The sequence below is a fragment of the Globicephala melas genome, chromosome 9 (genome assembly GCF_963455315.2).
Source record: "Globicephala melas chromosome 9, mGloMel1.2, whole genome shotgun sequence".
NCBI lineage: Eukaryota > Metazoa > Chordata > Mammalia > Artiodactyla > Delphinidae > Globicephala > Globicephala melas.
Genome location: NC_083322.1, coordinates 69009467 through 69297824, shown reverse-complemented (window position 1 = coordinate 69297824; position 288358 = coordinate 69009467).

Here is a 288358-nt window from a genome sequence, read left to right as displayed (position 1 = left end):
TGCTTTCATTCCGCGGCTTTCCTCATGCAGGGCATTTCCTATAAAGAACCTAAGATGCCAACAGAAATCATCCTTTTTTCCATAAGATCCAAACTGATGTGCTTTTGCATTAATAGCCACGGCTTGTGAAATCTGTGTCAATGTTAGCCAGGGTTCAAACCCAGAGTTATGCTGCTGCCCTGCCTGCTTGTCTGCGTCATCACGGCAAGAGAAGGACATGAGACAGAGAGAGGAAGACAGGTTGATGATCACAAATGGTCCTGGGCACCTTCACTTTTACTGCCTGAGTGAAGGTGCACAGGATCTGGGCGCACCTGTTGAAGGTGTGATCTGTTGACCCTTCTCTGGCAATCACCTTTCTTAAGCAACATGAGAGTATCAGTACAAATATTCATAAGAGAAAACCAGTCATGGATGGATAATTTCCGTTGCGTCTATAACCTAAATTTTTTTCCTTGATATGTTCCTTGACTTAGATTCTCATCTGGAAATAGGGAATGAAGGCTGCCTCTATGGATAGGTGTCTGGAAGACAGATATAGGGCATTAGTCAACAGCACAGACGAGCACACTCTATGCGTACAAAGGGCAAGATCTCCCATCCACTAGGAAGGCCTGGGAGGACAAGACTGTTGAGAGCATTACGGGAATAATTTTTTTTTTTTCCATTTGGCTTTGATGCTTACTAGAAAATTCGTAAAGACAGGAAGTTTCCTCTTTAAAGACGGCACATTTTCTCTTTATGTTTCCATAAGGCCAGAAAGAAGCTACCAGCTATTCTTACATGAGTCCTACCTAAGACGTATGCAATGCCTAAGATGTCTTTATGCTTACATTTATATAAGAGCCCTTCAGATGTTTGAAGGGGCAACATGATCGAACACGAGGTTATAAATTTAAATTTTTAAAACGGGTGTTAGTATTACTTGTAATCAACAGTGATTTTTTCTGAAATGCAAAGCTTCCCACTTTAAAATCTATCTTAAGTCTCCTAGTTCTTTTTTTTTTCAACATTTATTCTAGCCCTGTTTTCTTTCATTTCTTATATTTCATTTTATTTATTTATTTATTTATTTATTTGGTGGTACGCGGGCCTCTCACTGTTGTGGCCTCTCCCGTTGCGGAGCACAGGCTCCGGACGCGCAGGCTCAGCGGCCATGGCTCACGGGCCCAGCCGCTCCGCAGCATGTGGGATCCTCCCGGACGGGGACACGAAGCCGTGTCCCCGGCAATGGCAGGCGGACTCTCAACCACTGCGCCACCAGGGAAGCCCCTCCTATTTCTTAAAGAACCAAATCCCAGCTGCTTTTCATGGACTGCAAAACCCCTTACGGCCTCATCTCACATCCCTTTGGACTTGAGCAACGCAGAGCTGCTTATAGCTCCCAACGCTTATTATTGCTCCACGCCTCTGTGACTTGGCCCATGGACCTCGCTAAGCCTGGAATGTCTTTGCTCTCGTCCCACGTGATTGGTTCCTATTTATTCTAAACACTTAATTCAAAACTATTACCTGCTCTGCTGAGGCTTTCCTGACTCATCTGCCTGTCTAAAGCAATTCTGATATAGGACTTCTGGCTTTGTCAGTGTTTATAATATTGCACTTCTACTATACGTTAACTATTGCTCATGTGTGCGTGTAATTTTTCTTCTGTTACACTGCATAACTCTTGGGAGCCAGATCCATGTTATTTTTTATTTTTGTATTTCGAGGACTTTGCACAGTGCCCAGTATACATTCAGTTGTTTGTAACTTTTTGTTGAAATCTTTTTCCATTTTGCAAACCTTATGATTATTGTTAGAGGAAAATTTGTTTAAAAGAAATGCACCACTAGATATGCTAGTGATACATTAAATAAACTTTGTAAGTCTGTGCCTTAGAATGCCTAATAGAAGAGTCCTGTGTCCAAAATTTCTTGTTGGATAAACAAGGGAAGGGTCAATATATCATAAATCAGATGGATGTAAACGAAAGGGGAATTTATTCAACAAAGAAGAACCACAACAACGAGGTCTTCCTGATCTCTGACGTTGGGACTAGCTGGTAGAAAAATCAAAGTGTGATTTTTCTGATTGTCCCAAGAACTCTCAATGAGACCAACATAAACATCTGCTTTAGTAACTGAATCAAAGCTACGGAAGATTTGCAACAGACCTGTCAACCAAGAAGTGTGAGAATAGCTCATTCCACCAAATCCACTGTATTTTGCGGTCAGCGTACTCACAGGCCATCATATCAAGTGTTTCAGAAGCCCTCTTCTCTAGGAATGAGGAATGAAGTTGAGTTGACAGGGGTAGATGTAGGAGAGGCGTCTCATTTTGAAACCTGACTCAACACGCTGTCTTTCTTCTGTAAGATTCTATGTATCGGTACCACATGGCTTGTTGTGATGGAAATGAGAACTATGCTGGGTACTGGGACTTTTCACCAGCCACTTGGACCTTGCCTGGCAAAAGCCGTTATAGCACCATGTCGAGGTTCCTGGAGCTAAAGCAGGAGTCACATCCACTAAAATGAGAGATGCCCTGACATGCTGAGAAAGCTATGAGAGAAACCGCATAACTGAGCCAAATGCTAGAGTAGGGTTAGGAAATGAAGAGAAACCAGGCTGAGATATAACTGAGGAGTGGAGGGCTCTTTGAACAAGCACCTGGGCCATCAATAGCCTTTTACTGGTGTGTGGACAGGTAATCTTGGTGTAAAGTGCTTTGTAAATAATAGGAAAATACTTTCCACTTCCCCTACAGGGGTCAAAATGTTCTTCACAAAGAAGAAAGAGCAGAGAACTTACCTGTGCCAGGGTTTCTATACCCTCAGTGGAGTTACTATTAGAAGTTACTGCCCACTTCCCTAGTAGCAGGACTCCTACACCAGCTCCATGTAGCCTGGGTTTTCACAAAGCTGGAGTCTCACAGAGAGCCCAAGGTGAGTATGAGAAAAAGGAAGGTAAATTTCAAGCAACGCATCAGGCAATTTCAGGACATGAAAATGTCCAATGGCCTGTGCAGTGCTTCTCATCTCCCAAACATTGATAAATGGACTTTTGTTTTCCACCAGGGTATACTTCTCAATTGGATGTTGTCATCTAGATATTCCTCTACCTGGATATTTTCTGGACAACATCTTTGTGCATTTGCAGTCAAGACTCTCAAGAACTCTTAGGAGGATGGTTAAGGACTTGGGCTGGCTTCCAATTCTGGAACAAGATTGTATACACTCACTTTTCCCTGCTCCTCACCGGCGTCTTCCCCCAGAAGATCACCCAGAAATTGTACGTAGCCCAAGGAAGTGCCTTCTACACTGACAGATGACACCAGAAGGGCCTAAGCAAGAACGCTAAAAGCATCAGAAGAATGAAGCCGACCAGAATAACACTGCGAGGGCTCAGAAACCCAAACTGTCATTGGAACAGAATGAACAAAAGTTACCTGTAGGCTCAACCTCCACAGGGCAATGGCCTGCTAACACAGAAAATATGAATAGGGTCAGTGGTCTCCTAACATAATAACCAAAATGTCTGGATACACTTATCAGACCAAGAACCAGGAAAACCCTAATCTGAATGAGAAAAGAACCAGCTGATGCCAATAACAAGATATATTTGTTGTTGGAATGTCTGATTTTAAAACAGCTGTTATAAAGTGCTTTAAAAATCAATTATAAATCCTCATGAAACAAATCAAAAACTAGAAAATTTTAGCAAAGAAATAGAAGTTATGACAACCTGTGGAATGGGAGAAATGTTTGCAAAACATATATCCAATAAAGCATTAATATCCAAAATATATAAAGAACTCCTAAACTCAATAGGAAAAACTCAAATAATCCAAGTAAAATATGGGCAAAGGACCTGAATAGACATTTTTCCAAAGAAGATATATGAATGGCCAACACGTACATGAAAAGGTGCTCAACATCAGTAACCATAAGGAAATGCAAATCTACCAGATTGCACCTCACAACTGTTAGAATGGTTATTATCAAAAAGATAAAAGATAACAAATACTGGTGAGGATGTAGAGAAAAGGGAATCCTTGTGCACTGCTGGTGGAACTGTAAGTTGGTATAGGCACTGTAGAAAACAGTATGGAGATTCTTCAAAAAATTAAAACACAACTACTGTATGTTCCAGCAATCCCACTTCTGGAAATCTATCCCAAGAAAAGGAAAACAACATGTGGAAGAGCTATCTGCACTCCCATGTTCATAGCAGCATCATTTACAATAGCTAAGACATGGAAATAATCTAAGTGTCTAGGGGAAGATGAATGGATAAACAAGATGTGGTGTGTATATATAATGAAATATTATTCAGCCATAAAAAGAAAGAAATCCTACCATCTGCCACAACATGAATGGACTTTGAGAGCATTATGCTAATGCTAAGTGAAATAAGTCAGGCAGAGAAAGACAAATACCATATGATCTCACTTATACGTGGAATTTTAAAAAATAGGAAAAAGAAGAAACAAACTCATAGAAAAAGAGACCAGATTTGTGGTTACCAGTTAGGGGTGGGAGGGGAAATTGGATGAAGGTGGTCAAAAGATATAAATGTCAAAAAAAAAATAAAAAAAGGAAGTTATGGAAAAGACCTGAGCAAGCTTGCATCGCACCATTTCCAGGCCAACTTCCATGACTCTGGTTGTGTTTCAACCCATCATAATTATCACACATGGTGTTAAGAGTTCTGGATTGGAATAGCCCCTGGGACAAACAAGGATATGTAGTGTTTATTACGTTTCCTTAGCTATGATCAGTATTTCACCCCTCTCTATTTTCCCAATTTGCCTGAGTAAGTTAAAGTCTTCAGGGAAGATCAGATTATAGTAGTCTAAGAAATAAAAATAACATTTATTCATGCCCTGTTCTGGGGCTACCCAAGCTAATCTGATTTGAAATTGTCAAAATTCCCTAGTTCCATACTAGGGAACAGGCCACCCTTTTGTAAAAATGTCCTGCTTTGACTATCTTTAAAGCCTACATCTAGTTTCTAGATAGATGGTCTTAGGTTACCTACCCTGAATGGAAACTGAAGGCACAGCTGATGAACAAAATTGCCTATCTGGGGCTTCCCTGGTGGCGCAGTGGTTGAGAGTCCGCCTGCCGATGCTGGGGACACAGGTTTGTGTCCTGGTCCGGGAAGATCCCACATGCCGCGGAGCGGCTGGGCCCGTGGGCCATGGCCGCTGAGCCTGCGCGTCTGGAGCCTGTGCTCCACAACGGGAGAGGCCACAACAGTGAGAGGCCCGCGTACCACAAAAAAAAAAAAGAAAGAAAAAACAAATTGCCTATCTGGTTCAGAAACACTACCTTGAGTGGACCTGCCTTCAGCCCCTAATTCAGCTGGCATTAGGTGAAGTGAATTTTATTCTAAACATTTAAAATTCACATCTGCTACACAGCCAACAGTCAAAAGTGACAGGCAGACACTCAAGAATGTTAGCAAGATCTCCAAGCACTGGCAAAGGCATCTTGCCCAGAAAGATCATTGGGATAAAAAATTTTCAGCCAGACGTAGTTGTGACCGCCCAAGGCAAAATAGGAAGCTACTACTACCTGCATGCTGGAATGTCAAGGCAAGAAAGCTCAACTAGGGGGCAGGCTAAGTCAGCTTGAGATCCAGTGGAGTGGTGGGTGAGGGTCCCAAACTATGGCCTTAAACGTGGCTTCTACCTGAAGCTGATTTATGGTGTGGCTTAAAGGGTCAAAGCAGCAAGGCAAGCGAAAGGGTGACACAACAAATGATGCAAAACAAGATTTTTTTTAAATTAATTTAGTTTTGGCGGTGTTGGGTCTTCGCAGCTGTGCGCAGGCCCTCTCTAGATGCAGCAAGTGGGGGGCCACCCCCGGCCACGGTGCGTGGGGCCTCTCACCGTGGCGGTCCCCCTTGCTGCGGAGCACGGGCTCCAGGCGAGCTGGCTTCAGCAGCTGTGGCTCGTGGGCTCCAGAGCGCACAGTTGCTCCGCGGCATGTGGGATCTTCCCCGACCAGAGCTCAAACCCACGTCCCTTTTTGGCAGGCAGACTCCCAACCACTGCGCCACTGGGGAAGCCCCGCAAAGCAAGATTTTGAATCATAGCTTTGGTGGTGGAAAGCTGAAATGCTTATCTGTGAAAAACTATTGTATGCCATTTCATGGCACTGGAAGAGATGTTTCTATTGTATTTTCAGTTTGTTCTGAAATAATGTGTTATGACATAAGATTCATACTAGAATGTGCCAAAGGTCAGACTGGTCCAATTTGTCCAAAGGAAAGATCATAATGAAAATTCTAGAGAGGTTAATACATCAAATGTAATTATATCTCAGTCAGTTGTTCAATGTTTTTGAGTAAATTCTTTGTACAAAGTTCAGTGTGAAGTGCTCTAACTTTCTATTTTCCATCAGACTAATTTATTGGTATAAGTTTCAACTTTGAATTAAAAGGGATGCACAGTTCTCAAAGATCAAAGTAGTTCTCATGTGAATGACTTTCTGATTCATGGATCTCTATGTCCAGTCATAAAATGTCCCTTCATTACAATCTTATATTTCCATTTTCCATCACTTATCAGAAATATTTTGATATATGACCAAAGATAAGTAATCCTTAATCAGGGAGAAATATGATTGACCATATAACCAAGGATAAATAAACTAGATTATGCTATAACAATTTTGAAATGGCAACATAAATTTAAAGATAAATGAATAAATCTCCCAATTTAGTAAAGATAATATGGCAAATAGCTATAAAAATAATTCTTTTTCCACATATTATGAGGCAAATAAAATTTCCAGCTATAAACACTGTTTTTCATTATTCCAAGAGCAACTAGTTTAAAAATATTTAATGTCTACAATAGTTAGATGAGTTAATGTACAGTTTCATGATATTATTTAGCCCAAAGACTTAATATTTGAAACGAATAAGAAAATACTTGCTTTATTTTCCACATAATATTTTTGAGTAAGACACTTATTTTTCTATGAAACAGTATATGCTTAAAACGTCCAGAGACTGTATTTGAATTCTTGATCCTAATCAAGATCTTTAAGCTTTTATTTCAGTTGGAATTCCTTACATTTAAGCTACTTTAAGTTCAACGTGAGGAAACCTCTTATTTGTTCTTTTCCGTAAAAGGGCGAGACTTCAATGAACAATTTTGTCTCTTATCCTGGTCTATGATCATAAGTGTTTACTGGGAAAGATAAAGCCTTTGAGGTTTTCATCTGGAGATGACTTTGAAAGAGTGCAAATTGTACTCTACCTAGTACATCACATGGCATCAGTAAAGGGTAGAAGAGCCATTTACTTTCATGGTTTTGTTTATAAGCCTTTTCCCTCCTTTATTCTTTCATGCTTTTACTATCTTCATTACCCCAGTATGCAGCCTACTGGTAGCTGAATAATACCAATCACCAAATGTTATTTTATTTAGCGGATTTTCCAGTTTCAAAGGAAACTGACATTTTAGCATAATTTCAAAATGACATTTGAGGAGGTTCATTTCTGATATTGGAAGTCAGCTGTTTGTGAAATTTGAAATCTCAAATATTACAAATTTTAATTTTTATCAGTAAATAGTCCCCCGGTAAATGTCTTACAAATGGTAAACATTCAATTAAAAATGGTTTAGTAATAAATGAATAAGTTGTGTAGTCCTAAATATGCAAGAATACTAAAGTTCTTAAAATTATTTTTAATCATACTTGCATAATTCTTTACAAATCTGATTCAAGACAACATTGTCTTCCTCTTGGGTGATCAGTACTATCTTTAGTGGAAACAGAGTGAGCCTTGTGATCTTGCAGAACTCTGTTTAGACCCTGGTTCTGCCTCTACTGGCTGTGCTACATTGAGCAAGTTACTTAGCCTCTCTGAATCTGGGTGTTTGTGGTTTTTTTCCCTAAGGAATTTGAGACAAAATACATAAAGAACACACTGAACATCATAACTGTTTAATAAATGGTAGCCATCATTGTTTCCAAATTGTTAAAGCCACTTATGGAAAGCTATTTGAAAGAAGGCTTCTTGAACCACTATTTTCATGTTCTCTTACAATATTATCCAGATACCACAGAGACATGAAAATGTGTGGATAGATGTGAATAACTCATACTGAATTAAAATAAATATGCAGACAGAGGAGAGATTATTAGTTTTTAAACCAAAGTTTTTTCTCTTTCTTTTTGATATTCATTTCTAATTTTACTGCACTATAGTCAGGAAATATAGACAATGTAATTTTGCAATTTCTGGAACATATTAAAGCTTTCTTTGTAGCTTATTTTTATTAATGTCTCATTCATGCTACTTCATGCTCTAAGGAAAATGTATCCCTCAGGAATTGGCATTAAATTCTTTGAAAGTTAAAAAATTATATTGTGAGGTGGTAACCTCTTTTGATTATAACTTACTAGTTTCTGGAGAAATCTCTGGGAGGAAAGGAGGAGAAGTGGGACTAGTTTAGGGTTCCTTTGTCTGCCTTTCTTGTTTCCATCAGCTCTGTACTCTCTCTGGGCACTCTACAGAAGTTATCCCTTAGATATTAAGTAGCTTTGGAGGATGCTGCTAATTTTTGTCACAGAAAAGAAAATTCAAAACTCCTCTGCCAGCCTATTTCCCACAGTAGTACCTGACCGCTTTGTATTCCAAAGTACTTTGTACTTTGCCTGTCACCTTCACACAATGCCACTTCTGCCCTTTGTCCATCCAGGGTTTCTCATAGTTTCCATGTTAGTTCATAAGACCCACTCCTCTTCTGCTCTCAGGCAGCATCTACAGCATCAAGTTGGGGGAGGAAGCTAACATTCTCTGTAGTTTAGCTGTCTTGTCAGGAATGGGAAGTCTCAAAATCCACATTGGGGTAATTTTATCCCAGGGGCCTGTGCTAATCCATGAAAGAGTTCTATGTGAAAATTGCTGTGAAATGTTTTGAATTATACCCCACGTCTGACATCAGAGGATCATTTATCTTTCTATTAAAATAAAATACCTATTGACTCTCAGGATATTCAATGTGAATTTTAAAGAGATTTCCAATAATCACTCAAAATTCTTGGAAAAGAAAATACGTATTCTATTGCTGGATACAACTGTCTTCCTGGAGAGGGGAAAGATTTAAAAAAATTAAGAAACATTCATTTTGATAATTTGTTGGCACAGTGTCTGTGCCATATATGTGTATAATCTATATAATCTCGTTATCTTTTTTAAGCACATGTTGAAACACTTTCTGTGAACAAGCAAGGTGGCAAAAACAGCAGGCAGGGTTAGGGTAATACTCAGAGGAATAGCTACTTGATGGTGGAAGGCTTGCCTTCAACTCAGTGGATGTGCATCTCTGACCACACCCACTGTTTGGATGGTACAAGAACATGGTAACATAAAGTACCTCACCCTCATACTAAAGGAACCCACCAGTAGGATAAAAAAAACCACTGTGCTTTAATCACTTCATCTCTTTTTCTACATATAATCACTTTCCACATTTCCTGCATTACACGTTCACACATGAGTTCAGACTTTCTCTTTGAGAAACAACAGAGCCGACTAAAATGGTTAGAGCTGAAGAGGGAACTGTTGCGCTTATCTTTACTGGTATGAAATAGGCATTCCCAGTAGTATAAGAGACTTTACCCGAAACGGAAACACCAAAGAGATACAAGAGTTAGAATACGACCATTCTTCTGTCATGTCCAGTAGATATTTTGTCAGATACATGTCCTATAATTCTATATGACACAAAAAGAAGGCAAAGCCACAAAACCGCAAAGTCTAGAGTAGTACCAAAGAAGAGCAGAGCTACTAGGAAAAGAGCCTTGATGATATCTCGATCTCTTTCAAATACACTACAGCACATTGGGAGCCCATCAGGCAGACACAGCTTACCACTTTGTCTACTTTGTTTTAGAGTCATTATATTTTACAAGGATTAAAATAAATATAATGAAAAATAATGAACATAATAATAGGTCACATTGAAAATTCTCATAAAGACTTTTACATGAACACTGTCATGGGACCTACATTTTCAGAGTCCAAAGACTGAGAGGGATTTTAATACTATTCAGTAGTAATGCTAATAGACCATAAAATAACTGCACTAAAGTATTCCCATTTATTTGCCTTCACAGTCTATATTCTGAGAACAGGGGTTTTCGAAAAAAGACATTTAGCTGAGACGTCCACAGATTTGCAAAGCTCGTGAGTCTGAAGGAATTATTGGGGTTAATTATATACAAATGATGCTTTGCAAATCAAGTCAAAATGATAAGGCTTAATGCATACACATACATAGATAAAGAATCATTTTAATAATATTGTAATCCTATCATGCATACTATTTTGAAACTCATTACTTTAACATAAGATATTATGAATAGTCATTTTTAAAATCATGAATTAAAAAAATACAAACCATTGGGCTTCCCTGGTGGCGCAGTGGTTGAGAGTCTGCCTGCCAATGCAGGGAACACGGGTTCGAGCCCTGGTCTGGGAAGATCCCACATGCCGCGGAGCAACTGGGCCCGTGAGCCACAACTACTGAGCCTGCGCGTCTGGAGCCTGTGCTCCGCAACAAGAGAAGCCGAGACAGTGAAAGGCCCGCGCACCGCGATGAAGAGTGGCCCCCGCTCGCCGCAACTAGAGAAAGCCCTCGCACAGAAACGACGACCCAACACAGCCAAAAATAAATAAATTAATTTATTAAAAAAAAAAAAATACAAACCATGGATGTGCTTAGTTTTATTTGTCCAAGCCATCATCATTAGACTTTTAAGTTGTTTTTAAAAGTTTATGGTTATATATACTTTTTTGGTCAATTTAAAATAAACAAATATTTGGGCATATGTCTCATGATTCCTATTGGTAAAATTCCTGGCAGTGGAAATGCTCGCTCAAAGGTTGAAGGCTTTTGAAATATTTTGCTAAAATATCCTCCAGAATGCTTATATCAACAAATACTATCATCAGCAGTGCGTAAGTGTGCACTTATAAAATGTTCCTTATAAATACCTATGCTTTGCATTATTTTTTAAATTTTATTTTATTTTGATTATTTTCTCTTTTTTAAAACTTCATTCATTTATTTATTTTTGGCAGTGTTGGGTCTTCGTTGCTGTGCACGGGCTTTCTCTAGTTGCAGCGAGGGGGGGCTACTCTTTGTTGGTGCGCGGGCTTCTCATTGCGGGGGCTTTGCACATTGCGGAGGACCGGCTCTAGGCACGCGGGCTTCAGTAACTGTGGCTCATGAGCTCTAGAGCACAGGCTCAGTAGTCGTGGTGCACCGGCTTAGTTGCTCCGCAGCACGTGGGATCTTCCCGGACCAGGGCTCGAACCTATGTCCCCTGCACTGGCAGGCGAATTCTTAACCACTGCGCCACCAGGGAAGCCCTATGCCTTGTAATATTATCTAGATAATTTCCTATAGTACCTTTGTAGAAAGAACGTCTTTGGCTGCTGGTCAAAATACTACTCTGATAGCATTTTGATATCTGATATCTGCCGAAGTCAATAATCAAATTCAGCATGTAACCTCATGTATGCGAGGAGCAATTCATAGTAACCTTACAGAATGCTACCAAAACTCAAAGAAAGGTCTGCAGCCATTATTCTCTATTTCTCTTTGAGGATAAACTCTGGATAAAGATTGAAAGCTAGCTGTTCTGTAAAGCTGTTTTCAGATTTGATTACGTAAGAAATGCAGATGTAATGAGTCATCATATCAGATTAACATATGCAATAGATTGAAAGTGAAACAAGAGTGAGAATTCAGAGGAAAGAAAAATGATCCCCAAGGCCAAGATATAAGTACAGTCTTGCAAAACTATAGGTGTACAAGTGAAGGATGTATTCCAAGACCTTTTTAAAACCTTAAGCGCAGGTTCATTCTGGCTAGAGACTTCCAAAATCATAGGAAATCAATTGTTCTCAAGCGGTGTGGCTTCACAGATACTCAGATTTTTCCTGGTAGAATGATACAGTATTTTTCAATCTTTGATATATGGAAAAAGCACAGGAAGAGAAGGCAGAAAACCTGATATTTTATACCCCAGCTCCGCTATACATACAATATGACTTGGGAGAATGGGGACACTTTCAAAACGAGAGCTAACTTTCATGGAGCACTATTTATATTTCAGGCCTTATGCTGAAATCTAAAGAGTGCTCGTGTGTGTGTGTGTGTGTGTGTGTGTGTGTGTGTGTAATCCTATAGTAACTCCACTGTGGATCATATTCTGTATCCCCCTCTTTTTGTAGTTGTAACACTGAGGCCGAGAGTCCACAGGCCTTGCCTAGCATGACTTAGCCCTTGAGTGACAGAGACCCACTGTTTCCCTCCAGAATCCATGGGCTTAACTGCCACTCTATTGTTTAAGTTGCTTATCTGGAAAATGGGAATATTTAGAGAATTAGACTAGATGTTTCCCAAATTCCCCTTTAAGTCTAAAATTCTCTGTAATTCCTATTTTTTCTTTTTAATAAAGAGGCATTATTCCTATGATCACAGAATCCATAAGGGCTGAGGGTGTCATCTAAACCTCCCAGTTATAGGCATACCACTTTTAAAAATTAATGGCATTATTGAGATCAAATTCATACAAAGTATTCAATTCACTGGCTTTTAATATATTCACAGAGCTGTGCAACCATCACCACAATCAATTTAGAACATATTTATCACTTCAAGAAACCCATTAGCAGTAATTCCCCATTTCCCTTCAAGCCCGTATTTGAAACCCAGCCCTAGGCAACTACTATCTACTAACTGTCTCTAAGTATCCAGCCCTAGGCAACTACTATCTACTAACTGTCTCTAAGTATTCACCTATTTTGGAAACTTCATATAAATGGAATCATATGATATATGGCCTTTTGTGACTGCCTTCTTTGACTATATATATTTTTTCAAGTTCATAATATTTTCAAGGTTCATCCATGTCGTAGCCCATAATAACACTCTTTCCTTTTCATGGCTGAATAGTGTTTCATTGTATGAATACACCACATTTTGTTTATCCATTAATTAGTTGATGGATACTTGGGTTGTCTACACTTTTTGTCTTTTGTAAGTACTGCTGCTAAGAGCATTCATGTTTATTTTTATGTGAAAATATCCTTTCATTTCCCTTAGGTATATATGTAGGAGAAATGCTGGGTCATATATTGACTATGTGTTCAACATATTGAGGAACTGATCAACTGTTTTCTAAAGCAGCTTCACCATTTTACATTCTCACCAACAGTTCATGACAGTTCCAGTGTTTCCACATCCTCACCAACACATGTTATTATGTCTTTTGGATTATAACTATCTTAGTCGGTATAAAGTGGCATCTCATTGTAGTTTTTTTTTCTTTTTTTGCTGTACGCGGGCCTCTCACTGTTGTGGCCTCTCCCATTGCGGAGCACAGGCTCCAGACGCACAGGCTGAGCAGCCATGGCTCACGGGCCCAGCCGCTCCGTGGCATGTGGGATCTTCCCGGACCGGGGCACGAACCTGCGTCCCCTGCATCGGCAGGCGGACTCTCAACCACTGCGCCACCAGGGAAGCCCCCTCACTGTAGTTTTGATTTACATTTCCCTGATAGCTAATGTTGAGCATCTTTTCATGTGCTTATTTACCATTTGTATATCTTCTTTGGAGAAATGTCTATTCAAATACTTTGACTATTTTTTTGAGTTGTCTTTTTATTATTGAACTGCAAGCACTTTTTATATATATCCCAGAGACAGGTCTCAGATATGATTTGCAAAAAATTTTCTCCATTCTTTCGGTTATCTTTTAACTTACTTGGTAGTGTTCTTTGAAAGACAAAATCTTTTAATCTTTATAATGTCCAATTACCTATTTTTCTTTTATTTTTCATGCTTTTGTTGTCATATCATAGTAATCACTACCTAACCCAAGATCATAAAGTTTTCCCCCTTTACCTTCTTTTAAGAGTTTTAAAGTTTTAGATCTTCCATTTAGGTCTTTGGTCCTTTTTGAATTAATTTTTGCATAGGGCGTTAGGTAGAGGTCCAACTACATTCTTTTGCGTGTGCATAACTGTGCTAACACTATTTCTTGAAAAGACTATTCTTTCCTCATTGAATTATCTTGGCATCCTTGTTATCTACCTTGTTTTTCATCTCTAACTTTTCAAGTTCATTTTATTCACTTTGTTTCCTTTAACACTTATAATCTAATTGTAAATTCCTTGAGTTTAGGGACCATATGTTATATATATATATATATATGCCTTACCTTCAATATCTGGCAAAGTACCGAGTCTGTAGTAGGTACTTAATAAATACATCTTTCATTGTTTGGTTGATCAATAGAATTAAAGGTATCAAAGGGGTAAAGGAAATAAGCCAGGAGTTATTAGAGAGAAACAAGTTATAAATTTCATCTCACATTGATCTATCTCAACTAATAGTTTTGAAAATAGCAAAACAATTAACTAATACTTGGAAAACAACTTAAATTAATATTCTATTAAGAGTCATTTCTAAACCATTATATTCACATATATTACTATGTTGGTAACATTTGTTACTGTGGGGAATTCCTTTATAAAGAATTTAATCTCCAAGGTCTTTTCAAGATATGGAGTTAACTTCTTTCATATACATTCTTGTTTTAGATAGTGTACACAATTTATTACATTTTTCCTATTCTATCCTCTCTTGTGTGCCCACTAATTACATAGCCAATGGGGTGCTTTTACTAATTATTCAATATATTAAGACAAACAACCATCTACAGACAACAGTCCAAGTTAAAAGGAACTAATTGTAAAACACTGTGTCTCTTTGATCATTGCCAAAACATATCTCTTCTAGACACTGTATTCATGTTGCCAGATTCAGAGAATTTGAGAAGTAGAAAAGAGAAAGCAGACTTCCTCCTGACCTATAAACACAAAACCTTCAAAAAAAAAAAAAGTTCTGGTTTTCCTCCATTAAATGAATAATAAGTTAATCTAATCTAAGACTCATCTTTTTAGTTAAGGTTTGCAAGCAAGTCTCTAAAAATGCAAATTGTATAATAGATACTTGGATTTTTTCCTGTCCTTTTTCTACATCTCATTAATCTTGCAAGAAACATCATATGCATCTTTCAGAACATTGAATTTTACTGGAGATGTTCCTGAATAAAGAAAACAAAGTTCTGCATAAATGTTTAACAAAATTATTATGAAAAAATTTGGAAAGAGGTTTGAGACATTAAGCCTTCTCTGTTGTTGCTTGAACCAGATGACCTCAAATTTGAAACACTGGCTTTCATTTTTTTTGTAGTATTTCTTAAAATCTGAAAGTATATAAAAGGACAGTTCTGTAAAATTCTGTATGTGAAAAAAGAAATAGTTCAGGAAAATAACACACGTGTTTAGAATGAATACCCAAATTCCCAATCAGTCTACTTATTTAGTCAATTCCTTTTTGTTAGTTATATTTTGCTTTGAAAAAATCTAGATCTGCCGAGGTCAAATGAGGAAATTATGATGAAACATGTGACCTACATCAGGAAATAAAATAAGGTCAATGATTTAAATATTTGCTAGCAAACTCTGTTTAAGACTTGGAGAAAAGACACCTACGGAATGGGAGAAAATATCTGCAAATGATATAACCAACAAGGGCTTAATCTCCAAAATATACAAACAGCTCAGTTGTATATATATGCAAACAGCTATATATATATATACAATTATATATATACAGTTGTATATATATATAAATATATATACACTTTATATATATACAAACAGCTTAGTTGTGTGTGTGTGTGTGTGTGTGTATATATATATATATATATATATACATACACAACTCAACAACAAAAAGCAAACAACCCAATCCAAAAATGGGCAGAAGACCTTAATAGACATTTCTCCAAAGAAGACATACAGATGGCCAGTAGGCATATGAAAAGATGATCAACATCACTAATTATTAGAAAAATGCAAATTAAAACTACAATGAGGTACCACCTCAGGCCAGTAAGAATGGCCATCATTAAAAAGTCTACAAACAGTAAATTCTGGAGAGGGTGTGGAGGAAAGGGAACCCTCCTGCACTGTTGGTGGGAATGTAAGTTGGTGCACCCATTATGGAAAACAGTAAGGAGGTTCCTCAGAAAACTAAAAATAGAATTACCACATGATCCAGCAATCCCACTCCTGGGCATATACCCGGACAAAACTATAATTAAAAAAGATACATGAACCTCTATATTCACTATGTTCAAAGCAGCACTATTCACAATAGCCAAGACATGGAGACAACCTAAATGCCCATTGACAGATGAATGGATAAAGAAGATGTGGTACATATATACAATGTAATAATACTCAGCCATAAAAAAGAACAAAATAATGCCATTTGCTGCAACATGGATGCAGCTAGAGATGATCATCCTAAGTGAAGTGAGTCAGAAAGAGAAAGACAAATACCATATGATATCACTTATATGTGGAATCTAAAATATGGCACAAATAAACCTATCTACAAAACAAAACAGACTCACAGGCATGGAGATCAGACTTGCGGTTGCCAAGGGGGAGCGGGAGGAAGAGGGAGAGGAATGGACTGGGAATTTGGAGTTGGTAGATGCAAACTATTACATTTAGAATGGATAAACAACAAGGTCCTATTGTATAGCACTGGGAACTATATCCAATCTCCTGGGACAAACCGCAGTGGAAAAGAATATTTAGAAAAGAATGTACATATGTGCATAACTGAGTCACTTTGCTGTACAGCAGAGATTGACACATTGTAAATCAACTACACTTCAATAAAAAAAAAAGACTTGGATTTCCAAGTATATCATATTTCTTTGGCTATTAATTGAATTTTACTTCCAACTAGCTTAACTATATCAAGTAACATTGCTATGAGCGCATGGCAAGCTGCTGATGAAGAGCTTGTCCAGGGTAACTGAAGATTTTAAACAGCAGACATTACAGTGGGGTTTAGGAAAGATTAAACTCTTTGTACCCTGCCAAAGGCAGGAATATGCTCATATACACAGCTGTCATTTCTTCTTCAACAAGAAATTTTGCCATTTACCAGTATCAAAAAGGTTAATCTTTTAAGAGAGAACTGAGTTTTTACTATTTCTCTTATTTCTTTCCAGGAAGGACTCTTAAAAGAACAATCAAAAGGAACTTGCACTCTGAGGAAGTATCCTGCAATTGCAATGCACTCTAACCACTGCCCAAATGCATGAAAACTTTGGAAAGAGCCAGTTCAATACTTTTATCTGATCTTTGTGTATTCAAGCATCTAATCAAGATTAGGGTTCTCCTTTATCATCTTCCTCTAGCATTTTTATACTAATATTCGGATTTTAGAAAACTAATAAATATCCTCCAATCTTTGAAAGGCAAACTTTAGTTTTTCTCTAAATAACTAAAAAGGCATCACATTACAAAGGAAAAGGAACATCTGGTTGTTTTTTTTTTTTTTTTTTGAAGCAGAAGTCTCTCTTCCAACTTAAGTGATCATGAATAGAAACTAGTTGTCTGAGAAGGTGGACATGTAAAAATCAATGAAAGTTTTCATTCCAGATTTTATAATGACTATAACCTGTAGGACATAGACTCTAAATGATGAGAGAGGAGAGAAAAGAATATTGAATCTAATGTGAGATATAGATTATTGAATGATGAGGAAGAATACACAATGTGCTACAGACCCCAGAATGATGTTCATATACTATATTTACTTCATCCTCGGAAATTCTTTGGGTAGAAGACAGAAACTGAGGCTCAGCAGTTTTATGCTTTGCTTGAGAACCAAGACTAGTTAACTGAAAGTCATGATAGTGTCTACGTGCCCAACTTCTAGGCCACTTTTTTTTTCTCTAATGTTTCCAAGATAGATCATAGAAAATTATACAAATGGTCCTTATGCACAGGAAAAGATGTTCAATTTCAAATATAACAAAAGAAATGCAATGAGATATTCTTTCTCAACTATCAGACTGGCAAAACCCCAACTACAGCAACAAATTCTGTTGGTGAGACTAGGGAAATAGGTACTCTCATACATTGTTGGCAGGATTAGAATATGGTACAAACCCCATGGAGGAGAATTTGGCAAACCTAACCAAAGTACAGATGCATTTATACTTTGGACCAGCAATCCCCACCCACACAGGTCCAAAATGACAGATGAAGAAAGGTTTTCGTTTTGGTATTATATGCATAGCAAAAATTAGAAATATATCAAATATTAACACCATGGAGTTGCCTGAATTAAATATGGTACATCCATACAATAGACTAATATGCAGTAATAAAAGAGAAAGAGAAATGTCTTTATGTACTGTTATGGAGAGAATTGGGGGATAAATTCTTCAATGAAAAAAGCAGGGTACAGAAGAGTATATATATATATATATATATATATATATATATATAATACTTTTGTATAAGAAATGGAGGAATACAGAGATTGCAAAAAGGACAACATAGGAAGGATGAACAAAAAGCTAACAAAAATGGTTAGTTATAGAGACCAGGAAGGGGGAAGTGAGGGAGAAAGGTCAGGAGAGGCATCTAAGTGTACATTTTTTTAATATAGTTTTGACTATCATACCATTTAAATGCACTGCCCTTATTTTTTTAATTTTTATTTTTTTTCCAACAAACAAAAGTTTATTAATAAGATAATGATGTTATAGGACAGGATTTTTCTTTTGTATTAATAAATATGTTACAGATCTCTGTTAACATAATGATTAAAACCACTAAAAATTTTAAAACTTCTGAAGGCATTAAGTTATTTTCAATTGCATTCCTCACTTTTCTATTTTTCTTTTTTTTGAATTTTATTTTATTTATTTTTTTACACAGCAGCTTCTTATTAGTCATCAGTTTTATACACATCAGTGTATACATGTCAATCCCAATCTCCCAATTCATCACACCACCAGCCACACGCCCTGCTGCTTTCCCCCCTTGGTGTCCATACATTTGTTCTCTACATCTGTGTCTCAAATTCTGCCCTGCAAACCGGTTCATCTGTACCATTTTTCTAGGTTCCACATATACGCATTAATATACAATATTTGCTTTTCTCTTTCTGACTTACTTCACTCTGTATGATAGTCTCTAGATCCAACCACGTCTCAACAAATGACTCAATTTCGTTCCTTTTTATGGCTGAGTAATATTCCATTGTATATATGTACCACATCTTCTTTATCTTTTCATCTGTCGATGGGCATTAAGGTTGCTTCCATGACCTGGCTATTGTAAATAGTGCCACAATGAACATTGGGGTGCATGTGTCTTTTTGAATTATGGTTTTCTCTGGGTATATGCCCAGTAGTGGGATTGCTGGGTCATATGGTAATTCTACTTTTAGTACTTTAAGGAACCTCTACACTGTTCTCCATAGTGGCTATATCAATTTACATTCCCACCAACAGTGCAAGAGGGTTCCCTTTTCTCCACACCCTCTCCAGCATTTGTTTTTTGTAGATTTTCTGATGATGCCCATTCTAACTGGTGTGAGGTGATACCTCATTGTAGTTTTGATTTGCATTTCTCTAATAATTAGTGATGTTGAACAGCTTTTCATGTGCTCCTTGGCCATCTGTATGTCTTCTTCGGAGAAATGTCTGTTTAGGTATTCTGCCCATTTTTGGATTGGGTTGTTTGTTTTTTTAATATTGAGCTGCACGAGCTGTTTATATATTTTGGAGATTAATCCTTCGTCCATTGATTCGTTCGCAAATATTTTCTCCAATTCTGAGGGTAGTCTTTTCGTCTTGCTCATGGTTTCCTTTGCTGTGCAAAAGCTTTTAAGTTTCATCAGGTCCCTTTGTTTATTTTTGTTTTTATTTCCATTACTCTAGGAGGTGGATCCAAAAAGATCTTGCTGTGATTTATGTCAAAGAGTGTTCTTCCTATGTTTTTCTCTAAGAGTTTTATAGTGTCCTGTCTTACATTTAGGTCTCTAATCCATTTTGAGTTTATTTTTGTGTATGCTGTTAGAGAATGTTCTAATTTCATTGTTTTACATGTAGCTGTCCAGTTTTTGCAGCAGCACTTAAGAGACTGTCTTTTCTCCATTGTATATCCTTGCCTCCTTTGTCATAGATTAGTTGACCATAGGTGCCTGGGTTTATCTCTGGCCTTTCTATCTTGTTCCATTGATCTATGTTTCTGTTTTTGTGCCAGCACCATATTTTCTTGATTACTGTACCTGTGTAGTATAGTCTGAAGTCAGAGAGTCTGATTCCTCCTTCTCCGTTTTTTGCCCTCAAGCCCGCTTTGGCTATTCAGGGTCTTTTGTGTCTCCATACAAATTTTAAGATTTTTTGTTCTAGTTCCATAAAAAATGCCATTGGTCATTTGATAGGGATTGCATTGAATCTATAGATTGCTTTGGGTAGTATAGTCATTTTCACAATATTGATTCTTCCAATCCAAGAACATGGTATATCTCTCCATCTGTTGGTATCATCTTTAATTTCTTTCATCAGTGTCATAGCTTTCTACATACAGGTCTTTTGTCTCCCTAGGTAGGTAGGTTTATTCCTAGGTATTTTATTCTTTTTGTTGCAGTGGTAAATGGGAGTGTTTCCTTAATTTCTCCTTCAGATTTTTCATCATTAGTGTATAGGAATGCAAGAGATTTCTGTACATTAATTTTGTATACTGCAACTTTACCAAATTAATTGATTAGCTCTAGTAGTTTTCTGTTGGCATCTGTAGGATTCTGTACGTATAGTATCATGTCACCTGCAAACAGTGACAGTTTTACTTCTTTTCCAATTTGTATTCCTTTTATTTCTTTTTCTTCTTTGATTTGCCGTGGCTAGGACTTCCAAAACTATGTTTAATAATAGTGGTGAGAGTGGACATCTTTGTCTTGTTCCTGATCTTAGTGGAAATGCTTTCAGTTTTTCACGATTGAGAATGATGTTTGCTGTGGGTTTGTTGTATATGGCCTTTATTATGTTGAGGTAGGTTCCCTCTATGCCTACTTTCTGGAGGGTTTTTATCATAAATGGGTGTTGAATTTTGTCAAAAGCTTCTTCTGCATCTATTGAGAGGATCATATGGTTTTTCTTCTTCAATTTGTTACTATGGTGTATCACATTGATTGATTTGCGTATATTGAAGAATCCTTGCATCCCAGGGATAAATCCCACTTGATCATGGTGTATGATCCTTTTAATGTGTTGTTGGATTCTGTTTGCTAGTATTTTGTTAAGGATTTTCGCATCTATATTCATCAATGATATTGGTCTGTAATTTTCTTTTTTTGTATTACCTTTGTCTGGTTTTGGTATCAGGGTGATGGTGGCCTCACAGAATGAGTTTGGGAGTGTTCCTTCCTCTGCAATTTCTTGGAGGAGTTTGAGAAGGATGGGTGTTAGCTCTTCTCTAAATGTTTGATAGAATTCACCTGTGAAGCCATCTAGTCCTAGGTTTTTGTTTGTTGGAAGACACAGTTTCAATTTCATTACTTGTGATTGATCTGTTCATTTTTTCTATTTCTTCCTGGTTCAGTCTTGGAAGTTTATACCTTTCTAAGAATTTGTCCATTTCTTCCAGGTTGTCCATTTTATTGGCATAGAGTGCTTGTAGTAGTCTCTTAGGATGCCTTGTATTTCTGCAGTGTCTGTTGTGACTTCTCCTTTTTCATCTCAATTTTATTGATTTGAGTCCTCTCCATCTTTTTCTTGATGAGTCTGGCTAATGGTTTATCAATTTTGTTTATCTTCTCAAAGAACCAGCTTTTAGTATTATTGATCTTTGCTATTGTTTCTTTCTTTCTGTTTCATTTATTTCTGCTCTGATCTTTATGATTTCTTTTCTTCTGCTAACTTTGGGTTTTGTTTGTTCTTCTTTCTCTAGTTCCTTTAGGTGTAAGGTTAGATTGTTTATTTGAGATTTTTCTTGTTTTTTGATGTAGGCTTCTATAGCTATAAACTTTCCTTTTAGAACTGCTTTTGCTGCATCCCATAGATTTTTGTGTGTTTTTTTGTTTATTGTGTGTTTTTTTCCGGTACGCGGGCCTCTCACTGTTGTGGCCTCTGCCGTTGCGGAGCACAGGCTCCGGATGCGCAGGCTCAGCGGCCATGGCTCGCAGGCCTAGCCGCTCTGCAGCAGGTGGGATCTTCCCGGACCGGGGCACGAACCTGTGTCCCTTGCATCGGCAGGTGGACTCTCAACCACTGCGCCACCAGGGAAGCCCTCCCACCGTTTTTGGATCATCGTGTTTTCATTGTCATTTGTCCCTAGGTATTTTTTGATTTCCTCTTTGATTTCTTCAGTGATCTCTTGTTTATTTAGTAACGTATTGTTTAGCCTCCATGTGTCTGTGTTTTTTACGTTTTATTCCCTGTAATTCATTTCTAATCTCATAGCGTTGTGGTCAGAAAAGATTTCTGATATGATTTCAATTTTCTTAAATTTACTGAGGCTTGATTTGTGACCCAAGATGTGATCTATCCTGGAGAGTGTTCTGTGCACGCTTGAGAAGAAAGTGTAACCTGCTGTTTTTGGATGGAATGTCCTATAAATATCAATTAAATCTATCTGGTGCTTTTCTTCTCCTGTGTTTCCCACTGAGAGAAGTTCCTTTAGCATTTGCTGTAGAGCTGGTTTGGTGGTGCTGAATTCTCTTAGCTTTTGCTTGTCTGTTAAGCTTTTGATTTCTCCAACAAATTTGAATGAGATCCTTGCCGGGTAGAATAATCTTGGTTGTAGGTTCTTCCCTTTCATCACTTTAAGTATATCATGCTATTCCCTTCTGGCTTGTAGAGCTTCTGCTGAGAAATCACCTGTTAACCTTATGGGGGTTCACTTGTATGTTATTTGACATTCTTCCCTTGCTGCTTTCAATAGTTTTTCTTTGTCTTTAATTTTTGCCAATTTGATTACTATGTGACTTGGTGTGTTTCTCCTTGGGTTTATCCTGTATGGGACTCTCTGTGCTTCCTGGACTCGTTGGCTATTTCCTTTCCCATGAAGTTTTCATCTATAATCTCTTCAAATATTTTCTCGGGTCCTTTCTCTCTCTCTTCTCCTTCTGGGACCCCTTAATGTGAGTGTTGTTGCATTTAATGTTGTCCCAGAGGTCTCTTAGGCTGTCTTCATTTCTTTTCATTCTTTTTTCTTTATTCTGTTCCACAGCAGTGAATTCCACCGTTCTGTATACAGGTCACTTATCCGTTCTTCTTCCTCAGTTATTCTGCTATTGATTCCTTCTAGTGTAGTTTTCTTTTCAGTTATTGTATTGTTCATCTCTGTTCGTTTGTTCTTTAATTCTTCTAGGTCTTTGTTAAACATTTTCTTGCATCTTCTCCATTCTTTTTCCGTGGTCCTGGATCATCTTCACTATCATTATTCTGAATTCTTTTTCTAGAAGGTTGCCTATCTCCACTTCATTTAGTTGTTTTTCTGGGGTTTTATCTTGTTTCTTCATCTGGTACAAAGTCCTCTGCCTTTTCATTTTGTCTATCTTTCTGTGAATGTGGTTTTCCTTCTACAGGTTGCAGAATTGTAGTTTTTCTTGCTTCTGCTGTCTGCCCTCTGGTGGATGAGGCTAAGAGGCTTGTGCAAGTTTCCTGCTGGGAGAGACTGGTGGTGGGTAGAGCTGACCATTGCTGTGGTGGGCAGAGCTCAGTAAAACTTTAATCTGCTTCACTGCTGATGGGTGGGGCTGGGTTCCCTCCCTGTTGGTTGTTTGGACTGAGGCAACCCAACACTGGAGCCTACCTGGGCTCTTCAGTGGGGCCAATGGCGGGCTCCGGGAGAGCTCATGCCAAGGAGCGCTCCCCAGAACTTCCACCACCAGTGTCCTCGTCCCCACCGTGAGCCACAACCACCCCCCACCTCTGCAGGAGACGCTTCAACACCAGCAGGTAGGTCTGGCCCAGTCTCCCCTGGGATCACTGCTCCTTCCCCTGGGTCCCGACGTGCACACTACCCTGTGTGTGCCTTCCAAGAGTGGAGTCTCTGCTCCCCCCCATCCAGTCGAAGTCCTGCAATCAAATCCCACTGGCCTTCAAAGTCCGATTCTCTAGGAAATCCTCCTCTCGCTGCCAGATCCCCATGTTGGAGAGCCTGACGTGGGGCCTCCCACAACCCTCACTCCAGTGGGTGGACCTCTGTGGTATAAGTGTTCTCCAGTCTGTGAGCCACCCACCCAGCAGTCATGGGATTCGAGTCTACTGCGATTTCGCCCCTCCCACCGTCTCACTGCGGCCCCTCCCCCATCTCTGGATGTGGGGCACCCTTCTTGATGAGCCTCAGTGTCCTCCCGTCAACGATTGTCCAGCAGCTAGCTGTGATTCCAGTGCTCTCGCAAGAGGGAGCGAGAGCACATCCTTCTACTCTGCCATCTTGGTTCAGTGTCTCTCCCTTACTTTTTTAAAAAAGGAAGATAAAAATGAAAAAGGAATCCTTACAACTGGAAACAAACTTAAGCAAATATATATAACTCTATTTAAACTGATAATATAATTGCAAATAAAAAATTTTTAAAGTAGCTTTAGGACATAGATCTTTGTGCATCTTTAGGGACGCATTCTACAAGGAAAACAAAAGAATCACAAAGACATTTTAAACTTCCGTTAGTAGTTTTATCATCAGTAGTTTTTGGGTAACTAGTGTATTTATGCAGTATTATAAAGTTTTACCATCAAGGTCCAACCAAGGCAACAAAAATCATTGTTTTCAGGGGATATAAATTAGGGAATAAACTACATAGGTAACAGAAGAACCGAGAAGCCAAGAGGAGGTGATAAGGCAACCCAGAGTTCAGAGACAGAAGGAAGCCACTCTAACTTGAGGCTAGAGAGACAAAAAAAAGAAAAGATGATGCTCTCGAGTCCAGAGGACCACATCACCTGTTGGCAGCTGGAACTAATGTGAGCCTGTCCTGGGGACCTGGAGTTACAGAGTGGAAACAGCTATATTCAGAGTCATCTCCCAAGATAGGGAGAAAAGCGTAGAAATACTCTGGCCCCCGCCCCCCACCAATCTCCCACAAGTGACTACTATTGGCTGTTATGGAAGCCACAAGGGTGGTAGAGTAAGGGAAGAATATGGAGTCAATCTGAGGATAAACAGGCTCAAGACCAGCACAGAAGCACATAAATGTTATTAACCTTATCAGAAATCAAGATTTTCAGTGTTAGGGAACAGAGAACATTATAAAATCAAAAAAGTTATGTAAAACTGCTGTATTGTTAATATAGAATACAAACTCTAAATATAAACTCATGATTTAAAAATACATTTATTTTCTTGCTTTGTTTATTGAAATGGCCTAGATATAATTTCCTTCCAATATCAAAAAAACACACTTAGACTGATATTTTGGTTTCTAATACCATTCCCCAGTAAAAGGAATCAGAGCTCCTGGGAGAAAAGGCTGATTCTTGACCTGGGACACAAAAGGTACAGACTGAGCCTGGGACATTCTGAGCTCAAGATGTGGAGAAAAGGGAATGCTCGTGTACTGCTGGTGGGAATGTAAACTGGTATAGCTCACTCTGGAAAACGGTCTGGAGGTTCCTCGACAAATTAAAAATGTAACTACCGTATGATCCAGCAATCACACTACTGGGTACATATATCCGAAGCAAATGAAATCAGTAACTCAAAGAGATATCTGCACCAACATGTTTATTGCAGCATTATTCATAATAGTCAGGACATGGAAACAACCTAAATGTTCATAGACAAATGAATGGATAAAAAATATGCGGTTGTATATATACAATGGAATATTATTCAGCCATAAAAATGCAAGGAAATCCTGCCATTTGCAATAACATGGATGGACCTTGAGGCCATCATGCTAAGTGAAGTAAGACAGAAAGAGAAAGACAAATACTGTATGAGCTCATTTATATGGGTAATCTAAAAAAGTTGAACTCACAGAAATGAAGAGTAGATTGGTGGTTACAGGGGCTGGGGGGTAGGGGAAATGGGGAGATGTTGGTGAAAGGTTACACACTTTCAGTTATAAGATGAATAAGTTCTTGAGGTGTGATGTATAGCATGGTGACTATAGTTAACAATACTTTACTGTATACTTGAAATTTGCTGACAGAGTACATCTTTAGTGTTCTCAACACACAGACACACAGACACACACAGTACTATGTAAGGTGCTGCTTGTGTTAACTAACCTTACTCTTGTAATTATTTCAAAATATATATGTATATCAAATCATTATGCTGTATACCTTAAACTTACACAATGTTATTTGTCAATTGTATCTCAATAAAATTAGAAAAAAATAAAGTTAAATGTTTAAAAAGAAAGATAGCTTTCAAAATGTAATGGAGTTATGTTAAAAGCAGACAACAGCTTGAAAGGGCTCTGATTAGCAGCAATATTTGACATGCTGAACATCAAAAAGAATAATTTTATAGTTGGTTTAAAACTAATTTCATAAAAATCCTTTAATGCACAATTAAACTAAAAAGGGGAAGTCCAGGAAAATGCATTTGTTATCATTTGAGTTAGGTATTAAACCAAATCTTAAGAGGTATACTCTGTCTCCTGTAATATAATTCCACACAACACCAGGCACAATGCACTCTAGCCTCAAGTAGATAATTTGAATCTCTTCAAACTTGGGATTGAACTTCCCATTCATAAGAAATTTCAGGGTTAGATTTAAAACATGCTGAGAAAAAGCCATGAGATAAATCCAGAGATCTGCTTTCTTCCATGAGTGACATGAAACGATCTAGATTATTCTAGACTAAATGAGGCTTAAGGGGCATAACAACCAGATGCAATGCACTGTCCCAGATTGGGTCCTGGTTTTGGACAAAGCAGAGACAAACTGACGATATCTGATTATGGCTGGACATAAAGTGAAATTAAAAATTATTATTCATTTTCTAGGTGTAAAAATGGCTATATTCACTATGTAGGAAAATATGTTTACTTTTAAGAGCTGAATACTGAAGTAATTAGGGATATATCGTGATGGCTATATTCCTTTCAAATAATTATGCATAAAATTTTTTTTACAGAGACATTTAGCGTGATCCTTCATTACCTGACTTCAGCTTACTTCTCTAATTTCATCTAGCCATACAGTGAAATAATAAATATCACCTATATCTTTACTAGGTTAAAAATAGCTCCCTTTGAATCTTTCAGGAAAAGTAAAATTTATTTTAACATATGACAAAAGTGTTGCTTCAGAGCAGAATTTTTTAAACCTGCAATTCTTGAATGGACACCAGAATGCTTGAGAAGCATGTGTGTGTGTATGTGTGTGTGTGTGTGTGTGTTTATGGAAATATGCATTTATCTTGGATGAGTTTTACATCTTTCACCAGATTGTCAGAGAGGCATCTGACATTCCTAATGGAATGGTTTGCCAGTGTTACTTGTATAACTCACTGCACTACGGGCTTTAAAAGAACAATGGTTAACTACTTGAAGGGTCTATAAAATAATTGGATCAAATTATAATATTATATGTGAAGCTCATGAGTTCCTTGCTGAACTTCTGGCCTCTTTACAGACAATATTTCCATTTCCATTTTTCCATTGCATGCTGAGGATTAAGTAACTCCTAAGGGTTATTCTTTCATATACATTCACGTACGTTATAAACCATGTCTCATTTCCAGACAATGAGGGGTTGACAGTTGATTAAAGGGTCTTATCTTTGGAGGCTTTAGTGAAGAAGGATCATTTAATCCTAAACCATTAGCTGGATCATGTATCTGCCAGTAAAGCCTGAATATTTACTTGCTTTTGGATTAAAGTAAACTGCCATGGACATGCTAAAGGCTGGACCACCAGAGGTGGTTCCTATAGGGATAGGACTAGTGTTAAGGGGAGAAGGAAAGACACTCGTGGGGCTGGACCCGTGGGCATGCCACCTGAGCAGTGGCACAGGGTTCCACATGGAAAAGCACCTAGTGCTTGGTTTAATGCTTGGTTGTCACTGCCTTGAAATTCTTAACTATTTTTGAACAAGGGGCCCCATGTTTTCATTTTGCACTGGGCCCTACATGTTATGCAGCTGGTCCTGCCTATGTGGCTTGGCCCTGGGCTTATCTGTGAAGCTGGCTATAGCTCTGTTCGACTTGTTTCTTGCTCAGCTATTACTACCCCCAGTTTCCTTCCTACAGATAAGGGCTGGGGTTGGGTTGCTCCAGTTACTGCAACAGTACAAAAGCCAGGAGCAAACAGGTACTAGGATTGGGGCACGATAGGTAGGGGAGGAAGGAAGACCTAAGTTGGGCAGAAACAGTCCATCTAAACATTAATCATTACTGTCATGGTAATTTTATTCAATTTACATAACTTTCACTGACACTGTGTCTTCTTTAAACTTTTAGTAATTCCTATTCTTCTACTACCTCTGACATCCCTATGTTAGAAGGGGCACCTCATCTGTTGATGGAAATAGTCTCAGGGCTCCTCTGGGCACTAAAACTAAAAATGGTGCTGAATGGTGCTGAATCTAGCTGAATTCTCATATTTTCTCTCTAAAAACTTAAAAGCACTGCTTTTCAAATTACAGTTGACAATAGTGGCAACATTTTGATGAGGCAGCATTAAATGTTTGCCTACACCGACAATGTTACGCATTTTTTTTTTTTTCGGTCTCAAAATTGCAGTTTAACAGAGCTGCTTGGTAGAAGTGTGCTGTGCACAGACTGCTCAAGGGAGCTCAAAGGCACTCAGAGACTACGAAGTTCAGGCACCCTCACTGGCCTCTTGCCCGGACCTAGCCTCATCGTGATGAAATCTACTGAGTTTTTCAGCAGGGGAAGTGCTTGTGATAAGTAGGGTAGACTTTGTTTCTTATTTTTTTCCAAGGCGGACAAATAGTAGTAACAGTAGTTACAACAACAATAATGATGATGTAGTTATATATGGTAACAGTACCTAAAATGATAGTGTTACTATACCCATAATGATTAATTATCATATATGAGACACTGTTCTAAACACTCAGTGTACTCCATTTCATTCAATATCCCCAGTAACACGAGAAGTAGGCACTGAAATATCCACTATTTATAAAAGAGAAAACTGGGACTTAACAAAGTGAAATGAATTGCTAGGTAGGTAATAGGTCACGTACCCAGTAATTGATGGAGCAGCAATTTTACCTACCACACACCCGTCAATCATTGGGTCCTGGATATGGATGATTCCTAACTATTTCTCTATCAGCACTTTCATCTTCATCCCATGACTATCACTCCCTGTTCCTAAACCTTATCATTTTTTGCCTGAACTATTTGAAAACCCTCCTAACTCTTTCCCAACATTGAGTCTTTTCACCTTCTAGTGTATTCTCTACTTCCTTACCAAGGTGAACTTTTCAAAAGTATATATTTTATCATGTCTTTCTAATAACTCTCCTCTGCTTTCAAATTCCATAGGAATAAATCTAGTAACCCCCGTAAAAGTGTTATCACCTCAAACAGCCATAAAAAATCCAAGCTCTGAATGTGATGTTTATAGTTTCCCTAGCATGCGTATTCTCTCCTTGCCATGCTGAGAACTGGAATGTCCTTAAATTCCACTATCATCATGTCCTGTCTTCACATGTCCACTCTCCTCAGGCTCAGCTCAGGGATCACCTCCCCTGTGACGTCTGTCCCTGAGTTAGGCATTCCTTTATCTTGTCTTCCGTATTGCTTACTGCTCTATTATTGCTTATTTTCTTATCTGTGCAGACTTCTAGAGGAAAGAAGCTACAAGTCTTGACTGCGTCTTGTTCACTATATTGTATACCCAACATCGAACACAATACCTGGAATACAGAAAAAGTCCAACACATGTGTGCTGAATAAAGGCACAAATTTATTACTCCAGCTGTTGGTCACTACTTCTGGTTCCTAAACTCTATGGAGAGGAGAAAGGGCAGGAGGAGAACTGGGGCAAAGAGAGGGACCCCACTGTGTGGTGTGCACTCACAGGGACTGTTGGCATATTTTCTCTAGTACTCACAATATCCTGTGAGGTAACTATTATGATTCTGAAGTACAGGAAGAAGAAGCTCAAGTTCAGAGGCATTAAGTTGCCTGCCCAAGGTCACAGAGCTGGGACTCAAATTCTGATTTATATGCCTCAAAAGCCCACATCCTTTCCACTACTTATGCTGCCTTGACAATTTTTACCATCAATGGGCAGAAAACATGTTTTGCAATTAAGGCTGAAACTCATTAGAAGCAGTATTTTCTCCCAAAGTAATGTGTAATAAAGCTTCTTTTCCTGATTCTTTGAACGATGGTCGCCATGAGATAATCAGAGAAGCATGGGAAATGATGTAATCCAGCTGACATTTGTAGACTGGATTAGATTAGATCAAGCCAGTAAGTGCCTTTGAAAGGCTGTTTTATAAAGTGACTTATTTTGCATAGTTAACAGGTAAGATATAGTTTACAGATTACTTTTCCTAGTTTGTTAGACATGAAGGTAATCTGCATTTTTCACCAATGGTCAGTTTTTCCTTTCCTTTTCCTTTCCAGTTACTTATTGTGTAGCACTGATGCAAGAACTCACTCCACTTCAATGGAAGCTCTATATCTGGATAAGTCCTTAAGAACACAGATGAAGTTTAATAAAGCAGGGAACTTTCACCTTACCTGTTATTATTACATGTTTATATTCTAGTAAGTAGATAAAAAGAACAGAATATTTTACTATTTCACTAGACCAGTGATTGATTCACACTAGAATTCTGATACCAAGAGAAATCCCACTCAATGGGCCTTGGCAGACTGAGGGAGGGTCATTGATGCTTGCCCTGAAAAACATCTAAATGATTACCTATATTTCCTGCAGGCTCTTGCCATTAGTAAATTACCCAAATCCTTTGAAAGATAACATACATTATTCAATTGTCTGTGTTATTCATAAAGGATGGAAAACAGAAAAACACAAATAAGAGAATCAGAATCAGAATCATGTAATCACATCACTTACAACAAACACTAGAGAAAAACTTCCAGGTTACTCTTTCCATGTATTCTTCCAAAGTATGTCTTTACTTAAAATGTCCTAATGCCCTTTCTAGGTCAGTTAATTTTCATTTGGCAATATACCATGCTTGGAGACCTTCAATATGGTGGAGGGGTAAGACGTGGACATCACCTTCCTCCCCACAAATACATCAGAAATACATCTACATGTGGAACAATTCCTACAGAACACCTACTGAATTGCTGGCAGAAGACCTCAGACTTCCCAAAAGGCAAGAAACACCCTACGTACCTGGGTAGGGCAAAAGAGAAAAGAAAAAACAGACACAAAAGAATAGGGACGGAACCTGCACCTCTGGGAGGCAGCTGTGAAGGAGGAACAGTTCCCACACACGAGGAAGCCCCTTCACTGGTGGACACAGGGGTGGCAGAGCAGGGAAGCTTTGGAACCACGAAGGAGAGCACAGCAACAGAGGTGCGGAGGGCAAAGCGGAGAGATTCCCGCACAGAGGATCAGTGCCGACCAGCATTCACCAGCCCGAGAGGCTTGTCTGCTCACCCACCAGGGTGGGTGGGGGCTGGAAGCTGAGTCTCTGGCTTCGGAGGTCAGATCCCAGGGAGAGGACTGGGGTTGGCTGTGTGAACACGGCCTGAAGTGCACTAGTGCACCACAGCTAGCCGGGAGGGGAGCTGGAACTGCCTAAGAGTCAAGAAACCATTGTTTCAGGGTGCGCGAGGAGAGGGGATTCAGAGCACCGCCTAAACGAGCTCCAAAGATGGGTGCGAGCCGCGGCTGTCAGCGCGGACACCGGAGACGGGCATGAAACGCTAAGGCTGCTTCTGCAGCCACTAAGAAGCCTGTGTACAAGCACAGTTCACTGTCCACACCTCCCCTCCTGGGAGCCTGTGCAGCCTGCCACTGCCAGGGTCCCGGGATCCAGGGACAACCTCCCCAGGAGAACACACAGCGCGACTCAGGCTGTTGCAACGTCATGCTGGCCTCTGACGCCACAGGCTTGCCCCACATTCCATACCCCTCCCTCCCCCAAGCCTGAGTGAGCCAGAGCCCCCTAATCAGCTGCTCTTTAACCCCGTCCTGTCTGAGCAAAGAACGGATGCCCTCAGGCAACCTACATGCAGAGGCAGGGCCATATCCAAAGCTGAACACCAGGAACTGTGCAAACAAAGAAGAGAAGGAAAATATCTCCTAGCAGGCTCAGGAGCATCGGATTAAATCTCCACCGTTAACATGATGTATCCTGCATCTCAGGAATACCTGAAGAGACAACAAATCATCTGAAAATTGAGGCGGTGGACTTTGGGAGCAACTCTAGACTTGGGGTTTCCTTTCTGCATATAATTTGTTTCTGTTTTTCTGTTTATTTTAGTTTAGTATTTACAGTTTATTATCATTGGTAGATTTGTTTATTGATTTGGTTGCTCTCTTCCTTTTTTTTTATATATAGATATATTTTTTTCCTTTTTCTCTTTTTGTGAGTGTGTATGTATATGCTTCTTTGTGTGATTTTGTCTGTATAGCTTTGCTTTTACCATTTGTCCTAGAATTCTTCTGTCTCTCCATTTTTGTATTTTTTTTTAAGTACAGTTTATAGTGCTTGATATCATTGGTAGATATGGTTTTTGGTTTAGTTGCTCTCTTCTTTATTTCTTTTTTTATTACTTTTTAATTTTTTTATTTTAAATAATTTTTCTTATTTTTTATTTTAATAACTTGATTTTACCTTTTCTCTTTCTTTCTTTTTTTCTCCCTTTTATTCTGAGTCGTGTGGCTGACAGAGTCTTGGTGCTCTGTCTGGGTGTCAGGCCTTTCCGTCTTAGGTGGGAGAGCCGAGTTTAGGACATTGGTCCACCAGAGACCTCCTGGCTCCATGTAATATCAAATGGTGAAAGCTCTCCCAGAGGTCTCCATCTCAACGTTAAGATCCAGCTCCACTCAATGACCAGCAACCTCCAGTGCTGGACACTCTATGCCAAACAACTAGCAAGACAGGAACACAACCCCACCCATGGCAGAGAGGCTGCCTAAAATCATAATAAGGTCACAGACACCCCAAAACACACCAGCAGATGTGGTCCTGCTAACCAGAAAGACAAGATCCAGCCTCATCCACCAGAACACAGGCACCAGTCCTCAGGAAGCCTACACAACTCACTGAACCAACCTTAGCCACTGGGGACAGACACCAAAAACAATGGGAACTACGAACCTGCAGCCTGTGAAAAGGAGACCCCAAACACAGTAAGTCAAGCAAAATGAGAAGACAGAGAACTATGTAGCAGATGAATGAACAAGGAAAAAACCCACAAGACCAAACAAATGAAGAGGAAATAGGCAGTCTACCTGAAAAACAATTCAGAGTAATGATAGGAAAGATGATCCAAAATCTTGGAAATAGAATGGAGAAAACACAAGAAACGTTTAACAAGAACCAAGAAGAACTAAAGAGCAAATAAACAATGATGAACAACACAATAAATGAAATTTAAAAATCTCCAGAGAGGAATCAATAGCAGAAAAACTGAGGTAGAAGAACGGATAAGTGACCTGGAAGATAAAATAGTGGAAATAACTCCCACAGAGCAGAATAAACAAAAAAGAATGAAAAGAATTGAGGACAGTCTCAGAGACCTCTGGGACAACATTAAACACACCAATATTTGAATGATAGGGGTCCCAGAAGAAGAAGAGAAAAAGAAAGAGACTGAGAAAATATTTGAAAAGATTACAGTTGAAAAATTCCCTAATATGGGAAAGGAAATAGTCAAATCCAGGAAACAGAGAGAGTCCCATACACGATAAATCCAAGGAGAAACACGTCAAGGGACATATTACTCAAACTATCAAAAAGTAAATAAAATGAAAAAATATTAAAAGCAGCAAGGGAAAAACAACAAATAACATACAAAGGAATCCCCATAAGGTTAACAGCTGATCTTTCAGCAGAAACTCTGCAAGCCAGAAGGGAGAGGAGGACATATTTAAAGTGATGAAAGGGAAAAACGTACAACCAAGATTACTCTACCCAGTGAGGATCTCATTCAGTTTAGATGGAGAAATTAAAACCTTTGAGACAAGCAAAAGCTAAGAGAATTCAACACCAACAAGCCAGCTTTACAATAAAGGCTAAAGGAACTTCTCTAGGCAGGAAACACAAGAGAAGGAAAAGACTTACAATAACAAACCCAAAACAATTAAGAAAATGGGAAGAGGAACATACATATTGATAATTACCTTAAATGTAAATGGATTCAAATGCTCCCACCAAAAGACACAGACAGGCTGAATGGATACAAAAACAAGACCCATATATATGCTGTCTACAAGAGACCCACTTCAGACCTAGAGACACATTCAGACTGAAAGTGAGGGAATGGAAACAGATATTCCATGCAAATGGAAACCAAAAGAAAGCTGAGGTAGCAATTCTCATATCAGACAAAATAGACTTTAAAATAAAGACTACTAGAAGAGAAAAAGGACACTACATAATGATCAAGGGATCAAACCAAGAAGAAGATAAAACAATTGTAAATATTTATGCACCCAACATAGGAGCACCTCAATACATAAGGCAAATACTAACAGCCATAAAAGGGGAAATCGACAGCAATACATTCATAGTAGGGGACTTTAACACCCCACTTTCACCAATGGACAGATCATCCAAAATGAAAATAAATAAGGAAACACAAGCTTTAAACGATACATTAAACAAGATGGACTTAATTGATATTTATAGGACATTCCATCCAAAAACAATAGAATACACATTTTTCTCAAGTGCTCATGGAACATTCTCCAGGATAGATCATATCTTGGGTCACAAATCAAGCCTTTGTAAATTTAAGAAAATTGAAATTGTATCAAGTATCTTTTCTGACCACAATGCTATGAGACTAGATATCAATTACAGGAAAAGATCTGTAAAAAATACAAACACATGGAGGTTAAATAATAGAGTACTTAATAACGAAATGATCACTGAAGAAATCAAAGAGGAAATGAAAAAATACCTAGAAACAAATGACAATGGAGACATGACGACCCGAAACCTATGGGATGCAGCAAAACAAGTTCTAAGAGGGAAGTTTATAGCAATACGATCCTACCTTAAGAAACAGGAAACATCTCGAATAAACAACCTAACCCTGCACCTAAAGCAATTAGAGAATGAAGAACAAAAAAGCCCCAAAGTTAGCAGAAGGAAAGAAATCATAAAGATCAGATCAGAAATAAATGAAAAAGAAATGGAGGAAATGATAGCAAAGATCAATAAAACTAAAAGCTGGTTCTTTGAGAAGATAAACAAAATAGATAAACCATTAGCCAGACTCATCAAGAAAAAAAGGGAGAAGACTCAAATCAATAGAATTAGAAATGAAACAGGAGAAGTAACAACTGACACTGTAGAAATACAAAAGATCATGAGAGATTACTACAAGCAACTCTATGCCAATAAAATGGACAACCTGGAAGAAATGGACAAATACTTAGAAATGCACAACCTGCCAAGACTGAATCAGGAAGAAATAGAAAATATGAACAGACAAATCACAAACACTGAAATTGAAACTGTGATTAAAATTCTTCCAACAAACAAAAGCCCAGAACCAGATGGCTTCACAGGCAAATTCTATCAAACATTTAGAGAAGAGCTAACACCTATCCTTCTCAAACTCTTCCAAAATATAGCAGAGGGAGGAACACTCCCAAACTCATTCTACGAGGCCACCATCATCCTGATACCAAAACTAGACAAGAATATCACAAAGAAAGAAAACTACAGGCCAATATCACTGATGAACATAGATGCAAAAATCCTCAACAAAATACTAGCAAAGAGAATCCAACAGCACATTAAAAGGATCATACACCATGATCAAGTGGAGTTTATTCCAGGAATGCAAGGATTCTTCAATATATGCAAATCAATTAATGTGATAAACCGTATTAACAAATTGAAGGAGAAAAACCATATGATCATCTCAATAGATGCAGAGAAAGCTTTTGACAAAATTGAACACCATTTATGATAAAAACCCTCCAGAAAGTAGGCATAGAGGGAACTTTCCTCAACATAATAAAGGCCATATATGACAAAGCCACAGCCAACATCGTCCTCAATGGTGAAAAACTGAAAGCATTTCCACTAAGATCAGGAACAAGACAAGGTTGCCCACTCTCACCACTCTTATTCAACATAGTTTTGGAAGTTTTAGCGACAGCAATCAGAGAAGAAAAGGAAATAAAAGGAATCCAAATCAGAAAAGAAGAAGTAAATCTGTCACTGTTTGCAGATGACAAGATACTATACATAGAGAATCCTAAAGATGCTACCAGAAAACTACTAGGGCTAATCAATGAATTTGGTAAAGTAGCAAGACACAAAATTAATGCACAGAAATCTCTGGCATTCCTATACACTAATGATGAAAAATCTGAAAGTGAAATTAAGAAAACACTCCCATTTATCACTGCAACAAAAAGAATAAAATATCTAGGAATAAACCTACCTAAGGAGACAAAAGACCTGTATGCAGAAAATTATAAGACACTGATGAAAGAAATTAAAGACGATACAAATAGATTGAGAGATATATCATGTTCTTGGATTGGAAGAATTAACATTGTGAAAATGACTCTACTACCCAAAGCAATCTACAGATTCAATGCAATCCCTATCAAACTACCAATGGCATTTTTCACAGAACTAGAACAAAAAATTTCACAATTTGTATGGAAACACAAAAGACCCCAAATAGCCAAAGCAATCTTGAGAACGAAAAACGGAGCTGGAGGAATCAGGCTCCCTGACTTCAGACTATACTACAAACTACAGTAATCAAGACAGTATGGTACTGGCACAAAAACAGAAATATAGATCAATGGAACAGGATAGAAAGCCCAGAGATAATCCCACGCACATATGGTCAACTTATCTTTGATAAAGGAGGCAGGAATGTACAGTGGAGAAAGGAGAGCCTCTTCAATAAGTGGTGCTGGGAAAACTGGACAGGTACATGTAAAGTATGAGTTTAGATCACTCCCTAACACCATACACAAAAATAAGCTCAAAATGGATTAAAAACCTAAATATAAGGCCAGAAATTATCAAACTCTTAGAGGAAAACATAGGTAGAACACTCTATGACATAAATCACAGCAAGATCCTTTTTGACCCACCTCCTAGAGAAATGGAAATAAAAACAAAAATAAACAAATGGGACCTAATGAGACTTCAAAGCTTTTGCACAGCAAAGGAAACCATAAACAAGACAAAAAGACAACCCTCAGAATGGGAGAAAATATTTGCAAATGAAACAACTGACAAAGGAGTAATCTCTAAAATTTACAAGCAGCTCATGCAGCTCAATAATAAAAAAACAAACAACCCAATCCAATAATGGGCAGAAGACCTAAATAGACATTTCTCCAAAGAAGATATACATACTGCCAACAAACACATGAAAGAATGCTCAACATCATTAATCATTAGAGAAATGCAAATCAAAACTGCAATGAGATATCATCTCACACCAGTCAGAATGGCCATCATCAAATAATCTAGAAATAATAAATGCTGGAGAGGGTGTAGAGAAAAGGGAACACTCTTGCACTGCTGGTGGGAATGTGAATGGGACATCCACTATGGAGAACAGTATGGAGGTTCCTTAAAAAACGACAAATAGAACTACCATATGACCCAGCAATCCCACTACTGGGCATATACCCTGAGAAAACTATAATTCAAAAAGAGTCATGTACCAAAATGTTCATTGCAGCTCTATTTACAATAGCCAGGAGATGGAAACAACCTAAGTGTCCATCATCGGATGAATGGATGAAGAAGATGTGGCACATATATACAATGGAATATTACTGAGCCATAAAAATAAACGAAATTGAGTTATATATAATGAGGTGGATAGACCTAGAGTCTGTCATACAGTGTAAAGTAAGTCAGAAAGAGAAAGACAAATACATATATACATATACATATATATGGAAAATACATATATATGGAAAATAAGAAAAAAATAATGTCATGAAGAACCTAGGGGTAAGACAGGAATAAAGACACAGACCTACTAGAGAATGGACTTGAGGATATGGGGAGGGGGAAGGGTAAGCTGTGACAAAGTGAGAGAGTGGCATGGACATATATACACTACCAAACGTAAAACAGATAGCTAGTGGGAAGCAGCCGCAGAGCACAGAAGATAAGCTTGGTGCTTTGGGACCACCTAGAGGGGTGGGATAGGGAGGGAGGGAGGGAGCCGCAAGAGGGAGGAGATATGGGGACATAGGTATATGTATAGCTGATTCACTTTGCTATAAAGCAGAAACTAACACACCATTGTAAAGCAATTATGCTCCAATAAAGATGTAAAAAATAAATAAATAAATAAATAAATAAAATGGCATGGTATTTGCATACAACCTACACATACGCATACCCTTCCATATACTTTAAATTATCTCTAGATTAGTTATAATACCTAGTGCAATGTAAATGCTATGTAAATAGTTGCTGGCATGCAGAAAATTCAATTTTTGCTTTTTGGGACTTTCTGGAATTTTAAAAAATATTTTTAATCTGTGGTTGATTGAATCCATGGATGTGGAACCCGGGGATTTGGTGGGCTGACTGTACTAAAAAAATATTTATCAGAAATTATTCCCTAAATCTGGCAACCTTACTTACCAAAAGCATTGCAACAAAGATGCAACATACAAAAGAGTACATACCAAATGATCACACCTGTACAAAATTCAAAACCAGGCAAAAACAGGTTCATGGTGTTGTGAATCTAGTTAGTGATATTTTTCGAGAGAGGTTGTGACTGGGAGGGGGCTCTAGGCTGATTTTGGAACGGGTAATGGTCTATTTCTTGACCAGCGTGGTGGTTACCTGTATTCACTTTGTAAAAAATGAGCTGCCCATTTGGATCTGTTTATCTGTTTGAATGTACGTTATACAAAATTAATTTATTTGTTAAGGGTCATGATCCTATTTATGTATCACATAATATTACTCTGGAGGCAATGTTGAGTGTGGATTAGAAGGGGCTAGGCTGTTTTTAAGAGGCAGATGAACTGACCTAGAATAAGGGTTTGAAATGGGGCCATGTTCTAATTCCAGAGAAGAAAGGGTAGAGTGTACATTTATTTAGATGGTAATATTGGCAAGACATCTACATCTAGGAATACTCCCATAGTATATTAGGTGGAGTGGTCAGGTCACCATTTATGTCTGAAGAATTTGTGCACTGCATGACCCTAAAGGGCTATATTCAAATCTCAGGCAGGCATCATAGATTTGTATATTTATTATGAAAAATTTCTGGCAAATGCTGGTAAAGTGTCTAATTTTAACAAAATCTGCACATTAAGACATTTCTTCTGAAAGATAAAAGTAAAGTAGAAAGGGCACACTGTTTTAATTCCCACAATGTTCCATTTGAGCTAGTGGTAGCGCTGATGAGGGGCTTAAAACCCAGAATGCGAACAGAGGACTATGTTTGCATAGGTCAGTAGGAAGAGAAATGAACAGTGAGCTTAGTTTTTAACTATTATACCTGAAGTTCATGGAATATTCAGTTAGAAATGCAAAACAGGAAGCTGAATATATGGATATGAGTTGCAGAATTCTTGTCTGGGCTAGCAGTATAAATTTGGAAGTCATCAGTGTATAGGAGTTCATTGTCACTGAGCAAAGAACAGCCAGCAAGAATTGGGAATAAGAAGCAAAGAGGAACAAAGGCAAAATGTTTGAACAGCTCTGTCGTCTAAAGAATGAAAGGCAGTATGAAGCAGGCTAAAGATGGTGCAGCTAGACAGGTATGGAATGAAAACTAGGAATGAATAGTGAAGGAAAACTGCAGAATATGGATTGAAAAATGCACTTGGTCTTGGCAAATAGGAACATCTTACCGTGGGCGATCTCAGTGATGTGATGTAGGTTGGAGCCAATTAAGCAGAACAAAAAAGGATTAGGAGGTAGAAAAGCAAAATATCAATTTTTTATCTAGAAGTTTGGTTATGATTGAGAAGAGGAAAATAGGGTGATAGAGGGAACACTCAGAACAAATGGGGTGGTGTTTTTTGCTTGTTGGTTTTGTTTGAAGATGAGAGAAACTTAAGCATGTTACATAGTGACAAGAACCAGTCAGCTGAAGAGCTTGAAAAGGGAGGTTGAGGGCTGGATCAAGAGCTTGGAAAAGATGGAAGTATCTTAGACCTAAAACATAAATTAAAAATCGTCTCTGACTATGAGATGGGACACTTCACATTCTGAGACTGGACCCACTAGACACATTTGATAACATATGTGGTATGAAAGGGAGAAATTGAGAGAATTCATTCCTAAAACTCTATTTTGTCCATAAAATTGTTTGGAAGGTTCTGTTCTAAAAGTGAGAAAGAGAACACAAAATGGCTCACTAGTGAGTTGTGAAAAACTAGTAAAAGTGTAAAGGAGCTATGCAAGGGGGTGGGAGACTGAAATGTTCAAGCAAAATAAGAACTGAATTGCTGAGGGACATTACCGAACACCTGAGCTCAGGGGTCACCCACTTTTGTGAACACCCAACTTCTTAGTGGTGTAGTTGTTTCCAGAAATGCTTAGCAGCTATGAAGACAAGAAAGCATACTGTGATCCTTGGTGGGGTATTCCGTGTATGGAGGACACAAGAACTTCCAAGGGGACTGGGACATTCTCAAGAGAGTGGTTGAAACAATGTCCCCGGAGGGCAGATGGAAGTGAAGCCACTTAGAAGCTTTTGGGCTTGTGGGAGGGGAGGGGAGATTGTGGAGAGGGACTGGAGATCCAGATGTGATCAGACAGAGGAGGCCTCGTGGGAGTTAGCTGTGTGAGAGCGCAGGAAATGAAGGATGCTCTGGTCGAATGGTCAGTTCTTGTTGTCAAAGATTTTGGAGATGGAGCTGTTCCAACTAATTATATGTTCCAACAAATGGCCCCAAGAGTTATTGCTGAGGTGGTTTGGGACTCTCTCCAACATCTTTTATGTTCAGAGTCACAAAAAATTAGGATTGATATTTAGAATGATTAAACATAGAAAAAATTTTCAGTGATCAAAGAAAGATTCAATAACATTCTACTGACAACAAACACTAATAGATCATGGGTTGTTCCTTCTAGTACACCTGTTAAACTAGGGAAGTGGACAAAAACTATTTTTGAAATTAGTTTCAAAAATAAGGCTCAGGGCTTCCCTGGTGGCTCAGTGGTTGAGAGTCCGCCTGCCCGTGCAGGGGACGCGGGTTCGTGCCCCGGTCTGGGGGGATCCCACATGCCGGGGAGCGGCTGGGCCCGTGAGCCATGGCCGCTGAGCCTGCGCGGCCGGAGCCTGTGCTCCGCAGCGGGACAGGCCACAGCAGTGAGAGGCCCGCGAACCGCAAAAATAAAAATAAATAAATAAGGCTCAAAATAAAATGTTTGAGACTTACCCATTGGATATGCAGAAAACTCAGTTATTAAAAAGACCATTTCATTTAAGAAAGTTCAGATACGGATGATATTTCTTAGCCGTAAACGGAAAATAGGTGAAAGGATGAAAGCCTGAATGAATATTTTTTTGGATATGCTGATGGAATGAATTCACCTCTATTATAAGGGCTATTGAACAGTTATGATAGAACTTGTTGAGACAGCACTATGAAGGGCTGATGAATAGTTACTGAGCACATGGGAAGCAGAGTTTGGAAGATTGAGCTCCCTGCCAGTTTAGAAGACTAGGAAAATTTCTTATAGCTACTCTCACACTCTTAGGAAAGGGCACTTTGGAAATCTTCCACCTACAAGGTAGAGGCCTGCCATAAAGGTACTCAGAATGAAGCGGAAATTCTAAGGGTACCTCCACAAAGGCAGGTATGCCTTGTCCTGTACACATACACATACTCAGCTCATATACTCAGATTGAAGAATTACTCCTTCAGTCATGCTGATTAATATAAACTAAACCATATGTTACACAAATGGGAAACTTGTTTCAGACAATAGTTGTACAAAGGCCAACCTTATAGCTACAAATCAATGTTGACACAAGCAGCTGTGAGTCCAGGATGGGAGTTATGATGGAATTTACCAACTTGGTGTAAGTTCACTTAAGGTCAACAGAATGTTTGTCTGTAATTCTGTAGAGAATTGTTTCCACTGGAGCATATCCCCAAATTCAGCTTGCCTAGACCTTGTACCTATAACCGATGAATCAAAGAATCTTAAAATATTAGTGTTAGAAGGATATTTGAAACCATTTATTCCCTTTCCTCTCCTTTTCCCTCTTCCTTAAGAAAGTGAATGTTAGAAAAATTAAACAGCCTCTTAAGGTCATGGCATGAGTGAGCAACGACTTGGTTTAAGAGAAAATTTTAATGCGAAAATATGTATTACTTTGGCACTAATCAATGTAAAGTCATTATTTGCAGTACCTTGAAAAGGAGAGGATAAATAAAAGGAAACTGGCTATTCGGGCTTGAAATGTCTTATTTATTTTATTTGTGACACAAACTCTCAATTGGAATGCTCTGAAATTAGAGTGTTTTGGTTAAGTAAGTGTTCAACCAAAAATACCTTTTGCTTCCACTCTTCATGCTGAAAAGATTTTCTTCCAGAGGCTAGGGTACTTTCTGGCCTTCAGAAGAAGATTATGTTATATCTAAACAAATAATTTCCTTATGTCTGAAGCTGGAAACTTTTTGTTGTTTGTGTCTTGCCATGTCCTCATCTTGTTTAATGTGGCTTCTCATCCCAGGAATTCAATACACAGATGATGCCCAGGGACCCCCTTTCCAGATGTAACTTTGCCACGTGAGCCTATGCTCCATCAGTGGTCCCCAGATCTAGCTGCTGCCTATTGGAATCACTCGTGAGCTTATTAACAACTAAATATCTGGGCATGGGAATCCATGTGAAAAATGCATGCCCATCTGCTTTTTCTGCAGTTAAGTCTGGTACTCAGCATTTAGAACATAATTTTAGATCAATCTTTCCCTCTTTAATCCAAGGAATGCAGAATTGCATTGGGTGGCTTTTTTAGTTAATTTAATTTTGTTTTGTTTTTTCATTTTTAAGGTATCAAATGGAGAGAAACTCAATAAAACTAATCATTACTCCCTAGTGCTGGGAGGATAACAGAGAGAAAACAAACACGGAACCTCCCTCCCAGGATTTTAGCCTCTCAGACAGACACGTATATGAGCAACTAAAACAGAGTATGGCAAAATCAAATATAATGTACTAAAAAAATGAAACATTTTTTTTAAACCACAATAAAACAATAGCAAGAGAAACCAAACAACAGCATGAGTTAAAGCCATAAGCAGACACCACATCATGAAGGGCTTTGCTACATTTACAAAGAAGTTGGGACCCAACCCTTACTGGATTTTAAGCACAAGAATAAAGTCAGTAGAGTTGCATGTTGCAAAGATCCCTCTGGCTGAAGTATTGAGCATCTCCTGCTGCCCCCACCTGGTCAAATCCCACCAGCCAAGACCTTGCTCAAGACTCCTCTGTATACTGAGGTCAGTTCTGAAAAGCCAAAGGTTAATGCTGTGATCTTCAGAGCTAGAACGCCTAGGTTCAAATCCTGACTCAGAATGAGGAGCTGTCTTCTTCTGGGCAAAAACTTCAAGCTCCTCTTTGCCTCAATTTCCTTATCTGTAAAATGGCGTTGAGTCTCTACCTTACAAGTGGTTGTGAGGAATAAAAGATAATAGAAGTAGGTAACACAAGTAAAATACTTAGAACCTCGTCTAGCACCTATTAATACTCAGTGGGTTCTTTACAGACAACTCTTCTCATCCTTATGACAACACTTCAAAGGACAGATGATTATCGCCATCTTGCCATATTCATCATCTCTCATTATGCCTTTCACAGCACCAATTTTTAGGTTTAGTGAAACTTTTTGCTATTCCTCTCTCTTCCTCCCTGTTCTGATGGCATTTGGTAATCAACAATAATTTAAACTTTCTGCTTTCCTTTTTTTTCCATCAGCATGAATTTGAAAGTTTCAGTTACTAATGTGTGGTTTATGCTAACTTCCTAGCCTGAGCCTCAATATGTCATTTCCTAAGAGATGGGGCCTCTCTCCCTTTAGGTAGAAAAAAAACAAAACAAAACAAAGTATTGAAGTGATGTTAGCACCTCCTACGTGTCTAAAGCAATGGAAACAAGATAAGGTCTGCACAGTCTGCCATGGAGTATTTCAGGTCACAAAAGTAGAAGGAAGTGCTGTTGACTCCTTTTCTGTAGAGTGGCGTTCTCTGACCTGAAGGTTTATGCAACTTTAGCCGAAGGGAAGGAAAAAAATGACCTGGTCAGCTAAGACCTGCCAAACTCCGAGTGACACTGAAATAAATATTTCAGCAGACAAAATACGGAGGATATTTGTCTGTGGAACTTGGAAAACACCTACGGGAAAGGGACTAGTGAAGCGCCCATTATTTTCCTGTATTTGTCCAAGGGGAAAACAGAGCTGTGCACAGGTGTCAGAGACTTTTAATAGGCTTCGGGGGAACCAGAGTACTTTATGTCACCGTGGTTGGACATGAAGAATTTGTAAAGATTTTATTAGGAATGTTAGGAAACAGAAGACAATTTCCATGATCCACCTTCTCCTTGTGACAAGCAGCTCATACAGAGTTACTGAATACCTAAAGTACTTGGAGGCTTGAGTGCCTGCCTTAGAGCAGCCCAAACAACTGGTGTCCTACATAGTCTGCTCCCGCCGGAGGGTGAAGTCATAGTGCCTTAGAAATCTCTCTAGACCCTGCCTCCAATATAACACCGAGCCGCCTCGTCCTGTTCTGCTCTCTGCACTTTCAGGTCTGCTGGACCCCATTAGTTTTTACCTGACTGTCCCGGTTGGTTTGAAGCTTCTCTTATCTGGTTTGTCTACTCCACTTTTGTCCGTGATATTGTTTCTTGGTTCCTTTTTTTTTTTTTTTCCCTTTTTCATGGGGGAGGGGTGACTTAACTCAGAACTGCAGGTTAGCTTCATGTCCACTCTGCTGTCCAGCCCAGGGTTATGGAATTGGAGCCCAATTGAGTGCACTGGACAGATTTAGGATCAAAGAAAACCTAAACTTAATTTTGGGTGACAAGTCATTACTCCTCAACAATCTTTAAGGCCCCTGGAAACCAAGTCTTGGTTCCTGCTGCTGCACTGCAGAGGCCATGCCAGTTTCAACATCCTCTTTCCCCAAACCCATAATAAATGTCTCCTCTGCAGTGACTGTGTGCCTAACATTTCTTCTACACTATCGGGGACAAGCTATTTCCCCAAGGAGATTATTCAGACAGCAAAACGCCACATATTCGGGAGATTCAATCCCATTCTCTTTGTTATCTGGTATACCCTGAGACGATCAAAGGGAAGGCAGTGTGTTCTGTTAAAATCTTTGGGCTCAGGAGACAGAAAGACCTGCATTCTATTTCAGCTCCTCCACGGAGACCATGAACAAGTCATTTTTTAAATTATTATTAGAGTTTGTAAAAATGAAACATTTATTGAAATGTAATATAGACAAGGCATGTAAAGAGTGACAACGTTTCACAGAGCAAACATCCCTATGTAACCAGTGCCCAGATCAAAAAAGAAGACACAGCCAGCTCCACAGTGGGTCTCCCTGGGCTACTCCCTCCGGTCAATACCCTGAAACGTAACCACTATCCCAACATCAAACACTGCAGATTCTTTGACTCTGTGCTTTACCTTCTTAAGCCTCAGTTTCTTCATATATACAATTGGTAAAATAAGAGGACCAATGTCAAAGAACATAAGGTTTAAAGGAGATAATCAATAGAAAGTGCTTCGGGCAGGACTGGACCTTTAACAAGCTCTTAGATGGCTGTACTTACACCTTAAATGCTAATTATTTTCCTACTTGTTTCAGACCGGTCTGTCACTTGCCTAGCTGGTGCATGGAGCAAGCTCCACCTCTTTCCAAAGACCTAAAGTGCCTTTCTCTCAACTTTCCAGGTTCTCCACTTGGCCAGGGGAGGTAATGTGTGGCAACTTGTGGAAAAAACAAACAAACAAACAAAGTGAACACAAACACACATGAACAGACAGAACACACAAAGCACTGGCAATTGTCCAAACAAATTTTACTGGCAGAACAAAGAGGAGGAATAGAGTGGGAACGAAGGGGGTTTTTTTTGGTAGGAAATGAGGGGCGAAGGTCAGATATTCGGTTTCTAAAATCAGAGACACTAAGTCAACAGCGTACAGCCATGGGAATCATAGTCATGAAAAGGTCTGAGACTGCTGGGAGTATGAGCAATGGGAAGTCAGGGCACAGGAACTCTGGTGGGAGCTTGGTATATCAGTTTATCTTTAGGAACAGGGTACGTTCAACTTAGAACTTCTATTGAGGACGTAGCCCCATGCTTCCTTGAAGATAATACCAAGCTAGAGGTGTAGATTAGCACCTAATGGTTTCTGCCTTGACCTCTGGCCATCCAGAAATTTCTTTCATCTTGTCTTTTTATCTCCTGGACATTGCCTGATCTCTCCTTATTCTAGTTTACATGCCTCCCTCTCCCCCTGACCAACTGTACACCATTCATGGTCCCATAGGACAAAGGGAGATGTTTTCTGGCCCCGAAGCAGTTTGCTGTGCAAAGCTCTTGACCCCCAGCTTTCATACAGTTGCCTAACGATGAACTAGGGGCATCATTTCACCTTTCGCACAAAGGTCTATTGTTCCTTTTGGGAACCCAGGGCTATTCTAGTAAAACCTTACATGGTGGACTCTTTTCCTAAATCCTTTCCCAGATTAGGAAATTGGCTTGATTAAAAATTGAGAAGCATCACAGATTAATGGAAAACATATAACGCTGCAATGAACAGGCACTCAACAAGCGTCCATTTCCTCAACTTTCCTTTCCGTCACTCTGAATTACAGCATAGGAACATGTGTAGGGTGCTGGCTTAGGAGTCTAACACACCTGGGTTTGAAATCTGGCTCTGTACTGACCAGCCCTGTGATCTTGAGCAAAGTTTGAAAAGTCCCTGAGTCTTAATCTCCTCTTTTATAAGGCAGGGTTAATAATACTTATACACAGTACCATTGTGAAGCTAAATGAAATTGTTCCCCTAGAGCATCTTACCCAGCTTCAAGCACAGAGCAGAAAATAAATATAACAGTTCTTAATAATAATCATCTTCATCATCAGCTTAACAAATATGCTCTAAATTCTAACTTGGTTTTATGATGATTGATATTCCTTTATGTAGAGCTAATAATAATGATAATAGCAAATATTTATTGAGCCCTCACAATGTGCCAGATACTCTTCAAAGCAGTGTCTTATTTAAACCTCATAATTACTCTCTGAGTTTGGTGACATTATTTTTTCTAGTTCTGCAGATAAGGAAACAGATCAAGTAACTTGCCCAAAGATCCATAGGAGGAAGGGGTGGAATGAGTTTTGAACTCAAGAAATTTGACTCCAGAGCCCATGATCTTAACCCCATTATCGTTTTCCTCCTCCACTTGTCCTGTTTACAGAATCAATCTGAGAGCTTGTCCAACACCTATGTAACTGTTTTTCAATAAGCCATATACATATGATTTTGCAAAGTGCTTGGGTTCAAGGTTTTGAGTCCGCACACTTGCCAAACACATGTGAATTAGATGTGAGAGGACGGTACTAGGGGTTAAATAGTTCACATTTAATTTCATTTGTGTTTTCCTAACACTTCATGATCATTCTTTTGAATTACAATAGTAGCTGACATTTTAAAATGTCTGCCTAATGCCATTCTTTCATGAGATAAGCAGAATTTATTCAACAAGTTTGGTTTTTAAGACTTATCTTCTGTAATAGCCATACTATAGGATCAAATTCACAGTATTTGAGAAAATGATTAAATTTCATGGTGATCAGTTCAGGGCCAATTAAAAGTCTGATTCACCATCCTCACTTGTCATTATTCACAACAATGCTAATGGGAGTTTTAGAATAACAGTGGGGTCCTGGAGAGAGAAAATATCCTCAGACAACATGTACTTGTTATTAGATATTCAGATATTAGACTTGTTACTAAGAGTAAAGCAATTCTTACTATGGGGCAGATGTTCGGTGCTTAACAGAAAGGACTATGTTAAGTTTTCTACTTGCTTATCATGTAATCTCTTAATTCCCCTACATCTGAGGTTAGCACTATTTTTTTATATATATAATACAACCCTGCACATGAATTCTTGTGTCTCTGGATTATCCCATCACATCTGGCAACACTCAACAACACTGCCTTCTTAAAACTCACCTCTGTTGTCTTCTATGACATTCAACTTCCAATTCAGCTTCTACCCGTTGAAATACCGATGGGTGGCAGGTATTCCGCAAGCTCTGGGAAAAACAAAAATAGGGTTTGAATCCTTCCTTCGAGATTCATACACTCTAGTTAGGATGTAGACATAAAAGTGTGTAGCACAGCGAAATCGTGGAAGCACGCGTCAACTCAAAGCATAGCTCATGGCTGGGTAGCTCTATGGAGGGGAATTGCAGCAGGGGCTTCACAAGAGAGATGGCCTTGGAGCTCTTCACTGCTGGACACACAGGACCTTGCCACATGTGCCAAGTGGAGAAGAACATTGGAGGGAGAAGGAACACATTCATGAAGGCATGAAACACAGTGCCACATTTAGGAACACAGAAGGAGTTTCCCATTTCCAAGGGATAAAGCAAGATGGAGCGAGCTCAGCTTAGAGGAAGAACAAACTTTGATGCCTATGAAAAATCGTCTAATTATTCACACATTTCTTCATGTATACATTCATGCGTACAAAAACACATTCTCGAACACTTACCACGTGTCAGACTCTGTGTGATAGACCCCGTAGAGAAAATACTGAGCCAGATAGGATCTGATCTAACGGTGGAGGCAGACTATGACGCAAGAAGTTACAATAATGCACAATGGAGCAGGGACCCCAGCCTAAGCTAAGGGCCAAGGTGGGCTGCCTGGCATATTTATTAATGTTCAGTATGAGGGAGTGAGTAGGGGTTAGACAAGTGAAGCCTGCAGGAGACGGGGAGGGAAAGAATACTGCAGTCAGAGGAAACTGCCTCTCTCAAGGCATGGGGGCAACAGGGAGCTTGGCACAGCTGAATAACAGAAAAAATTTCAGTATGACTGGAACTGGGGCTGTAAGGCTGGGGGTTGCCTGCACTGAAAGGCCTCGTAACCATGTTAGGAGTTTACACTTCATTTGGGGGACCAAGGGGAGCCTTTGGGAGGTTTGAGGCAGGGCATTTTCGAAAGATTAACTCTGGCAGCATTATACAGAATGAATTAGAAGGGAGCAAAGCTAGGGGCTTGTTAGACTAGTTAGAAGGCTGATGGGTGATAGTAGTAGCAGTAGTCGTAGTAGTAATAATAACCCTCACTGATGGTTAATATAGGCTTACTATGAGCCAGGCATTGTGTCAGACAGAGGCTAGGTACTTATTAACTTTAATCCTCACAGCCCTATGAAGTAAGTACTAATTCCCTTTCTCAGATGAGAAAACTGAGGCACAACGATACGTGCAAGGTCATATAGATAGTAGGTGATTGAACCAGAATTAAAAGCCAAGCCATCTAGCTTTAACACAGTTTCTATTATCCTGCTTAGATGTGACATTGGCATCAATTACAATAGAGCAATGAGAATTGAAAAGAGTGAATAGGATTGAGAGGAATTCTGGAAGGAAATCAATAAAAATTAAATAAGCCAGTAAGAACTAGAGAAGAAAATTATTGATACTCTAGTTTTTGCCCTAGGAAGCCACTTTCTTTTTTTTTTTTTTTAATAAATTTATTTAGTGATTTATTTATTTTTGGCTGTGTTGGGTTTTTGTTGCTGCACCCAGACTTTCTCTAGTTATGGCGAGCAGGAGCTACTCTTCATCGCAGTGTGCAGGCTTCTCACTGCGGTGGCTTCTTTTGTGGCAGAGCACAGGCTCTAGGTGCATGGGCTTCAGTAGTTGTGGCACATGGGCTCAGTAGTTGTGGCACACGGGCTCAGTAGTTGCGGCTTGCAGGCTCTAGAGCACAGACTCAGTAGCTGTGGTGCACGGACTTAGTTGCTCCGTGGCATGTGGGATCTTCCCGGACCAGGGCTCGAACCCGTGTCTCCCGCATTGGCAGGTGGATTCTTAACCACTGCACCACCAGGAAAGTCCACCACTTTCAAATAGTAAGCAATTTTCTTTAAAATGCTTTGTTTATATCAAAATTCACCAGCTAAAATAGCTCCCTATTACTCAAAACATCAAATCCAAACTCATGCTGTTATTTAATATCCTCTGATAAATACAGTTCTCCCTCATCATTCATTAATTAGATCAGCAAATATTTAATGACCTACTCTATGCAAAGGTCTGTAAAAAGTGGTGGAGGGCTTCCCTGGTGGCGCAGTGGTTGAGAGTCCGCCTGCCGATGCAGGGGACACAGGTTCGTGCCCCGGTCTGGGGGGATCCCACATGCCGGGGAGCGGCTGGGCCCGTGAGCCATGGCCGCTAAGCCTGCGCGTCCGGAGCCTGTGCTCCGCAACGGGAGAGGCCACAACAGTGAGACGCCCGCGTACCGCAAAAAAAAAAAAAAAAAAAGTGGTGGAAATTACACAACATACATGATTCTTACCTCATGGATCTCAGAGAATGTTTAAGGTCCAGTTTGGGTTTTCTACCTTAGTGTTAAACACTCAAGGGCAAGGAATGGATGGTGTATTTGCTGAATCTAATGTACACGGTACAGTGCTTTCTGCAGACATTAGTTTTAAAAAATACACTGATAGAAAAAAAGGTGTTTAAATCAAATCTTTAAATTTCAGCAATTTAGAATAATTCATTTAAAAACATATATCCATATCTAGAGACTGTTGATGTTGCATATGTCTAAAAAAGCAAAAAGAAAACATGGTATATGATGTATTTATCCTTTTTAATGTCCTAAAAGTGAAAAGGCAATTCAAGATTTAAAATAATGTCTTCTAAAAATAATGTCTTCTGTATTGTGGGTTATCATCATTTTCATTGTCTATCAAATCCTAATTGGACTGAATTGAAACTAACTCTTGGAGATAATTGCCTGAACAACCAGATAAGTTGACAAGATGCTGACTATCACTGGGTGATTAATTTTGCATGCAGATTGCCCTACTGGCCAGAGAACAGCAGTCATTCAGTCATAACCTTATTTAAAATATGTCAACTTAATTAGAAAAGTAATTTGTTAAATTTTTAGAGGTTTAAAACAAAGACGACGCCAGTCACATATTGGTTAAAATGGTACAGTCTCTTAAGAAATTAGAAAATTTCAATTATGTATTGACATTCTAATTTCAAATAATTAATAAAGATTTTTATTAAAAAACAAGAACTCTGATAGCTGGAACACTCATTAAGTGCCCAAGGGATTTACAGTCAGGAAGAGAGACCTAATTTTGAATTTGACATGGATTCATTGTAGAAAAATGTATGTTCTGATTGTCCTATGTGTGCCCTTTTCATCTCCTGGTGAAGATGAAGAGTACCAATTGTTAAATTCTTTTATCCAGTAGTGTTTGCCTTAGTACTGGTTACTTTCACTGTGAGGGTTTCCTGGCATTAATTTGAAATTCAGCAGTTCGTCAAGGATCAGATTTTCCTTAAAATAGATTTTATTTTCTCTATAAGGAATAAACCTCCCATAAGAAAAGACAGAATTTTTCTGATGAAAAAGCTTAGTGAAACTTATTACAGATTTGGAACTAGAAAGAAATAGGAAATGTATATACAGCGATTTTCAGTATTCCATTCCATTTTCCCCATTCGCTCTCGTGCTAAATGTTAAATACCAGTGCTAAGAAGCCATTATTTTTTAATGATCAAACTTTGAAACGTTGCTTCAGATAGAAATCAGCAGGACCACAAATCAGTGAAATTTCTAACCTGACTCTTTAACATGTATCCTAAGTCTTTCTGGGTTAACAAAGGTAGGTTTTCCTGGATAACTAATCACTAGTAACTCAGCTAAATAAAAATGAAAACCCCAAATAATGTACTTCCACATTCTATGACTAAAGTTATTTTACTGGAAGGACCTAACTGTTGATCTCGATGTTTGAAATTTTTTCAAAGCAGAGACATAGGCTGTCCAAGTTACAAAACTTCAGGGTTTTGTTTATCAGACATTCAATTACATGAGGAAATGTATGTGAATATCTTCCAAGTTTTGAATAATTGTCATTTGACTTATTGTAATCAAGAATCTATGAGTTTATTTAACTTTGGGAGTTTGTTGTGAAGATGTGAAAATCCCCAGCTTGCCTTCTTACTGCGGTGAATTAATATTCTCATATTCAGACGATTCTCCAATCTACAACCACACTTGTGAGAGGAATATACGAGCCATTTAGGACCTTAATTTATTTTCTGACAAATCATCAGTGACAAATTCCTTTAGTATCAATAAATTAACTTTTCCTAATCATTGTTTTAAAATAATTCCACCCTCCCCCCCCGCCACCACACAACCCCTGCCTTTTTGCAGCCCGTGGATTTTTGCTCTATAACAATAATTTATCTTCCTTTTTCCTCTGTGTCTAGACCTTCACTGAGACAAAGGTTCCCAACTTGTGCAGTGTTCTGCTCATATCGCCTCTCCCTCCTCACATCACTGCAGGCAGGGTGCTCCTAATAAGACCTTATGATTTACCTAGAGCCAGCCAGACAACTTTCATTTGGTGACAATGTGAGCATTCTGTGTAATACATGAGAGATTCTTTTTCTCCCACCAGAAAACATGGCTGAAGCCAATGACCTAGAGCTAACTTGAAAACATATTAAATATATATGAACCTGTTAGACCCAAACGTTGTAAAATGATACTGTTATATCCTTATGATTTGACTTTCCTATCATCTTTGTTAAAGACTTATGATTTACTGATTTAAGGCCAACTATAACATGTGTATAAAATAGTAGAGGTTCAACTATTAACTATAAACAAACCCATTCACTTATCGTTTTCCTGAATAAAACAAGGTATCAAAAATTCCCAAAAGGAGGCGGTGTGGTCCTGGCCAGAGGAGGACCTGAATTTGACAGAAGTTGGAAGATGGACAAAGAAAGAAGAAGCTAAGTAGAGGGACCCACGGGGCCAGGTGACCAGAAAGCAGATCCAGGAGAGGGAGATTCTTGTGAGGACGTTCGGGCTCAGAATGTCAAGTCATTCATGATTGGAACATGAGATAAAACACAGTCCAAATGAGCAGGCACTGGTGTCAAAGAGACAAGCCCACAGTTTTCAGGGAAGAGCTGCAGAGCTATGGAAGTCAGGGGCCAGGAATACCAGACAATGACGGAAGCTGGGACTCAAACGCAGGCAACCAGGCCCGGGGACTTGAGGGTCAGGGATTTGATCCGAACTGGCACACCGTAAAGCTGCCTGTGAGAACTATTGAACACACTCCCCAAATCCCCTCCAGCTCCCAGTAACCTGAGACAGAGCACGTGGACCACAGCTGAGCAGGCCCATGAGGCTTAGCAGGGATGACTTCTGGGTTTAGAAGATTTGGACAGAAAGACAGGCTGGCAGGTGTAGCGGGATAATCTCCAATAGCCCGTCTTAAATCACCAATCTTTTTACAGATCCTCCCTTCCTTTAACAGTACAAAACCTTTTTAAAAAAGTATATATCTTGTCAGATTTTGCAGCTTCAAGGCAGAAGTGTACTGTTAACCTTTTCTATTTTTCTCCACCCAGGTAGAAATTTTGCTGGTTAGAAGGCTAAGCTAACTCAGAGTAAAGCTGTGAAATCTAGAAAGTTTGTTTCTGTCTTTGTTTCCTATTTATGAAGCACTTTCACCTTTCTGTAACAGTAAATTAAAATGTCCTTATTGCTTCATTCTCCCCTCAAACAGGGTGAGATTTAAAAGCCTGCTATTCAGCCTTTTGATTGAATACAGATTATAATCTGTTTAGTCTTAATATGTTACCTCGAACAAGCAGCTTTATTTTAAATAGGCCATTTGTTTCTAGCTGCTCCTATGAAATTGACGTTTAAGAAGAAGTGGAAAGCATCACATGAGTCAGTAGGTGAAGATGGTTTGGGTGGGGGTAGGGAGGGCGTGGCATTAAAGAGGTGCTTTAAAATTCCAGTAGCAGTAACATTACTGCAGTAGGTGCAGTAAAATTCTGAAAGCGAACTGGCGGTTGTCTTTTAAGGAAGCTTGCAAGCTGTGTGAGAGAAGGTCAGAAGATATTCCTTCTCAAAGATAGCCCACAAGTGACCAGGCAGACCCCATGAGGTACTAACTTGACACATACTCCTGAAAATTGAAGGCATGGAGAAAGCCATGACCTACAGGTGAAAGGTTTGGGGTTTTTTCTTGTTGTTTTTTTTCAATCAAAGTACTAAACAACTCCAAAAAACATGGTAATACTCCAATGATCATGTATCTATACTCAAGAAGCATGAACATCATACATATAATCTAGTCGGCAGGACACAGCTACGCTAAGTGGTGTATTCTTTTTTAAAGTGAATGGTCAGTTCCTGCAATATTAGACAATCGTAGTTTAAAAGTGAGTAATCTAATTTATTGGTCATGGCAGAGATTCAGCTCTTTAAAAAGTAGAGTCATGTTTAACATTCTCATTGTCTATTGTTATGAATCTGACAATGGGATTGAATTTTTAGATATTCAGGCCTTTTCCTTACGTATTGGTACCCTAAAGGCAGTCATTTCCGATGGCATTTGGATTCTGAATCTTAATTCTTTCCCAAGCACAATGGAAATAAACAATCCATTTTAGGTTTTTCCCTGTTTCCTTCCTAAATAACGCCTTTTCATTTACTCAGGCCCATGCTCTCCCTGTGAATTCAGGTTTAATTCTCACCAGTTGTCTTTCCCCTTTAAAGCATGCCTGACAGTGGTGCAAAGAAAGTTTTCAATGTGTGATAGCTGTATTACTCAAGAAAGGAAAGAGGTTTAATCTGTCGCTTTAAATTCACACACACACACACACACACACACACACACACACGCAATTCTGATTGGGTAGCTCAAGGCTGTGAAGTTCTTAAACTAAAAAGTAATTTCAAAGTAGCTTTATTTTTACTCTTCAGAATACTCAAAAATAAGCTGTGACCAAGCGACTTCCAAATGTCCTCCCACCCCACTTTGAGTCCATATCTACAGAACAGTATTTGCCAAACCACTGAGTTCACACCTCTGAGGACAATATACCTATTATGAGCTCTAGGGCCTTAACAATAAAACTTAGTTTCAAGCTATCTTTAAGGCAGCAATCAAGTATAGGTGTTTATTATTTCTGCCTACGCAAACGAATTATTTTATATTGTTAGAAATCTTTATCACTTCGAAAAATAAATTTTAGATATCCCTTTTTGCCTCGTTATTGTCATTGTTATTTTTATTCCCAAGTGAACTGTCAAATAAGCAATAGATCTTTTATAAAATACACAAAATTTTATGTCTAAATTGGCTTCAGGTTAACTTTTACATTGTATGTGGGAATGTATAGATTTTCAAAATAACTTCAATGTTTTATGTGTAAATCTGTTTAACTTCAACGTTCACTTTAAAAAATGCATTGGTGTCTGCTTGATAGTCTATCATCAGAAACTATGATTTTAATGACAAATTACATTAAATCAACAAGCAGGGAATTCTTTTTTAGTACCAGGGATTTCCTTTTTAACACATTTTTATTAACTTATAATTGATCCTGCCACAAAGACATTTATTAAACAAAACTGCAAGAACTCACAGATCAAGTTTCTTTCTGAGTATAACATGTATATCCATGCCATTTTGATCTGTTTTTTGCCCAGTTCTGCCTATGGTACCACATTTTAACACCAGCCAACTTCAGTTGTCATATTGAAGGAATATCTTAAAAGGCACATTTAAACTGACAAACTTTGCAAGCCCAGAGAGAAACAAGAAAGCTAAGAGCAAACAGACGTTTGCGTCTGGGTGAAGCTTTTCTCTCTTGAGACAAATAAAACAGATGATAACCCCAAATCGCCAGAGTTTGCCATGGTGGGCCAACACCTATCAGGAGATGCTGAAATAACTTTATAGAAGTCAGAAGTGAACTCTGAATGCGTGATGTCCACTTCGGTTCTAACATGATATGTGTTCACTTTAACTCCTGCACTAGTCACTTTCAGACTGTATCTGGCATCGTCTCCAGGCAGAATATTATTCCAACTGGTCAGACAATGAGCAATTAAATTAACCCGCCAAATCACTCATCTTTGGTGAACGGCTTGAGTTCATCTAGTTTGCCACATGCATTATGTTTGTGAATTACTGAGCATTCTTATAAGAACTGTATAGCTTTTAAGAGGCAGTGTGTCATCTCTCAGAAGATATACTTCATGGGCACTAGCACAAGCTCCCCAGCTATGTACTTTCAGCACGTCACCAAGCTAGATTGTGGCTGTAGCGATTTTCTTTCCAGTAAAAGTGGAAACCTCATTTCTCCATGAAGCCACCTTTCCTGAGCTTCTCAATGTCTACAGTCATTCCTTCCTATAGAATATATATGGGAGATACATTTATGTGAGAGATGGTAAAGCATTACTTAAGACAATATTATAAGTATTGTTCCTACTCCTTAGTACTCTGCATCCTGAAAGAGAAAAGCAAACATATAATTTCATAGACACAGAAAGAGACTATTATCTAAAGGATACACACTAATTAGTAATGTTCACAGTATTCTATGGTATTTTATATTTGAGATATTCTGTCTAATTTTTTTTCCTTGATGAAAGCTAGTCAAATAAGGAACCACCAAACTTATCAGAGGATGCCATAATCCAACTCCACTCTGGTCCAAAGGGCTTTTGGAGTCTGTAGTAAGTGGTCTATTCAGTTAGCCCCATTTCAGTTAATTAAATCTTCAGGTGGCTCATCCTGTCTACTTGATACATAAATGTTTTGACTTCATTCTCCCTATCAGAAAAAACTTTTTCACCCTTGAATTCATTCATTCATGTTTTCATTCATGCACATACCCTTGGAAATGATACAAAAAAAAATACTAGAGTGGTACAGATCATGAAAACATCAAGTGAGACAGAAAATATACGAATGCACACAAAAAAATAAAGACAAAATAATAACAAAGGAACGCCAATGAACGGTGCAGGAAAAACCTTGAGAAGGGAAAGAAGAGGGCAATCGATTCAAGAAATAAACGAATGACCCAGGAGCCCAGAGAGATAACTGGCTGAATCACAAACTAAAAAGTATGAGCAGACTGGAAAAGGAAAACCCAGAGGGAGAGGCCATCTGAGGTAGGTGAAGGCAAAGGTCACCCACATGTCTACTGTGGTATACCTACTGTACTTGGGGCACATATATTACTTTTCTTGTTGGTTATATTAATAGAACATGTAATTCCTTTGTGGTACTGTGTCAGACACTGGAGATATAAAGCTGGAGAGACGTGATCTATACCATCATGGAATTGACTGTCTTGTGGATATACATTTGATGGGTTTGGGACATGTCCTTCAATCAAATTTCCAACAGAAAGTTTTTTCTGTTCCCATTGTGCATCTATTCAACAAATATTTCCTAAAGGTCTACTTTGTGTCTGATACTTACAAAGGCACTAGAGTGAAACACAGGCAGTCTGCTACTCTTAAGGACCTTATATTCTGTTAGGGCTGGGGGAGATAGTCAACAAATAACCGAATAAATAATTTGTCAGGTTGGACCAATTCTACAGTGCAAACTAAAACAGGATAAAGGTATAAGAAGAGTGGGGAAGCTTTTTTGCATAGGAAGGTCAATAAATGGTTCACTGAAGAAGATGAAGGGAAAGCCATGTGGCTCTCCGAGCCAAGGGCGTCTTAGGCAGAAGGAATAAAAGCAGCAAAGCTGACTTGGGAAAGTGCTTGTTCCGTAACAGCAAGGAGGCCAGCCTAGTGGAGAAGAGTTAGCAAGGAGGAAAGTGGTAGGGCATGGCTCAGAGAGAAGGGGTGAGAAAGGGATCAAGGGGATCACCAAATCCCATTAAGCAGCATGGCATCGGGGAGCCAGACAGCCCACTGTGAAATCCCAGAGCTACTGTTTACCACCAGCTGGGTATCCTGGACAAGTTGCTTAAATTTTTTGAACCTCTGTTCCGTTACCTGCATCAAGTGGGGATAATAAGAGCTTCCTTATGATTATTATGAAAAGTAAATAATACATCTTGCTCTAAAACACTTAGAATTGCACCCACACAGAGTAAATACTGAATAAATAAATATTAGTCATTGTTACTATCACAGTTATTGATTGGTCATGAATTTCTGTCATTGTTCCCATTTATATACCCCTGTCATCCCTCAGACTGAATTATGTAAAATAGCTTTCCCCCCACTTCAGTTCATTTTCCAATGAGTCATCAGCTCTCTTTTGCTTAAACACTGCTATTATCATATGTCATTTGTGGCTTTTTATAATTTGGTCCAAACATTCAGTTCTAAAAGCATCTCTTGTGACTTTGCAGCCGGGAACATCTGTTGCATTGTAGCTGGTGCATCTGTTCACTCATCCTGTAATACATCTCTGAGTTTGGGCAAGTCTTCAGAGCGCGGGTTTGCTCGTCACACATTTGAACCTACCCTTTACCATACCTCCTTAGATTCTACTAACATTCCTAGGTCTGCTCTTTTCTCAAGAGAACCATCCAGAAACTAATCATCTTCTCCTTTACCTTTTTTTCCCTTCCAATTTTATTGAGCTATAATTGACGTACAACGCTATATAAGTTTAAGGTGTATAGCATAATGATTTGACTTGCAAACATCATGAAATGGTTACGTTTTATACCGTGACTCATTTATTTTGTAACTGGAAGTTTGTAGCTCTTAATCTCCCTCGCCTGTTTTTCACTCATCCTCTAGCCCAGCACCCCTCTGGCAAACACCTGTTTGTCCTCTGTGTCTATGATTATTTTTCTCTTCTGTTATGTTTATTCATTTATTTTTTAGGTCCCACATATAATTGAAATTATACACTTGTCTTTCTCTGACTTATTTCACTTAACATAATACCCTCTTGTTCCATCCATGTTGTCGCAAACAGCAAGATTTCATTCTTTTTTATGGCTGGGTAATAGTCCTCTGTGTGTGTGTGTGTGTGTGTGTGTGTGTGTGTGTGTGTACCACACCTCCCTTATACATTCATCTATCAGTGAACACTTAGGTTGCTGCCGTACCTTGACTATTGTAAATGATGCTACAGTAAACATATGGTGCCTGTATCTTTTCAAATTAGAGTTTTTGTTTTCTTCAGAAAAATACCCAGAAGTGGAATTGCTAAAACATATGGCAGTTCTATTTTTAAATTTTGAGCAAGCTTTAGACTGTTTTCCGCAGTGTGTGCACCAATTTATAATCCCACCAACAGGGCACGAGGGTTCCCTCATCTCCATATCCTCTCCAGCCCTTGCTATTTGTCTTTTTGATGATAGCCATTCTGACAGGTGTGAGGTGATATCTCATTGCAGTTTTGATTTTGCACCTCCCTGATGAATTGAGCTTCTTCTCATGTGTCTTTTCGCCACCTGTATGTCTTCTATGGAAAATTGTCTGTTCAGATCCTCTGCCCATTTTTTAAACAAATTGTTCTTTTTTATATTGAGTTGTACGATTTCTCTGTATATTTAGGATATTAACCCCTTACCAGATATATCCTTTGCAAATCCCTTCTCCCATTCGGGAGGTGACCTTTCTATTTTGTTGATAGTGTCCTTCACTGTGAAAAAGCTTTTTAGTTTGATGTAGTTACATTTGTTTATTTAGTTATTTATTTATAATATAGTTTGAAATCAGGGAGTGTGATACCTCCAGCTTTGTTCTTCTTTCTCAAGATTGTTTTGGCTAGTCAAGGTCTTTTGTAGTTCCATAGAATTTTTAGAACTGTTTGTTTTAGTTCTGTAAAAAACGCTGTGGGTACTTTGATGGGGATTGCATTGAATCTGTAGATTGCCTTGGGGAATATGGTCATTTTAACAATATTAATATTTCCATTCCATGAGCATGATATATCTCTCCATTGGCTTGTGTCATCTTTGATTTCTTTGATCTCTTACAGTTTTCTAAGTACAGGCCTTTTACCTCCTTGTTAGACTTATTCCTTTTATTCTTTTTGATGCAATTGTAAACTGGTTTGTTTTCTTAATTTCTCTTTCTGATGGTTTGCTGTTAGTGTACAGAAACACAATCAATTTCTGTATATTAGTATTGTATCCTGCAACTTTACTGAATTCATTTATTAGTTCTAATGGTTTTCTGGTGGTGTCTTTAGAATTTTCTGTATATTGTATCATGTCCTCTGCAAATAGTGACAGTTTTACTTCTTCACTTCCAGTTTAGAGTCCTTTTATTTCTTTTGCTTGTCTGATTGCTGTGACTAGGACTTCCAATACTATATTGAATAAAACTGGCAGGAGTGGGCATTCTTGTCTTGTTCCTGATCTTAGAGAAAATGTTTTCAACTTTTCTCCTTGAGTATGATATTGGAGTGTAGGTTTTTCATATATGGCCTTTATTATGTTGAGGTATGTTCCCTCTATACCCACTTTGTTGAGTTTCTAGCAAAATTTTCAAAAGCTTTTTTTGCATCTATTGAGTTGATCATATTTGTACTCTTTGCTTGTGTGGCATATCATGGTGGTTGTTTTGTGACTACTGAACCACACTTGCATCCCTGGAATAAATCCTACTTAATCATGGTGTATGATTCCTTTAATATATTGTTGAATTCTGTTTGCTAATATTTTGTTGAGGATTTTCCCATCTATGTTCATAAGTGATATTAGACTATAATTTTCCTTTTTGTGATTTTTTTTTTTTTTTTTTTTTTTTTTTTTTTGCGGTACGCAGGCCTCTCACTGTTGTGGCCTCTCCCGTTGCGGAGCACAGGCTCTGGACGTGCAGGCCCAGCAGCCATGGCTCACGGGCCCAGCTGCTCCATGGCATGTGGGATCTTCCCGGACTGGGGCACGAACCCGTGTCCCCTGCATCGGCAGGCGGACTCTCAACCACTACACCACCAGGGAAGCCCTTTTTTTGTGATATTTTTGTCTGATTTTGGTATCAGGTTGATTCTGGCCTCATAGAATGAATTCAAAATGTGTCTTCCCTCTACTTTTTGGAATACTTTCAGAAGGATAGGTGTTAATTCTTCTTTAAATGTTTGGTAGAATTCACCTGCGAATTCTGGACTTTTGTTCTTGGGAGGTATTTTTAAATGACTGATTCAATTTCATTACTGGTAATTGGTCTGTTCATATTTTGTACTTCTCATTCAGTATTGGGAGGTTATCTTTCTAGAAATTTATCCATTTCTTCTCAGTTATCCATTTTATTGGTGTGAAATTGCTTGAGTAATAGCTATGATCCTTTGTATTTCTATAGTGTTGTTTGTAACTTGTCTTTTTTCATTTCTGATTTTATTTGGGCCCTCTCTCTTTTTCTTGATGAGTCTGCCTAAAGGTTTATCAATTTTGTTTATCTTTTCAAAAAATTTGCTTTTAGTTTTATTGATCTTTGCTATGTTTTTAGTCTCTAACTTATTTCTCTTTTGATCTTTGTGATTTGTTTCCTTCTACTAACTTGGGTTTTGTTTGTTCTTCTTTTTCTAGTTCCTGTAGGTGTAAAGTTAGGTTGTTTGAGATTTTTCTTTCTTCCTTAGGTAGGATTTTATCACTATAAACTCTCCTCTTCGGAGTGCTTTTGCTGTGTCCCACAGATCTTGGATGGTTGTGTTTCCATTTTCAGTCTCCAGGTATTTTTTGATTTCCTCTTTGATTTCTTCAGTGATCCATTGGTTGTTTAGTAGCATATTGTTTAGCCTCCACATGAGTGTGGCATCTGAAGTTTTTTTTTTTTCTTGTAGTGGATTCCAAGTTTCACACCGCTGTGGTCATAAAAGATGCTTGATATGATTTCCCTTTTCTTAAATTTACTGAGACCTGTTTTTGTGGCCTTGCATGTGATCTCTTCTGGAGCATGTTTCATGAACACTTGAAAAGAAAGTGTATTCTGCTGCTTTTGTATGGAATATTCTATATACATCTAAGTCAATCTGGTCAAGTATGTCACTTAAGGTCAGTGTTTCCTTATTGATTTTCTGTCTGGATGATCTGTCCATTGTTGTAAGTGAGGTGTTAAAGTCCCCTAGTATTACTGTCACTGTCAATTTCTCCCTTTATGTTTGTTAATATTCCTTTATGTATTTAAGTGCTCCTATGTTGGGTGCATATATGTTTATAATTGCTACATCTTCTTTTTTTTTTTTTTTTTTTTGTGGTATGCAGGCCTCTCACTGTTGTGGCCTCTCCCGCTGCGGAGCACAGGCTCCAGACGCGCAGGCTCAGCGGCCATGGCCCACGGGCCCAGCCACTCCGCAGCATGTGGGATCTTCCCAGACCGGGGCATGAACCCGTGTCTCCTGAATCGGCAGGCGGATTCTCAACCACTGCGCCACCAGGGAAGCCCAATTGCTACATCTTCTTATTGGATTGACCCTTTATTGTTGTCTAATCCCCTTCTTTGTCACTTGTTACAATCTTTGTTTTAAAGTCTATTTTGTCTAAGTATTGCTATTCCAGCTATCTTTTCATTTCCATTTCCATGGAATACATTTTTCCATCCCCTCACTTTCAGTCTGTGTGTGTCTTTAGAACTGAAGTGAGTCTCTTATAGGCAGAATATAGATGGATCTTAGTTTTTTAATACATTCAGCTACTCTATGCCTTTTTTTTTTTTTTTTTTTGCGGTACGCGGGCCTCTCACTGCTGTGGCCTCTCCTGCTACAGAGCACAGGCTCCGGACGTGCAGGCTCAGCGGCCATGGCTCACGGGCCCAGCCGCTCCGCGGCATGTGGGATCTTCCCAGACCGGGGCATGAACCCGTGTCCCCTGCATCGGCAGGCGGACTCTCAACCACTGTGCCACCAGGGAAGCCCCACTCTATGTCTTTTGACTGGACCGCTTAGTCCATTTACAATTACAGTAATCATTGATAGGTAGGTACTTATTGTAGTTTTGTTGATTGTTTTTGTAGCTCTTTTTTGTTCCTTTTTTCTTCTTTTGTTCTTTTCCCTTGTGGTTTGATGACTATCTTTAGTGTTATGTTTGGATTCCTCTTTTGTGTATGTCTATTATAGATTTCTGGTTTGTGATAACTATGAGGTTTATACATAGCTACCTATATACATAAGAAATTATTTTAAGTTAATGATTTCTTAAGTTCAAATGTATTCTAACAACCTTGCATTTTTACAGTCCCCCACCCCCATTTAGTGTTTTTGACACCATATTTTACATCTTTTTGTTTTGTGGATCCCTTAGTTATTTATTGTGGATATAGATGATTTTACTACTTTTAACTTTTAACCTTCCTACTAGCTTTATAAATGGTTCATCTACTACCTTTACTGTATATTTGCCTTTACCAATGAGATTTTTTTCCTCTCATAATTTTCATATTTCTAGTTGTGGTCTTTCTTTTTCCACTTAGAGAAGTCCCCTTAACACTTCTTGTAAAGCTGGTTTAGTGGTGCTGAACTCTCTTAGGTTTTATTTGCCTATAAAATAATTTCTCTTGCCTTCAAATCTGAATGATTGCTAGGTAGAGTATTCTTGGTTGTAGGCTTTTTCCTTTCATCACTTTAAATATATCATGCTAATACTTGTGGCCTGCAAAGTTTCTGCTGAAAAGTCAGCTGATAGTCTTATGGAGGTTCCCCTGTACAAAACTAGTTGCTTTCCCCTTGCCGCTTTAAAATTTTTCTCTTTATCATTAATTTTTGCCATTTTAATTGTAATGTGTCTTGGTGTAGACCTCTTTGGTTGATCTTGTTTGGAATTCTCTCCGTACTTCCTGGACCTGGACATCTATTCCTTTCCTGGGTTAGAAAAGTTTTCAGCTAGTATCACTTTGAGTAATTTTCTGCCCCTACCTCTCTCTTCTCCTTCTGGGACCCCTATAATGCAAATGTTAGTATGTTTGATATTGTCCCAGAGGCATATATGGTCTTCATTTAAATTTTTTTTTTTCTGTTCATCTTGGGTGATTTCCACTACTCTGTCTTCCAGATAGCTGATCCATTCCTCTATCAACTAATCTACTGTTGATTCCTTCTAGTGTGTTTTTATTACAGTTATTGTATTCTTGAGCTCTGTATGGCTCTTCTTTACATTTTATAACTCTTTGTTAACTTTCCACTGTGTTCATCCATTTTGCTCCTGAGTTCTTTGACCATCTGTATTATTATTACCTTGAACTCTTTATCAGGTAAATTGCTTATCTCTACTTCACCCAATTCTTCTTCCAGGGTTTTTACCTTGTTCATTCATTTGGAACATATTTCTCTATTATCTCACTTTGCCTAATTTGCTTTTTAAATTTCTAAGTGTTTGGTGAATTGGTTACATTCCCCCACCCTGAAAAAAATGGCCTTTTGTAGGAGATGTCCTATGAGTCCCAGGAGCACACTCCTCTCTGGTCTTCAGAGCTATATGCTCTAAGTGTGTCCTATATGTTGGCTGTGTGAGTTCTTCTGATGTGGCAAGCTGATTACCGTGGGTAGTCTGGTAGGCAGTCTGGTAGGCTTGGTTGCTTAGCTCTACATTGCTTAGTTCTTCTCCTGGAGTTTTATTTTGTCCCTTTGTTTGGAACATATTCTGTTGTCACCTCATTTTTCCAAATTATCTGTGTTTATTTGTGTGTATTATGTAGAACAGTTACATTTCCCAGTCTGGGAGAAGTAGCCTTATGTAGGAGACATTCTATGGGGTTCAGTGACACACTTTCCTTTGGTCACCACAACTGGGATCTAGGGTACCCCCTATATGAACTAAATGGTTCATTCTGTTGTGGCAAGGCTGCCTAATGTGGGTACACTCATATGCAATGCTGTCTCCTGGCCTGGTTGGCTTCCAGGCCCTGCCTTATGTGGAGGCTGGTCACTTGTGAGCAGGACCACATCCTAGGGTGGCTGGCTGCAGCTCCTGGGGCTGGTATCAACCTTCTGGTGGTGAGGCTATGGTGTGGAGGATCCCAGGCCTGGGGTTGGCCCTCTAGTGGGTGGGGCAAGGTCCTGGGCCTCCTGGCGGGTGGGACTGGGTCCCCATGAGGCTGGCAACTTGGCCTGGGGAGTCCTAGGACTGTTGCCAACCAGCTGTCAGGTAAACCAATGGCATTAAAAGGCTAGAGGGAGGACTCCAAAATGATGCTTGCCAGCACAAGTGTCCTTGTGGTAGAACAATGTCTTCGAAATGGCTTCTTCCAGTGTCTGTGTCCCCAAGGGTGTTCCAGTTGCCTTCTGCCTCTTTGGGAGAGGCTTCTTCAAGGTCACAAGTAGGTCTGATCCACGCTTCTTTCATATTGTTTCTTCTGTACTGGGTCCTGAAACATGTGAGATTTTGCATGCATCCTTTAAGCATGGAGTCTGTTTCCTACAGCCCTCTTGCTCTCCTATAAGCAAGCCCTGCTTGCCTTCAAAGGCAAACATTCTGGGGCTTGTCTTCCTGGCTCAGGACCCCCAGATTTGGACCCCTAATTCCTTAGGGAAAACTTCCGCAATTGTGATTATCCTCCCATTTGTAGGTCACCTACCCAGGAATGTGGATTTTGACTATACTGCATCTTTACCCCTCTTACTCATCTCTCTGTCATTCCTTCTTTATATCTTTAATTGTAGAGAATCTTTTCTGCTAGTCTTCAGGTCATTCTCACTGATAGTTGTTCTTTAAATAGTTGTAATTTTGGTGTGTCTATAGCAGGAAGTGAGCTGAGGGTCTTCCTACTCCACCATCTTGGCCACTCCCTCTCCTTTACTAATTCCCTTTAAACCAATCCCCTACTGTTGGATATTCTGTTATTTTCATGTTTTGTTGTTATTTTAATTAATGCTATTACAACAAGTGAATTTGAAATACATCAGAGGGTTTCACTGAAACAAATGAAAAATTTTTGACTGTAAAGAAGACTTCTTATGAAGGGGAAAGAGGTCAGCAGTCCTGGTCAGTAAAAATATTTAGGCCTGTCATATTTTATAAATACCCCCCAAATTTCGTGATGGTACATTTTGAGTAGATGCGACATGAAAACAAAAGCTGTCAAAATAGGAATCTGTGAGCTCCCAGAGCTTGTCCCAGAAATAAGTCATGTTATAACATAAAACATATTATCTTTAATAAAAAGAAAAAGCAAATATGTAATAATTACTCCTATAGCTTTTTTAGTGTTTTGTCATTTTGATATCACTCAAAATGTACATTACAGTAATAGTGTTCATTTTGGCATCTCTGGAATGTTTAAAGGAGAAATTCCTTTCAAAGAAATCCAAAAAATTAAAACAAAATTTCAATCAGAAATAACAAATCTTGCCTCATTCCATACCACTTGCAGAGTGTTGACATCTAGTGCTGTTTATGGTGTGTATAACAGATGCACATATATGCTTAAGTAATTTTTTAAATATTCTTAATTTCTCACTTTCTAATTTGAAAAATATTCAAGTGGGTGCTAATGTGTGTGTGTGTGTGTGTGTGTCTGTGTGTCTGTGTGAACTTCATGTTAACCTGCTCTCAGGGAAGGATGTGTTTGGCTGGGCTTAAATCTAGTGTCCTCTCTGGGAACCCTGGCAAAGGAGGCATAGTCAGGTTAAAAAAAAATTTTTTTTTCTGTGGAAATGTGGTTGGAGGGAGGGAAGAGAAATTCCCAAAGAAAGAAGATGACATTTGTAGAAGAAAAGAAAGGTGCCAAGCAGACAATATACGACAAGATAAATGCATTTCTGACAAACCCCACTGCTTTCATTAGTGTTCTACCCGCTCCAGAAGGAAAGCCCTAAGTGTGGTGTGAGCATTCTCCACACCATCACCTCTCAGACAGTAAGGGTTGGCCACAGCCTCAATTTTTTCCAATTAGCCTATTGGGAGATTTTATCCTTAGTAACATATAATGTAAGACAAAAAGAATATAGGATTTATCCTAAAATAAACTTTTCTGAAAAATTTATATTTTAAAATAATTACTTATTTAACTGTAAAAAGCAATTCACGGACAAAAACTCTGACAACACAAAATAATAAATTAAAAAGTATATCATCTTCCCATCCTAGTCTTTAGTTTTTTTTCTCAGAAGAGACAGCTTAGTATTTTCACATGCACCCTTTCAGAAACAGTTCATGGATACATTGCATAGAAAAAGATATAAGTGACTTCACATGAATGTGCATGTGTATGTATGTTTCTAGGTAGGTATGTGTATACTCCTATGTTTACCCAAGTGGTAGCATAGTATTCATATAAAAGTTTACTAATAGGTGAATAAATCATTATTAATTTTACCCATACTGGTTAGACATCTAGGCCGCTTTTTCTATTACAACACTATTGTAATGGAATATTCACGTCCTTTTGTCTTTGCAAATATATTTCCATAATAAATTCCTAGATGTAGAATTGCAGGCTCAAAACTATTTTTCTAGTTTTATTATGAAATTGTCCCCTCCTACAGTGTGTCATCACTTATATTCCTACTAACCAAGTATAAGAATGCTATCTCCAAACAGACTCATCAACACAGCATACTATCAGTTTTTCTCTATCTTTTGCAACCAATAGAATATATCTTAAAATTGGCTCTATTTATTCACCCTTGTTATCACCATAATCAGTGATATCCTCTCAGAAGTGTAATAACTACTTATGTGGCACTTTTCCTCACACTTATAAAGTGAAAAATTGGTCACATTCCCCTGCATGTGTTCCTCAGTTTTGAGGAACAGAGAAAAAGAAGGTGGCTTAGACCTGAGACTTTGCGGAGCACAGGCTCCGGACGCTCAGGCTCAGCGGCCATGGCTCACGGTCCCAGCCGCTCCGCGGCATGTGGGATCTTCCCGGACCGGGGTACGAACCCGCGTCCCCTGCATCGGTAGGCGGGCTCTCAACCACTGCGCCATCAGGGAAGCCCAATAACTTATTTTAATACCACACAACACCTGAATCAAAAGAGGAAAATTGTTCTTAAATAAAGCCTTTGCCTTTTAGAATTAATTAGTCCTCCTAGCTGGGGAATAAAATTCAAACTGGCGGGCTTATAATGTGTTCACGTTAAAAAACAACCTTAGTGAGCTTTGTCTTTTAGATGTGACTTGGGGGAAAAAACTGAATTTCCTGATTTCAGATGGCAAACTCTGCTATTATATACTTTGTCATTTCAAAGAGCATCTGTCATCACACAAAGACAAATGTATTTCTCAAAAAAAAACATCTGGTACTTTTAAAAACAAGCCTCAGGCCAGCTCTGCGCAATAAATGAAAAATGTGCTACAGATAGTTATTTCACGTTGCTTTTCATTTAATCAGTGAGTGTGGAATGTTTGCATTAAATTAAGCATCTCAAAAAATCAGCTCTCTCCAAGGTCTTGGAGAAATTTAGAGGGTCTTTTTCTTTTAGTATATATTTCTCCATATAATAATAAATAATGGTGAAGTAAATTTAGGTTATGTTAATCCTCTGGAGAGTAAGTTATTTGTTGGGATAACATTTGTTAGGGGTGGGGACTTAATGCTCGGTGGTTGGTATTGTTCTTCTCTGATGGTTTGTGTTAAATGACTAAATCTATGTTCCATGAGAAAGTTTCTAATCCGACGGCTATCAATATTGACTCAGATTAGGCTCTAACAGTTTTTGTCATCTAATGCACACTTAAAAAAAATTAGCATATGGGGACAATTCAGAGAAACATGTTAATTTAGAGGAATACTTTTACAACTCAAGGCAGAGGTCAGGAGCCAGCTTTTTTTTTTTTTTTTTTTTTTCCGACTAACGCTTTTCAAGTCCCCAGCAGGGTAGAAAATCTATAAGCATTCATCATACAGTCCTAGCTTAGTCAGAATTGATGGATGGAAGTTTAACATACTGGCTGGCGACTGAGATAAGAAACGTTGCTCATCAGTGTTGAAATGTGTCCTCTTTCTAAAACTGGAGAGGTGCTGCCACTTTACCAAACATTTAAGTTCAATGAACCTCGGGGAAAAAAGAGGCTCAAAGAGGCTAAAGGGAGAGCAGTCAGTGCTTGGCCTTGCCGGGCCAATTTCAAAGTGCAGAGTTCCAACTGGTATGTTTAACGTGATCTGTGCACTGTCATGAAGACATCCTGATAGTATAATATGATCCTGTGCACGCAATGAGTTCATATGATTTCTCTGCTATGTGCTACACCTCAAGAGAAAGTAATCTAGGTGTTGAATAAAGAGAGTCACTGAATTTAGAAATCATTAGAAATAACAACAGTGAACCTCAAGGGGAGGTAGGAAGGGTGCTTCTAGCTTCCCTAGAAGGGTCGTCATAATTTCTTGGTATGGAGACAGGAAGTTTTCTAATTGTTCAAAGAAATCTCTGTAGGAGATTCTGATGGCTCCCAATCACCCTGTCCCCATTCCACTTAAGATCTTCTGCATCCTGTCCTTTTCTCCTTGGAATATACGTTTGCGGATCAGTGCCGTATGTGTTATGACGTACAAATGCTGCACAGTCATCTAAACAGCCGACAGCAACATAAACCCCTTGGGCTCTTCAAAAAGACATCAAATATTTAATTTTCCTTCTATAATTCTCCCTGGTATAACTGCATTTATTCTATTTTTTCTGTTCCACCCTTTTTAAGTATCCTAGGGTGGGCCCGAAAGTGTTTTCACTCATTTTCTTTTCCTTCCCTGGCATTGCTTCGATTTTATACACAGTATGCATTTGGGAAGCTTTGCATCAAGGGCACTAAGATCTCATTTTGCACTGCTTCAGGCACAGGCAGATGTCTGTTTTGCAGTCAATGTTCCATTACAGTTTAGATCTTCCGAGCATAAGCTAGAAAATCACCTAACCCTAAAAAAGCAACCCAAATACTTCTCAATTCAATTGCTAAATAAAATTTACCCCCAGGTAACAGTCAGCTAGCTTACTAAGGAATCATGGAACTACGAGGTATTATACCCTAATGACAATTCAGAACTAAATTTAGAGGTATAGATACAACTTATGGCTCAAATGATAAAATATTAGTACTTCCATACAGTCTTTTCCCCACAGGGAACAGTAAAAAAAAAACTTAGTTTCTTTGAAGGGATTAGGCAAAGAACTTTGTTGTGCTTAAAAATTGATGATATTTTTAATAATTTCTAGGACTGGACAAGTTTTAAGGGAAAGCAGGTGGCTACCTCGATGCTATGAGCTGACAAGTGCTGAAAGACCCATCTGACCAAAAGAGCTTCCCTTGGGACTTCCATGCAGGGCTTGAAACACTTGGTCCTCTGTCGAAAGAACTGGCTGAGGCCCAGACCAAACACCGGTCTTCACTGCAGTTCAGTTATGGAAAACAAACACTTGTAAAGCAACTACTACTTGTTGAGCGCAGTGCTCAGGAGCTAACAGACCAGCAGGAGAAAAACATCTGAACAATTAGCAGTAGTTTTAAATTCTTAAAATGTAAAAAGAGCAATATTAGAATCATCACAGAGTCCTAGAGGCCCTAAAACTTGGGAGGGAAGAGAATGAAGGTCTCACAACAGAGATGATGCTTCAGTGGACCTTGAAGGGCCAGTAGAATTTCTTCTGGGAAAGGAGGAAGAGCATTTATGGAAGAAAGCAGCATATGACCAAAGTAGAGAAGTAGGAAAGATATGACATGTTCCGGAAAAAAAATTCCATTAAAAAAATCTCGAGAAATTGGACCTTCAGATGCATGCAGAAGTAAGGCTAAAAATGCAGCAAAAGGGCTTCCCTGGTGGCGCAGTGGTTGAGAGTCCGCCTGCCGATGCAGGGGACACGGGTTCGTGCCCCGGTCCGGGAAGATCCCACGTGCCACGGAGCAGCTGGGCCCGTGAGCCATGGCCGCTGAGCCTGCGCGTCCGGAGCCTGTGCTCCGCAACGGGAGAGGCCACAACAGTGAGAGGCCTGTGTACCGCAAAAAAAAAAAAATAATAATAATAAATAAATAAATAAAAATAAAAATGCAGCAAAAAAGTAGGATGTGACCAGCACAGGAAAGCCCTTACCAGTCCAAGGAGTCTGGACACTTTCCTATGGGGAATGCCTGAGAGATATCAAGCAGTGAAGTGACATCTGAGGCCTGAATTTCAGCAAGTTCTTCAGAGAATAGAAAATGAAGCAGCAGAAAAACACTGGAGTTTAGAAATAAGAGGCAACTTAATAGCTAACTCTGCTTTAATGAGGAGGGGTGCTCTAAGCTTTCAGAGGATAGACTAAAGCAATTAGAGTTGACAATATGAGACAGAGACTACTCAGTTTTGAAGTGAGAGAGAAAAGGTAGCTTAAAACAGATCTTAAGCAAAGGGTGAAGCTTGAGCGATGCCATGGTAAACTAGAAGCAGCTAGTAAGCTGACTACGAGACATTTTGGATAGGAGAAAGGTTGCCAAGAAGTCAAACTTTACTACTTCAATTTAAACTTTATTACTTCGATTTCCTAGGCTTAGAGAAATCAACTTTTGCCATTACATTTGGATTAGTGCTAGTTCTAAGTTCAGGAAGGAGGAGACGAAACATTTATTGTCCCTGAAATAGAAAATATACAAGTATTGTTTTACCAAAGAAATGCTATGATACGCTATGGTAATGTAGCTTTTATCAGGTTAATCTTCATGCTGAGAATCACTATATGAACTGGATGAACTGCGAACACCGGTTCTTTGAAGTTATCCTAGAATGATTATGGCAGCCAGAATGTGAAGAGCCAAGATTAAGGAACAAAGGGAACCACAGAGAAGTGAGCCTGAAATCCTGTGCCCCTGTTTCCCTCAAAACGTTTGCTGATTCTTCATGTATAGTATCACCACATACAACAGACCAAGGAAGGGCTCATGTAGCTGAACACTTAGAAAAGCTGAGGGTAGAAGCTCAGGAAGGACCACTGAAACCTTTTGCTTTTGAGGTCATGTAGTCTTGTGAACAGGATAATCAGAAACAGTAAACGTTCATTTATAAAGTAAATCAACTTTCAAGTAAAACCAGATTATTAGGCCCTGAACAAATTGCAAACATCAACTAGGATTGTCAGATAATTCTGAGCTACTCTGTAATCCACAGTGTATCTTTATCCCTTTAAGTGATTCTTCACTGCTAATAAATGTGAAATATTTGGAAAAGAACAACCTTTGATGTTTAGGCCAATCTTATTGATCTTCTCTCAGAAATGTACTTGCTATACAAACAGCTTTTTCAACTCCAAAGGAACCCCCAATAAAGTAAACATTTTACCTTGTTAAAATAATTTTTTAAGTACTGATAATTAACATCTCTTCACATTTATATGAGATACTTTTACAGCAAATCTGTTACTTATCTTCTGCAAGTTTAAATTCAGGTTCAGATGCAGTTCAGGCAAATAAAATTATGTAAACAAGTTATAAAATAATTTAATTTCCTCACGTCATCTCCATGATGTAAACTTATCAAAATGACACTAGACCAAGGTTGAAGAGAGTAAACTAATCAAATTGAGCTGGAAAACTCTTTCTAGATATTTTCAAAATAAACTATGGAATAAATACTGAAATTTAATCTATGATAAAATAGTTGCATAGTGAATTTAATCCCCTACATGTTTGTTTATATATGTCTTAACAAAAAAAAAGGATTTAAGTTTCAACAACCAAAAAAAACACCCAATATAACACAAACTAAGGTTAGCAGATATTTGGTCCTGTCTAAAATGGCTGTAAGACATTCGGTCCACATCAAAAAATCCTTGAAATTTGGCCTGTCAAAAACATCCATGAGCACATTTGACCCATGCCAAATGGTTTTGGACAGAACAAAGTATCAAGGTCCTTTTGACATGGACCAAATGTCGTAACATTTTGGACAGGACCAAATGTCCTGCAAGACAAAATAGAAATAGGTGTAAAAGCAAAAAAAAAAAAAAAATCAAATGTAGGGATGTAAAACAGAGCCAGAACTAAAGATAACAGAATAATTTGTTACACAGCACTCTCTGCACTAATAAAATTAGGCCACCCATTAGCTCTTAGCTTTCCAGCCGCTAGTTAGAAAAGGGAAAACTGATCGGTTATGGAATTCACAGTGTTCCTAAGATAGAACCAAGTTGTTTGGAATAAAACACAACATATTCTGATACAAAGACTAGAAAGAAATGCTTTCCTTATTGTCTTCATGAACTGGATACCATGTGCTACAAAAAATAACAGCATCCCCTATGTAATACACATAACGGACAATTCTGCAGCTCACACGGCAGGCTGACAGGTCAAATAACCAACTGGACTTCATGTTTTTGTAAACTGACCAGTCATTTTGACATGATATATGCAAAAGAGGATTGTGTATAGTGGAAAAATAACACTGGAGGTGGAATAAGGCAAACACAGATTCCAGTTCTGGCTCAGCCACTAACTAAATCTGTCACCTTAGGAAGTTGCTTCAGTTTTCTGGGTTACAGTTTCTTAGTCTGTAAAATAACAGGACTAGGGTTCATTTCTAAGGTTCTTTCCAGCTCATAGTTTCTCTGTGTTTCCAAGAAAGAAACCATGTGATTTACAGCAAACTTGAGAGTCAATAAGAATAAAACACCTTTCACTCTCAACCGTCTGCAGTCATTTTGAAACAAAATGAAAAAAAAGTATTCTCTTTAAAATAAAACAAACTGTCCCCATATCACACTTGGTAAAACATGAACATATCTGAGACTCTTCTACGCCTATCATTTATAAATAGGTGTCCCCACATTATTAACAATGATGTGCGGGTCTTTAATAGCATCAACGCCCAAGAACCAGCAACTTTTCAGTTACAAGTGGGGTTTCCACCTCTCGAAGACCAGTTGATCCTGAGCTACCTGAATTTTGGGCAAGAACTTAAAGTGAAACTGCTATGAAAAATCAACTAATATTTTATGAACACAAACTATGTAAAATACATTATTCTGGGCATTGTGAGAAACACAAACACGCATTAAGCAACACTGGGAACTTCAAAGTCTTCTAGTATTACCTCTTTCACTTGACACTGGCAGGATATTTTTTTTAATTATTCATTTGATCTTTTAAAATTCATTTTTTATTGAGGTAACACTGGTTTATAATATTATATAAGTTTCACGTGTACAACATTATATTTCTACTTCTGCACACCCTACAGCGTGCTCACCACCAAAAATTTAGTTTCCATGTGTCACCTTACAGTTGATCTCCTTTACCATTTCACTCTCCCCATGCCCCTTCTCCTCTGATAACCACTACTCTGCTTCTGTATCTATGTGTTTGTTTTTCTTTGGTTTGTGCATTTATTTAGGTTTTTGTTTTCCATATAGAAATAAAATCTTACAGTATTTATCTTTCTCAGTCTGACTAATTTTACGTAACATAATGCCCTCAAGTTCCATCCATGTTGTTGCAAACGGCAAGATTTCGTCTTTTTATGGCTGAGTAGTATTTTGTTGTGTGTGTGTATATATATACATATACCACATCTTCTTTACCCTTTTATCTGTTGATGGGCACTTAAGTTGTTTCCATACCTTTGCTATTGTAATAATGCTGCAATGAACATGGGGGTGAATGTGTCCATTTGGATTAGTGTTTTCCTATTATTAGGATAAATACTCAGAAGTGAAATTGCTAGACTGTACAGTAGTTGTATTCTTCATTTTTTGAGGAACCTCCATACTGTTTTCCATAGTGGCTACATGAACTTACACTGCCACCAACAGTGCAGCAGGGTTCCCTTTTCTCCACATGCTCGCCAACCCTTGTTATTTCTTGCTTTTTTGATAATAGCCATTCCAACAGGTATGAGGTGATATCTCATTCATTACACTGTTCATTTAACATAGTGCTATACTTTTTAATCTTCATTAAGCAGTGAATACATCTCCAAACTAAAAATTAATGCCAAATGAAAATCTAATAATTTCATTTGCATTATTATTTTTTTTTTTTTTACTGAAAAAGATAAAATAATTAAAGGAAACCCTTTTTCATCTGTGTAATATTTTTCTGAGTCCTTTGGATTTTTAATCCCATAGACTACATTGCAACTACATTATATATAGCTGCTTGAGGAAACACTGTCAGATGGTCAGTCTAAATACTTGACATGGGAGAAACATATTACCTTGTATATAAAACCTCTATCTTATTTTATCTCCCATTAGGCTTTAGGTACCTCCAGCATATATGAGATAGCTAGATTTTTAAAAATCCATCAAAACAATATTGCCTTATTAATGAGCTTAGTCCATTTACTTCTACTATAATTATTAACATCTACATTTATTTCTACTATCCTGTTCCATAAATTTCATTTCCCTCTTTTCCTCTATTTTTATTCCCTATTGATTTCTGTTATATTGGTTGAGGTTTTTGTCCCCTCTATTAGTTTGGAAGCTGCATACACATATTTTTAAAAAAATAGGGTAACCACTAAAACAAATAAGTTTATTGGATAAATTCCCACACCATGAAAATCACCCATTTCAGGTGTATAATTCAATGACTATCAAAGAGTTGTGCAACCATCACAACAATCTAAGTTTATCACATTTTTATCACCTCATAAGAAACCCTGTCCCTGTTAGCAGTCACATCCCATCCTTCAGAGGCCCTAGTCCTTGTCAACCACTAGTCTATATTCTGTCTTTTAAAATTTGCCTATTCTTGACATTTTCAAATAAATAGAAATATACAATATGCGGTCTTTTGTGACAGGTTTCTTTCACTTAACACAATGTTTTACTCAGCATGATGAGAAAGTTCATCCATATTGTAGCCTGTATCAGTACTTCATTCCTTTTTATGCCCCAATAATATTCCATCATGTGGATATAAAATATCCATTCATTACTTGATGGACATTTAGATTGTTTCCATTTTTTTTTTGCAGTACGAGGGCCTCTCAGTGTTGTGGCCTCTCCCATTGCGGAGCACAGGCTCCGGACACACAGGCTCAGCGGCCATGGCTCACGGGCCTAGCCGTTCCGTGGCATGTGGGATCCTCCTAGACCAGGGCAAAAACCTGTGTCCCCTGCATCAGCAGGCAGACTCTCAACCACTGCGCCACCAGGGAAGCCCCTGTTTCCACTTTTTGACTATCACGAATAATGCTTCTAGGAACATTTATGTACAAGTTTTTGTGTGGACATGTCTATTTCTCTTATGTTTATGCCTACAAGTGTAGTTGCTGGGTCATATACAAATACAGTAGTTAACATTTTGCAGAACAGAAAAATTGTTTTCCCAAAGGGGTTACACCATTTTTACAATTTCACAGCAACATATGAAGGGTCTAATTTCTCAGTATTTCCATCTGATTCTTGTCATTGTAACAATCGAAGTGGGCTGAAGTGGTATCTCACTGCAGTTTTAATTTGCATTGCCCTATGGTTAATGATGTTGATCATCTCTTATGTGTTTATTGGCTATATATATATATTTTTCATTAGAGAGATGTCTATACAGATGCTTTGTCCATTCTTAATTGGATAGTCTTTTACATTGAGTTCTAAGAATTCTACATATTCTGGATACAAGACCCTTTTTAGCTATTTGATAGACCAATATTTTCTTTTATTCAGTGGGCTGTCTTCTTGTTATCTTAATGGTGTCCCTCTGGGGCACAAAAGTTTTAATTTTGATGATGTCCAAGTTATCTTCTTGTTACTTGTACGTTTATTGACATAATTACAAAACCATTGCCCGATCCTAAATCACGAAAATTTACTCTGAAGTTTTTTAAGTTTTATAGTTTTAGCTCTTACATTTAGGTCCACAGTCCATTTTGAGTCATTTGTGTGTATGGTGTGAGGTAGAGGTCTAACTTCATTCTTTATATGTGGATATCCAGTTATTCTCACCCATTTGTTGAAAGATTTTTATTTCCCCATTGACCTCTTGCAGCACCCTTGTTGAAAAAAATTAACTGAAAATGTGTGGATTTATTTCTAGACTCTAAATTCTATTCCATTAATCTATATGTCTCACTTTATGCCAGTACCACACTGCCTTCATTACTGTAGTTTCACTGTAAGGTTTAAAATCGGGAAGCATGGATATTTCAATTTTATTCTGCTATTTTAAAATTGTTTTGGCTATTCACAGTCCCTTGTTTTCTACATGAAATTTAGAATGATCTTGTCCATTTTCCAGAAAAGAAGGCAGCTGGATAGGGATTATGTTCTATCTATTGATTCATTTAGGAAAGGGTAGCAGGTGAATGATGATCACTAAAGAATATGTCCGTGGTCTAGCCCCAGAATCTGTGAATGAGATTTTACTTGGAAGAAAAGAATATTTACAGATGGAATTAAGGTCTTGAGATAAGATCATCCTGGATTATCCAAGTGGACCCTTAATACAATTACAAGCACTCTTTATAAGACATAGAAAAGAAGACATAGCCATTCAGAAGTGAAGGACATATGAAGATGTAGACAGACGTGAGAGTTACACAGCCACAAGCCAAGAGTTTCCTGGAGCCACCAGAAGCTGGAAGAGGTGTAGAAGGATTGTCCTCTACAGACTTCAGAGGGAATGCTACCCTGTCAACATCTTGATTTTGGGTTACTGTCCTCTAAAATTGTGAGAGAACACATTTCTGTAGTTTTAAGCCACGATGTTTGTGGTAATTTGTACCGTCAGCCATAGGAAACTAAGCCAGAGAGTACTGCAATCTTAACAGTATTAAGTCTTCCCATTCATGAATATGGAATGTCTTTCCATTTATTTATCTATCTTCTTTAACTTCTTTCAATGTTTTGTAGCAGTTTTCACTTTACAAGGCTTGCATTTCTTTTGTTAAATTTAAATCTCAGGTATATTATTCTTTTGGATGCTGATGTAAATTGAATTATTTTCTTAATGTTCATTTTCTTAATGTTATTGTGCATATAAGTACAACCAATTTTTTGTATATTGATCTTATATCTTGCAACCTTACTGAACTTGTGTTCTTTCTTAGAGTATTCTTCTAATTCCTTAGAATTGTTTAAATATAAGATCATGTCATCTGTTCATAAAGAGAGTTTTTTCTTTTCCTATCTAGATATCTTTTATTACTTTTCTTGCCTAAGTGCGTTGGATAGAACATCCAGTACAGAGTTTGACAGAAGTGGAGAGAGTGCACATTCTTGTCTTATTCCTGATCTTCAGAGGACAGCTTTCTGGTTTTCACCATCAAGTGTGATGTTAACTGTGTTTTTCATAGGTACCTTTTATGAATTTAAGGAAGTTCCCTTCTCTTAGTTTGCTGTGTGCTTCTATCATGAAAGAGTATTTGGTTTATCAAATGCTTTTTCTGTGTCTATTGAGATGATCATGTGATTTTTGTACAGTATTCTATTAATAAGGTATATTTCAGAATTTATTTTTGGTGCTAAATTCCTGGAATAAATTCTACTTGGCCTGGCTGTCTAATCCTTGTTCTTTTTGTATATTGCTGGATTCAGTTTGGTAACACTTTGTTGAGGATTTTTCTTCTCTATAGGAAATATTGATCTATTATTTCCTTTTCTCATGAGGTCTTGTCTGGTTTTGGTATTAGGTTAACACTGGCCACACAGACAAAATCGGGAAATATGACTTCCTCTTCTACTTTTTGAAAGACTTTGTGGGGGATTGGTATTACTTGTTTAAAAGTTTGGTAGAATTCACCTGTGAAGCCATTTAGAGACCTCGGCTTTTCATTAGGTACAACTTTTAAATTATCAATCTCTTTACTTAAAGGTATAGTCAGATTTTCTACTTCTTGGTTTAGTTTCAGTAGTTTGTCTTTCTAGAAATTTGTACATTTCATCTGTGTTGTCTCATTTGTTGATGTTAAATTGTTCATAGTACTCTTTATAATTAAAAAAAAAATCTGTAAGGTGGTAGTGAACTCCCTTTTCTTCCTGATTTTAGTAATTTGATTTTTCTCTCTCTTTTTCTGTAGGCCAAGTAATGATTTATCAATGTATTTATCTTTTCAAAGAACCAACTCTTGGTTTTACTGATTTTCTCTTTTCCATTTTATTTATTTCCACTCTACTATTTTCAATTTCCTTCTTCTTGCTGTGGGTATAGTTTGCTCTTTTTTTCCAGTTTCTTAATGTGGAAAGTTATTTTTCTATCTTTCTTTATTTTAAATAAAGGCTTTTATAGATAAATTTTCCTCTAAGTACTTCTTTAGCTGCCTGTTTGTCCTAGAACAAGTTCCACATACCTGAAGTGGTTGTTTTTCATGATTTTCACCAATTATAATTGTTTCACTAGGGAGAGGGTCCACAGAGCTCCTCAAACCACCATTCCTGAAGTGCTTCATCATTTTTATAGCAATAATTATAAGCCAGGAAATATGGTTTAGTTATTGAGATGAATGCTAATTAATCAAGTGTAAGGAAAGGAATATTACAATTACATACTACTAAGGTTGCATCTTGACTAACCTAGTTTTGTCTAAGGGAGTGTGAGCTTGTTTACCAGAACTATGGCTCCTAGTCAACTGCTAGACACTTATTCAAATCACTTTTACTGCTGAAGTCTGAATATGACACTTTGGGTTTAGCCATGTGAAAGAATTCACACAGTAAGAGCAGAAGTTTGTATTTCTTCATTTTTTATCCCCAAACTATATCTTGTCTAAGTATCTCTAAAAACAGATTATATCACTGGAAATACTGCCTTTACCATGTAATTGAATCTGTATTAGGTTACAGCTGAAAAAAAAGAAAGAATAACTAATTGCTTTATTTCATTTCCCTCTTGTGTGCTTCAAGTTTAGGATAGAGTAGACACTAGCTAGTAGCTTGAGAAGATGGATAAAGAAAAGTGGACAAAGTTAAGATAAGAGTGGCTCCTTACTGAAGCAAGATTCTAGAGGAGGAAACACAGAATAAAATCATGGCATCAGTAACAACATCAACTGAAACAAGATTTTCAAATGGGAATGAGCCCATTTTGAATACTCTTGAACTAATAAATCAGTAAATTTAATAATCTGTAAGAAGTGAGATGATAAACTAGAATTTGGAGGTTGAACAAACATAAATGTTTCAATAGTTGGTGGTGAAAATGTTACAGAGAGTCCATTTGAGATAAATAAAAGGATTCAAGGACAGCAGTGAAAATATGGTTAAGCTTAAAATCATATGAATTTGCTTAACATTCATTCATATGTTTTTGTCACACTGTCCAGTGTTAAATAGCAACCCAGAAGTAGAGATAGACGAAGAAGTGTTGGAGATGTTCCTGAGTTCTTGGCTAGAGTTCCAAGAAAAAAGCAACCCTGGATTGACTAGCTGTGGATAATAAAGCAAGAAGAACAAAGGGGAGCTGACGCTGAGATCATAGAGGCACCAAAGGCTACGGATCAGGGGCAGAGGCAGGAGCATGTTGCTTGGAAGTGAGAACGCAAATATTCGGACCAATGATAGAGAATTTAGAGGAATGAAACAAGATTCAAAAGGTGTTTTTTCTGAAGATGGCTAGAAGTAGAATAAAGCTGATGATAACTGGAATTGGTGGTTTGGTATCCCTTCTCAGATTCAGTGGCCTAATTCTAAAGAATTCACTCTCCTTGCAGACCACCAGTGACATTGCTAGTGCCCTTGTCTAGTTCTCAGAGGAGGCTTGAGTCAGATTTTAAAACATCGTGCTTAAACTGTCCTCATTTCCCACATGCTGAGCTCATCTGTGTCAAGTCATTTCTGGGTTTCAATACAATGCCACACTGACTGCTTTCTGCATAGCCAGACAAAGCAACATAAAAGTGAGGAACATCAACTTGCTATGGGGAAACTCTGAATAAGGGGAAGTGGGAGTCAAAAGGTGCTAGGCAGATACTTTTCCCTTTCTTTGTCTCTTTGGTCAATATTTTCAGTTATGGCCTTTCCCTTGCAGTCACTGAAAAACTTCCTGCATGCCAGAACACACCTACTGAGTACCCCACTATTTTTTCTACAACTGGTTGAAATGGGTGGTTAGTGAGATAACCCGTTATATTTCATTGCTTTACATCTCTCCTTGTTTTACTACCATTTTTCCACCATATCATTGACCTTAAACTTGTACTTCCTCAACAAAGATTTTTGATCCTTGCCTTAGGCTCTGGTTTCTAAAGAACTTAGGTTAAGTCATGAAATTTTAATGAGGGATATATCATCATAAATGTGGATAGAATCATAATGTAGGAGGATTCTATTAATCAAATAGAAATTCTATTAATTAAATTCTGAAGGTAGAAGAAATGGACTTGGGGGAATAAAATGACTTAGAGATGGTCATAGAGCAACAACAACTCTCAAAACAAATGATGTGACATGGAAATATGGGATTGAGTGTTTGGAAGAAAAGCTGAAAAAGCAGTGATCTCAGAGACACTGAGATGAAGTGGTCTTACATAAGAAAGTACAATCACAGTTTGAAGACATTTACAATAATTGCAGTATTAGTGCGACATGGGAAATTACCCAAAAGAACATACATACATACAAATTCACACATACAAATGTCTTAAAGAAGACTTATCAGATAAAAATGTTATTGTTGTACTTTTTATTGAATATTTTAAAATATTAATTTTCAATAATTTGTGATTCATCAAACATTTACTTGGATCTGTTATGGGCCACTTACTCTTTTAATGTGCTCAGGATAAATAGGTAAATGAAATGTCTCCCCAAACCTTCCCTACTGAGCTTATAGTCTAAGAGTGGAAGCTGAAAATAGACAAAAAAACTAAATTCTGTATATTAAAGGTAGTAAGTGCTATGGGAAAAATAGAGCAAGATAAGGAATATCAGGACCCTTGAGAGGTGGTGGAGGGATAGAAATTTATAACTGTAAATTAAAAAGTATTTCAAAAGGTGAAGGAGTGAGGCATGTGGATATCAAAGTGATAAAAGTTATAGGCAGAAAACACAGCTCATGTGAAGGCGTGAAGCAGGAGTGAGTCATTACAAGCACTATGGCTGTTACTTTAAGGAAACTTGGGAGCCACCATAAAGTTTAGAGAAGGGCCATAGAGTAATTTCTACTTCATCAAGATTACTCTAGATGTGTGCTGAAAGAAGACAAAGGGATTGTAAAGGCCATAGTCAAAAGAAGGCAGCCCAGGCAGCAATAGCAGTAGCATCATTGAAACACGGCGCTGGTTCAGGCCACAGCGTTAGCAGGGGTGGTGCTGGAGAAGAAACTGAATTCTAAATACATGTTGCAAATAGGTCTTGTGGGATGATCTGATTGATTCAAAGTGGAGTGAGAGAAATGACTCCAAAACTTTAAGTCTGAACAACCGGAAAGATAGAGTTGCCATTAACTGGATGGGTTAGACTCTGGTTGGAGCAGGTTTCAGAGGAAAGATGAAAGTTGGTTTTGAACATTTTCAGTTGGATATGTCTTTTGACATATATGTCAGTTTGATATGTCTTTTGGACATAAGTGAGGATATGAAGAGGGAGTCAGGTGTATAAGTCTAGAGCAGGGATCAGCAAACCAGAGAGTAAGTATTTTATCAGACTTTGTGGGCCAGATGTTATGTCACAACCACTCTGCCATTGGGCAGCCACAGACAATATGCAAAAGAGTGGGCGTGGCTGTGTTCCAATAAAAATTTACACAAACAGGCTGTAGTTACATTTGGCCTGAGGGCCATAGTTTGCTACCTCATGGTCTAGAGTTTGGGAGAGAGGTCTGAATTAGAAAAACACAGCTGGGAGTTATCAGCATTTAATTATTTCTAAGGCTATGCTATTTCGATGGAATTACTTCTGCACTTGATATTTGTGTTTCCCCCTTGTTGGAAATAGTAATTGCGCTTTCTAAACTATATGTATTTTTTCTTCAAAAAGGAGTCTGCAAGGAACTACGAACATGCCAATTTGGTTCAATAAAAAGAAAAATCTGAATGAAAAACTATAAGAATGCAAATGATCACTAAATTCATATAGTATACAACTTGTTAAATATTTAGTCTACTTGCAATAGGCACTTGAAATTGAATATTTGAGGAAGGCTGTGCTATTCAACTTAGCCGATCCACAGGCACATTAATATATAACAAAACATATTTTCATACATCATACTCAAAATAAGTGGAAAATACCCTAGGTACTGTGAAAAAATATTATGATTGAACAAAAAAGAAATTGTCACCTGTGAACTAATTCTTCAAGGCAATCCTGATTTCATAGCCAAAGATGTTTCAGAAATAAAGAAAAAAGCTTTAGGACAAAAGACTGACATAACCCTAATGACAAAGAAGAATTTGGTTGAGTCAACAGGATGTTTAACAAACATTAAGATACATTCTTTCCTAATTACTTAGCAAAGAGCAAAGTGCTACTAAAAATATGCACTTAGGTACAGAAAAAGCACCAAATCTCAGTAACTGATATTAAAATGCTACAGAAACACAGTATTAGGAAAACTGGGAGAAGGCTAAAATATTTCCTTCTGGTTTAGGTTTGGATTTAACAATGCCAGAGCGTGCGGGAACTGGGGAAGGGACTGTTTTTACATAAGTCATTTTATTTTATTAGGGTTTAATTTTTTAATTTATTTTTTAAAATTTCTGGCTGCACTGTGCAGCACGAAGGATCTTAGTTCCCCAATGAGGGATCATCAAACCTGTGCCCCCTGCAGTGGAAGCGCAGGGTCTTAACCACTGGACCGCCACGGAAGTCCCATAAGTAAGTCATTTTAGAAGAGAATAGCAGTGTTTCTCAACCTTTTTATTATTATTGTCTGCCCTATGGAGTCTTTAGACTTCTTCTTCCTAATTGTAACCCCCTATGAAATTTTAATACCTGAAATGCATTGTATACACGTCTATGTACAGATATATAGCATGCAAATCATTTGGAGAGCTACAAGCCATTTTATTATCTAAGATTTTGCCTCCCAAAGAATCAATGCTCTCCCCAGCCCATTAGGGGTAATACTGCCCCCTTGAGAATAACCGCCTTAAAGGATGGACTAGCCTTCTATCAAATTTACATGCTTCACAGCTGTCCCTGAAATGCCGAGGTTGAGGGGGGATGGGTGACAAAAAGGTGACGGAGGGCTGGATTACCGGAGTATGGCTAAGGAAACAGAGATTATTTTCCCTTGCTTTTGCTATATTTATTCCCTTCCCTTGCCCTCATCCTTGTTCAGCTAAAACCGAGTTTGACTGTGAAGCATAGACAGATAAAAACGAAATAAGAAATAAAAAGAAGACACTTTTAACTAAGCGTCTCAGTTTTAGGGTAATACGGATGGGGGAAAAATGGGTGCCAATTATAAAGTGAAAATTTCAGAAGAAATATACTCATAATTCGTACAATTAAGATCCCATGTCAAGAGCAAGTTAAATGTTACTTCCACTTCATAAAGTTTAATCATCTACTGAGATCTTTTGGTAGCCAAGATCAGTGCGAGTTATAGAATTATTGGTAGTCTGGTTTCATGAGATAATTTGATTGTCCTGGTATCTTGGTTTCCAGGTCTCAAGCCAATCTTGAAATGGGATTTTGAGACAGAAAAACCACTGCAGGAACCTGGTAGAAAAACGGTCTTTGATATCTCTAGTTAACTTATGATTATCTTGAAGTCATGAAGCATCCTTTCTTTGCAGAAGAGAGAGTGGGTATGAAAGCAATAATTTTAAGGCAATTTTGCAGCTTCTTGACTGGGGCCCTTCTTTGTCCTTCCACATTGTGTTTGGGGAAGAGAAAGAGAGACAAACGTGGGAGGCCCATTTCCCAGGGCTGAAGATGGCAGCGTGACTCATAGGATCTAGGCAAACCCTGTGAGTGAATTCTGAGAAAGAGAAATGAGTAACGCTCGGATTTTGTTTTTATAAAAATAAGTTGTTGCCACCTCCATGGTAAATCCTAATTACTAAGTTCTATGTCCCATTTACATCCTGTGGCCAGCTAAAATTTCTACGTGTGCTCTATAATATTTAGTGTTAGGCGATCAAACTTGTTTATGTGGAAAATTCTGTTTGAATGAAAATAAAAATGTGTTTTTGGGTGTCAGATTTTTATTCCAATAACTTTGTGAACACCCAAAGAAGTTTCCTCAGAAAGTCAGCGTACCAAGATAAAGCTGCATATCTTATTTGTCCAGAAGTAGAGAGGTTGCAAAATGACTACAATAACATATTAATGTGTCATAATGAAGCTGGAAGAAATTCCTGAGGATGGTAATGCAGAGGGAAAATTTCCCCATTACCCATCAGTCACAGTGTGGTATGGGACTTCTTTGCAACTCTTAGGAAACATTGTCATACATCCAAATGATGTTCATTGCTATTAAAAACAAAAAAGTGAGTAACTGATAACAATTGTGAATTGTAGCTTTGAACTAAGCTTTGAACTAAGTCAATGCTTAGACAACTTTAAATTTCCCTGACAGGCAAATGGTTAAAGCTACATTCCCATAAAACGTTTTCAGGCTATTGGTTCACTGACCCAAGCACCCATCCATGGTCTATTTAACCTTCTAAGAAACAATGACTCATTCCCTCCAAGAGAAAATCCACGCCACTCCTTGTATTAAAAAAGGAGATACTTCCCAACCTGAACCCCATTTAACCTTAAAAGGGAATCTCCACTGGAGCCTAAGCTATGCACAGTGTCAGCTTGTCTACACATGTGGTGCACTCTGGTAGGACAGCCTGCTGGGAATCAATTTAACTGTCTCATCCAGGTGCCCCAAAGGGATTTCTCCCAAGGGAAGGGTGTGTCAGGCACAGAAATTGACCCAATAACAATATCTCAATTGTGAGTGCATCCTAGTATCTTTTAGCCTTGTTCACAGTCTGGAATCACTTCTGAGCATTAGGAGACATGAGGCTGAAAGTAAAAATGGAAGGAATGTTGTTTACTGGTAACTTTACGAAGCACTTAGGTACAAGGAGACACTGTACTTATTTCCATTAGGCCGAAGAACAAAAATTCACTTTGAATATCCTAGATTTAACATATATTAAGTATCTAATAAGTGTAGAAATAAATGATGAACTTAATGTATAAACTCCATAAAACATACTGGTAAATCCATATGAATATGTGCTCAAAGGCTAGTAGCTTTTAAAAAAAAATTCCCTCCCATAAAATTTAATATTTTGGTATTTCATAAGCAAGCATCAACATAAGCTAAAAGTCTCCATGCATGTTTTAAACCACCAATGACTTTTCTCTTAACACACTATTATTTTGCTTAGGTTCAAATGCAGTATTTCGATAAAGACCCATAAAATTAGTATGAACATTCCATTCAGAAGTAGCTTAAAGAATTATCTTTCTCTTTGAATTTCCAATTTGTCTTGTTTTAGATGGAAAGTGCTGTAAATTTAACTTTCTCATAGTCCTTCAAGGCATTCACTTTAAATATTGTCTATTCAGAATATGAAAGTCAAAAGTATTTCCAAACCAGTAAGTGACAAAAAAAATCTCAACCGAAGTTAGAAAACTCCGAGCAAAACAAACATGTAAAGTGAAATATAAGTTTATACTCAATAGAAATTCAATGTTTAAAGAGGGTTGGAGATTTCTTGTTTTAATATTATCTCTGTTCCCTCTGCACAACTATTTTTTTTTTTTCCTGGTGGTAGGAGGGAGGGGTCTTTCTAGATTTAGTTACAGGACTGGAGCTTCGAATTGCATGCTGTATGTATTTAATCATTTTTATGCTTATATTCATTTTCTCTGTCTTCCAAAATTCAAGTGACTCCTGAGTACATTTCTAAATACTCAAATAAATATACTCTATTCTATTCCTGTTAAATTTTTATTGAATACACACAATGGTTTAGGATATGCTTGGATAATAAGCATGGTTATCTCAAAACAATCATTGATACTTATTTGTTTTCTAGAGAGACTGTATCTTTAATTATAACTTTTTAAAAATTAATTAATTTATTTATTTTTCCTGCACGCCGGCTTTCTCTAGTTGCGGCAAGCGGGGGCTACTCTTCATTGTGGTGCGTGGGCTTCTCATTGTGGTGGCTTCTCTTGTTGCACAGCACGGGCTCTAGGCGCACGGGCTTCAGTAGTTGTGGCACGTGGGCTCAGTAATTGTGGCTCGCGAGCTCTAGAGCTCAGGCTCAGTAGTTGTGGTGCACAGGCTTAGTTGCTCTGTGGCATGTGGGATCTTCCTAGAACAGGGCTCGAACCCGCGTCCCCTGCATTGGCAGGCGGTTTCTTAACCACTTCGCCACCAGGGAAGTCCCTAATTATAACTTTTAATAGTCTAAGAATATACTATCAATACTGAAACTCACCTGGAAGGAAAAATTAGCTCAGTATGAAGTAGTTTGCATCAAAATTACTCTTAATGGAATTAATGATTATTCATCATATGCCATTATAATAATCAATTGTTTTAGAAGTCACCTAATATCCTAAGGAAAGCCATAAAATATGTGATTTCTGGTCTGCTATCTAATTATTACAGAAGGTAAACTTGACAGGGCCTGTTAACGTGGGATTTAAATTTTTATTTATGATCAAGTATGTGTTTCTATATATTGGAGTTAGATACTAGGATCTCTAAAATGCCATATGGTTATGATTGAAATTAGTAACTATTTTAGTATGACATAAACATGACTCAGGAGCCCTCACACAATAGCTACTTTGTGTCAGTCGCTTCACTGTTTTCATTACAAAGTGTTTACCATGTATGATGAAATGGTATATACTAAATTACCTTGTGGCTAGAAATGCCTTTGTTCTCTTCTGCAGCAGAACACTATCCTTTATATAATCCTAGTACAAGTCAACTAAAATAAATAGGATCTACTTCCAGTCATCCAAGACTAATGTTAATATTCCGCAGTGACCAAAAAAGGGGATTATATGACTTTGCCAATAAATCAAACACCTGCTAGATTCTTATCTGAATTTTTCAATTTAAAACACTACACTGTACATAATATTTTGGAAGCTGAAACACCAGATAGTCCAACTCATGAGCTTTATCTTCCAAGTGACAGAGCTCGAGTCAAACATATTAGAAATAATACTATGAAATATCAATTTAAAGAAATGCCGTGTTCTTTATTGCTGGTTTCTTGTCCTGACAGAGAGATTACTTCAGTAGCTATTAAACTAAAAGTATTCCCACTGCTATAAAAATGCTCCATGATTATTATAATAATTATAATTTTAATAATTATGTTAATCATTTCAAATTATACTCTGGTAAGTGATCTAGAAAATAGTTGTTTCCCAGAACTTAAAACACTGTTCAGTCAGACATAACCTTAACAGAAAGTCTTGAGCGCTGATATGGAGAGGAGTATTTATAAATACTGTTCCTGCAGAGTTGATTCACAGCTATATTTCTTCAGAGCAAATAATGTTTGCTCTGTAGCACCAATCTTTTCCTTGAGGTTCTCTTTTGAGCTTCATGTTACCCTTTGGTGAATTTTCCAAGGATAAGGAGGAGAATCTAGTACCAGAAATATATGTTGCCTCGAAGAGATACTCAAACAGATCTTCCACCAGGCATGGCCTCATCTGAACTATCTTGTCTGCTATTAAACGTTACTGAGTAGTAAACTCCAGCACAAGGGTTTCTGGGAATAGGAAGTAAAGGCCCTACAAGACAGACTAAGAGGTTTTTGCTTCTGGCTTACTTCGTTCCCAGTTGTGGTAGAAAGTCAGAGAGACTTCCTGAATCTCTTTTGTAATCTTCAAAAATCTGTTATTAGGATACTGTTGATATTTTTTTCTCATGCTATTTGAACCTCTGTCTTGTAAACTTTCATCAAAAGTTAACCATGTTTCCTCTTCATTCACTCACTCACTCACTCCTTTATTTCACCTCTGACCGGGAGGAGCTCAATCTCATCTCCCCATTTTCCCTGCAATCTCTCTCAGTAGCTCCACCATGCTTTTAAGAAGTTAGGAGAATAAGCAGATGACACTCTAAGTCTCTCGATTCAGTCCCAACTTGTCAGATCCAACCACAAACCATGTGTGTTAAGGCAGCGTTCAGTTTTAGTCACCTTCAGGAAGCAATTCTGAGAATTAGCACTGTATGACTTAAGAAATGTTCATTGTTTTTGATGCTTCAGTTAAGCGAGCCTCAGAACTGAAACTGAGTCATCTATAAAAATTCAGGTTTTGCAGCCAGGGTGCCACATGTGTCTCGTCTGTACCCTATTAGGCATTTCTGCTGCCACACTCCAGGTTACGTTCTCACCTATCGCTAAGATACTCAGACTTTAATGTGCATAGAGCCATCTGGGGGACTTGTTAAAAGGAAAGATTCCTGAGCCCCACAGCTTAGGAAGTGAATCATAGTCTCAGGGGTTGGGTCCAATCACCGGCTTAGAGCTCTGCAGACTATTTTCATACACACTAAGGTTTGAAATCCAGACCTAGAGAGACAACTGCAGTGACCTCGTAATTTCCAATTGTGTTGTTAATATTTCATCTAGTTGGCCTTAAATATCTCTGCTAAAATAATCAACTCAAAAATCTTCAATGGTTCCTTGCTGTCTAGTGAATTAGATAAAGCGTTGATCTGACTTTTAGCAATTTCTGAAAATGGAAATCTAGCTAAAATTTTAACTTACTGTTCACTCCTAATCCACCCCAAATCTACACAGCATTACTTTAAGTCTCTTAAATATTCACTACCCTTTTCCACCTCTAGCTTTGCTCATTCTGTTCTCTCTTGTGAAATTCTTTTAAGTCCTTCAAGTCCATCCCAAATGCCCCCTCCTATTTAAAACTCAACCAGGTTACCGTATCAGATAAAATCTTTCTCCTTCTTTTGAATTCCTCAAACCCTCTACACTTAAGTTATGACATTGATTGTATTTTGCCTTATATTAACATTTACATTAAAATACAAACTGTTAAATTTGTACCTGTAATTCTCCCTCTAGATTATAAAATACTCAAGGTGAAATACTGTATCTTTCCACAGTTGATATTCAATATGCATTCACCTAGAAAGTGGAACAATTCATGATCTTTTAGTCCTTGATCTTAGAAATCACCTATGTGCTCTGTTGAGATCAAGGACTAAAAGTGTATCAATTGTTCTACATCTCAGGTAAATATATACTGAGTATAAATTGTGCTTGGTAATTTACTCTTTTATTATTCCACCAATCATCTCATCATCAGATATGTTGCCATTTATGGGATATTTACATTCCTACTTTTCTGATAAAACTTAAGTATTTGTAGGTACACTCTACTACAGATTTCTCCCTAAGTTTTTTCATAAATCATGCTCTGAAATCTTTCTATAAAAGATTTGTGAAAGGAGGGGATGATAAAGGAGAGTGTTAAAAAGAAAAAAATCATGCTAAAAATCCTTATAAACTTTGTTAACAGCATGCTTCTTGATATAGTTTGAAAACCTGTATTCTTAAAAAAAAAGGCATATAATTAGCTTTTCTTCTAAAGAATTGGAGTGAAAAAAAAAAACCTATTTTGTGTAAGTGTTGAGTGAAAGTACTTTGGGAGTGGGTTTTCAGTGTGGAGGAAAATAAAGGAGGTGACAATGAATTGGTGCCCAATGTGAAAGAGAAGGAGAAATTACAATAAAGAAAAAGGGAATGCATTAGAAATGGAAAGCATTAAGAAATAAATTGTGAAAATGAACAGATCGATGTAAACAAGTGTTTATAGATGATTTTTTTTGTTCTGCATTGTTACTTCAAATTAGTCCCAAGTCCATTTCTCAAAATAACTAAGTTTTCTATCCTTAAATTTTCTGCATTTTCCTATAATCTTAATAAATCTAAATATTAACCATGACATGTAATTTGAAGAATTGAAAGCTTCAAGGGAAGTTTTATAAAAGAGAGTAAGCAGTGAGACGTTTAAAAATAAGAAATTGAAAAGGAAAACAAGGTATACATTTAACTTACTATATAAGCGTACTTTAAGATAAAATTGAGCTTCAAAATACATTTGTAAAATACTTATTAATGGGGCTTCCCTGGTGGTGCAGTGATTGAGAGTCCACCTGCAAATGCAGGGGACACGGGTTTGTGCCCCGGTCCGGGAGGATCCCACATGCCGTGGAGCAGCTGGGCCCACATGCCGTGGAGCAGCCATGGCTGCTGAGCCTGCGCTTCCGGAGCCTGTTCGCCACAATGGGAGAGGCCATAGCAGTGAGAGGCCCGCATACCACAAAAAAAAAAAACAAAAAAAACCCCCAAAAAACCTTATTAATGAACATTTCTTTACACCAAGAGTGAACAGCTGTGGAGTTTGGGGAATAATGTCCCAACTTGGCACTGTGTACTTCATATAAATGAAATCACACAGTATTCATCCTTCAGTGACTAGTTTATTTCACTTAGCATAATGTTCTCCACATTCATCTCTGTTGTCTCAAATGGTACAGTTTCCTCAGTTTTAAAGGCTGAATAATACTCTATTGTATGTAATACCACACTTCCTTTCCCATTCTTCTATCAGTGGACACCAGCTGTTGTTTCCATATCTTGGCTATTGTGAATAGTACTGCAGTGAACCTGTGAGTGAAGATATCTCTTTGAGATCCTGATTTCAATTCACTTGGGTAAATATTCAGCAGTGGTATTGCTGGATCATATGGTAGTTCTGTTTTTAATTTTTTGAGGAATCTCCCTACTGTTTCCATGGCTGCTGCACCATTTTATGTTCCTATCAACAGTACACAAGTGTTTCGATTTCTTCACAACCTCAATCACATTTGTTACCTTTGGATTTTAAATAATAAAGCTAACATATGTGAGATGGTATCTCATAGTTTTGATTTTCCCTGATAATGATGTTGAGCATCTTTTCATATACCTGTTGGCCATTTACCTATTGAAAGCCATTTGGTTTCTTCCTGTTTAAAAACTATGAATAAAGCTGCTATAATGATTCATGTACAGGCATTTGTGTATATAAAAGTTTTCATATAAGTTAGGTGAATGACTGCTCAATTCCTTTGCCCATTTTTATTATTATTTTTTGCTATTGAGCCATATGAGTTTCTTACATATTTTGGATATTAACCCTTTATCAGATATTTGGCTTGGAAATATTTTTTCTCCCATTCCACAGGTTGCCTTTTCATTTTGTTGCTGGATTAACACCAGTCTTTATCAAATTCTTCCCCAAAATTTAAGAGCAAGAAAAACTTTTAAACTCATTTTATGAAGCCAGCATTACCTGCAAAAAACCAAGAGAAAGACATCACAAGAAAAGAAAATTAGGGGCCAAGAGTCTTGAGGAAAAGACATGCAAGAAGTCTCAACAATGAGACAGCAGGAGCAAGAAGAACTACAATCCTGCAGCCTGTGGAATGAAAACCACATTCACAGAAAGAAAGACAAAATGAAAACGCAGAGGACTATGTACCAGATGGAGGAACAAACCCCCAGTAAAACAACTAAATGAAGTAGAGATAGGTAACCTTCCAGAAAAAGAATTCAGAATAATGATAGTGAAGGTGATTGAGAACCTCAGAAACAGAATGGAGGCAAAGACCCAGAAGATGCAAGAAATGTTTAATGAAGACCTTGAAGAATTAAAGAACAAACACCTAAAAGAATTAATGAACAAACAAACAGAGATGAACAATATGATAACTGCAATGAAAAATACACTAGAAGGAATTAATAGCAGAATAACTGAGGCAGAAGAACGGATAAGTGACCTGGAAGACAGAATAGTGGAAATCACTGCCGTGGAATAGAATAAAGAAAAAAGAATGAAAAGAAATGAAGACAGCCTAAGAGACCTCTGGGACAACATTAAACACAACAACATTCACATTATAGGGGTCCCAGAAGGACAAGAGATAGAGAAAGGACCTGAGAAAATATTTGAAGAGATTATAGACAAAAACATCCCTAACATGGGAAAGGAAATCGTCATCCAAGTCCAGGAATCACAGAGAGTCCCAGGCAGGATAAACCCAAGGAGGAACACGCCAAGACACATGCTAATCAAACTGACAAAAATTAAAGACAAAGAAAAATTATTAAAAGCAACAAGGGAAAAATGAAAATAACATACAAGGGAACTCCCATAAGGTTAACAGTTGATTTCTCAGCAGAAACTCTGTAAGCCAGAAGGGAGTGGCATGATATACTTAAAGTGATGAAAGGGAAGACTCTACAACTAAGATTACTCTACCCGGAAAGGATCTTATTCAGATTCGATGGAGAAATCAAAAGCTTTACAGACAAGCAAAAGCTAAGAGAATTCAGCACCACCAAACCAGCTCTACAACAAATGCTAAAGGAACTTCTCTAAGTGGGAAACACAAGAGAAGAAAAGCACCTACAAAAACAAGCCCAAAACGGTAATAGGAACATACATATCAATAATTACCTTAAATGTGAATGGATTAAATGCTCCAACCAAAGGACACAGGCTGGCTGAATGGATACAAAAACAAGATCCATATGTATGTTGTCTACAAGAGATCCACTTCAGACCTAGAGACACATACAGACTGAAAGTGAGGGGATGGAAAAAGATATTCCATGCAAATGGAAATCAAAAGAAAGCTGGAGTAGTAATACTTGTATCAGATAAAATAGACTTTAAAATAAAGAATTATACAACAGACAAGCAAGGACACTACACTGTGATCAGGGATCAATCCAAGAAGAAGATCTAACAATTACAAATATATATGCACCCAACATAGGTGCACCTCAATACATAAGGCAACTGCTAACAGCTATAAAAGAGGAAATTGAGAGTATCACAATAATGGGGGACTTTAACACCTCATTTACGCCAATGGACAGATCATCCAAAATGGAAATAAGGAAACAGAAGCTTTAAATGACACAATAGACCAGATAGATTTTTTTTTTTATATTCAACATCAGTGCTTTATTCATTTGCTCTCTTGATTTTAACATCTCGTAAGACCAAGAATCCATGTATATTTGTGTTATTCTTTCACCCAATGCACTTTGGCTTCTTACCTCATCATTGAAACAGCTCCTTCCTTTGGACCTTCCTAAGAGGAAGACCAGATAGATTTAATTGATATTTATAGAACATTCCACCCAAAAAGAGATTACAACTTTCTTCTGAAGTGCACATGGAACATTCTCCAGGATAGATAACATCTTGGGTTATAAATCAAGCCTCAGTAAATTTAAGAAAACTGCAATCATATCAAGCATTTTTTCTGACCACATCATGAGATTAGAAATAAACTGCACGGGAAAAAATATAAAAACCACAAACACATGGAGGCTAAACAATACATTACTAGATAACCAAGAGATCACTGAAGAAATCAAAGAGGAAATCAAAAAATACCTAGAAATAAATTATAACAAAAACACAATGATCAAAAACCTATGGGATGCAGCAAAAGCAGTTCTAAGAGGGAAGTTTATAGCAATACAAGCTTACCTCAAGAAACAAGAAAAATCTCAAATAAACAATCTAATTTCACACCTAAAGGAACTAGAGAAAGATGAACAAACAAAACCCAAAGTTGGTAGAAGGAAAGAAATCATTAAGATCAGAGCAGAAATAAATTAAATAGAAACAAAGAGAACAATAGCAAAGATCAAAAAAACTAAAAGCTTGTTCTTTGAGAAGATAAACAAAATTGATAAACCCTTAGCCACACTCATCAAGAAAAAGAAGGGAAAAGACTCAAATCAAAAGAATTAGAAATGAATAGGAGAAGTAACAACTGACACTACAGAAATACAAAGGGTCTTGAGAGATTCCTACAACCAATTATATGCCAATAAAATGGACAACCTGGAAGAAATGGACAAATTCTTAGAAAGGTATAACCTTCCAAGACTGAACCAGGAAGAAACAGAGAACATAAACAGAAAAATCACAAATAATGAAATTGAAACTGTGATTAAAAATCTTCCAACAAACAGAAGTCCAGGACCAGATGGCTTCACAGGTGAATTCTATCAAACATTTAGAGAAGAGCTAACACCCATCCTTTTCAAATTCTTCCAAAAAACTGCAGAGGAAGGAACACTCGCAAACTCATTCCACAAGGCCACCATCACCCTGATACCAAAACTAGACAAAGATACTACAAAAAAAGAAAATTACAGACCAATATCACTGATGAATATAGATGCAAAAATCCTCAACAAAATACTATCAAACAGAACCCAACACATTAAAAGGATCATACACCATGATCAAGTGGGATTTATCCCGGGGTGCAAGGATTCTTCAATATACGCAAATCAATGTGATACACCATATTAACAAACTGAAGAATAAAACCCATATGATCATCTCAATAGATGCAGAAAAATCTTCTGACAAAATTGAACACCCATTTATGATAAAAATGCTCCAGAAAGTAGGCATAGAGGGAACCTACCTCAACATAAAAAAGGCCATATACGACAAACCCACAGCAAACATCATTCTCAATAGTGAAAAAGTGAAAGCATTTCCTCTAAGATCAGGAACAAGACCAGGATGTCCACTCTTGCCACTATTATTCAACATCATTTTGGAAGTCCTAGCCTTGGCAATTAGAGAAGAAAAAGAAATAAAAGGAATACAAATTGGAAAAGAAGAAGTAAAACTGTCACTGTTTGCAGATGACATGATACTATATATAGAGAATCCTAAAGATGCCACCAGAAAACTACTAGAGCTAATCAATGAATTTGGTAAAGTTGCAGGATTCAAAATTAATGCACAGAAATCTCTTGCATTCCTATACACTAACAACAGAAGATCAGAAAGAGAAATTAAGGAAACACTCCCATTCACCATTGCAACAAAAAGAATAAAATACCTAGGAATAAACCCACCTAAGGAGGTAAAAGACCTGTATGCAGAAAACCATAAGACACTGATGAAAGAAATCAAAGATGACACAAACAGATGGAGATACATACGATGTTCTTGGATTGGAAAAATCAATATTATGAAAATGACTACACTAACCAAAGCAATCTACAGATTCAATGCAATCCCTTTCAAATTATCAATGGCATTTTTTTTTTTTTTTACAGAACTAGAACAAAAAATCTTAAAATTTGTATGGAGACACAAAAGACCCCGAATAGCCAAAGCAGTCTTGAGGGGAAAAAAATGGAGCTGGAGGAATCAGACTCCTTTACTTCACACTATACTACAAAGCTACGGTCATCAAGACAGTATGGTACTGGCACAAAAACAGAAATATAGATCAATGGAACAGGATAGAAAGCCCAGAGATAAACCCATGCACCAATGGTCAACTAATCTATGACAAAGGAGGCAAGGATATACAATGGAGAAAAGACAGTTTCTTCAATAAGTGGTGCTGGGACAACTGGACAGCTACATGTAAAAAATAAACTCAAAATGGATTAGAGACGTAAATGTAAGAGCAGACACTATAAAACTCTTCGAGGAAAACATAGGAAGAACACTCTTTGACATAAATCACAGCAAGATCCTTTTTGACCCACCTCCTAGAGTAATGGAAATAAAAACAAAAATAAACAAATAGGACCTAATGAAACTTAAAAGCTTTTGCACAGCAAAGGAAACTATCAACAAGATGAAAGGACAACCCTCAGAATTGGAGAAAATATTTGAGAACAAAGCAATGGACAAAGGATTAATCTCCAAAATATATAAACAGCTCATGCAGGTCAATATTAAAAAAGCAAACAACCCAATCAAAAAGTGGGCAGAAGACCTAAATAGTCATTTCTCCAAAGAAGACATACAGATGGCCAAGAAGCACATGAAAAGCTGCTCAACATCACTAATTATTAGAGAAATGCAAATCAAAAGTACAATGAGGTATCTCCTCACACCCGTTAGAATGGGCATCATCAAAAAATCTACCAACAAAAAAAGCTAGAGAGGGTGTGGAGAAAAGGGAACCCTCTTGCACTGTTAGTGGGAATGTAAATTGATACAGCCACTATGGAGAACAGTATGGAAGTTCCTTAAAAAATTAAAAATAAAATTACCATATGACCCAGCAATCCCACTGCTGGGTATATACCCAGAGAAAACCATAATTCAAAAAGACACATGCACCCCAATGTTCACTGCAGCACTATTTATGATAGCCAAGTCATGGAAGCAACCTAAATGCCCATCGACAGACAAATGAATAAAGAAGTTGTGGTACATATATACAATGGAATACGACTCAGCCCTAAATAGGAATGAAACTGGGTCATTTGTAGAGACGTGGATGGACCTAGAGACTGTCATACAGAGTGAAGTAAGTCCGAAAGTGGAAAAACACAGAAGTAGAAAAACCATTTGACCCCTTCATGATAAAAAACTCAACGAACTAATAATAAAAAGTATGTACCTCAGCATAAAAAAGGCCATGTATGACAAGCCCACAGCATACTCAACAGTGAAGAGCTGAAAGCTTTCCTCTAAGATCATGAACAAGACAAGGTGCCCACTCTTGCTACTTCTTTTCAACATAGCACTGCAAGTCCTAGCCAGAACGATTAGGCAAAAAGTCAAAGCATCCAAATCAGAAAGGACTAGGTACAATTATTTCTGTCTGCAGCTGACACGATCCTCTGTATAGGAAACCATAAGATTCCACTAAAAAACTATTAGAATAAACAAGTGCAGTAAAGTTGTAAGATGCAAAATTAATATACACAGTTCTGTTGCATTTCTATTACCCTATTAATGAACTCTCAGAAGTAAATTAAGGAAACAATCCCATTTACAATCAAATCAAAAAGAATAAAATACCTAGAAATAATTTAAGCAAGGAGGTGGGAGACCTGCACTATGAAACCTATAAGACACTGATGAAAGAAACGGAAATCAACCCAAATAAATGGAAACATAAACTGTATTCATGGATTGGAAAAATAAATGTTGTTAAAATATCCATATTACACAGATTCAATGCAATCCTTACCAAAATACCAGTAGCATTTTTCATAGAACTAGAACAAATAATCTTAAAGTTTGTATGGAACCACAAAAAAAACCCTAAATAGCCAAAACAATCTTGAGAAAGAATAACAAAGCTGGAGGTATCATGCTTCTTGACTTCAAATCAAAACAGTGTGGTGCTGGCTTAAAAACAGACACAGAGATCAATGGAACAGAATAGAGTCCAGAAGTAAGCCTATGCACATATGGCCAATTATTCTATGACAAAGGAGGCAAGGGTACACAAAGGGGAAAAGACAGTCTCTTCAGTAAGCGGTGTTGAAAAAACTGGACAGCAACATGCAAAAGAATCAAACTGCACTACTTTCTCATACCACATGTAAAAAATAAACTCAAAATGGATAAAAGACTTAAAAATAAGACCTGAAATCATAAAAATCCTAGAAGAAAACCGAGGTAGTAAGTTCTTTGACATGTCTTAGCAATGTGTTTTTGGATATATATCCTCAGGCAAGGGAAATAAAATCAAATATAAACAAATGAGACATCAAACTACAAAGCTTTTGCACAGCAAAGGGAATGATCAACAAAACAAAAAGGCAGTCTACTGAATGGGAGAAGATATTTCCAAGTGATATGTCTGATAAGGGGTTAATATCTAAAATATTTAAGGAACTCATGTTACTCAATATTTAAAAAAAGATCCAATTAAAAAATGGGCAGAGGACCTAAATAAACGTTTTTCCAAAGATAACATACAGATGGCCAACAGGCGCATGAAAAGATGCTCGACATCACTAATCATCTGGGTAATGCAAATCAAAACCACAAAGAGGTATCTCTTCACACCTGTCAGAATGGCTATCCTCAAAAAGAGAACAAATAACAAGTATTGGTGAAGGTATGAAAAGGGAACCTTAGTACACTGTTGATGGGAAAGCAAATTGGTAAAGCTACTATGAAAAACCGCATAAAGTTTACTTGAAAAATTAAAAGTAGAACCTACGATCCAGCAATTCCACTCCTGGGTATATATCTCAACAAAATGAGAACAGTAATTAGAAAGGATACATGCACTCTTCTGTTCATTGCAGTATTGTTTCCAATAGACAAGATATGGAAGCAACTTGAGTACCCACTGATAGATGAATGGCTAAGAAGATGGGGTATATATATCCACAACATAATATTACTCAGCCATAAAAAGGATAAAATCTTGCCATTTGTGACAATACAGATGGACCCATAGAGTATTATCCTTAATGAATTAAGTCAGACAGAGAAAGACAAATACTGCATGATATCATTTATATGTAGAATCTAAAATCCAAAACAAACTAACAAACAAAATTAGATAAACGAACCCAGATACAGAAAACAAACAGGTGGTTACTACAGGGGAGGGGTGTAAGAGGATGGGCAAAACAGGTGAAGGGAAATAAGAGCTACAAACTACCAGTTACAAAATAAATCACAGGGATGTAATGTACAGCATAGGTATGTAATCTATAAAAATATCAAATCACTATGCTGTACACCTGAAAGTAATATAATATTGTAAGTCAACTGTTCTTAAATTAAAAAATAAAAGTCATTCGAGAAGTTATGGAATCTTAAGATCAAATGCAGAATGTAACAAAAAAAATCCAACAGTATTACAAATGGATTAAACGACCTCACTAAACAGAGTTGGAAGAAAAGGTGTTAACATAAGTAACTTGGGAAATAAATAAGATCACTAAGATTAAAGTCAAAAGGAACTGTACAAGTGAAGTAAGTCAGAAAGACAAAAACAAATATCGTATGCTAGCACATATATATGGAATCTAAAAAAAAAAAAAAATCCTTCTGAAGAACCTAGGGGCAGGACAGGAATAAAGACGCAGACGTAGAGAATGGACCTGAGGACATGGGGAAGGGGAAGCTGGGATGAAGTGACAGTGGCATGGACATATATACACTACCAAATGTAAAATAGCTAGTGGGAAGCAGCCACATAGCACAGGGAGATCAGCTCGGTGCTTTGTGACCACCTAGAGTGGTGGGATAGGGAGGGTGGGAGGGAGACATAAGAGGGAGGAGATATGGGGATATATGTATATGTATAGCTGATTCACTTTGTTATACAGCAGAAACTAACACACCATTGTAAAGCAATTATACGGCAATAAAGATGTTAAAAAAAAAGCAACTGTACATAAGCACTGTATTCTAGTTCATAAAGTTGTTTCTCATGGGGATATGTGTTAAAAGCTCTGAAACCACTCTACACGTATACTGGAACTGAACAATTACTTAAATTGATATGGACGATGGGAGCCAGTTCCCTCACTGTTGGAGTAGGAGGTTACAAGTAAGCAAGGGGAGGAAGACAAAGCTGCATGTCGTAATGGATTAGAGTTGGAGACAGCCATATGAATTTATTTTCAGCTTAATATAAAAAATATGATTACATATAAAAAAAGTTACAGGCATGTATGTATACTCAAATTAGTACACGCACTTCTTTACTTTGCCAGCTGAGTAGAAGCAATGAGCTCATCTAACACTCAGATCCTGTCTTGTAATACCGTTCACCAGTAAGAGTAACCAGAACTTCTTGGGGAAAACACACACACACACACACACACACACACACACACACACACACACACACACACACACATTCTAGGAGTGGAGCTGGAAATGTGCAAGATGAATCTGGAACATCTTGTAGTGCCAGAAAGCAAGGAAGACTCAAAACAAAAACAGGGAAAAATAAAACAGACAAAGCACACAGTAATATGGTGGGTGAAGGGGACATAGGCATGAACTGAAACAACTCCCAAAGGCCAAAGTTAGAACAATTTTAGCAACAAGATATAGTACTGCAATGGAATATTACTCAGCCATTAAAAAGAATGAAATAATGCCATGTGCAGCAACATGGATGGACCTGGAGATTGTCATACTAAGTGAAATAAGTCAGACAGAGAAAGACAAGTATCACATGATATCGCTTACATGCAGAATCTAAAAAAAAAAAAAAACCAATACAAATGTTATTTACAAAAGAGAAACAGACTTAGAGAATGAATTTATGGTTACCAGCAGGGAAGGGCGGAGAGGAGGGATAGATTGGGAGTTTGGGATTGACATGTACACACCGCTATATTTAAAAGAGATAACCAACAAGGACCAACTATATAGCACAGGGAACTCTGTTCAATATCCTGTAATAACCAAAATGGGAAAAGAAGTTGAAAAAGAATAGATACATATATGTGTATAACTGAATCACTTTGCTGTACACCTGAAACTAACACAACATTGTTAATCAACTACGCTCCTACATAAAATAAAAATTTTAAAAAACCAAAACAACAAAATAAAGTAGTATTGGCTTATAAACTAAAGTATAAATACTTATGAGTCCACACTGCTATAAGTAAATTATTCAATAAATAAATGGCAAATAGACAAATGTGTATACAAGAATAACTTAATGTATATTCCATATTCCAGGAGGTAGAATGTAACTCCCCACTCCTTATGCACGGGTTGTGCATGGTGACTTCCAAAAACTACGGTATGGAAAGAGGGAAAAGGAGTAAGGTTACAGTGGAGAAAATTGACAAGCACTACCTCAGCTGTGTGATTAAGGGGAGCAACAGCAGCCCTAAAACATGCTGATAATATGTATTCTCCTCGATATGTAATGAAATGGTCTTCTGCCCAAAAGCCCATAACCCCAGGCTAATGAGAAAAATATTAAGTCATTTCACTGGAAACAGCTGTTCTCAGCTGGTGACCATCACAGCTAACATTACTGGTCTTGGAAGACATTCTCCTTTTGGCTCTCTGTCAAGATGGCCAGACAGGCCCTTTTCTGGTTCTCTTCTGATGAGACTGGACTCTAACACTGAACAAGAAGAATCAGAGATGATGGAAGAGACACATGTACAATTTCTGCTGTTGCTTCTAAACACAGCCATGCTTATACATCCGAAAGGGCCAGACTCCACCTGGAGGCATAGCTTCCCTGTGGTTCTCAGGAAGGCCTCAGCGTTTCACAAGTGATAGAGAAAACCCAAACTGGTAGATGTAGAGGATGCGAACTAGGGCACAGAATGTGAATTTTTCTTTCAAGTAGTTTGGCATGGACCCTGTGATTGGCAGAGTTGGTGTCCTACCTTCTGTTGTGGGCTACAACATGCCTCGCCCTGACAGTTTCCTTAGTTGCTTTACAAGCATGTGTCAGTGAAAACCAGATCAGAAATCAACATCCAAGCAAATGTCTCTCAAAATGAAAGAGAATGGAGGGGGAAAAGTTACTCCTTTCCTGACTCCAGAGAGTGTGGCCCAAGAGAGTTTTGTCTTTAAGTAATAAACTTCTTTTGTTCTGTTAGGTGGAAGAGGTTCATTAGTATATTCATTTTCTATTGCTGTTGTAAAAATTACAACAAACTTTGTGGCTTAAAACAACATGAACTTATTCTCTTACAGTTTGGGAGGTCAGAAGTCCAAAATCAGATTCACTAGGCTACAGTCAAGGTGCTGGCAGGCCTGAGTTCCTTCTAGAGGTTCTATGACAGAATCCATTTCCTTGCCTTTTCTAGTTTCTAGGGGCTGCCTGCGTTCCTTGCACATGGCTACCTTTCTCCGTCATCAAAGCCAGCAACAGTAAGTCATGTCTTTCTCATGCCACCATCTGATTCTCGGCAGCTGGGAAACACTCTTTGTTTTTACAGAATGCATGTGATTAGATTGGGCCCACCTGGGTAATCCAGGCTACCCTCACCATTTTATTTTATCATTATTTTTTTTTTTGGCGGTACGCAGGCCTCTCACTGTTGTGGCCTCTCCCGTTGCGGAGCACAGGCTCCGGACGCGCAGGCTCAGCGGCCACGGCTCACGGGCCCAGCCGCTCCGCGGCATGTGGGATCTTCCCGGACGGGAGCACAACCCCATGTCCCGTACATCGGCAGGCGGACTCTCAACCACTGCGCCACCAGAGAAGCCCTACCCTCACCATTTTAGATTCTCAACTTCAATCACACATGCCTAGCCCCTTTTGCCATGGAAAATAACCTTCACAGGTTCTGAGAATGAGAACACAGGCATCTTTGGGGCCATTATTCCGTTTAATCACACCTGAGAGTTGTAAAGTCAACTATATCTGTTGATATTCCCTGGTTATTTTCTCCCGTAGGTATTTCAAACATATGGTCTCCAAAACTAATATTCCACAAATGTGTTTTTTCCTTGATGAAGATATCTCCAACCAACAACCTAAGCTGCTGTAATCCCCACAGGGTTCGTAAGTCTGCTCATTTTAATTCTTAAATATTTATTCCATTTATCCCTGCCCTGCATCTCTCCTTCCACCAACACCACTCGTGCATCTTCCATCTCCCTGAAAAGAAAGTATTTTCTGATTCAAAATGTCTGGCATTTTGCCGGCTGGTAGAGCTACTGATGTGAATAAGGTACCCACGTTGTCTGCCTCAATGCAGTTTATAGTCTAGCATGGAAAACACACATTAAACAAATAAATATGTGTGATAGATGTTCTGAAAGAGGACATTCCTGAGCTTTCTGGTCATGTGCTCTGGTTCAGTTTTCAAAAATTGAGGTTAATTTTCTAGAGATGGACCTTCAGCCAGGCTAACCTGAATGGAGTCAGGAGTAAGTACCATTTTGCCTGTGTGTTAACTTTTCCCTGATTCTGGAATATAAATATGGAAAATGAGACAAATTACATGTTTAATATGACAACTTACTTCTAATAAAATCAAGTTAGAATGGCTTTTAGAGCTCATCTTGATCAACCGTCATCTAAATGTACTTACATTTCAGAATTTAGGGCCCTAGACCAGCTATAATGAATCAGAATGCCTGAGATTGAGCCTGGAGATGTGCATTTCAAACAAGTAACACATAAGTTTGCTGTACAGGTTAACATTCGGAAATTATTGATTCAATTTCAACTCACCAATACTCCCTTTCGTTTCCAGCTTCTGTAGTCCGTTCACATTCTTTGGTTCCTGGCTTCTTTCTATTTGCAGAGTCAGGGATGGCAGAGGGAATCCTCAACTTGCATCTCTCTGACTCTCCTTCTCTGGGCATATCTTACTCTGACCGTGGCTGGGAAAAGTTTCTCCACTTTTAAGGATTCAAGTGATTGGATTGATCCCACCTGGATAACCCTGGTTAATCTCATTTCAAGATCCTTAAATGTAATTGCCTCTGCAAAGTCCCTTTAGCTATTTCAGTAACATATTCAAAGGCTACAAGGACAAGGAGGTGGGCACCTCCTTGGAGGGGAAGGGGACGTTATTTTCTTTCTTCCATAATATATATCGTGTGCTGAGAACAGTTTCTCAGCTGCTACACATTAACCACCATATTAGTCATTAGCACAGTCCTCTTACGCAGGTGAAAAGAAGAGTGAGAAGAAAAACTTTCAGGAGATTTACCGAAAAGACTTTTCATCACTCAACTTTTGATCTGAAATGGAGTCTTATACTCAAAGAAAATCTTTGTGCCTTCCAATATTCCACCTAGGTCTCTATTTGACTTCTAATACTAATATGCATTTATTTGACATAAAAGTTAAATGGGCAATAGCTTACTAGTTGGTTATTACAGATACTTATGGCTGTAAGAACTTAGAATACTATTTTAATAAGTTATTGTATAAGGATTAGCCAGAGAAATAGAACCAATAGGATATACATAGAGATACACAGAAAGAGATCTATTATGAGTGATTGGCTCACACAATTATGGAGGTTGAGAAGCCCCATAATCTGCTGTCAGCAGGCTGGAGGCCCAGGACAGCCAGTGGTATAGTTCCAATCTAAACCCAAGGGGCTGAGAACCAGGGGAGCCAATGGTATAAATCCCAGTCCGAGTCCAAAGACCTGAGAACCTGGACCACTGACGTCTGACGGCAGGAGGAGCTGGATGTCTAAGCTTAAGCAAAGAGCAAATATACCCTTCCACCACCTTTACGTTCTATTCAGGCCCTCAGTGGACTGGATGAGGCCCACCCACATTGGTGAGGGCAAACCTTCTTTATTCAGCCTATCAATTCAATTGTTTATCTCTTCCAGAACAGACACTCACAGACACACCCAGCTATCTGAGTATCCCTTAGCCTTAGTCTAGTTGACACATGAAAGTAGCCATCACTGTTATCAAATGTCTGCAGTGTGTTAAGTGTCATACAGAGATTCATAGTTTGGGTTAGAGAACAGCAGTTGGACACCCTAATTTGGATTACCATCTTTGTACTTATATCATGCTATTACCAATACAAAATCAAACATGAAGAATTTTACTCATAGTTCAGAATCCTTATTTTAACATAATCTCCTAAAATAGATGGCCAGCAGCTCTTAAAAGTTTGAGGCTTACTTGTTTGTATTCTGTTTGGGATTTATGTTTTTGTGGTTTTGTAGCAAGTTTAGGAACTCACTAAAGAGTCATAGATTGAAGCACAGATGTTGAACTTGAGACACTGAAATTTTTCATGAGAGGATGATTAGTACTATAGGGCCTGGGTAAAAGAAATAAAAAGCATGTGGATTAAAACCTGCTTTGTTTCTGAACTAACCACACTTCTTTTAGGCAAGAAGTAACTCCTGACACTTTAGCATGGAAGATGCCATAATCAAAGTTATATAAATGGCAATGCAACAAGGCCAAGTCTCCCCGTGGCACAGTACACTCCTTGTTCTGTGCAAAGAGTTACAGCTCTCCACTTGGGAAACCCCACAATGACATACTGTTTTCATCACATGGGCCTACTCAGAGATAAACAAATCTAGTAGAGATGTGCATTTGTGAAAAGATGTTCATACTTTTCATTTAAACTTCTCTGCCCAGTGTTAAGAACATTAATGAAATCTGTGTTGACTGGTTTCTATTGGAAGTTTTGTGATGCAAGCACAAAGGAGTGTTAACTACACTTACTACATCCCTTGATCACCAAAGCAAATTAAATTTGTATCAGGCAGTATTAAAACAAAGATATCTTTCTAAATGATGAGGTGCTCTGACATACAGGATCATGTTTTAAAAACTATTGTGCTGAGCCTATAATCTGACATTTGACTACATAAAGATCTCCACTGAGAGACATAAAAGAATGAGTTATGGAATTCTACTGTCATACCAATCCCATTTTGTTATAAATCTCTCTAAAGCTACTCAATGTCATCTAAAGCGCATTTACAGAGAGAAACATGTTACTCTTGTCCATTCAACAACATACCAGAAATTTTCCCCCTCATGCATTACTTGATTCAAGGTCAGATGTTCTTTGCGGAGCTGACTGTATCATCAGAGAATGCTTTTAGTGGATTCTCACATAGTTCATAAAGGAATTCTGGATTTTGAGCTAGCTGTAATAAAATCATAGCAGCAGAGGGTGTCAACATCAGACACAATTTAACAAGGGGCCATGGTTCATGTTACCAAAGGCTTCTGTTTGTACAACAACTCATCAGGGGGCTTGTCATTTCCAACCACCTCAGCAGGCATCCTTTTATTCCCTGTTGTTTCTGATTCTTAGAGGAGTAGTAGCAACAAACTGAAACCCCTTCCTTTCCTCTCTGCCTGTCCTCAACCCCTCATGTGGCACACAGCCACAAAAGTGTAATGAAGCATATTAGAAAGAGAAAAAATAAAATCTCAAAAGATGAAATTGGTTGTGCAGAGCTGGGTAGAGGTTAGAAAATGAGAGAGAAAAATCATAGTAAACTTATCCACTACATGCTGTTGGGTGATGAAAAACATTTCCCCTTCCCCTCTTGGTTCTTTTGGCTGGTCAGATAATTAAAATGAGGTAAGACAGATTAATAGGAGAAAAACAAATTTAATTACGTATGGGGAACTCCACAGAATATGGGGCTCAAAGGACAGTCAGGCAATTAAGGCATATTTGCTATTCTGAGCTAAAGAGAAGGGGGTAAGGGTCTGGGACTTCAAACAGAAGGAAAGCAACTCACAGGAAGATGAAAAGAGCAAATGTTTGGTAAACAAATGTTTGCTGGCCATACAGAAGCAAATGGACACAGAGGAATTTTAACAAACTGACTCTGCTAGGTTCCTCCTTGTCTACCACACATAGTTCATATTATACTGTAGTAATCTGTGGTGATAGATCCCTTCCTGGAATAGGTCCTCAACTAAATTCTTTTAGGCAGTTATGAGGAGGTTTGAAAGTTCTTCCTGAGTCTTTTGAGATTTAAAAATAATCAGCCTAGAGACTGCCCTGGTGGCACAGTGATCAAGAATCCGCCTGCCAATGCAGGGAACGCAGGTTCCATCCCTGGTCCGGGAAGATCCCACATGCCGCTGAGCAACTAAGCCTGTGTGCCACAACTCCTGGGTCCGTGCGCCACAACTACTGAAGCCTGTGTGCTCCAGAGCCTGTGCTCCACAACAAGAGAAGCCACCGCAATGAGAAGCCCGTGCACTGCAACCAAGAGTAGCTCCCGCTCGCTGCAACTAGAGACAGCCCGTGTGCAGCAATGAAGACCCAATGCAGCCAAAAATCAAAAATAAAATAAAAAAATAAAAATAATCATCCTAAAACAATCCTCATGACAAAGCGACACATTTTGGGGTGCCAAATTTTGCTCTCCTACAAAACCTTCAACAGAATGCAGGTGCCTATTAAATTGGCATCTTCACTCCTAATTCTTAGTGTGTGCCAAATCAGTACTTTTAACTGCTGTTAAACATCTGCAGTGAGTATTCCATAACAACCATTTTTCCAGAAACTGGAATAATTATTTTTTTCTCATTAAAATTTGTTCTGCGGGGCTTCCCTGGTGGCACAGTGGTTGAGAGTCCGCCTGCCGATGCAGGGGACACGGGTTCATGCCCCGGTCTGGGAAGATCCCACATGCCATGGAGCAGCTGGGCCTGTGAGCCATGGCCGCTGAGCCTGCGCGTCTGGAGCCTGTGCTCCGCAATGGGAGAGGCCACAACAGTGAGAGTCCCGCGCACCGCAAAAAAAAAAAAAAAAAAAAATTTGTTCTGTGTATCCTATTTGTGTCACTTTTACCATCATTCTTCCCAAGCTAGACGCCATCTTTTACTTTAAGGCAAAATGCCTACAGGACTCTCAATTTCTTTTAGCTGTTGTTCAATTTTTCATAGTTTAGGCCTATTCCAGAAGCTTAATAACTTCTTGATTGAACTTGATATAGTGAGCGTAACTGGGAAAGACTCATATTTTTGAAAGCAAACATTAAAACGTTTAAAATAAAATTGTAAAATAACTGGAATATTTAGAGGTGGCTGGGAAGTGAGAACAAAAATCATCAGTATCAATTTTATTGAAGGTATTTTGTGATGTCAATATTCTTCACGCATACAACTGACTTTCAGTTAAACCCCTCCAACATTTTTTTTCCAACAGTTTTTAAAAGTGATTTACATTCCTCTGAAGATTTAACAAAAATCCTTACTACAATTGCTATAATGAAGCTAGTTTAAAGTATCTATCTTTATTCTTAACTCACACAAATTCCTACTTTTTAATGATCTGCACACTTCTTAAGGGATGCCTTGCTGGCTGAGAAAACAGCAGGAAGGGAACAATTCTCTTATCCCTTCTTAGCCACCATCTTCATTCACATCTCTGATACTTTCCTTCTTCTCTGAGATCTGCACCATGAAGATGACTCGGTTTTATTCAAAGAAGAGTGAATGTGTTGCTGCACTGGCTTGAGAGCAAAGAATGTGAAAATAGTCTAAACTGTGACATAACCGTGTGGAAAACTCTGTAGTTTAAGTACACCTGAAGGCACGGAGATTGAAATTAAACAATATGTGAGGCTGCTATCAATGGAGCGAGTGAATCACGAAATACTGAATGACTAACATTTGTTTAGGACCATGTTAGACATGGTGATGCTCCTTGAGGACTGATGCCTGTCCTCAAGGAGCTTGGAATCAACTTGGGGAGTCTAGACTAAGAAACAAATAAGAATAAAGCAAGACAGCATAGTCATGAGCCAAATGGTGCAGCCCAGCACTGTCATGCTCTTAAGTGTCAGAGGAAGACTGCCAATGGGTCTACAAGTATCACAAAAGGTATAGCACAGTGATTACCTTAAGCTAGATAATGAGGAAAGTAGATAGGTAAGAAGTAAGATAATGAACATTCCAAGCAACATGAATATTAGGAATAAAAGCAAAGAGGTGGGAATGATGGGTGAATTCTCAAAGCATTAAGAAGATGTGTGTATATCTCATCACCTGGCCAAAGCAGAGGGGATCTGCATGATGGTTCCAAGTGAGCTCGAACGTATAAAGAGAGGCCTGACTCTTGATAAAGTTTTGGTTTGGGGAAAACAGCAGGTGATTATAGGCCAGTGAACAGATGTATTAGAGAAACAGAAGCCTGTGTAACAGATAAACCCCATAATTTCAGCAGCTTAACATAATAGACACTTATTTCTTACTTAGGTGAAGTCCAAATCAGGCGTTTCCTATTGGAGACAAGTTCGCATCTGAGCTGATTAAATAAATGACACCATAGCTCATATATAGCTTTCCGCCAAAATGCATTCATTATAAACTCACTTAGCAAACACCTCTTGAGCAACTACTATATGTTAGGCACTATGCTTGACTAACACTGGAAATACTGAGTGAGGCACAGCCATGGTCCCTGCCCTTGGAGGAGCTCCCAGCTGGTGAGGAAGCCAGTCAACAAGAAAAGAAGTGAGTATTACATCATCTGCTGGGGAGCAAAACGGAAGGAAGTTTTTCACAGATTATGGAAGCAGGGAGCTCACATGAGAGCATTTTAGTGAGAATTACTTGACTGTCCAATGGGAGCAGTTGCTCTAGTAAGTGCTTGAAATAAGCATTGTAAATCCTCTGAGTTCAGTGGAAAAACACCTGGTTTTTAATCTATCGGTTCTTACCAACTACAAATATGCCTGCCATGCCACTGCTCTCCAAATGTGGGTGTGTCTTTTTCTATTGTCTTCCTGTGGCACAGTTAAGTATATCCTATTTTTCTTGGCCACTTCTGAACAGAATTTCTTCAGTTTCACAAAGTTATATCAGAACTGAGAAGAGGAGAAGTTCTTCTACTGACTCTGCCAGTGACTAGGTGTGCTTGTCTTGGAGACTCATCCGGACTTTAGTTTCCTCCCTGTACAAAAATATATAAAGTCCCTTCAAGCTCCAGCTTGAAATTATATACTTCTAAGATTCTGATTGAAACTGTATTTATCCTCAGGACATTCCTCTTCGGTGTAGGATATCTGATACTATCACACTGTATTTACATAGTTATATACATAGAAACGGTAGCATGTACTAGTTATAGGTATGAGATTTGAAGTCAGTCTGACTAGGTTCAAATCCTGCATAATACTCTTTAGCTGTCTGAGCTAGACAGTAAAATTCTTTGTGTCTTAGTTTCTGTAAAATGGAGATAAGATTAGGACTTACCTCCTTTGGTTGATATGAAGATTAAAATACCTCGTAATACCGTTTAAATGACTACTTAATAAGTATTTATGTCCTAGCAACTTACAATAGCAGCCACTAGAAAATATAGCACACATAATTAAAAAAAAAAACGGTATAGCAAAGATAAAACATAATCGCGGAGAATATTATGTGATCTAAGGCTTAAAATATGAAATAGCTTGAGCTAGAAGTTCTAGCATTGTCCAAAGATACTGAGTACCATAATATTTCCCTTAAACATTTGAAATATTCCTCCAAGCTGCTGTGTTCCCCCGGTACACAGTTTGGGAATCACACAGCTAATTCATGTAAAGCACTTAGAACAGTGCCTGACATGTACCAGCATTCAAAAAGGTTAGCTTTTTTTCTATTTTATCTCTGATTCAAACAACAGACTGTTTACACTTTATTTTATTACGACTAACTTCAGATTACGAAAGTGGGCTTCCAGAAGGCCAAGTACCTCAGCTACTGATAATAGGAAGTGGAGAAAATAAAATTTTAATTCAGGTTTACGAGGGTCCAAAGCTTATTTAAACTCTTTCCAATATATTACACTGCTTTCTTTTAGTTTAAGACCTGGCTATACTGATAAATTTTAAACATTAAATTTTTATTCACATGTGCCACTTATCAGTAAGACAGATATTCCCCCTATAGGTGAAGAGCACCCACTGAGTTGTAGTCTATCAATAGATATATTTTTTTATTGTAAATGATGAAACTTCTCAAACTGAAAAGCACCGAAGGTACTACATAACTGCTACCAAAGTTTTACAGATGTTAACATTTTACCATGTTTGTTTCACATTTTTTAAAGAAATAAAGCATAAAGTTATACTCTAACTTCCTATCCTTTACCCACCCCTTCTGCATTTGCCCTTCCTCAGAAGGAACCACTATTGGAAGCTGGTATCACTGCTGTGCACATTTTCGTTCTTTCACTATACACTCATATGCATGGTGTCTACCAACCATGCAAACTCTGGGAGGCCAAGATCTATATGTTTACCTTTATGTTTTCCTTTCCGTGTTGTATCCCCAGTGTCTAGAACAGAGCCTGCCAACCTGGCAGACACTCCATCGATTTTATGAATGATTAAACAATAGAGATGTTGTTTGGATTTTTAAATGCATAGAGATATTATCATACTATATATTCTCTTGCAATTTGCTTTTTTCCCAATGCTATGTTTCTGGGATTAATCATATTAATATGTATAGTTCTAGTTCACTGATCGTAATTGCTCTATAGTATTCCCTTGTATGAATAATGAGCAAATTATCTATTTGTTCCCCTAAGGACATTTAGATTTTACTGTATTAAAACATGCTGCACTAAACATTGCTGTACAAATTATAGTAATATTGAGATGTTTTCTCATATTTGTCAGAGAGATCAATTTTACTGTTATGATAAATCTAAGTGTTGATGGTAACTCTTATGCATTGCTGATGGGAGCGTGGCAACAATTAATTAAATTTAAGATGTTGAGATTCCATGATCTAGCAATACCACTTCTAGGTGTAGGTCAACAAGGAGCTGAGTACAAGAATGTTCAATCTCAGTACTTTTAACAATGAAAGTTATTTTCTATTCTCTCTAGTTTTTGTCATTATTGATGCATAACAAATTTATTCCAAAACTCAGGGGCTAAAAGTATGCATTTTATTACAATCATGGATTTTGTGGATCAGTGATTTAGAAAGGGAGCAGTGGAACAGCTGTCTCTGCTCCATGATGCCTGAGACCTTGGCTGGAAGGACTTCAAGGCTGGGAGTGGGAATCGTCTGGAAGCATCTCTTATTCACATGTCTAATGGTTGATACTGGTGTTTGGCAGGATCCTTGGCTGGAGCTGTTACATAATCTACATGTGGCATATTCATGAGACCTGGGCTTCCTCACAATGTGGCGGCCTCAAACATCTTCCGCAGAGCTCAGGGTCCCACCGCAGAGTGTCCCAAGAGAACCATGTTGAGACTGCATCATCTTCTATGGCCTAGTCTCGGAAGTCACATGGCATTTCTTTCACCACAGTCACTGGCCCACCCCAATTAAAGTAGGACCATAGACCCCCATCTCTCGATGGGAGGAGCATCAAAGAACATATAGGATGAGAAACACTGTTGAAGCCATTTTGGAAAAAGTCACATCTGCTACATCTTTCCTGACTTCCCCTTCACTCTCTTTTTCTTTTTTCCATCTCCATTGTGTTCCCTGAATTATTAGGTATTAGGGCCTCTGTATAAATTCTATGTGTCATATATATACATGCATTCATAACTTTTTCTCTGACTCACACTGTCTTTTATTATTATTATTTCCATGCATAAAATGGTAATTTTATCAGCCTTTGCCATCACATGCTATTATGTCAAACGTATTTCCCTAAATGGTTTTGTTCTTAAATGATAAACAAGTGAGACAAGCATTTACTTGCACTCTTCCTGCAGGCTTTTACCTCTTGTGTTACACATGATTATCTTTCATGCTTCGGCCCCTTTACTTCTACAGTAGGTTCTTCTCTTGTTAGAAAAAGCTAGACAAAATTAGTGTTTGTCCCAGCCTTATTTTGCTATTCTTTGGATGAAAACATATCTCATGCCTTATGTATTCTACTTTTCTGGTGAGCAGTAACTGTATGCATGACTTCCTGAGTAGCCATATGTGTTCTGGACAATCTTAGAATTTTATTTTGTATTCTATTTCAAATTTTATATAACAGCACACTGCCTTTTGAAATCAACTGTTAGACTTTCAACCTTAAAAATTACATTAGCATCTTTAAACATCAGCTCAGAAAACCCTGGTTCTTCTAAAATAAATTTACTTTTCTTTAGGAGTTTCCCCATGGGTTGTGGTATATTCAAATGTCCTAGATAACCTTAGGGATTTTCCAACCTCGTGAGTGGGTTTAATACTCAGAACTTAGAATTTTAAATTATGTGTGTAACTCAATATCTTTTTTCTTTTTTTTTCCTCGATCATCTAGGATGTGTGGGGCTTTATTTGCTATTTAACTTTAGAAAGCACTTTTGGCCTAAATAATGGAACCATGTCTCTTTTCTATTTCTTCTTGTCAAGTCCCCGAGTCTATTATACAGCAACTGCTCATATATTTTCATCTCATTCTATTTTATGTTTTTTTAAAAAATATAAGCACTCTATAAAGATTTTGTGGAAATAGTGAGCACATAATGAATAAAGAAGACAGGCAATGAAGAAAAGGAAGGAAATGGTAAACGTTTAAATCAAAGATTAATTGCGTTATCTTAGCTCTGTCAGTTGGGTAACAAGGGTCTCTCTTTCTTCTCCCCACACATTCCACTCCAGCTGCACATACTCATCAGCATCCCCCATGCCCTTTCACGCCTCTCTATCTCTGGATGTGAAGGTTATGGTGTCTGGAATGACCTTCCCCTTTCTTCTGATAAAATCTCACTCTCAGCTCACATGTTATTTTCTCTGTGTCAAATCATGGCTCCTGATTCGAGTATGTAGTTCTTTTCATACCATATGAATAGCTATTTACATGTCTACCTCTCCCACAAATTTCCTCAGAAGCGGGGCCTATGTTTTACTCATTTCTGAAACCCTAGGGCCAGACAAATATTGGTCAATTCGTGTATTATAAGTGACTACATGTATGACCTTGATTAAGTTACTTAGCCCATTTGCACTTGTAAAATGGAAATAATAATAGTATCTAATTTAAAGGACTGTTTTGAGGATGAAATGAAATCATCCACGTAGAACACACTGCCTTACATATAATTCATGTTCAGTAAATATATAGCTATTGCTGTTATAATTTTTTCAAAAAATATTAAAATCCTATAACTAATGGTCATGAAAATGAATGTTTCAATTTCTAAGTATTTTTAAAATAAGAGAGCATTTAACAGACGGTTTAAATACTAGTGTTAAACAAATAGACTTGTTTACCATCACACTGAAATATCTTTCTGTGGAAAGATTGTAGGAAGTGTCTTCACTCTTTGTAATAGAAAGGTCGATTTGCAGTATGACATCATACAGTACCTGTAGGGAAGAAATATTCAGAACCAACCAATACCACCCCCCCTTCCCCAGCCATCAATGTAAACTCTGTTTGCCTCTGGGATCTCACACCTCTTTCTCAGCACTGCTTTTATCAGCTCTCTTTCATCACTTAAATCATCAGGTATATTTTACGGTTTAAATTTTTCACATTAATAAATTTGCAATATATTAATTTACTTATAGGAGCTGTTTTTACTACAGATAACTTTCACAAGTAAATAATGCTCATGAGATACAGGCCATGAACTGCTGTTGCTGATTCTAAAAGCAGAGCGTGCCCTGAGGAGAACCCTTCTTAAAAATAACAAAGGAATTAGGGATTCTGAAAAGCAGGCCTCCAGCTTTGTTTTCTAAAATGTTAAAAAGTAAAGCAGCAGAGACATCGACCACACACATAAAACAGTTGCCGATTTTAGTCATTGGATTTGCAAGAAGTAAATTTTACTATCGGTTCATTATTTTCTACATAATAGATGTATTGAGATAAATATGATTTGCCACATCACACATACCACACATTCAGAGTGGTTTTTCTTAAAATATTTAATATCTTGGCTGTAATAATATTTCAAAAGCAAAGTTTACATTGTGATGTGAATGTGCCAGATTCTCTTTTTTTTTAATTCAATTCACCAAGTACAGAGTGTAAATAAAGGTATTTTTGAGATTTATTTATTTTGAGGGATTCCAGTGAGGAAACATATTTTATAATCTATATATAGAGTATTAGTATTAGTTATCAGACTCCCCAAAATGAACACATTGATTAAAGACATACTTCTGACCAACTTCATCCAAAAAAAATAAAAATAAGAGGATATGCAGAGTTTGAAAGGTTCGGCTTTCTAGAGCTATGCAACTGACCTGATTACTGACTTCTTAAATTATACAGACCACTCATTTTGTAACTCAGATATCTGGCTTATCTTAATAACTGTGATAGATTAACCACCTGGAATCTACTTATGTTCAGTATTTTTTTTATAAAACCATTCTACTCAAACACAAAGATTTCTTAATAACATACCAGGTGACAGAAGAGGGGAGGAAAAGGAGTAATGGAGTTGCAAGAAAAATTTACGAGGGTGAAGTTTTCTAACTTGTAGTCTTCACCAAAATCTCCTTCATTATGGAGACCATATTTTTCAGCTAAATGGGGAATGAGAAGGCAATAAAAGTGGTTGTTCTTATTAGTGAGGACAGGCTAAGTTTATGCTGTACTGACAAACAATACTCAAATCTCAATGGCTTAACTCAAGAAAAACTATTCCTCATGTTTCTCATTTATGCAATGCCCACTCTGAGTATGACGATGGAGACTGCTACAACCACTGCTTCACTATCTGCACCCAAACCCTCCTCCATACTTGCTGCAGCGGGCCGTGGAAGCACAAGAGGAACTCACACGTATAATTAAATGCTTCAGCCCAGAAACGACACTGGTAATCGAATGCCTCATCCCAGAAGTCATTCCACTCACAGCTCATTGGCTTTCCATTTGCCTAGAAGGATAGGAGGTCCACACATTGTTGCAAACACTAGAAGTCCCTATCATGGGGGTCAGAACAGAACCTAACACAGTGTTTTTCCCCATAGTAATCGCTGCATAGTGAGTTAACTCCAATTTCAACTCTCCAAATAATTTAGTCTTAATCTGAGTTTTGCATATGTAGCTGAGGACATGATTCTGCCACCACTGTAATTTGGATATGTCTGGGTACGCCGGAGCTTTAGTGGCACTGACCTACCAAATGTCCACTTGCAAGAGGGATTGAGAGACCAGTGAGGAGAGGACTCATCCTAAGGGAGCAGAAAGTTGGGAAGATTATAGTGTTTCAATAACAGAATGTTAGTCATTAGAGAATAAGGAAGTCTGGGTAATGCTTGGGTGACTATTAGAGTAAGCAAAAGAGTGGCTCTACTGTTAACTCTTGAAAACATTAGGGTACAATCTTCTCTGCTTTGGGTACCCAATTAACAAATACACTGTAACAGACTGCAAGGGGATCTCTTCCAAGCTTTGACCTTGAATAGAACCTGAACTTGACAGAATCAGCAGCAGGAGTTGACATCCCATGGCAATAAATGGTGGTACCCAGAAGAAGCGGCTAGATTGCCAACGACCAGGAAACACAGCAGTGACCAAAAGATCAGGATCAATTTTAAAGTGACAGTGCCAGCAAAAGCAGTATCAGTGGCCCAGCAGATGGGGGCAGTGATACAATAGCATGATACCAAATGGGGCCAAAGCAGAAGGGTGGGAAAGTAGATACTTATCATAGGGTAACTAAGCAGATTTCTTAGTCGTCCCTTGATCAGATCCACCTTAGCAGGCAAGAACACCCATCCCCCAGCTGCTGGGTGTGTTAGTAGCTCATGGTCACAGCTGGCCCCTCTCTAAGAGAACTGCCTCCAGCCAAATGGAAGTTCTTTTGCTCAAGGGATGGGGCCCTCTCAAAATCAGCCTGTTGTCAATAACTGACTGACCCAGGTACATAAAAGGATGCACTGCTTGCCTAGAGGTGGGATCAACTCTCGGTGCTACTCATACTGCAGAGCTCCCTGTGGGATCAGGCGGGGACTACATTGTAACTGAGCCACACATCCATCTCCTGCATTACCTCCTTCTCTCTTTCCTTCTCTATGAGCTGAAGCCATAACCGTCTCTGCTTTTACCATAAGCAGTGAGGAAATGTGAGCAGTTTCTATGGAACACTGAGAATAAAGATACTAGCTTCCTAAAGAGGCAGCATATGCAGAGTGCAGAGTGAAGAAAGGCTTCCCCTTGTCCAAACTTCTGCTCTCATTACTGCTTCAGTTTGGGAAGCTTACCTCTCTCAATGACTGCAAATCTTACCCATCCTCTTAGACCTAGCTTAAGCTTTCATGGAGTCTTTCCAGACCACTCTAACCCGCAGTGACATTCTCTGAACTTGCATGCTACTTACTGTTTGCGTCACCAATTTAACAACTGATGCTTCAACTTGTGACATTTCAGCATCTCTTCTAATAATTGATTCTTCTAATATTATGCACCTGCTATGCCAGACACTGACCAACAAAAATAAATAACCTGGTTGTACCTTCCACGAACTGCCTTTAATGGAGAATACAGATATAGAAACCTATTACAACACTTGGAAGTATGTAACGCTGTGAAAATTGGAGATATTTTTACAAGGGCAATATTTTAACTGTTTTGAAAGATGATCAGAAGTTAAGGAGGAATAAAGCATTTCAGATGAAAGCATTAAAAAGTAGTACACGCAAGGAATTAAAAATGATTCATTGGTTACTCAGTGCATATGTTATAAGGAGAAAGAAGAGAATAGGAGAAAATCAGTATGGAAAAGAAAGTAAGATCTTAAGTGTAAAAGACCGTCTATGTCATGCTAGGATGTTTAACTTCTCTCCAGTAGGCAATAAGGAGCCAACAAGTGTTAGTAACCCCAGGATGATGGTTGCATGTATTGTGGTAAGATCCATATTCCACAAGCCTTACCACCTATGATTTCAGGATAAGGCAACCTTTCCTTCAGAAAATTATAAAATATCTTAGACATTAAAAAATGTATAGCGTGCAATATGATGATTATCTATGCATGTTCCACTCACCTTAAGAAATAAAACATTTCAACAGTTTCCATTATTTTCCCTCTCCTCAGATAAGACTACTACCTGAATCCGGTGTATTATCATTCCTTCCTTTATTTTCCCCATATTTTCCTTACACATGCTATATATAAGTATACTTCTGCACCTTGCTTTCTTCAATTAAGATCACGTTTGTGCAACTGATGCCTGGTGATATATGAAGCTCAAATTCATTCGCCTTCACTGATATGTAGTGTTCTATTGTGTTGATATAATGCACTTTTTTTATCCTTTCTCCTACTACCATAGATCTGTTTCCAGTTTAACCACTATAACTGATGTCAAGTATGAACGTTATACATGTTTCTTTGTACATATCTGGGAGAGGGAGTATAGAAATGAAATTGCTGGGTCATTTGGTGTATATACCTATAGCTTAAGTCAATATTGCCAAGTTGCCATCTAAAGTGATTGCACAAATTTATACCCCTGCCATCAGAGTATAAATATTCTAATTGCTCTTCATATTTCCCAATACTTTACGTTATTACACTTGATATTTTTAGTATCTCATTGTAGAACTAGCATTTCATCGTGGAACTAGTTGTGGAACTAGTTTACATTGTCCTGACTACCCATGATAATTTTTATGCATTGCCCATTTTTCTAATGGGTTGTTTTTTCTTTCTGATTTATAGGAATTTGTGTTAGATCTATAGGCTACAATTTTCTATTTCAGTCTGAGGGTTTGTTTTTGGTTTTTTTTTTTTTGTACTTTATTTGATTTTGAGACCCAGGTATTTTTATTTTAATATTGTCATGTATGAAGCTAGTTTTTATATTTGTACTTTTTTGTTTATTTGCTTACAAAATCCTTCTATATTCAAGTTCAGAGAAATGTTTTATATTTTCATCTGTATACTTAAAATATTATTTTTCTCATTTCAGTCTTAACATTTGAATTGTTTTTATATCATTTGAAATAGGGATCATATTTTCTTTCCATGCGGATTTTGTAATAGGTCTCTTTGTTCTTTTGAAAGCAATTGAGAAATAGAAGTAAAAGTCAGAAAAATGGAACTCAAAATATCACCTTTACTACTAGGAAAAGCTAATTGGGGATTATGATTTTTGATCTCAAGCCAAAGGGGCTTGCTAAAAATTTATTCCTAAATTGGAAATAATTATTGCTATGGTCTGAATGTCTGTATTGCTCCAAAATTCATATGATGAAATCCTAACCCCTAATGTGATGTATTAGGAGATGAGGCCTTTGGAAGTTGATTAGGTCATGAGACTGAGCCTTCATTAATGGGATTAGTCCTCTTATAAAAGAGATCCCAGAGAGCTACCCGGCCCCCTTCTGTCATGTGAGCACACAGCTGTCTATGAACCAGGAAGTGGGTTCTAACCAGACACCAAACCTGCAGGCATCTTGATCTTGGACTTCCTGGACTCCAGAACTGTGAGAAATAAGTTTCTGTTGTTCATAAGCCACTCAGTTTATGGTATTTTGTTATGGCAGCCCAAGTGGACTAAAACAGTTATTTATCCAGGCCCTAACTGGCACAGGTAGATCACTATTGGCTTCCTATTTAAGTAGCAGATGCATGTGAAATGAGAGCAGATAAAAAAGTACACTTTCCACAGGCAGGGAGATCCAAAGACAGTAGTGAAGCAGCTGCTTAGCAGAGCAAGCTCCACAACTCCTCTCAAACAAACAAACCAAAATAATCCTTCCTCCTTTCAAGACATGGAGTCAATAAAGTGCAGGAAAAGAAGCTAGAGTCGTTTTAAATGAAGATTCTCATGTGGAAGCATAAGAAGGGAAGGATAAGAATCTTTCCCCCTTAGTATCTGAAATAACAAAGGGCACGTGAATCCTGAAACCATGCAAATATGGGAGGGAGGGGTAGCCACGCTACAGCATGTAAAAAACTAAAGTGAAGTCAAACAGAAATTAGGTTGGACAAACAGAGATAGGCCTTTTCAAGTTGGAGAGAGTAAACTCACTTTTGGATTTCTAGTTCCGGTTCTACTGTGGCCTGCTGGCACTATCTTTCTCCTCTTTGGATGACTGCATTTGCCTATTTAATCCTTACCATAGCTTGTGCTTTTCTCCACTTCCTGGAGTGAATTTATGTTTCTTGCAATCATACAATCCAAAACTAGATTACAACAAAGAAAGAGAAAGAGAAAAAAACAAACAAAAACAGAGTAGAAAGATACTTACATCCATGAAATATAATTACCAGACTTTTACAGAAGTTTCTAGATTATGGTTATTTTCTATCCATCGTTTTGTTGCACTACCATTACACACAGCAACTTTCATATTAAATGACTCATGAACTTTTCCCAATTATACTTAAGTTTCTGTCAATTGTGTCCTATTTTTAAATGTAAATAAAATGTCTTAATGTAAAAAATATTTAAAATAATATTACAGAAAACACATAAGTAAAAAATATATATGTAAATGACAGAAATCACGATTAAATGGAAAAGACTAGTATGATAATAGAATTCACTAGATTTCAGTTTTTAAAATTTTCTACACAAGTAAAAGTTTGGATTCCCCTTTGAAGACAAATTACACATCTAATTAAAGAAAAACACTTAAAATGGGACTTTGGGTTATGCAAAGGTAAAAAACAGACTTTATTCTGCAATGACACTTCAAGAAAATGAGCAGAAAAAAAAAAAGAAAAGAAAATGAGCAGAAATTAGCTAAGGTAAAAATTTCCAACTAAAATGTATTCTTGGAGCAAAATCTCACTAAAGACAGCATTTTGTAGACAGTGAGAGAGTGACTTGGACTATTACTGCTTGAATGTTAAGAAAAACTGTGTATGAACTGTGATATCTGGAGAAGTTGGGAAAACCCATTTTACCCAAAGTGTAACAACACAAGAGTACCAGACATTCATGCTTGGAATAATCACTCTAAGGTATTACCTACGTGAATATATCTGCTATAAAAATTGGATAGTTTAAAATTGTATTTCTTAAAAGAGTTAAAATGTCAAAAACAACAAAAGAGCCAGGATGGCAAAAAAAACTCAACCTATTTTAAAAGGTGGGTAAAAATACTTGACCTAGTATCTCTCATGAGTAAATTGTTATATAAAAGAATATTTGATAGAAAGATAATACATCATTAACAACTGGATTTATTCTAGTAAGGCAGGAGTGTTTTAACATTGAAAAATAAATTAGTGTTCATACACGTTAGCAGAAGAAAAGAAGAATTGTGTGATCCTCTTAATACATGCAAAGAAAATATTTCAGATAATTCAATATCAATTTACAATACAAATTCTTAAACTGGATATAGAATGGAACTTTATAAACAGCATAGAATGTTCAAAAATTCTTATTAAAATTTTGTACTTTATAATGAAATATTGAAAACTTTCCCCTGAGACCAGTAATAAGACTATTCTTATTACTTATCTGCTGTTGCCACTTTTATTCAGTACAGTACTAAAAGGAGTTGCCAGTACAAAGCATTAAAAATAAAGGCAAAATAATTCATTATTTTCAGATGACTTGATATTATGCACAAAAAATAGCAAAAACAAAACAAAAGAAAAACAATGTACACTCAAACCATTTGAATTAAAAAGTAAATTGGGCAAAATCTCTAGATACAAGATCAGTGTACAAAATCAATTGCATTTTATCTTCCAAAATAAAGATAGAAAATAAAAAATTTAAAACAAAACCACTTATAATAATACCTGAAAAATAACTTTGATGGAAGTAAATCTGACAAAAAGTATGCAAGTACAAAGCATTACTGAGAGAAATCAAACTGGATGTAAAAAGATATAGGCCTGTGCTCCGCAACAGGAGAGGCCACAACAGTGAGAGGCCCAAGTACAGCAAAAAAAAAAAAAAAAAAAAAAAAAAGTTTCAGTGCTTTTTTGGTATAAATTGAGAGCTTGATTCTAAAATTTATGTGAAAATGAAAAAGGTCGAGAATAGCCAAGACAAACTGGAAGAACAACAAAGCTGGAGAAATTCCACTAACAGATTGCTAGACATTAAAAATCTATAGAAATTAAGGCAGTGTGACTTTGGAACAAGGATAGACAAATAGATCTGTGAAGCAGAACTGAAAATCCAGTCAGCTGATTTATGACACAATGACACCGATGTACAGGGGGGAAAAGATAGACTTTTCCAGAAAAGAAGGACTTTTCAATATGGGTGCTGGATCAATTAGATACCCATATAAAAAAATAAAATAAAATTTGATCCTTGTCTCACACCATACGAAACAACCAATCTCAGATGGATTGTAGATTTAAATGTGAAATGCAAAACACTAAAGCTTTCATAAAGAAACAGGAGAATATTTTCATGACCTGAGGTAGGCAAGTATTTCTTAAACAGGATTCTAAAAATGCTAAAGAAGAGGGGAAGAAATGATAAACTAGACTATGCTAAAACCATTGCCGTTCCTCAAAAGAAAAAGCCACCATTACAAAACTAAAGGGTAATCTATACAGTAAGCATAAAAATATTTTTATAAGTGTATTGTCAAAGAATGTGTATAACTCCTACAAATCAGTAAGAAAAATATAAACAACACAACAGAACAATAGGCAAAAGACTTGAAAAAGCAACTCGCAAAAGAAACTATTCAAATGTCTCCTAAATACTTAAAAAGGGGCTTTCAGAGTCACCAGGTAAACACAAGTTAAAACTGAAAAGAGACACAATGCACACTCACCAATATAACACATTTTTAAAAGACACCAAATGTTGCAGAAGATATGAATCAAGTGGTACTCTTATTGCTTAGCAGAAATTACTCAAGCTACTAAAGCCATGTATCCAATAATCCCTCAATTCTGTTCTTAGACTTGTACCCAAGATAAAGGCACTCATGTGTCTACCAAAAGACAATGACAATGTTCATGACAATGTTCAAGCAATAGCTTTCAAATAGGGATATCAAATGTCTATAACAGTAGAATAGATGAATCAATTATGGTACATTGATACAACAGATAACTACACAGTGATGAGAAAAAGAACATTGACTATAGCAACCACATGTATGCATCTCACATGCATATGTGAAGTGAAAGAATAAGATATAAAAATCTTAACCATAATAATACAGCACATAACAGTCTTTGCTGTATGATGCCACTTATATCAAGTTAAAAAAATCAGGATAGTGCTTATCTTTGGGGATTAATGGTTAGAAGGAAGAAAAAAGGAGTTTTCTGGGTGCAAATAATGGTTTGTTTCCTCACCTGGGTGCAGGGTCCACACAGAAGTCATCATTTTGTGGAAAAAAAATCATCAAGCTGTACATATGATTGGTGTATTTTCCTACATATATTTTACATTCTAAAAATAAGTTAACTTCAAAGTATTTTCCAAAGATCCATATTCAAGTGATTCTAAATGCTAACATTCACAATGATTCAGAGTTGAGTATTTCTTTTGGAAAATCCTTGGGAAATATCCCAACCCTCAATGAGAAACAGAAACAATTCCTGCTGTAAGCATTCTTTTTGGCCAAGTATACCACAGTGAAAATAAAACGCCAACTCTCATGTGAATTCACTATAGCTTGAGGGAAAATGAACTGGAGGCACTGGTGAAGTTCAAGCGCATTTTTCTCATCTGAAGGTCTCAAAGTTGACTTTTGCTTTACCATTTCCTAAGTGGAAATTTCTAAGTGCACGTTCATGCCTGTGCACGCAGCACTCTTACAATGACCAGATTCCCTTGCAGAGAGATCATGATTTACCAGCACACCTCTTCTAGGAGTCTCATGTTCCTGCCTAGATCTTTCCTTGGATGATTTTTCAATGCTTACTAATAAATTTCCTTACAACTAAAGAACCGATTCCATTGTGCCGTGTTTTTTTCTTTAATGTTATTGGCATATTTATCAACTGGAGGTATAGGTGAGAGGCTTAAAGGTATAATTAGTTTTTCTCTCATCTAATTTAAATGAAAATAGTATAATGAGGTTTGGGGACAATATTCTCTTAATTAAAGGGAGCCATCAAAGATCTCGTTAGTTATTCCTAGCATTGAGTTAACATGTTTAAATTGACTAAACCTTTCTGATGCAGAGAGAATATGACATCAAGGCAGGTAAGTTATGGTTGGAACATCCCACTAGTCTAGGGGGAGGTGCAACCTGACTTGATTCCAGGCATACTATGGTTAAGCACAGCTCATCTGGAACTATCGAGAATGTTCTCAAGAAAGATGGCGTTTTCTCCTTGCACATCATTATTTGTCTTCAAGTTGAATTCAGATTGGGTTTTTTTTAGCATTTTATAACATTTTTACAAAAATAGATAAATTCCAAGATAACATTTATAAAAATGTTTCAGCATTTCAGTTAGTTTATAAAAAAACCTTTTCAACATTCCAATAGCCCTTTTCTACATATTTTGGATATAATTGGTTAGTAGAAGGCTCTGAAAGTTTGAGTTGTTTTTCATGATAGCTATGGGTTAACTTTAAACTTATATAAATGAATCTGAAATTATCATAAAATATTTTCTTGGCCTTTTGTTATTTGAGATCTGTTTTTAAAGCTATGCATACTTGCTAAAATGATTTCTGAAGCACTTTAGTACAAAGTAGAAAACAAAAAATCTTTTTCATCTGTTTAACAAATCACAAGGGCAATTATTTTCTTCTCAATGCTGAAGCACTAGTGTATAAAATACTCAACTCACTAACTCTAAAGGTACTACATGTACAAAAGGAACTAATTTAGCCTTTTTTAGGCAAAACATTTGTACAATTCCATAGAGAAACTTAACACAGGAGACAACCACGCAGTCCAGGAAGTGGGTATGTAGCTAAGGAGAATCATTTACTTATTCATTTATTCAATGTCTGACAGTGTCCTCTCAACAGATATAAAAAGGAGAGAACCAAAATCTATGTCCTCAGTGGGAGACAGACGTGCAAATAATCAAGTCCAGTACATTCACCTAAGGCTGTGGAGGTACAACAATCAAGTGCACTGGGAGGGTGTGAAGAACAGCAGTCTCTGGGCATCAGGAAAGCTTTTCATGGAGGGTTATCAGTGTAACTCCAAGTCAGTGATATCTCAGGGAGTCCTACCTGGGGCTTGGGTTCTCCTCAGGCTCCCCCTTGATGACCTTCAGAGTACAATGAAGTACACTCACACCTCTGGAGTGGCCCCAAAACAACTTGTTCATTAAGCCCTCCAGCTTCTACCTGCATTAGCAGCAGACATACCAGGAAGCCTCAAAACAGATTAACTTACAGGTATTGTGTGCTTGAGCAATCATCTCAATTCACCCTTACGGGAAATTACACTGTGACTTAAGTGGAGTTACAGAGCCAGAAATAGATGAGGTTTCTTTCTTATAGTAAAATGTAGGGCAATCAAGTGTATAAAATTATACGTTTCCTTCAACAGCCTTTGTCTAGCATCATTGCTCTGATTCAAAAGTGAATGTCATGTTTAGATACCATGCTCCCACTACTGGCAGTTTCCACCCCTGAGTAACCACAGAAGAATTAAGGAATTAAACCTAGCTTAGGACATTATATCAATGCATGCACAATATTTTTTTCCTATTAGAATTAGTACAACCCCATCAAAAACTGGGCAGAAGACCTAAATAAACATTTCTCCAAAGACAACATACAGATGGCCAATAGCCACATGAAAAGATGCTCAACACTGCTAATTATTAGAGAAATGTAAATCAAAACTACAATGAGTTATCACCTCACACTGGTCAGAATGGCCATCATCAAAAAATCTAAGAACAGTAAATGCTGGAGAAGGTGTGGAGAAAAGGGAACACTCCTACACTGTTGGTGGGAATGTAAATTGGTGCAGCCACTATGGAGAACAGTATGGAGGTACCCTAAAAAAGTAAAAGTAGAGCTACCATAGGATCCAGCAATCCCACTCCTGGACATGTATCTGGAGAAAACCATGCTTCAAAAGGATACATGCACTCCAATGTTCACTGCAGCACTGTTCACAATAGCCACGACATGGAAGCAACTTAAATGTCCATCGACAGATGAATGGATAAAGGTGTCGTGCATATATACAACAGAATATTACTCAGCCATTAAAAAAGAATGAAATAATGCCATTTGCAGCAACCTGGATGGACCTGGAGATTATTATACTAAGTGAAGTAAGTCAGAAAGAGAAAGGCAAATATCATATGATATCACTCATTATGTGGAATCTAAAAACAATGATACAAATGAACTTATTTACAAAACAGAAATAGACTCACAGACTTAGAGAATGAACTTATGGTTACCAGGGGGCAAGGGAGAGAGGGAGGGATAGATTGGGAGTTTGGGATTGACATGTACACACTGCTATATTTAAAATAGAAAATCAACAAGGACCTACTGTCAAAATACATATATAAATAAATAATGCTCTAGGTAAAATACCTTATTTAATCTTACCTATATGGTAAGAATTATCCAGCTTTATAGTTGGAAACTGAGATTCAAAGAGGTTACATACTTTCCCAAACTCACACACAAAGATAGTAAATTACAGATCTTGTTTGAACTGAGTTCTATTTGGCTGTAAAAACCACATGCCCTTTCCTAAGTAGTGCAGAGTCCATGACAGAGTTTGCCTTTCTGAGATCAATAGATTACTAGCCTCAGAATCACCTGGGCTGCCTGTGGCACGTTGGCCCTAGATCTCGCAGGCTTCAGTAGTTGTAGCGTTCAGGCTCAGTAGTTGTGGCCCACGGGCTTAAGCTCTGCGGCATGTGGTATCTTCCCGGATCAGGCCTCGAACCCGTGTCCCCTGCATTGGCAGGCGGATTCTTAACCACTGCGTCACCACGGAAGTCTCCACAATAGGTATTTTTAAAAAATGAAATCATATTGGGTAGTAGTGAATAGTGTTTATATTTTTTATATATATATATATATATATATATTCATTACAATCAATAGTCAGTAGCTGCAGTCAAAGTGCTTTTCCAAATAACCAGCCAAGTAAGATGTAGAGTTGGATTTGAAATCCAATTTGCTCATTTCCAAATTACATAAACACCTGTGCTCTTTCGGCTACCCCACAAAGCTGCCTTCTCCTCTCAGAAAAGAAGGGAGAGGAGACTCATGTGAGTTGAAGTACTCAAATATCTTTGTAGAAGTAGAAGAGAATAAAACAATATTAAGTTGGACTTTGGATTTTTGAGCTCCGATAAATATCATTTCCCTGCAATAAACGTAAACAAACAAACAAATAAATAAGGCCATCCCAGTGCCAGAACAGAGCCAGTCATCATAGAATTAATTCTTCAGTAAGACACACCACAGCACATTTTCACTGAGCTACTGCGCGAGGAGAAAGGATTACCTTAGGATTCCTGGAATCTGGGCATGGTGAGATAGAACAGGACAACCCAGGTGTGGGGGTACTTCAAAACACTGCTTCCAGCCACGTAGGGCAGCTGTAACTTCTGGACAACAATAGCAGGAGATGAAGCAGCTTGGCTTGTGGATTGAGCAACGGGGTAAGGACCTTGGCAAGACCACTAACAAATTCCGCAATAAGTGCATACGGCTGAAAATTCAAGAAAATGATTCACATGGGCACAGGTAGAAAGGTGTGTTCAGGATTCCTAGTCTGGTCTGTTGAGTCATCCACAAAATTTCCCACAAAACAGTTGTTATCCTGCGGCCCTTTATTTGAGTAAGAGGCACAGAAATGTGTGGTGAAATCAGAGAATTTGGGAAATGATAAACACTTAACAACTTCCAAGAAACTTGAAGGATCATGGCATGCAAACTGAGTGCTTAGCAGGTAAGGAAACTGAGACCCAGTTGTCTAGAGTCACAAGGAGCCTCAGTGAGCGCTTAGCCAAAAACTCAGGTCTCAGTTCTATTGGGTTCTTTGCTTGGTTCACGATGTTATTATTCTGGTCAGAGAATGGAGAATGGAATGTTCTTGCTTATTAAATAAAAGTCATTAAGTGGTTAAAGCTAGGTCCGTACAATGACCATATCCCTAATTTTCAAAAGAATGAAACGAAGCCACACTGAATCTTAAAGTTGCCTTGAATAAAATGGAAATTGTTAGGATGTTGCAGGACATCCAGGCCACTTTTGAGATGATCATAGGTCCACAGTGGACTGTACACATCTTTCTCATATAACGACTAATTGAATAAATTATTCTAATATTGCCATTTTTAAATACTTAGAAACTATTTCAGTTTAACTCTTTTTGAAAAGAAGGTGAAATCTAAGTAATACTTTCCTGTGTATTTTGTCACTTCCATCAGGTCTTTCAAATGTGACTTTTCAGTGACATCCTCTTTGTTTTGGTTTTTATTTTAATTAAAGTATAGTTGATTTACAATATTGTTTGTCTGAGGTATACAACATAGATTCAAAATTGTTATAGATTACATTCCATTTAAAGTTATAAAATGTTGGCTATATTCCCTGTGCTGTACAGTATAACCTTGTAGCTTATTTACTATATTACAGTGAGGTCTTTGAACACTTTAAAGCTGCAAACCACATGTCATAGTACCCACCCCTGAGGCACTTACTGTTCCCTCTGCGCTTAATTTTGTCTCCAAGACAGTTAACACAACCTAACAGATGATAATTTACCCTTTGTTTTCATTCCCTAACTAGAATAAAGGCTCTAAGAGAGCAGGAATTGCTTTGTACCCCCAACAGCGGAGTAGCTAGCACATTGTAGGTGCTTAGCAAATATTTGTTGAATGCATGAATGAATATAAAAATTCAAAAAATGTTTTAAAATGTCTATTACACATAGCCTGAAATTTAAAATAAGTATATTCGATATATCTTTTAAGAAACTATACAGAGTGAAGTAAGTCAGAAAGAAAAAGACAAATACCGTATGCTAACACATATACATGGAATTTAAGAAAAAAAAATGTCATGAAGAACCTAGGGGTAAGACAGGAATAAAGACACAGACCTACTGGAGAACGGACTTGAGGATATGGGGAGGGGGAAGGGTGAGCTGTGACAGGGCGAGAGAGAGTCATGGACATATACACACTAACAAACGTAAGGTAGATAGCTAGTGGGAAGCAGCCGCATGGCACAGGGATATCGGCTCGGTGCTTTGTGACCGCCTGGAGGGGTGGGATAGGGAGGGTGGGAGGGAGGGAGACGCAAGAGGGAAGAGATATGGGAACATATGTATATGTATAACTGATTCACTTTGTTATAAAGCAGAAACTAACACACCATTGTAAAGCAACTATACCCCAATAAAGATGTTAAAAAAAAGAAAAACTATACAGTCTTTTCCAGCTTCATACAGACTGAACATTTGGAATCTAAATAAATTTTAGATAAATGTTGATCTAAATTTGATTTTTTTTGCTTTTCCTCAGAATGTGTATTACAAAGTAAGGTACGGGCTTTAATAACAAACAAAAAACAAAGAAAACACCAAATGACAAATCTAAAAGAGCAATTTGATCTAGTTTTTAGGCAGTTAGGTTTCATAACATTGGGTGATATTAAACAAGTCCATCACGTGTTTGTTTAAAATTTGAGTTTTATTTCATGTTTTTCCTTCATGGATGTACAAGAGATTCTATTCCTCCTAAATGACATTATTAAACTTTGTAGAAATCATCAGATATTCTATACTAATTTAGCTCTTTCCTTGAAGAAATTTGTTTTTCTTCTCCTTTAAAACATAAGAGGACACACTGAACAATCTAGAACAATCTTGATATAGTCACTCTGTGTGGATCTGTATAGAAATTGCATTTAAAAACAGTGATGATATCTGTAACATTGTGAAAATTAACAGGGGTGCATTCTGTGCCCTCCTAGTCAGCATGATCCAGGTCTCATGGCATGTTTCTCAGTTTGCCTCAACCCTAACCCAGAAACTCTGTGCCAGCTTTATTGTCCAGCTGTGTGTTCTCAAAAAACTCATTTTAAAACATCTCAGCTACAAAACACAGCTAAACAAAACATCTCCTATGAATCCTGCCAGACTCTGAATCATCTAATGTACATGAGTTAAAACATAGATCTGGGAGCCCAGGATATTATAATGTCAACTGGTGGAGGCAATGGAGTTGGGGTAGGGTGGGAGTTGCTCCTCTTGTCTCCTCCCCAGCCCTTCATTTCTTTGACTATTGGTTGAGATCAACAGTGCTCCTTAGAGCTGGTGTTGCTTTATCCCTATAGGGTGTTTGGCGGGCTTTCAGCTGATGCCAATGTAGAAATACAGCAGGCAGATTTCTTAGCATTTTCTATGAAGATATATATATATATATATATATATATATGCAATTTAAGAAGTTCCTGCAAATTGAATTCATTCTTAGAGCAAAACCTAGCTAATATAAGTTATTCTTAATATTGGTTCTAGAAATAAAAACATAATCCCCCTCATTCTAATAATTTAGAGAGTGAGCTGGAAATTCAGCTGGGGAGAATTATATCCTCATCCAAAGTCTGAACTCAAGAAATGGACTCACTATATAATTGTTTAATTAATCTTATTTTAACCATCATTCTTCTCAGAAAGCCTTTCAAATGAAAAAAGAATCATGTGCAAAAGATCTTATAACGTGGCTGAATGCAAAACCTATGCCGCTAGAAAAATATTGACAAGACGTGGAAGTTTTAATAGATATTATTCCTACAAACCCATTGGTTATATGTAAATCATTAAATAGATTTATAAATACAGAATTAATCTATAATTTTAGTCCCTCTGCCAAAATGAACTTTTCATTTAAATTTCATTTTTAATAAGGTGGGGATGTGATCTGAAAAGAGTCTTATTGACAAAGAGTGCCTGTCACTTATGATAACATCAGGGGAGAGAGTTCCTCTCTGCCTATTTGCTTAGTTCTAGAAACTGCTGAAAGACAGTGATGGCAGTTGTGTTCACCAAAATAGCCCTCCTTGTGGATAAAGTGCATTTTTCTTTCTGGGTCCTTGGATTTCAGTGGACCTTTGTACTGGTGAGCTTAGTTGACACCAGGGTTGCAGAACCACCAATGCAACAAAGGCTGAACAGGGAACACTAGATGGTGTGTACCTAACAGTGATGCCCTTTGTTAATAGCCTACCCTGGTCAAAAAAAAGGGGGGGGCAGGATTCCTTTTGGTCTGCGTATGATTTTCCTGTATTTTTCCTCACTGTAACAATAAGCAGGGCTGCTCTATGGGATGATTAAGCATCCTTTGGAGTGATCACGCAAGGGTAGAAAGACATTGTCATAAAAGGTGAAATGCAGGCCCCAAATCACTGATTTTGATTATTATAAAGAATATAACCTAAAGTCTCCTGAATGATCTACTTATACAATTATATCATCATAAAAAAAGAATTTTATTTCCAAAATATACAAACAGCTCAGGCAGCTCAATATCAAAAAAACAAGCAAACCAATCAAAAATGGGCAGAAGATCTAAATAGACATTTCTCCAAAAAAGACATACAGATGGTCAAAAGGCACATGAAAAGATGCTCAACATCACTAATAATTAGAAAAATGAAAATCAAAACTACAATGAGTTATCACCTCACACTAGTCAGAATGGCCATCATGAAAAAGTCTACAAACAATAAATGCTGGAGAGGGTGTGGAGAAAAAGGAACACTCCTACGGTGTTGGTAGGAATGTAAATTGGTATAACCACTATGGAGAACGTATGCAGGGTCCTTAAAACCTAAAAATAGAACTACCATATGATCCAGCAATTCCACTCCTGGGCATATATCTGGAGAAAACCCTAATTCAAAAAGATACATGCACCCCATTGTTCATTTCAGCATTGTTTACAATAGCCAGGACATAGAAGCAACCAAAATGTCTATTGACAGAGGAACGGATAAAGAAGATGTGGTACATATATACAATGCAGTATTACACAGCCATAAAAAAGAATGAAATAATGCCATTTGCAGCAACATGGGTAGAACTAGAGATTATCTGGCTGCGTGAAGTTAGCCAGACAGAGAAAGACAAATATCTTATGATATCACTTAGATGTGGAATCTAAAAAAAAAGATACAAATGAACTTATTTACAAAACAGAAATAGACTGACAGACTTCAAAAACAAATTTATGGTTACCAAAGGGGAAAGGTGGTGGTGGGGAACAAATTAGTAGTTTGGGATTAACATATACACACTACTATACATAAAATAGATAATCAATAAGGACCTACTGTATAGCACAGGGAACTCTATTCAATATTCTGTAACAACCTGTATGAGAAAAGAATCTGAAAAAGAATGGATATATATATATATATATATATAAAAAACTGAATCACTTTGCTGTACACCTGAAACTAACACAACATTGTAAATCAACTATACTCCAATATAAAATAAAATTTTTTTAAAGTCTCCTGAATGATCTAGCTATAAAATTATATCATCATAAAAAAGAACTTTATAAATATTTATGCCAGGTTTTTCATTTTCTTCTCCTATTGTACTAGCTACATTCTTTTATGAAGCTCAATAAAAGAGACAGAGACAATCCCTAACTAATTTTACTGTATTATCACATAAAAATAATAACCATTAGTACTTATAAATTTTTGTTTAAGATTTTATATGTGGCAAATACAAGACTAGGTTTATACATGTTCAATGGACATAAGAAAAATGTATATTCTCTGTTTGAAGTGTGTAGGCTCTATCAAACTTATTGACTATACTGGTAAATTTCATGATAGCCTTTCTTATTGTTTATTTACTGATGTGTCCATTTAAGAAGAATTATTAAAATCATTCAATAAGATGCCAGGATATAAAATGAATATATATAATGTAATTTAAAATGTAACATAATAAAACAATAACAACACTTTATGTTTAAAAAATTTTACCAAAATACATAAAACAAGATGAGAATAAACTGAAAGCACACCATGTTTTTGAATGGGAAATTTAATATTATTAAAGATTCTATTTTCTCCAAACTAAATGTATCAAATTTAATGTTATTTCAATTAGATTGGCAGGTTTTCTTTTTTAAATTAATAAGATCTATTTGATTAAAGTAATTCAGTCACTGATCCTTGGTATATTATTTCTCAATTGCAAATGGTAGATGACACTTTTAATGTGTTTTTAAATCTCACTTTATAAACAATGTATTAGGAGGCCTTTGATGGAGATCACAGACATACATGCTCAGGACAAAAAGAGAAAGGAAAAGACAGGAAAAGTAGTGTTATATACTACACAGATACACCCAAACTATAGACACCTATTGAACTGTACCCCAAATCTCCCCTTGCTCTGATATTGGGATACAGAATTGGGGCCACACATGTACACTTCAAACCCCTTACATGATTAATTTTTCTCCAGGTAACTCCCGATCTCTTAGATCAATATATTTCAGTTAGGCTTATCCCACAGTCATACCCCATTTCTGAATCCTGAACTGAGTACAGTTGAGCCTTAAAGAGGATCACCAGGTACAGTGATTCATTTGATAAATCACTTATAACCCTTTTTGGTGGTGAGTTAAAGCTGGCCTTAGATCAGCTGCTAAACGGCAGTAAAGACTGGTTAACAATGTGCTTCTACCCCATCCTTTCCAAGTCTAATAAAAGCCCTGTGGTGTTACTCAGGAAAATGCAGTACCGCATAAAGTCTATGCAAACCACATTTTACGAATGACAGAAAAAAAAAAAAAAGAAGAAGAAAATAAGCACATTTTGAATAATTGAAAGTAAAACAAGAAAGATACAAAAGCAAATACGTTATAAACAGCATGATGGAATATTTCAGGAGTCTGGAAAAGGAGAAAGGGTGAGTCTAAAATAATTTTGGTATGCAGTTTAGAGGTCCATTAAAAAAAAAAGGTAGTTACAAAAGTGTTCCCTTTCAATGAGAGTTCAGATCCCATTTCAAAACATACATATTACTCGGGTACAATAAAGATCATCAGAAACTATATTTGAGCTTAAAGCTCTACGGAGAACAATATAATATTAATTTACCCAACACATAAATTTCTAAATATGTGCATATAATTTGCTTTTGAGCGCTAAATAAGAAGGATAATGAGAAAGGATAGACGGCCAATAGAAGTCAGTGTTTAATATCTTCACTGTGAAGATGCAGACGCTGATTTGACCGACTGTCCTTGCTGGAGTGGGAGGAAACAAGAGGAGTGGAGAGGGTTTTCGTGGCCTGCACGCCCGAGCATCCCATTTCTGTCTGGTTTGGTGCATGAAAAGAATCAGGGAAAGAGAACAGGAAGGGAAGTGGATTTCTTTAGTCTCCTGCGTTCTTCAGTTTAGAGCAGAGGCAGAGGAAAGATGTGATAAAGTTTTGTCACTCAGCATTTACCTCTGCTCAACAGCCCACTAGAGCCCTGAAAGCCCTGCTTGCATTCCTGCCATGGAGATGCTTAATGCAAATTGCAAGGCTTGGTCCCACAGTCAGTGCAGACCAAAGAGAGATGCTCAGGGAAGACTTCTGACAAGACAAGGCAGCTACAGCTTTTCCCTCAAATTAAAGAAATATTAGCGAGGATGTTTGGAAAGATAAATGTTCCTGTTTTCCATTTGGATATGTTTGCTTCAAAAATGACTGCAAATACTGTCTCTTATTTTATGTCTAGTCTGGAGCAACTGGGCACTTCAGATACTGATTAGCATTTTTACAGTGAGGTGCTTTCTAGAATACGTGACTTCATCATTGGTGCCAGCTGGAAAGGCACTGCTGCCAGGACCACCATGTACTGATGGCTCAGGGTAAGAGCAGGCACAGGCCCACAGCATGGGGGTGCAAAGTGCAGCCACTTTTTCTAGCCAGCTCCAACAGAGTGCTTTAAATGTTAGTGAATTTTACCTCCGAATTCTCATTTCTGGCTCCTCTTGAAAAAAATCTGAAGACTAGGCAACACTAAGCCTGTCTTCATCCTTGATGAAACAGACTACAGCTTCTCAGTGGCTGCCTCTCTAGTGAGGCCATGTTCCACTATTCTCACCAGTAAGCAAGGTCTCACCTTCAGTCCACTTCACCCCATCTGGCCCTAGAAGAATATGAAATTGCAAAATGAAACTCTGACATATCTAATGTGCTATATGTAACACTAGATCGTATTACAGGTCCTACCTCTATGGACTCTACCTCTGAGTGACTATTAAGTCATTCCTTCATGAATGAATATGCCACATTGCCTTTAATTAACCGATGGAAACACTCAATGGTACTTCCTCTGTGATCCACAAGATGAAGGGATTACACTATAAACTTGTAAAAAACAGAAAACCAAAAGCCTTGTCTGAGCTCTCACGGCAATTACAGTACAAACCACATTAGTTATTTAGCTCTTAATCATAAACTATTTCATGTGTCTTTTCCCCTCTTTTATGTATATTTATCTTGTCTCCCCAATAAAAGTGCAGCTCATCAAAGATCAGGATGTTTGTCTTTTACGTCTTTACAATCCCCCATGCTGTTTCGTACGCAGTAATAATGCAATAAGTGCATACTTGTTGATTTAAAACGTGATATGAAGCAGAAGCTTCCCAGTACCCTTCAACAGTCATGATGTTGTAATATCTGAGACCATCTGCCTCTGCCCTCTCTTCCTTTATAGGAATAATCCCAGGCTGAATCACACAAAGCAATGCCAACTAATTTTTCTAGATGTGCCTTCTATTGGCTTCTTTACCTCGAATCACACAGAAGGCTCCTTTGAAGCAGGTCCTGCCAGAGACTCGATAGTGATCAGGGCTGTGATCACAGTGAGTATGCAGCCCTGGAACCCAGCACTGGTTACTGGCACTTACATGTTCACACCAGGCCCTGCCAAACCACATGTGCTCCAGGCCAAGAAGCTTCCCCTCAAACACAGTGCTGACTGGCCGGCTGCTCACTCAAGGAGATGAATCAAGAGCCCTAAAGGCAAGTTATAAACTCCTTTCTTCTTGGCATAGACTGTAGACCAGCAGGGTCCAAACTGATTCCACAAACATAGATAATTATCTTAAGTGAATGCACCCAGACTCTTACTGTCTGAACTCACAGTGGGTTTAGGCAATGTGCCTCCCTGGTACCATAAATATGACATGATGAGGTGGGCAAGGGGGTCTCAGAAATTTGGATTTTTTCCTGATATTTTCTTTATGTTTGCCTCATCTTGTGGCATAAAGCAACTGAGGAATAACTGTTGGATGAACTGTTTACATCATCACAAATAGTTAACGAGACTTAAATGGAATCTAAATCCTCCTACCAGAAAAAAGAATGGTCAGTTTTAGAGAAGGCAAATGGCTGCTGGTGAAAAAAATCGTAACTACATTCATACATAATTTAGAACAAGATGATTTGAAAATCAAAATGTTATCGTTTTACCATAAGTGAAAACAAGGAAGATTATACTTGACATTCTCCCTTACTGCATGGATCTATTGTATTACGGAGTTTCTGATGGGATGTTAGCAATGATGTTTTAATGTGGTTTGATCATATCAGATTATCATATGAAGCGATAATCAGTTTAGTAGGTCAGGAATTAATAGACCAAAGGAGGAAATGTCTATGTGGACCTGGTTCCCATCATTCCTTTGCCCTACTTGACCCACCAGTGGAAATTCTTTTATGGTTCTATAAGGTAGCTTATGGATAGAAAAGAAACAGGAAGAAAGGACCAGACCTCACATGCAATTGCATCCCCTGGGTTATAAGGAATGCTAAACAGCATTTGTTAATAGTAGGAATACTATTCTTTCATTTCCTACAAAACTGCTTCTTGACCTCAGCCCAAATTCTGCCTCCTTCCAGGAGCCTCCTTTCACCATCCCTTCTAAACTTTGCTCCTCCACTCACCCCATTCTTGCTCCTAGTTTAACCTATTTTATTATCTTCTTAGCACTTACATTCTGAAGTAACTTATATTTTTTTTACTGGTCTATATTCTGCCATTTCATCCACTGTAAGTTCCAAGACACTAGAAACATCTTCTGCCGTATTAACTACATAGAAGTTGCTCAATAAATATTTGCTAAAAAATTAATGAACAAATGAACATTTAATATTTTCAAATTATCAAAGCGACCATAACAAAATGTAAAGACAGGTTCTTTATTTCCAAGGATATATGCCTGAAGTATTTTTGAGCATCAGCTCACCCCTGATTCCACTTCTGAACACTGCTCCATTTCTTAGCTACCCCATCCCAAGCGAGGGATGCTGTGGGAGAGGGAGACGTGGGAGGTTCAGCGTAAGTTTGAAGTAAGGGATACCAGTATGTCTTTCACAACGTTTTTTTTCTATTTGGTAACAAAAAAAGCAGAAGTTAGATATTTTGTTTTGTTGACCGCAGAAAACTACTGATGACCTCAGCTAAAAGACTACATTCTTCAGACTCCCTTGAGAGAGCTGCCAAGCAGAAGTCATTGTTTCTTCCAGGAATGCCCTTTGCAGTAGGTTGACTCAGCTTGGAAGGGGGCACTTTTACCCTTTCCACCTTCGTCTTCTTCGTTCCGCAGAAAAGACAGATATAATGGCTAGAACTCACATGCGCAGTGTTAAGGATAGAGACCACAAAAATAAGGGTGATGAGAGACAGGGGTCTGGCCCATTGATGACATCATGAGACCACCATGCTAGCCCTAGATTATTGCTACCTCTGAAATGTTTTTGAGAGAGAAAAATAATTTTTTTCTGCCACCATTATTTAGTTGTTTTTCCTATCCTATTGAGCCAAACCTATCTAATCAATACATGATTTAAAAGGTTAAAACTAAATAATTAAAATTATCAGTTGAGTCCAAACTGCCATGTTAAGTTGGCCCAACATAGCCACGGGTTCTGCATGCATGGATTCAACTGCAGATCAAACATACAGAAAATAAATTCCAGGAAGTTCCAAGAAGCAAAACTTGAATTTGTCATGCACAAGCAACTATTTACATAGCTTTTACATTGTATTAGGTATTGTAAATAATCTAGAGATGATTTAAAATATACAGGAGGATGTATGTAGGTTATATGCAAATATCATTTTACATAAGGAACTTGAGCATTTGTAGATTTTGGTAGGCAAGCCAGGGTAGGGGAGTGACGGGCTGTTCCCGGAACCAAACCCTCACAGATATTGAGGGACAACTATATCCATGTACCATATACTTTTTCACAAAGTTTTCAACATGCTTACCTCATTTGTCATTTTCATCCTTAAAATATACCACTTAATTAAGCATACCCATTTAACAGAGGAGAAAATAAGACTAAGGAGGTTAAGTCACTAATACAAGGTTCCCAGCTGGTAAATTAGAGCACAAATCATCTGAATTTTAGCCCAGAGCTGTTACCAGTAGCGTATGCTGCCAATTGCTCAAATATGTGTCAAAGTTTCAAGAATTATTACATATGCCACTTAATAAGATCAGATAAAGCATTAAACACATATAAGGGAGATGATACCAAAGTTGCTATTGGTATCAAATGATAATTTTTAAAATATTTTTATAAGTTCTGAAATTTCTTCCATAACAAAAATATATAATATTTATAAAATAAATATTATAGCCAAAGAAAAAGTTCTTTCTATTTTAGTTATTGAGCAGGAGATAAATGCATTCAATGCAACAATATGGGCTAATTCACTCAGGTGGCAGATGTGAGAATGGTTAGGATTCTAGCTGGACTCTGCCGACACTTGGTACTACAACCAAATAGGGAACCATCATCACCGGCTATGGAGGTGTGTGAAGATTTACTGAAAACCTATCAAGTAGATTGCCATACAATTGATCAAATATATTTAGGAAAACTAGACTGCATAATATTTGATTTACCAATTTGAATTACCAAATGCCAAATCAACTTGCATTAATACTATAAAATCCATTTGCTGAAGAAGGGTTTTTTCATATAAAAGGAAGAAATTTGCCATAGATAAGCTATAGCTATAAGTAAAATGAATCCCGTCTTATGTTATTATGTTAACATATTCAATATTGCATGGATATGTAAACTTAAAATACTGAATTAACAAGCTGATTTTTTTTTAACCTGTGTAGAGCTAGTTTTTGAAGATGAATTTATGTCCCTATTCTTTATGTGGGTGACCTCACAGAAAAGAAATTCTACTTTTCTGACTAACTCCTGAGAGATTTTCGAACATCTTGGCCACTAACTTAGTTAATTTCTTGCCTGTGAATTTTGAGAAAGGGTCATAATTTTGGGGGGAGATAAGATAAACAGTAGGCAGAAATGACAGTCAATATCACATCAACATCAATTCTTTGCATGAAAGACAACTCTTTTTTTCTTCAAAAATAAGTACAAATCCCTCTCTACAACCTTTGGAGTATCATTAAGATTCTAGCCCATTTTGAAGCACTAACCTAGTTAAGAAAAAGGAACATTTATTTTGTAGGGTCTACCTCGTCTGATCAGTAGTGAGACTGTACATATCAGATGATTTCTTGGACACAGCTTTTTCAGCATATTTCCAGAGTGAGGCACACTCCCCAAATTTAGATACACTGGATATGCCCTGGGAAGACGAATTTTCTGACTGTTCTAAGATCTGACTTCTCCTACCTACAGTCCCTGAGCCGGATACCTGCACTTCTTGTTATAATGACACATTGAAAGTTTCTGGGCTCTCTGGACTCTGTCCTACATTGATGTCCTAATGATATTGTCTTTTTTACATGGTTTTGGTATTTTGTTTCATTCGGCCTTTTGGTGAACCATACAGTAGTGCACAACCAAGAAGACTAACTTCTTCTTACCCATAATATATACTTGGGTAACCTAGACATTTCAGCAATATTTACCCAATGCATTTCAAGATATAAGATTTGCTCTTTATGTTTTGAAAGAACTGCCAAAGACTCCCAGCTAAGCATCACTTATCTTCATCTCATTCCCACCTACTACTCACTCATTCTTTAGATTGAATATTTTCCCATGTTTCTATCACCTTCTCAAAGTTGGTTGACATTTAAAATAGCAAGTATGGATTGCATATATCATTAAATTTGCTTCCAGTGGAAAAGAAAACTAACTGAACTTTTGGTAGAAAAACATTCATCAGCAGCATCTTCATCCTTAAGTTACATTTTTTACACAACCACTTTTGCAGAAACTACTTATATCAGTGAAGCCATTCAGGCAGCAAGTAAGAGAAAATCCAATTTGAAATGGCACCTGTGATGAGGCAATTTCTTATCTCACAAGACAGGAAGACCAGAAGTGAGTTAGCTCCCCAGTTGGTCTACTCACCAAATCAACCTCATCATCAAGGACACAAGTGCTTTACGTCACTTTACTCTGCCACCTTCAGCTGTTGGCCTTTGTCAGCCTAACAGCTACATAAAACGAAGGTCCAAAGTCTGAAAGGAGAATGTCCGTTCCTTAGGTCTTTTTTTTTTTTTTTTTGGCAAGAAAAATCTTCTCCCAGCATCTAGGCAGACTACTCCTCATCACCTCATACATACATTTCTAAACAAATATTAGAAAGATGATAGGATTACCGTATTTTACTAGGAGGAAATAAGACTCATGACTTATGCCCTGATGCTTCCAAGGAGCCCAGCCTTGCTTGAAGCACAGGACCACCTAATACCTGAAATAGTTATCTAGAAAAGTCATGAATGATGACTCCTAGCCGGGGGACTAACAGTCTTCAGACACCACTGTTCCAGGTATGAAATGATTTGCCCTAATGATTTACCACTCCATATACCCACTTTTTTATCTTTAATTTATCCTTTATCTTTTTCCAATAAACCTGTTGGGGGACTCAGCTAGAAATTACGCCTGTTTGCAAAATGATTATCTCTATGATAACATCTTAAATATAAGACTCGAGAAGTTCACAAGATTTAATTTTTGGAAATATGTAGAATTCCTTATGATAAAAGGTAAACTAAGGCATATTAAAATTTTTTAAGAATTTGAGCAAAAATTGATTCCAACTGGGCAGCACCAAACCAAAAGTGGTTAGAAGTGCTCCACTGATGAGAGCTTAGGGAGAGATTTTTATAGAGAAGAGGTAGAGCAGAGCAAGGAAATTATTTGATTGGCTGTAGATTAAGCCGTCGCCTCATTTGTAAAACCCTAGCCGGATGTTTGTGAGTGGTTGTTGTTAAATTTTTGCTTTCTTAACCTTGAGGCATTTACAGGCTTAGGTTTTGGTTTGCTTACATAGGCTCCCAAGCCATTAAAGCCACCTCAGGCGAATGTCCCTCCTGTTTAATTAATTTAGTACTTAATGTTAGGTTATTTGGTAAAGAACCCAATTAAGATTCAATAAGGAACTCAGGTTTGATTCCTTAATTCAGATAGGTGAAATATTTCTCCTCTGAAAGGCTTTGAGCCTTAAAATAACCACGACATTGGTCTGAAATACATTGTGTTGCCATTAGATACATGTGCTTCAATTGGAAGAAAAACTGTATCACACAACCTTGGGAGAGCCTATGAAAGGTGTTCTAGTGCTATTAGTAACTTCTTCCTAAAGACATAGTGACGTGCCACATGCAGAACATTTCATGCAAAGACACAGTCCAATTTCCATCCTTAACAGGGCTTTGAAAACTGCCTGATTTTCACTGGGAAAAGAAAGGATAAAACTTACTCAACAAATTTGTTGTAAGGTCAAATAGAATTGTATTTCTCTTGATACATAGGTATGTGAGTGTATATGGGTGTGCATAACATAGATGAATATATGTATAGATGTATACATTTATATGTACACACACATGCACATATATACACACATATGTATAAATATATACATATAGAAAGATATACATATACACACACACCCATACTCTATTTATGGTGATTATCTTTGTGAAGATGTTGAAAATACAAAGCATGAATAATATCCATTATGTTAACCACATTTTTAAAATATCCCTTGATTTGAGACTTTGAGCAGATTGCTTAGCGTTCTTTGCTGCATCTGATTTGGCCTTCGGGGGAGCTACTCCATTGCTACCTTCTTTTAAATTTATCATTTGGATCCTATAATCCAGGGAGAAAAATAGTCAGTTGGCTGAAGCATGCTGATTTGCCCCAGAGTGAAACTAGAGACAAAAAGGTCTTGGAGGTCTTAAAAAGGAATTGAAATTCTGTTTGTTTTAGAATTTAAAAACATTTATTTTTACTTTGTTTGCTGTATGGAATTTCTTCTAACATCACTAATTAAGCATCGTATTCAGTAGCTCTTAACCTTTAGGAATTACCAGAGAAAGAATAAATGGGACTAGGTTAAAAAGCCATCCCATGTAATTTTTAAGTTTGCTTCCAAAGTTTTGGTTTAAGTTTAAATTCTGCCCTAAATTTTAGAGGAGGGAGGAAGTAAGGTTATAGGCTAGTGAAAAACATTTGAATTTTAGGGGCACTGAGGAAAAATATAAGCAAACCAGTTTCTGCTTATGTATTGAATCCCTTAAAAAAAAAAAAAAAGGTGTTTGTAAGGTTGGTTTGTTTGTAAGTTTTTCAGAAACTAGATTTTATTTTTCCACAAAAATTTTCTGTAAAGTATTGTAGATTCCCAGGTTAGCCCAATGAACCATAGAAATAATACCACTGTGAAAGATGATCACTGATTTGTTCAGTTCTTGGTATGGGATGATTCCCATTGAGCTTTAATGCTTGATGGGAATTCTTCCAGCATGAGGGACTGATACTTTGATCTTTTCTAGTAGCAGATGGATGAACAGGAATTGCTCCACTTTTTAGAGATAGATGCTCCTTGGATTGTGACAGACAGTACAGTATATGTTACTGAAACGGATGAGAAGGGTAATAATAACTAATAGCTAATAACTGTAGCTACAGGAAACATGACCAGAGAGCTATCCAGAGTGGTTGCCCAGTTGCAGTGTGGGTCACTCCTTTGACAGGGGTTCATTACAGTGCAATGGGCTATTAAGTCGTTCAAAATTTCCTGAATGTCAACCACCAAGGAAATACAATGCTAGGCTCTGGAGAAACAATTGTAACCAAGCAGATGTGGTCTTTTCTGTCCAGGCACTTACAAAATAATTTGGGATGTAGGGCTGGGCAAACAAGCAAATAATCATACATAAATATAAAACCGCAGCTGGGATAAATGCTGGGAGAGATAATACACGGTCCTTTGAATAACGGAATAGAGGACTTTTAATCTAGTAAGCTACAGTTTTCCCTGATAAATGATTTCTCCTAAAGCGTGTATTGGAGGTAATCGGTCCAAGAGTGGAGTGGACTAAGCCAGTAGAAAAGCCTGAAAGAAGACCAGTAGAGCAGGGGACGAGAGGAAGAAAGACTGCAATGAGATGATGCCTCAGAACTAGTTTGAACACCACACCTGATAGAGATTAACATTCTATGTTTTAAAAAGACCAAGGGGGAAGGGGCAGGAGGGATAAATTGGGAGGTTGGGATTGACAAATACACATTACTATATATAAAATAGACAACTAATAAGAACCTACTGTATAGCACGGGGAACTCTACTCAGTGCTCTGTAATGGCCTATATGGGAAATGAATCTAAAAAACAGTGGATATGTGTGTATGTATAACTGATTCACTTTGCTGTACAGCAGAAAATAAAACAACATTGTAAATCAACTATACGCCAATAAAAATTAATTTAAGAAAAAGACCTTTAGCCTGAGAGCATTTGTGTGTGTGTGTGTGTGTGTGTGTGTGTGTGTGTGTGTGTGTATGTAAATGTCAATCTGAGTATAGAGCAGAGAAAGGAGGAATGGAAGGGAACCAAAGTCTGGAAGCTATTGTGGTAACCAAGATGTGTGGTGTTGGTAGTTTGGTCTAGGGAAGTGGTTCTCAAACTTTCATGTGGATCAGAATCACCTGGAGGGTTTATTAAAACACGGATTGCTGGGCCCTACACCCAGACATTCTGACTCAGCGGGTCTGGAATGAAGTACAAAATGTGTATTTCTAATTGCTTGCCAGGTAATGCTAAAAGTGACAGTTAGAGGATCAAACTTTGAAAACCACTGTAAATCTCAATGTACACAACTGGTCTAGGGTGAGAAAGGTGGACAGATTATTTCTATATTCTCAATGCAAAAAAAAGTCTCATGAGTGAAATGATGAAAAATTTCCTTGGCTAATTAATTTGTATTTGATATTCTGAGGAATAATGAAGTCTAACACCACCTAACATCTTATGATTTCTGACTTGACAGTGATCTACAAAAGATTTTTACAATAAGATTAAAGTGATTGTGCCTTCTCCTTCTAGTCAATATTTCAACACAGAAAAATATTTTATGAGTTAATTTGGAAATTTACCCAATTAGCCATAAAATATATTTTTTAAAATGTTTGAATAAGACCCATGTAATCTGTGCTGTACAGTATGCTAAGACTATCTCTGGTGAAAGACTCATTTTACATTTTTATTTCTAATCTGCTGGGGACAAATGTGTCCAGATGCACATGCTCAGTGAGCAGTTTGTACTACCTGGACCTACCACACAAGTTCAGCAACATATAAACTGGCCCAGATTCTGTTCAAGGGGACAAATCCACTGACTGCATACTTGGATGTTGTTGTGACATCAATTTTCTACAAAAGTTTCTGAATGCATTTTTTTTTTTTTTTTTTTTTTTTTTGCGGTAAGCGGGCCTCTCAGTGTTGTGGCCTTTCCTGTTGCGGAGCACAGGCTCCGGACGCGCAGGCTCAGCGGCCATGGCTCACGGGCCCAGCCGCTCCGCGGCATGTGGGATCTTCCCGGACCGGGGCACGAACCCGCGTCCCCTGCATCGGCAGGCGGACTCTCAACCACTGCGCCACCAGGGACGCCCTCTGAATGCATATTTTTAATTCTGTAATTGTCTTGTTGTACAGGTAACTCACCGTTCATGACCTGACACTGATTCACAGGCCACACTTTAACACTACCTTGCAGGAAATATAAAAATACAATTTTTTTCTTGAAAATTACTAGTCCAAGGAGATCTTCAAAATGGGCAAAGTTCTGCTGAACTTCATAAGTCAGCTTCATGATTGTCTCATTTGGCAAAAACCAAAATGGTAGCACAAAATTAGAAATATGATGGATAACCTCAGTTTTACTTCATTTTACTTGGCAGAACTTTCAACGAATAAAGGCCACAGGATTTGTTTTATTCTAGAAATCTTATAACATTTAAAATTTTGAATAAAATTTGGTCTACACTTTAGTGTTTAGTTTTAGGCAAAACTCCTTTGTATTTCTTGACTATTCAATTAGTTTGTTCTATGTGTTTATTTTTTGTATTGCTCAAAAAATGTGTGAAAATAGCTCTTTAGTTAATGAGGAACTCTGTGATATTTTTTGGTGTTGATTAAGGAACAAAAGAAACATTCCCAGTGTCCGTCTACACAGGCTGGAAAATTCACCGGGACACACTTTTCAGTGCTTTACCTTCTAACTGATTAGCTGTCTGAAATGGCTCATCATTGTATCAATAATAAGGCCCCAGGAGTTTCTTAAACAAATTAAAATATTTTCTTTTATGGTACATCCTTAGTACCATAACATTCATTTTTATAGCAGAATTCTTGGATATTTTGGCATTATGTAAAAAGAAACAACATTTCTACTTTTCATAACCCACAATAATATGGGTCACAGTACTACATCTGTTTTAACGTGATTTGCTAAGTAGGGAGAATCATTTAGGCCTGTAACGAATCACTCACAGTGTTAGAGATTCAGATGTGTACTGCATTTCAGATTAAGCAGCAAGTAACCCTCCTGTGTGATGGAAAGATTTCCTAGTGGTTAAATATGCAAGATCTAGTTTCCACGTTCAAGAAGATAAAGTAAACATACTTTTTCTTTTTCTCCCACTAATTACAACAGAAAACTTTGGACTTTATACATAAAATAAACATCAAAAGACTCCAAAAGGAGAAAAGAAGGCAGATTGGCTAGGGACCTCAGGGATGATATGATGGTGAGTTCTCTGAATTTTCTTTTGGCCTCATATATCCCAAATTCTCAGTTAAAGAAGCTAGCAACATGGTAAAACTAGCAGGCACAGACAAAACAAGCAAACAAAAGCACCCAAATACCTTTTAGATAAGAACTACTCTACTCCAGACAAATATCACAGAAATAACTATGGCCCAACACACACCCATACCAACAAAGGCTGAGTGAGTTGCCTAGACTTCCACCCATGCCAGGCTGTAATAAGGCACCCAACCTCCCACAACTGGGATGGTGTCAGAGAAGGCCAAGTGGAAAGACAGGACTCTCACCACCACCCAGCAGGAAAGAGGCCATTTCTCCCCTCTGTAGTACCAGTAGAGGCCACATAGGGAGCAGTAACTCCTATTCCTCCTAGCCAGAGAGGTAGGAATAAAAGCCTAGTGAGGAGCCAGAAATTCCACTCTGACCCAGGAGTCACATGGAACCTTCCCTCCTCAGATGTCAATGGAAGCCAAGTGGGAAACCTGCACTTCTACCCCCATTTGGCAGTAACAAGGTGCCACCCCACCCCTTTTCCTAGTGCAGTGGGGGTCACAGAAAATCAGCTAAAATAGAAGGTTTAAATAAGATCCAGAATCTTATAATACCTTAAATTTTCAGGTTTCAATAGAAAGTCATTTGTTATACCAAGAACCAGGAAGATCTCAAACTGAATGAAAAAAGACAATCAATAGATGGCAACACTGAAATGACAGAGATAATAGAATTATCTGACAAAGATTATAAAAAGGCTATTATAAAAATGATTGAAGAGGCAATTAAAAACATGTAAGAAACAAATGAAAAAATAGAAAGTATTAGAAATAAATAGAAAATGCAAGCCAAGAAATAGAAGATATAAAGGAGAACCAAATGGAAATTTTAGAACTAAAACTCAAACAAACAATAATTTAAATTAAAAAAACTCAGTAAATGAGTTCAATAGCAGAATGTAAGGGACAGAAGACATAAACAGTGAACTGGAAAGTGGAACGATAGAAATTACCCAGTTGGAAACAATAGAGAAAAAATAGACTTAAAAAAATTAACAAAGCCTCAGGGACCTGGGCAACTATACCAAAAATATCTAATATTCATTCAACTGGAATCCTTGAAATAGAGGAGAAAGGAGAGAGTAATGAAAAAGTAACTGAATAACATCAAATCAAATAATCAAAGCTGAAAACTTTTGAAATTTAGCAAAAGGCCTACTTAAAGAATGAAGCTGAGTGAACTGAAAATAGGAGAAATCCATGCCAAGATGTACTGTAGTCAAACTTTGGAAGACTAAAAGAACAAAAAATATTTTTTTAAGGAAGTGAGAGAGAAATAGCACATTACATATGGAGGAAAAATACTTGAATGACGGCAAATTTCTCACCAGAAAGAGTGGAGGTCAGAAGGAATTACACTACAGTTTTCAAGTGCTGAAGAAAAGAACTATTCAATCTAGAATCAAATATACAATGAAAATCTATTTCAGAAATGAAGAGGAAATCAAGATATTCTGAAATGAAGGAAAGCTAAGAGAATATGTTCCTGGCAGTTCTAATCTAAAAGAATGGCTGAAGGAAGTCCTCTAAAGAGAAAAATAAACACAATAAGAAAGAATCTTGGAACATCAGGAAGTAAAATAGAACGTGGTGTGCAAAAATATAGACAAAATACTAAATCATGTTTGATGATTGAAGTAAAAAGTGTAGGACTGTTTCATGTGGTTCCACATGTACGTAAAGGAAATATTTACAACAATTATATTACAGATAGGCGAGGGTAAAGGGATGTAAAGAAAAGCAAGGTTTCATACTTCACTGTGGTAAAATGACACCACCATTAGACTGTGCTAAATTCTATATGTATAATGTAATAACTAGAGCAACCATTAAAAATAAAAAACTATACAATGAGCATATACAATGCTTCTGGCCATATGAAGCTGAAGCCTCTCTTGGTTTATCACTCAGAGAACCCAAGAGACCTTAAAAACATAGCCAAGGGCTCTCTCCCTATTGTGTGGAAAAATAACCCCAAAGCCTGGGTTACACAGGTCATTTTCCAGGACTGGTTTTTCCATCACTTTATCCCAGAGGTTAGAGAAATATTGCTTGGAGAAGGACATCCCATTGGACATTCTTCTACTGCTTGACAATGCTCCAGGCCACCTCCCCATTCATGGACGACTTTCATCCCAACATCAAAGTAGTGCCTCTGCCACCGAATACTATACTACGTCGCTCATCCAACCTATGGACCAGGGAGTTACAGCGACTTTCAAGAAATATCATTTAGGTCACAGTTTTCGTCAGGCTGTAAAGCTGAGTGATGAATCAGGAACAACTTTGTAAATTTGGGAAGGACTATAGCATCTACAAGGCCATAAAAAACATTGACTTTGCTTGGCATGAGGTTATGGCCGTCACCATGAATGAAGTTTGGAAGAAACTTTGCCCGCAGTTTGTTCACAATTTTTGTGGATTTTAGAAGGTGGATGAGGAGTCCAAAGAGGTCTTCAGCAACTTAGTGACACTCAGTGAGAAGCTGGAGCTAGATCTGCAAGAGGGCGACTTCATGGAACTCCTTGCTGTGCAACATGAGGAGCTTACTAATGAAGACCTGATGGAATTGGAGGCCCAGAGAAAGGACAAAGAGAGACAAGAGGAAGAAGTAACTAAAGAACTGAAGAGACTCACGACACAGGAAATGGCAAGGGGATTTTCTTTATTTGACAAGGCACTGTTAGTTTTTGATGCACAGGACCTTAACATAGACTGGTACACGAAGGTTGCAGCAGCTGTTCAGAATGCAATCCAGTGCTACCATGTCATCTATGGTGAGAAAAAAAAGAGCTACTAATCAGACATCACTGGATCGCTTTTTCAGTAGAGTAGATAGAATTGAATCCAACAGGGAACCAGAACCTGTGCCATCAACGTCAGGGGTAAGTGAAATAGCAACTTTCCCTCCATCTCCTATTGCTGACAATCCTTCAGCTCTACCATCTCCCACCTCCTCTCCCTCCTCCAGTGGGTAACTCTTCTTGCCTGCTCACTTGATGCCAGCCCCTGTATGCCAACTGTTGTACTGTACTACTGTACTTTTCAAGGTACTGTATTGTAAGATTAAAAATGTTTTATGTTTTGGGTTTATTTTTTATGTATTATTTGTGTGAAAAGTATTACAAACCTATTACAATACAGTACTATATAGCCGATTGTGTTAGTTGGGTACCTAGGCTAACTCTGTTGGACTTACGAACACGCTCTCAGAACGGAACTCATTTGTATGTAGGGGACTTACTGTACAAGAAACTCACTTCAAATAAAATGATATAAGAAGTTGAAAGAAAAAGTTGGAAAAAGATATATCATGCAAATATTAATCAAAAGAAAGCAGCATTAGATATATTAATATCAGATAAAGTAGACTTCAGAGTAAATAAAATTACCAGAGGCAGAGAAGGCTATTTAATAATGATGACAAGAGGATTAATGCACCAAGAAGACATAGCAATCATAAATATAAATACTGAACAACCCAGATGCAAAATAAATGAAGCAAAACCCAATAGAACTAAAAGGAGAAATATTCAAATCCACCAGTATGGTTGGAGACATCAACACCCCTATGTCAACAACTGACGGAACAACTAAACAGAAAATCAGCAAGGGTATAGAAGAACTGAACAACACCATGCAAAAAATGAACCTAATAGACATTTTTAGAATACTTTGCTTAACAAAAGCAGAACACACATTATTTTTAAGCATCCATGGAACTTATACCAAGATAGACCATATTCTGGGTCATTTAAAAAAAAAATCCAACAAATTTGAAAGAATTTAAACCATAGAAAGTGTGTTCTCTGACCACAACAGAATCAAACTCTAAATCAGTGATAGAAAGAAAACAGAAAAATCCCCCAAGTACTTGGAAATTAAACAAAACAATTACAAACAATTAATTCATCAAAGAGAAAAGATTCAAGAAAAAAAACATCTAATATATTTAACAAAATGAAAATATACCATATCAAAATTTGGAGGACGTAGGTAAAGCAGGGATGAGAGGGAAATTTTTGGCACTAAATTAGAGCACTTAGGTTTTTATAAAAGAAATGTTTCAAATCAATAATCTAGACTCCCATTTCAAGAACCTAAAAAAAAAAAGGGGCCAAGTTACTCAAAGCAAGTATCAGGAATGAAATAATATATATAAGAGCAGAAAGCAATAGGACTGAAAACAGAAAAAAAAAAAAAAAGAGAAAATCAATAAAATAAAGAGCTGCTTCCTTACAAGATAAATAAAATTGATGCACTGCCAGCAAGACTGAGATAAAGAGCAAAACAGATAATTCAAATCACCAATATCAGGAATAAGACAGATCCTGCAGACATCAAAATAAAAATAAGTGAATGCTATGAGCCACACTGCACAGCTAAATTTAATAATTTAGGATTAATTGGCCAATTCCCCAAGAAACATAAAACTACCACAGTTCATCCAATATGAAATAGATAATTTGAATAAACCTATAACAATTAAGTAAACTGAAGTCATAATTTAAGAAAAATTGACTCCAGTTATGTAGAATCTCTTAAAGAAGAAAGAAGAAGAGAGGACACTTCTTAATTTATTTTTTGAAACTGGTATTACTCTGAAACCAAAACCAAAGATGGTACCAAATAAAACAAAACAAAAACTTGAGACAAATATCCCTCATGAATATAGATGTAAAATCTTTAACAAAATATTAGCAAATAGAATTCAGCAATATATAAAGCAAATTACACACCATGACCAAGTGAGTTTTAAGACTGGTTGAATATTTGAAAATAAATTAATATAATCCAATATATTAAAAACTGTAAAAGGAAAATTACGTGATCATATCAATCTATGAAGAAAAAGAATTTGAAAAAATTCAACACCCACTAATGTTTAAAAAAAGAAGAAAAACCTCTCAGAAAAGTAAGAATTGAGGGGGAACTTCCTAAACTTGATAAATAGGATCCACAAAAAACCTGATGCTAAAAATACACTTAAGAATGGAAGAGTGAATGCTTTATCTATAAGATCTGGAACAAGGCTAGGATATCTACTCTCACCACTCTTATTCAACATAGTGCTGGAAGTTCTAGCGGGTGCAACATGGCAAGAAAAGGAAATAATGGCATACAGATTGGAAAGAAAGGGCTAAAACTGTGCCATGTGCAGATGACATGATTATCTACATAGAAAATCCCAAGGAATATGCAAAAACCAAAAACACACAAAAAGCTTCTAAAACTAAAAAGTAAGTTTAGCAAGGTCGCAAAATACAAAGTAAACAGAAAAAATCTATCGCATTTCTACATACTTGTAATGAATACATGGAAACAAAATTTGAAAATATAATATCATTTATAATCACTTAATAAAATAAATAGTGTAATTCTATGAAAACATGCACAAAACTTCCATGATGAAAACTACTACAAAATGCTAATGAAAGAAATCAAGATGACCTACTCAAATATATTCAACTTTCTTTTGACAAAGGTGCAAAAGCAATTCAATGAAGGAGGGATAGTTTTGCCAAAAAAAAAAAAGCAATCAGACAGCCATTGGTGGGGCAAAAATAACTGTGATTTAAACTTTATACCTTATATAGAAATTAACTTAAAAGGGGTCACAGACTTAAATGCGAAACTGAAAAATTATAAAACTTAGAAAAACATGGAGGATCTTTGGAATGTAGGGCTAGGGAAAGTGTTTTTAAACTTGAAACCAAAAACATGATCCAGAAGAAAAAAAAGAATAAATTGAACTTCATCAACATTAAAAAACTTTTGCTTTGCATGAGTTCCTGTTAAGAAGATGAAAAGACAATCTAGAGGCTGAGAGATAATTTTTACAAACTACGTGGTGTTTTTTAGGAATACAATAAAGGTATTATTTATCATCAGCAGCTCAGAAAGTTATATGAAATTGGATGAAAGTGGTCAAAAAGCACACATACCCAATTATGAGATACGTAAGTTCTGATGGTATAATGTACCAACATGATATCTATACTTAACACTGCTGTGTGGTATAATTGAAAGTTGCTAAGAGTAGTAGATCTTAAAAGTTCTCTTCACAGAAAACAAAACAATCCTTTTTATCTTGTATCTATACGAGATGATGATAACTAAATTTATTGTGGTAATCATTTCATAATATATATAAGTTAAGTCATCACGCTGTACATGTTAAAATTATACACTGCTATGTGTGAATTACATCTGAATAAAACCAAAAACAAGGGAAGTTATATGAAATTTTAAAATTTTCAGATCTGACAGCATCTAATCGTCTAGGTTTTGCTCCTTTAGAAGATGGAAACCCCTTGAGTACAACACAGTAATCAGTATCATATTTAAAGGAAAGTTAGTGCATTCTTGGAATTCCCTATATTCCAGGATGAGAAGCAGACCCAGAAAGTACAGATTTTCAGGAAAGAGCTGAAAAATAGCTCAAGTCTGGTGCACATCTCTAACCACGTGGTACTTTGCTCAGTCTCATATTCTGGTCTCTCTTGCCCAGAAACTTCTGCTGCTTCTTACCTTGCAGTTTCTTCACTTCCATGAACGTTTAAGGATCAAATATTTGTCCTAGGTTGACTTCCAAGTCAGTTTTGGTGGTGTTTTGTTTATACAGGGTAGATTTCCAAGCACAGACCTTTTTTTTTCAGATTAGGAATCTTCCTTGCAAGTAGACTGGCCATTTGAGACACAGCCATGTGTCCAAGGAGAAGCCATACCAGCTGCTGCTTCCCCCACTTCATCCAGAAGCTCCATTCAAAGTTGACTGGTTTCTTCTTTAATCCTCCAAATACAGTGTCAGCCTCAAGTCAAATTCATGGTCCAGTTCCTTTTCATGTTCTCTGGAGACTTTGTAAATTTCATAGAAAGACTAGAAATAAAAGCCTAGTGAAGCATGCAGGTAAAGAGACAATTACCATAGGGCAGCACTGCTCCTTATGACAAAGGGTCCCGATACCCACTCTGAGAGTTTCAGTGGGCTCTGAGTTCCTGCACTGACCAGCACACAGACCTCTCCCACTCATTTGTTAATTGCAGGCCTGGGGCTGCAGGCAGGTTTGGGAGTGGAAGTCCCCTGTCACTGGAGATGGGCTCCAAATCCTGCAAACTACATGTTTAATAAAAGGACTAAATATCTAGCCTATGTAAAGAACACTCAAAATAACAGCAAAAAAACTCCAAACAATTCAATTAGAAAATGGACAAGAGATGTAAACAGATATTGTACCAAAGTGGATATGCAAATGGCAAAAAAGCACATTAAAAAGCAATCAGCGTTATTAGCCATCAGGCAAGTACAAGTCAATACCACAATGTGATATCACTATACACCTATCAGAATAAATTATTTGTTAAGTGACAAATACTGGTGAGGATACAGAGAAACTGGAACACTCACATATTTCTGGTGGAAATGTAGAATGCTACAGACATTCTGAAAAAGAATTTCACAGTTTCTTAAAAAATATAAACATGCAACTACTGTATGACAGCAATTTTACTTCTGGGCATTTATCCCAGTAAAATAAAGACTTATGTTCACAGTAAATGTATTTTCATAATTATTTGATTGGTTAGGCATTAATTATAAGTGGTAAAGTAAAGCTTGATGTATTTTTTTTTCACATCTTTATTGGAGTATAATTGCTTTACAATGGTGTTAGTTTCTGCTGTATAACAAAGTGAATCAGCTATACACATACATATATCCCCATATGTCCTCCCTCTTGCGTCTCCTTCCCACCCTCCCTATCCCACCCCTCTAGGTGGTCACAAAGCACCATCTCCCTGTGCTATGCGGCTGCTTCCCACTAGCTGTCTATTTTACATTTGGTAGTGTATATATGTCCATGCCACTCTCTCACTACGTCCCAGCTTACCCTTCCCCCTCCCTGTGTCCTCAAGTCCATTCTCTACATCTGCGGCTTTACTCCTGTCCTGCCCCTAGGTTCTTCGGAACCTTTATTTATTTATTTATTATTTAGATTCCATATATATATATATATATATATATATATATATATATATATATTAGCATATGGTATTTGTTTTTCTCTTTCTGACTTACTTCACTCTGTATAACAGACTCTAGGTCCATCCACCTCACTACAAATAACTCAGCTTCGTTTCTTTTTATGGCTGAGCAATATTCCATTGTATATATGTGCCACAACTTCAGACAGCTTTACATATGTGGGATTCTTTGTATCAACTAGGTTTGTATTTGAAAATACATTTGCTGTCCTCTAGATTTATTCATGTATAGTAAGTATAGGTAAATCTTTGGAATTCAAATACTTTTAATTTAGAATGTTCAATTGTGTTGGTCTTTAAAAAAAGTTTAAAATAACACATTCTAAGTATACATCATAGCAAGATGAGGAAGGATCTTCATTTAGAAATTTCTTTCATTATTGGAAATGAATAATCTTTTATAGATAGTGAGGTATGGAGACTGGAATTGGCAAATAATTTTGAGAATAAGTCTAAAATTCAACTCTGACCTCTACTCGTTTCTGTTCTCCCTTTCCCTCAAGGCAACAGCATTTCATATAAAACAAAATGCCAGGTTTCAGAATCAAGGAATAAATTGGTGTATACATGGTGGACATGTAGTGTAATTTAGAAACTGAATACTTTTGAGCACTGAAAAATATGCCCCAAAGAACGGAATTTCCTATTTTTATACATCAGCAGGATGCGTCATTGCTCACAAGAACATCATCAATAGAAGTCAGTGATTCAAAATGAATTAGAGATGACAACTATACTATTTGTTTCCGCTAGTAAATTCTGAGGTCTGTTTTTGCTTCTTAACAAATTGTTCAAACTATATAAAAACCTTTTTAGCAGAGGCAATTTATCATCACACAAAAAGGCCAGTAAATAGTTTTTGAGTGTGTTTGAATATGTCACTATTCAAATGAAGCTGCCGCTTGCTTAATATAACCGGAAGAAAATGATACTTCACTATTGTGTCCAGAGGGTAAATGATACTAAAGTCCCACATATTTGCATTGGGTTGCTATTAGAATGCCATAACTTCCTGTTTTCACTGGAAACTTTAAAACATCATATGCAAATTATTTAGACACCCACATAACTGTTAGCAAAACAAAAACAAAAAAAATTTTTAATCAAGAGGACTAACAGAAATTTCTGTTCATTTCTGGGCTGCACAATTTATAAGAAAATTAGACAATTTGAAGCAGGTTTAGAGCAGAGCCACAGAATGAGTAAACGATTGAAAAATGGGATCTAATAATAAGGATAAAAGAAACATTTAGACAACGGGAGACAAGATAAGTCAGGACTTAATGAACTTCAAATTACCCGAGATACTTAAGCAGCTATTTTTTATTGCTTTCTACCCAAGTCTTCTATCACCCCACTGTAGCTAGAAATAACAGCAATAAATCCTTTTCAGAATTCTCCGCATTTTCACAAAAGAGGATAAATAAGTCATTTAAAAATGACAGACCTTTTAAATAAAAAGAATCTTCTAAGTGCTACAGAATATATAAATGTCACTGAGAGACTCTGGTCATTTATTATCCAAATTTTTCTTCTAAATTGTTGTCTCCATAGAGTACTGGACTTTAATACTTTAGTCTAGAGCCTCTACACAAACAGATGCCAAGTAACTGTCATAATTCACAGAATGTTTGAGGCTTCTTTGTTTTTCTACTTAATTGACATAAGACAGATGTAGATCACTGTTGTATCTTGAATATCTATTCAAATGAAAACTCATTGTACCACAATATTTGCGATTTCCATTGCTGACCATAGGACTAATATCATTTGTTCCCATTTTCAAGGGCTACACTTTTTATCTTTTGAAAAACAGAAATTCTGTGTTGCTATCTAGGATTTACAATCTTGACATCTGTTTCTGATTTCTGAAGACTCTCTAATATTGTCCTACCTGAGTATTCTTATAGAGTAAGACTGAAATGAATGTACAGTTATTAAATCACAATACATATCTACTTACAGCATATAAAAATATGTCTCTCCTACCTAAATGCCAGTATGGAATCCCATCTTTTAAAAATATATAGTACAGTTATTCTCTAATTGACTGCAATTTTCTGAAATACCATGACACGTATGACTATTAAATTTATCAACACCCTCTTTCCTTTCACAAGTCGGTATTCAGCATCCCTTGTATTTAAAGACTTTGTTTGCCGAGAACACCAGAGAATGGGGTTTGGGCCAAGATTAACTACAAGTCTAAAAGCCACATTTTATAAAACACACACACACACATACAAATTCCAAATTGTTTGCCAAATTTCACTGTTAGCTTCCCACAATATTCTAAAAGATATCAGACAAACAGGCGTCAGCATGATGAATGTTGATGATTCCTTTATTTTTTTCCTATACACAGTGACCCTCTAGAAGCTCTGAGGTCAGTCCAATATACATAGTCACTTCAGTTAACTAAAGTGTTTGTAAATAAATGATATCTTTTCTCCATTAACATGGCTCCATCTTGACCTACAAGAGTGGATTGTATGGATAATCTCAGATGACTAATTTGTCTTTTCTTTAACCCCCTGCAAGGGAGCAAAAAAGTACAGGGAAACACAGAAATACTAAAAAAACATACAGATATTCATGCAGTCCTGCAAAAAGTGAATTTCTGCTAAATTTAAGCCAAGCTTTTCTACGAATTTATTTTTTGTGTGTGATAGAATATAAGATCCAATAAATAACGACAACAAATACCATATGAATTTTGCTTTACAGATTAAAAGATACTTTCATGTGTATTATCTCCTTTTGTTTTCATAAAAATCTTATAGCTTAGATATTATTGTTCTCATGTTACAAATGGGGAAACTGAGACTGGGGAAGGTAAAGTACGATGCCAAAGTCTCACAGATAGGAAATGCTTCACTAGATCTCCATCTCTGGATCCTGGCCCTTGGCCACCATGACTGAGAATGTGCATGTAAGTGCATGTGACAAGAACCCACACATAAACCGGGACATGCTGAGATCACTTTTTAAGTGTCACAGAGAGATTTCTCCAAATTCCAGTTTGCCTTAGATCACTTCTCCAGCTGATAACATCATGCTGGCCCAAGGCTGGGTTTGTACATTTCAGAACAAAGTAAAATAGTATCTGTATATTTAATTAGAGAGTCCCATCTGTAACATATGTAAAGAAAAGTATCCTTGTTATCTATAACTTCTCTTAAAAGTGAGATAATATCTGTATAACTAATTAGAGAGTACATCTATAAATTACATCAGCTAGTAAAAAGATTGTTTATACATCATTTCTGGAAAAAATATGCATTTAGTTTATGCAGTATTTATAATTTTTAAAATAAGAAAAATAAGTTACTCTTTTATTAAGAGTGAATTAACTTCTTTTAAATAAATTTAAGGGCTTCCCTGGTGGCGCAGTGCTTAAGAATCTGCCTGCCAATGCAGGGGACACGGGTTTGAGCCCTGGTCCGGGAAGATCCCACATGCTGGAGCAACTAAGGCCGTGCGCCACAACTACTGAGCCTGCATGCCGCAGCTACTGAATCCCATGCACCTAGAGCCCGTGCTCCACAGCAAGAGAAGCCACCGCAATGAGAAGCCCGCGCACGTCAACGAAGAGTAGCCCCTGCTCGCCACAACTAGAGAAAGCCCGCACGCAGCAATGAAGACCCAACGTGGCCAAAAATAAATAAATAATAAATAAATACATTTTAAAAATAAATTTAAAATTTATTTAGGGCTTAGTTTTACCTGTCACATGATATTAACTCCTTACTGAAACACATGTTCAATTTTTCATTGGTTAGATAACATTAGCTGCTATAATAAACTGCAAAATTTCAATGGCTACAGCTATATGAAAAGTTTATTTCTCAGCTGGACAATAGTCTAACCTGAGTATTCCTGGCATGTTGCTTTCCTCCACATGATGATTTAAAGACTCAGGTGACTTCTGTCTTATGACTCTTCCATCTCTTGGAGCCTCATTCTTCACTGCCTAAGTTAGCAGAAAGGGAAGAAAACTTAGAGAAAACATAACCTTGACCATGTTCCACTCATGTTCCATTGGCAAGATCTACTCCCACATCTAATATAAATGTAAAGAGATCTATGATGCCTAGCTCAGCAGTGACTTCCCAACTACAACTCTATACTATGACAAGGCAGTCATGAATTTTGGTGGTTAGCTGGCATCTCTATGTAACCATGAAAAGATATACAATCTCCCCGCCTTTGTTCTATCACACAAAATTAAAATTTTTATTTCACTTTATGTTGTCTATCTATAGCCTAGAAGTCTCGGTAAATACCCTACATTTGGTATGTGAATGCAATCTGAATTTCATTGTTTATCTTATGCGCAAGAATGAGAAAATCCTTTGTTCTCCCTCAGAATTTATTTCATTTCTGTAAAATGGAATTATGGAGTTGAACACTTATCAAACCACCCCTCACCTGTGCTGAAAGAATTTAATAAAATAAAGAATGATACACTAAATTATAACAATTCTAGATTTTTGTTTGTTTCAAAGTATTTTATACCTAATATATGTATATAGGTCTATAGATATATATTTTACTTTCTTCATGGCTTTGCATTACTGTTTACCTAGTGGAGCAGAGCATTAAACCCAGAGTCACTTTTTCCATCTGTGATCTGGAGACAATAATAAATGGTGCTCTTTCGTTAAGTAGGGATAATAAAACATATAGCAAGGAGTTCATAACAACTAACATGATATATATTAAATGTCAGGGATTAATATGTATTAATTCCATTAATATGAAAAATACATGTGAACATTTTAAAACTTTAAAGTTTCCTATAAATATTGTTTTCATTTTCATCATTATACTTGTTATGACAGCGGATCCCAGAGTTCATGACAAGTTTGATGATTTGTAATATACATTGGAACCTCAATCTCTAAGGTGGTTTACACAAACGTTAACACTAGGAATAGGAGTAGATTATATTTTTATGAACTTCATACAAAAATCTCTTCGCTTCCAACAGAAGACTTCTATTAGGATGATTTTATTGCACACATGCTCTATGAAGTGGAATTGTCAAGTGTAAAATTTCTGGAAACTGAGGAGAGCAGGAAAGACGGAAACATTACACAGAGAAGCTCCAGCAACCCTGCCCATGTGGCGAAGTAGCATAGATGGTAGGGGAAGTAAGGGGCCAGATGAGGTGCGTTTGCAGTTTTGCTACTAAATCTAGATCATACATTTATTATATATGTGTTTACCTGTATTAGATTATTGCAGACTTTTAATCCATAACATGTTATTTCTCATTCATGAGATCAAGTTTATGATCTTGACCTCATTTTAGCATTTCAGCAAAAGTTTTTACTACAATCTCTACCATACTCAAACCATTTTGAGTTTCAAACAGCTTATTGTGTGGGCGATAAGCATTAGGAAAGGAAAAGCTCTCAAGATAACCCTTAGCTTATCCACCTGGCACAAACTCAGAGAAGAAGCCAATAGGTTTACCTGAATAAGCGGTTTATGTTATGTAGTCTGAGACCACCTGCACAGAACATTTCTCTGATTTAACCCACGTCATGTGCATGTGTATGTGAGAGTAGAGGTACCCTCAATATCATATACAATGTATCACTGGACACAGGTACTGTGTTTTCTTGGCTTTGTTTTCTTAACAGTAATGTGCTATAAATCGTTAATTCATTGAGATATAAATGCTCCTGTAATTCTATAACCTTACTGTACAAATATATTTTGAATGGGTCACTAAAAAGAAAGTGGAAACATCTTCAAATTCTTTCTTCTTTTTAAGATCTGCAGTTTAAAGTCTGTCAGTAAATAATGTTATTTATAGGAAATTATACTGTAATCCAGAGGCCTAGAAGAATAACTGTGACTCCATACATTGAATGATGCATTCTAGATTTACAGTTGGAATGAATCAAATCAATGTTTTCTTTCAAATCGAATGCCTTGTCTACCATGTGTGAGTCCTACCAATCCAAAGAGAAAATGAAAACAATTGTCTTCATGGCATAAGTGAATACCACTCTGCCTGAATTTGGGGTTTCTGGGTTGCTTAAATACGTAATTTGCTAGAGATATCACTCTATGATACATAAGGATGAGGATTTCTGGTTTTAATGTTTTTGGAAAAAAGTAGAGTTTGTTGGTTTTCTTTTTCTTAACTGGAAGAAACTGTGATATAGTGGAAAGAGTCATGAACTTGGGTTCAGAAGTCATCAGTGATCCATCTCTATTACTCTCCACATCCTTGGACAAGTTATTTCATCACACTAAGCCTTAACTGACTCATGGAAATAATATTCTTTCCTCATGCAGTTGTTATAAAGATGAAATACAACAATGTCTGTGATGTTTCATTTCTACTAGGTATTATACAGCGTGGAAGGGTATCTCAACTTGACTCTGAGAGTTCATTAGACTGGTCTGGGCATATTTAGGAAAATGGGACGGTGGACTCTCCAGAAGCCTTTTTGCAATGGGGCTGGGCAACTCCCAGGAGAGTAATTATTCTGATGGAAAAGGCAGCCCAGAATAATGAGCTCAACAGAAAGCCTTGGTGTCCGGTGAAGAGAGGTGAATATGAGTGCACACGATGCCTCTTCCTTGGACTTATCTGTTGCTCCAGGCCTGCTGCATTCTCATCTGGGGTGTGTGGAAAGAAAGAAAGTCAAGAGCATCCTGACTCACATCATAATCAGGACACTGGAAGAGGAGCAGAACTAGCAGGCCATCAAAGAAGCTCTTCCAGTTTACAGCAGAAACCTGAGCAGCTTTAGAACTTCAAGGGCTCCAGTATCCCAGTTGTCATGGGGTTCAGAGGGGTCTGGTGAACACTAAGCACATACAAGGTGCTGGGCGGGGGTTGGGAAGCAGACTTGTTCATCAGCATGTGTCTGGCAATCCGGGGGCAGGGCAATTCCCAGAAAAACCAGAGGGACCCTATACAGATGGCTGAGGTCTCATATCAGCAAGTAGGGGCAAAGACAAATAGGTCACACCATTCATGTGATGGCTTCTGTTTCTACATGCTGGTCATGCAGGGGGAGCAAGTCAAAATCTAAAAGGATTTTGTCTGTCATACGAGTAGCCATTTAAACTTTTTTTGAATTTATGTTTCGGCCTCTGAAAGACTAAAAATTTCTGTGAAATAGGATGTGAAATTTTTCAAACGATATTGCAACACAGTTTTTCTTTTTTTCTCAAAAAGAAAAAAGGATGTGAGAACCCTTGCCAAAACACACGTTGGACATATCATGAGAACTTCTTTTTATGAGCAGAAATACCTATTCATTTAATTCACTAAATCTAATACAAGGTCTAAGGTGCTAAGTCATTATGATTTTAATTAGAAACAACTGAATGAACAAACCCAAAAAAACTGTCCAAGGATTTTGAAGGAAACTTAAAAACTGAGTTTTCTAATGTTTGTTTTCTGTTTTTGCTTTTCTCTTTTGAAGTGGCGTTGGTATAAAGGAAAATTCATGAGCCCTTGGAATCTGACAATTCCTGACTCTTCCACTTAACTGGTTGTGACCCTTAGCAAACTGTTTAACCTCATAAAATAAAATGTTACAGGACAAAATTAGATAATCTGAGTGCAGCACCTAGTCCACTGCTGGCACACTCAGCAGGCATTGTTAATTCTTCTCCACCCTTCCCAACTCCCTGTCCCCCTTTCTTCCAAACATGTGTTTCCATTTCAAGTATCCACAGGCAGGATTGCAAAATGGTTAAGAAGCCACTGCATGGGTATACATGTATTCTGCTTCTGCAAGTTATGTAAATTCTCAGGGCCTTCATTTCCTCATCTAAAAAGTGGGGATTATAGCACCTTCCACATGGGTTTTTATGGGAATTAAGTGGGTTAAGTCATGTGAAGTGCTTAGAACACAGCCACTGGGGGGGAAGGGACAAACTGGGAGATTGGGATTGACATATATAAAATACTATATATAAAATAGGTAACTAATAAGGACCATCTAGCCCAGGGAACTCTATTCAATACTCTGTAATGGCCTATATGGGAAAAGAATCTTAAAAAGAGTGGATATATGTATATGTAAAACTGATTCACTTTATTTACTGTACACCTGAAACTAATACAACATTGTAAATCAACTATACTCCAATAAAAATTTTTTTTTAAATTTTTTTAAAAAAGAAAAGATACATGAACTCCATTGTCCATTGTCGCACTATTTACAATAGCCAGGACATGGAAGCAACCTAAATGTCCATTGACAGAGGAATGGATAAAGAAGAGGTACATACATAAATGAAATACCACTCAGCCACAAAAAAGAATGAAATAATGCCATTTGCAGCAACGTGGATGGACCTAGAGATCACCATACTAAGTGAAATAAGTGAGACAGAGAAAGATAAATATCATATATCAGTCATATGTGGAATCTAATTTTTTTAAAAAAGATACAAATGAACTTATGGTTATGAAAGGGGAAACATAGGGGGAGGGATAAATTAGGCGTTTGGGATTAACATACACACACTACTATATATAAAATAGATAACCAACAAGGACCCTGCTGTTTAGCACAGGGAACTCTACTCAATATTCTGTGATAACCTATATGAGAAAAGAATCTAAAAAAGAATGAACATATGTATATGTATAACAATCACTTAGCTGTACACCTGAAACTAACACAACACTGTAAATCAATTATACTCCAATAAAATTTTTAAAAAAAAGAAAAAAGAAATCCTCCACATGCTTTGCTTGCAGAAGGCTGATATGGTGAGGGTGGAATTTGAAGGGCATGTGATGTTTTCACTAAGCCAAACCAAAGGAAACCCACTCCTTTCAGCTTCGTAGTGTCCTGCTCTGTTTTCTACCTCATCCTTTGTGATGAGCCAGCAAAAAGTTTATTATGAGAGTCACTAAGTGTCAGACGACATTTGCTGAAAAAGCCAGATCAGCAGCCAGGAGGAGGAGGATGTGCAAGCCCAACACTGTAGATACTTGGAGGTTCGCATGTAACGCTCCTCTCCCTCAGCCAACCGTGGGAAGACAGTTATTGTACTTTAGGACACAACTCTCTGTTTATTGTTAGAAAATTGAATTAGCAGCTTCCACTGCTTTGATCCCTTCCACACGACAAAATGCCTAAGACTTCGAAGGACAATCATTTTCTCCTTGAAGCTGACCAAATAAAGATTTTATAGTTCCTCATTTTAGCGATCAAAGAGGTCTATTATGATTCAAGCATGAGTCATCCTCTCTGTTCTCGTAATAGATTTGTCCAATACTTAGTATACGCTTAAGAAGAACAATTGCAGCAAAAGATCTTATTTGTGGTTTTGTGTGTGTGCATGTGTATTAAAATGCCAGAATCTAAACATTTTTGGTACTTTTCAGGATTGGAAGCAAAGCATCCTTAATTTGAGAGTCAGTGATAGTGTGGGACTGATCGTCTTAAAAATACTCTGAAACCTTCTGACATACCACCCCCCCCCCAAATAATCTCAGAACTATGAACTCAAACTATCAACTGACTTGCTAAGAAAAAGCAAACTCCAAACTTTGTAAATGCTTAAGCTTACATGAACAGGAGCATTCCTTCCTAAAACTGAGCCTTAGGACTTATCTTCTAACTCTAGCTTGTCACACTACACCAAAGGGTCTACTGAGAGGGTCATTGCTACCTGTGCATGTGTGCACGTGCACGCACGCACACACACACACACACACACACACACATCAGGTGGGAAATAACCCAGGAATAATGGACAAAGTGCGGACATGATTGAGCCCTACTATAATGAACCTTCACATCACTTTCAATTAAAAGATCACATGATGGTTGAAGTAACGCTAAGGATAAATCCTCCAAGCTTTTTTCAAATCATCAATCCAGGTGCAGCAAGTACGCTAAGCACATACTGAGGTTGCCACGGCTCCCCCTGCCTCATGAACTGGAGTGCCTAAGCATTGATGTTTCACTTCTCCTGGGTAACAGGCCAGCACTGTCAATCTCACCAAAGCTCTGGACATTCTCACTTGAAAATGAATAAACACATACCCACAAATTTTGAATACAATTCCCTGGGTCTGGACTAGAGTTTAAAAACCTCTGAACAAGTGACTGAAGAAGTCCTTTGCCCCGAGGGATTTACAAAGAGCTATCATCAGGACTAACAGTCTCCAATGCATTGATATGGGAGCTGACTATTATTATGTTCATAAGGTGACATCTACAAATATAATCAGCAGGCTTAATAAAAATATTTGCATAAAATCCATATGTTTACACATATACTATCATGTATTGATAACCACCTACATTACAGCATATGTTTTACCATCTACTGTGAGGTTCTTTATCAATTTTCCATAGTTCAGAATCTCACACTTTCCTTCCCAATAATGGAAATACATTTTTTTCTTTTTTTTTTTTTTGCGGTACACGGGCCTCTCACTGCTAGGGCCCCTCCCTTTGAGGAGCACGGGCTCTGGACGCGCAGGCTCAGCGATCATGGCTCACGGGCCCAACCACTCCGCGGCATGTGGGATCCTCCCGAACCGGGGCACGAACCCGTGTCCCCTGCATCGGCAGGCGGACTCTCAACCACTGCGCCACCAGGGACACCCGGAAATACATATTTTTAAAATATCAAGTTTACTTCTTAATGACTCAACAGTTTATCTGAAAACACATTCGTCTACTGATTTATTATGATAACAAAACTTATTTCCAAAATAGCGTAGAGCTCAGGAACTGAAGCAAAATATTAACCGTTTTTAAAAACTTTGAAATAATAATACTTTATCATTTATGTAGTATACTTTTTTTTTTTTGGCTGCGTTGGGTCTTGGTTGCCGTGCGTGGGCTTTTCTCTAGTTGCGGCGAGCAGTGGCTGCTCTTCATTGCCATGCGTGGGCTTCTGATTGCAGTGGCTTCTCTTGTTGCAGAGCATGGGCTCTAGGGGTGCGGGCTTCTGTAGTTGCAGCACAGAAGCTCAGTAGTTGCGGCACGTGGGCCCTAGATTGTGCGGGCTTCAGTAGCTGCAGCGCGTGGGCTCAGTAGTTGTGGCTTGTGGGTTCTAGAGTGCAGGCTCAGTACTTGGGGTGCATGGGCTTAGTTGCTCCACTGCATGTGAGATCTTCCTGGACCAGAGATCAAGCCCGTGTCTCCTGCATTGGCAGGCAGATTCTTAACCACTGTGCCACCAGGGAAGTTCCTGTAGTATACATTTTTTAAAGAATGTGGCCAAATAGTTTTTGCCTTAAAAGGGAACTGCAATATATGAAAAAGATGAAATATGGAGAGATGAAAATATTGACACAGATATACCACCACACATACCCAGTTCTATGTTACCTGGCCGGGTACTAGCATTAACACAACACTGGAAATATGTTTAGAACTCTACTGATGTGCCAGGGAGGCTCAGGGTTCACAGCCAACATGTTAACTGGCAAAGTACTGCTTAGAGCAGAGAGGGTGTGAGGGCACTCATGGGCAGACAGGTCATGACATAATGATAAGACATTTAATTTGAAAATATTGGGTCTTTATATATCTGGACTGTTCTTGACTATATTTCCATATACAAGTTTTAGTCATCAGGTTGCCAGGTATTCAACCAACATCTGGAAACTTCACATGATTCCTAAGATGCTGGCTATTTGACAAGACCACCTTGCCCAATTGAGGACTCTCTAATGGAGCTGATGCTTGTGAAAATGTTCCAGTCCCAATGCTAGGATCACGCATGGGAATAGCTCAGCTCACCCCTGCCCCTCTTTCCATAGTAACCATGGTTCCCAGAGAACTCTCTGGGGCACTCGTTAAAGTGCTCAGACATATCTATCACTCTTCAGTATTTTCCAAAATGTCTATCATGGAATCCTAGTCCTATAAGATTCCCTGCTGAAGAAGGCAGGGGAGGGGCAATTTAACCTTGGATAAATAATTTTAGGAAACATAGCATAAAATGTTCCCTCATATGTGAAAATATTATAATGTAAATTAAAAATCTGTTACTTTGGGTCTCCAAAAATTATATTATTACCTACATTTTTATTTGATTATTAACCGAAAACCTATCAACATCCTGGGGACTAATATTTTGCAACTCTGTGGAAAATTCTTCACCATACCCTAGAGTTCATTAATGCATATCTTTGCTCCAACTCCCAGACCCCACCCATCGGAATGGACACTCAATTCTTACTTTCTCCTCTGTTTGAAGTTTCTTCTCCAGAAACCATTTTTTCTTCCCTTCTCCACAGTCAATATCAGATAATACCTAACCATTAATTTTCTCTTGGAAACTTTCACTGCAGGGGACTGCCTTATTCAGAAGTTTAGAAATAGCTTGGTAATTAAAGGTACCAAGGTTAATGAAATGTACACTGTTTCACTGTTGTGGTGGCAATAATTCCTCTTTATAATACGTAATAGAAAAATACATACAGCATTTTTTTAAATAAAATTTTTAATTATAAAGAATAAGAAATATTCCTTTTAAAACTTTGTTAATTCAATTCAAGAAATCACACCATTGTGATTTAAGATAACCCCTGTTAACATACCATATTCTCTTCCAAATATATTCATAAATTTGATATTGTTATGTATATAAAATTGTGTGTTTATATCCTGTTTTTTTCACTTAACATAGAGACTATGAAATTTTTCGCATCCTTAAAAAGGTATAATCTGTAATGTGTAAAAAATTCAGGTTCACAAAGTTGGGGAACAGAGAATAAACTTACTTTTAAACAATATGTAAGGGACTTCCCTGGTGGCACAGTGGTTAAGAATCCGCTTGCCAATGCAGGGGACACGGGTTCGAGCCCTGGTCCTGGAAGATCCCACATGCCGTGGAATGGCTAAGCCCATGCGCCACAACCACTGAGCTCACACACCACAACTACTGAAGCCCGCGCACCTAGAGCCTGTGCTCCGCAACAAGAGAAGCCACGGCAAGGGGAAGCCCATGCACCACAATGAAGAGTAGCCCCCGCTCGCCACAACTAGAGAATTCCTGCGTGCAGCAACGAAGACCCAGCACAGCCAAAAATAATATAAATAAATAAATTTATATTAAAAAATATGTAAGTTACATATTCAAATAATGCTCAACATGTTTTCAGGTGAAATACCTCTAAATTTATAGCAATGGGTTCAGCTGTCAATTGGAAAACAGTACGATAAGTACTATATAATACAGGGTGTCAAAAGTGTCTAGAAATACAGAGAAAAGAGGGTGTATTTATTGCACTTCTATCAGATTAACAACTAACCCACTGCTCTAAATTTAGACATATTTCATCTGAAAAGTATCTGGAGGCTAACACAATCATTGGAATACATGATTTAAAAATACAGCCAAGATATGCTTTAAAAATAAGTTTATCTCACATTACCACTAAGAAAAAAGATACCAAAAACTGATATCCAAACACATACAGCATTTAAAGGTAATTTAGTTGCCGACTGAATCAATATTGCTTGTTCTCTTTAACTTTCATTTGATCTAAACTTGGAAGCATAGAAATTAGTAAGCAATTTCATCATTATATGCTTTTCCCAAACTTGTGACTATATATTTTTGTCCTGTTCTGACACAACTAGTCTTTAAAAAAGGCCTGCATATTCGTTGTGGTAAAGGACCATTTGTTCTTATGATTTACATTGATTGTTCAACCTGTAAGAGAATAGGATCCTTCATTCTCCCATGGGATCTATAATAGTTATCAGTATTCACCTGAAAAAATTAACAGCTTTTATCTTACTTTTAATTGCTTGGGCTCCACAGTCCAATTCCTTGGGGGTCAATGTTTCACTACTTATTCTGTGACTTTTGCAAAGTTAACTTTTTGCCCTTGGTTTTCTATTGTGAAAAATGGAAATACAAACACCCATAGGGCTAATGACCAGAGTAAAGTAGATAATTAATGCAAAGGGCTTGGAATATTACCCAGAGTATGGCAAGTGCTTAATTAATATTAGCTATTATTATGGCAAAAGCGGTATAGACACTTTAAAATCACACACTTCAATGTCCACCTGCAAATTCCTTTTCTCTCCACATTATTAGAACCTGAATAGCTAGAAATAGCAAACTGACTCAGAAATAGAGAAAGCAGAGAGTGTGTCTCAGCAGATAATTAAGCTGAAATAACACATTCACAGAAATCATTTGAATTGGCCATGATACCAGATTTCAAAAAATACATACATACTGAGAGGCAGGGAGTTATTAGTTCCTATAAAGACATGAATAACTTATAATGCTCTCACTATCCGTAAATATGCTTCTGCAAATAACAGGGGGACAAAAACACTCAGCAGGGAATTTTATTCTCTGGTATCTTCTTGCTATCTTTGATAAAATGTCACCTTCTCACTTAGGTCTTCCCAAATGGTTCCATGTGCAATACCCCTCCCACCTCCTAGCATACCTTATCTCCTTATTGATTTAATGTTTTCATTGCATGCATCACCTTTGCTACCGGCTGAATGTTTATATCTCCCCAAATGCATATCTTGAAGTCCTACTCTCCCTGATAGCATGGTATTAGGATGGACACCTGTGAGAGGTAATTAGCATTAGGTGAGGTCATGATCATGGACCCTCATGAACGGAATTAGTACCCTTATAAGAGGCAAAGAGAGCTTGCTTCTTCTCTCTGCTCTCAGACATGTGAGCATACAACGAGAAGTTGGCAGTCTGCCACCTAAAAGAGGCTCTCACCAGAATTCAACCAAGTTGGCACCCTATATATGAACTTCCAGAATCCTGAGGAATACATTTCTGTTGCTTATAAGCCTCCCAATCTATGGCATTTTTTGTTATAGCAGCCTGAGCTGACTGAGACAACTTTCTTACACATTATATAATTTATTAATTCATTCTGTTTAATGTTTGGCTTCCTCTACTTGAATGTTAGCTTCATTGCATAGGGATTTTTCATAATTTTTTCAAAACTATATCCTAACACTTAGAACAATTCTTAGTGCATATCATGAATATTTGATGAATAAATGAACAAGTCCAGAAGTGGGACATGTATAGTCTTGATCAAGTCAGTAGCTAAAGAATATCAAGATTCAGATCTCTTCCATCCTTCCACTCTGCCATCCTCATTGTTGGCTTCATCCTAAAGTAAAAACCTCTTGTTCTTGGTTTTCTAATATGAAAAATGGTAATAATATTAATACAAACTCCCATAGGGCTACTAAGTGGATTAAAGGAGGTAGTAAATGCTCCGTAAAAGAACAAGAAATCATTCACAGAAGTCCCTCATCAGATCTTCCTCGACACCTCATTGAACAGAAACTTGATCACTTAAACTAATTAAGTGTTAAGGCGAAGGGAATTTCTTTAAATGTTAGAGAAATCAGGATTTCCCCCTAAAACAGGGGAAAGGATCATGATCCTCCAGCGGTAAATACCTGATGCAATGTTGCACTCCACTGGCAAAGAAGGAAGCCTAGATGTGTGGACAGAGCAAATAACTGTCGACCACATTATTAGATCTCTGCTTCTGTGCACTACTGAAGTGGGCTGGGGTAAGACTAAAAGCTTTTAAAACAATTACAAATAATACTGACCTTAAACTAAACAAAAAGAAAGGAAAAGGAGACCCACGTTCAGTTAGTTAGAATGAATTGGACTACTTTACATGCGAACTAATTTAGGAAACATGATTCAACAACTAAAAGCAATCAAGGTGAGTATTTATTTGCATTCTACTGCCTGGATGCTAAATCTGCTTTCAGAAAGAGTTTGAGTGTTAGTGACCTAAAAGAATCTATCTGTGAACTGATGCATTCACTTAAATTTTAATATGTCTTTGCTATGCTCATGTTACAAAGTTTAGTTGCCTTTTTATTTAACATAAACTCTCCCATTTTTGTTGGCTCTTCAAGTGGCCAAGATAAAAAATAAGAGTATATTTATGGATGTGAGAAGTGATGTGTTAAAATATTTTACTGGTTTAGATTCAGTTTGGTAATCTTATGGCTCTTTTTTTAGTTGGATAGCAAATATGAAAAGAATGAGCATGTATAAATGTCTTCTTGGAAATAAAACAGCACAATTGAATGTCTGCTCAAATATACAAGAAAGAAATTCAATTTGGGCTTTTAAATAGCTAACCTTTACATGTAAAGAAATGATTCATTTAAGTTAATACAGCTTAACTATGGGACTTTCAGTGTCTAGTAATGGTTATTTACTTTCTTAATGTTCATCTACTATTTGATTTTTATGTATTTAACCTTACTATTAACATCTACAAAAGAAGAAGAGTAGTTGCCACAAAAATGATAAAAGTGAAACTAGGCCATTTTGCTCAAACTTAGTATTTCTGAGTCAACATCCATATAAGCTAGAATGAAATTGATGAATGACTATGAATTTAAACTTCCATACGGAATTCAGAGTTATGTCAAAATTACCTCTTAAATACTGAGTACTCTCCCAGAAAAGTGTGGCCTGTGTATGTACCTGACCAAAGTATATGAGAAATACGTATTGCATAGGAACACATACCCTAATATTTTATTTGGAATACCTCAATATTGATTACCTTTGATGCATTTAATTGCCAAGCTGCAATTAGGCCTTCCCTCATGACGCTATTTCCAGGTACTTCAGCAGTCTTCCACACTGTCCCTTAATGTCATTTCCCTTGTCCATTTGCCATTTTCCATGGTACCTATCACCTTATGCACTATATAATTTACTAGTTTATTCTATTTATTTATAAGAAGTCAAAGCCAAAATTAGATAGGTGACATCTTTCTTAGAAAGCCATAAAGATAACACAAATTTAGCAAACAAAATAATTAAGCATCAGAGATTAAAAAATATTTCCAACATACTAAATAGGCCAAATTTTATAACACAAAGTCAATAACATTTATGTTTTAGGTTAGCCGTATTGTGATTTAAATGTTAGCCTCTGCAGACAAATCTGGTAGTAACACATTTCTACATTGCACACTATGTGTCCTGAGGATTTCCTGCATGAAACATATTGTGTCTATTCACTGATCTACATAATGAGGAAATAAAGAAGACAGAGGCAAATAAGTGATCAAAATATGTAGAAGGCCAAGATTTGAGGAGCTTCTTGGGCAATGAGTATGTAGTTACGTTTTCACAGATGTGCTTGTGGACATGACCCTGCTAGAATAGAGGTCTCCGGCCCATAGTCAAATAAAAAGCTATGTCTTTGGGAAGCTGTCGAACAGCCTCCCAAAAGGAGCAGTCCTCTTTTGTGGACATAATAACAAGCATTAATTCAAGTTTATGTTCAACATAATAAAAAGGAAAGATAAAAATCAAGAGTATGCTATAGAATAAATGACTCTATTAAACCAGGTGGTGTCACAGCCAAAAGCCAAAAAATACAGTCAAAAATACAGATATGTAAAATCATATTTCTCACAAAGAAAAGGCACTGCAGCAAGGAATGTATAAATTATAAGAATCTTAACTAAGAAGCCACTTATCTTTTGACCGAGAACTCAAAGAAAAGTTGAAGATGTGCTACCATTGCAAAGTTAAGTAAAATACATTGAGTGCACTGAATGCAGGGACATCTTTCATGCCTTAAGGCACAGACTGCCCTGATAGTGCCAGGATTACGGTGTCAGATGCAGTAAAATTTGAAAGCACATAATGCATTCACACTTGTATTTTTTGCTATGCATTTCTATAAATGTAATAAAATTGTCTAGTTCTGTCTTGTTTTTTAGTCATTCTAGATAAACCATCTAACTTGTATCCATTTCAAGTACCTATCTATAAACAGAATGGTAGTTGATTTTATGTGAGCAAATATTGCTCTTTTTCCTACGGCAAAACACCTAAGGTTGTAACATGTTTTCTGGGAGAGTCATTTCCAACTTTATAGAGAAACTCTGCAACAAAGAAGAAAAAACAGAAAGAGGAAGTAATTCAAAGCACCTCTGTGTTCTGTGTGGTATTTAGATGGTATTTTACTTTTGTTCTATAATACTTTAATTTTTTTGTCTCTAGGAAATTTCGTTTCAGCCTTGAACACAAAAGGGTCCACATGTGTGGAGAGGCAACCGTCAAGTAAGTTTACCATGACCTGGTCAAACTGTATTCAGTCATTTAAGGTGAAATAGGATTGTCCAATGAGATGGATAGGAACTGTTTTCTCAGCCCTCCATATAGGATTTATAGAGCTTTGGTACTCAAAGTCATAGATTCATGCTAGTATTTGAAATATAAGCATGTAATCCCACCCTCAGAAAGTATTATTTCTTAGAAGTGTTCACTGACAACAGTAAATAAAACGGAGGAGAGTCAACTATATATATTATGATGTAAAAGAAACAAAAATGATATCATTTGTGGGGGAGTAGTAAAATAATCTCTCAATAAAAAGTAGCCCTCTGTGTGAAAATACAATGACAGTCTTTGAAACTAATATTGCAAGAGTAAAAGGTCCTGTGATCTCACCCTTAGTACATATTAGTAGCTCCTTGGAGCTTCTTGGGCAAGGAGACATTCAAGAATATGCTAGATGACCACTCAGCAGGTATTTTATAAACTGACTCAGGCATATTTAATGATTAGGTATCAGGAATAAAGAACCTTCAAAATTTCTATCTCTTGAGAGATTATGATTTCATGACTATTCAAGTTATTTACCAATAATCTTTTATAATTACCATCTAAATTTGAATACACTATTTTCTTCCAAACAAATCTTTGAAATAAAATGGCAAATTGAGACAACTGAATACCTAATGTCCTCGCCCATGAAAAATAAACATGTATGTCTTTATTTCCTTGATGGCTGTTTCAGTTCTCTCAATTCAGCTTCTGTTTCTGAATTTCCTCTAAGATTCTTGGTCACAGAGTCAGTTGGTGACTCATCTCATCCATTCTTCAAAAAAAAAAAAAAAAGTGGTTTGCCGTTGTGTATCACAATTTTTTTCTCTATTTTTATATTTTTATTTGCCTTTTTATTTTAAACTTACTGAGCTTTCCTTCAATTAAAAAAATGTGTTTAACCTGTTCAAGGAATAACAGGTCCATTTTTTTTTCCTCAAAAGTTCTCCCTTATAACCTCTGGACCTTCTGATATTATTTCCTTAAGAGATTCTGAACATAGGTCCTGGACTCTTTTTATAAAATGATATTTTAAAGACTCATAGACTATTAGAACTAGAAAGTAGAATTTAGCCCAAATACCACATGAAGAACTCAACACTTAGAAAACTTAAATGGCTTAGTTAAGACAAAATCTAGTAAAGAAAGAACTAGAACTCAAACTTCTTCATCTCTATTACAATATTCTTTCTAGAACACAATACTGCCCTCTATGATATACAATAATACCATTTGAACTTTTGAGAAATAAGTACTTGAATAATGTATTCCCTAGATTTGCAATCTATAATTATGTATTAAATACCAAATATAGCTCTCTTATCATTGTGAACAAAAAAATTGGATATCTTGCATGTGTAAATCATCGCAATGGGATTTAAGAGCTGCATGGAGACATGATCTATAATAAAACACTGTTTGAACCACTACAAAATAGGTACCTTACACTTCAAGATAACCACTGATGCAATATCGTAAGTCAATGCCTAACTGATTCTTACAGATAATGACTCAATGTTCAGAAGAGAAAGAAAACTCATGGAGTACAGTGATTAGAATGGATTCCATGGAGAAGTAGGTCTTGAAGGATGCATAAGATTTAAATTCTTTTCTTATTGCCAAATAATAAATAACAGAAACGTAAAAATGCATAAAATTTAAAAAATTAAGGCAGATATCATGTAACTATCATCCTACCTGCCTCCTAATGAACCTTTATGTTCATTCCTTCAACCCTACCTTAGAGATGACTTCCCTATTAAATATGATGGCAGTCACATTCTTGCTTTGCTTTATGTATATATTTATAGTTTTGCTATTTGAGTGTGCATCCCTAAACAATGTATTTTAATTTTGCCTGTTTGGGGATTTTTTTTTTTAATTGGAAACTGGCAGTATGCATTCTTCTCTATCTGACTTCTTTTGCTCAACGTTGTGGTTTTACTATTCCCCCGTGAAATCCATGGAACTTCTTTATTTACTTGCAGTGCTGTATTCTATTACATAATTATATCATTTATTTTATTTATTTATTTTTTTGGTGCTCATTCTTTATTTTCTTTTTTTTTTCCTTTTTTAAATATCATTTATTAAGTCATTGTTTCTTCGATGTGTTTTTGAGTTGCTTCCAGGTTTTTGGCTATTAGGAACAATGCTACTTAGAACATTTTTGTGTTTGAATCCTGGCCCACATAATCACATTTAAGAATTTAATTGCTGGGTCATCATTTATGTGCATATTTAACCTTACAAGATAATGCTAATTTTATACCCAGTGGCTTAATAACGTTCTTTCTTACCTGCTGGGCAAGTTCTTCTGTGGTTCCACATCCTTATTGATGTTTGGTGTTGTCAGATTTAAAAATTTTAAACAATCTGGTGCATATGTAGGGGTTTCTCATTGTGGTTTTCATTTGTATTTTGCTGATTGCTAGGAAAGTTAAGCACTTTTTCATATGGTTATAGGTCATTTGGATTCTTTCCCTTGTGAGATGGCTGTTCAGGTATTTTGTCTATATTTTTTTGAGTTGTACTTTGAAAAATTTATTTGTAGGAGTTCTTTACATAGAGTAAAAATAAGCCCTTTTTGTACTGTAGATATGTTTTAGGGTCTATGAATTGCCTTTTCTTTCTCTTAATGGGGTCTTTTGGTGAAGAGACAATTTTAATTTTAATATAGTCTCACTTATCAATCTTTTCCAACCTGGTTAACGTTTTTTGGAAACACAGGGTTTTTACAGGCTGTAATGAGGGCATTCCAGCCTGGTGAATGGCATAGACAAAATCATGAAACTAGGAGAGCTCACGTTATGTTTGCATAGAAGAGTAGAAGAAAAATCTGGGGTTGGTCTTAAAGTCCCCAACTGTCAATGTTAAAATGTCTAAACGTATCCCTTAGGCCTTTGCCCAAAGGAGTGTCAGGGGAAACTTCTGAAATGGGAAGATCCATGATCAGAGGAATGCTTTCAAGAGATAAACCCTATGGTATTCGAGTTTTAATTAGAAGGAAGAGACATTTGGGACAGGGAAACCAGTTCATGCGACTGGAAAAAGGCAGAAGACTCAGAGACTGCTCAGATGGAACCCTCAAGGTTTATGACACAAAGCAACTAGAACCCTAATGTATTGAGGGTGTTTACACTGAAGGGCATAAGTTGTTTGCTACATAACTGTGAGGTTTAGAAAGCCTCTGACACATGGGTGTTATGTAGTCTAGGTGGATATGAGGCAGGAAAGAAAGAAAAACATGAACAAACACACAAAGGCATAAACAAATGAGATGACTTATGAGTAAAAACAGACTGCATAAAGTCCAAGAGGTACATAAGATTAGATAACTATGGTGAGGCCAGAAAATGGAAAGATTCCAGGGTTTTAATAAGCTAGATAAAGTTATACTGTGGTAATGAAGGATCCTGAAATTCCAGTGGCTTAACATGACAAGTTTATTTCTTGCTCACATAAAATGTACTGCAGGTGCAGAAGATACTCCAGGGCAACTCTCCTCTATGACTCAGCTACCAGGTCTGCTTTGATCCTGTGGCTCTACCATCCCACTAAGAGGGCTCTTCAGCAACTCTCACATCAAACAAAAGGAGTATTGGAGGGTCCTGGCAACTAAACGCCGTGGCTCAAAAGTGAGATAACCAACTAGTCTTGCTAACTACAAGGGGACAAAAAGTGTAATCCTCTGATGTGCACAAAAAGGAGAATCACAGGTGAAAACTAGAAGAGAATTTATATTTCACATGATAGACAAAAGGGAGCCATCTGGAACCTGGAGGGAGAAGGATGAAATCATGTGCAGCTAGCATTCCATGAGGGCCCATTAGATGCCAGGATGTTTTTACACATTCTCTTTTTTAATCCTCATAATAATCCCGCGACTGAAGCGTTACGTCTTAACACATAAAGAAGCTAAGGATCAGACGAGTTAAGAAACATGCCAAGCTCACAGAGCTAGTAAATGGAAAAACTGGGATTTCACCTGCCTTTCCAGCTCTGTCTTCTTTCCACAACACTATTCTGTCATCACCAAGGTCATAAATATTCATTGGGTAGAAACACCTACAGGCTATTTCGGGAAAGGTTGTGGAAGTTCTCTGCCTGTGATGTGATAAAATCTATAGTAAAGTGTTAGAATGGGTGCATACAGTGCGCAAATATATGACTATTCAGGGAAAACAATTTTTTTTTAAAGTTAGTATCCGAATGAATAGGGGAGAAAATAGTGGTGCTAAGAAGATGATTTCTATTTTATCATCCATCTTCTTGGGATAGACACCATTTAAAGAGAAATGGAGGCTGAAAATAAGTACATGCTTGTAGCAAAAATCATAAATTTAGTTGCAGATATTTGAGGGAAATGAAACATCTAAATATGAATATCTAAGAATATGTATGGATCTGGATTTTTGGAGACAGACATTGAAGATATTAATTTGAGCTCTCCTTTATAAATAAATAGTTAATATTAATGAAGTATTTTAATATTATTTAAATAACCTTTTCAACAATTAGATTACTTATAAAAATCGCTATAATTACATGCATATTAAGTAGTTCTTCATTTCCCCAAAATATTCCTTATGTGTAAAAATATCGTCCTACATATATACACTGACAAACGTAAGGTAGATAGCTAGTGGGAAGCAGCCGCATGGCACAGGGATATCGGCTCGGTGCTTTGTGACCGCCTGGAGGGGTGGGATGAGGAGGGTGGGAGGGAGGGAGACGCAAGAGGGAAGACATATGGGAACATATGTATATGTATAACTGATTCACTTTGTTATAAAGCAGAAACTAACACACCATTGTAAAGCAATTATACCCCAATAAAGATGTTAAAAAAAATAAAAAATAAACTAAAAAATATATATATCATCCTAAGATCCTACAATGAACTCTACTAATCCCCAACTGAAAAGATTCTATGACTCCCATTGCCCACGGAATAAAATCCAAATGCAAATCAATTAAGAAATAGGATATGTAACCTTCTAATATCTAGCCATCCTACCTTGCTTTTGCTGACACCACTGCCCTCTACACATCCTCCAAGCTGGTCAAACTGTCTTCCTCTCAGGATGAATGTGCCATGGAGTATGTGAATGAGTAATCTGAGATCCTTCATTGGACCCATAATGATAAAACACAAATTTAGCTACAGTACTAGTCATTTATATATTTTGATTTTACCTTAATGGTTACAAACTATGAGCAGTAAGTTGTAAACAGCACATGAAAATTTACTATCAGACAAACACAAGTTCACTTTATGTGAATAGACATCTTTTAGGTAATAATGACTATTCCTGACTCATTCAGACTAAAGATTTGTACTATACATGTGAACTGGCATTGCCCTCCCCTCCCCCAGCTAAAGGGCAAAGAGAGTCAATTATTATATTATCAATCAAAACTGTTAATTTAGCCCCAAACACGCAGATCAGAAATCTTTAGTCAGTGGGAAGATATTCTGTGATTTGGGAAATCTATGTACTGTCTGACTACAAGACCATTTCTTCCAACTGTGCTTATCCTAAAAAGCAATTTTTATATTTCTTGTAGGCATATGTATGAACCCCTTGGAATTGATGTACACAGTGACAGGAGTTTTGTACATTCACTTTGCTGTTGAGTGATAGAAAGATTTCCCTCTTTGCCTGAGAACACAGTTGGTCCTCTAATTGATAACCAATTTGAAAAGTAAGTGAAGGATTCTCTTTCTATGGTTACTTTTTCTAGAACATCAATCACTCAGTACTAATGAGTGATCTGTTGAAACTGTTCTCCTTCCTTCAGGTAATAACATTTGCTACTTGGGGTTGTATTTATTTGTCTTCTAAGACAAATAAGCTTCCATTCTTTCATCGTGAATATTTACACAGCCACACTCTTGGACGTCTGGCAGACCTTTCGAACTCCACCTAACTGATATTTTGAATTTCTGATGTTTCTCCTGGAACCTACTCCAACTTGCCTGAAGAATGGCAACTCCATCCTGCAACTGCTCAGGCCGAAAACCTGACTTGTCCTGACTCTTGCTTTCTATCATAGCTCCACATCCAGTCTAGCAGGAAATCCTGTGGCCTCTAGCTTTAAAATAGACCCACCTTTTGACCACTTTAGATCTGGGCCATTTTTATGCCACTTAACTGATCTCCTTGCTTTTACCCTGGCTTCCCTTACAGACTATTCTAAAGCCAGCAGGCAGAGTGACCACGGCCGCTCTATACAATAGAAATGAGACCACGTCATACCCAACTTCCTGCAGTGGCTCCCCCATTTCACTCAAAGCAAAGCCAAGGACTTAACCAAGACCTACACAATCTGACCTCTGGTTTCCTCTCTCACCATTGTCTCCTTTTTCTCTTCTCTTCAGTCACTCTTCTCTGGCTACATGGGCCTTCTGGATATTCACCGCATATCCGAGGCATGGTTTCCCTTGGGACCTTGGCGACTGACTGCTCCCCCTGCCTGCAATGCTCTTCTTTCAAATAAACATATGATTTAAAAGGGTTACATAAACATGCAAGTACAAATATTTTATTAACTACAAGGTATTATATAAATATAAGGTTCTTTACTACTATTATTTTAAAAACAAATATCTGTTGGCATTAGGTCTTATTTCTTTAGAATGAATTTGATTTACCTATACGTTGAAACTACCTAAATTACCACGTGTACTACACAGCTTTAATCATAGCACTGGTAAAATCATAATCTCTGAGACACTAATCTTTTAGGTATATGCCATGACTCTCAGTCAGATAATAATTGCCTTTTCTTAGTACTCACTATGAGCTCGGCCCTGGATTTAAAATGCTTTATTTGATTTAATCTTCATCTCAATTCTTTGAGATAGGAAATATTTTTTTTCCCAATTTAACAGATGAGGAAATTGAGTCCCCAAAGATTAAGTAACATAGTTGGAAGCCCATAATCAGTAAATGTGTCAGTACTCAAAGCTAGGACTGTCTGACTCCAAAGTCTTATACGGTGCTCCTTATACCTCACATCAGAGCTGGAAAGACATCACTGTGAATTTATACAGATTTATCTGATATATAATTCTCTTGAAAGTACTTGAACTATTTTGGATGCCAAAGTAATTTAAAGATGGGAGAAAATGATTCCATGCTCTTAACACAATAGCTACCCTGTTTCCATTTAGCAGTCAAGCAACTATGGAAAATTTCTGATATACAGTACAACATATGAAAACAAAGTGCCAAAGTAAATTAAAAAATTAAAAGAAAGAAACATGAAACATGTTTGGACGGACCAGGAGAGTTCATTTAAGAGTAAGGAATTCCAGAATGCTATAAGAAAATCAAAACACAGAAGGACCAGGTACTTCTTTTTTTCTGTAAGAAACGAGCTCTGATGAAGCTGGACCACATGATAGCAAATCCAAGCACATGGACCATCTAAAGACAGATTCATGCTGCTATGTTTCTAGTTACCAAGCAAACAAATGGCCACATTATAGTTCAGCAAAAGAAGAGCTTTCTCCATTCTTTTCCTTTGCCTGGCATGTGAAAAGACAGCACGTAGCTTTTGAGCCAAATGGGAGACACAAATGCATAGCAATGCCATGTGTGTTTTTCTATTTCTGGTCAAGAGAGTGCACATGCTGATTGAGAAGATACCAACAGATAACAGCTGTAAATAGTTACCCTAAATTAGTGTGTGTTAAGATCAAAGAAGAGAAGTTGTCATCCGGCTCAAATGCTGAGGCCCTCACAGATGAGGGAATAGGTTGTGAGTCTATTACTTCTTACTGGAAAACACTGTTGACCAACTACCCAGTAACAAACATATCTATTCCACTCGTTCGAAGGCTTTTTAGAAATCATTAACTCAAAACATCTTTGTAATTGGTACACATCTGCAGACCATAATGTAGCTGGAACATAATGGTTATAAAGAAAGAATGATCAAGTACCAAAATGGAAGAGTACACCTTAAAATCTAGACATTATAAATATAATGCCATGTCTTATCCTTTGGATGGCCAGGGAAAATACACTTGTCTATTCACTAAATAAACTTCAGGCTTTGCCGAATTGTTTTTCATTTTTAAAAAAATCTCTAATGATAGGACATTAAAAAATAATTATAATCATGCTTGCTTTCCATCCACACAGAAGCAAATTGTTCATAGTGCTAGAGGGAAAAAAAAGACAAAATGATTAAAGTGGTTAAGGGTTCTTACATCTTGGTGATAAAATATTTAACCTCTCTCTGGCCATCAGAACTCTAACTTAGCGTGTTCTTCCAGTATGCCAAAGGTTAGCTTGGAATCTGGGAACAAACAATTGTTTTCCAAAGGGAAGACACTGTCTTAGTCTAGATTCCATGGACACATGCTGAAATCTTCCACTCATTTCTTTAATTTTATTCAACAAATATTTAATAAAGGCCTACTGTGCACTAGGCAATATTCTAGGCACTGCAATGAATAAGACAGAGAAAGCCCCTGCTCTCAAGGATCTTACATTTTTGTGGGGAAAGGGAACTCATAAAGGAATAAATAAGATGATACAATTATAAAACAAAATAATACTGAGATTGACTAAAGGGAGGAGGAATGTATATATTATTCAGGATGGACTAGGTTTGCTTCACTAACAAATAACCCCAAAGTCTGAACTGTGTTAAAAAAAAAAAATAAGGATTTACTTTTCCCTCACGATACATGTCATCATGGTTCATTGTGGGGCTCAGTTGCCTGTCCTCTCTCAGGGATGCAGAATGAGGGTGGCTTCACTGTTGAATGTCACCAACGGCAGTGACACGGGTAAGGATATGCAGCAAATTATATGCTACCTTCTAAAGGCTTCCACCAGCAGAGTCAGGTCATATGCTGTCACATTTCATTGGCCAAAGCAAGTCACATGGCTGCAACTAACGTTAAGGAGGTAGAAAAGGCAACCCTACTGCATGACTGGCAGGATGAGAACCAGAAGTATTGGTGAAGAGCAGTAATGATTGCCACAGTCCACTTTAATAGGGCTTATCACAGAAGGCTGCTCTGAAGTAATGGTATTTAAACAAAGACCTGAATGAGGAGCCAGTCATAAATAGATCAGTAAAGAGTAAGTGCACAGTGTCAGGAAGAAACAAGTTTAGTGTGTTGGAGGAAAAGAGGTCAAGGATGGTGAGGCTGGATAATAACATATACTCTTTCCAGAGACACCACTACTTGGAAATTTTCCTAAGAAAATATTCATAAACATATGCAGACATTCAGTAATATGTCACTATGTTGTTTCACAAGACGGAATACACTCAAGCCTTTTAATTAAACTATGTCATTAAAATGTTTAATCACATGAGAATATTTTACAATATGTGATAAGCCAAAATAATTAACCTACATTATTTTTTGTCTCATTTAAAAGAGCAATATTTAGTTTCAGGAGAATTCACACTCATATTCTGTTCTGTAATTTCAAATTGGTACAGAACCCTGGAAAGCAATTTGTTATCCAAAGACATAAAAATATATGTAACATTTGCATCAATTAACTATACCTCTGGGAATTTGTCCTAAGGGAATAATTAAGGATACGTTTGAAGATTAAACTATTAAAATGTTTATTGAAGTATTGCTTGTAAAAACAAAAGGCAATAAAAAATTAAGTGTCCAACATTGCATATTTTTGAAAATCAATTGTGTACGTCCACAAATTAGAATTCTATACAGCCAGTAATCATGATGGTGCAGAAATACACCTATTGATATGGAAAGATAATTATAATCTATTGTTATGCTTTACAAGTAGGTTACAGAATATCCTATAGAATGCATAAGCTATTTCACAAAAAAATGTATATTTGTGTGTCTATGTAGAGAGATTTTGAAAGATCATTCAGCAAGATATTAACAACGGTTATTTCTGGGTTGCTGAGATTTTGCATGTCTTACATTCCTTTTTTATTGTATTTCTTATTTTTTTGGTAATAAGCATTTATTTCTCTTATTAACAAGAATGTTCATTTTTAAGAAAATAATTACACAACACATTAATAAAAACTACTGTATATAGGGCACATTTTTGTAACAATTTTTTAACAACAACTGTATGTATTTATGGGTGTGTTTGTTATTAATTTGTGGTTCTAACCACTCATACACCACATACACACACACATATATATATATAGATGTATACAAACAAATGTAAAAATACATATAATTTTGCTGAGCAGGAAAAATTTTTTGTTAGGGTTTTTCTGTACCTTAAAAGTTTACTGTAATAGTCATGTTACTTTTATGATATGAATTTTTTTTAAAAAATATTAAATAGGTCTTACTTCTCTGCTCCTCCCATTTTCTACATGATTTTCCCTGAAAATCCCTCACACAATGCAGGGTTTAATTCTCCCAAAGCCACAACCCTCTCATTTTGACTCTCCTCCACCTTACGGGGATTAATTTCAATAGAGATGATCTATGGAGCTTAAAAAGATATTCTAGTTTTCTCTCACCATTATGTAATCACCTTTTGGCAACTGTACTTAAGTCTGATACCATAATAAAATTCTCACAGTTCGTTGATTCGTTAAACTCTAACTAGAGCATAAAAAGCAATAAATCCTGAAAACAAGTCTGTCAAACTTTAAATTATGGGTTAACATGTATTTATTGAGAACCTATTTTATGATGAGGTCTGTGAGATATACTTAGGTTCTGCTTTTCAAGAGTTTATAGACCAATTTGTAGTTATAGAATAATAAAGGGCATCACTGTATATTAGAACACTTTTTAACTGACCAACGTCTAAACTCTGTTCTGTCTGTGGAGAAACTCCTTTTTGGTGAGTCTTGGTGGGAGGCAAGGGGATCAGATCTTTTCTCTCCTTGGCCCTTGAAAGACAGCTATGGCTTAAGAGTGTGGCAGAGATTCACTGAATACTTCTACCTAGAACTTTGACATTGAACATCTGATCAAAGAGAGAAAGAGAGAGAGTCAGAGCTGGGGAGAGGGAGGGAGGGAGAGAGAGAGAGAGAGAATTTACCAATGGCAACAGCTTACAATGTCCAGGTACAACAGTGCCCAGCCATAATGTTCTAATCCAACTGTCCAGCAAACCCTTGCTTGTGCTTCCTGCTGTGTAGCCTTTCTTACTTCTGATCTACATTTTTAAGCCTTGCTGTCAATACGTTTTTTTGATTATGTGAGCTACTCAATATAGTTCTGCATCAATTAGCTAGACTCTGTTTCTGTTGCTTGCAATCAATCAACTTGACTGATGCAATAGTATATAATTACAGGCTCTGTAATGATGATATTGGTTTACGTTTATTGGAGGCTTAATATAATGTTTCTTTTTTTTACATTCTCTATCAGATTGAATCTTCCCAAGAAACCTATTAAGTAGATATTCTTATTTTTATTTTGGCAAGGAAAACCTAAAGATTGATTAGTTAACCTGCCAAACATAGCTGGCAGTCGATGGAAATGAGATTTGAATCTAGGAAGTTTGACTTCAGAGCCCAGGCCCTTGAACACTACACAGCACTGATCCTTCTTCATCATGTAGTTGGGGTCATCCATGTGGTATCAATCTGAGAAGGTCAAAGAGATCTTAGATTTATATCATAGAGATGGAGGAAGAATTTCCATTCATAGGAGAGCAAAATTTCTGGAGTAAACGTGATGCATTTTGGGGTCATGGAGGCAGCAGGTGTCTATTAAAACTAAGATTGGTTTGGTGGCATAAAACCAGACCATAGAGAGCTGTGAACATCACAGTTTGAAAGTGGCTGTCTTAATAGAATGATAGAGAGTGTCTAAGCTTTGAAAATGGCATGAAAAATGCTATTTAATTTAACTGATTAAAAGACAATTGAGCTCAAAATGTATAAAATGGATCATTTTTAGGTGTTGCATTACCAAAATTTTGTAAAAGAAAACCAAAATGCATAGCGTTGTAGTTGGTGATTATTATCAGTGATACACATGGAAGGTCATAACTTTACCTGTTCATTGGGTGAAGGCAAATGAACTAATATGTGTCATAATCACGGAACACAAAGATCTAACAAGTCCTTGGACCTCACCTACCCTGTAACCTCCTCCCACAACAGTCACTTTAAAGGGCTGGCTTGATGCTTTTAATAGGCCTTTGAGTTTTGTTCTAATTATATTAGAGTTAATTGACTATTCCAGAGAATGCTTAGCTCATGGTCATCATTATTAATATTTATTGAAGTTTTCCCTCTGGACTTTCAAGGGTATAATGATGTACTCTCTCAGAACACAGAGATGAAAAGACTCATTTTATTTTTTTCCTCACATCTTATATACAGTTATCTCTAGATTCCTTCCACTACTGCCAGTGTTATATCCCTTTTAGAAAAGATATAAGGAAAACTATATTCAGTGAAAAATTATGTTTCTATCATGTCGTAAGACAGAGGGACTGCTTTGGCAAAAATACCACCACTGCAAGAGTTATTTTGCTGGACCACGTTGCAACTGGGCTCAAAGCCCACTGGGCAGATTCACTGGACAGAGGTATAAAAAACCTCTCACACTTTGAAACAATCCAACTCTATGTACCAGAATGTGGAGAGAACTTGGTTCATCTCTGAGTTGCTCTAAAGAAGTTTACAGATACTCTTAGGAGACCCCGTGGTAAAGAAAGTGTCTCTACAAATCATTCTTACAAATGAGGAACATACATCAGGCAGTACAGCCAGACGACAATCTGTTCTATGTAATCATCTTAATCACTGTCAAGGAAAAGTGTCCACACAAAGGTCATAAACTTCTCAAATGCCTGACAGGAAAAGGTCAGTAATGTAAATGAGTGGAACGGGCTGAGTAGGCAAACCGGAGATGGCAAAGCCGTCAGCGGAGGTAACCACACAGAGCTTCAGCTAAGTGTTGTCACGTGGAAAGGCCACCCTAGTGTTACTGGATCTTCCGATTTTTCAAGAGAAGTCAGAAGTCCAGAGTTTTATGTAAAGTATTTTGACTTCTAAAGGCTAGCAGACAATTAGTATTTTTTTAAATGTTGTGAGCCAAACTAAGTATCTATGGAATTGGAAATCAGCCTGGGGCTGCCAAATTAAGACCACTAATCTATAGACACACATAAAATCAGATAAGGTATTTCCTCTCAAATCTTCCTCAAACAGAAGTCACACTTGGTCTTTTCTCTTTAGACTGGAAATCAGTTGTCACCTCCCGATAATATACTAAGGGAAATTTCACCTACTCCAAGGTCCTCTCTCAAAGCATGCTGGCCAAGTGGATTCCAGCCAAACGATCAGTCTTAGAAACATGTCACTAAGGAAGGATCTTAAACCACAGTATCAGAGAGGGAACATAAAATACAAAACAACTTTAAGTTTGGACTCAGGGAAGTCTATGTTTAAATTCTAGAGTTGCTTCACCTTTAGTTCCTATGTTTTCTCTCTGAGTTTGGGTATTCTCATCCATCGTTTGAGCCTGGTACCACTGGTAAGGATTAAGTAGGGGAAAACATATGTAAAATACCTACAACATGTGTAATTTATCTTATAGAAGATTCCGAAAAGCTGCTAGTTCCTTGCCTACTACGAATGCTGAGGGACAGATGAAAAATCTAACAGCTGGAAATAGAGACAGCTTGTATTTAGCCTTCTTATAAAGTGGCAGCATTCGTTGAGATTATAAATGCTATTAATTATTCTTAAAAAATAATGTTACTTGAGGACAGGCTTTATTTCCCTCATATAAAGGTCTAAAGGGAGGCACTCTAGAATGGCTAATGGCAGCTCTGTTCCATAATCTCTTCAGGGACCTGGGCTCTTTCCAGTCACCATTCTGCCATAGCTGGGCTATGACACTTGTCCACATAGTCCAAGATGGCAGCATCTGCTTTGCAGGCAGCATGAAGGAGGAGAGGCAGAAGAGAGGGGGAACAAAAGGGGTATAATCACTGTCTCTTAAAGGAGGTTCCCCCGAACTCTTATAGGATAGTCTGCCTATATTACATTGGCCAGAACTTAGAAACATGACAACATTTTGTTGCAAAGCAGTCTGGGATAGGTAGTCTGTATTCTGAGTGGCCATATGCTATGCTAAAATTTATTACTATGGTGAAAGGGAAGATGAGTTTTTGGGGGGGAAATTGTAGTTTGTGCTTCAGAGACCTTTCTACCTCAGGAGGACCAAAGGATAACTTCACGTATTTCCAGTCTTATCTTACTGATTGTCCTCATCACAAGCAAATAAATTGCTATTCCACCTTTCTGTTCTATTTCTTTTCATTCTTTTGGAAGAAATGAATGAGGGGGTGGCATAAATGGAGGGCTTGTGTATCCATGTTCAAATGCTAATGCTTTTCCCAAACTTTCTTGTCCATCTTTTGTTATTTTCGTGAGTGCCTCATTATTTCCAGCAACAAATTTAAGATGTATAATTAATGGGGAAAAAGAATTTGTTTTCTTTAGAAAATTAATTTTTGAAGCAGTATTGCTAGTTTTTTCAGCTTTAATGTATTCTAAAGTTCTCATGGTGAGTGTGAAAATAGAGGCAAGTCCTTCTCCGGAGAAGCCTGGAGCACAATTAGATTAAGAAGTAAAGTATCTGATGCATCATAGGAGTTTAATACATGTGTGATGAACGAGTGGGAAGAGAGGAGAAGAGAAGGGACGTGAGAAAAGGAAAAGAAGGGAAAGGAAAGAGATGACAGAGAAAACAGAAGGGAGGAAAGGAAAAAATGCCTCTAACAATACCATTATCTCTTCTTTCACTCCCCAAAAATCCAGCCAAGAGACTAGAAGTACTTTCTCCTTCATGAAGCAGGAACGCAATGGTTACTTATTGCCAAGCTCTTCCTCAGATGGAGCTCAAATCCACATCCATACAATTTCCACTTACACTTGTTCTACCCTGCCCTCTCCAGAACCAGAAACTTAATTTCCATGGCATGCATTTTAGGCAAGTACTATCTGACTAGTACAAGGATCGCTCCACTGGTACGTATGTGGTTTTTAAGTGGTGATAATGCTTGCGTATTTTACAATAGAGACAATAATGCGTGCACAAGTGGCTAAATTAGGTTCAAAGGATGAAAATGAATCATAGGAAAGCTCCCTGCCTCTTGAGAACTCACACAGTGGTTGAAGAGTCAGGTTATGAAAACAAATAACAATATGTTATGTTATGCGAAGATCCAAAAAAGAAAGTATATAAAAATAACTTTATTTTGGCGAAGGGGTTCATAAAGTTGAAACTCTTCCCTGAAATGTCAGGTCAATGTTAGGGATCTTAATCACTGCTCTCCAAACCTCTTTTGACTGCAAAATCAGGTCGAGATTTCCATTGCGCACTCAAATTGTCAGTGCAGGATGAAGGGAAGTGGGTTTGGAGAAACTATTTCAGGAATAGGTATGAATATAATTTACACTCAGGCATTTGTTCTAACAAGAAAAAGCAGACATTTTGAAACTATGCTTTATTTATGTGCACTATAGCCAAGAGTAAATTACACTGAAAGTGAACAACATACAGGGGTGGCCAGAGCTATTTACTGCTTTGTCACGATGAGATATTAAAACAGAGTTGCTGGTAAGTTTCAACAAAGCAGCTAAGGCCACAGTTAATGTGAAAGTAATCATACACTTTTCTAATTTAGATCATCAAAGTGGACCCCTAAAATAATAAGCTAGGCTTTGAAATCTCTTACCTGCAACATTTAGGATTTATAAACTTATTATTATTCTTTCTAGATTTCCTAAATATGCATTCCTTCTTGGAAGTGCTCCCCACGCATATGCAATTTTCATTTTAAATAAACTTTTTAGAGTAATGCATTTTCTAGACATGTAAATATGTTGTGGGAAAAGAAAAGAAAATATGCCTATCAACCCAGGTAGCAAAAGAGATTCATGACCAATGATTATATATAGACAAACTTCAAGCCATCAAAAGACATCATTAATGTCTACAGGTAAATCCAAAGTTTCCAAGGACCCAAAAATTTGGCTTCTCTTACTTTTATGTCTTAGGAAAACAGAGGTCACTACCAGTTGGGGAAGAGATATCTGACTGTGATTCACTCATTTTTTACAAAGGAAATGCAAAATCTGGATATTAAGAGAAATAACAAAAGCATAACACAGTTACCCTATAGAAGCTATTGTATCTCTGAATTTACAGACAACCATTAGAAAAGGCTTTCCTCTTTCTCCTAATATTGACCTACCTTTTTTTCTATCAGTCTGTCCTTCTGACAACCACACGTCTATGTACAATAGACAGGCACACGGACAGCCCTGTGTAATAGTTGTGTACATATATTCAGTCATTCAATTAAAACATTCTCTCACATGTGTATATACACAAAGGAAAGCAGTAAAAACTAGACATAATCCTTCCTCTCCTCCAAATGGTTATAATTATCCATTCCTTCTGAATTCCATTAAAAAATTGTCAAATATGAGTGAATAAACCCAGAATATGTTTCTAGTCTCAAAGCACAGGTCTCATAGAATGGCACAATGTAGCTAATACATTCAGTCTCCTTAGAAAAATATACTTTTAACATAAAATTCATGATAAAAATGGGTAGATCTTTGTGTTAAAGTTCATTGTACAGATTATTTTTCCAGGCCAACTGCTCACATTTTCCTAATGAATCTGCTTTGAGAAGCCCTTGAGAAATTCAGATTGACTCAATCTCATAAAATTGGTTGTTTTGTTTTGACTTTGCTGGGCTGACAGGAAGCAAAGGCCTGATTTCAACTGCCTTCTCAATAAAATTAGAAAAGCAGTCAGGCATCACTTCACTTTGATTTGGACTATCCCGCTACCTGTTCCTAATTGTTAAGTTATCTATTTAGTTCAGTAGGGATGTGTTTGTTTGTGACTTCTGTCCATCCAGTGGTCACCCTAAAGTGTACTCTTTTGTTGACAAGACATTTTACTTTATAAAACTTACTCTATTTTCTGTGCCAAAAAATTCTATTTGAAACAGAGCCAACATCTCATTCCAGGAAGAGGGAAGGATATTAAGAGTTTCCATGGCAATCAGTTGATGTAACTAAATTAGGCAGGAAACCTCTTCAGAATGCAAAGTAGTGTTGCAAAACAGAGGGATTTGAAATAGCCAGGAAGTGTGTCACAGAAAGAAATGGAGATATGAATACCTCCATAATGTAAACTCTCTAACCTTAAAATAAACAACTGAAAACTCGCCTTTGTCCTGTAAAAATAAACTCCCAAACAACTGTCATCTCTAATCAAATCCTTTGTTCCAGCTGGTTTTAGTTTTTTAACTCTTATCTCTTGAGATCAACATCATGTAAGAATATAAATCCAGGTGTTTATGTAGCTAGGGAAAAAATATCTTTTACGTTACTGATGTTAAATTTAGTTTCTATACCCACTAGTGATGAAATTGTACAAACTTCATAGTTCACCAGTGAGATCAGAAGAAACAATTGGAATTTATTTTAATATATAAAGAAAGAAGAAATAAGTAGATTCCTTAGTTTAGAGAAAGGAATTGAACTTTTAAAAATAGGACTCTTCGTGGCAATTTAGATTATTGATGGTTTAAAAATATCATTCTGCTTCCTGGAGCAGAGTGAAAAGAAATGAGTCTTGAAATTCCAGAAAACAGAAGACATGGAATAAACGAGCGGTGCTTCACCTCCTGGTCAACTGCCAACACTTTACAATAGTTTGCTTGGAAATATAGTAGTGACCTGTAACAGTATTTATTTTCAGGATCTTCAGACCATCTAAATGATCTGAAGCCGTTTTTGTCTCTTTAAGAAAGGGGTTCTCTTTTCTGAATGAATGACCTTTCTTTGTCTCTTGATGAAGAGGTTTGTTGGAGGAAACATTTCTAAAGCAGATTTTCAATAAAAAAATTCAAACTATTCCTAAAAATCCATGAATCACTGGTTAATCTAATTTTTAGCTTAATTCAGTACTTGTTTTAAGTAGAATCATAGGCTCTCTTTTGATAACATATAAAATAAACTTAAGAATATACATTATAGAAGAGGAAGGTTTTATAGATTTTTACCTCCAATATCCTGGCCTTAATTTCAATGCGAGCTTTAAATCGTGACCGCAATGCTTACTGTGTATAATATAAACATTAGGGGGTATATTTTCATACCGACTGACTTATGGAAATTTCCTAGCATCATTGGGCTCAATTTTCCCAAAATTTTTAGGACTAGAAACAGCTTTGTACAAGCACAACTTCGTATAAAGGTGGTGCATCTTCATCACACACACACACATGCACACACACACACACACACACACACACACACACACACACACAGAATTATACATACAGAGAGAACACAGCATGTGTACATGCCAGTACACAGCATGTGCCAGAGAGATGTCCACTTGAGAACATTATCAGAAATTTGATTCTTCTTGTCACTGGCCATTGGGTCCCACCACCACCATCTTTCCCACATCTTTTTCCCAATTCCATTACATTCCCCAAATCACTAATCTCACTGGTGACAAGACATAACAAGATCTCTTTATTTTATTTTATTTATTTATTTATTTTTGCGGTACGCGGGCCTCTCACTGCTGTGGCCTCTCCCGTTGCGGAGCACAGGCTCCGGACGCGCAGGCTCAGTGGCCATGGCTCACGGGCCCAGCCGCTTCGCGGCATGTGGGATCTTCCCGGACCAGGGCACGAACCCGTGTCCCCTGCATCGGCAGGCGGACTCTCAACCACTGCGCCACCAGGGAAGTCCAACAAGATCTCTTTAAACACAATTTCTTAAAAATCTACTTTAACTTGGGAAGTGTTCTTCTGTAAACCAGGAAGAAAAAGCAGCAGGAAGTTGTCTTAGTTTGGGTTTGCAGATGAAGACAGGAATTTGAGTGCAAGAGCTTTATTTGGGAGGTGATCCCAGGAAGAAGAGTAAAGGAAATGAAAAGGGAAAGAAGACAATGCAGGGTATGTGAATGAGCAGATGACTACGGTGGGAATCTGGCCTCATTCCTACTGAGATCTTCCAAGCTGTGCAGAACATTCCTTAGAACTGTCCCAGCAACAGGAAGAAGCTGGGGTTTTTATCCACCAGCTCCCATTCCTTATTAGTTGAGGGTCATTCCTGAGGTATGAATTCTCTCACATCCCCGGCCTGTACCTCTTGGACCTACCACATTCTATGGTCAGAGAATGCTCTCAGGCACAGAGACAGAGGATACTTCATTTATCCTGAACAGCTGAGTGGCTCAGAGGGTCTTAAGTGTTAAACTTCAAGTGTTTTCTGGTGTTGACTAGCCACAGTGTAGTGTCTAGAAAGTCTAGCAAAGCAGATCAAGTCTTACTTCAGTAGCACTGCATAAAGAGTGCCTCTTTTTACCTGGTCCCTGGGGACAATCAAATTTGGCCCATAATAATAAACAGAGGTCTTCCTGACCCAAATGTCTGAATGTATTTGAAGGGTGTCTTTAAGTTATATATAAAGGCAACAAAATGCAAGGAGACACAATGCAGAATGAGAGCTGTATGATTTTTCTGGTATTGTTAACTTGAACATAAATATGTATGCAAAAATTTGAATGAATGTAGGGTACAGTCATGCTATTAATGTCTAAATTCTTTCATTAAAGGAATTAGTGAAACTGGTTTTGCTCTCACTCTGGTCCTTTCTGTTGTCTCTTGGTTCTTGCTTTCTAACTCTGTCTTCACCTGAACACACATTACATGGTGTTTGTGCTCCTCCATGGGACCGCATCAGAATGATTGTTTCTCTGATGCAAAGCTCTTAATAATAACCTCAGAGAAATCTGTTTCCATTTGTTACTGCTGAAAAAATACAGAGTCTTTTCAACACTATTCCTAAAGAGACTGCTTCTCTTTGACTGCATTTTGTTTTTCAAAATACTTGCTTGTCTATTTTACCTTAAGAATAAGGTAAACTTATTCTTTATTCACATAGCATTGCAACTCCCAACTCTGTCTTTCTGACAAACCCCAAGATGCGTCAGTGAGAAGAATTTTTTCCTACTTTGCCTTTCAATGGAGAAGGGAATTTTCCAACACTTTACCTCTGGGGTATTTCCTACGAGTCACTAATCTGTAATCTAATGATGCCCTGGGAGTTAGTTGCCTGGGGTTTTACTATTTAACAACTTCATGCTCACTGATTTGTAGGTTAGGCTAGCATTAAAGAAAAGTCGCTGAAGAAATGGTCTTATTTATTTTGGCCCACCTAAGACCAGGACTTGAACATTACCAAAAAAATACTATCTGAGATTAGCACATAAAAAAGCAGCACACAGTGCAAGACAAGAAGGTAGGGCTTGAAGCCCAAGTTTGTGACTTCCTAGTGATTGACCCAAGGCATGTTGGTAACTTCTAACTACCTTGCCTTATCTAACAAGTGCAGTACTGTCACCTTTGTCACAAGGTGTGTGGTGGCTCTATACTGGACAGCGTACACAAAGTGTGTCCCATTGCATCATATTATGGCTCTCAGCAAACATTAACTCCCTTTCCCCTTCCTCCAAAGTTTCATTTGAGAAAAATATGAGCTTAGGGAGTAGAAGACAAATGTTCAGTTGAATAGGAATGGAATTGAGTGCTTTTCCTTATTGGGATAAATCACTGAAAATTTATCTTCATGCCACATTCTATTTGGAGGGCGATGTACATTTCCTTTTCTAAATACCATTAATCAGCACATCCTTGCTTGTTTCTAAATAAATGAATCTTAAATTTCCCTTTACATAGTAATAAGACAGGTAGCTGACACAAATCCAAATCGGGTTGAAGGCTTAAAGGATATATTAATCAGGCTTGAGATTACTAGAAGGGAGAATAAAGAAAACTGTAAATAAATTGCTCGGAAATAAAATGACCCACCATGCGTTGCAATTGGAAAATCTAGGAAAAACATAAATTTAGCATTGTTTAATTACTAGCAACTGCACTGCTTTCTTTTCATGAATCCTCTACTAGATTTGCCACATAAGATGAAAGAGAAAATATTATATGCTTGGCAATGTAAATACTGTCAGATGGAAAGCATGCCTCCCTCTTCTCTTTGGGTGTTGTATTCCATGGCTTGACTAACTGACTATGTTTGGGCATGAACAACGTAATCAGCTCATCTCTGTACTACCCAGCCTGGAAGAATTAATTAGAAGATCATACTAATATTTTTAGTTTTTAGGAGAAAAAATTAATATAGAGAACTGATGGAGGAGTTTTGCAATACAGTTGTAGGAGAGGGGGAGTCAAGGGAGAACAACAATTCTCCCCGCTATGTTACAAGCAAATTCACCAGGCTTGGAAGGACTAAGTAATTTGACTGAAGTCACAAACTAGCAAGAGACAAAAGCAGAGTTTTAACAAGGTCTGTCAGGTTTCAAGAAAAAGCAGTCTAAATGTATTGAGAGCCTATCACATACCAGTTACTGTGCTCAGGAATTTACCTGAATTATCTAGACCCTTCACAACAGTTCTGTATGGTAGGTATTCTTATTCTGCTTTCATAAGTAAAAAACTGTGGCCTACCCATAGCCCCAAAACTAGTTACACTGCAAGCCTAAATTAAAATTCAAATATGTTGGTTGTGAAAGTCTATGTTTCCATTCACTATAATATATTGCTGCCTAGGAAGTACCTGTGTGTGTGTGTATATATATATATATATATATATATATATATATTCATATTCTAGAGCTATCAGCAGCTCAAAAAATGTTGATTATCTCATCCCTCAATGGCTTCAATATTTCAACTGTGTGGACGTTTCTGTCTTGAATTTATTCTGAATCCCTCAATGTAGATGGGTAATGAATAATTAATTTGTGACCAAGTAATGACAGAAGTCCTGTCTTTTTACCAAAATAATAGGAAATAATGAAGAAAGCAACTATAGCCATTTAGTTCCAATTCTGATTTTTACTAATGGATGATGACTATGATACCATCCATGCAAATGCAATAACCAATCAACAGCATATAGTGTACACAAGTAACTTATAGAAAAGGAGTAGCCTAACTAAGATCACAGACAAGGAAATAGATATGCACATATGTGAACATAATTCAAATTTTAAGCTTTAATTTCCATTGCTCAGCTGTATGGCTTACTACAGCCAGGTAGCTAATTTAGAAAAAGTATGACTTACTAAGGCAAAAACATTAAAAGAACATGCAACATAGAAAATTTTTTTTTAACAATTTAAAGATGTGCAACACTATATAGCGACAGGGTTAGTTTCAAAGTAATCATTCCTCACTCTGGCTGATTTTAAATCCTGAACTTGGAGTCTGAAGATGTGAACTCCCTATTAAAATCAATAATCTTCCAGAAATGGTTTAACTATAATCCTATTACTAACATTAAAAATAGAAAAGAAGTGTTATGAGCAGTGACACATATGTTTACCACTATGTAGCAGGACTGGGATGAGGCTGATGTCAGGTGGTCAAAGTAGTCCATTTGTCTAGGATTATTTTATTACCATAAATACATATAGAAATAATTCCTTCCTGTAAAGCAATTTATTAATATATTTGTGTTAATATATTTTAAAACAACTAAGCAATTTTCCCTCATTTTGTATTTATCATGCTCTTTTCTCCAAAACTTTGGTCATACTCTACATTATTAAACCATTCCTTTTATATCATCATTCTAATGTATCTTTGAATAGGATATTTTAAATAAATTTTAGAATAAGAACAATTGTTTACGCTATGAAACGGGCATAATGTCTGCCAATCTAAGGGGTAACTTGATCAAATTAAAAAATCTTTGAGGAGAGGGCAGACAGCAGAGGCAAGAGGAACTACAGTCCTGCAGCCTGTGGAACAAAAACCACATTCACAGAAAGATAGACAAAATAAAAAGCAGAGGACTATGTACCAGAGGAAGGAGCAAAATAAAACCCCAGAAAAACAGCTAAATGAAGTGGAGACAGGCAACCTTCCAGAAAAATAATTCAGAATAATGATAGTGAAGATGGTCCAGGATCTCGGAAAAAGAATGGAGGCAAAGATCGAGAAGATGCAAGAAATGTTTAACAAAGACCTAGAAGAATTAAAGAACAAACAGAGATGAACAATACACTAACTGAAATGAAAAATACACTAGAAGGAATCAATAGCAGAATAACTGAGGCAGAAGAATGGATAAGTGACCTAGTGAAATTCACTGCCTTGGAACAAAATAAATAAAAAAGAATGAAAAGAAATGAAGACAGCCTAAGAGACCTCTGGGACAACATTAAATGCACCAACATTCTCATTATAGGGGTCCCAGAAGGAGAAGAGAGAGAGAAAGGACCCGAGAAAATATTTGAAGAGATTATAGTTGAATAATCTATATTATCTAGGGAAAACTTCCCTAACACGGGAAAGGAAACAGCCACCCAAGGCCAGGAAGTGCAGAGAGTCCCAGGAAGGATAAACCCAAGGAGAAACATGCCAAGACACATAGTAATCAAACTGACAAAAATTAAACACAGGGAAAAATTATTAAAAGTAAAAAGGGAAAAATGACAAATAATATACAAGGGAACTCCCATAAGGTTAACAGCTGATTTCTCAGCAGAAATTCTGCAAGCCAGAACAGAGGGGTATGATATATTTACAGTGATGAAACGGAAGAACTTACAACCAAGAATACTCTAACCAGTAAGGATCTCATTCAGATTCGACAGAGAAATCAAAAGTTTTACAGACAAGCAAAGGCTAAGAGAATTCAGCACCACCAAACCAGCTCTACAACAAATGTTGTAAAGGAACTTCTCTAATTGGAAACAAGAGAAGAAAAGGACCTACTAAAACAAACGCAAAACAATTAAGAAAATGGTAATAGGAACATACATATCGATAATTACCTTAAATGTGAATGGATTAAATGCTCCGACCAAAACACACAGGCTCGCTGAATAGATACAAAAACAAGACCCATATATATGCTGTCTACAAGAGACCCACTTCAGACCTAAGGACACATACAGACTGAAAGTGAGGGGACGGAAAAAGATATTCCATGCAAATGGAAATCAAAGAAAGATGGAGTAGCAATACTCATATCAGATAAAATAGACTTTAAAATAAAGAATATTACAAGAAACAAGGAAGGACACTACATAATGACCAAGGGATCAATCCAAGAAGGTATAACAATTGTAAATATATATGCACCCAACATAGGAGCACCTCAATGCATAAGTCAAATGCTAACAGCTATAAAAGAGCAAATTGACAGTAACACAATAATAGTGGGAGAATTTAACATCTCACATACACCAATGGACAGATCATCCAGACAGAAAGTTAATAAGGAAACAGAAGCTTTAAATGACAAAATAGACTAGATAGATTTAATTGATATTTATAGAACATTCCATCTGAAAACAGCAGATTACACTTTCTTCTCAAGTGCACATGGAACATTCTCCAGGATAGATCACATCTTGGGTCACAAATCAAGCCTTGGTGAATTTAAGAAAACTGAAATCATATCAACCATCTTTTCTGACCACAACGGTGTGAGATTAGAAATTACAGGAAAAAAACCATAAAAAACACAGACACATGGAGGCTAAACAATACATTACTAAATAACCAAGAGATCACTGAATAAATTAAAAGGGAAATCAAAAAATACGTAGACAAATGACAATGAAAACATGACAATCCAAAAGCTATGTGATGCAGCAAAAGCAGTTCTAAGAGGGAAGTTTGTAGCAATACAAGCCTACCTCAAGAAACAAGAAAAATCTCAAATAAACAATCTAACCTTACACCTAAAGCAACTAGAGAAAGAAGAACAAACAAAACCCAAAGTTAGTAGAAGGAAAGAAATCATAAAGATCAGGACAGAAATAAATGAAATAGAAACAAAGAAAACAAGAGCAAAGATCAATAAAACTAAAAGCTGGTTCTTTGAGAAGATTAAAAAAATTGATAAACCCTTATCAAGACTCAACAAGAAAAAGAGGGAGAGGACTCAAATCAATAAAATTAGAAATGAAAAAGGAGAAGTTACAAAGGACACCACAGAAATAAAAAGCATCCTAAGAGACTACTACAGGCAACTCTATGCCAATAAAATGGACAACCTGGAAGAAATAGACAAATTCTTAGAAAGATATAACCTTCCAAGACTGAACCAGGAAGAAACAGAGAACATGAACAGACCAATCACAAGTAATGAAATTGAAACTGTGATTTAAAATCTTCCAACAAACAGAAGTCCAGGACCAGATGGCTTCACAGGTGAATTCTACCAAACATTTAGAGAAGAGCTAACACCCATCCTTCTCAAACTCTTCCAAAAAATCGCCGAGGAAGGAACACTCCCAAATTCATTCTACGAGGCCATGATCACCCTGATACCAAAACCAGACAAAGATGTCACAAAGAAAGAAAACTACAGGTCAGTATCACTGATGAACATAGATGCAGAAATCCTCAACAAAATACTAGCAAACAGAATCCAACAACACATTAAAAGGATCATTCACCATGATCAAGTGGGATTTATCCCAGGGATGCAAGGATTCTTCAAAATACACAAATCAATCAATGTGATACACCGTAATAACAAACTGAAGAATAAAAACCATATGATCATCTCAATAAAAGCAGAAAAAGCTTTTGACAAAATTCAACACCCATTTATGATAAAAACTGTCCAGAAAGTGGGCATCGAGGGAACCTACGTCAACATAATAAAGGCCATATATGACAAACCCACAGCAAACATCATTCTCAATGGTGAAAAACTGAAAGCATTTCCTCGAAGACCAGGAACAAGAAAAGAATGTCCACTCTTGCCACTATTATTCAACATCATTTTGGAAGTCCTAGCCACAGCAGTCAGAGAAGAAAAAGGAATAAAAGAATACAAATTGGAAAAGAAGAAGCAAAACTGTCACCATTTGCAAATCACATGATACTATACATAGATAATCCTAAAGGTGCCACCAGAAAACTACTAGAGCTAATCAGTGAATCTGGTAAATTTGCAGGATACAAAATTAATGCACAGAAATCTCTTGCATTCCTATACACTAAGAACAGAAGATCAGAAAGAGAAATTAAGGAAACACTCTCATTCACCATTGCAACAAAAAGAATAAAATACCTAGGAATAAACCCACCTAAGGAGGTAAAAGACCTGTATGCAGAAAACTATAAGACACTGATGAAAGAAATCAAAGATGACCCAAATAGATGGAGACATATACCATGTTCTTGGATTGGAAGAATCAATATTATGAAAATCACTATATTACCCAAAGCAATCTACAGATTCAATGCAATCCTTATCAAGTTACCAATGGCACTTTTTACAGAACTAGAACAAAAAATCTTAAAATTTGTATGGAGACAGAAAAGACCCTGAATAGCCAAAGCAATCTTGAGGGAAAGAAACAGAGCAGGAGGAATCAAGCTCCTGGACTTCAGACTATATTACAAAGCTACAGTAATCAAGACAATATGACACTGGCACAAAAACAGAAATATAGATCAATGGAACAGCACAGAAAGCCCAGAGATAAATCCGCACACCTATGGTCAACTAATCTATGACAAAGGAGGCAAGGATACACAATGGAGAAAAGACAGTCTCTTCAATAAGTGGTGCTGGGAAAACTCGACAGCTACATGTAAAAGTATGAAATTAGAACACTCCCTAACACCATACACAAAAATAAACTAAAAATGGATTACAGACATAAATGTAAGACTGGACACTATAAAACTCTTAGAGGAAAACATAAGAAGAACACGATTTGACAAAAATCACAGCAAGATCTTTTTTGACCCACCTCCTAGAGTAATGGAAATAAAAATAAACAAATGGGACCTAATGACACTTAAAAGCTTTTGCACAGCAAAGGAAACTATAAACAACATGAAAAGACCACCCTATTCAAATGCTTGGACTAAGAAATTGATACATACAAACATGACTAAAGCTCTCATTCAGTGGTCATCAGGGAAGTAAATTGGGAAGACTCACCTGTCTTTGGATGTTTTTCTGACTCAAAAAAAGGGCATCAAAATATGGTGTCCTGGCTTCTGTGGTGGCACAGTGGTTGAGAGTCCGCCTGCCAATGCAGGGGACATGGGTTCGTGCCCCAGTCCGGGAAGATCCCACATGCCGCAGAGCGGCTGGGCCCGTGAGCCATGGCCGCTGAGCCTGCGCGTCCGGAGACTGTGCTCCATGACGGGAGAGGCCACAACAGTGAGAGACCCGCGTACCGCCAAAAAAAAAAAAAAAAAAAAAAAAAAAATGGTGTCCTTGTTAAGTATTTGGTCATGGTCTCCACTTGACCTTAGTTCCATTTAAGTACTGTTTCCCCATCTAAGTAACCTGTGTCTAAAAACTTAAAGGATCTTCACTTTAAAAAATAAAAAGTTTTGAGTTTACCTTATGCAACCTCTCACTTTAAATAGTGGGGCTCAAATTTAAGTATAATTTACATAATTTTCCCTGCTATTTCCCAGAAAGCCAAATTTTACCTCTGGAGGACAAAATAAATTGATGTTGAGCAATATATTCTAATGGTTTTGGTTTTATAGTGGATTTTAAGACAGTAGGAAAGTAAACGTACAACCACATCCAGACTCTGAATTAACGTCTTCCCTTTTAGGAGTAAACCAGAATTGATCCTAATACACTAAGAATAAAGAGCTACCCTCTTGATAACCATAAATTAAGTTCCTCATATTTTCTATAGTGTTTCAGAATTTCAAAACATTTTCCACACTATGTTTCAAAAATCCCATCTTATCCTCAAAATAAACCAATGAAGTAAGGATTATCTTTTTAACAGATGAGGAAACTGAGGTTCACATAATACACGTCTTGCCTCAACTCTCACAGTTGACAAAGTGGATTGAATTTTCACGCTTGATCTACCTTTCAGTTACACTCATTTTCTCTCTAATCATATTTGGTAGGAGGAGCTCCCAGCATAGGTTGGAGCCAGCATTTAAGGCTAATACTCTAATTTTAAACAACAGGAAAATCACAGAGAGACCATTGCTTACAGTTTGTAACATAATATATCTTAATCGTTTTAATATAATTAATATGATGAAAAATGATAAAGAAAAACAAGATAATTTTCATGCCAAAAAAAGTATGTAGCTCAACCACCTAACAGCTCAATGCCAATCAGAACCTGACAAAAATAGAGTTGAAAAGTAGACAGATTCCTACAAGGGCCATCAGGGTACAGTGCTACAGTATCAAAAATTGTAGCCATCTCACTGCTCATTAGGCATTTACTATATCTTGTAGATAATCATAGTATTTCAAATTGATTCTTGATTATCAAGATGCAGCATAGGACAAGGATTATGAATCCAGGTTTTAAGCTTTGGACAATTAACTTCTTTAAGACTCATTATGAGTGTGCTCCCCTATAAAGTTGGGACAACCAAGGGAGAAAGGTGTTTGTGAAAATTAAATGTATGTAATCTAACCAAGGAGGTGAAAGACTCTGAAAACTATAAAACATTGATGAAGGAAATTGAAGATGATATATAGAAATGGAAAGATATCTGTGCTTTTGGATTAGAAGAATTAATATTGTTAAAATGGCCATACTACCCAAAGCAATCTACAGGTTTAATGCAACCCCTATCAAAATACTCACGACATTTTTCACAGAACTAGAATAATCCTCAAATTTATATGGAACCATAAGACTCCGAATTGCCAAAGCAATCTTGATAAAAAAGAACAAATCTGGAGGTATAACTCCCCTAGACTTCAGACTATACTATAAAACTATAGTAATCAAAACAGCATGGTATTGGCACAAAAACAAACTCATAGATCACTGGAACATAATAGCCCCAAAATAAAATCACACATCTGTGGTCAATTAATCTATGACAAAGGAGGTAAGAATATACAATGGAGTAAAGACAGCCTTTTCAATAAGTGGTGCTGGGAAAACTGGACTGCTACATGTAAAACAATGAGATTAGAACATCCCCTCACATCACATGTAAAAATAAATTAAAAGTGGTTTAAGGACCTAAATGTAAGACCTGAAACCATAAAACTCCCAGAAGAGAACATAGGCAGAACACGTTTTGACATAAACCATTTTTCTGGATCAGTCTCCTAAGGCAAAAGAAATAAAACTGAAAATAAACAAATGGAACATAATCAAAAGCTTTTGTACAGCAAAGGAAACCATTGACAAAACTAAAAGACAACAGGCAGAATGGGAGAAAATATTTGAAAATGATGGAACCAGTGAGGGGTTAATATTCAAAATATAGAAACAACCCATACAACTCAAAAATCAAAAAAATAAAAACAAACAACCCAATTAAAAATTGGACAGAACCTGAATAGACATTTTTCCAAAGAAGACATACAGACAGCTAACAGTCACATGAAAAGATGTTCAACGTTGCTAATTACTGGAGAAATGCAAATCAAAACAATGAGGTACCATGTAACGCTTGTCAGAATGGCTGTCATCAAAAGGCCTACAAATAACTAATGTTAGAGAGGGTGTGGAGAAAAAGGAACCCTTGTACACTGTTGGAGGGAATGTAAATTGGTGCAGCCACTATGGAAAACAGTATGGAGATTCCTCAAAATTGTGAATCACTATGCTCTACACCTGAAACTTACATAATATTGTACATCAACTTTATCTCAATTAAAAAGAAAAGAGTAGGTAAAAAGAGAAGATGGAAGAAGGAGGAAAGCATAAAGCATAGAATGGTCATCAGATGGTCGTGGAAGAGAACAGAGAGAAAATGAATGGAGTTAAGCCCGCACATCCTAATGGGAAGATCTTCACTTGGTTTTCCAATAACCAAGGTTCCAATGAATTAACTTGCAGATCTTCAAGTCTACTTGATTGAGATTGGGCATTTGCTACACTGTAAGCTTCTTTAGTTTCTGTTCACTTCCATTGAAAACAAGAGGAAAGGGAAGTGGCTGACACAGCCACTCTTCCCAACTCTAGTCACATCAGCTGGGGCCAAAGAGGGGAATGAGAGAAGTTTTCTGATTTTTCCTTAGCAACAGACTTAGTGTCAGCAGTTTTCTCTCTAATCTCATTCTCTTAGCATACACCCCTCTCTTCCTGTACCGTTTCAGATGCAGGGAAACGTTTGCCTTCGGTGCCCTAAAATTTAAATAACTTACGACAACATAAATAACAGATACTGGTTTTCACAGAAGCAGTTTAAATTTGCACATCAGACCAACTTCTCAAAATTATAATTCCCTTGGCTAATGTTACAGAAGAAACTTTGGAGGTGGAGGAGAACAAGAGATGGGAGAATTGGACAGAACACCGAATGTGGAGAAAATGCTCTCAGATTCCTAGAGGTCCAGGGAGGGCATTAAGTCCTCAGAACTTCTACGAAAACGTGGTCAGTGTCCATTCTCGAAGGGAAAAGTTGCAGGAAACCTCATCCATCGGAAACCTTGAAATCCTGCCAGGAGGTTGGCATCTACCCTGTGCAGGGACAGGAGCAGTGTTCTGATCCCTCCCCTTCCCCAGCAGAGCTACCCAGTCTGTTACATGAATGGGGCTGTTTTCTTCAGGAGACAAGTCACAGCTGAGGACCGGGATTCCAAAGTCAGGACTGTCCCTATAACTGTCTACACAGTTGTCCCTCAGTAACCATGGGGGATTTGTTCCAGGAGTCCCCGGGGATACCCATATCCAGGGATGCTCAAGTCCCTGATATAAAATGGCAGTAGTACAATGAATACGGTTGCCCCTCCTTATCCATGAGGGGTGGGGAAGGGGTGTGTGGGAGGGTGGTGAGGGCCAACGGGATATCCCACAGAAAACCTAAAATGCAGTGGTGGTGTTTTCCTAAACACTACCCCAGTGCAAGATTCTGTAGTACAGTGAAGAGAAAATGACTCTATAGTTTGGTTGATTAAGACTTTGCCTCAGTCATATTTCAGTCATACTTCCTTTTGGAGACATGGAAGTCTTTAGGGTAATACTCTATTTACAATATAAATCTAATTTTCCTTATTAGCTATTTGGTTTTTTCTTGACAAATTAACATTTGATAGACTTGATAATTCTATTTAGAGACTTTGTTATGGGAAAAACAACCCTCCACAAATGACTAAATTCCCTATGCTTACCTCAGACATAATTATTTGATAGAAAGTACAGATTGCTTTGGTATTGTGGTAAATGGGATTAAGGTTTGTAGGATTCACTCTCTCATTAACAAGAAAATAGCAGAGGGCAAATGGGTTGAATCAAAGGCTCTTTTGAAATATTGAGTGCCCAGGAAATATCTGTCCTGCTGTACTGAAAATTTCCTTTTTGGCTTTTCTTTGCAGACCTCAATTCTACAGAGATGTATTCTGATACAGAAAAATAGCACTGTTTTTATTATCTCAGACTACATCTCTAAGCAGGGCTGAACAGAAAGAATTCTAATGCCACTTCCTGTCTCCCTGCGTTAGCTCTAATACTTTGGCAATGACCACAAAATAGATGGTGTAGATTATAAAGCGCTAGCTAGTGTAGGCCAGTGGATCCTGTTTCAGTTTGAAACAGCAAAACGCCACTAATCCGATTAAGAAAGTTCAGCTTCCCAGGTCACTGAAAGAAAATGTCTCTCAGGAGAGATTTGGACGTGATAGAATTAAGGCGTGATTCTCTCCAGTACATTTTGTGGACCTCTTAGTCAGGAAAATAATTAGAGATCATCAGAAACCCATATATATGTGCAAATGTGTTTACAAGAAATTTGATAGAGCATTGGCTTCTCCACTGTCTTATGAACAAACTAAGAGCACTTCCTCATACATATATTTATGCATGGTTTTCCTACTCTCTTGGCTTTTCTGGTTAAAAACATATGCTACTGCTTAACCCAGATCCTACCTCTTTTGTGAAACTTTTCCTAGTCTAAGTTTTTAAATTTATCTTAATCCCTACACTAGCCACTCATACCATTGTTTAGCTTATCATTTGCTAACTTGTATTCATTCATTCATTCACTTATCCAGTCAACACATATGTATTCAAACTTATACTGTGCTGGTCATTATATTAGTTCCAGGATATACAATGGTGATCAAAACAGAGGCAGTACTATAGAGCTTAAATTGTGAAAAGTTCTAGCCAAACAAACAAACCAACAAAACACAACACTAGGCGGTTGTAGAGGAAGTGACATGGGAGAGGTAATTTCATTAGGTGATCAGGTAAGGCTGGTGGTAATGAACATCTGTCACTAGGGGCTGCCCAACATCTCGTGAACACCCTCCTTATACTGTGATAGTTTTCTGCATTGTGAAAAGAGCGCTCTTAAGGTGGAAACAAAAACCCTCCCATATAGGACAAAATACTGTCATGCATCTTTAGATTCCTTCACCTGCTTCCTTCCTTCAGAAGGTGCTACCCACTTCTGGAGTATGTCATCCCTGAGAGGAAGCTCTGGCCCACATGGTCCACATCCCTCAGATGTTAAAAGTTTCTGCCCTAAATTGCCCCTCCATTTACTTAGATGAAATGCCACAGTGCCAGAAGTGAGACCTGGCTTCCTGAATGGTCACCAGTGGGCTGAATTATATAACTTGGAAGCATGAGGAAACTAGCCTATCATGAGATTGACCTTGGCCAATAGGGAATGGATATGGGAAGAAGCTCCACATAAATTTTTCCTCCTTTTTCCTTTCTAAGGACTACCCTGAGTCAGTTCCTCTTTTCACTTGCTCTGGAGAAGAACGAAATGTCAATGGACACATATACTGAGCTACTACTATAGCAGGAACCAACACAGAAATGCATCATAACACTGTGCTCTGCCTCCACTTTTTCCCCACCTTCATTTCTGGATTTGTGCTTCTCAAATAAAGTGTTAGCATGGTAATCCTTGTCCCGGGCTTTGCTTTCTGGAGGACCTGGTCTAAAAGTCTTACATCTCCCAGGCTCCTTTGCAGCTATGGATGGATCTATGTCCAGGTTTCATTAATCAGAGGTACCTGAGATTTGGATGCAGATAGAAAGAATATGAGTGAGTGACCATTAGTGGTAACATCTTTTAGTATGTGCTGTGGGAATAGTAGTATCATAGAGCTTCTGGAATCTAGATCCAAGGCCATGAATGACCACTGCCAACCTGGGACAGTAGCAGCTGCGATGTTTTTGCTAGAAAAGTCCCGTGATGCATTGTGTATGATCTTAGCTATATCATCAGCCTTTGTAATCATTCATCTTAGTTCCCTGCTCCTCCTGAATATTCTGTACTCTGATATTTTATGATAAATATTTCTGTTTAAATTAAATACTGTGAATTCTTTTCTCTGCAACTAGTAATCCTGACCAATAGAACGTTGGTTCTCTGAACACCTATTCTCAATCTTCTCTTTTCCTTGCTATCCTCAAAAAGAGAGACTAAGAAGTGAAATATCTAAATTTCTAGTCTCCTTTACAACTGAGGATATACTTGGGATATAATGCTGGCTTACGAGAGAGAGGGGAAAATTCATGAGCAGGACTTTGCTTCCTGAATAAAAAAAAACGTGCCTTCAAACTTTCCTCTCATTCCTGCCTTAAAGACAAAAGTTATACCTCCTGCTGGGGGAGTCATCTTGCAACCATGAGATGACACAAGAATACAGACAAAGACAAAACACTCACACATACAGTTTTTCAGAGTTACAAAGGTCTAAAAAAGAACCTATACCAAAACAAATGTATAATGGAGTGAGTATTTATTTTAATAAGTGAGATTACCCACATCCACAAAGAAGAGGATATGGCAATAACCTCTAGACAATGCGCTATGCTGTATTTGAGATAAGGTCTAAGAAAAATGTCAGCCCAGTAGAGCACTCTCTAAAATCTCCAGAAATTTACAAATTACTGAAATTTCCCATAAATTTCAAGTTAAAGATCTCTAGTCTCCAGGTAGTAGGTAATAAACCTCAAGATTTCACTTCAGACCTCATTTATACAACTCACAAACATCAGATGTACTCTCTTAGCCAAGATAGCAAGTAGTGGGCTTCCCTGGTGGCGCAGTGGTTGAGAGTCCGCCTGCCGATGCAGGGGACGCAGGTTCGTGCCCCGGTCCGGGAAGATCCCACATACCGCGGAGCGGCTGGGCCTGTGAGCCATGGCCGCTGGGCCTGCGCGTCCGGAGCCTGTGCTCCGCAACGGGAGAGGCCACAACATTGAGAGGCCCGCGTACCACAAAAAAAAAAAAAAAAAAAAAAAAAAAGATAGCAAGTAGTGAGAGAGGTATTTTCTTCTCTTATGTGGGAGGAGGAAGTATGGCTGCCTGTTGTCAACAAATTCATGGAGCAGTGGACCAGAATCAAGCCATAGGCTGACATCATTAATCTCAGCAGTTTCCTGAGGCACTGAAGACTTGAAGTCCAGGTTCTCCCAAATGAGGCTCTGCCATAAGAATGAATCAGTACACTCCATATAAAAGTGCTGTCCATTAGTATCATATGTCTGTATAACTAGAATACATTTGAATTACTGATTATTTATTAATATTTGTCAGCCAAACTTCTTTTAAATTAATATTTCTTTGGAGATCAGTCACCCATATTATATTTCTTGCCTTTTCACTTTCCTTGAATAATGCATGAGGAGAATAGTGAAACATTTATTTTTAATTCAATTTCCCACTATCTACATTTAGGAGAAGGAATAAAGCAGGAGAAAAGAAATTTTTTCACTTGCTACCTTCGAGGTTTTCCCCTCTAGCGTTCTCCGAAAATAAGTTCGTTCACTCCACAGACACCAGAGAGAAAACAAATTCTTGTCATTAAGACAAGAAAATCTGGTAATAAAATTAATCTTGAAAACATACTTATGGTTATATTGATTAACACAGTCCAAGAACCAAAATTCCATTTGGCCTGGCCCCTAAAGCCAATGTCTGGAAAAAAAATAATAACTGAAGTTGTAATTCATGTTTTCTAGTACGGTAGAGCATTTTTAAAAACAGTTTATGCTAATTACATTCAGATGCATCAACATTATGATATTATTAAAAGTGAGAGGAAGAAGACAAGTCAAATCCCATTATCACAAATGAGGTTTTATGTTTCTATGCTAGAACAGTTAGCTTCTTCATTAGACATAACTGTAAATTCAGTGATGAGCTAAATTCCAGGACGGAGATGGAGCCTATCATTGAAATTACTGAGGCAGTGATATCCCACTGAACTATCTATGTACCGAATATGGGCTATGAAAATTAAGTATCAGGGTTCACAACTAAAATATAGTATGTCATATTGAATAACTAATGAGTTATATAAAATGTAGACTAGTAGAAAGCATAGATGTAGTAACATACTCTATTTATGCATTGTAGCAAAAAGCAATAATAGAATAATATCAATAAAACCTGTATCTCACACTACTGAAAAATATCAATAGAGATGAGTTTGCACAGAGATACAGGCATACACTCAAGCAGAGCCCTTTTTGAGAAGGGCTGAAACTAAATTCCTCCATTTTGTCCTGCCTCTTTAAGGCTCATTCAGTTCTGAATGAATCTGTGCCACCTAGATATTCATCATGCACTTATGTAAAAAGGAAAGATTACTAGGTTTCCACACAGAGTCTGTGAGTCTTGGCCTTAAGTTCTGTGTTTAACTATGTAAGGCAGTTGTTAGAAACTCTTTCATTATTAAGTTATATTGTATTAGGATGATTTGCCAGCTGCACTAGGACTATGCATGTGATACAAACACTACAGGCATGAAGCTGTATAGTGAGGTATACTGTGCAATAGAGACTCTACCTGGAAAGAGGAGAAAGAAGATTTAGGGCGTGGTAGGACTTGATCTGGATCTTGAAGGGTAGTTAGGATGTAAAAAGGCCTAGCAAAGACAAACTCGGCCAATTTGTTTAACTAGATTAATATATACAATGGAATATTACTCAGCCATTAAAAAAGAATGAAATAATGTCATTTGCAGCAACATGGATGGACCTAGAGATTATTATACTAAGTGAAATAAGCCAGACAAAGACAAATATCATATGATATCACATATATGTGAAATCTTAAAAAAAAAAAAAGATACAAATGAACTCATTTACAGAACAGAAACAAACCACAGACAAAGAAAACAAACTTATGGTTACCAAAGGGGAAATGTTGGGGGGGGCATAAATTAGGAGTTTGGGATTAACATATACACACTACTATATACAAAAAAGATAACCCATGAGGACCTATATATAGCACAGAGAACTATACTTAATATTTTGTAGTAACCTATAAGGGAAAAGAATCTGAAAAAGAATGGATAAATATGTATATGTATAACTGAGTCACTGTGCTGTGCACCTGAAACTAACATAACATTGTAAATCAACTATATTTCAATAGAAAAAAAAGAGATTCAGAAAGCAAAATAAGAAATCTAATATAGATAATAAAACACGATGATAAATTTAAATTCTGTTGAGGTTTAACTTATTAGTGTAAATGTGATTTTGTGATAGCATGACGTCTTTATATATTTTATTTGTCTCCAGTTATCTTTATTTAATTTTCAAAGCACTTCTGTTTTCTGGACAATTTTTCTGTAAAAACACTTCCTAAACACCTTTAGTAATTTCGACCTTTTTTGTTAATGAATTTTAAAATTCACGCATCTTGCCAAATCATCAGAGCCACACACATAGAGTGTATTCATGATCCCTTACAGAACTTCTTTTACTGAATCAAATTCCACACACTACCTAAAGGACATTATAATAATAGCCATATGAATATTATTACATTTGTACCTATTAGGGAAAAGCTATAGCTTATATACTTTATATGTATACTATACATACCTGCTATATTACACCATATCTCTTTTTATAATAAAGATACAATACAAAGGAAATGTTTCTCTCAGGGTTCAGCATAATAGAAATGCTGAACAAAAGATTTTCTTTCATTTTATAATCACAGCAAATCTAAATACAGATCAATGTTCCTCTCTTCTTTTAGAAAAGAATGGAAGAAAGGCTAAGTAGATTATAGACCATTATCTCAATAAGTGGCAGATGGTCAAAATATTTCACCCTACCTTATCATATTAGAGTAAGTTCAAATTCCACCCAGTTAAACTCTACAAAGAGAATGCACTCCAAATCACTAGCTGCAGAATTATCCTCACTGAATATGTGAAAACCTCATTTTCTTCCCCTGGTTCTTCAAAAGATCTAGAATCTACTTTATTAATAACCACATATATAAATTGTCAAATTAATTAAGCTGACATGCATCTCCTTGTAAATCATCTATTACAGGATACTGGAAAACCATCGGTAATCTTTTATCAAACCATATACGAGGACCTATTGGAAAAATAATTCTGAGACTTCTAGTACCAACTGATAATCCATTTTTAGAAATTTAAAAGCTAATTATTTATGCATTAATTTTTGAGATATCCTCTCTATTTAGATGTTCTGCCTCTCTGTTTCAGTCCATGACTCATTTGAATAAGCTAGTAAGCTAAGAAGACTAGCAGGAGAACTGTTTTGCCCAAAGATCCGGTAAGACCTACAGGAAAATGATGTTTGGAGGGCATAGAACTTTGCAGCTGGCCCCGACAGCCTCGGTCCTCAAGTGAGATTTTCAGAGGAACAAACCTAGACCTGGTACTTTGGCTGGGAGTAATGAAAAGACTTGATTTGGGATTTGGAGGATGGCTACCTAAGCTGTCTTATAGCTCAGCCCCTCAAAGACCCATGCCAGTTTCCTCAAGAGAGGGGGGATATATTTAACATGAATCAAGAAATGTACTCCATTAGTAAAGGTACAGTAGGAAAGCAAGAAAATGGGGTCACCCTGGTTTTTTGACCCACAAATAAGATCAAAGTATGTGATAAGAGGATAGTTACCACCAATCTCTGCACAACCACAGTTGTAGCAGAGCAGAGAATTGCTACTTGCCAAAATGGTGATACAGGAAACATGACCCGAAAGCAGCTGGCAGAAAAAATGATGGTGATAAGAAATGATTGGGAGCAATATGAGAATACGCTGCGACTGGAACCAGAGTCCCCTTAGCCACAAAGGTGGTAGAATCTAAAGTCAGAGAAGATGATCGTAACAGCATATTATGCCTCTGTTCATTAATTGTACACAGTGGCTAATAGAGTGTTAGGAAATAGGAAATTACAAGTATGTAAATGGGTAATAATCTGCCACAGAAGGATTTTATAATTTCAAATTGTGAGATTCACAATAAATGTGAAAGAGGAGTTCAGAACAGCAGAGGGAACCAACACAGAAAATGAAAGAATATGGTGCGTTCAAGACACACAAGACTTCTGCTGTGACAGAATCACATGGTCAATAAGCTGGGAAGATGATATTGGAAAGGGAAGGTAGAATCAGGCTGTCAAGAGCCTTATAGACTCTTAGGAGTTTTGATTTGCTCCTAGAGAAATTTGGGAGTCATTAAAGACACCAGAGCAGGAGTGCACCTCTATATATTTGTGTCTGAAAAAATAACAATACTGATAGTTTGGTGAAAGGAGTCAAGGCTGATGGTAGGCGGGGATGCTGAGGGCCTCCTCCATGGACTAGACAGGGGATGATGATGAAAGAGCAGATTTGAAAGATACAAGAGGATTTACTGAGAGCATCCCATGTACCAGGGACTGTGCTGGTTGACGAGGATAAAATGGTGAATCAAAATAAATCTGACCCCTGAGCTCTTGGTAAACAGTGGGGACGTAAAAAATATAGTCATTTATTTAATAACCACTCAAATCTGTGCATGCTTCAGGCTGTAATAAGTTCAGTTTTGAAACAGCTTGTGAAAAACAAACTTGAGAGAGCTTCGGTGATGAATTAGCATGAATTATGTAAGATGCTTAAGAGTTAAGTAAGTGAAGGAACATCTGAGAATATTCCAGGTAGAGCAAGAACCTGGGCAAAGTCCTGGAGGGAAGGGAATCTGGAACAGTCTAACTTAAAAGAGGTTTTAGTGGGTTCCATGAGAGATGGTGACGCTATAAGACAGAAAATACAGGAAGAGAAGCAGGTCTAAGGGCAGTGGTAGAAGAAAGTAAAAAAAAAATGTGTTGTACTTAGGACACTTTAAGTTAAAATGTCTGCAAAACATTGGGTTATTTGTGCAGGGCAGGTAGACAAGGCTGGCGATCAAATTCTAGATTCATCAGTGTCTACATGGTCCTCTGATTAATGACTTAGTGAAGTTGCCCAGGGAATGTATATAGAAACAAAAGGGTCAAGGGTTAGGGGACAAACCAATAATTATGAAATAAGCAAACCAAAAAGAGAGGAAAGGAGACTGAAAAAAGTGGTCAGAAATACTAGAAAAAGGACGCAAGGATGGTGTCATGGAAGCCAAAGGCAGCAATTACCACAGAGAAAACACTGATTGGGTGAAATGTCATAGATTGATCAAATGCAATGTGTTATAAAGAGTCCAGAGTTGGGCAAGCCAGAGGTCAGAGATTACCTCAGCAAACCAAGTTTCAGGTCAGGATAGTCAGGAAAGCTGTTGAGGAACGAAAAGAGGGAATGTTCCATACACATTGAAAAAAAAAAACAGAAAGAAAGAAACTAATGTCTATAGCTCTTAGTCGCACTTAAAATTTTTTTTTCTTATAAATAAAGCCTCTACCACCTTTGCTAAAAACTGAGGTCGCAAAGCCAACTTCCATGAATGATTAAATGCTTGATGTTCTCAATTTTTAAAACTAACCTGATTTTTTTTTTTAAACAAATCTGGTATAACTTGAGAGAACAGTATTTTTGTTTCTGCGATTTCCTTGTAGAATCATATTTGATTTTCAGAAAGGCAAATGTTACGTATGTGAGGGTAGGATACCATCTTATACACACAGCAGATTCCAAGAAAGCATTCTGTGCCATGGATGGTTAGGCAAATATTCTTCCCTTAGTTCCGGTACTTTCCTCTGGACTTTTGCCTCCTAAGTCTGAACTTGTCTATTGGGGGAAGAAAAGAATGTGGCAAAAACATGTGTCAGCAAGTGTATGCTTATTTCAAAACAGTACCAAAGAATAAAATAAGTAGATCTGATGACTTCGTATAAAAAATAAATGACCCCACAAAGTGATTGGTTAACACAAATGTAAATAAATTATTTTCTGAAGAAATAAAACGATACTTACAAGTGGTGATGTACTTTTATAAGAATATACTTTTAGAAGTTTTTTAAAGCTATACTTGCTTCTAGATTGATATCTTAGTATAAATTAATGCAAAAGGACTAATTTTCCTTCCCTTTACCACCAGGTACAAGGTAGACAGGGACACACACAGAACCCATCCCCCCCCACACACACACACACATACAACAGTAAACCCACAGAAACCAAAAGAAACTAAGAGACCATACAAAGCTCAGATGATCTCCAAGCTAGTGATAAATGAGTAAGGCACATTATTTATCTTTATAATAATTATTTTTAGATAAATAAACACTGGAAAACTTCACTCACATCCCAAAGAGATCTGTTATTTAATTCAGTAGAACACAGATGAGTTTGAGAGTGAAGCTATATGGCATAATATGATATACGTCAAATTAGAGTACTGGACTGATTTTATTTTAAGCAGTTTCACCTTTGCTCCATATTGACCCTTTTATTTTATTTCATTCCCTTTTATCTATTAGAAAATATCACTACATGCTTTTTTATACTAGCTTAGCACACTCCCCCCTTCAAAACAGTAATCATGGTGATAAAAACAGCTACCATTTCTAATGCATCCTACGTTGCAGAAAACACGTAGTGGGTGTTTTACAGATATCTCATTTTACAGAGGAGGAAACTGAGACTCAGAGAGTTGATGCAACTTGTCCGGGGTCATGCAGCTAGTAATTGTAAGAGCAGGGCTTGAAACTCAGGTATTGAAATCCAAGCTTTTTCCTTCACCACACTGTAATTCACTGTTAAACCAAGAGCTGAACAGAAGGCAAATTAGAGAAAGGCAGTTACGATGCACCATGAAACATAAATAAGTAAATAAATAAATAAATACTACTGCCAAAAAAAACCAAAAAAAAAATCTGTTAAATATGTGAAGCCAAGGCTTCTTATGTGAACATTTGTTGAATGTTCAATTGTTGAACATTTGTTTGTTGCAGCTGAAAATGATTAAATTAGAAATCTCAATCAAGTGTTCACAAAATGACTTTCATCCTGGGATCAGTCTCCACGTCACAACCATTCTTCTAACTTTCTTAAGCAATATATTTTGGCTTGACCACTCTTAGCGGTTGAAGTTGGGCCAGCATGGTTTTACTCTCATCTTCCCGGCAAACCTCCCTACCTTTCTCTCCAACTTCTGCTGATTCTCCTTCAACTTAGCACCGTCCCCAGGATTCCAGCCTGTGCCCTTTCACTGGTCTATCTGCCAGCCTAAGCCACTGAAGGCGGAGTAAAACTCAGGGTGCACTCTGCACAACTTGGCTGTCCCTTATGGGGAAAAAAATGGTGCTTTGCTAAATTAAGCACAACTCAGAAGCACCCCCAGGGTGTCCTCAATTTTGTGATCCAATTAGGCAGCCCATGATGTGACACACAACTACTAGATGCTAAAAGGAAAGGAGAAAGAAACCCCTTCAAAGGAGTGTAAGGGATAATCTCAAACTTGCTGTGCTCGTAGGCAGTGGGTAAACCGTGACAACACAGAGGCTATTCAGTTCTGAGAAAAGTCTAGGCTAATCTGGAGATGAGAATGACAATAATTGCAAATATTCTTTGCAGCCACATCAAAACAAACAGCCAAGGTGCACAATGAGAAATTATTGCTGGTAATCTACGCCCACGGAGATAGCTATCACCACCAGGAGTGTTATCTTTGAAGGGCAGAGGTCTGAATGCTTGCTGGGCTAGCCAGGAAAAATATCATAGACCCTGAGACTTACTGATCAAAGCAAACTGAAGTTCCCTAAAGGAATCAGGATATGAGCTCATACACATGTTTTTAAAATGAGGATACACTCAGATTATTTATATATAACCCCTGGATATTGCCCTATGGGCATCCCAGTCTAGACCACACCCTATGAGCTCCAAAAGAATTTGGAGAAATAAACTTGGCATGGCCAATGCTCTTGTTCATGGTTTTAGGACTGGAAACCTTGAAATTCCTCACATTTCTTTCAAATCAAGATATTTAGATTGCAAACCCTTTAATCCAACTAAAAAGAGATATTTGGAATGTCTGAGCTCTCCACCCAGATTGAAGAGTAGTGTTTCAATTAGTACCATGGATTGAGGAATTCTTTGGCATCTACCATTAAGTGAGCAAACTCAAAGATGATAAAATAAACTTTAAAAGACGGAAGAAAGAAAGAGAGAGAGAGAGAGAAAGAAAGAAAGAAAGAAAGAGAAAACGTTCATTTTAATTAACTTCGAGTGAGACTTAAAAGTCAGCCTAAACCACAATAAGTCAGTTTCCAAAACGTTGCTCTTTTTTATTTTTGCCAGACAGCATGACTCCACTGCCACTTAATTAGTGCTGATTTTTAAATGCATCGCTTTTTTTTTAAGTAACTGATTCATAAACAAAGAGAATACAATTCTCAGAAGAGCCAAGGCAATATTAGCATCTCTAAGTTGTTTTAAATTAATTCACCAAAACTATAATATGAACATATCTCAATATCAACTGCCAAAAATCTAGGTCAAGGTCATGCTAAATCATTTTCCTCTAAATAGTATAATAAAATTCACTGGGCTTTCAACCAAGAATAGTCTACAAAACAGCTACCTCGAAACCCCTACATCCTTAGATTTGCCCCAATATCTTAAACACAGTATTTTTTAAACTATAAATTATATCTATTTACTGGCATTTTGAGAGAAGCTGCCATCATATTGTCACCAGGTTAGATTAATTGTTTTCTTTAATTTTAATTTATTTAATTAAAAATTTTTCTTTAATTTTATTTTTATCAGTATGGCCTTGGCACTTTGTTTAACCCTGTAAAATTTTTTGGTAAGTGCAACTTTCACAAAAGATAAAATCATGTGTTGGACACACTTTTCCTCATATTGAGAAGATCCTGCCCGGATCAGAAATCTTATTCATGTGAAAAAATCTATTCTTCACACATAAAAGTGGCCCAGGGGCTTCCCTGGTGGCGCAGTGGTCGAGAGTCCGCCTGCCAATGCAGGGGACACGGGTTCGTGCCCCGGTCCGGGAAGATCCCACATGCCGCGGAGCGGCTGGGCCCGTGAGCCATGGCCGCTGAGCCTGCGCGTCCGGAGCCTGTGCTCCGCAACGGGAGGGGCCACAGCACTGAGAGGCCCGCGAACCGCAAAAAAAAAAAAAAAAAAAAAAGTGGCCCAATAAGGTGGGAGCTATTAATATGTTAATTCAGTTCTTGTCTTTAGCAGAGTTGGCAAAAATAAAATGTGTAGAAGTTTGACCCCAAGAAAATCGATTCATTAATCTGGCAATGACTCACTATTTCCCGAATCCATCTTGCCCTCTGACCTTAGTTAAATCTATATCTCCGTTGCTCTTAGTGATAATGTGGGATTGTTTGTCAATTAGCTGTCTGAAGAACTGTAATACCTATTATATTTTATTTACCATACTATATTGTATAGAGCAACAGTCCCCAACCTTTTAGGCACCAGGCACCAGTTTCATGGAAGATGATTTTTCCACGGACCGGGGTGGGGGGGTGTGAATGGTTTCTGGATGATTCATGCACATTACATTTATTGTGCCCTTTATTTCTATTATTATTACATTGTAATATATAATAAAATAATTATACAACTCACCATAATGCAGAATCAGTGGGAGCCCTGAGATTGTTTTCTTACAACTGGATGGTCCGATCTGGGGGCGATGGGAGACAGTGACACCCAAAGTGTGTAGCTTATGTCCAGTCTACTCTGTAAGATGCAATTTAATTGTCACTTGCTACTCACTGATAGGGTTTTTGTTGTTGTTGTTGTTTGTTTGTTTGTTTGCGGTACGCAGGCCTCTCACTGTCGTGGCCTCTCCCGTTGCAGAGCACAGGCTCCGGACGCGCAGGCTGAGCGGCCATGGCTCACAGGCCCAGCCGCTCCGCGGCATGTGGGATCTTCCCGGACCGGGGCACGAACCCGTGTCCCCTGCATCGGCAGGCGGTCTCTCAACCACTGCGCCACTAGGGAAGCCCACTGATAGAGTTTTGATATGAGTCTGCAAGCATTTGATTTATTATGGTCTCTGTGCAGTCAAACCTCTCTGCTGATGATAATCCGTATTTGCAGCTGCTCCCCAGCGCTGGCATTATCGCCTCAGATCCACCTCAGTTCATCAGGCATTAGGTTCTCATAAGAAGCGCCCAACCTAGATCCCTCACATGTGCAGTTCACAGTAGGGTTCGCGCTCCTATGAGAATCTAATGCCGCCACTGATCTGACAGGAGGCAGAGCTCAGGTGGTAATGTGAGCAATGGGGAGTGGCTGTAAGTACAGATGAAGCTTCGCTCAACTGCCTACCACTCACCTCCTACTGTGCGGCCTGGTTCCTAACAGGCCACAGACTGGTAGCCATCCATGGCCCGGCGGTTGGGGACCCCTGGTATAGAGTTTACCTGATATAATTAGTATCTGTGTGTCAAAGTATAATAACTTTCTAAAAGAATGTGTTGAAAAAAGTGACATCATATAACCTGTATTCATTTCAAAGAAGAGTAGACATAAATCAGATATATGACACGTGAATTCTAATGGTATAATTGTTTACATCTTGAAGTTGTTCATGATTCTCTCAGTATTCACCTACCTCTTCAAGACTCAACTAGGAGGCCATCTGACAGAACACTGCATTGCTCCCATTCCTTCCCAAAGATACAGAGGCAAGAAAAGGAAATCACAGTCTTTCCCAAAGGCATTTGCTCAAGTGTCACACTTAAGGGACATGATCATAATTTCACATTTTTTAATGTGCTTTTGAAAAATAACGAACTCAATTTTGAAGAGTGAAGTGTTTTTTCTTAAAGGACAACATTATGAAAGCACTCAAAGCAACTATTATATTAATTGCCTTTTCTTTTACACTCTTTCCATCTTCTTTAATCATTGTTCCTAAATGAGTTTAAGGCAATCAGATCACATTAGCATCCTGCCCAGGAGGCCAGCCTCAGAATTGATTCCACTCCTTCATGATTTTTCAGCCCGAGGGTCTTGCACACTTGAACCAGACCTATCAGGACCTAGCCCTCTCCTTATGAGGTAACTGACAAGGCAAGAATCAACCTCCCCCGGGTAGAGAAAGCATTTCCTCCTGCCTACCAGGAATATAGAAATAAAGCATACAATCTCTTGGCCATGATTCCAGGGAGAGTTGGTGAGATTCATAAAGGGATGGAACCATTTTCCTTGGGTACATGAGCACAGCTCATCTGTCCTTGGGCCTATAGGACAAGGAAATCATGGGTTTTTGCATATTTGTTTGTATTTGACTAATTTAACAAATTCTTACTAATTCTAATAATTCTTCAATCAAATTTTTAGTGAACAATCATATTATTTCCATTTAAGGATAATGTTGCCTCATTCTTTTGAAAAGTTACTTCAGCTGCAAAGTGGGTTACACTTGGTTTGAAGAATGAAATGAGTACTGAGCTTTTCAAGCAGTTTTGAGATATATGGATTTGAAGACAAAATGCTAAAGACAGAGCAACCAAAGAACCATTGTAGTAGTTTAGGTGTAATGCAGTGATGAATGAAATAGGACGACTGCTTAAAAAAATACGGACAGAAAGAGAAATAGCTGAAGAATATTTTAGATTTTAAAAACTGCTGGATGGGGAAGATGAGTAGGCAATAAAAAAATAACTCCAACCTTTCTTAACATGCACTATGAACGGTAACTAATGAAGAGTAAGCAGAGTTGCTATATTTTTATAGATGCCAAAATGGATTACAATAAAGAAATATGAAAAGAGGATTTAAAAAGTAAATAAATCTGACTTCTTAGTTTATAAACAGTGCAAATCAGACCAAGATAAATCATCAGATATTCTACCGTATCTTCACGATCTCATGTAATCTTGCTAATACCAGGAGACCTCACAATAATGATATTTGTATAAAGCTTTCACACTACATGAAGCAACTACAAATACGTTGTATGTAGAAATGATTCCCTAGAGCAATGCTGAGAGATTTTTGACACTAAAAATTCCTAAAAATAGTTACAGCTTATAAAATCTTTCTTACGATTTCAGTTGATAATTATAATCCATCCTTTATTTTCTTGCAAATTCCATTCTACCAAACGTGATCTACCAGTGGCCTCCACAGGCAAACATGCTATTCTACCCTTGTATGTATATTCCACCCTCGTTTGTCCACGCATCATTCATCTTTCCACTCCTGTGCATATGGTGAAGCCCTATTTAGCCTTCAAAGCAATCTTTTGCCCTTTTCTTGAAGCAGGGGGATTAAGAGGCAGAGGAGATGAAATTGGGGTGGAGGCAGGAAGTTGCTAGAAAGGAAAAATTCAGTTACCTCGAGCTTCCTGGGCAAATGGGTAAATCAGAAGATCAGGGAGTGTGCTGGCAGCTCTCCTCCACAGCTGTTGTGGGCCTCCACAGATAGTCATTATTTCAGTTCTCTAAGCTCAGGAAACCATTTTACTGTTGATGCTGGTGCATCTGCCCTGTTTCCATCTCCAAAAAACAAAATACAGATTGTTCCTCGCGCCCTTCCCGTTGCCCTCCCCCACCTATAAATCTTTCCCATCCTTAGCCTAACTCATTTCCCTTATTCAAAGGAGGAAAAACCGTGGCATTTGTTGCTTGCAAAGGCAAACACAATGGAAGTTGCAACCCATTTTTTTCTCTGGTCTCAATTTTACTGATTATCCTCTTGGCCAAGTAAAAATTTTAAAGAAAGCAAAAGAAACTTTTATGAGAAAAGTTTAAAATAAAATGAACTAAACCACAAGGAATTATATTTATTACATGATGCCACTAAGGTTTTTACCATTATTTCTATTGTGAAAAATAGAAAATTCAGTAACTGCTCTCGATCGACTAGTTTATTCACTTTAGTAAAGTGAAGGTGTTTTCAATAGATTTGACTTAAATTACCTTCTGTTGCATCTACTAAAACACTGTCAACAGTTTAGTATAAATAAGACTGCTGTTACAAGTATAATTTTCCAAGTTATATTTCCTCACTTTCTATTCCACTTTGCTTTTATAACTATCCTGTTCTTTTCAAATGGTCAAGGGGTCATTAAGAGAGTGGAGTGGGGAAGAGAAAGAGGGTCTGGACAATGTTGATGAGCAATGAAAACCAGTTTTAGGTACCCTTTTTAAGCTCCCATAGTGATCATCATGTGAGAAACTGATGTCTGTTGCTAATGATCCTATCCCAGACTCTGATCTAATTCTGAAAATGCAAGAACAAAGCACACGCTGCTTCTACCCTTATTTGCTTACCCCATTCACTCTGACATCTGCAAAAAAAAAAAATGGATTATGAAATAATTTTCTTGGGCATAGTTTTTGAGAAGTATTTTTTCCCTTTTCTTAGTTTCGGGACATTGGTCTTGGGTAACTTCTCTGAGACCAGGCTCCCAGAGGTAGCAGTTGATCTGACTGATGTTGGATGCCTATTAAGTGGTCTCAATGCCCATTCTCACTGATTCCATCTGCCAGGTACTCCTTAATACACTCAATCATTTTAGAGTAGGTGACCAAGTCATGCATACATTTGCTCAACAAACATTCATTGATAGTGTGTGATGTTTGCAACATGAAAGTAATGATTCTGTGTTCAACTAAGAGTGAACTTATTACATCTAATGTACTCAAATCCCTTAGCTCCCCCTATAGGGAGGGTTGGGTTAAAGTAGGGAGTGAGGGGAGACAAATTTCACAGGCAGGTTTAATTTCACAGTAGAGAATTAAAGTCTGAAAGAGTCCATTCTTGTTGTCCCACTATGCCAAAGTCGAAAGAGCAACCAAGAAAAACAATCTTATTTGTACAGCTGATAGAATTAGTCAAGTAAGAGCACACTTTTGCTACTATATGAGAGAAGCAAGAACATATATATATATATATGCTATTATATATAAATATGCTATTATATATATATATATTTTTTTTAATCCCATCTCTGCTACTAATCACTCTTTCTATTCTCCTATTCCCTATATGGCTATGTATTGGCATTAGCAAAGGCTCTCATTGATGAAGCAAATACCCAGCATGGGTTTAATTTACTATTAGGCCAGGTATTTCTAATGCATTAATTCACTCATTCATTCAGTAATTCAGTAAACATCACCAAACAACTAATATACATAGACTCACAATATCTCCCCTCTATGTTTATCCTGAAATAGAGAAGCAAAACTGTATACTAGTGTTTCGAATTCAGTGAGGTAAAAGCTGAAATCAGAGTGTGTATAACACACAAAGTACTGTGGTGGCACACCAAAAAATGATGTGATCGGTTTTGTGTGGTTGAAAAAAGGGATGAGATTTAAAATCTCAGAGATAGATCGGGAGAGGGGGAAGATGGCGGAGGAGTAAGACGCGGAGATCACCTTCCTCCCCACAGATACATCAGAAATACATCTACACGTGGAACAACTCCTACAGAACACCTACTGAACGCTGGCAGAAGACCTCAGACCTCCAAAAAGGCAAGAAACTCCCCACGTACCCGGGTAGGGCAAAAGACAAAAGAATAGGGACGGGACCTGCACCAGTGGGAGGGAGCTGTGAAGGAGGAAAGGTCTCCACACACTAGGAAGCCTCTTTGCGGGCGGAGACTGCGGGTGGCGGAGGGGGAAGCTTTAGAGCCGCGGAGAAGAGTGCAGCCACAGGGGTACGTAAGGCAAAGCGGAAAGATTCCCGCACAAGGATCGGCGCCGACCAGCACTCACCAGCCTGAGAGGCTTCTCTGCTTACCTGCCGGGGCGGGTGGGGCGGGAGCTGAGGCTCGGGCTTCGGACGGCTAGCCGGGAGGGTGTCTGGGGAAAAGTCTGGCCCTGCTGAAGAGGCAAGAGACTTTTTCTTCCCTGTTTGTTTCCTGGTGCGCGACGAGAGGGGATTAAGGGCGCTGCTTAAAGGAGCTCCAGAGACGGGCGCGAGCCGCAGCTAACAGCGCGGACCCCAGAGACGGGCATGAGACACTAAGGCTGCTGCTGCCGCCATCAAGAAGCCTGTGTGCGAGCACAGGTCACTCTCCACACTTCCCGTCCGGGGAGCCTGTGCAGCCCCCCACTGCCAGGGTCCTGGGATCCAGGGACAACTTCCCCGGGAGAACGCACGGCGTGCCTCAGGCTGGTGCAACGTCATGCCGGCCTCTGCCGCCGCAGGCCCGCCCCGCATTCCATACCCCTCCCTCCCCACGGCCTGAGTGAGCCAGAGGCCCCAAGTCTGCTGCTCCTTTAACCCCGTCCTGTCTGAGCGAATAACAGACGCCCTCCGGTGACCTACACGCAGAGGCAGGGCCAAATCAAAAGCGGAGCCCCGGGAGCTGTGCGAAGGAAGAAGAGAAAGGGAAATCTCTCCCAGCAGCCTCAGGAGCAGCAGATTAAAGCTCCACAATCAACCTGATGAACCCTGCAACTATGGAATACCGGAATAGACAACAACATCCCAAATTGAGGAGGTGGACTTTGAGAGCAAGATTTATTATTTTTTCCCCTTTTTCTCTTTTTGTGAGTGTGTATGTATATGCTTCTGTGTGAGATTTTGTCTGTATAGCTTTGCTTTCACCATTTGTCCTAGGGTTCTATCAGTCCATTTATTTGTTTGTTTGTTTTTTGGTCTGTTTGTTGTTTCTTTACTTTAAAAAATTTTTTTTCATATTAATTACTTTTTATTTTAATAACTTTATTTTATTTTATGTTACTTATTTTATTTTCTTTTATCCTCTTTCTTTCCTTCTTTCTACTTTTTCTCCCTTTTATCCTGAGCCGTGTGGATGAAAGACTCTTGGTGCTGCAGCCAGGAGTCAGTGCTGTGCCTCTGAGGTGGGAGAGCCAACTTCAAGACACTGGTCCACAAGAGACCTCCCAGCTCCACATAATATCAAACGGCGAAAATCTCCCAGAGATCTCCATCTCAACATCAACACCCAGCTTCACTCAACGACCAGCAAGCTACAGTGCTGGACACCCTATGCCAAACATCTATCAAGACAGGAACACAACCCCACCCATTAGCAGAGAGGCTGCCTAAAATCCTAATAAGTCCACAGACACCCCAAAACACGCCACCAGACGTGAACCTGCCCACCAGAAAGACAAGATCCAGCCTCACCCACCAGAACACAGGCACTACTCCCCTCCACCAGGAAGCCTACACAACCCACTGAACCAACATTAGCCACTGGGGACGGACACCAAAAACAACGGGAATTACGAACCTGCAGCCTGCAAAAAGGAGACCCCAAACACAGTAAGATAAGCAAAATGAGATGACAGAAAAACACACAGCAGATGAAGGAGCAACATAAAAACCCACCAGACCTAAAAAATGAAGAGGAAATAGGCAGTCTACCTGAAAAAGAATTCAGAATAATGATAGTAAAGATGATCCAAAATCTTGGAAATAGAATAGACAAAATACAAGAAACATTTAACAAGGACCCAGAAGAACTAAAGATGAAACAAGCAACAATGAACAACACAATAAATAAAATTAAAAATACTCTAGAAGGGATCAATAGCAGAATAACTGAGGCAGAAGAACGGATAAGTGACCTGGAAGATAAAATAGTGCAAATAACTACTGCAGAGCAGAATAAAGAAAAAAGAATGAAAAGAACTGAGGACAGTCTGAGAGACCTCTGGGATAACATTAAATGCACAAACATTTGAATTATAGGGGTTCCAGAAGAAGAAGAGAAAAAGAAAGGGACTGAGAAAATATTTGAAGAGATTATAGTTGAAAACTTCCCTAATATGGGAAAGGAAATAGTTAATCAAGTCCAGGAAGCACAGAGAGTCCCATACAGGATAAATCCAAGAAGAAACATGCCAAGACATATATTAATCAACTGTCAAAAATTGAATACAAAGAAAACATACTAAAAGCAGCAAGGGAGAAACAACAAATAACACACAAGGGAATCCCCATAAGGTTAAGACCTGATCTTTCAGCAGAAACTCTGCAAGCCAGAAGGGAGTGGCAGGACATATTGAAAGTGATGAAGGAGAAAAACCTACAACCAAGATTACTCTACCCAGCAAGGATCTCATTCAGATTTGATGGAGAAATTAAAAACTTTACAGACAAGCAAAAGCTGAGAGAGTTCAGCACCACCAAACCAGCTTTACAACAAATGCTAAAGGATCTTCTCTAGGCAAGAAACACAAGAGAAGGAAAGACCTACAATAACAAACCCAAAACAATTAAGAAAATGGGAATAGGAACATACATATCAATAATTACCTTAAATGTAAATGGATTTAAATGCTCCCACCAAAAGACACAGACTGGCTGAATGGACACAAAACAAGACCCATATATATGCTGTCTAGAAGAGACCCACTTCAGACCTAGAGACAGATATTATTATACTTATTTTTCAGTCTGGCAACTCTCATCTTTTATTTACTGTCTTCTTTATCTATCACCCTCTCTCTCAAATGAGTGGTGGTCATTTAGACACTATTGGAAAAAATAAGCTTGGATGGGAAAATGTGAACTTTTAGTTCCCATTTCTGTAGAGGTTTGGTGGCACAATTATCTCTAACTAATAGTGGCACTTTGCAGCCATCACTTACAATTGCTTTAATTTGAGCTACAGAAGAAGGGGGCTTTCTCAGATCTTCAACACCTCGAATTACAGAACTCAGAGGCAATTTACGCTCTAGGCTTCTCAAGGAAACTCTCTAAGAGAAGGGGTGTTTCCTTCTCTCTCTGCTTGAAGTCTGACCTATTCTGAGCTCATCTCACACTTTCACAAGACTTTGCTAAAATGGCAAAAAGTACCCAACACAGACACCGACATTCTGAATTTTTCCTACCATTTCCCCTTGTGCTTTAGCTCCAATTCATATGTGGTTTGTCTTCCAAAGGACAACAGATAACAATGTGACAAATAGTTTTCCATCCTATAATAGAGTTATTAGTTGTCCAGTCTGCAATATCTGAATTTTTGCTATATAAATGCCTCCTCACCACCAAGACAGGTCCTATTTTCAAGTTGTTATCACACCCTACCTCCAGATGCTAAATTCTATATTAAGTAGGATTCAGTTTGGCTGTGGATAAACAAAAAAAATTAAAAACACACTACTACATATAAAACAGATAACTAATCCTGACCTAGTGTATAACACAGGGAACTCTACTCAATACTCTGTAACGACTTAAACAGGAAAAGAATTTGAAAAAGAATACATGTATATGTATAACTGAATCACTTTGCTGTACCCCTGAAACTAACACAACATTGTAAATCAACTATACTCCAATAAAAATTAAGAAGAAAACAATATATCAGAGTGTTAAACAAGATAGGGTTTGGTTTTTTTTTTTTTCTATCACAGAGAAAAATGCTAGAGGCAAGTATGCTAGAGATTCTGCTGGAACAAAGGGCACACATGCTTACTGTCCAGTATACTGAAGACAATAGCTCTGCCGAGCGCAAAGCTCAGGCATTCTTATCACCCATTATAAAAATTTTTGTTCCTTAACTTTGGGGTTCATCCCCCATAATGCAACCCACTGTGGGTGACTGTATCATCTGACCCTCTTCATGTTGCCCTATGGGAACTGCAGTTCAAGAAACCAATACAGGGCTTCCCTGGTGGCGCAGTGGTTGAGAGTCCGCCTGCCGATGCAGGGGACACGAGTTCGTGCCCCGGTCCGGGAGGATCCCACATGCCGCGGAGCGGCTGGGCCCATGAGCCATGGCCGCTGAGCCTGCGCGTCCGGAGCCTGTGCTCCGCAACGGGAGAGGCCACAACAGTGAGAGGTCCGCGTACCGCAAAAAGAAAAAAAAAAAAAAAAAAAGAAACCAATACAAATGCTCATGATCTGGCTACCGCTGTTACTGTGAGTAATAAAGCCTCCTGTCTCTGACCAGGAGTCACCTGTCTTCTACCAGCATCCATGGAATTGTGACCGGCTAACATGTTAGCTTGCAACTAGGGCAAAATCTCACACCCTTCACAGTTCTTGACTGAGAAAAGAGACCGTTAATATTATTTCTGTTTCCAGGGTGAAAATGACGCTGGTAATCAGAGTCACCTCAAATTGCACAATGAGAAGAGTCCACTTCTTCTCACCCCTCATCCATTGCACCACCCATAGCTGCTCCTGGGGAACCAGAAATGGTCTTGGGGCAAGTTGGGGAAAGTGGCTATTTGTCTTAGAAGTAGAACTGGGGTTAGGATGGTGCAAGTATGGCTGCCAGGGTGCAAAATTTAAGGAGGTACTCAGTCTCAGGTGCCAAGGCTGCCCTTGCATGAGCCTGAGAGTCAGTGCCTCCTTAAATATGATGTCCTGAGACATCATGCTGGCTGAAATAGGCCAGGCACAGAAGGACAAATACCCAAGCTTCCATTCATCTAGGGGTCTAAAATAGTCATGCTCACAGTAGCAGAGAGGAGAATGGTGGATGCCAGGGGCTGGGAGAAGGGGGAAATGGAGAATTGCTGTTCCTCGGGTGTAAAGTTTCAGTTACACAAGATGGATAAGGTGTAGAGACCTGCTGTGCCTATAGTTAACTATACCATACTGTACACATAAAAATGTGTTAAAAGGATAGATATCATGTCAAGTATTCATATATACGTATATATTATTTAAAAGATGGCCAGTGCTAGAACTCGAACAATGAATGATAACTACTAATATTTCAGTTCTCAAAAAAAGATCACTTGGACAGCCACATGTGAAAAGGAAAATAAAATTATTCTATTTGGAATGAATGGTTCATACTTTCCCCTTCCAGAGCCAAGTAGTAACTGAAATAGGATCTTGATTTTCAGGAATCAAAGGTCTAAGCCTCATTTAATTATCTCTCCTTTTATAAGAGACTTTCTTTCTGAGTTCTCCATCCAGTATTTTCAATATATGGGAATGTAAACAATTGCTATATTTATTATATATTGGCCAACAATTCATCTTTCTGCCAAATGTACATTTAGAGAAATTTGAAGTTGTTTTAATAAGAATTTAAACCATTTGTGTTTCCATATACCAATTTATGATTGCAAACACATTTTTTTCCACAGTGAATATCTTAAAGTACCAGAACCCGTACCTGTCATTTTCCCATAAAGTTGGTGTTGGGATACATCAGTTTTATTTGAAAAATATGTATCAGACTTTGAGCCTCACGTGCCTCACCTGAATACTGGCCTTGCTTAGAAGTCTCCAGATCTAGCATCTTTCTTTTCTGACATCAGATTGATTTTCTTCTCAACCACACATGCCTTTACACTTTATGATCCCACCAAAATTGTCCTCAAAACCTATACTCTGAAATAGATCCAAAACATATTCACACCAGCATCAAATAACTGGTGCCATCTTAACACTCTCCTCCCACGACTACTGGAATTTCAAAAGTAACATTTTGCCAAAGGAATGCATAATAAAAGGAGAATCTCAAGTGTTCTAACTAGAATTTTACCCTTTATACGGGATATTTGAGGGAGGATTTCTACTTGCGGGGAGCACTGTTAAAATATCTTTATGACATATAAAGATCAGACCACTCCATATTGCCGGCTACCTGCTACGTTTATCCCTAAAGTCTACAGTCCAGTATATTAGGGTTATTAATCACAAAAAGAATCTTTTTTTTTTTTTTGAGAAATCCTGTCATTTAATTAACTCCAGAAGCAGAGACGACCTTATTTGTCCCTTTAATAATGGAGGCAAGTGAAGGCCGAAAGGCACTTCCATTTGCAGTCATCCTCACTTCGTTGAAGAGACAGGATGAAAAGAAAGACTTCACCATCAGCTTGCTGGTGCTGGGGAGGAGTCAAGTGAAGACAAACCCCCAATTCTCTGTCTGCCTGGAAGCCCCTGGCATCTCCAACCAAGTGCCGAACAAACGAGCCTTTGTACGCACTCATGATGGGGCCCTTTGAAGCTCTGGCATCCTGATTGGCAACTTTTCGTATCTGCCCATCTCAGAGCATGGGAGTTTGGGAAACGAGAAGGGGAAGGACCAAGAGAAGTAGGCAGTACTGGCTCCGAGCCCCCTGGGTAAATATGCATGCTCCCTTCTCACAGAGATAGCTTTTCAAAAATGAAAAGGGAGTGTCCAGCTTCATTTGGAATAAAGATGAGGAGACGACTCTCAGCTGTCCACACACAACAAAACAACTGACCACTACGGAGTAGCCAGAGCCTTCCATCCAAGGTAGACCAGATGGAATTTCTCTCCCAGACCAGAAGTACACGTTCCTCTTCAAGAATGTTTACCCTGCCGGGGATGGGGACATCCTAATAATACCCACAGTTTTAACTTTCCACAAAGAATACACAGTCACAAACTTTCCTTCAGGACAAGAGCAGCTTTACTTTTCTGAATGCTTTTCTTAATCTAATTATACTGATGAAGGATGGGTGACCCTTTGTTTTGAGTTTAGGATTATGAGTTTGAAACTCTGAGGCCCAATTTTCGTTCCATACCTAACTTCTTGTGTGGTCCTTCACAAGCAATTATTTCCTGTCTTATTTTTCTGAACTATTAAAGGGGCTATGGTGATGGCTGTGGGCAAGGAAGGAAGATGGGTATATATCTTGTTTTAAATATTTTCAATTGATTCCAAGGCAACAGAATATTTACCAAGCATCTACTCTCGACTTAACAGAAAGAAGAAAAATACAAAAGAAGAAAAATATAGGTCCCCTGCATTCAAGAAATTCCTAAAGTAAATGGCATATATAGACACAAGAATTAGCAAGGCAGTATCCAGTCAAATACATAGTTCGTTAATATTAACTATAAATACTGTAAGAATTTGAAAAAGAATATATCATTATTAATGGGGTTAGGTTATTTGGGATAGGTTTTATAAACCAGAAAAGACTTCAGATCAATCACAAGAAAAATATATATATATATATCTATATATTGCCTTGTCAAGAGGGAAGGTTGTTTAACAAAAAGGTAATAATATCTTTCACACATAAAAAAAGTACCAAGTACCTTTATCGTGGTGAACATCAAGGTTTACCAAAATATAATCTGATTCTCCTCAGTAATTCAAAGACATTAAATTAGAAACAAATGCTAATTAAGAGATAATTTGCTGAATTATTAGGGAGGTTATAGCAGGCTTACCACATGATAAGTGACTTTTAGGACACTGAGCCATTGCATCTGGTCCACAGACTCCTAACTTCACCGAGAAGTATTTTTTATCTACTGTTTCTTCATATTTCTGTCTTACATTTACCAAATGGCAGCCTAGGTTAAGGGCTATAAAAACTAAACTTGACCATTTATATGTTCGTATTTCATCCAGTAACAAAGTCATTAAAAGTATATTTACATGAAAGATATAGCAACAACATTTCTCCCATTTTTCTTGTAACTTTGTTAGAAACCAGCACACGCCTCACTTTGTGCAGATTTGTGGCTTGTGAAGAGAAGTCCTTTTCTTCTATGATTGTTAGGAGTTTGCCATATTTGCAGTGTTCCTCCTCATGTTTTCTATGGGTATTTACTTGACACAAGTAAGTTGAATATATATTACAAAAGCTTCCAGTGGAAATCAAACATAACTTAAAAGTATAAAGTACATTCAACTTTGTTGTTGAATGTATTGCCTTAATTTCCATTTTTATTGATACTCGTCTAATTTCTTCCAGATCTGTGGTATGTGAACCAGGGCTTATTTTTAAGACTGAATAAGGCAAAACACAAGCCTAAAATGAAGTGCCTTAATTTACATTCACAGATCTGCTAATGATTACGTATCCCAAAGGTCACCCCACTATGTGTCCTAGAGATGCAGCTGTAAAACAGAAAGCGAGATCTCATCAAATGGAATACATAAGTTCCTTCTGCAAATTAGATTTTATTCATAAGTCAAATTCAAGACCAGAGTTATTCATCACAGTGATCAACCATAGTTAATTAATTCTAGAGACACCTTCATTCCATTAACTCCTGTCTGACACCTATCTTGACAATGACCTCCCCTAATGCTGAAGACGATAAACTAACTCCTCAGTATAAAAGATAGGTGTTTGGAGTCAGGAGCAATTTTTAATGGAGAGAGCAATAAAGAAGGTTTTGTAATTTAAAGATCTATGTGGCTGTTTCCAGCCAAGACGAAATAACAGGGACTGGATTCACCGTCTCCCGTAAAGCAACTTTAAAAATGGACAAAATATATGAAACAATGATTTTCAGATAGTGGACATCAGGCAGCACAGGATAGTGACCTAAGAGATACGATACAAAGAAAGGGTTTTTTTAATATATATATAAATTTATTTATTTATTTATGTATTTGTTTGTTTGTTTATTTTTGGCTGCATTGGGTCTTCGTTGCTGCACGCAGGCTTCCCCTAGTTGTGGTGAGCAGTGCTACTCTTCGTTGCGGTGCGCAGGCTTCTCATTGCGGTGGCTTCTCTTGTTGCTGAGCACAAGCTCTAGGCACGCAGGCTTCAGTAGTTGCGGTGCGCGGGCTCAGTAGTTGTGGCTCATGGGCTCTAGAGCGCAGGCTCAGTAGTTGTGGCACACGGGTTTAGTTGCTCTGCGGCCTGTGGGATCTTGCCGGACCAGGGCTGGAACCCGTGTCCCCTGCACTGGCAGGCGGATTCTTAACCACTGTGCCACCAGGGAAATCCCAAAGAAAGGGTTCTTGTGGTTGCCCAGCTTCCTACCTGGATTGAGTTTCTAGGCCAAAGCTCAGGGAGCTGGAATTCAGGTGAGCCTAGTAGAGTCCCTGAGATGAAGAAATAGAACTAGGAGTATGGGGAGGCCAGGAATTCACAGGCAGATTCCCAAAGAAGAGAGCTGTATATATACACACCACTACATATAAAATAGATAACTAATAAGAACCTACTGTGTAGCACAGGGAACTCTACTCAATACTCTGCAATGACCTACATGGGAAAAGGATCTAAAAAAGAGTGCGTACATGTATATGAAAAACTGATTCACTTCGCTGTACAACTGAAACTAACACAACATTATAAATCAACTATACTCCAATAAAAATATTTTTTAAATAAAAAAAAAAAGAAGAGAGCTGTACAGAGAGAGAGAGAGAGAGAGAGAAAGCACTCAGGAGATCTGAAGAGGATCCCTTCTGAGTCATCAGCTGAATTCTGACCAGCACATGAGTGAGAGGAAACTACATGAGTCTGGGGGGAAAAAAAAAAACAACTAAGGGAACAGTCATCAGAGCTCATACAGAACATGAATAGATTGTGCTCCCCTCAGTCAAAGTGGAAAAACTTGGTAATTCATGGTACGTCAAATTGAACATGCAGAAGGGTATCACCTCAATAGCGGGGAAAAGTTAGTCTTAGACTAAAGGCTGTTCTAATTCCCCCTAACAGAATTTAAAATCTACATGGTTGAAATTATTTCCCATCTTTGGGGATGGTTTTCTTTCCATCTGGCCCTTCAATAAACGTTCATTAAATGACTGTAATGTTGAATAGAGATTTTGACTTTGTCGAGATCTTGGTGTCTGACTCTCCTGCTATACAAGTGCAAAGGAGGACACAGGTGAGAACCTCACAAAAGTGGAACAAGGTATATCATTCAATTTCTACTTTCTCCTCTACGTTGCTTGTTTTCCATTTAGCAGCAGATGAATCCAAATCTGAATAGAGTAATAAAATCTAATATCCCCATAAGTTCAGTAAGTGTTTAGGGAACTCGTGAAGGCAACACTGGAAACTGTTTACTTCCTCATTTTGAACAATGTACCGATTGTTCAGTAGCACTACTGCATCGTCATTATGCAACTGTCCACATAATACCATTCAGGCACTGCACCTCCCAGACACCATGCTATTGATCTTTCTACCCATGATATTTACTCCCAGCTCAATTTCACCATTCATTAAACCACAAATTTGATAAGCTTAGCAATATTGCTATTGGATTGTAAGTTAGTCTTCCAAGGTTGGTCTCATAAGTCTTTTGCTAAAAAAAGATTTTTATTTTTTGAAAGGGAGACTTCCATAGTCTTACTTGGAAAATAAAAAAACAACCAAAGTTGTGATTTCCCATAGCATTTCTCAGCTGCTGTGATTAAAAAAACCCTTATGTTCTCAGAAAAGCCCTGGTGACACGATGCTAAGTTGGCAATACTCTCCATCCCAAACAAGCATGTGATGGTACAAGATCCTGTGACAATGTGGCTGGTGTCCTTTGACTTCTGAACCCAGTTGCAATGGCCAGAGAGTGTCTTCGGACTTCTCCCTTAGTTGATTCTATTTTGAGGGATTGTCTGGGAGACAGTTGCCTGCAAGATTTCAGTTGCTGCTTGGATAACATCTGAGTCCAGATGCTCCTCTGCCATCCCTCTCACTGCTAGTAATTGTTTACCCCTCTCTGAGGGTCTGCACAGGATGAGAACAAGCCTTAGGTTGGAACCACTTTCTTCTTTGTTGATATATAACCATCTGAAGAAACGTTAACAGGTGGCTCTATTACCATTGTCCTGTGTGGAAAACCACGTCTTCTTCTTCTCCTTCCTGGATTTAGCCATAGACCAGAGAAATTCATAAAGTCCAAATATAAATCATATAGGGAGTGAAAAAGAAAAAACTCAGATACCACTCCTCTCTGGCTTTAATTCAATCCAGCCCTTATGAGTGCCTATGACTTTCTGAGGCAACTGTGTGAGGCAAGAACAAATCAGAGTCTGTTCGCTCCAATCCAATATGGTCTGAAACGTTACACTCTCTTAGGCACTTGTCGATAACACTGGAAAGATATGTCTTCCTTTTTCTATAGGGTGCAAATAGCACTCTCTCTTGCAAAAGGAGAGGCTCACACTAACCCTTTTCTAGTTAAGAATTCATTCCAAGGGCACAAGGGAAAAGAAAAATGTAAGAACAATTAATCAAGCCCAGAGTTTAAAATAAATTGCCAACTTGATTTGAGTTTCTTCCATAGATTTCTTAAAATGTATTTTTTAAATATCCTGGAGATTCTTTAGAGCCTAGTGCCTTTGATGGTGAACAAACTTTCATCGGAAGTGTGGCATTTTCTTCAGTTTCACTTCATGTTTTTTTCTTCTATTAAATTGTAGTAACTTTAAATGTAAACTCATTATTTTAAAAGATCATATTTATATAATTGTATTTCTATCCATCTACTTATCCAACTTTGTAGATAGATGTAGATATAGATAGACATAGACATAGACAAAGACATAGATATACATAGAATATATACATAGAGAGATATCTGGAATAATTTTCACCTAGTGTTACTTACGGTGATTTCAAGGTAGTAGAATTTGGGTGGGGTTTTTTTTTTTATATCTTTACACTTTTCAGTGTTTCTTAAAAGGGTTCTGGGTTTTCTTTGGTTTTGTTATTTGGGGTGATTTTTATTTAATTTATTAACATCTTCCTGTTTTCAAATTCCTGTTCAAAATACTAGAATAAAATGAAACGATGTTATTTACTCGTCAAAACATTTCTATAAGTTCTACCAAAGAGTAGCTCACATGTTCTGTAACTGTCAGAACACACAACTGTGGGACGCTCAGTCTGTACAACACAGGGGTACCCACAACATGTGTGGTGACACATTTACAGTGTAAACGAACGTTGGATACCTGTCTTCTTTGAGCTAGCTCCAAGAAAATCACCCACAGCCACAGAGCAATCGCTTCCTGTCGCCCAACCTATTTAAGTGATTACAATTAGGTGGGGAGAGGATTATGCTCTTCCTGAAGGCGCCCCCTCCCCTTGTTTCCAACCGAGTGTGAATTTTGAAGCACGTGGGAGTTTGTCCCTTTTATTTGTTCTCTTCTGCAGATAACAGACTTCATTTGTAAATTCCAGGAACTCTGATTTGGGATCAGATCTCTAAGGAAAAGTCTGTTCATCTGTAAAGATGTTTTTGTGTGTAAGACTCTGATAAAGAGTCTAATTGGCTCCATTTCTTTTTGAACGTTCTGTTTATCCACCTATTTATCCTGGGAAAACTGACATGTTTATCAAATTAAATTAAACAACCACACAGTGGAACAGACCAATAAAACAGGGGTTTCAGGAGTAGCTACAGCTCTGTTGGCCATTGGTTTGAGTTGAATTTGTCTTACTTAAAAGACTGTCATATTCAGGAGTTCGGGAGTTGAAAAGAGAGAATTAAATTCTCATAAAAGAAAGGGTACATCATTAAACACAGGTATTAAAACGAAGTTTGTTATATGAGCCATGTGATCCTGACAGTTTCATGTAAATCACCATAATGAAAATGCAGTAAGCATTCATGTATGTAACAACATTTATGAGCCTGTTTTAATCTGAATTCTTTAATACCATCAGCAAATTATCTTTCAGATACTTGAGTTCCAGACTTGCTGCGGAATAGTGCCCTCTGCTGATCACACGGACGCACTACGTCATGAGAAAAAAATCGATAACGTGGAAAAGAACAGAAAGAAATAGAAGGAAAGGGAGGGAAGGGAAGGGGTGAGGTTAGAAGAAGAAAGGAAAAGGAAAATTTTCAAAAGGAAATGCAAAAATAAAGAAAAGAAATAAGTACAATTGGGATATATAATCTTTAACTGAGGCTTTGGCATACATTAAAAATAAAGTATGTTTGTCTCACAGTTATGATTATTTAGTAGAGATTGTGTTTTCATTGCAGAAAATGTTTGCCATACTTGAAAGATTTTTAAAATGTTATTGTTATTGAAAACTGTTCTGAAATTGTCTGGTGATGTTAAATTAATTTGGAAGGTTTTCAAATTAATTTAAAATTTAATTTTAATTAATGAAATTAATTAATTAATTTCAGTGAAATACCAACTAACTTAATATTAGTTATTATTTAAAACTAATATTATGCCCCAGTGTCACCCGTGAAGCCGAGATTCTCACATTTTAATGGGCATCAAGAGCCTCCTAGGGAGCTTGTTAAAATTACAGTTGACCAGGCTTGACCTTTAAGAATTTTGATTCACTAGTGCTGTGGACGTAGGAATCTGTATTTTAATATTTACACCCAGAAGACCATTATAGGTATTTTATTTTGCTCAATTAGGAACCCAAGGGCCACTGTGGACTTCGTGTCTCATTCAGGGTTCTAGAACCCCAACCTCAGTGCTCTGGGAAGGCTTACCTTACCCAGGTGTCTGTATACCATCATCATAACCATGACCATAGTCGCCATTAGTTATTGAATATTTCCTATGTACCAGGGACTATCTTCCTATTTTCTTTAGACAGTTATGGCTTTGAAAATCCCTTCTTTCTTTTTAGGATAAAGTTCTGCATAAAAGGAGCCTGGACCATGCCTCGCACATAATTGACCCTCAATGAATGTTAGGTTTGCTTCCCTTTCCCTGGGTCCCTTGCCATTCTAGGTTGAAATGGCTGCTTAATTATATCAGGACCTTTAATTAATCTTGGAAAATTCCTAGTGGCTCAAAGTTCAAGTTCTGGAGAACCAAGACATCATTAACTGATTTCTTAAGAGGTTTTAACTTCCTTCAAAACATTCTGAAAGCTGCCGGCTCCCAGTTGGTCTCTGGAAGGCACTTAATTTGTGCCTCTTTCTACTTTCCTGTCTCTGGTCTACAGCTACGTTCTGGTCATTCGCCTCTGTGTTCTTTACGTGCTGAGATAAGGAGAGTCAGCAGAGAAAACTGGCGAGGTTGAGTCCAGGTTGAAACCGATCCCTTTATTTCATACAAACAAGGAACCTGATGATTTCTCAATAGCACCATTAAACAGACACTGACAGGTTAGAGGTTTTAACGTATAATTATTTCACACCCACTTTAACGCAACTAGTATATGTAGTGTCATCTATATCATATAAAACTGGTACATTTTAACAAATAAGTTGAAAGCGTCTGGCTAGTGGAATGAACAAGAATCCAGAAGAGGTTACCAAACTGAGCTGAAGAGGAGTCATTTAGGTACAAGTTGCATAAATTAAACTCAAACTGGCTCAAAGGGAAAAAGGATTTTTATTGGCTGATATAACACAAAAGTCAGGAGTGGTACTAGAATTAGGCAGGGTAGATTCCAGTTCTCAAAAGATGTCCTCAGAAAGCTCATGCCATCCCTCTAACTACTGTGCTTTCCTCTGTGTTGCCTCCATTCTCAGACAGGCTTTCTCTCCGAGAGGTGTTAAGAGATGGCTCCTAACAATCTCCAAAGGAGAGGCAGAGCCCCCTGCGGTGGTTTCAGTAAAAGACTTCAGCTGGATCACTTGCCCACCCGTGAAGCAATCACTGTGAACAGGAAGAGAGCACATGCTGACCAGGCGGGGGTGACGTGCCTAGCCCTCCCGGAGGGGTAGGAAGCTCCAGCCGAATCCCATCGGTGGGAAATCGGGCCAGAGACTGGCAGGAAAAGACCAGCGTGTACCAGTTACACGCACTCTCTTGAAAACATACAGAAGACAAGTTTTCAAAAATAAAGAGGAAAAAGATTTGTAACTCCATGACCTAAGCATCTGGAAGTGAATGTGACTCGACATGGTTGGAGAGGAAGAAGAAAATGCTGCTCTGATTGAGGAACTGCAAATCTCAAAAGAGGAGTAGAGAGAGGAGGAAGCTGAAAAATCCAGGATGGCTACCCAGAAACAGCAACAAAAACAAACACAAAAGCATGGTAAGAAGGCTAAATTTCAGGACGTAAAATGTCCCTATACTTCTGTGCTCAGTAAAATGCACTTATTACTGATGTCTGAAGCAAAAAGGTGGTCAAAGATACTAGACTGGTTTCTAAGGACAAATGTTTTTCTGAAAGACGTTAAGAAGGAATTCGTGAATTTCTATTTAGCCTGTTGTCTCCTTAATTTTAGCAGAGATCACTGATTGCCACCCAAAGGCTGTTCTCATCTCCAAAGTAACAGAAATCAACTTTCACTGAGGTTGGAATGCACCCAGTCAACGACTGTATTTTCAGCCCCCTTACAGCTATATGTGCCCATTTCACAAAGTTCTGGCAAACATGAATTAGCAGGTTATTTAAAGAATGCTGGCTCAGCAGTAAGTCACCTTGCCCCTCCTACTTCCAGCTGACTGGAAGATGGAGGTGATGGATGGAGCTCCAGCAGCTTGTTGGACCTTGAGGCTGAAAACCAAATATGAGAATGACAGAGTAGAAAGAAAGGAAGAGCTGGATCTCTGCTCACTTGGAACCCCCTTTACCTCTATTTTGTTGAAAGTGCTGTGATTTTGGGTTTTCTGTTATTTACAGCCAATTGTAACAAGTAAAAAGATCTTCTGATTGAAACATTTTGAATCAACTTTGGTAAGCTGAGATAAGGAAAGAGATTCATTTGTTCAAAACAGCCAAATATGCTTTGTGACCAAGGCCCTGGTGGTTGAAGCCCCTGCCCTAGAAGGACTTATACAATTATGTAATGACTCCAAATTAATTAAATATCACAGCAGGGAAAGCCCAGCTAGGGTAACTGAGACTTGAAAGTAAGATATGACGATAATAATCATGAAGTATACAAAGATGCAGAAAAGTTGGATGTGAGGAATTCATTCTAATTCTAGTTTTTCCAAAAGGGGAGATAACTTAGAAATAGTAGCTTTGTATGGCAAGGTTCCAGGACAGACTATTAAAAAGAAGGTTTCTAAACAATGGACAGGGAAGAAGTGACAACTGAAAGGCATGGCAGATTTACTAAAAATCAGTTATAAGGAATTACCTTTATTTTCCTCTTTGATAAAGAAATGCAATCCATGGGTTTTTCAGCAAGAGTTTGGTTGAGATATTTCATAATACTCTTTTGGAAAAGGTGGAAAAATTGGGCTGAGTGTTCAAATAACTAGGTGAATTTTTAACTGATTGGAAATTATGAATGGTTCTAATTAAAAGATAGATATCAATCTAAATAGAGATTTCTACTGGCAATTCACAGGGGTTTCCTTTGTGTCCTGTTAACTCACTTTCATCACAGCTTTTGATGAAGCTACAGAAGGTCCATTCACAAAGCACAGAGGCAACGTGAAGTCAAAAGAGACTCATTGGATTACAAATTTAGAATTCAAATTATTGAAGTAATGGGCTCTAAGGTAAACATAACATGGATGAACATAACATACGGATGTGAGGTCCAGATCTTAGAAATAGGAAAGGGGGCAGAAACTGACTTAGCAGTATCTATTTAAAAATTCAAAATTTTATGTCACAATTTTAGTAGGAACTAATAGGATACTATGTCCACAGCTGCTCCAAGGTGAATTCATTGTTCGGCTGCAATATAAAAGCAACAAGACAGGGGGAAGTGGTCAGCCCTCATGTTTGGGTCTGAACCACACATTTTAGTAGAATTAGAGACAAAATAAAAGAAAAATTGAACAGCCAGGAGGTGAGAGGACTTGAAATCATCTCAGAGGGAGAAGAGTTGAAAGAGCTGGGAGTATGAAGGCTAAAAAGAAGCCTGAGGAACATCTCACAGTTTCTCCAAACATTCAAAAGGGGGAGTTGGAATTGGTGGCCTCAGAAGCAGAACCAGAACCAAGGGATGAAAATCCCAGGGAGACAATTATCAGTTGAGTAGGAAAGAAAATCGAAGAAATTTCTGTTAGATCTGTACAAAGGCAGCATGAGCTGTCTCAGGGTGTGATGTGTTTCCTCGAGAGATATTTAAGGAGAGGACATTTGCACATAGAAGGCAAAGAAGGGATATATATCCCTCCCAACACTGAGGTTCTGTGATATATGCTTCTTGAAGTATTAAATGTTACCTGGGTTTTAGCTTATAAAGCATCTAATTTCAATAAATAAAAACTAAAAAGCAGATCACTGCATACTAAAAAAAAAAGGGGGCGGGGGGAAGCGCCTGATTTCTGTGAAAGCAGGCCATGAAACTCAGGTCATGACTAAAATCCCTGTTGAAGGTGTCAGAATCTGAAAGGATCCTACTTATTTGAAATACTAACCATTCATCCACATCAGAAAGGATCAAGCCTGCAAATCTGTGCATTCTTTGGCACCATGCATTTTTTTTCAAAGAACTTGCTCGAAACCCATGGTTCCAAGAAATCATATTTCAAAGGAGCAAAGGAAAGCAGTCCTTACCCAGCAGGCATGATCTGAGCGCATAATGACAAACTATATGAATCCTAGGGACTGGTTCGCCCAGCACCTAGGAATTCAGATGATACAAAAGCATAGATGGCTGCACCTGGGGGATGATTACAAACTTTGCGGGAACCATCCAAAGCAAAGAGAGGATGGACAGAGGCTGGTGACAACTAAGAATCATTAAAGAGAGAAAATGCAGAGTTATTGAGGTGGGGAGGCTGATAAGTGACGGACAGACTCTGCAAGTCAATCTTGCCTAAAGAAAAAATACATACTGGTCATCTCCCTCTTGTTAGGGATCCTGAGAAATTACTCATACATTCAGTTATTGACACATTGGTTATTTGGTGACCTCCCTAACAGATTATATCAGCACCTTCTTTTGTATCTCCTCCAGAACGTCCAAGCAGGAGACAAAATCAAATCACAGATTTCTGTCAGTGCCTGGAATGACTCTGCCTTTTCCATTGGAAAGCACCAAAAACCATCCCTAAGTGGAGAAAAACAAACAACAAAAAACAAAAGAAACTCTCATTTTGCAAGTACGGGAGATCTAAACAAAATGAGTGGCCCTACAGTCAAACAATACTACTTTCCTAACAGAAAAGAAAAATTCCGAAGGCAAATTTGTAGGGAAAAATGCCTTTACTGTTCAGATCAAAGCCATCAACTTATTCAGCCATCATGAGAACACACACTCCAAGTTTCTAAAGCGGCCAGTAAGCTGAATCATTGCAGATTAAATAAACATGCTGAGTTGAATCAAAAAGTAAATAAAAGGCCTCTTCTGACATAAGTTTGTATTTACAGCAATCCTGTGACTAAAAGCAACTTAACTTTGGATCATTAAAACAAAACAAAACGAGACAAAATAAGGTTCCTCCAGTTTACATTAATTATACAATGTATCCAGAAACCCAGGGCCTGACAAAAGTCATAAAAAATCAGTTGATAAATCAAAAAGTATTTTTAGCACAAATGCAATTTCTTTTAAAGTTAAGCCTATTTTCAGACTAATCCTAAGTATTGATGAAAAAAATTATCCATATCATCATATGGTACCAGTGATTATGACAAAAGTTAGTGACACTATTATATGCTGATTTTTAAGAAATTCGGTGTCACGTAAATGAAAACATCTCTGGTTATTTTGCAATTAAATACTACAGTGGAATTAAATAATGTATGCTTCTAAATAAAATAAATTTATGTCATATACCAATATTTAGGGAACAGTTTTATCTGACCCCTCAATCTTCAATTATAGGGTTTTTTTTTTTAGTCTCAAATAACAATTAAAAAGAAGAAAACAAAATCAACCCTTGAGGAGAACACTCTTGAGAAGTCTGTTTTAGACTCTCAGATCAGGAAAATTGCCTTTAAGTGCCAGGCAACTTAGTGCCCCCGAGATGCAAAGATGATAAATAAGACACAATCAACTGGACTCAACAGGATTTAGCAAGTGAGGGAATAGAAGACCCTGGTCCCTACTAGGAGACAGTATGCCATGGGTCCTTAGAAACTCAGATTCTGGAGTTATAAATGTCTTTTTGAGTGTAGTTGAACATTAAGTCATTGAGAAGTTATGCTGAGGAAGTGATAATGTCTGATGGGCAGCAGAGATTGTAAGGGGGACGAAACTGGGGATACAAACCCAGGATGTGGTCTACTGTAATAGTCCAAGCAAGAGAGGCTAAGCATCTAATCTAGACACTGGCGGTTAATACAGAAAGGAGGGGATAGACACAGGAGAAACGTCTGCAAACTCACATGTTGGTGGCTTTGTTGCCATAATAGTACCAGACACATATAGTGCCCTAGATACTGTCAGTGAGCCTTACTTTTTCTTGCACAATCAGGCAAGTAGATTGTATCGCACTTATTCCTTAGAAGTATCAATCCCAGAGACTTACTAATTTGTCAGTCTTCAGAGCTGAGAACTGTCCTAGGAGAAAAGTAAGTACCACATAAATATTTACATGTATACCTGCATACCAACACTCAAAGAAACAATAGCATGAAAGCAATCTTGAAAGTGCTCAGATGTCACTGCACATATATAATAATCTGTACCCTCATACACGTTACTGCACATTTTTGATAGCTTTGAGGATTTCAAAACTCAATCCCTCAAGCTGTTTGAATGCTATTTCCAAGCAAAAAACAGCCCAAGTTGCTTTTAAACTAGTTCCAAATTGTTAAGACAAACTCTTAGCACAGCACAACCATCTTTTCTAATTACACAATTTAGACAACAGTAATAACAAAGCTTTTGCCTACAACTCCAGCATGAATGTAAGAAGAATCTTCTGTCCGCAGGATAATCAAACACAACTTTCAAGTTAACACCACTGGCAGTCTTCCAGAGAAGTTTTTCAAGCTTCTTGCTCATTTGTTGGGCATAACTGAAATCAAGCATTTTAGGAAAAGGTGGAAAACACATTTTCCTTTTTGTCTATGAGCCTTTGAAAATTGCTTGAAGGCTGTCCTCTGACGGTTACCATACTTATGAAATGGGAGGGCACTGTTGTTGACAGCGTCAGGAACAAATGTTCAAGGTGCAGGGAGCCTTCAGGGGAAGAGGCATCTTTCCTTGATCCTCACCTTGAGGAGGGTTCCAGAGAACATCCTTGACTGCTCTCTCTTACCCTTGTGTTTGCTCCTTCAGAAGAAAGGGAGAGTAACCAATCTGATGATCCAGAGCTGGACATTCATAGGCCATGTTTTACCACTGGAGGATTGCAACAGCTCAAGAGCGAGAATTAGTGCAGATACTTCCTCTTTCTTGTCTCACCCTTAGGCAAGGTGTGGCCTCTTTCTTCTTCTACTGCTTCCCCGTCAGTGGTTAGCGAACCTGGACTGTGCTTTCTCCTAAGTCTGGGAGAAGGAGACCGTTCACCCTCCTTCCACTCTCAAAAGTAGTAATAACTCTGGTCTGTGGGCTTGTTCCAACTGGACCCTGTACTCTGCTCTGCCTACATTGTCTTCACCCACCCCTCCAACAGGCATTCTGAGCATTTCTGTTCTAAGATTTAGATTCAGTGCAGGAGGAAGAAGACTTTGCTTGAACCTCAAGCCTAAACCACACTCTCTTTAACCAAAAAGCCTGGCATTGAATGGTTTTTAGTCCTTGCTCTAATGCTGTGCCACATGGTTATTCAGCTGTTTGGTAATTTTCATGTGCATTCTCCATATGAAAACCCCATGGGAGGAAATGCACATGGCAAACCAAACCCTTGATCAAAAGTCTACTCCGAAAATAGATGTTCTCAAAATTTAGTAATGAGAAATGTTGATGATCAAATGAGAATGTGATTTGCAAATTGAAACAAACAAGTTTATTTAGTATGTTCAATTTCTACTTTGTATTATAACCTGAGTACTAAACTCCAAGTTACTTAAAAGCAGGAAACTTGTTTCATGTAATTTATTTTTAAATGCATAGATAAGATATTTTATATACTGGGTGGGGTTTTTAATGCAGTTTTTTTTTTTAACTTTTTTCAAAGTTCTCCCCATTCTATTTTTCTCTGTGATAATATTATACACACTTCATAAACCCACTTTTACACGTGTATACATTGATGGGCATCCACTTTTCTTCTAGTTCTTTGCCATTTCCAGCAACTTCACAGCAAACATCTTGTTTTTATATCGTATGTACTAATCTTTTTTCTTTTATATCTGTGGGCTAGATGAACAGGAGTAGAATTGCAAGAAATAAAGAGTGTTTATAACTTTAAGAGATCCTATCAGATATATTGGCCAATTTGCTATAATAATTCAGACATGTATCAGCAACTCATGAGTATTCATTTCCCTATGTCCCAAGCAGCAAACTTTTTTTTTTCATATTTGTCAGTCCAGTGGATGTGAAGTGATATCTTGATTGTTAATTTGCATTTTTCTTACTAGCAGCCAGGGTAAGCATTATGCATATATATCTCGGTGACTGAACTAACACACCCAAGAAATCTCCCTTCATATTATTTGCCCTTTTTCCTATTGGATTGTATTTCTTCTAGTCATCAATTTGTTGTTGCTTATGATATTGTCTTTCTATCCAAAAATATGGTAATGTCTTTCCATTTATTCAGATCTTTTATGTTCTTTTTATAAATCAATAGGATTTAATTGTTTTTCATCTATATCCTATGCTTTTCTTGTTAATTTTATTATAAATATTTTAATGTTTGTCAATATCTTAATGGAATATTTTCTGTATTCCACTTCTAGATGCTTATTGTTAACAGAGAAAACCTATTGATTTTTGTATATTTAAATTATACCTATACATGTATTACACTCATAAAATTTTTGTATTAATTCTTAACTTTTTAAATGTAATATCTTGGCTTTTTTATCATCAGCAAGCATGTTTTTGATACTTTCTTTCCTATGCTTATATTACATATTTTTAAATTTGACATTAAATTTAATAGGGAAATTTCCATCTTTTTCCATGATCTGGAAGAGTTAGTAATACTGGAAATATATGGCTTCTAATTTTTTTAACTTTTAAAATAAACTTTAGAGTAAAACCATCTGATCTTGGTGAAATTTGGGGGGATAAATATTTAGTCATCTTTCCTACATCTTCTATGGCAAGTGCTTCACTTGATTTTTCTGTTATTTTCTTGGATCAATTTTTGATAATTTATATTTGGATAGGAATCATCTGTTAAATCTAGATTTTTAAGCCTTATGGGTATAGAGTTGCATGTATTCCGTTACACTTTTAAAAATTCTCCTTTATCCCATATCAAATTATTCACAGATAACATAATGCCTGGGATTAGCTGCAAAGTAATCCCCCCAAAATGGGTAGGATATAGATAAAACAAAGCTCGCTTTGTGTTCATAATTTTTTTTTTTTTTTTTTTGGTACGCGGGCCTCTCACTGTTGTGGCCTCTCCCGTTGCGGAGCACAGGTTCCAGACGCGCAGGCTCAGCGGCCATGGCTCATGGGCCCAGCTGCTCCGCGGCATGTGGGATCCTCCCGGACCGGGGCACGAACCCGTGTCCCCTGAATCGGCAGGCGGACTCTCAACCACTGCGCCACCAGGGAAGCCCTGTGTTCATAATTTTTGAATCTAAGTGATGGATTATTGCAGGTCGAACACTTATTCTCACTAGTTCTGTTTTTGTATTCTTCTGAAATTTTTTCATAATAAAAACTTTTTAAAATTTGGGAATGGGTTCCAATTTTTGTGTGTGGTACTAAAGTTACTCGGGCACATCACTGAACTTCTTTCTATGCTTACTATCAGGAAGAAAATCACATTCAAATGTTTTGCTAGTGAGCTTCTATTAAGAAGATTAAGACCATCAACTGTGAATTTCCCATGCCCCTCCATCTGCACGCCCAACGCACTCCAGCGCACACACCACGTACTTCAAATATTTAGCCTGAGAGAATCCTCTTTGTTTTGGATAAAGAGGACTTGCTCCTTTTTAGGACTCTCTCCTCTTTATCCAAAACTAACTCCCTTGACTGCTTCCAAGAACCTACCTAATTATCCTTTCAGCATTTTATATACATTCCATACATCTCATCTATATTCAAGTAGCCGCAGGCTAACATAGCTTTGAAAATAATTGCACAAGGTAGCCGCCCAACAATTGCAAAAGGATAAATTACAAGAGCTAATTTGTAATTGTCTCTTCTCTATCAAAAGAGGTATCAGAACATCAGCTTGAGATAATTGAAGGCAGTCTTCTCCTCCTGGGAATGTGTGCAGATCTTAGAATCACTTAGGAAATTCCCCTTCAGAAGGGAAGGAAAAGGCATGTGAGGTCACTGAGCATAACCTCCTTTAGAAAGCTGGGCAAAGAGTCACCCTGTTCAGGGAAAGTGTGGTATTCTATTCCCACTGGCCTGCACCTTACTTTATTTCAGTACCAATCGGTCTTGGTGGTCTTTCCCTGTAATCAGCTTGTGCATTCTATTTCTTTTTCTTTGCAGGTACAAACAATTCCTTTTGCACCATATTCTTTATGTTCTGAAGCTTTAAAATAGAAAACTGTTTTATCTTTCGTAGAAGAGGAAGACAGAGAAGCAGAAATGGATCAGCAAAGTACGATCCCACCAGCGAGCCTGCTCTGAGAGTCACACTGTACAGGACTCGGCTTCCACCCTTGACCCTATGGGTCAGAGAGAACAGTGGCAGTAGATAGTGTTCACCCAGCTGACAGGTGCAAGCAGACTGACGCCCTACACTGGATTGTGTGAGTCCTTACGATTTCTGTATAACCAGAAGGCAGAGTAAAGCCCTAGGAAAGAGATACCAAAGCATCGGCTAAAAAGGCAGGTAGATACTTGAATAACTTACTGGAAAAGCCAGAAGATGTGACCATTTTAAACCTAAAGTTTGACGAGTGTGTTCTAAGTATTACTCTCTCCACAGCTAATGAATAATATGTCTAAATCTGCTGCTTACATTTTATTGTTACTCATTGTCACTCATTATCTCTTTAAGCCTGCTTTATCTACTATCAGGTAACTCAAAAAGTCTTTAATGAATATGTACATAACTACTGAATCTAATGATCTTTCACAGTCTATATCTGCCTTAGTGTCTCTACAACACTTGACATGTTCCTCTGCTAAAACAATAGCAGAGCAGGTTGAATTTTCCATCCTGCCTGAAATGCTTCTTTCTCAGTTTCACTAATTCCTTGCTATTCTTATTCTCCTCCGACGGCTCTGGTTATTAGTCTCTTTCCTAGCCCTGCCTGCTCCCCATCTTAAATTTTCGCTTCCATCATGTGACTACCTATGATTTACTATATATAATAAATATGTATATACAGACGATAGCCTTCTGTATAAAGATATAAAAAGATTGAAAATAAAAGCACAGAAAAAAGCTATATCACAAAAATATAAAGCAAAAGAAAATTGTACAGCCATAATGCTATTAAACAAAGTAGACTTTGAAACAAGTACAGTAATAGAGGTAAGAGATGTATTTCGAAGTGATAAAATCTTATTTTAACTGAAGGATATAAACACCTAAGTTCATCTGTATCTAATAAGAAAGCATCAAGATCTATAAAGAAAAAAAGAGAACAGAAGAACTCACCAAACTTGTGACGATAGTGGGAAAATGTAACATATTTTTCTCAGTAATCGACAGAACAAACAAACATAAAAAAGCATTAACATGTAGAAGGGTTGAACACTATGACTGACAAACTTGACCTAATAAACATTTATAGAACTTTGTACTCAGCATTTCAGAGTATGCATTCTTATGCGTATTCTTTTCCAATGCAGTGGAACATTTACCAAAATAGAAAATTTACTAGACCATAAGGCAAGTCTTAACAAGTTTCAAAGGATTGAAATAACACCAAGAATGTTTTCTGACTTCAGTGGGATTAAGCTAAAATCAATAACAGAAAGAAAGCTAGAAAACTTCCAAATTTGCTAAAATTAAGCAATATGTTTCTGAATAATCCATGGGTCAAAGTAGAAAAGATACATCTCATAACCATGATGTTGAGCACAAGAAGCCAGACACAAAAGGGTACACACCATACTGTGTACATATAGTTTCAATCATACAAGGTTCCCAAACATCTCTAGTGAGAGAGATCATAATAATGGCTACCTTTTGGGGGAGGATTATTTTTAGAGAGGCTTCTAGGATGGTGGTGATATTCTAGATCACAATCTTTGGGTGTTATATGAGTGTATCACTTAGTAAAATTTCACTGAGCTGTACACTTAAAATGTGTACATCTTATTATTTATAGTTCAATATCAGTGTTTATCAAAAAGAAGCAATTCACTTTTTTAAGGCAACTTCTCTTTAACACCAATCCTTGTTTCTCCTCATTCACTACCATGGTTTCTGTTATTTCCACTAGGTCTTTGTCCTATAATTCAACTTCTAACCTCTAATATTAGTACCAGTCCTGAATATTTAAATTCCTTCCCACTGAATGTGTCATTCATCCCAACTGTAATAGGTTTAAAACTGAATTCCACTATAAAGATTATTATTCTGCCTTCCCAATGGTACCATCATTTGCCCAGTTACAGAGGCTTACAATACAGTTGTCTTTAAGTTTTCCTACTTCTTAAGCGCCTGAAGATATTTCTTTTAGATTATGTCCTGCATACCCCCATTATTTCCATCTTCACTGATCTGACAAAGGACCCATATCCTTGGAGAACTTCAGTTACCCTAGATTGTGTATCTGTCACTTCCAGCTAAAGCAGCTGGAACAGTCTCCCCACTGGCCTCAGCTTTCAGCCTATCCTTCCAAAACTTCCTTTGCACAGGTGCTGCATGAATTTTCCTAAAGTGCTGCTTTGATCATTGTTTCTCTTGTTTAAAAACCTTTTATTATTTTCCACCAACTGAAAGAAAAATGAAATATTTTAGGCCTGATGTATGAAGTTTTATAGAATCTGACCCCAACCTGTTTTTCCAGTTTGCCTATAACTACCATCGCTAAATCAATCTATTAGTTATCCCCCTGTGATCTTCCTCGTGCGAATGCTCCAACCTGGCATGGTCTTCTCGTTTCTCTCCAACTCTTGAAATCACAGTCATCACTGAAGTACATTACACCACAGTAGACCTAAGACTTTGTGATCACATAGACAAGTGGAAATCCCAGCTTCGCCACTCTCTTTGGCACTGAGAGTTTGGGTCAATTAATTCAGCTCAGATGCTCAGTTTTCTCATCTGTTATCCAGAAATAATTATGAGGTACTTTTTATCTGCTAGCCACTGTACTAAGCTTAAGGAAACAAAGATGAACAAAAGCAGATAAATCCATCCGTGTTCCCATGGAGCTTCCAGTCCAACAAAATAAAAGACATTATAAAATCATAGAGTATCTACTTTGCACAGTTGTTGAGAGTAGAGGGAATATATGCAGAGCATATAGCACACAGTAGATAGACAAATAATAATAGCTATCATTATTAATGATCCTTGAAAACCCAAATACCCATCTCCTGTGATACATTCTTACAGGTCTCCATTTCCTCTGGAGACAGAGCTGATCCTCATGTTACCAGGTATGTACAAAGATCCCTCATGTTCTGAACTCTTCTTTCCCTGTCTTTACCATACACCTGGAAACTGAGTGTGTACTTTTTTGAGTTATGCAAGGCTGTTATATTGCCATTATATCAATACGTTGCAAACATTTTATCTCCACAATTACATCTAAGCGTTTTAAGAGTGTGGACCGTTTTCAAAGTTCTATATCGACTAAAACTCCCAGCGCATGCTAAATATTTGTCGATTTAATGAGTCCAGCCCTATGAGTCTGAATCTCAGTGGAGTACTTGAAACGATTCCAGAGGTTTTTCCTCCCACACAGAAAACCAATCTGGCCAAGAATATTAGGAAGTGAAAACATCATTTCTCGACCTCTTTGGGAGTTTCTCCCACCCATTTTCCTCTTTAGACTGCCAACATGTTTCAAATCCCTAGAAGCCCAGGAAAAGGGTGGTTTATGGCAGCTGACAAGAGAGAGATGACATGTTGATTAACAGAAGAAAAAATTTAAAAAGAGTCAGAGCCAGAATTCCTGAAAAAATATTTTAAAATTGAATTTCTAAACGGAGCCTTGATTCTTGAAGTATGTTTACTTCCCCTCCAGCTTGGGAGATTTTCCAAAGGAAGTTAAAACCAAAATACTTCCCACTAGGAATAGTAGAGATTGGCCTGCCAAGTTTAGAATCTGCTAACTTATTGGGTCCTAGATTTTGAAAAGCAATCATAAAGAATACCATTTTACTGTTCCCCTGGGAAGTAATTTCCAGGTTCAAAGGCTCAAAGTGTTCTAAGACATTAAGTTATACTCAAGTGATATTTTATGAATGTTAGTATTTAAGAATTAAAAACACAAGGATTTTGTTTCCTACCGATACACTTATGTTTGAAAACTAATCAAGAGGCTATTCGGTAAGAAGCCTTTTCCAATCCACAATACTGGGAGAAAAAGAGAGGAAGGGAGACTAAATCTTAAATCTATGTGCCCTGGTTTATAAGCAGCAATACTTATAGTAGTCTGTTCTATTGTACTCCCCTCAAAACATCTGAAACCAATATTTTAAAATATTGTTAGAAAATAGCCACCCATACCTATCCATGCGCCCACTGTGAACCAACTGATAAATGTCTATCAACATCAACCTTCAAATTTGATTTATCAGTCTTATTTTGTTCCCTGTTTCTAACAAATTCCACAGAAATTTTCTGAATGGCAGTGGCTTGCAAGGCACTATGTTAGGTTCTGTGGGGATATAAAAATGAGTGACAGCCTTAGGCCTTCAGAATCATAACTTGGTCAGGGAAACGGACACCTACAGCCATAACAAACAGAAAAACAATCCAAAATAGTGTTTCAAAAACATGGTAATAAAAATACATACACCGTGCTATGGGAGAAGAAATTCATGGACAGGTATATAGGTGAATAGAAAGTCTAAATACATCTGGGGGAATCCAGGAAGGCTTCATGGAGAAATGACATATGATCAGTTAACAAGTAGACATGCTTTGAGACAGAGAAGGAGAAAGCTTTCCAGACAGAAGGAACAGTTGAAGAAAAAGCTTACCAAAAGAATATTTGTTAAGTGGGTGTGGGTGTATATGTTATTGGTGGCAGCACACAAGGGAGAGTATGGGGGAAGCTTCAGTGAGAAAGGCCAGTATATACAAAGTGTAAAACAATCAGGAATTCTAACAGCAGGAAGGTACTGACACCCTAACAGACTTATGGGCTCAGGCTAAACCTGGTTTCAATGGTAGAATCTAAAGGGGCAAGTACAGATTTGGACTCAAAAGAGAAAATGAGGGGCAGTTCTAGAAGAGTAAAGGCAGTTGCCACATTCCAGGGAAAGTCTAAGGAGAGGGAGGAAGAGTTCAGGACCAAACACAGAGCCAGAGTGTGTACGTGGGGAACAGGTGATGGGTTAAGATGTAGACCCTGGGAACCTCGAGCATCAGTCATGTCCTTGTGCAGGAAGGTGCCGTAGGGGTGATGCAGCCAGTTTTATGACCCAGGGCCAAGATGCAATGACTCTAATGTCATCTATGCCACCATTTGGAAAAGCAGATGGTTTTCTTGTCTACATAATGCAAAACAATAGGTCACATTAAAATTTTTTGGCTATGATTTGACTGATTCAGAATTTTATGGAGTTTGCCTTCCTTTTATTTGGATGCAGGGATAACTTAGCAGATGTCAGAGCACACACATTTTGGTTGTAACAACATGCTTTCTTCATAGGAATGGCTCACTATCACATATTTTAAATTCTACAGCTTATATCTTAAGCCTTTTTTGTATTAGTATTTTGGAAACTCATAATACTTCTCATAAGTTCTATAACTAATAAGCCACTTAATAATCAGTTTGATATGCTTGGAAAAATAGAAGATGTTATAGTTATTACATATAGTGAGAGACTGAAGGTAAGCGAACAAGTTGAAAACCAACACTTTTATTTTATTCTATCTAATTTTATTTTGTACCTATCTTGTTAAAGAATCTTCTTTGGTAGTTTAGAGAGATATTGATATAAAATTTCTGCCAGGGCCCAACTCCTAGTACTCTTTTATCACTTCCCAACCCTCTTTCATTCTGCCTCCAATTATTTCTACAACTTTCCCCCCAAAATTAAAATATGTTTTACTGCATGATTTCATGATGCAATCAGTAATGCATTTACAATGCACAAAGTAGTCTATCACCCCTCTTTGCGAACATATTCCAACAGAGGAATGGGGCAGGGATTATTTTATCAAGGGTGGTCTGATTTCCTTGTAATACCACCCTAAACACTCACTTCTTTCCTTGCAAGAATTCCTGGATAAAGGGAAAAAAGATACAAATAAAAGAGTAGAGACGAGAGAGAGAAGAAACAGGAAGACCAACAATGATGCCTCAGAAAGACCAGCCTACAAAACGACCTGCTGAAATAATATATGTGGATCAAGGTAAGTCCAAGAAACAGCAAAAATCTTGAAGACTGAAGACTATTGGCTCCTGCTACAAGAGTTTAATCATCTTTTCCCCAGTTTTATTGAGGTATAATTGACATAAAATATTGTGTAAGTTTAAGGTGTACAATGTGATAATTTGGTGATACACATATGTATTATGAAATGATTTCCACAATAGGGTTAGAAAGTGGCTAATAAAGGATGGAATATCCACCAAGAGTATGTTATCAATTCTTAAAAATGAATTTTACAGTATTTTTCAACAGTCTAATGTGTCAAAAGTATCAAAATAATTGAACAAAACAGGATACAAAATTAAGGGAAAAAAAAAGATTTTATGCCAGGAGATGAGAAATGCAAATCTGTCTAAGGTAACCCTTATGTTCCTGACTTAAGCAACCACTGAGATGAGAAACTCTGGATGAGATTGAGATTTGGGGAGTAGGAGTGGGTGTGGGGCAGGAAACATTGGAAGAGAAATCATTTAGAATGTGTGAAGAGATCATGAGTTTTTAATTTTTCTTCGAAACCTGGATCAAATGCCTCTCCTCTGTGATTCCATAATTCTCTACCATGGCACAAATCACATCAATTTGGAATTGGTTTTGTTTGCTTGCTTTAATCTATTTTATTTTGTTTATGGAGTCTATTTTTTAAAATTAGAAACATAATAACAACTATTATTTGAACACTTAAAATGTGCCAGTTATGCTGTGTCAGATACTTGACATTCATCTATTCATCTAACGATCGACAAATGAGATAGGTACCATGATTATCCCCAGTTTATCCAGGAATAAAAGGTTAAGAAAGTTGTCAAAGGCAGTCAAGCTTGAAAGGGTCAAAGCCAAGACTTGAACCCAAGGAGATGAATTTCCACATCCTCAACCTCTTCAGTCTGATAGGCTTCCTGATATCATTGATTATAAAACATCTAGAGGCAAACAGAGAGTCTTTGTACTCACTTGATTGTCATTTATCAGTTCTTCACTTCACTGAAGGAAAATATTGATCAGAGTACATTCACTAACTCTAGGAAATTGGCCCCAAAGTTGGAACAAGCCGTTTCCATACTGATACTTAATAACACAGGTGTTTCATATCTTTCTGGTCATCTTTCCCCTTTTTTAGAAAAACAAAAACAAACCAACAAAAATGTGTGGTTTAACAGAGGTAAGAACTTGAGTTTTCGCCCCAGCCCTGCCATTTGCAGAATGACCTTCGTATTCCAGGCCTCATGTGATGGAGGCATTTGGACTAGAATCTCTAACATCCTCCAGCTCTATAAGTCTGGTATTTTATCCTGTTCACATTACCTTAATCCTCATAAAATGTCTTTATATTACGGGAAACATTTAATCCAAATTCCTTGGATGAACAAACTTAGGAATCCACACAGTAAAACCTCAGTTCCAGAAAGAAGAGGACAACTAACCCATTAAATTCTTATTGTTCCAAGAAAAAAATATATACACCCAGCTATCTTCTTCCATCCATTAGTTCTTGCTAATTCCAAGTCTATGATTTCATCTGCCTTTATTGGACATCCAAAAGCCCGTGATTCACTACATAGTTTAGCATTTACTTTGTAGACTCAAAATAGAGTTTTGCCAGGCCCCTCTCTGCAGCTTTCATTGTGCCCTAAGTCCAGCCCATCCCCAGGATAGCTATTAGGATGGCCATCTGTTTCTTAAGTGCTGATGCACACCCCTCCCGGGGCCATATCTCCAGAGTGAGACAAATGTTTGTAAAAAGGCAGGAGCAACTGCGTACATTTCATTCCTTCAAAGCACTGCCCACAACACTTTTTCTCCCGCCTACTAGCGCTTCCTCAAAATACCCTTTCTGTGCTATAGTTGTGAGATTTTTAAGAAGCAATTTTTCCAAGTCCGTTTACTTCCTTTAGTAGTACATTCCTTACATTCAGATTTAGGAGGTTCCCCATCCCCCCATGCCAGCAGAACACATGGTTAAAAATCTAATTGCTTACTATTGGAAAATAAGAAGTATGCAATTTTATAAAAATGTTATGGTAAGCCTTCTCAATTACATGCCTAATATCCAATCACAGACCCCAAACATATACTTTATTCTTATATAAAAGTGTATATGTTTGCAACCTAAAAGCATCAGTCATTAAGTTTTATAACTGGGCTAAGAGTTTCTAGTCAGCTTAATTCCATCATTTTAATTTAGAAACAAGAGTAATGAGAGGCTAGTGGCAAGGCTCATAGAATGAACAGAATTTTCAGGCTGTAAAAGGAGCTAGAAATGATCCAGGCTATCATTTTCTTTCATTAGATGGGGATTTTAGACCCCCAGAAGAAATATTAAATAAATGTATGTGATATATAAGTAAATAATTTACAAATAGTTATAAAACTTAAGCATAATGCAAAGAAAATGTGTGAATTATCTAAAACTGAGAAACTAAAATCAGTACAAAAAGTTTATGTAATTAGAGTAAACATTTTATGTATATAAAAGGCAAATGATAAAAAATAGTTACTTCTAAATACATTTTAGAATGCTTAAGGTGATAGGTCACAGCTCTGGAGAAAAGAGTCCAATATTATAATTTTATAAGAGATCAAATACAAAGAGAGAGAGAGGCAGGCAGAAAATAAGACACAGGGAATCTAGTACCAAAGTTAAAATTAAATCAAGGATAAGATTCCCTCCAAACCTGGAGCAGTCAATGCACCAAAATGGTGGACCACAGCTGCTGAAGTGGGTGTGCAAGTGTAACCCTGATAAATCTGGAGGTCGAAGTCAGGTGTGTGGGATGTTTGAGTGACAGGTCTAAGAAAAACAAGGCACAGCAGTCACCTCCAGGGATGTCCTAGCTGAGCCTAATCTGGGACTCAGAGTCTGAGCACATCAGATAAATAGACAGATGGGAGAAGCCTTCAAGAGGCCATTTGCAATGGGCCTGAAAAGACTCTAGGAGAGAACAAACTGAAGCTGTGTTCAATGCTGAGCAACTGCTAAGCTTCAACTAAATGTGACCCAGTAGAAATTTGTTTTCAGGAAGGCAAATGAAACTCTCTGCAGAATATTCTCTACAAAAAAAAAAAAAAAAAGCAACAGTCAGGTAGTAGCTGTTATCCAGTGACAAAACCTGACTGTCAAGAGGTAAAGTGATTTTGAGTACCACAAATATGGCTGGTACTTCAACCGATATGTAGCAGAGCCTGAACACATATTTGAGTACTAGTCTGAAAGAGGGTTTCAAGTGAGAACATAAGATTAGTTTTATTAACCACCTGAGTCCAAGCAGCACTGACTCGGGCCTGCAGTACAGTGTAAATCTAACAGAAAAGAGCCTTTCTTCTTTACTCCACCACAGACTACCAGGAAATTTTGATACCTTTAGAACACAAGGGACACCAAAAGGGAATTGTTTCTGGGAAAAAAAAGCAGGAAAAGCAGAGGTAGCACTTCTCTGAGCAGCAAAATAGAGTGGATAGATACTACAGAAGTGTTGCACACGTGATTTACTGCATCCAGAAATACTTGGAGGTAATGTTCAGGGCAATGGAGTTTCTTCATTAGTGGATATAAGTATTAAACCCACAAAATCTATGTAGATGTGTGGTGACCTTATTTCTCTGGTGAGCCGGGAGAAACATTAGTTACAGGCAATGCTTTACTGTGGCATAACAATTAATTACTAATAAATAACGAAAGGGAAGCTACAATCATATACCCTTTGTGTCTCTGCCCACCTCCCTTCCAGCTCCCATCCACCAAATAGAAGAAGTTGCTAATCAGGTTGGTCAGAAGTGGAGGTATCGATGGGTCATGGTGATTCTTAAGCAGGATCGCTATGCCTTACAAGGCAAAGACTTATTAATCGTGCCCCTCTAAAACTACTCTTGGTCTCCCTGTAGCAGAATTAAAGAGCTGAGTTGGAACATCCATTTGGTAGCCTGTGCCCATTCTCGCTCCCAGATTTCATACAGCCCCATCCAGGGCTGTCCATCCTTCTCCGTCCCTGGGCATACCTAGACATACGAGTCCCAAGTTTTGGAAGGGAGTAGGAGAGGGTGGATGGAAGAGGAAGTTTAACTCGGACCTCTAAACTAAGTCGTATACTTTACTTTAACTTGGCCTTTGACCCGAGTTCTACTTGGCAGTAATGGACTTTGCTACAGTTACTAATAAAGTGATCTCTTCATAGTCCTTTTAGCCCACATGGAAGAAAAGTGGTTGACAGGCAGGATTCATTTACCTTCATCAAATACGTCAACACCCTCTGCCCTCATCTCTAATAATTGTAATAATTCCATTAATTCTGAAGAATATAAAAATCTACATGAGGATAATTTAAATAAGTACCCTGGGATTACATGATCACAGAGAACTTCTCTGTATTACAAACCTGTGTCAAACTCTTCCCCTATTCTCTCCCATTACAATACTGTGAGTGGTAATATGACCTCTTACTGCTCTCAGCCGTGAGAAATCCCCAGGGGGATCTATTCTTATCAGTGCCTCTGCTGGAAGGACTCCATTAACATGATTTCCTCTGACCCCCACCTGCTACTATGTACCCATAGTACTATGTACTATATACGGGGTACATAGTACTATATAGATACTATGTACCCTGCTACTATGTACCCATTACACATCTCAAATACACCTATTTTAGGCAAAGCTATCCAAAGTGTGTGTATACATATACTGACCATGTAATATTAAAACACAATCATCCACCATTAGGCCAAAAATATGTCTCTGCTGAATTTTCTAAAAATAACCAGTTAAGCAATATTTCATGAAATGCTTCAATGTGCCCATTACTGCTCTGATTTCTAAGTGCCGTCCTATTTCCACTCACCCCTGCACAGAGCATGAAGATTTCAAGTACCTACTATGCATCTATAGACACGCTGCTAAATGTGGAGATACAAATATGATGCCCATAAAGATTTTTAACAGAATTTTCAGGAGTTGCTTAGAAATTATGGTGATTCCACCAAGATGAGTCACAGGGAGCCCTGCTGTGATTGATGGGCAGAATGATACACATGAGGACACCAGAGTCTGTGATCCTCCCTCCACTTGGATTTTCATTGTGATTTCGGGGGCGGGGGTGGGGGGATGTCACTCTTTAACCATTCCAGATGTTAGGAATGGTGTCTGTGGCAGATCCAAGACTAGGTGCCACTTGGAGTGTTGGCCAAACAATTTATTACTAAACTTGAGCTTGGTCTGGAAAAACTGATTCCACTTTGGAATGTTAGCACTTAAATCAGAGTGACAAGGAACACATGGAACTTTACTTTGTTATATTTTAAGCTCTTCTATCATGACATCTTGTATAGCTGAGTCATCACAACTCCAACTGCCTCACCATGGGGCTCACAGGGTGCTTCTGAAGGTCCAGAACTCAACTCTATAAAACTTACCCAATTTAGCCCAATAACACATTATGATAATGTTTATCCCCTCAGAAGAATATTACATAGTGAACCTAAAAATTTTTGTATTTAAAATATATTTAGTATTATAAAATATTTGTAGCTGAAGTGAAATGATGTGTTGGATTGTTTCAAAATAATGCGAGTGGGTTTGGGGAGACTGGGTAGGAGTATAGATGAAATAAGATTGTTCATATGTGGATAATTATTGAAGTGTGGTGATGAGTGAATCAGGCTCCTCATACTTTTCTATTTATTTTTGTGTGTGTCTAATTTACTACAATAAAATGTTTTTTGAAAAATGCAGGTACTACTGGGACATCAATTCTAATCTTTAACTCTATGGATATCCAATCAAAGGTGCTCTATCAAAGAACTAGTTGTCAATTTATCTTGAATATTTCCTCAGGGCTTGTGTAAATGTTGATATAAGAAGTATCTGTTAACAAATATTTGAGTTGCTATTATGGGTAAGCACTGTTGGGAATTAAAGGTGAATCAGAGATAGATCCAGTCCCCAACTAGCTTATAGCCCAATAAAGAAGATAAAGCTTGAATATGTGAGAGTAAAACAAGAAAGTATTAAATGCCATAGACAAAGCTCTATGAGAGAGAGTTACATGATTGTAATAGCATGTCCAAGATGAAGAGGAATGGCCAGGATTCCTGAGCCCACTACTGCCTGCCTGTCATAGCCTGAACCACCCCAAGATGTGTCTCTCATGTTTTCTAGTTGTGTGTGTGTGTGCACATGCACACACACACACACAAAAGATAAGGATATCCAATTCTAAAATAGAAGCTTTAGGGGAGTAGCCAAGATGGCAGAGTTGGAAGACCCTGATCTCACCTCCTCCTTGGGGCTTACCAAAATTACAACTACTTACAGAACAACTATAGATAAGAATGACCTGAAGACTAGAAGAAAAGATCTTCTATAACTAAAGATATAAAGAAGGAACCACAACAAGATGGGTAGGAGGGGTGAAGATATGATACAGTCAAGACCCACATCCCCAGGTAGAAGGCCTACAAAGGAAGGATAATCACAACTGCAGAGGATCTCCCCAAGGAGCAAGGAGTCCTTGCCCAACATCAGGCTCTCCAGCCCAGAGCATCCTGCACCAAGAAGACGAGCCCCTAAAATGTTTGGCTTTGAAGGACAGTGAGGCTTGCTTTGGGGAGAACCAGAGAGCTGTAGGAAAGAGAGACTCCACTCTTAAAGGGCACACACAAATCCCACACACTCTGCAACCTAGGGAAGAAGCAGTAATTTGCAAGGAGCCTGAGTCAGACCCACTTGCTGATCTTAGAGAGCCTCCCAGAGAGGCAGGAGGCAACTGGGACTTACGCTGGGGACAGCGACACTGGTGGCAGCTATTTTAGGGAGCTTATTGTACCACAGGGACACTGGTGCTGGCAAGAAACATTTTGGAGTCCTCCCTTTAGCTTATTAGTGCTTGGACCCAGACCTGCCCACCAGCCAGTCAGCACCTGGTCTACGCCCCTCCCCAGCCACCACCCCTAGCCAAGCAGCTAGCTAGACAAGGATACAGTCCCATCTACCAGCCAGCTGCAGCAGCCAAAGCCTTCCTGAACCCCCAAGCTGCCCCAGGACATGGCCCCACCCACCAGTGGCTGGCAGTCTCAGCACTAGGAAGGGCTGGCAACCAACCAAGCAGAGGGCCAGCCATGCCTACCAGCACACCCACATTAGTCAGCCTGCCACAACAGAAAAACCCACACAGACCACGTAGGAGTCATGCCTAGAGCACATGCTCTGGTGGACAGAGGAAAGTGTGCTGTTAGGTCCCATAGGATGTTTCATACATATGGCCACTTATCCAAGACCAGGAAATGTAACCAACCTACCTAATACATGCCAAATAAATAAATAAATAAAAGAATCAGGTAAAATGAGATGACAGAGGAATATTTTCAAACAGAAAGAAAAAGATAAAACCCCAGAAGAAGGGTTAAGCTAAGAGGAGGTAAACCAATCCTCCCAATAAAGAGTTCACAGTAATGATCATAAAGATGTTCAAGGAACTCAGGAGAAGAATGGATGAACACAGTGAGAAGTTTAACAAAGAGTTAGAAACTATAAAGAAGACCCAAACAGAACTAAAGAATACATTAACTGAAATTTTAAAGTGCACTAGAAGGAATCAACAGTAGGAATACAGAGGATACAGAGGAATGGATCACTGAAATGGAAGACAGAATGGTGGAAATGACTCAATGAATAGAAAAAAGAAAAACAATTTTTAAAAATGATGACAGTTTAAGAGACCACTGGGACAACATCAAATGTACTAACATTTACATTATAGGGGTCCCAGAGGAGAAGAGGGATAGAGAGAGGTAGAGAACATATTTGAAAACATACTAGCTTAAAACTTTGCTAATATAGGAAAGGAAAAGAGACAACCAAGTCTAGGAAGCACAGAGAATCACAAACAGAATCAATTCAAAGAGGATCACAATATGACACATTGTTATTAAAATGACAAAAATTACAGACAAAAAGAGAATATTAAAAGCAGCAAGAGAAAAGCAAATAGTTATGTACAAGAAAACTTTCATAAGCCTATCAGCTGACTTTTCAGCAGAAACTCTGCAGGCCAGAAGGAAGTATCTTTATATATTTAAAATGACAACAGGGAAAAGCCTACAACCAAGAATACTCTGCTGAGCAAGGTTACCATTCAAATTTGAAGGGGAGAGAAAGAGTTTTACAGACAAGCAAAAGCCAAAAGAGTTCAGCACCACTAAACAGGCTTTACAAGAAATGTTAAAGGGACTTTTCTAAACACACACAAAAAAGACCACAACAAGAAATATGAAAATTATGAAAGAAAAAAACCTCATTGGTAAAGGCAAATATACAGTAAAGATAGTAAATCAACCACATATAAAGTTAGTAGGAAGATTAAAAGACAAAAGCAATAAAATCATCTATATCTACAATAAGTAGTTAAAGGATACAGAAAACAAAAAGATGTAAAACATGATGTCAGAAACATTAAATGGGGAGCAGTAAAAATGCAGGCTTGTTAAAATGTGTCCAAACTTAACAGATCATCGACTTAAAATAATCTCATATATATATATACACACACACACACATATACACATGGTGTGTGTGTATATAATTTTTATATATATATACACATCATGGTAACCACAAACCAAAAAATCTATAATAGATACACGCACAAAAAGACAATGGAATCCAAACATAACAATAAAGATAGTCATCAAATCACAAGAGAAGAGAGCAAAAGAAGAAAAAGGGAACAAAAAAGAACTACAAAGAACCTCCCAAACAATTAACAAAATGGCAAAAGATACATATATATCAATAACTACTTTAAAAGTAAATGGACTTAATGCTTCAAAAGACAGAGTGTCTGAATGGATACAAAAACAAGACCCATCTCTATGCTGTGTCACTACAGATCTACAGATACATACAGACTGAAAGTGAGGGGATAGAAAAGGTATTCCATGAAAATAGGAATATGAACTCTGCAAAGCAATTCTTATATAAGACAAAATAGACTTTAAAATAAGGAGTGTTACAAGAGACAAAGGAGAACATTACATAAAGATAAAGGGATCAATCCAACAGGAAGATATAATAATTGTAAATATACACATACCCAATGTAGGAGGACCTGAATACATAAAGCAAATATTAACAGATATAAAGGGAGAAATTGACAGTAACATGATAATAGTAGGAGAGTTTAACACCATACTTACATCAACAGACAGATCATTCATACAGAAAATCAATAAGAAAACACTGGCCTTACATGATACATTACACCAGATGAACTTAATAGATATATATAGAACATTCCATCCAAAAGCAATAGAATATACATTCTTTAAAGGTGCACATGAAACATTATCCAGGATAGATAACATGCTAGGTCACAAAAAAAGTCCCAATAAATTTAGGAAGAGTGAAGTCATATCAAGTATCTTTTCCAAGCACAACACTATAAGACCAAGAATCAATTACAAGAAAAAAAAAAGAAAAACCCTGCAAAAATGCAAATACCTGGAGGTTAAACAATATGCTAGTATATAATCAATGGGTCACAGAAGAAATCAAACAGAAAGTCAAAACATACCTGGAGACAGATGAAAATGAAAACACAATGATCCAAGATCTATGGGACACAGCAAAAGCAATACGAAAAGGGAAGTTTATAGCAATACAAGCCTATCTCAGGAAACAAGAAAAATCTCAAATAAACAATGTAAACTTCCACCTAAAGGAACTAGAAAAAGAACAGATAAAACCCAAAGTTGGTAAAAGGAAAGAAATAATAAAGTTCAGAGCAGAGATACATGAAATAGACTTAAAAAAAAAAGAAAAAGGAAAAGAAGGGAAGGAGGGAAGGAGGGAAGGAAGGAAGGAAGGAAGGAAGGAAGGAAGGAAGGAAGGAAGGAAGGAAGGAAGGAATGGAGGGAGGGAGAGAGGGAGGGAGGGAGGGAGGGAGGATGGATCAATGAAACCAAGAACTGGTTCTTTGAAAAGCTGGTTCTTTGATAAACCTTTACCCAGACTCATCAAGAAAAAACAGAGAGAGGGCCCAAATCAGTAAAGTCAGAAATAAAAAAGGAGAAATTACAACTGACACCACAGAAATACAAAGGGCCATAAGAGATTACTATGAACAATTACATGCTAATAAATTGCACAACCTAGAAGAAACAGATACATTCCTAGAAACATACAATCTCCCAAGACTGAGTCAAGAAAAAATATAAAACATGAACAGACCAATTACCAGTAATGAAACAGAATTAGTAATTTAAAAACTCCCAACAAAAATCTAGGACCAGATGGCTTCACAGGTGAATTCTAGCAAGCATTTAAAGCAGATTTAACACACCTTCTCAAACTCTTCCAAAAAACTTGCAGAGGAAGGAATGCTTCCAAACTCATTCTACGAGACCAGCATCACTGTGATACCAAAACCAACCAAAAATACCAGAAGAAAAGGATATTACAGGCCAATATCACTTATGAACATGAATGCAAAACTCCTCAACAAAATACTGGCAAACCAAATTCGACAATACATTAAAAGGATTATACACCATGATCAAGCAGATTTTATCCCAGGGATACCAGAATGGTTCAATATGTACACATCAATCAGTGGGCTACAACACATTAACATTTTGAAGAATAAATATATGATCATCTCAATAGATGTAGAAAAAGCTATTGACAAAATTCAACATTTATGATACAAAAAACTTTCACCAAAGTGGGTATAGAGGGAAAATATGTCAACATAGTATAAGTTATATATGAAAGAAAGAAATTTTTAAAAATGAGGATAGTTTAAGAGACTTCCCTGTGACAACATTAAACATACTAATATTTGCATTATAGGGGTCCCAAAAGGAAAAGAGGCAGAGAATATATTAGAAGACATTATAGCTTAAAACTTCCCTAACCTAGGAAAGGAAACAGACATCCAAGTTCAGGAATCATAGAGGGTCCCAAACAGGGTCAATCCAAAGATGACCACACCAAGATGTATTATAATTAAAATGGTAAAAATTAAAGGTAAAAAAAACGAATATTAAAAGCAGCAAGGGAAAGCAACTAGTTATGTATAAGGGAATTTGCATAAGGTTTCAACTGACTTTTCAGCAGAAGCTCCACAGGCCAGAAGGGAACGGCATTTATGATAAAAACCCTCACCAAAGTGGGTATAGAGGGAACATATCTTGATATAATAAAACCCATATATTACAAGCCCACAGCTAACATACTCAACAGTGAAAAGCTAAAAGTATATTCTCTAAGATCAGGAACAAGAGAAGGATGCCCACTCTTGCCGCTTTTATTCAACATAGCATTAATAGTTCTAGCTACAACAATCAGAAAAGAAAAAGAAATAAAGGGAATCCAAGTTGGAAAGGAAGGAGTAAAACTGTCACTGTTTGAAGATAACATGATACTATATATAGAAAATCCTGAAGATGCCACCCAAAAACCATTAGAACTAATAAATGAATTCAGTAAGCTGTAGTATACAAAATATATGGAAATCTGTTGCAAAAAGAACTATCAGAAACAGAAATTAAGAAAACAATCCCATTTACAATCACATCAAAAAGAATAAAGTACCTAGGAATAGATCAACTAGGGAGATAAAAGACGTTATTGCGAAAACTATGACACTGATGAAAGAAACTGGAGATGACAGTAACAAATGGAAAGACATATCATGCTCACAGACTGAAAAAGTTAATATTATTAAAATGACAATATTCCCCAAAGCAATCTACAGATTCAGTGCAATCCCTATCAAAATACCCATGGCAGAGGAATCAGGCTCCCTGACTTCAGACTATACTACAAAGCTACAGTAATCAAGACAGTATGGTACTGGCACAAGAACAGAAATATAGATCAATGGAACAGGAGAGAAAGCCCAGAGGTAAACCCACGCACATATGGTCACCTTATCTTTGATAAAGGAGACAAGAATATACAGTGGAGAAAAGACAGCCTCTTCAATAAGTGGTGCTGGGAAAACTGGACAGCTACATGTAAAAGAACGAAATTAGAACACTCCCTAACACCACGTACAAAAATAAACTCAAAATGTATTAAAGACCTAACTGTAAGGCCAGAAACTACTAAATTCTTAGAGGAAAACATAGGCAGAGTACTCCATGACATAAATCACAGCAAGATCCTTTTTGACCCACCTCCTAGAGAAATGGAAATAAAAACAAAAATAAACAAATGGGACCTAATGAAACTTAAAAGCTTTTACAGAGCAAAGGAAACCATAAACAAGATGAAAAGACAACCCTCAGAATGGGAGAAAATATTTGTAAATGAAGAAACTGACAAAGGACTAATTTCCAAAATTTACAAGTAGCTCATGCAGCTCAATATCAAAAAGACAAACAACTCAACCAAAAATGGGCGGAAGACCTAAACAGACATTTCTCCAAAGAAGATATACAGATTGCCAACAAACACATGAAAGAATGCTCAACATCATTAATCATTAGAGAAATGCAAATCAAAACTACAATGAGGGCTTCCCTGGTGGCGCAGTGGCTAAGAGTCCGCCTGCCGATGCAGGGGACACAGGTTCGTGCCCCGGTCCGGAAAGATCCCACATGCCGCGGAGTGGCTGGGCCCGTGAGCCATGGTCGCTGAGCCTGCGTGTCCAGAGCCTGTTCTCCGTAATGGGAGAGGCCACAACAGTGAGAGGCCAGCGTACCGCAAAACAAACAAACAAACAAAAAACTACAATGAGATATCATCTCACACTGGTCAGAACGGCCATCATCAAAAAATCTACAAACAATAAATGCTGGAGAGGGTGTGGAGAAAAGGAAACCCTCTTGCACTGTTGGTGGGAATGTAACTTGATACAGCCACTATGGAGAACAGTATGGAGTTTCCTTAAAAAACTAAAAATAGAACTACCATATGATCCAGCAATCCCACTACTGGGCATATACCCTGAGAAAACCATAATTCAAAAAGAGTCCTGGGGCTTCCCTGGTGGCACAGTGGTTGAGAATCTGCCTGCCAATGCAGGGGACACGGGTTCGAGCCCTGGTCTGGGAAGATCCCACATGCCGTGGAGCAACTAAGCCCGTGAGCCAGAACTACTGAGCCTGCACGTCTGGAGCCTGTGCTCCACAACAAGAGAGGCCACGATAGTGAGAGGCCCCGCGCACCACGATGAAGAGTGGCCCTCACTTGCCGCAACTGGAGAAGCCCTCGCACAGAAACGAAGACCCAACACAGCCATAAATAAATAAATAAAATTTAAAAAAAAAAGAGTCATGTACCACAATGTTCATTGCAGCTCTATTTACAATAGCCAGGACATGGAAGCAACCTAAGTGTCCATCAACAGATGAATGGATAAAGAAGATGTGGTACATATATATAATGGAATATTACTCGGCCATAAAAAGAAACAAAATTGACTTATTTGTAGTGAGGTGGATGGACCTAGAGTCTGTCATACAGAGTGAATTAAGTCAGAAAGAGAAAAACAAATACTGTATGCTAACACATATATATGGAATCTAAAAAAAAAAAAAGGTCATGAAGAACCTATGGGCAAGATGGGAATAAAGACACAGACCTACTAGAGAATGGACTTGAGGATATGGGGAGGGGGAAGGGTAAGCTGGGACAAAGTGAGAGAGTGGCATGGACATATATACACTACCAAACGTAAAATAGATAGCTAGTGGGAAGCAGCCACATAGCACAGGGAGATCAGCTCAGTGCTTGTGACCACCTAGAGGGGTGGGATAGAGAGGGTGGGAGGGAGCGAGACACAAGAGGGAAGAGATATGGGGACATATGTATATGTGTAACTGATTTACTTTGTTATAAAGCAGAAACTAACACACCATTGTAAAGCAATTATACTCCAATAAAGGTGTTTAAAAACTAAACAAAACAAAATACCAATGGTATTTTTCACAGATCTAGAACAAATAATTCTAAAATGTGTATGGAAACACAAAATAATAAATAAAAAATAAACACTAATAGCCAAAATAATCTCGAGAAAGAAGAACAAAGCTGGAGGTTTCCTGCTCCCTGGTTTCAAACTATACTACAAAGCTACAGTAATGAAAACTGTACGGGACTGGCACAAACACAGACACAAAGATCAATGGAACAGAATAGAGAGTCCTGAAATGAACCCACAGTTATATGGATAATTAATGTATGACAAAGGAGACAAGAATATACAATGGAGAAAGACAGTTTTCTTCAATAGATGGTGTTAGGAAAACTGAACAGCTAACATGCAAAAGTATCAAACTGGACTACTTTCTCACACCATTACAAAAATAAACTCAAAATGGATTAAAGACTTAAACGTAAGAACTGAAACCATAAAACTGCTAGAAGAAAACATAGGCAATACATTCTTTGACACTGGCCTTAGCAATATTTTTTTTTATCTGTCTCCACAGGCAAGGGAAATAAAAGCAAAAATAAACAAAGGGAAATACATCAAACTAAAAAGCTTTGATACAGTGAAGGAAAATGTCAACAAAATGAAAAGGTCTGTAAAGTCAAATCATTATGCTGTACACCTTAAATTTATACAGTGCTGTATGTCAATTATATCTCAATAAAACTGGAAGGAAAAAATATAATAAATAAAGAAGAGACTTCAAGCCAAACACATATATCTCGTAGCATGGCAAGTCTGTTAGACTGACGAAGCAAGAGGCTCCTTTAGGTTGAAGACAGACCTACATCCACCTGCTTCCCACTGCTTCACTCTAGAAAGAGGTGGAGTAGCTCTCAGTCCCATTCCCCTCAGCTCACACTCTAACCTAGGCCCATTAGATTGAAACACTGACAGACAGAGGAACCCAGAAAAGAAGAATTTAAGCAAAATCATGTTGAGGAAAGAGTACATTTTTCCCTCAGGCGATGAATAGTAGTCAAAACAATTTAACCCATGTCTCCTTTCTGCTGGACTTTCCTCGAACTCAATGGGCTACCTGTGGGAATGGGGGGAGGGAAAGAGCAATTTTCTCCTCCTGAACGGGAGCAAGGCCCAGAGTCCTCTTCATGGGAGAAAAAAAGAAAATCAATCCAAAATGAGAGTTATCACTAGAGAGGCCTTAACCCCCAAAAGACAAAACCTAATTAACAAGTCATGTACAAACACCTGCATGTTTAATCAGCTTCATCTGTACATTAAAATCCCTGTGCCTGGTGCTTTTATCCCATAAGGATGCTGAGGAATCCATTTTGTCCTTGATCCAGGTCGCCATCACTCCCCTCCTCTTCCTGACTTAGAAATGAGAGAAAGAACAGATGAAAAGAGTCTTGATTTCCCATTACAGGAACACACAGAGCACTGAATGAGATACTTATCCCCTGCTGGAATCCCTCATGTCTTACAATTGTTTCCTTTGTGCATTTTTATTCTTCTTACAGGAAATTAAAAAGAAAAGTCTTAAGGGCTATCACTATTTCTGACCTGATGCAGAATCTTAACTAGAATTCAGTTTTGTATTTTTTATTATAACACACACATTATTTTCTCTATATACAGGGATGAACCAATTTTAACATTCAGTAATCCCTGACTACATGTGAAAGGCTTATAGCCATCCCAGTATATTTACTGTACAGACTCACTGCATTACCATAAATGTATGAAAGGAAGTCACATATTTTCAATTACTCCATTCATGAAAATGCCTTTTCAATCACAGCCTCTTATTGTGAACCCAGCTGTTTGTTTCATATTACAGTTCAAGAGCCGAGCTTCAAGTGCACTGAAAGTTTTGCTATGCACCACTATCTAAAAGACAATGACAGACTAGCTAAGCAAAAACCTGGGATTTTACAGGCTTTACATAGTGTAAAATCTCCCACATGTCATGGACAACATTTTTCAACATTGATGAGGATTAATGAAAAAAGTACCCTACCTAAGAAAATTTCCAGATGTTGGCTGAAGGTGTTCTTTCTTGCTATAAAATCATGCCATCGGGAAGATATACCTGCCTCAAAAAAACAATGAATTTTGGTATAGGAGTTGGCCAGTCCAGACAACTGAATCCCATGTCTAGTTTAGTCAAAAACTTAAAGAGAATAATTCACATACTATTGAAGACATATACAAGGATGAGGAATCCATTTCTGTTTTGAATTTAACACATGCAATTTTACTGGCCATTGGTACTTTGGAATGGAAACAATGAAAGTGAGTGGTAACCTACTTAGTCTTTGGGCTGCTACCATTGCAGAGGTTGTTTCTACTACTGCTATAGAAAATCAATTAAAGTTATGTTTGCTTGTAATAATCTCTCATAATCCATCAAATTTCTGCAGTGCCAGTTGTTACTTCTCCTTTTTCATTTCTAATTCTATTGAGTCTTCTCCCTTTTTTTCTTGATGAGTCTGGCTAATGGTTTATCAATTTTGTTTATCTTCTCAAAGAAAAAGCTTTAAGTTTTATTGATCTTTGATATGGTTTCCTTAATTTCTTTTTCATTTATTTCTGATCTGATTTTTATGATTTCTTTCCTTCTGCTAATGTCGGGGGGTTTTTTTTGTTGTTCTTTTTTCTCTAATTGCTTTAGGTGTAAGGTTAGGTTGTTTATTTGAGATGTTTCTTGTTTCTTGAGGTACGACTGAATTGCCATGAAATTCCCTCTTAGAACTGCTTTTGCTGCATCCCACAAGTTTTGGGTCGTCATGTTTTCATTGTCATTTGTTTCTAGGTATTTTGGATTTCCTTTTTGATTTCTTCAGTGATCTCTTGATTATGTAGGAGTGTATTGTTTAGCCTCCATGTGTTTGTATTTTTTTAAGATTTTTTACTGTAATTGATATCCAGTCTCATAGCATTGTGGTCAGAAAAGATACTTGATAAGATTTCAATTTTCTTCAATTTACCAAGGCTTGATTTGTGGCCCAAGATATGATCCTGGAGAATGTTCCATGAGTACTTAAGAAGAAAGTGTATTCTGTTGTTTTTGGATGGAATGTCCTATAAATATCAATTAAGACCATCTTGTATAATGTATCATTTAAAGCTGTGCTTCCTTATTTATTTTCATTTTGGATGATCTGTCCATTGGTGAAAGTGGGGTGTGAAAGTCCCCTACTATGACTGTGTTACTGTCAATTTCCCCTTTTGCCTTCGCATTTGCCTTATGTATTGAGGTGCTCCTATGTTGGGTGCATAAATATTTACAATTGTTATATCTTCTTCTTGGATTGATCTCTTGATCACTATGTAGTGTCCTTCTTGGTCTCTTGTAATAGTCTTTATTTTAAAGTCTGTTTTGTCTGATATAAGAATTGATACTACAGTTTCTTTTCATTTCCATTTGCATGAGAGAGTACTACAAGCAACTATATGCCAGTAAAATGGACAACCTGGAAGAAATGGACAAATTCTTAGAAAAGCACAACCTTCTGAGACTGAGGCAGGAAGAAATAGAAAATATAAACAGACCAATCACAAGCACTGAAATTGAGACTGTGATTAAAAATCTTCCACCAAACAAAAGCCCAGCACCAGATGATTTCACAGGCAAATTCTATCAACATTTAGAGAAGAGCTTCTCAAACTCTTCCAAAATATAGCAGAGGGAGGAACACTCCCAAACTCATTCTACGAGGCCACCATCACCCTGATACCAAAACCAGACAAAGATGTCACAAAGAAAGAAAACTACAGGCCAATATCACTGATGAACATAAATGCAAAAATCCTCAACAAAATACTAGCAAACAGAATCCAACAGCACATTAAAAGGATCATACACCATGATCAAGTAGGGTTTATCCCAGGAATGCAAGGATTCTTCAGTATAGGCAAATCAGTCAATGTGATAAACCACATTAACAAACTGCAGGATAAAAACCGTATGATCATCTCAAGAGATGCAGAAAAAGCTTTTGACAAAATTCAACACCCATTTATGATAAAAACCCTCCAGAAAGTCGGCATAGAGGGAACTTTCCTCAACATAATAAAGGCCATATATGACAAACTTACAGCCAACATCATTCTCAAAGGTGAAAAACTGAAACCATTTCCATTAAGATCCGGAACAAGACAACATTGCCCACTCTCACCACTATTATTCAACATAGTTTTGGAAGTTTTAGCCACAACCATCAGAGAAGAAAAAGAAATAAAAGGAATCCAAATTGGAGAAGAAGTAAAACTGTCACTGTTTGCAGATGACATGATACTATACATAGAGAATCCTAAAGACTCTACCAGAAAACTACTAAAGCTAATCAATGAATTTGGTAAAATAGCAGGATACAAAATTAATGCACAGAAATCTCTTGCATTCCTATACACTAATGATGAAAAATCTGAAAGAGATATTAAGGAAACACTCCTATTTACCATTGCAACAAAGAATAAAATACCTAGCAATAATCCTATCTAAGGAGACAAAGACCTGTATGGAGAAAACTATAAGACACTGATGAAAGAAATTAAAGATGATACAAACAGATGGAGAGATATACCATGTTCTTGGATTGGAAGAATCAACATCAATGAAAACAACTATACTACCCAAAGCAATCTACAGATTCAAAGCAATTCCTATCAAACTACCACTGGCATTTTTCACAGAACTGGAACAAAAAATTTCACAATTTGTATGGAAACACAAAAGACCCCGAATAGCCAAAGCAATCTTGAGGAAAAAAAAAAACAGGGCTGGAGGAATCAGGCTCCTTGACTTCAGACTGTACTACAAAGCTAAAGTAATCAAGACAGTATGGTACTAGCACAAAAACAGAAATATAGATCAATGGAACAGGATAGAATGCTGAGATAAACCCACGCACATATGGTCACCTTATTTTTGATAAAGGAGGCAAGAATATACAACGGGGAAAATACAGCCTTTTCAATAAGTGGTGCTGGGAAAACTGGACAGCTACATGTAAAAGAACGAAAGTAGAACACTCCCTAACACCATACACAAAACTAAACTCAAACTGGATGAAAGATCTTAATGTAAGGCCAGACACTATAAAACCCTTAGAGGAAAACATAGGCAGAACACTCTATGACATAAATCACAGCAAGATCCTTTTTGATCCACCTCCTAGAGAAATGGAAATAAAAACAAAAATAAATAAATGGGACCTAATGAAACTTAAAAGCTCTTGCACAGCAAAGGAAACCATAAATAAGACGAAGAGGCAACCCTCAGAATGGGAGAAAATATTTGCAAATGAAGCACATGACAAAGGACTAATCTCCAAAATTTACAAGCAGCTCATGCAGCTCAGTATCAAAAACACAAACAACCCAATCCAAAAATGGGCAGAAGACCTAAACAGACATTTCTCCAAAGAAGATATACAGATTGCAAACAAACACATGAAAGAATGCTCAACATCATTAATCATTAGAGAAATGCAAATCAAAACTACAATGAGATATCATCTCACACCGGTCAGAATGGCCTTCATCAAAAAATCTACAAACAATAAATGCTGGAGAGGGTGTGGAGAAAAGAGAACCCTCTTGCACTGTTGGTGGGAATGTAAATTGATACAGCCACTATGGAGAACAGTATGGAGGTTCCTTAAAAAACTAAAAATAGAACTACTATATGACCCAGCAATCCCACTACTGGGCATATACCCTGAGAAAACCATAATTCAAAAAGAGTCATGTACCACAATGTTCATTGCAGCTCTATTTACAATAGCCAGGACATGGAAGCAACCTAAGTGCCCATCGACAATGAATAGATAAAGGAGATGTGGCACACATTGTATACAATGTTACTCACCCATAAAAAGAAATGAAATTGAGTCATTTGTAGTGAGGTGGCTGGAGCTAGAGTCTGTCATACAGAGTGAAGTAAGTCAGAAAGAGAAAAACAAATACCGTATGCCAACACATATATATGGAATCTAAAAACAAAAAAAAAAAGGTTCTAAAGAACCTAGGGGCAGGACAGGGATAAAGACGCAGACATAGAGAATGGACTTGAGGACATGGGGAGGGGGAAGGGGAAGGTAGGACGAAGTGAGAGAGTGGCATGGACATATATACACTACCAAATGTAAAATACAATACTAGTGGGAAGCAGCCGCATAGCACAGGGAGATCAGCTCAGTGCTTTGTGTCCACCTAGAGAGGTAGGAGGTAGATGCAAGGGGGAGGGGATATGGGGATATATGTACACATATAGCTGATTCACTTTGTTATACAGCGGAAACTAACACACCACTGTAAAGCAATTATACTTCAATAAGGATATTAAAAAAAGTTATGTTTACTTAACTAGAAGTAGCTGTTTATGAAACAGGAGTAGATGGAGAAAGCAGGAGATAAACAGAACTCCCATAACCTACATTAATGCAGGTTACACTGAGCTAGACAGTCATACTGTCCATAAGAACCCTCATCTTCTCCACCACACATGTACTCAACTTAATGAAACAAAGAGCATGATGAATGTGCTTAGGAAAAACATTAGAAAGCCTCCCCAGGATAGAAGAAGAGTAATCTAGTTCCTTCCATAACTTCAGAAGAAACACATACATAGCTCCATGAGTTGGTTAAAATAATAGGTACTGGCATCCAAGGTCACAGGTAAAATGTCATAGAGAATTTTACTGAGAAAATATTTGTTATATAGCCACAATCAGTATCTCTGATTTTATCCAATTTCAATTAAGTTGAGTACCAAAATGTTGCTCATTTTATCAAAGTAAATAATATTAATTATCAAAGTAAAGAATATCATTTCAGTTTTATAACTGTAATGAAATTTTGTAACAATCCCTCACAAGCAAACCACCTTAAGTCAGTTCAGTAACACCATTTTGGATATTATATATACAAACAAATGAGCAATTAACAATAGCCACGACTGGACAGTTTACTATCACTTACAGCCTTAAACTGTTTTAAAGTTTAAAAACTTTGAGAAGTAGAGTGACTTTGCTGACCCTTACTAAACAAGCTTGTGAATTTTTTATAGTCTTGTGCCTGCCCCTGCAAGAAATCTTTTAAATAGCTGTTTGCTTCAGCAGAGTGAAAATGCAATTTTATCTCCTTGTCTTCTTACTTGTCTCTAGAGACATGGATTCAATTCTATTCTACACCTGTTCTTTAGAAGGATGTTCTTTAATGATGTACATTGTTCAGTTTTTGTCTTCTTGCATGGTCATAAGAGAAAGATAAAACCATAGAGATTTTTCTGGCAAATAGGCAAAATCTAACGATGTTTTCTTTTACAATCTAAGACTATATTTCATTAGTAGATCTAACCCTTGGTCCAGCTAACCTCTTTTGAATCTTCCTGTTTATATACAAGTTAATATGTTTAGAATGTTAAGGATTTCACTTCACCTAATCTTTGCTAAGGAACTAAAACTAACATAAACAGGAAGACCGAAAAAAGCTAATTTATTAAGTAGACCCAGGTTAGATGTACCAATAAAGTAAGCCTCAGATTTAGAAAAGACAGTGACTAGATTTTGTGCAAATACGTACATTCTTTTTTTATTTATAGACTATTGTAAAACAGTGTGTATAATTAAACAATTCTTAAGTAGAGTAGTGATTTCTTATATGAACATTATAATATACCTAAGGAAGTAAAGTCTAAACATCATCCATCATTTAAAAAAGAAAACATTACTGTAACTATAAAATTAAAATGTCTGATTATCAGACTCCAATCCATTATGTTTATGCTAAACTTATGTCAAATTCATTCTAAAAATGATGAGAGCTTTTGAAAAGATAAGATCTTTTAGATAAGCCCATGAATTTGTTGTCATCATTACTCATTTCTTATAATCCCTGATGCAGTCCATGATGATGTGCATGTTCAGATAGTATCTGATATATTTTTGACAGCTGCAATCTACCAGATCATTCCAAATAACAAATTCCAGGAATCACAGTGTATGAGCATAAAGTACTCATATCTGGAGGATATGAAATATGACTGGTCTTTATCATGCTATTTCATGTTTTGATGAGATTATTTAAAACCCACTATGAAATACCCATGACTACTGGAGTGGATAAAGATATCCGTGTTTAAATTCTTCTAAGCAATAGTTTCAGAATAGTGATAGTTATCTCAAAGAGTAGGTTTCTTTTTATATTTTCTTTATCCAAATCATTTTGTTTTTTTTTAATGCATGAGTAGTGACGCCATACCTTCAGCATGAATTTTTGGTAGGACTTGAGAAATTGAGAAAAATAATGATAGATAAAAAATAAAGGTGAACCATAAATAGATTCCTAGTAGTACTGTGATAATTCCATATTCAGTTATAGCACAGAAGCTTAATTCATCCAAGAGGAGTTTAAAATTCTTCAGTTGGTTTCCAAAAATTATCCTGTCCTACATTAATTGAAATAACTTGGTTAGAATTGATATTTGAATAAAATTAAGTCTCCTAATCCAGGTGAATCAGATGTATCTCCAATTATTGAAATCTTTTATTTTCCTCAGTGAAGATTTGTAACATAAACTTCTTAAGTTTATTCTTAGTCATTTTATATTTTTGAATGGCTTTTTCAACCCACAATATTTCCCATATATTGCCTGTAAATTCAGGAGCTTTCCATTTTTCTTCAGTCTTGTTAAACAGCCGACTTGCCTCTTTACCTGCTTGTAATTTTGTTTCAGTTGATCTTTTTGGTCTTTCAAAGAAGAAAAACACAGGTGCAAATATTGATACTTTTTTTTCTTTTGGATACATTTTTTAATAGACCATTACTGGAGTATAATTGCTTCACAATACTGTGTTAGTTTCTATTATACAACAAAGTGAATCAGCCATCTGCATACATATATCCCCATATCCCCTCCCTCTTGAGCCTCCCTCCCACCCTCCCTAACCCACCTCTCTAGGTCATCACAAAGCACGGCACTGATCTCCCTGTGCTACACTGCTGCTTCCCACTATCTTTTTTACATTTGGTAGTGTATATATGTCAATGCTACTCTCACTTTGCCCCAGCTTCCCCCTTCCCCACTCCATGTCCCCAGGTCCATTCTCTATGTCTACGTCTTTATTCCTGCTCTGCCACTAGGTTCATCAGTACCTTTTTTATTTTAGATTCCATATATATGTGTTAGCATACGGTATTTGTTTTTCTCTTTCTGACTTACTTCACGCTGTGTGACAGACTCTAGGTCCATCCACCTCACTACAAATAACTCAGTTTCGTTCCTTTTTATGGCTGAGTAGTATTCCATTGTATATATGTGTCACATCTTCTTTATCCATTCATCTATCAATGGACATTTAGGTTGCTTCCATGTCCTGGTTATTGTACATGTCCCAGTTCTTAATACATTGATTAGAAGTTATTAAATGACAGTGGTGATTTTTAAAAAAATACTACCTTTGATATTTCACTATTAGGTATGTTGTTGGCTCTCATTTTAAGCTAAATATTCCATATTATGTCCAAATCCCCTTCTCCTTAGTCATAATTTACTAAGACTTTTCATCCAAACGATGCTGAACTTAATTCAACTTTTTTATTACCTGTTGAGATAGTTATTGTTTCTCTCATGTGAAATTTTAATGTGATCACTTTTGTCATATTCTTCTAATATTATCCTTGAGTTAATGGACTTTGGGCTACTTGGTTCATACAGTGACCAGCTTTTGTGCTACCTCCTTATGTTAGGGGAAGTTTATGCATTATTGAATCTGTGAATCTCCAAGTAAAGGAGCCAGAAATTCATTTCTTCTTCCCTTACAAAGAGAAGTCCCAACATATAACCTAGAATCAGTCAATCAGATATCCACATGGAATAAGCAAATGTTAAAGTAAATGCCATGAGGAGGCTGGTATTGCGTAAGTTCCAATCTGGCAGGGATGGATCTGGGAAGCCCCGTTTTGAAAGCAGCAGTAGGCAGGCTCCCACATTCTCCATAGCAGCAGGACAGCCATGGATTCTGAGCCCAACAGCAGAGCCAGAGAATCTGTCCTAGAGCAGACTCATGACTGGACGTGAGCGTCAGTCCCAGCTGCAGAGCCCCTGCCCCAGTGAGATTCCATAAGCTACATTTAGTAACTTTATTTCTGCTAAAGCTAAAGCAGGTTCTGTTGTTCCAACTAAGATCTTGGATGGAATTAATTTGCTGAGTGCTTCAGTTTGTTTACATTTTATTAGGAATTTTCTAGAAGGTATTAAGAAGAAAAATTGCTCTGTGATTTTCTTGGCTGAGGGGAAATAGAATGGAGGATCTATTTTTTAAATATTGATATTAAACTTTAGTAAGATGAACTGATATGTGACTTTGGTAAAATGTGAAATATTTACCATTTTTTCCCACCTGGAACATATTAAATAACTTGTGAATTACCTAGTCCTTAAATATTTGACAGAAAATCCCTTATATATATTTCTTTCATTCTTATACCATAGATATAAGTCTATTTAGTTTTTAAAATTTCTTCTTGAAGCAATTTAGATAATTTCATTTTTTCTTTTCAAAAGTATTTATTTCCTTCACATCTTTTTATATTAACAAAAAAATCTCAATTTTTAATCTTCTCTATATCTGATTATATCTATTAAAGAGTGTTTATCAACCCACCTCCTTCTTTTCAACTAATTTTCCTGGAATTTTTCTATTTTATTTTCCTTTCACATTTTAAAATTAAGGTTCCAATAAGCGGTATAACGGTAGAGAGTAGCAATTACAATAATGTCATCCCCTTGCAAAATTGCTTCTCACATATATAATCTTACCTTTTATTCCAAAAGAACAACCACAACCAGGTGAAATATATATATATGTATAAGTACATATATATGTGTATGTGTGTGTGTATATATATGGTGCTGTTTTATAAATTAAAAAGCTAAGCCTCAGAGAGATTGGAACTTGCCACGGTGACTTAGATAATGTCCATTTCTGATGCAGACTCTTTCTACTCATTTTCACATGAAGATTAAAATAATATCATCAGAGCTACTACTATTGGTTGATATTTCTACATAATAGGCACTGTTCTAATGCCTTCTTATTTGGATCTCATTTAGTGAAAAGAGAAAGAAAGAAAGAAAAACACTATGCGAGTACAATTATTTTTCCCACAATTGAAACACTGATGATAGTTAATTCACCTCAGGCAAGAGAAGCCTGGAACAGAGGCCTGGTTGTTCCTCCAGATGGAAGAAATGAGGTAACATTTCATGTCTCCTTCAGCAGAAAACAAGCCCAGAATTAATGTTTCAGTAAGCTATCCAGAGGGAGTGATGAAGAAGAGAAAGAGAGAAAGAAGTGGGGGAGAGAGGAAGAAAGAAAAGAAGAAAGAGGGAGGGAGGAAGAAACAGAGTTTGTATTCATAATAATCTACAGCAAGTAACATAGCATTTCTTTGTTAAAGAGAAATGCTTGTTAAAAATGGCATGAAAGACTTTATTCAAGACTATTGCAATAGGGGCCTAGACTTGCAATTGGGAAGAGAGATTGAACTCAGCTCCACTGAACAAAAGGCAGGAGAGTTTTGAAGCCCTGGGGTGAGATAGAGGAGAGAGAATGGAGACTGTAATCAGGCATCTGCATTTGCTAATTGATGCTCACTGAAGTTAGACTCCTACCCTCACGCAGAGACTGAGAGATAGGGCCCAATGTTTCTCGATGATTAGATTTCAGAGATGGTTCCCAGGTCCTTGAGAAAGACATTCCTGGATTACGGAAAATTTACATCTCAACCGGGCAGAGGAAGAATCTACAGTTGCAAGTTTTCTAATGTAAATACTCTAAGAAAAGGGAAGTCAGGGACCTTCAGTCTGGATGAAAGCTGTCTAAAGTTTAGTCAAGTTCACAGGAACATGAAGGCTGTATTGGTCATCTTTATCTTTCTAAATCAGACACATCAGACCCAAATCTCATCTACCTGGCTGCCAAGAAATTCTGTCATATGTGGTTGGGGAGAGGACCTCCCTCTCATCAGAGTTTTGGAAGAATCTCAGATGTTTAACACAACTGAGGACATTTGGGCACGGGCCTCTATCTTCAGTCATACTAGACACCACGGACATGCCCACTGCCCAAGGTCTCATGGTCACTCCCTACAAGGCTCAAAGCTCTACAGCTTCCTTGACCTCTGTCACCTGAGAATTCTTCACTGACCTCCCAAGACCACAGCTCTTGACAGTCTCCAGATTGCACCAGCAACCTCACTACCCTTCAGGATCTGCCCTGTGACCCATAACTTCCCACAGCAGAAAAAAAAAAAATCCAAGTACCAGCAAAAACTACAAAGAACACTTTTTCTCTGAAGAGTAGCCTCCTCCCTTTCTCAGTCCAGGTTTCTCCAAAAGCAAAAGCATAAACGGAGATTATTTTCTGAGTATCTGGCAACTTTTAGTCAGTCAGCACGGAAGTCCTAAGTAAGAATCTTGGGGCACAACATTCGGCCACCTTCACGAGATGCAAAAGTGATAGTTCTTTACACTTCTTCCAGATCTCTATGGTAGAGAATAAAACAGAAAATAACAACAGAGTATCCTGCCAGATATACGTGTGAGCTCATTTAGAATAAATAACATTTGAGAATTAAGACACCAAACGATTAACTATGTTGCCTTTTTCCACCTGGATAGAAAATTAATGGTTACTCTTTTAAAATTTTCTGTTCCTTTCTCATTAAAATTTTTTTTCTGTATTTTCTGTGACAGACAACAAAATATCACAGATTTCTTTTGAAATAAAGAAATAACAAAAGTTAAGGAAATCATCAAAGGAAGTGGAGAAAGCTTCTTATCAATAATTTTCGCACTCTCTGAAAATGTATTTTTTAGGTGAAAACGTGAAGTGATGAGCTTATATGAGATTTAGGCATAGTACTCTAAATTTTTTTCCATAATAGTCTTATCTCCAGTTGCTGCTACTGCAGCCTCATCTGTTGAAATAGTCCACTAAATATTAGTCTAGAGGCCATGCCTTCTCTTTAAAATTGTGCTTCAAATAGTGAAGAAAGCTCTGGGGAATTTGTCAGATAGAAAGGCTGCTACTGAGAAGAGAACAAAGCTACCATACTGCAAAGACCTTTCTTATTCTTATATTTTCATTATTGCATCCTTATTCTTTCTTTCCAGGGACTTGCCCCTGAGTTCTTGCAACAAAGATTCCAAGTAACTGAAAGTTAGTCTGGTGTAAACTGGATAACATCAGTGGGTTTTTTTTTTTTAAATCTGAAAGTTAACACTTCTTTTTATCTCTTGCTAATCTTATAGATATATTTGCCTAAATTTCAGCTAGAATTGTGCAGTTTTTACAACCTTGTTCCTGAAATCAGTGATGGAGGAAAGAAAGCAGCTTTAGAATCACTACTGATTATATAAATGGCTACATTTTATTGTTAAGAATCAAGAAATATTTATGGATCACATATATTGAGTCAATCTAGAATCTCCTGTAAAGTCAGCACACCAAAAAAGAGACAAAATGATAGATACATAGATGACAGGTGATATGTGGGGGATGGGTGGATGGATGGAGAGACAGACAGACAGACACTGGACTATATTCCAACAATCTTAGAATTGTTCAGTTATTTCCCGAAATAGCAATCCCTCTGCCTAAATATTATCAAATTCTTCCTTACCATTCTTCCTTTTTTTTCTCTCCTGACTGCCAAATTTAAACTCCCAAATTTCAAATATACATTTCACACAATCTAAATTCCATGAGCTACTGAGTGAAATAAGGAATGGAAATGTCACATGTTTTATCTTAGATATTCTCAGTGTGTCATAGAATTGACTCCTGAGAAGTCCTTCACTAAGGAAGTCTGTTTAGGTATGTTTAGCCAGCATTTCCTAAACTTACTTGAACTTGGCGCGCTCTTTTGGCGGACACTTTGAGAAAGATGGCTCTCTTCTACTTAGTTTTGTAGAACCCAGTAGCTTACTTACTTGGAGTAGAGAAGGCAGAAATCAATCAATGTGTCTTATTTAAAAGGAAAACAACATTAAGTATATCACATTAGCACAGGTCTGGGCACATACTTTTCCTTTTTTTTCTACATTATTATGTTACTATTTTTATCAATTAATACATGCTCACTGTAAAACAATTCAGGTAAATCATTTCAACTAATGATTCCTGATTAAATTCCCTTCCCTAGATACCTTCAGATAATATCTAATCTAATAGTGTCCATTTGGATCCTGGTCCTACCCTCTTCGAAAGAGCAGTGCGAACCGGACATGGCACGTGTGCCTTAGTGAAACCGAACAGTAACCAAGGGACACAGAGCTCAGAAACAACGCAGCACTGTCAGGCGCACACCTGCGGCAGGTGAGGGGCTAAATAGAGGTGCAAAAGGCAGACAGAATAATTAACTGGATTCATTTTCAACACTAATGAAAACCAAAATCCTGCTCACTTTGATCCAAATAGAGCAAAGGAGCTTCAATAATCCAGCAGAGTAGGAATGTCATTAGAGGGGTAAATTTTTAAAATATATGTGTTTTTTATGTTAAGCAATATCGTTATTTGATGATATAATAAAAGAACAGCGTCTTACATTTTATTTATTAAAGCAATATATGTGTGTGTTTAAAAAAAAAAAAATCAAGCAGTACAGAAGGATCTTAAAACACAAAGCAGCCGTCTCCAGTCCTACCTACCCAACCTCACATACCACTTCCTACTTCTGCTTGTTTTTAATTCTTGCCATGGTTCCCTGACCCACTTATAGCTTATAGCTCAATGTTTTGATTGAAGCATTTTTGACTGAAGCATTATCTATTTATTTCTTCTCTAAGAAAGCGAAGTTTCATTTATTTTATTTCTATTAGTTACATTTGAATCTGTTAATAGTATCCTTAAATATTTTGTTATTCTATTTACCTTAAACATTGAGAATATTTATGCTCTGTTCTTATCACTACTTTTTACATCTTCCATATTTTGCCTATGGGTGGATTCTAAACATTGGAAATAAATTAACTGATATTATCCTTAGTGGGAGAGTTTGCTTCTAGGTAACACGTATTCCCAATCTGTTCTAAATCTGCCTGCCAATGCAGGGGTGGGACACCTCAAACCACATGTCCCTGACACTCCCTCATCAACGGGGTTCTAGAATCAGTTTAGAGTGGTTGAGGGAGATGCATTGGGAGAAAAGTTGGAAGGCAGCAAGGAGGCAGAAACCCTTCTTTCTCGGGCAGAGGTGGTGCCTGGCACATCTGGCCTGCATTAACGGGAGTTTGCAGCAGCCAGCTAGATGCCACATTCCCTGCCAGTCCCCAGCTCGGGGACTGTACCTTCTGTGATGATTCCCTGCAGCTTTCTCCCCTGCGGGGCAGTTGCAGCTTCCAGACCTCTAGATCCCACTTGTAAAAGCAGGACTGAAGATTCTATAGTGCTAGCTTAATCTTCACTCCACCAGCTCATTCAATGATTATGTAAGCACCAAATTCCCCACCTTTAAACCCCATTCTCCTTAAAAGACTCTAATTTTTCCACAGTGAAACCAGACTGGTACATGTTTATGTATATTTAATTCACAGAAGAAACAAGTAATGTGTTAGGAGTACATTTTCCTCTCTCCATCAGTCCAATGTCATCACCTCTATACCACACAAAAGAGAATATTCTCTTCCTCCACAACACTTGCTCAATATCACACCCCACTTATGTTTGCTGCACACTTGAGCCACGGTTTTGCTTATCATGGAACTGGCCTATTTTCTTGTTGAGGAAAATATCACATTGCTTTAGTCACCATGTCAATATCATCTAGCATCTGAATCATATTTGTTTCAGTTTTCTTCCTTAAAATAGTGTGACATACTCTTTAGAACTATTGTTCTCCTGGCCTGCTGATACAACTGCGATCCTAGGATTAACTCAAATCAAACTCCTGAATCGGTGCCACTGTTTATCACATCCCTTCCAGTTCTCCCTCCCTCCCTCGTCCTTCTTTTCCTTTCCTTTCTTTCTTTAGCATATTTCTTTGAGCAACTTCATCCAAATAAAAGTGCATGGAAACTACTACTTTCTAAGTCCCTGTGTTTTGGAGACACTTTAGTTTGCTCTTCCACTTGACTAATAGTTTGCCTGAGCATACAATTCTAGGTTCAGACCATTCTTTTCTAGAACGTTTTCCGGCATTATATGTTGTTCTCTGGTGTCCAAGATTCCTAGGCTGTTCTGATTCTTCCTAATATATATGAGCATTTTCCCGCTGAGTCTCCAGAAGCATTTAAGACCTTCTCTTTCCCCTTAGTATACAAAACACCGTAAATGTGAATCCAAGTGTCTTCATTTACTCAGGCCATCAGCAGCCCTTTTACTCTGAAGAGACTCAGTTCTCTCTTTAGTTGTGGTAAATCACTTTCTCATATTTCTTTGAAAAGTTCCACCCCACACTTTTCTTTGTTCCCCATTTCTGGACCTCCTCTGTTATAACACATAGATCAATTTTTCTGTTTTATCTTTTAAGTTTCCTTTAGTTTTGTCACTGTTTATTTCCTAGGTAATTTCTTCAGTGTGATCTTCAAACTCTTGTATGGAAGATTTTACTTTACTAAAGACATGTTGAACTTCTAAAACATTTTTTTTGTTGTTCTCTAGCTTTTCACAGGTTCTTGATTTTTTTCTTGTTTCATTATCCTCTGTTACTGTTACTGAATTATCTGTTTCTATTGAAATCTATTCAATTTCTTTTTAATTTCTTTTTTTTTTTTTTGGTTCTTCTCTTTCATGCTATTGGTATTCTTCATATATTTTGAATGTTTTTCAAATTTGAGAATGAGGGTCCGGGTTGTATTTTCCAAGTAGCTGATATGGGTCCTCTGCCTGGTATGTGTTGACTGCCTTCACTTGGGTATACAAATGTATGCATTTATATATTAACTGTAGTTCTTTTCAGTGTGTAGGAATGAGCAGAACTTGGGACTGTCTGGCTTAGCTTGGGCTTAGGTCCTCAGATCGAGAATCAAGCTTTAGGTAAGGAAGTCTTTCAAATGCCAGAATGGGGAAGGTTTCAATCTAGGGAAGATGCAGCCACCGTGGGAGCCTTACATTTTAGAACAGAAACTCCTTATTTTTTTGCCTGCTCTGAACACAATGCCAGGAACAGGGGGGAAGGCAAGGAACATGGGAAACAGTTGCAGAAAAAAATTAAAATCTACCTGGTATGAATGTTTAGAGGGAGCTTGGGTTGGAGATTAAACCACAGCAAAGAAGCCTCAGACATCCTCAGTAGATATGAATGAGAAATGATGTAAAAAGAAAAGTAGTACCCCAATGGAACAAAATACACTGAAGTACTCAACCATTTAAACATTCAATAAATAATAAGTGAGCACACCCTCTATACTTAGCCTTGTGCAATTGTCATCTATTCTTTAAATTGATTGGTTCATTGCCTGTAGGCAAGTAATTCTTCTTACTCTTATCTTCACCTATCGAAATTAAGAGTTTTCTTCCTGATTCCTGCCTCTCAGAAAATACAGCACAGCTAAGTGTAGCCTAGACATGTCCCTACCTGCCGGCCTGACCCTGGCACCTGGGAGAGGCAGGATCTTGGCACGGTTGACATTTACATCACCACGGCGTTAGAAAATTGAGCTCAACAAGGAAGTTGCAAAAGTCAGAGACAGCCCAGGGAATGTTCCTGATTTTGATCATGTTATGTGTACTTCCAATTACATACGTTATTCACATGGTACTGTTTGGAATTATTGTAACAGCATGTAAATTTATTACTTGATTTAATAAGCTTTTTGTATATACGAGGTCTCCATATTATATTTTCATTATATATATATATAGAGAGAGAGAGAGAGAGAGAGAGAGAGAGAGAGATGTCCGTATTGTTTTTCTTACTCTTTAGTCCCTTGAAAATTGAATGGATTTTTTTTAACTTAAATTTTTTTTCCCAAGTCAAGGTTTCACAAAGTGTGGTCTGTGACTCAAACCACCAGGGATGCCTGGTAATGAAGTAGTCGTCAGGGAAGTTACTCCAAATCCAGGCTATTAAAAATGGGCCTCCCAGGTATCTGCATTTTAACGTTTCCCCGTGGTGAGACATTGGTTCTTGAAACTTTATGTGCATAATTAAGTACTGTGGAGGATGCAAAAGAAAAATGTCTTGAGCGCCCCATGTGCTATGGGGATTGAACACTGGCAGTGAGAGCCCACAGTCACTCACTGTTAATGCAGAAGGCGTGGCAGTAACAGCTGTGCAACCTCCTGACTCCAATGCCCTTGGGCCTTTGGAGTGGAGTTACCAGTGTGGAAGTGTAAGCCTGAAGAAGCCCATGGGCACTGAGTAAGTGCTGGGTCCAGGTTTGCTTAAAGATAAGCCTGGACAGCAATGAGAAAAGGTATTGGTCAGCATTAGCGTTGGCAATTTCTTAATTAGGAAGCCATTGCTCCCCTTTATTACTTCACCTTAATATAAACTACACACACCCAAAGCAAAATCCATTCCTCCCTGCTTGCCAGGTGAGTTGGCATCTTACTAACATTTTCCAGAAGGGACATGGGTAGTTCAGGACTGTATACACACACACACACACACACACACACACATATATACGGAGAATTAATTAATTACCTATATACCAGGGTGGGAAAATACTCCAGAGGAAAGTAAACATTTGCAATTTTTGTTTATATGACAATGCTGATTTTCCTCCTTAAAGAGCAGAAAAGAAGTTTGTTTTGTTTAAGACCTTATGACTATTCGAATGTAAATATGCATGAATAGCATACAGCCCCTGCAAATGTGTAGTCCTATTACCGCCCATGTTCCAAAAAATATCAGCAAAACTGATGGGTTATTTTAAGGTAGAATCTAATGGAAGTGAGTGAGCGTTTTAGTGTCCCAACAACGACATTATAAACAACATAACTGGTCTTTTGAAAGCAAAGGACTTCCTAGTTAATAGGTGTGGATTCTAGTGAAAAAAAATAATAATATTTTTCAAGTTTTAATAAAGTATGAGTCACACACAGGATGGATAGAGGAAGGGAGGACTTACGCTTAGGAGGCGAAGCCAGAAGGAAAGAGGAAGCTAAATGTCAAAAGGGGAAGCAGCTCGGAAGGAATAGAAAGAGTGTGGGCAGAGGTAGCAGAACCGAAGAAGTAGCTGTGCCTGCTGCCAAGCCCACAGCCACTCACCTACGGAACAACAGCCATTCCCCTAAGGGAAAGACATTCCTCCAGCCAAGACACAGATGTTTTAAGGTACAGATGCTGAAAAGTGCAGCCATTTCCATGCCTTTTCCCACAACATCTGAAATAGCTGCTATTTACCCTTTGGGTTTAAGACCTGAGAAAAATGACACCATGAAAATGTCTACTATTTTGACAACGTTTTCTGACTCAGATAAAACCTGCAAGAGCCCTCACGTAGAAAACTGGAGGTGTTCTTTGTTGTTGCTGTTCCATTTTATTGTTGGCAGGATCAAAGTAAACATAGCTGAGGCTTTCTTTGCTCAGACAGTTGGGACACTTATTCTGATCTCATCACATTGGTCCCCAAAGTTGAGAATCGAGAAAAAGACAACATGAGGACAGAAACAAGGATGTAAAAAGCTCCGTGGCTGCCAGTACTGAGGAGTCATTTCTCATCTGATCTCGCCATTGACTTTACAATATTCGAATCCACTGAGGATTCTACTTAAAGTTGTTTTTTGTCATCTTTCTAAGGTAGAAGCCATACCTCTGTTTTCTTCTCACTTGTACTCAGAGAGAGGCCAACTCACTCAGTCCTTTTGGAGAAATATGAGTCACATCCCTCCTGAGACAAGTAGAGAAGAAATGGATTCTTATTTCTTTTATTTTTAGCCCTTGTTTCCAAAATAAATCAGAGCATCAAAGGACTGTTGGTAGAAAGAAAGAAAAAGTCACACCAAACAAAAATTAACTCACAACAGATCCTGTGCTACCTTTTCCCATCCGGGGAGATCATTGCCCACCCTTGGACAGTCTTCACAAACTAACAGCAATACCAAAACTCGGGTTTACCCAGCTCTGCCCAGTAACAACCAATCCAGGAAAATACCCTCCCATTAGTAAGAGTGAAGTAGTCGCAAAGAATACCGGGAGACATGCAAACCTCTCCCTAAAAGCATGCATGCCTGAACTGTTTAAAGCACTCTGCACTGAGTGGTACTACTTAAATACAAAAGAAATTATATTCTTCATTTAGTCTCAAGCATTTATAATCATAACCAACATAAAAACTCAGAAAATGCCTATCGTCTCCAATGTTAAAAAAGTAAGCTCAACTAAAGCAGAAAACTAATGCATTTGCCATCTCAATCTATACCTTAAAAAATGTCAATACTATTATTTAAATTTTAAATATACATATTTATTATAGAACATTTTCAAAAATATTTTAATTTTATGTAAAAATTTTTTACGTCTGTCATATCACTGGATAGTTTATTATTATTATTATTCTAAATCTTGGCCATGGCAAATATAAAGCATTCTGAAAGTAATGTTAAAATCAGAAAACAATGATTATTTAATATTGAGATTGCTAAATGAATTGAAGGGTTTTGGGGGGAAAGAAAAATAAACTCCAAAAACCTTCCTCTCTCTCATGCAACCAGTTTAATAAGGGTGTCAATATTATATTTCTTAGTAGTTACAGGGTTCAGTGGAGAATGGCTGAATTATTGTCTTATGATGTTTCACTCTAGCAACAGTAAAACAGGTTATGTCAGTCAGATCAAGGCCTTTACAGAAAAAAATAAGGATGGGATTTGGAATAAAACACTTCAAACAAGGAAGGTAGAAGTAAACTCATATCTAGGATGACAAGAGAGGGCTTGGAATAAAGGTGAGAGAGAGGTGGGTAATAAGAAATTACTGGAAAGAAGTTTCTATAACACTGTCAGCTCTCTCTGACAGTGAGAATTAAAGAAGAAAACCATGCTGGGAAAGAATATCTGAAAGGGAATTCATGAATAAGATTTCCAACTAGCCTGGACAGTCAAAATGCTATATGCAGCAAAGTTAGGAAAAGCAGGGCTTCCCCGGTGGCGCAGTGGTTGAGAGTCCGCCTGCCGATGCAGGGGACATGGGTTCATGCCCCGGTCCGGGAAGATCCCACATGCCGTGGAGCGGCTGGGCCCGTGAGCCATGGCCGCTGAGCCTGTGCTCCACAACGGGAGAGGCCCATGTACGCAAAAAAAAAAAAAAAAAAAAAAAAAAGTTAGGAAAAGCATTAATTCTTCAAGGAATTTAAAGAGCAGATTAGGAAAGTAGTACCATCTCATTTATAAAAGGAAGTTCTGGAATTTTGGAATCAGATAGCAAAACACACACATCAAATGCTGGCAAACTCTGTTTGTAGTTGGCATCCTTTGGTCCAGGGAATTGGTGGACTTCTTCCTCTTCTGAATGTACAGCAACCACTTTCTCTGCCCACTCTTAACCACTTATGTGTTCTTCTTTACATATTTAACTCTCTTTGGACAGATTTCTAAAATCTCACCAATAGACTTGTAGATTGTAGATTCTAGGGGCAAAGGATGTGTCTTCTATTTCTGGACCATCAGCCTTTATGACGCAGAGGGAAATGGTGTTTGTTTGGTGTTATTGGTATCCCTTACGATGGATGATGGAGAACATTATATCTTACTTGCAAAGGTATCTTTACAATTAAATGCTTGATGTTCAATAGATGTCCACTGACTGAACTTATTACTTAGATTGAATCTAGTTGAGAGATTTAAACAAACTAAGGGGGGGCTTCCCTGGTGGCGCAGTGGTTGAGAGTCCACCTGCCAATGCAGGAGACATGGGTTCGTGCCCCGGTCGGGGAGGATCCCACATGCCGCGGAGCGGCTGGGCCTGTAGAGTCCCGCGTACCGCAAAAAAAAAAAAAAAAAACTAAGGGGGAGAGAAAAAAAGGACGTAGGCATGCGAATTGCACCAAATTCTTGGTAAAACTAATGTGATTCGATCATGATATGGTAAATACTATATACATAGTGTCATCTTCTCATCCAAGTGAGGAAAAAAAAGAGAGTGGGACTGCCTCTGGGTGTATACAAATTGGACTGAAAGGCAATGTAAGAAAATAAAATTTAGGTGATAGGATTTTAAGATTAATATAGTTCTTTAAAAAGCTGATTTGACAAAACATCTCAGTTACCACCAAGAGATGAAAGGGTAATAATTACTAATGTATTTATTGCTAAGATTTCCTATGTCTATGATTTTTGGCAAAGCCTCAAAATATTGTTTTTACATTTTTTAATCCATTCCTTTAACAAACATTTGCAGATCACTTTTTGCTGGGTACTGGGCTTCATGCCAGGTACTTACATGTAAGCAAAGCAGACACAATCCCTACTTACTTGTTAAAGAGGGAGACAGATGAGGACAGTACTAAATTCTCAATTATTCATTCATGCAACAGCTATTCACTGAGAGCCTAATAATTGCCTCTATGGACCCCTGAAACACAGGCGTGAACAGAACAAATTCCTTGCTTTCATGGAACTTAAATTATAGTAAGAAAGAGATATCATCACTAAAAAGGTAAATATATGAAATGTTTTAAAATGCTATGAAGATAAATAAACAGGGCAGTGGGACAGGAAAGAGAATCCTCAGTGGTCTGGCATGAATTTATACAGGATGGTCTGGGAACCCCTCCCTGAAGGAAGGGAAAGAGAAAAAAAGCACAGTTAGCAGGGGAAGAATGTTCCACCAGCCAGAGATGGTGATTATGATAGCACTAACAATCATTGACATGGCCCACCTGAGGCCTTGTTATATGCCAGGGACTGTTCTACACACTTCACATGTGTTAACATGTTTATTCTTCATGACAGCCCTAAGAGGTAAATATCATGGCCAGGGACTTCCCTGGCAGTCCAGTGGTTAAGACTTCACCTTCCAATGCAAGGGGTGCGGGTTTGACTCCTGGCTGGGGAGCTAAGATCCCACATGCCTTGCAGCCAAAAACCCAAAACATTAAAACAGAAGCAATATTGTAACAAATTCAGTAAAGACTTTAAAAATATATATATCATGCCCACTTTACAGATGAAGAAGTGGAGGTGTAGAGAAATCACATGATTAGTCAAGGTCCACAATTCATAACATGTAGAGCCACAACTGAACCCAGATAGCCTGCCGATGCAGCGGACACGGGTTCGTGTCCCGGTCCAGGAGGATTCCACGTGCCGCGGAGTGGCTGGGCCCGTGAGCCATGGCCACTGAGCCTGCGCGTCCGGAGCCTGTGCTCCGCAACGGGAGAGGCCACAACAGTGAGAGGCCCACGTACCGCAAAAAAAACAAAAAAAACCCAAAAAAAGCAAAAATAAGTAAACACAACAACGGAAGTAATTACAAGCTTTGTTAAGTGGATAAATGTTCTGGGGGAAAAAAACAAACATCTGAAAATAACAGGGAAACCACTTAAGATAAGGTCAAAGGGGAAGGCCTCTCTGGGGACACTACATTTTACCTGAGAATGGAAGGATGAAGAGGAAGTGCCGGGGCAGGGTTTTCCCGGAAGGGAGAAGGGCATGTGCTTATGTCCTGCGGCCAGAAGGATCTGGGAAAACCAGGGAATCTGGAGCCCAAAGAATAAAGAGAAGCGTCCTGAGAGAGGAGGGAGGAGAAATAGGCAGAAGCCAATGCTACGTTGGCCTGATAAGGAAGTGTGGACTTTATTATGTCATTAAGAAGCCATTTATTGGGGGTTTTATCTGGCTTTGTAAAAATATCACTTTGCTTCTTTGCGAGGAAGGAATTCACTTTTCATGGAGAGTTGATAGAAAATGTGCTGCGTGGGGTGGTGGTGAAGTCTCCCATTTTCTTCAACTGTACAATACAAAGACAGACATGCAATCGACAAATAGCTTCTATGGGTGTGTATAGATGCACACATAATATCTGAATCCTGGTGTCCAATACTGACTTATAAATAAATCAGAACTCTTTTTAGAAAAACTGCCTGGTTG